The sequence below is a fragment of the Hydractinia symbiolongicarpus genome, chromosome 8 (assembly GCF_029227915.1).
Source record: "Hydractinia symbiolongicarpus strain clone_291-10 chromosome 8, HSymV2.1, whole genome shotgun sequence".
Taxonomy (NCBI): Eukaryota; Metazoa; Cnidaria; class Hydrozoa; order Anthoathecata; family Hydractiniidae; genus Hydractinia; species Hydractinia symbiolongicarpus.
Genome location: NC_079882.1, coordinates 11,555,550 through 11,841,080, shown reverse-complemented (window position 1 = coordinate 11,841,080; position 285,531 = coordinate 11,555,550). Strand labels below are relative to the sequence as shown.

The 285,531-nt window shown below is 33.7% G+C and overlaps 25 protein-coding genes, 1 long non-coding RNA gene and 5 other non-coding genes across 40 annotated transcripts; 16 read left to right on the top strand and 15 right to left on the bottom strand.

The window, feature by feature from the left end:
• Positions 1–12,891: 12,891 nt before the first annotated feature.
• Positions 12,892–13,845, top strand: LOC130654747 (uncharacterized). The gene is made up of 2 exons (XM_057457363.1): positions 12,892–13,193; positions 13,296–13,845. Exons 1-2 carry the CDS (start codon positions 13,049–13,051, stop codon positions 13,550–13,552), a joined length of 402 nt encoding a protein of 133 aa, XP_057313346.1. The 5' UTR covers positions 12,892–13,048; the 3' UTR covers positions 13,553–13,845.
• A 7,447-nt stretch (positions 13,846–21,292) lies between these two features.
• On the bottom strand, positions 21,293–23,974 carry LOC130654814 (neurocalcin homolog). Its single transcript, XM_057457450.1, has 3 exons — positions 23,553–23,974; positions 22,070–22,313; positions 21,293–21,551 (listed from the first exon to the last, which is right to left on the bottom strand). The coding sequence occupies exons 1-3, from the start codon at positions 23,647–23,649 to the stop codon at positions 21,326–21,328; spliced, it is 567 nt and encodes a 188-aa protein (XP_057313433.1). The 5' UTR covers positions 23,650–23,974; the 3' UTR covers positions 21,293–21,325.
• Positions 23,975–26,036: 2,062 nt separating this feature from the next.
• On the bottom strand, positions 26,037–27,008 carry LOC130655195 (uncharacterized). Its single transcript, XM_057457926.1, has 2 exons — positions 26,506–27,008; positions 26,037–26,396 (listed from the first exon to the last, which is right to left on the bottom strand). Exons 1-2 carry the CDS (start codon positions 26,648–26,650, stop codon positions 26,155–26,157), a joined length of 387 nt encoding a protein of 128 aa, XP_057313909.1. The 5' UTR covers positions 26,651–27,008; the 3' UTR covers positions 26,037–26,154.
• Positions 27,009–31,533: 4,525 nt separating this feature from the next.
• On the bottom strand, positions 31,534–51,755 carry LOC130654256 (neurocalcin homolog). 3 transcript variants are annotated; one of them, XM_057456805.1, is made up of 4 exons: positions 51,605–51,755; positions 33,304–33,432; positions 32,863–33,106; positions 31,534–31,989 (listed from the first exon to the last, which is right to left on the bottom strand). In XM_057456805.1, the coding sequence occupies exons 2-4, from the start codon at positions 33,398–33,400 to the stop codon at positions 31,752–31,754; spliced, it is 579 nt and encodes a 192-aa protein (XP_057312788.1). In that variant the 5' UTR covers positions 33,401–33,432; positions 51,605–51,755; the 3' UTR covers positions 31,534–31,751. The 3 variants fall into 3 exon arrangements, with proteins under 3 accessions (XP_057312788.1, XP_057312789.1, XP_057312787.1); XM_057456806.1 differs by lacking the exon at positions 51,605–51,755 and adding an exon at positions 51,359–51,551; XM_057456804.1 differs by lacking the exons at positions 33,304–33,432; positions 51,605–51,755 and adding an exon at positions 38,078–38,224.
• Positions 51,756–51,983: 228 nt separating this feature from the next.
• LOC130654254 (uncharacterized) lies at positions 51,984–62,100 on the top strand. 2 transcript variants are annotated; one of them, XM_057456801.1, is made up of 18 exons: positions 51,984–52,148; positions 54,501–54,588; positions 55,072–55,166; positions 55,348–55,427; positions 55,508–55,561; positions 55,678–55,776; positions 57,500–57,530; positions 57,985–58,109; positions 58,202–58,231; positions 58,517–58,645; positions 58,827–58,940; positions 59,205–59,230; positions 59,474–59,576; positions 59,653–59,916; positions 59,996–60,701; positions 61,469–61,567; positions 61,755–61,825; positions 61,907–62,100. In XM_057456801.1, the coding sequence occupies exons 1-18, from the start codon at positions 52,079–52,081 to the stop codon at positions 62,057–62,059; spliced, it is 2,337 nt and encodes a 778-aa protein (XP_057312784.1). In that variant the 5' UTR covers positions 51,984–52,078; the 3' UTR covers positions 62,060–62,100. The 2 variants fall into 2 exon arrangements, with proteins under 2 accessions (XP_057312784.1, XP_057312785.1); XM_057456802.1 differs by lacking the exon at positions 51,984–52,148 and having other exon boundaries at positions 54,554–54,588; positions 55,072–55,161.
• A 1,254-nt stretch (positions 62,101–63,354) lies between these two features.
• LOC130654255 (synaptotagmin-A-like) lies at positions 63,355–67,638 on the bottom strand. Its single transcript, XM_057456803.1, has 5 exons — positions 67,502–67,638; positions 66,911–67,003; positions 65,133–66,058; positions 64,764–64,878; positions 63,355–63,870 (listed from the first exon to the last, which is right to left on the bottom strand). Exons 2-5 carry the CDS (start codon positions 66,933–66,935, stop codon positions 63,416–63,418), a joined length of 1,521 nt encoding a protein of 506 aa, XP_057312786.1. The 5' UTR covers positions 66,936–67,003; positions 67,502–67,638; the 3' UTR covers positions 63,355–63,415.
• Positions 67,639–67,650: 12 nt separating this feature from the next.
• LOC130654253 (ATPase family AAA domain-containing protein 2-like) lies at positions 67,651–83,555 on the bottom strand. Of its 2 annotated transcripts, XM_057456799.1 has the most exons (21): positions 83,222–83,555; positions 80,622–80,752; positions 78,962–79,012; positions 78,055–78,238; positions 77,143–77,347; positions 76,916–77,065; positions 76,411–76,592; positions 76,084–76,225; positions 75,810–75,958; positions 75,212–75,460; positions 74,634–75,021; positions 74,330–74,486; positions 74,085–74,241; positions 73,417–73,635; positions 72,997–73,099; positions 71,205–71,404; positions 70,709–70,954; positions 70,566–70,602; positions 69,977–70,429; positions 69,288–69,442; positions 67,651–68,634 (listed from the first exon to the last, which is right to left on the bottom strand). In XM_057456799.1, exons 1-21 carry the CDS (start codon positions 83,390–83,392, stop codon positions 68,587–68,589), a joined length of 3,777 nt encoding a protein of 1,258 aa, XP_057312782.1. In that variant the 5' UTR covers positions 83,393–83,555; the 3' UTR covers positions 67,651–68,586. The 2 variants fall into 2 exon arrangements, with proteins under 2 accessions (XP_057312782.1, XP_057312783.1); XM_057456800.1 differs by lacking the exon at positions 78,962–79,012 and having other exon boundaries at positions 83,222–83,553.
• Positions 83,556–90,736: 7,181 nt separating this feature from the next.
• Positions 90,737–95,016, top strand: LOC130654250 (aspartyl aminopeptidase-like). Its single transcript, XM_057456797.1, has 2 exons — positions 90,737–90,834; positions 93,535–95,016. The coding sequence occupies exon 2, from the start codon at positions 93,550–93,552 to the stop codon at positions 94,948–94,950; it is 1,401 nt and encodes a 466-aa protein (XP_057312780.1). The 5' UTR covers positions 90,737–90,834; positions 93,535–93,549; the 3' UTR covers positions 94,951–95,016.
• A 676-nt stretch (positions 95,017–95,692) lies between these two features.
• Positions 95,693–99,583, bottom strand: LOC130654251 (monoacylglycerol lipase ABHD6-like). The gene is made up of 5 exons (XM_057456798.1): positions 99,421–99,583; positions 98,690–98,966; positions 98,237–98,564; positions 96,181–96,281; positions 95,693–96,116 (listed from the first exon to the last, which is right to left on the bottom strand). The coding sequence occupies exons 1-5, from the start codon at positions 99,543–99,545 to the stop codon at positions 95,961–95,963; spliced, it is 987 nt and encodes a 328-aa protein (XP_057312781.1). The 5' UTR covers positions 99,546–99,583; the 3' UTR covers positions 95,693–95,960.
• A 2,349-nt stretch (positions 99,584–101,932) lies between these two features.
• On the bottom strand, positions 101,933–105,849 carry LOC130654248 (monoacylglycerol lipase ABHD6-like). Its single transcript, XM_057456796.1, has 5 exons — positions 105,713–105,849; positions 104,945–105,221; positions 103,556–103,883; positions 103,365–103,465; positions 101,933–103,279 (listed from the first exon to the last, which is right to left on the bottom strand). The coding sequence occupies exons 1-5, from the start codon at positions 105,835–105,837 to the stop codon at positions 103,124–103,126; spliced, it is 987 nt and encodes a 328-aa protein (XP_057312779.1). The 5' UTR covers positions 105,838–105,849; the 3' UTR covers positions 101,933–103,123.
• An 873-nt stretch (positions 105,850–106,722) lies between these two features.
• Positions 106,723–110,950, bottom strand: LOC130654247 (COP9 signalosome complex subunit 5-like). The gene is made up of 10 exons (XM_057456795.1): positions 110,750–110,950; positions 110,627–110,678; positions 109,788–109,970; positions 109,274–109,402; positions 109,139–109,204; positions 108,868–108,953; positions 108,508–108,619; positions 107,317–107,382; positions 107,109–107,194; positions 106,723–106,917 (listed from the first exon to the last, which is right to left on the bottom strand). The coding sequence occupies exons 1-10, from the start codon at positions 110,881–110,883 to the stop codon at positions 106,830–106,832; spliced, it is 1,002 nt and encodes a 333-aa protein (XP_057312778.1). The 5' UTR covers positions 110,884–110,950; the 3' UTR covers positions 106,723–106,829.
• Positions 110,951–123,136: 12,186 nt separating this feature from the next.
• On the top strand, positions 123,137–131,039 carry LOC130654246 (nucleolar protein 8-like). Its single transcript, XM_057456794.1, has 11 exons — positions 123,137–123,223; positions 124,611–124,675; positions 125,088–125,150; positions 125,294–125,372; positions 125,453–126,959; positions 127,178–127,261; positions 127,465–127,694; positions 129,033–129,273; positions 130,028–130,277; positions 130,389–130,465; positions 130,894–131,039. The coding sequence occupies exons 1-11, from the start codon at positions 123,150–123,152 to the stop codon at positions 130,966–130,968; spliced, it is 2,745 nt and encodes a 914-aa protein (XP_057312777.1). The 5' UTR covers positions 123,137–123,149; the 3' UTR covers positions 130,969–131,039.
• A 2,207-nt stretch (positions 131,040–133,246) lies between these two features.
• On the bottom strand, positions 133,247–136,082 carry LOC130654249 (uncharacterized). Its single transcript, XR_008984379.1, has 2 exons — positions 134,506–136,082; positions 133,247–133,954 (listed from the first exon to the last, which is right to left on the bottom strand). It is a non-coding gene; the product is annotated as an uncharacterized LOC130654249 (long non-coding RNA).
• Positions 136,083–140,804: 4,722 nt separating this feature from the next.
• Positions 140,805–146,214, top strand: LOC130656038 (uncharacterized). Its single transcript, XM_057458875.1, has 2 exons — positions 140,805–144,437; positions 144,519–146,214. The coding sequence occupies exon 2, from the start codon at positions 144,985–144,987 to the stop codon at positions 146,074–146,076; it is 1,092 nt and encodes a 363-aa protein (XP_057314858.1). The 5' UTR covers positions 140,805–144,437; positions 144,519–144,984; the 3' UTR covers positions 146,077–146,214.
• LOC130653724 (uncharacterized) lies at positions 141,270–143,410 on the top strand. The gene is made up of 4 exons (XM_057456237.1): positions 141,270–141,274; positions 141,720–141,736; positions 142,724–143,016; positions 143,165–143,410. The coding sequence occupies exons 1-4, from the start codon at positions 141,270–141,272 to the stop codon at positions 143,408–143,410; spliced, it is 561 nt and encodes a 186-aa protein (XP_057312220.1).
• An 8,406-nt stretch (positions 146,215–154,620) lies between the features above and the next one.
• LOC130656036 (caseinolytic peptidase B protein homolog) lies at positions 154,621–161,030 on the top strand. Of its 2 annotated transcripts, XM_057458873.1 has the most exons (18): positions 154,621–154,762; positions 154,904–155,144; positions 155,244–155,301; positions 155,397–155,483; positions 155,813–155,916; positions 157,290–157,418; positions 157,496–157,593; positions 157,681–157,795; positions 157,910–157,987; positions 158,072–158,127; positions 158,931–158,975; positions 159,093–159,200; positions 159,514–159,567; positions 159,656–159,812; positions 160,196–160,263; positions 160,346–160,465; positions 160,548–160,652; positions 160,736–161,030. In XM_057458873.1, exons 2-18 carry the CDS (start codon positions 154,922–154,924, stop codon positions 160,949–160,951), a joined length of 1,821 nt encoding a protein of 606 aa, XP_057314856.1. In that variant the 5' UTR covers positions 154,621–154,762; positions 154,904–154,921; the 3' UTR covers positions 160,952–161,030. The 2 variants fall into 2 exon arrangements, with proteins under 2 accessions (XP_057314856.1, XP_057314855.1); XM_057458872.1 differs by having other exon boundaries at positions 154,639–155,144.
• A 766-nt stretch (positions 161,031–161,796) lies between these two features.
• LOC130656037 (DNA-directed RNA polymerase I subunit RPA49-like) lies at positions 161,797–172,015 on the top strand. Its single transcript, XM_057458874.1, has 10 exons — positions 161,797–161,918; positions 162,058–162,155; positions 162,247–162,311; positions 162,681–162,766; positions 163,059–163,111; positions 163,232–163,569; positions 163,707–163,846; positions 164,333–164,534; positions 164,667–164,909; positions 171,693–172,015. Exons 1-9 carry the CDS (start codon positions 161,882–161,884, stop codon positions 164,902–164,904), a joined length of 1,257 nt encoding a protein of 418 aa, XP_057314857.1. The 5' UTR covers positions 161,797–161,881; the 3' UTR covers positions 164,905–164,909; positions 171,693–172,015.
• On the bottom strand, positions 165,367–172,835 carry LOC130656035 (endothelin-converting enzyme homolog). The gene is made up of 17 exons (XM_057458871.1): positions 171,938–172,835; positions 171,602–171,655; positions 171,138–171,254; positions 170,694–170,774; positions 170,148–170,278; positions 169,356–169,578; positions 168,998–169,096; positions 168,843–168,920; positions 168,179–168,282; positions 167,806–167,864; positions 167,665–167,719; positions 167,495–167,562; positions 167,240–167,370; positions 167,081–167,146; positions 166,779–166,874; positions 166,567–166,643; positions 165,367–166,056 (listed from the first exon to the last, which is right to left on the bottom strand). The coding sequence occupies exons 1-17, from the start codon at positions 172,676–172,678 to the stop codon at positions 165,957–165,959; spliced, it is 2,280 nt and encodes a 759-aa protein (XP_057314854.1). The 5' UTR covers positions 172,679–172,835; the 3' UTR covers positions 165,367–165,956.
• Positions 172,836–173,020: 185 nt separating this feature from the next.
• Positions 173,021–174,738, bottom strand: LOC130656039 (uncharacterized). The gene is made up of 2 exons (XM_057458876.1): positions 174,161–174,738; positions 173,021–174,074 (listed from the first exon to the last, which is right to left on the bottom strand). Exons 1-2 carry the CDS (start codon positions 174,231–174,233, stop codon positions 173,419–173,421), a joined length of 729 nt encoding a protein of 242 aa, XP_057314859.1. The 5' UTR covers positions 174,234–174,738; the 3' UTR covers positions 173,021–173,418.
• A 1,646-nt stretch (positions 174,739–176,384) lies between these two features.
• LOC130655160 (serine/threonine-protein kinase Nek1-like) lies at positions 176,385–190,775 on the top strand. Of its 2 annotated transcripts, none has more exons than XM_057457872.1 (37): positions 176,385–176,538; positions 176,651–176,686; positions 179,200–179,260; positions 179,377–179,418; positions 181,935–181,990; positions 182,071–182,154; positions 182,229–182,296; positions 182,412–182,498; positions 182,845–182,899; positions 182,990–183,033; positions 183,151–183,231; positions 183,557–183,632; positions 183,725–183,839; positions 184,147–184,213; positions 184,299–184,353; positions 184,432–184,566; positions 184,641–184,703; positions 184,793–184,828; positions 184,945–185,120; positions 185,338–185,455; positions 185,537–185,582; positions 185,654–185,697; positions 186,035–186,196; positions 186,290–186,388; positions 186,505–186,545; positions 186,621–186,658; positions 186,789–186,871; positions 187,005–187,128; positions 187,249–187,846; positions 188,157–188,220; positions 188,325–188,407; positions 188,570–188,907; positions 189,024–189,074; positions 189,150–189,218; positions 189,367–189,524; positions 189,883–190,012; positions 190,094–190,775. In XM_057457872.1, the coding sequence occupies exons 1-37, from the start codon at positions 176,422–176,424 to the stop codon at positions 190,111–190,113; spliced, it is 3,720 nt and encodes a 1,239-aa protein (XP_057313855.1). In that variant the 5' UTR covers positions 176,385–176,421; the 3' UTR covers positions 190,114–190,775. The 2 variants fall into 2 exon arrangements, with proteins under 2 accessions (XP_057313855.1, XP_057313854.1); XM_057457871.1 differs by having other exon boundaries at positions 185,338–185,458.
• Positions 190,776–191,007: 232 nt separating this feature from the next.
• On the top strand, positions 191,008–191,089 carry Trnal-uag (transfer RNA leucine (anticodon UAG)). The gene has a single exon. It is a non-coding gene; the product is annotated as a tRNA-Leu (tRNA).
• Positions 191,090–191,361: 272 nt separating this feature from the next.
• Trnav-uac (transfer RNA valine (anticodon UAC)) lies at positions 191,362–191,434 on the top strand. The gene has a single exon. It is a non-coding gene; the product is annotated as a tRNA-Val (tRNA).
• A 667-nt stretch (positions 191,435–192,101) lies between these two features.
• On the top strand, positions 192,102–193,717 carry LOC130653723 (uncharacterized). Its single transcript, XM_057456236.1, has 3 exons — positions 192,102–192,145; positions 192,216–192,289; positions 192,408–193,717. Exons 1-3 carry the CDS (start codon positions 192,102–192,104, stop codon positions 193,715–193,717), a joined length of 1,428 nt encoding a protein of 475 aa, XP_057312219.1.
• Positions 193,714–196,641, top strand: LOC130653721 (uncharacterized protein K02A2.6-like). Its single transcript, XM_057456235.1, has one exon. It carries the CDS (start codon positions 193,714–193,716, stop codon positions 196,639–196,641), a length of 2,928 nt encoding a protein of 975 aa, XP_057312218.1.
• A 10,047-nt stretch (positions 196,642–206,688) lies between these two features.
• On the top strand, positions 206,689–246,078 carry LOC130655158 (E3 ubiquitin-protein ligase HERC2-like). Of its 3 annotated transcripts, XM_057457868.1 has the most exons (60): positions 206,689–206,827; positions 207,748–208,277; positions 208,411–208,668; positions 208,780–209,008; positions 209,119–209,283; positions 210,057–210,233; positions 210,508–210,626; positions 210,791–210,936; positions 212,098–212,211; positions 212,349–212,475; positions 212,555–212,810; positions 212,919–213,098; positions 213,490–213,721; positions 214,038–214,370; positions 214,455–214,790; positions 215,202–215,387; positions 215,958–216,049; positions 217,004–217,200; positions 219,246–219,451; positions 220,411–220,550; positions 220,726–221,037; positions 221,110–221,246; positions 221,614–221,849; positions 222,177–222,400; positions 223,115–223,304; positions 223,403–223,600; positions 223,676–223,848; positions 223,929–224,076; positions 224,270–224,457; positions 224,618–224,809; positions 224,904–225,024; positions 225,097–225,293; positions 225,370–225,627; positions 225,945–226,187; positions 226,264–226,375; positions 226,980–227,184; positions 227,557–227,707; positions 232,113–232,181; positions 233,056–233,250; positions 233,358–233,642; positions 234,361–234,677; positions 234,951–235,128; positions 235,503–235,756; positions 235,930–236,074; positions 236,509–237,105; positions 237,323–237,797; positions 238,434–238,681; positions 238,774–238,899; positions 239,091–239,362; positions 240,040–240,238; positions 240,311–240,525; positions 240,610–240,749; positions 240,902–241,069; positions 241,181–241,304; positions 241,517–241,751; positions 241,905–242,192; positions 242,317–242,394; positions 242,478–242,814; positions 243,044–243,711; positions 243,960–246,078. In XM_057457868.1, the coding sequence occupies exons 1-60, from the start codon at positions 206,747–206,749 to the stop codon at positions 244,140–244,142; spliced, it is 13,185 nt and encodes a 4,394-aa protein (XP_057313851.1). In that variant the 5' UTR covers positions 206,689–206,746; the 3' UTR covers positions 244,143–246,078. The 3 variants fall into 3 exon arrangements, with proteins under 3 accessions (XP_057313851.1, XP_057313852.1, XP_057313853.1); XM_057457869.1 differs by lacking the exon at positions 232,113–232,181; XM_057457870.1 differs by lacking the exons at positions 206,689–206,827; positions 207,748–208,277; positions 208,411–208,668; positions 208,780–209,008 and having other exon boundaries at positions 209,152–209,283; positions 210,088–210,233.
• On the top strand, positions 245,385–245,456 carry Trnap-agg (transfer RNA proline (anticodon AGG)). Its single transcript has one exon. It is a non-coding gene; the product is annotated as a tRNA-Pro (tRNA).
• Positions 245,584–245,665, bottom strand: Trnal-aag (transfer RNA leucine (anticodon AAG)). The gene has a single exon. It is a non-coding gene; the product is annotated as a tRNA-Leu (tRNA).
• Trnal-uag (transfer RNA leucine (anticodon UAG)) lies at positions 245,936–246,017 on the bottom strand. Its single transcript has one exon. It is a non-coding gene; the product is annotated as a tRNA-Leu (tRNA).
• Positions 246,079–249,525: 3,447 nt separating the features above from the next.
• LOC130653961 (uncharacterized) lies at positions 249,526–253,296 on the bottom strand. Its single transcript, XM_057456458.1, has 5 exons — positions 253,174–253,296; positions 252,918–253,029; positions 250,239–250,306; positions 249,964–250,080; positions 249,526–249,569 (listed from the first exon to the last, which is right to left on the bottom strand). Exons 1-5 carry the CDS (start codon positions 253,279–253,281, stop codon positions 249,549–249,551), a joined length of 426 nt encoding a protein of 141 aa, XP_057312441.1. The 5' UTR covers positions 253,282–253,296; the 3' UTR covers positions 249,526–249,548.
• LOC130653960 (lysosomal alpha-mannosidase-like) lies at positions 253,290–267,706 on the top strand. Of its 2 annotated transcripts, none has more exons than XM_057456457.1 (7): positions 253,290–253,683; positions 258,564–258,760; positions 262,798–263,139; positions 263,724–263,918; positions 264,285–264,452; positions 264,766–265,994; positions 266,804–267,706. In XM_057456457.1, the coding sequence occupies exons 1-7, from the start codon at positions 253,290–253,292 to the stop codon at positions 267,198–267,200; spliced, it is 2,922 nt and encodes a 973-aa protein (XP_057312440.1). In that variant the 3' UTR covers positions 267,201–267,706. The 2 variants fall into 2 exon arrangements, with proteins under 2 accessions (XP_057312440.1, XP_057312439.1); XM_057456456.1 differs by lacking the exons at positions 262,798–263,139; positions 263,724–263,918; positions 264,285–264,452; positions 264,766–265,994; positions 266,804–267,706 and adding exons at positions 258,962–259,303; positions 259,381–259,575; positions 259,735–259,908; positions 260,003–261,240; positions 261,343–261,973.
• A 4,420-nt stretch (positions 267,707–272,126) lies between these two features.
• On the bottom strand, positions 272,127–282,012 carry LOC130653959 (copper-transporting ATPase 1-like). The gene is made up of 18 exons (XM_057456455.1): positions 281,204–282,012; positions 280,575–280,784; positions 279,230–279,393; positions 278,913–279,148; positions 278,281–278,443; positions 277,909–278,019; positions 277,588–277,805; positions 277,378–277,426; positions 276,923–277,156; positions 276,489–276,623; positions 275,994–276,182; positions 275,727–275,900; positions 275,469–275,652; positions 274,936–275,091; positions 274,615–274,757; positions 274,108–274,311; positions 273,575–273,795; positions 272,127–273,061 (listed from the first exon to the last, which is right to left on the bottom strand). The coding sequence occupies exons 1-18, from the start codon at positions 281,868–281,870 to the stop codon at positions 272,893–272,895; spliced, it is 3,627 nt and encodes a 1,208-aa protein (XP_057312438.1). The 5' UTR covers positions 281,871–282,012; the 3' UTR covers positions 272,127–272,892.
• Between the last annotated feature and the right edge of the window lie 3,519 nt (positions 282,013–285,531).

Here is a 285,531-nt window from a genome sequence, read left to right as displayed (position 1 = left end):
TTCTGAACGAAATATACGATTATTATTATTAGGAAAGGAGAAAGATATGTAAGTTGTAGAGAGATAAAACGCATAATAACTTCTTGTTACATTTTAGTATTAACTTTCTCGCATTCGTGCAAAAAGTTACTGAGTGTAAAAAACATATGCGCGACACTTTATACGCGCGAAAATATACTTTTTTCTTTTCCTGTTTTTTAGCGTAATTTTCACAAAAACAGGATAATTCTACAGTTTAAAAATAAGAAATGCATTTATATATTGTTGTCTAAAGTCCTAAATTTCGCTACTCTTCACTTGTCACCTAGTGGGGAAATTTAAACCTGTGTGAAAATTAATAATACGCGTGAAGCATTTTTGCGCTAATTACTAATATTTATACTTTCCACGCAGCTGAACACTAAATTGTAGTCATCAATTTTTGGTATTGTATTGTTTTTTTATTTTATCTTTTTATGCCTGCTCACTAGAGGGAAAATGCAAAAAAGCCCTAATGTTTTTTCGCAGTGTTTACCCCATTTCCACTTCAGAGACAAATGAAATGTGACATATTTAGAGACATCCATGCTTTTCCCCAGGGTCTTTTGACCCCTGAGCTGTTATTACGGAAGGCAGAGTGCCCTTGGAACAAGGTTGAGAGACATGGTAGAGGACAAGCTAAACCACTAATGTAATTAGACCAACCCCGCGATTGACGTGTTTAAAATTGTGTTTATATAGTGCATGCGTAATGACTTTGTTGTCTACATGCAAATATAATTTACCAACTTCCTGAATGGCGACACTCCACAAGGAAGAAACAATGTTTGCAATTAATTAATGTAGTCTGGTACTGCAGGTTCTTTTTTATTGTTTACTAGTTACATTTCATATCCTTGTATAATTTAGTAGTGGGTGGTTTAACAAATTTGTGTTCCAAGAACTTTCATTTTCTAGCAGGACACCAATACTATAAATACCGACATTCAAAAGCAGATGGTGTCATTAGAAGAGATGAGAAAACCTAAATATGATATAAAAGAAACATTTGAATAATATTAGACATTGGTAATTTGAAATGCTTAAGGAGCTTGGGAACAAGGTAGGTAAAGTGTTGTATTCACATAATTATCGAAAAATAATAATTGGATAAGTTTAATTCCTAATTAAAACATTAAAACTAAATAGCAGTAAAAGTTAATGAGAAGGCTTTTAATTTGCGATGAGAACTCATCAGAAATTTTGTCGCTTGGCGGGAGTCATTTTAAATCGTCTTATTAGAAAAAAATATTTTATTTAATTGCCGTGTGATTGATTTACTGTCGTTGAAAGCCATTTATAACTATTTATAGTGTATAATACTGTACACTAACCTAACGCCCCGCCCTCTTTCTAACGCCTCGCTCCTCTCTAGTAAATGTAAACGCCCTGGGTTATCAGTATAGACGTTCAAGGGGTTTTATTTGATACAGACGAATAAACGAATGCTTCATCCATTTCTTAGTTATTTTTTATTATTTTTTTTTGTATTTTTTTAATTCGATATATGAACATTGAAAAACTTAAGAATTTCCTAACTAATAGGCTTCAACAGAAAAGAGTTAAGACGCAAAAACAATAGCTTCATTATTGAAAAGAAAAAATTTAGGGAGATGTCGTTCTTTTCTTTGTTATGCTGTATAGTTAGTTATCTTTGCCATCGGCTATTTTTTTTTATTTGTTGCAGGTATTAAAAATTGCGTCGGTGTGTCTATCTTTAACAATAAATAAATAAAATATCTTTCAGTCGCAAATATTTTATCTGTTCCCCGAATGACGTCATTGGGAAATTCAATAACACAAAATTTGGCACGAATAAGTTTCTCAGACAAAAAAACTACGCACTTTGTCATGTATCTTCAAAATTCGTGACAAATCTTGAAAAAAATCAATAAGATGTGTCAAAGGTAATTTTCTGGAAAAAATCTTATGCACGATTAACGACATTCTGCTGCATCTTGTTTCCAATGCGTTACTTTGCTGCGCAGCTACTTTATTTTTCCAGATCTAATACAGCATTTTGGTCAATGGAGAGATTAAAATCTCCGAGTTTTTCCCGTCTTATACGTAGGTACCATATTCTCCCTCATATAATATTTTAAAATAAAGAATTTTGATCAATGGAGGGATTAAAACCTTCGAATTTTTTCCTGTTTTATACGTAGGCACTGTATTCTCCCTGATCCAACATTTTTCATCTCCGAATTTTCCTTTTATATTGGCCTCACTCATACAATGGTAAATTATTTTCTCTTTCCCTCCTATTCAAAAAATGTTACTTGCTTGCTACGGCCCTAAAAGTTTAGGACTATATAGTATAAGAAAAATAAATAGTGCAAAAAAATCTGCTTTTAGATTTCGAAGTTTTACTTGCAAGCTAAAAATATATAGCTACCAAATCGGTTTTTAGACACAAAATATATTTTATTATGTGCAACGATTTCGTGTAGATTGTATCATAACAGAAAGTCTCGTTTTAATGAACGAAAGTTATTGTATGCATTTTAAAAGGAATGTGAAATTTTGCACGATTTTGATGAGAAATATAAAGGCAATATGTTAGGGAAAACGAATTGGGTTTTATAGCTCACCTCTCACTTTAATCATATTCGGGGGCGGATTCTGCTCCCCCAGACGGGTTTCTTTTAATAACTCCTTATTGCTATGTTATATGGCTATGAAACTTACTGAGTTTCAATATTTATCTATTAGACACCTGCATGCCAAATTATTAGGTCCCATACCTTTCAGAGGCTTTGCTATTGGCCATTACTTGAAACTACCCCCTAAAAATCTCTATGAAATCCTTATAATGGTGAAAATTTAATAACTCCTGTTAGGATTATATTTAGAACTAGAAACTTGCAACACACCTTTGTTTTATTAAGAAGAATCATTTTGCATAATTTAGACACGTGATTAATCCGATTTCCAGATTTTGTCAGAATTTACCCGAAAATCGGAAAAACTCGGATTTTCGGGCAATTTTTTATGCGATCCACGTAAAAACCGGAGAACATGTTAAATAACTTTTATTTAGCTTTCAGAAACTTCAAACAGAATGCAAAAATTTGCTCCAGAACAGAAGTAATTCAAATTTAAGCAAATAGTGGCAATTATAACAAATTTCAAGCTTCCGATGACGTCACAGAAAATGTGCTGACGCAAGCAAAAATTTATTGCTGCCAATTTGTTCGTACTATAAGTATACCAAGTTTGATTCAATTTAAACATCCCTATGAAAAGTTATTGAGGGGGGGGGGGGGGGGGGTGGATTCCGCCCCCTCCCCCCGGTCATAGTATGTTCGAAAAACCCCGGACCGAACTTAATTTCACATCATAACTAGAAAATTCTCTTTTTGGTTGATAATAAATAAACATGGTTAAACCGGTTACTTGCACACAATTCCAATCGCCATCTTGAAAACGAGCTCCCACGTGATGCGGCAAACATCAAAGTATTTTTGACTTTATTGTGTTATTTGCTGGTAAATTGTTAGAAGTTTTAGTAGGGGACTCATAACAAAAATAAAAGAGACTGCTATCTTGCAAAATTTTTAAGCAACATGATCTTTAAATATAAAACAAGATCTGTAGAAGCTACTGGCGAAAAGTCATTCCTTTAAAACGATATGGCTCCCTTTTTAACAAGCAAGCAACATGTGTATGTGGCCTTCATTTTATCCTCTACAATGCAATCTCATGTGCAAAAGATACCATGGTTATCACTAGACGTAAATAAATTTCACTGCAGGAAAATACCCGAAGACACATGTACACACGTTGTTATTGAACCAACGCTGACCTAATGACAGGTAAAGCATTTTTAAACACCTTAGCTAACAAACACATCGAACGAAGCAAGAGGTGATGTTTCAGTAAGAAGGTTCTGAATCAGAGGGCAAACGGCTTTTTGTTATTTGAACCAAAATAGTCCGGTTGCACACAAAAAAAGTCAATGTAACCAACGTATTCTGCAGATTTAACTTGTTTTCACGTGGTTCGGTGGAATGAGTCCAAGAATGCAGTTGTTTCTTTTTCCTTTAAAAAGAAAAGTTACAAAAGCATCTCGAGCTTATGGATTAAGATGAGAATTAACTGTTACTAGGAGCTGGCTACTTTGTCTTCCCTGCACCAGAACAGCAAGCGATGTTGCAATGAGTGATGTTGACCTCAAAAGTGTCCGAATGCAACATTGATTCTATGTAAATTATGTCATCAGCCCACACATGTCGCACGTTGTTATCAGGGGCGGCGCCACTGGTAGGGCAGGGGGTGCTTCAGCTTCCCCCCTTTTTTGCTTAGTAATAATTTTTAATTTCTGACAATAAGTGTCTCTATCACTGCGTGAAAATTGATGTTATCCAACCAGAGAATCTGCAGGCTATCTCGCTAAATATAGCCGTTATACGTGTTTTAGGACTCTAAATAAGCGTTGGTTTACAACGCCCCCTGTAACCCAGCTGTTTCAGCAACTCGCTTCGCTCTTTGATTGTTACTAAAATCTCAAAATACTATGCTATGCTACTATGCCTAAGCCCCCCATTTCGGAAATTGTGGCGCCGCCCCTGGTTATTGAACTACATCTCACCCAATGACAGGTAAAGCATTTCTTATCAAACGAAGTGATGACACTTTTGTTCACTACTAATATGTTATGAACTTACATGGCTGTGGAAGGTACTGCAGCAGTCCACCCCTTTTACTAACACCTTTTTATCGCCGTTTTATCCCGTCGTTTTATCGAAATATATAAACGTTAACATATAAATTTAAGCCTCTGATGACCAAAACTACTGACAGAATTTATTTCTATCATTTCATTTATTTTTATACCTGCCCAGCCGTACTAAGTTTTATTCAAACGCATGCCTCTCTTTTTTCCTAAAAAGTTACAGATCCCCATCAGCATACCGAAATAAAGTTTTTTTTTTTGTTTTGGAGCTTCTTCGCTTAAAAAAAAATCATCATCGCCAACCTCGTCCCCAGGGCATCTTGTATCTTTTCTGACTCCGGGTTTGTATCGCCGTCCCGGGATCAGAAAAGATACAAGATGCCCTGGGGACGAGGTTGCATCATCGCCATTTTGTCATGAACGTTGTGTAGGAACTTAAACATGTTCAAAGGCTTACTTTCAGTTCGGTGTTTCTAAAAAACGTTACAAAAAGCAAAAACGGCTCAAAAATCACATCTTTGCGAGGCTAGAAAACAATTGGTCCTGGCCACAGGAAATTTTTCGAAATTTTAAAAATCTCTCTAAATTTGTTTCAGATGTTGTTTGCCACGTGGAGAAGTGACTAAGAAATCGTAATCAAGAACTTTACAAATGCGTGAAAGTGACTAAAAGTTTTTTTTAGAGGTGATGAATATAAATCTACAAATATCTAAAAACATTAATTCCACGGTTTAGAAAAAAAAAATAAACAAAACTTGAGGGGAAATTTATGCTATTTTATTTTAAATAATCAGCAATTTCGGATTCTCTTAGTAGATACAGATTTCATAAAATAAAAAGAAAACATTTTTTTGAGCACTTTAAAAAAAATATAATACGTTGTTGAAAAAGAAGATTTTTAAAACTATCAAAAGTTATTTCATGCCGTTATGTAATTTAGGTCTGAAGTGATATTTATGATACGATTCCGTGAACTTCTCTAACCTATGTTTGTCGACAGGAAGTAAATTTTAAAAATAACATCGTCAAATCTTATTAATTTAATCAACCCATACACAATCTTCAAGTGTCTCGTAAGGGAGACATGCATTGAGGATTCTACAACACAACCATGCTTTGAAGTCATCTCCGTGTAGCTGATGAAAGGAGTTCTGATGAAAAAACACCAAACTTTCTAATTTTACAGCTAACATTTCCATTCAGCTTAACATTCAGAAGCAATAGCCTTCGTTATAACCAATCTGTTTTAAGATTTCTCACTATTAAGGTTGTCATTTTGACAGCCTTAAAATGATGTTGCATGAAATACTATTTCCGTTGGGTTAGTGACAATGCAGCTGGCATCATTTAATCTTCTGTTATGCAGAACAAGGAATCAAATACAACAGATTACGTTAATTGAGTTCTAATTTGCACTCCACTGTAACAACATGCAGGTTAGTTAAGCGCGTCATTTTAAAATTACCATATCCTTTTCACTTCTTCCGTAAACAAAATATCAGAAATGATTTCATATACATCAAAACGGATACAAGATTAATCTTCGACATTAAATAAAGCTTCAGGCCAGCTTAAATCACATGGACAAAGAAGGCGTTGTATACAAACAAAAGGGGCGCGCAATGATATGTTTAGTTGTAAACAAAACAACTTTTTTAATACATAGGGATGATTGCAGTATGTTAACAGAAAAATTCAAGTATGCTGTTTATCCACTCAAGTTGTTATCAGACTAACACGTTTAAACAAAAGTTAAAAAAAACTTTGGCCTTTCTTCACAAAGTTCCCCTCTACATGCAAGAATGTCAAATGTTTTAAATATTTTGATAAGTAAAAAATATTGTTTACTCTATCGTATTTAACGCGATCCTCTTTCATCTTTTTTAGAACTTGTTATCAGTGTTGCTGATTTAGAAAGGCTTTGAAATTCCACTTGTCACGCTGTGCTGTCCTTTCGCCACGTAACTAGCATACAGATGTTTTCTGTTTTCTTAAACCCATGTCACGATCGTGTTGTTGACTCTTTTTGAATTGAAGTTATTGCAAAAGCTGTGTTGCTACAGAGTTACCTGAAGTGGTACATCAATAATGTTACTGACCACATTCTTTCCTGACAGCAGCCTTTCGAATTCTTTTTTATGAATGTTGCTGAATTGATTCGTATTGTACATGTGATGCAGATTTTATTAAAGCTGTGATCCAAAAAACTTGTATGAAGCTGTTTTTCTTTTCACAGCCCTTTTGTACGATATTTTACTTTAACTACGTGCATGTCAACCTCCTCGTCCGTCTACGCCTAATTATCTAATTAATTATCTCAAGCAGCTGGTTTGGCAAGCGATCTTTACTGCAAACGTGGTCTTAGCAACAGATGAAACAGCAGATTTCAACATTCTCTTTGTTAATAAACATATATTGGAACTGTATGGAAAAGTTAAAACATGATGAATTTTATCTTTGTATGTTCAACTGAACTACACTTGACGTTTTTCGTTGAATGTAAATGAAATACAAATTAATGACCACACTTAAAGAGAATACTTCAAAACAAAGAAATTTAAGGTTTCCCACAGGTCTGAAACACACACTGCTCATAAAGATAATAATTATATTTATTGAACTGCAAGATAGCAAAATGCTGACAAACATGGCAATTACAGACAAATTAGCTTGGCATAATCCAGTTATTGTGTTTGACGCGTATCTTGAGATAAGATGGAAGGAAAAACTCAATTTAAAAGCATTTATTTGACAACACTGGATGTAAACACCTTATTAGATGCTTTATTAACAAATTTGTTTTATTTTAGAAATGCAAAATTTCTCTGTTGGAGAGCGGCCCTTGTTCCAAATTTTATCTAACTAAAAAAATTCCGAATTAAGTACGATATTAAAAAAATGAAAGACTCCTGATTTTTCTATTTATTTTGCAGATTTTCTTTTTTCTTTCATCAATCGTGAACAAAAAGAGAAATTGAATTAACTACCAACACTCCGACAATTAGATCTGTTGTAACTACTTGCTTTATCTACGTCCTATTTCATTGCTTCAGAATTGTTTTAATTTAAATCTACACGGGGATTTTTCTAATCTGAAAGGCTATTTTTCCCGATGCGCCTTTTTTCGTTGCTAATATGTTAATTTTTACTAGAAAAGGCGCACAATATTACACTTAGTATACAAACAAAATGAAACTACAACCCTGGACATTGAAGATGATTTTTTTTACTATTCATCCATATGGTCAAACAGCAACATTTTGCTTATTCTCTTGCAGCTAGGCCAACCAAAATAACCTTGTTAATGACGTTATAATTCGTGAAAACTTAACCTCTCTATTTTACAGTAACGACCAAACAGTTTATGTTGTGGTACCTGTCAAAAATACGAGCTAAGAGCGAATCTCCACACGATTTTTACGACGATCGTCATATATACTCGAATTTGATTGGTCGCGATTTTCGTCATGACGAAAAGTTGAATTGGTTTCTACTTTTCGTCACAAGCGACCTACCCATATAGCTTATATTCAAAGACGCAAACATTATAATTGACTTAAAATTATTAAAGCATGGTATGTGTTATTTTTTTATCCATGCCAAATTTAAACGCTAATTGCTTCATATGAACAATCGCTCTTGTCCAATGATTTTTTTTGTTGACAATGAAACAAGAAACTTTATCAGTATATTTATATTCAAAAGTTATTCTTGAAGACGCCGTTGCCACAAAACAAAAAGAAAGAAATATATCTATCGTCAATAAAAACAAAAAATGTATTTGATTGCGCACAGCATGGTTCATTCCTAAAGTTCAATACAATCCTTATGTGAAATCAAACCAAAAAAAGTCTTTGCGGTGAAGAAGGAGCGCCAATAACCGCCTACTTCGTCTGTACTTTATATTGTTTATATGCAACTGAAACGTTAAGTTGAAGTAGATTCAGGATGCAATTTAGTAGCAGTACATGTCTCCACGAACATGCATAACCAATACAATTGTATGAAATGGTGTTTATCTGAACCTCGTCCCAGACTCTTTTCGGTTAACCAAAAGCTAAAAACAACGATGATAGAAAAAAAGAATTGAAAATTTATAAAGTAGTTATTTTGTTCCAATTAAAAAGCTCTTTTTCTTTTTATTTTCACGTGTTTGTAATAACAATTGCTTTTAAGAACATGAGTACTTAAAATGTCAATTTTAAGACTTTAAAGTGAACATAATTTGCGGTGTAGTATTCTTATTATTAACTTGTTTTCAACCATGGGAAAAAGACCCTGGGAACTACGTTTTGTACTCTTTCACAAATGTAACCATTTGTACGATTTCTACGAGACAGTTCGTATGTTATATTATTTTTGTATTTTATTATAAAGACATTACCATCCTTAATATGTTTAATAATATTTCAGACAGGTTATAAAGTTTTCTTACGTCAATGAGTGGATTTTTTCGTAATTTAACACAAGCTTCAGAATGAATTATAAAAAAACTGAGGACATATTTTAGGCAATTAATCAATAGATTAGCGATATTGATAAGATATCGAGTTGTTGAGATCAATTCCTTTCTTTTCATGTTTTTTGTGTAGTAGATACAGTAAGTCTAGTAAACTAAACTGACCTTAGCAAGATTTTAAAACTAAACTCTTGGGCAAGAAAAGAAACCCCTTTTAGTAGTACATAAGCTATTATTAGGTGGCTTTACCATATGTACAGTGGCAAAAATTCATACCAAATGACGCAATCAAAACCTTAGTTAACCTCTGAAGAAGAAAAAAGTCGATTAATTTTTCTCTTTTTCTTATTTGTTCTTTTCCGTGCCAAATACGTTTTGCAATTGTTGACGCTCAGACTCATAAATACGCAATTGGCGTCACTAGAAGGCCGAGATACCGACATGCAATCCAATAGCCATAACTCGTGATCATCGAACATCGAGATGTCAAAATAGCTAACTTCATCATCTTTGAAAACTAATTTCGTCATCTTTGGAATAGCCAGAAATATGCTTCAACCACGAAATATTGTTTGCCAAAAGTGAATACTTCGACTGTTTTTGAGAGAAAGGAGTTGTGTAAGGAGATTCTCCTTCGATAAATACGTGCAACATCTTTAAACAGTTTTTTTTCAGGAAATATTCACTACTAATCGTTAGATGGTGTCAAAATAGTTAACTTCAACATCTTTGATAACTACTTCGTCATCTTTGGAAAAATCCACGCAAATTTGCATCATTATTTTTTGCCTCACAGACAGAAAGTTGAGTATTATTATCAATCATCGGGTTCTCCTGTCCATTATATACCGTATTTTGTTTGTCCCGCTACTGAGGTACCATTTTGCGCAAATACAGACAGAAAACGTCTAATTATTATAGAGACTAGTCGATGGCCTGTCGATAAATCCACGGGTTCTCCCGTCCTTGATATACTGCATTTGATGTGTCTCGCTACTGTGATACCATTTGAGGCAGACAAATGACTTTTAGAGATTAATTTCAAAATAACTTGTGTGCCGTGGGTGGGACATTTTACATGGGGTGTTAATGTGATAGGGCAACGGTTCAAATCAATTAGAAGATATTTTATAATTTATTAGAATACATTTTTTCGCGGGGAAAAACATTCGTGGCATTTCGCAGATGTTCAGTGACTTTTTTGGTCACAATCGCGAAAGTGAAATGACGCATTTCCTCCGAGGTACATCCTACTTTGCTTAATGTGGTGTTCTTAGGTTTTAAATGTAATAAACATTATAGAAAAGGAAATTTTAAGGAGTAAAACATTACAAATCAACGAGTTCAGAGTCCCTTAAATCAAGCACTGAAAAGAAATCTATTTTTTTGACTTGTTTGTGCGGAGTGGCGTTCTTCTTGTAGGATGTAGCATGAGTTTTTTTGGATTTGACTTTCTGACTGGAGCTCATAAAATTTGGCATAGTAATAAAAAAAAACATGCTGAAACTGATTATAACTTTAAAACCTTATTTTTAAATGAAAACTTTATTTTTTGTCACCTTGTTACTGTTTCAGACTAAAATTGGTCCAAATAATAAAATTGCTTTGTCAAAGAAAGCATGCTGAAAGAGAAGGTAGTTCTCAAAAAGCATGATTTTTCAAGCGGCATCGGCTTCTTGTTAAATTTGATGCCAGATAAAAAACAATTGAAAAATAGGCTAATCCGCGAATTCAAATCCCTCCTATAATTGTTTCCCCTAAAAAGTATGTCCACGTCCGAAAACAAAAGGAAGTAGGTTAACGGTCATTTATTTGTTGAATATAAAATCAGGTGCGGTTATGTGTAGAGCGGTTGTACGAACAAAAAGATGTGGGATGTATCCTGTCTATTTATTGGACCTCTAATAAAAGCACACGTCAGACCTATTGTCAATTTTGTTGCAATTAAAGATGTACGTTTAAACTGTCCAACATATTTTTTCCGTTTATAAATCCGTTTTTGCCATGGTTACCTAACGTTTTCTCTACCCGGATCTATTGACAATGCCAGAAAAATCTTAACAAATTCTTTGATATGGCCTTTTTAGATGACAAGATATCAGGAACCAATTAAACATGTCTACCACTTCTCCTTCTCTTTAGCTATATGACATTGTAAGGCGCACAAAAAGAAGAAAAAAGAAAAACATTTTTTGTTTAGGCATGTTTCGTGATAATCTTAATTTTTGGCTTTAAGCAGTTCAACACAATCATTTCTTTTGTTCCGCAGGATGCGTTGGCAGAGCTTCCTGTTAATGTGAAGAGAATTATCATGAATTTTATTTGTTCAGCACAAAGATAACTGTCGGCTTTTTGCAGACCACCGCTGACATACAAGCCATCATCGATATATGTACCGTCATTCTTACATGAGGACCGAATTGAGGGTTATATATTACATAGGGGATAAATATGATCACATGAAAAAAAGAACAAACAATCAAACATTTGCATCGCTGTGAAAACATGAATTCTACATATTATCAAAACTCATCGTATTGCCTTTTCTTGTGAAGTTATTTTAGCATACTGATGGAAATTATATTTAAAAACATCCGCATAGTTACATAAACGAATGTTTCATGCTATCCGTTTATATAATTACGCTGCATTATAAAAAGTTACGCGATCATCCGGGTAGTTTTATTATACTTTTGATTTTAAAATAACTAAATTGACAGGTGAGATGTAGGCGTTTCCCGCCCTAAATGCGTTTTGCAGAACTTTACTGCTTGCGTTCCCAGGATTCATTCTGTTGACAGCTGTATGATTTCTATTGTCGCTTTTATGATTTTCACACTACCGTGCACTAACTTTTGTACAGTTTTATTCGCTTGAACAAATCATTCAAAAATCTATAGAATGCCACGTTTCTCGCTAAGTTTCAACTATAACCACTTGAGAACTTAATTCTCTGAAGTCCGGGTCAAAGACGAAAACCTTCCGATTTTTCCCAGATCTAATAATAGGATTTAACTTCTACGGTATTTTTTTTTCGGAGAAGGTCAAAAATGTCGTAGAATAGATGGAGTGATAAAACCTAACTCGTTTGTCATGTTATTTTATCGTGTTCTGCGAAGCTGTACTTCTTCTGTTAAGCTCTTCCATCAAGCCCGTTCCTACAAGGCATTTACTAATTCCTTGAAAAAAAATTTATCACACAGGCGCTTATAAGAGAAAAACAATGAGCCGAATCATCATTTATTAAGATTTCCGAAAAAAATTATGCCGACTTCTGCATGTTGGAAAAAAAGCTTTTTCTTTTCTTTCAAACGATTATCCCGTGCGTAGACACCTTAATCTAGCAAAGCTTTCAGGTCACGTAAGCAGGTGAAAAGCCCTGCAACTTGTAATTTTTATAAACAAGCGTGGGAAAATGCGCAAAGCGGTATGGTGCTCGTTTCTTACAAAGTGTTTTTTTATTTTCCTCCGATGTGACTCTTAAACTATGCAATAACTGTTATGTTTGAGATAAAAGAACTTTTCTACTTTAATGTTCGTTGTTCCATTCACATTATTAAATGTTAAAAGATATAAATAAAAACGTCAATCCTCTCATAACGAGGCGAACGCGTCACAGCTATTATTTTCCCTAAGGATTTAATTAGTTACCATTTTCCCATTAATTATCCGGAAAGCTTAAAAGGAAGGTTTAAAAAATGGTACGCATATTTTCATAGTGGATATTCTATTGAGTGCATTGACAGCATATCCGTAATTAATTCTTCGGCGGTTATAAAAGACAGCTCGCTTGAAGAGCTGACACACAGTACAGCAGTGTCGTGTGAGGAAGGAGCGATCGAAAAGCTTTTGCAGTTTATTCATCTTACAAGAGAAAAAAAAAACGAATACAAGAAATGGATAAATATTTTGGATTTGTTTTTTTCATGTTAACAATTGCTGTGATTGAGATGAGAAGTATTGAAGATAGTTTACTTTACAAGAATGTGAAAATACCAAAAAATTGGAAAACAGATGATAGATATTCGTTTCAATGGAAAGGTAAATACATCTAATGATCATTTAAAACATGCTCCTTTGTATACTGTAGTACAATTATGTTAATTTATTTTTTTGTGCTAATTAATGCTTATTTTATTTTAGGAGATTTTACTTATGGTGTACCTGAGGATTCAAAATGCGAAAAGGTTATGATGCCGAAATATGGTCGATTTATTTGCAGCTCAGGAAAAGGTTTAGGCCGAATTATGTGTTTAACTGAGTGTATGGATGGATACGAACATGCTAAGAAAGCGATGGTATTTATTTGTAAAGATGAAGGAAAATGGTTAGACATAAGACATAAAGAAATCTCGACTCCTTATCCGGAATGCATAAGAAGCAAATGGCCGTCACAATAACGAGAGAAAGAGAAAGTATAAGGAACAACATGGATAAAAACAAAATAAATCTTTGCTATTAGCAACTTAATTATAAAGTTATGTGAAATTAATAACCTAAACAGTATGGTCCTTATAAACGTTGTTGGAGGGAAAGAATAACTCGTGAGAACTTTAGAATTATAACATAGATTTATTTGTATTGATTTACAAAAAGCTTTTTTTTCTCTTTAAATCTGTTCATATGTTAATAGTATACATAAGAAATATATATTTATTTATTTATTCCCGAAAATGAATTTGTTTCGACATTACTTCTTCCGTTTTGTTATCACTGACCACTCCTTTTAATTCCGCAAAAATATGTTCCTGTTTTCCTCACCAAACCGACCGAAAAAAACACCGCACATTCGCGCCACTAAAACTTTGACGTCTGTATTTCGTCATGTATATGTTACGAAGATTGTGATCATGAATTATGCACATTGACCAGTTATTATGCATAATAACAATAACCCTAACCGTTATAGATAATATCCGGGGGAATAATCGTAATTTCCAACCCCGTAACATATTTCTCGTCTAAATTCTTAGCAGTTTCAGGAATAGTTAACTAATCGATTCAAACCATGACTGAAAGTCTGCTCCCTCCTTTTCTAGCACAAAGTTGATGATTCATCTCCATTACTTTCTTCATAACGATTTTTTCGGAAGCTTTTAACCTCATCAGACCAGCCTTACTGCATTCTTTCTCATCTGTTACGTAAATATGAACAGGTAATTACTTTTAAGTATACTCCTTCATACACACGACAACGACTTTGAAATCATTCACTCGGAGAAGCACAATATCTAATACTAAGAATAAGTTTTATTGTCACTTAGTTTCTACTGAACGCATGTCATGGATGACAACATTCCTGAGGAAGTGATAGCAGCATGCAAATGGCACATTTTCAAACGTTCTAAAACACCATCAGGAAAGAAACATAGCAAAAATGGACACAATAAGATGCAAAGTGAATCATAGCTAAAGCATGGCTCATTTAGAATGTCATTATTCTTGATCGAGTGGGAGAAGTGTGTCGATTGCTTCTTAATTTGCGTTGATGCTACTTTATAGCTTCATTTAAAACTAATCAGTAAACTATTACGGAAAATGTTGTTACCATATAGCAATTCGTTACAATAGCTGACTATAACTTTACGCAACTTCCGAATTTTCTAAAGACTGTCTTTCGCGAAAGTCTGTATGAGTACGATTAAAAACTTTTAAGAAAGAGAGAATATTTCTCCAATTAAATAAGAGGAATAGCAGCAGTAGTAGACCAACAGTTACCTTAGTACTGACAGAACCAGTAAACAGACTGGAAATAATTCTGTTTTGAAATCATAATCTGTTATCCCAACTTTCTACATCTAGTTGTGAAAACACGGTAGTTCAAACAACCTGTGCCAATCTTTGATGCTAAATGACTTTGCATCAAAGATAGTCATTCAGTATTGCTTTTTAAAGTCTAAAAAAAGTCTGGTGACGGAAAGGCACTGTTTTTGCAGTGTCTTTTGATGTTAAAAACTTATTGTTTATTGAAACTCTATTGAGAAACTCTATGGAGAATATTAAGATTTTCATTTTTCTTGTAGTTGCAATTTATATTATCTATAAAATTTATAACTTAAACATTGAAATACGGAAATTAAAAATAATAAAATTAAAATTTCTCAAGTTTAACATCTCGAAAATATCATCATAATGAAAGTCAAAAACTTAAAGAAACTTGTTTGTTAGATAATTTTTACCGTGTTTTTAACGCTTTCGGACGGATACCGTAACTTTAGAGACAATTTTTTAACTAAAAAATAAACGTAGCTTTAGGTTAGGAAGTAGAAGGTACTCTTAATGTGTATTAAAGTGTACTTTCTTCATTGAAATATACATTTACAGTCCGACTAGAAAACTTCAACTTGTTCTCTATTTTTTGAAGGCAAGAAATTTCGTTAAGATTCTTAAGAAGCAACAAAACAAATTTCTTCGGAGCGTTAATTTAAATAACCTCGTAATTTAATGCTTAAAATGTAAATTTTCATATAATGTAAGCCTTGCTTGCTCTTTAGTTGCTTTTAATTTTTCTTTTATCAAAATCTTACGCTTATATTCTTACACAGCTTCTCCTTACAGAAAGGGCGCGAAAACAGATCACATGGAGGCTTGAACAAAACACGACAGTGAATAAATCCATGAGATACAATGAAACCATTCTTCACTGTAGTTCTGATGAATTGTTTATTTTTCATAATTTGTCGCATCATTATTTCGCAGTAGAGTTAATTGAAGAAATGACAGGACCGCCACAATCAATTAGTTTTAATTTTTTGTTATTAATATCTTTCTACAAATGTAAACACATTCACCGCAAAGGCGGAGGAGTGATTTGATTTTCCGAATCAACTTCATAGCAATAAAAAAAAATTGACGATTGTTGATCTACAAAAACTTTGAAAACAAATTATTTTTTTTAAAAAATGAACTCGTCAAAAGCGTTACACAGCTCTAAAATTTTATCACGTACTTTATAGTACAAAGACCTCTTGGTCGCTCCTTCTGCAGACGATCAAACTTTTTAACACTTTTTAATGGCATGCGTAGCTAGGACTAGACATAATGGTTACAGCTGCGTTAGCTAAAAACTACAGTTAATCGATTGTATAAAAACCTAACTCTGATATTTACATCTTGTGCTGAGCGTTCCGACAAATGTGGACAAACCACAATAGCTACTCACAAAATGCTAACTGCATTTATGTAACTAGGGTTAAGGAATTAGAGCGATGAACTGCGCAATCTTTTAAAAATCTCCAGGTCTGCAAGTCATTAAATAGAGATAAAAAACTAAAGAGTTTTCAAAAAGTGATTTATATTTTAAATCTCATGAAAATTTGTTAATAGAAATATTTTTTTGGTCGGAAATTATTTTACTATATTAATTTCTTTAACATTTATGTAGTTATTTATATTAAATATATATTATATATATATATATATTATTTAATGTGACAGTGCGTTTTCATTTTTTTTTTTTTTACTTTTTCTTAAGTTGATTTTTCTTTACTGGTGGTAGCTACTACGAAAATATCTTTTAGAAAATTAAGTACGAATTAGCTTTTAACCAAAAGAATTCAAGTTATGTGGTATGATGTTCGAATGACGTGATAGTCTGACCTTGATATATTGCAACGAGTTCTTTCTGCGTCAATCATTTTTCAGAATCTACAAAGCCTCTTTTTTTCATTACATTGGTGCTATTTTGCTGCGTGTAATAATTTGGGGAAGAGATTATGTATTATTTTAATGTTTTTTCCCCATTAGAATGTCAATATAAATTTAAATTAAAACAACAGCAATACCGCACAACGTATGATTCTGATACGTGCAGCACGTTTTGCTATAAACACAACAATTAACGGTAAATTGTCAGGAGACATCACAAGAACAACAGTGACTAAGTCCATTATCAGGCGCATGAATTATACGGCAACAACATATCAAACACACCTAAATCTAAATACATACAAATAATAATATAATATAAAAAAACGTATTTTAACTGTATATTTATTAGGTGTTAAATTTTCTTAATTTTGCGTAAAGCCTTCATTTCCGGAGTAATGTCCAATGCCAAATGTTGTTTTGCCAGCGTGCTTTTTTCACACCAACTGAAAGTTTCGCGTAGGCGAAAATTTAACTTAGCCACAATATTTTTGCGTAATTAGGGATGCATATTTTTGTGGCAACACTTTTGTTCAACGTAAGTTTTTAGTGACGATTCTAGCAAAGGTGTATTAATACACCTTTGCTAGTCAGTCAAAAAACCAGTGCGCATAATACATTATGCGCACTGGTTTTTTGACTGACTATGAGAGGCGCTTAATAAAAGGGCTGTAGGAGAAGGGATACGCATCACAAATTTAAGGAAGTGTCGCGCCCATTGGAAAGAGGCGTTAAATAGAAGGGTACGTTTAATGGTGCCGTAACAGTAAAAAAGTAACTTGAGTTCAAGGGGCTATTATGCGAAGAAAGTGAACAGGTGGGAATTTTAAACTTTCTACTCAAAGTTGAAATTATTGACTCTAATTAAATAACATAGACGGTCAACAACGCAACCTTTAAACATCGTGGTTTAGAGGTGGATCTAATGAAGAAAGAAAATCAGGAAAAATAATTAAATTTAGAAGTGGGATTAATGTCGCAAGTTACAGTTGTCAATTTTTTGTATAACACACCCGAGAAAGGCGCAATAAGTATTAAGGATTAATCCCTACATTTTCCCCAAACGTTGGATTAACGACAATTGCAGAAGTGTTATCACGCAAATATTTTTACATGACACGAAAAAAACAGATCATGTTTCTGCCATCATACATGGGAAAAATGCATTAGCCAAATTTGAATTGAAATTTCAAACTTGCATTAAAAAATGTTTTAATTGCTTCAATTTATGATAGAAACCACAGATGTTTTTTTGATAAAACAAGTTAACTTCATTCTATGGTAAATTTTATGAATGAATAAAAAAAATTAGACATAAATTCCATAGAAATTAACTGTCTCAAGTAAATTCTAAAATTAGTTAAAAGTTTTGCGTTCACAACCTTTTGTTGTGAATATTTTGCAAAATACCAAAGAAATGAATAGTTGCCATGGTAAAGACACACCTAGCAACACCGGGAAGCTAATCTGTTTCTTGATATTTAAAGGAACTCATGTTCGCACGTACTAGATATTTAGGTACAAGTATCAGATATTTCATCAGGGTTAGTCTGAAGCAGCTATATTATCGTTTTCAAACATTTAGATTGGCTACAAGCTATGGCGTTTTTACTTTCACTAAACAACTCTTTTCCGTTCTATTAGGTTTTTAGGGTCGTGGAGTGTTTAACATCTTCATTTCGGTTTTCAATTTTTTTTACAGATTCTGATCCGTCATGGAATACCTGCTAAATATTGCAATGAAATCCATGACGAATCAGATCTATAGTAATTTTTGTTTCAATTTAGCTTTATTATCGGTTAGAAAACTGGCTATATGATGTGTTGAAATAACGTTTTTAGGTTCTCACGCTAATTTCTAACCAGAGTTTGGTCCAGTGTCACCGAAAATTTTAATTTAACTTAAAAATAACTTCCGAGTCATTATATTCCAGTGAATATTGACTTCCCCGGTAATTTAATCTAGTAAAAAGACTCCCTAGGGTTTATATTTCCTAGAATAAAGACTGCTGAAGTCAAAGTTTCTATTTCTATATTATGTGTAGTTCCAGGTAAATCAGGAAAAAAAACAATTAATATGAATCATTTTTAAAAATGAAAAATTTCGCGGGAATTAATTTTTGCGAATTTTGCAAATAGCGAGTTTTCCAATAATTTAAGACAATTGAATACTTTTTGGATTCCAAAGTTAGCACAGGACTTAGTTAGCACAGGACTACGTTCGTTCTTTAATGTACATAAACCTTTCTTTGTCATAAGTTCTATAGTATACGGGGCTGTGCAGTTAGAAGAAAACTTTCCACTTTTCCTGTCCTGTATTCTTTGATTTTTCAGCCAAACTTTATTTTTGATCTCAAGTGACGTTGGCACTGTATGTCGGCGGTTAAAATATTTTTACCGCTTTCTTAAACTTTAGCAAGGTTTTTGCTTGATGATCTTTCTCTCTCAACGACAATGTTGATAGAAGTATTGCATTAAATACCTCCATGTTAAATGGTTGATCATTCTCACTAGTTTTTAAATCTGTACCTAATGTCAACAGAAAGAACTTGGCGCTTGTTGTACATTAAAAAAAAAACTAGTCGTTAACCCGTGGTAAAATCCACGTGTTCGCCCGTCCTTTTTATACCGCATTGCGTGCGTCTCGCTACCTGCGCAGCTAAGCTACCATTTTGCGTGACAGACGGACGGATGGTCGGACGGAAAGTTAGTTTGAGTTGTGTGGGTCATCTCCAGTCATTCATGAAGATTTGTTACGACTTCAACAAATTCAACAGTTATTTCTAAATATTTGCTAAGAAGTGACTAAATTCTGTTCAAGTGACAAATATTTTTGCTGACTAAAAGTTTTTAGCTGACTTTTTAACGATAAGTAGTAAATAAAAGTTGTCGAGTATAAAAAATTAAGTTAACTCCTACTCTTGATCTTTCTCGCTCACTACGTTAATATTAAATTTTGTATTGTGATTCTCTACGTTGATAAGGGGGCCATTTAATAATTAACATGACACCCAAATTCGCCATTTTTTTACCACCCCTCACCCCTTGCAACACATCGTAACAAATCTAGTACCACCCATCCACCTATCCACCCATCCACTTACCCGCCCACCCCCTCTTGTTACGCAATATTTCAAATCTTAAAACCTCATTTATTCATTTCCTATGCTACCAAAAACCTTCATGAAACAGATAACCAGGCAAATTAGTGCTCTAATATAAGAAAAAGATGTAACGGGTCATTTTTTTAGCATACAAGATGACATTTTAGGTATTTTTACGTAAGTCCAGAGGCAAGAAACAAATTAAAGGTACAAACTATACACTAAAATAACTAAAAATATCCGTAAATACATAAAAATTCTCTGTTACATACCAAAAGAGCTTTGCAACTCCCAGCCACCCCTAAATAACAGCTCGTACCAAAAATGATCATACCCCCGCACCCTTCATCGAATTTTTTTTATTGGAGTAACAACGATCTAATTAATATTTATGGATCATTTTTATTACCCACGAAGTGTTACCATTCCAGATCATCAAATTTCTTTTGTTGAACTAACGACAATCTTTTTGTCATTACAGTTGCAACATCTTTTAAAAATAGATACTCTCTGGGACTCAGAATAATCTCTTCCCCAGAGATTCGTTTTCGCTTTCTGATATGCACTAGCCACAAACGCGAGAAAGAAGCTCCAGAAACGACATTGAGTTTCAGAAATCAAATATTGACAGTCATAAAAATATCCTTGAAGACAAAACACCGAAATTCAATTCCAATTGCAAAGTTTTGTTAGATCCAGTACTTATAAGTAAGTGTCTTGCTTGTTTATGGTTTGCTCCATCGTTGCCTGTTTTTTAAATAACTTTGCAAATAATTTTTTTTCTTGGGTCTGCGTTTCGCAAACAGTGACGTCAATAAGAGACCTGACACTAAATAAAGGAAAAATGGATTCTTTAAAGCTGGGCGTGAGAGGGGCAATGTTATTCTTTTCAAAAAAAATCCTTTAGCAGAACAAGTCAACAGTTTCTACCTGATCGGCCATCATGGAAGTGCTTATGTGTGCTCTTTCTTATGCTCATTTCTCCTGCACTAATTCCCTTATTACCAAGAACGCAAATTAAAGTACATAAATCAATTTAGTAAATCTTGTTGGAAAGAGACACACCATTTAAATATATTCTATTGATCAACAACTGCCTCTGATATTATACATTCTGACTGTTAAATAAAACAAGGACCAGAAAAACACAAGTCTAAGACAACAATATAAAATGTTTATGACAAGCTAAACGTTCAATTTGAGTTAAAGTTACATAGCCTAAATATCAATCCACTTTTTCTGTAATTTATATAGATATTAAAAACATCTGGGCATCAAGAATTGTATAAAAAAGAATTAGCAGCATTTTAAAAAGAAATCTGTTTAGATGTCCAAGACAACACGCAGTATTTTTCTTAAATGTTGCTACTTTCTTTGCTGACATTTCACCTATGCACAAATGAAATTTATAATCCAATTATGTTAAATGTTATCACCCTGTAATAATTTGGCAATCGACGAATCGTTTTTCGCGCCCTCTATAAATTCCTCCAATGATAACGTGCCATCTAAATCAGAATCAAGATTGGCAAATATTTTTTCTACTCTTTTTTCTGGCGTTGACTCGTCCTCTGGTACATCGATGCTGTTTCCAACCATCTTGTAGATTGCTCCGACTATCTCATGCATTTCCTCTTTTGATATGGATCTAAAATAACATTCTGGCTTGTACATTTTGTCTAACACATAACCTCGTTTCCAGGACAAAAAGAAATAATAACTACTGAAAGGTTGGTCTATCTATTAGTGGGGAATAATTTTTCCGGTCTCACTTTTGTTATAAAATATATTATTTTTATTTTATTGTTATTTGTCATTGTATTACAATCCCACATATAATATTTCTTCCAAAATGAATGTTTTTGGCATTCAAAGTGACAATACATTATGGAACAATCCATGCGACAGCCCGCTTGAAAACCTGAAAAAGTCGAAATGGGAAATGCTGACGTACAATAATAAGTATATTTCGCTACGTTCACACGGCGCGAATCTTTTAGAAAAACAGTATGTTATATTCGTACCTGTGTTTTGTCTGTTTAAAATGACTGCCCTTCAAAACAATGGTAGGGAGAGATGCAAAAGTATTTCCGTGGATTTTTCCACTGGCCTATGCCCGGCATTGTACCTATAAATTGCTTTCCTTCTAATATATATTCTTCTTACCCGTTTTTATCCAAATCGTACATTGAAAAAGCCCATCTTAATTTGGCTTCGATCGATCCTTTTCTTGTGACACTTAGTCCGCAAATAAACTCACGGAAATCAATATAACCATCTCCATTTTCGTCAAATGTTTTAAACACTTGTTCTGCAAATTGCTCGGCATCTCCGTTTGGAAAGTATTGATGGAAAATAACTTTAAACTGTGGGAAAGTCAGCGTGCCATCTGGATAATCTTTTAGAAAAGCTAAAAAAAAGGATGAAGAGTGGTAAATTATTTTTTCTTACATTGACAAAAAAGACTAAAGCAAGTGAAAATGCTTGATGTATTTTGAGTCTGTATACTATTCTTCACCAATTATTAAATTGTAGTAGCATCGAGCCTCGACATTGTCACTAATTATAAATTCTTATAACAGAAATTTATCATCTTATTTGTATACGTACATCCTACAGGAATTTTTTTTCATCTTTTTTCACACACATTTATTGTAATTGTTAGATAAATATATGTGCGTACATTTGCTTGCGCTGCAGACTCAGCTTTACAAATAGAAAAATTAGGATTTGTAATTATTAAAATGAACCTCCATTTTTAACTTTATAGACATTAAGTTTATTTTGCACTGCACAACCTAGTACCCAGGGTGTGTCGACTTTATTCATGTTAATCAGAAAACTGACCCTTGGAACGAACTGGTGCGCTGTTATGTGCCTAAGAATTTCCAATTAAATTAGCACTTAAGGTCACTTGGTGCGACATTTTTGAAATACCCTCCCTTTGACGTCATCACAGCATATAAAGAGACGTGAACTAAAGTAAATTTTAACCCTTTTTCTAGGACTTCGATACAGCCTTACTTCAAATGAAAGAATAAAGTCAAGTAGCTTAACATATATAAAGCAAGTATTTTGGATAATCTGTATTTCTACTTATTTGTACCTAAAAAATTCCTATTTTTTTCTCTTTAAATAAATTAAATTAAATTTGCAGTCCAGGAATCTTCTCTACGAAAATTTATTTTGCTAAAGTCTTTTCAGACTGAAGCTCCAAATTCTTGGATAAGTCAGAACAAAAGATGTTCAAGATGTATAATTTCAAACACTTCTAAAAACATTTCAATACATCACAGAATTTTTAAAAAAAAATCCTCCCAATTCACGAGCGGATTTACCCCATTGGAAACGAATTTGTACGAAGAATATAAAGAAAACAATAAGAGATCTCTGCTCTTCCACTTCGATAAATTTCCCACAGAAAAAATTTACACTTAAAAAAACCTGTTTCGAAGAAACTTTTTCGTATCATTCCTTATGTTAAAATTTTCGCAGACAGCACTGGTCTTAACAATACCTCTAAAAATTGTGTGCAGTTCAGTCAGCTAATGTAATAACTTTTGACTTTTATATTTTTAATCAAGTCTCGATTTTTAACGCAAAAATTTCCACATGGTACTGCGCATGCAAGAAGCATAAAACCTGATACCTTTGTAGAATTCCTGTAGCTCCAGCTCACTAAGTTCGGTTTTATCTCTCAAATCAGCAATAGCTCTTGGCTTCAACTTGCTGTTTTGCTTTCCCATCTTGTTTTTATCACTGTCAAAGAATAAACGAAAATAGTAAGACGCCGTTTCAAGTTTTCAAACGCCTCTTCGCTTCTACTTAAAGATACATGTACACTTTTAGTGTCAGATTTACTCTTTCTTTCTCTGTTGGTATGTATTTATCCAAGAGCTTGTGTAAAAATAGCCTAATTTTTCATTATCTTTTGCCTTGTTTAAACAAACATTGTGTAAACTTGAAGAGTGTTTCGTTAAGATGCGGTCATTTAAATGCGAAGAAAAACATAAGATAAGATCGTAATCTCTCCTGGTGAGAACGTAAAAACCTTCACACGTTACTCCAAAGCTTTCATTTTGACAGCGTCTTAACATTCTACATAGTTTGACAGGCTAAGAAAGTATGGATAAATAAATGTTGTAGGTTTTTTCGCTATAACAAGATGACTAACACGAAGTTAAACAAATTATTTCCGAAATTGTGAATAATGCAAATTGCATCATCACTAGACTGCTCATTTTAAGACGTACCAAATTTCTGACTGATGTTCAAATAATGAGAAAATTTCGCAAAATGGCAAAAGCATTGAAAAATGTGAGCCTACAAATACTTCGAATGAAGATGTTTAAAACCTTACGAATACGTTAACATGCCTTTTTAAGTACTCTTTAAAACGATCAGTGCATAAAATTCAGAAAGCGAAATCTGGAACTAACTCAAGCGCATTGGAATTGAAATATTTTTTTCTAATGTTATGCATTAGACAACTAAAACTCTAGTAAATGTGTCACTATAACTTGAAGAACTTATCCGTGAATAATAAGCAAGCAGAAAAAAGTACTAATTGAAAACGATTATAACAAAAGAAGAAGTTTTGCGTGACATTTGCTGACGATACGTCCAAATATTTCGTAACAGGTTTTCCGTAATAGTTTACTGATTAGTTTTAAATGAAGCTATAAAGTAGCATCAACGCAAATTAAGAAGCAATCGACACACTTCTCCCACTCGATCAAGAATAATGACATTCTAAATGGGCCATGCTTTAGCTATGATTCACACTTCTCTTTCTATTATATCTATTTTTGTACGTTTTCCTTACGATACTCTCCAAAACAAACAACCGAGAACTCAACATACTTTCTTAACAGAAACATTTTTAGGCATTTTACTAGTGGCGATTATTCAACGTCAAAGACTGTTAACAGATTCCAGAATTTTCAAATTGCATTCATCAATTGGTGCATTTTGTACAAAAAATTTAGATTGTACGAGTCTACTTTGTAAAATAAAATTGAGTGAGTTAATCAGTTTATAATCACTGTTGTGTTATGAGCAATAATTTTGGATTTTCTTGTCAATAAATAGCACCTGAGATAAGAAATAGTGGGTTACAGTAGTACGAGAAGAATGGAAGGGAAGAACTTACTAAGTGAAAAAAGGTACTGGATTGAGTGACACCTGTGACATTTCCTTTTGCAGACCATAGCATGCAAAAAAATAGGGTAAAGGGGGGAGGGGGTGAACTATAAACAAGGGGATGTTGTTCAGGAAGCTATATGGAAGTTGATTACAGATTACTAGACCTGGGATCGTATTCGAAGGGTAAACAACTAGTTGTATAAGTTCCACACAGTTAAAGTTCTTATGAGGTTGAAATCTCATCAAAATGTCAAAATACCCCCCCCCCCCCCCCCCCAAAAAAAAGACTCAAGTATGGACGACCTTTCAAGTCGAATCAAGTGAGCTTTTTTCTTAGATTATTGTTTTTTTATATTTTTTACTGCGCTTCTTCCCTTTCTCTGTCGGTATTTCGGAATAAATTTTTTTGATAATATAACACAGTTGAAGTTATCACAGCGGAGCGTGATGATGATCCTTGTAAAAAGAAAATGTTCTAGGGAGAATTATATGTTGTTTCATGGTTAAAAGTCATTTCTATTTCTCCTTATAAAACCTTAAAATATAACTGCTGTCAGCGAAGCTTGTATGAACTTGTATGAATAACGAGAAAGTGGCGATAGAACTAGCGTGCAGCAAATATGGTTCAAAAACTTTTATTAACATGGAGATAAAAAATTGTGGACACACATTATTTTTTATGGAGTTTATTTGAGATTTACTCTTATCCTTGCCTGTATTTAGCACTTATTTTTTAGTATATTTTTTTCCAAATTATAAAATATTGTTATCAGTCAATTTTAAAATTTCGAAAGTTTGAATTTACATTTGTTATTTCAGTACGGCCGGTCTCGATTGCTCAGTTTTTTTCGGTCTCGAGTTTTTGTGCGTGCACACCTTATGTAAGGTCACAAGACAAAATGTCAATTTTGCCCCACCATTAATGTTGACACGTGACGTAATGTAGAATTTATCCCAAGTTTTTATGAATGTACATAAAACACAACACTCCGTTTAATTGCTGAAATATATTTACTTAACATAACTTAAGTTGACTAATGTCTAAGGATTAAGTCTATTTTTATCGCTGTTGTTTTGAGCATCTATTCCCAGCCTTTTTGAGACGCTCATTCGATTTTTTGGCATTCTGGATGAGGAGTTGGAATTTCATTGTGTCTTATGTCGAGCCATTTTCCTTCATCTTTACAAAGATATATCATCGGTTTCCCAGCGATTTCGTATCCCTCCATACACTGACATAAACACATAATCCGACCCGAATTTTTTGGGCCGCAGACAAATCGACCGTATTTCGGCACGATAACTTTTTCGCATTTTGAATCATCGGGTATACCGTAAGTATAATCTCCTAAAAATAAAATAAAAATTAATCAGCACAAAAGAAATTTATCGATAAAAATTATAGCTACTACAATATACAAGGGAGCATGTTTTAAATGATCATAAGATGTATTTACCTTTCCATTGAAACGAATATCTATCATCTGTTTTCCAATTTTTTGGTATCTTCACATTCTTGTAAAGCAAACCATCTTCAATACTTCTCATCTCAATCACAGCGATTGTTAACATAAAAAAAACAAATCCAAAATATTTATCCATTTCTTGTATTGTTTTCTTTTTTTTATCCTGCAAAAAAAAACAAATTTAAAATCCCTAATTCTAAAAAAACTAAATGAAAATTTTTTTATATAGCAACACAGCTTTAAAATGACCTTTAAAGACTCTGTACTAGCTACTTTCATGTCGGAAAATTGCGTTGTTCAAGTTTCCAACAGGATCTGCTTTTTAACAAACAAGTTTCGACTAAAATTTACCGAAAATGTTTCCAAATCTGTTTCCAAATTCTCACATTGTCGATACAATAAAAAAATGTCGGTATTAGAAAGAACCCCTGGCAAGCAAAAATGAATACCTCGTCCCCAGGACAAGTTTAATGCACTCCCCCTCCTATCTTTTCTTTTCGTAACTTAGCCACTTAAGTATAATGTGAATGCTAAACAATTCAAAATGGCCACTACTTTTAGCCGTTATTGATGTAAGCATTGATAACTCAGTTTCGATGGAAATGAAATATACGTGCTTTTCCCAGTAATCAAAACCACTGAAGGAAGCTGAATCATGGATTAAGAATAACAAAAAAGCGTTCGAATTTACTAATCTTCCTACTTCCATATCTTCCTTCGATTTTTTTTTGTGTCCCTGTAAACCTTTTGTTATAGAAACTTTTTAACAAAAACGACGCGTTTAATAACGCATTCTTTACATTTTTACAAGACTTTCGTCTTTGTACAGCTAACACTTCCAGTGCACAGTTATTGACGTAAAAACGTATTTTAGTTAAAAAAATCCTAAAGTTAACATGTTTAAATTTTACATTAAAACTTTTAACAAATAGGGATGCAAAATTGGAGAGTAAAGTATTGAAATTCAGCAAAAAATATAATACCAATGACGATGTATTTCTTACGACGGTACAGAAGAGTCAATATACTTTAAATTGTGCATTTCTTACACGATATTGCGCACTTCTTAAACAACACTGCGCACTTCTTATATAGCGTTGCATACGTTCTTATGCAACACTGCGCACTCCTTTTACAACACTGCGCACTTCTTATAACAACACTGCACAATTCTTATACAACACTGCGCACTTCTTATACAATATTGCACACTTCTTATACAGCGTTGCACACTTCATATACAACACTGCGCACTTCTTAAACAATGCCGCTCACTTCTTATACAACACTGCTAACTTCTTATACAGCGTTGCACACATCTTATACAGCGTTGAACACTTCATATACAACACTGCGCACTTTTTAAACAACGCTGCGCACTTCTTATAAAGTACGCAGTAAATAAATATACAGACCGGAAACGTTCAACAACAAATTCAACGCACAATATGGAGGCTTCATCTTTATTTAAAATACGAATCTTAATTTTCTTTAATCACAAATTTGTTCAGTATTTTCAGCAGCTTAATTATTTTAAGCTGCTGAAAAGAATATGTTCGGCACACGTTGTTCAACATTTTTGCTATTTTGACCTTCAACTTTTTTTTTGTTAAGTATTTTGCGTATTGACCCGTGACCAGGAGAATATATATCCCATTGTTTTTCTTTAGCCAGCCGTTTGGCAAATGTGCAAAAATACAGAATTATAAATAATTCAGCACTCACAAAGATGTAAACAAAACTGGTATTTTTAACAGACTGTACACTTCTTACACAAATCTGCACACTTCTTATACAACACTGCACACTTGTTATACAACACTGCTCACTTCTCATACAACACTGCGTACTTCTTATACATCACTGCGTACATCTTATACGACCCTGCGCACTTCTTATACATCACTACTCACTTCTTATAAATATTGCAAATTTAATAAACACGTCCTTTCGGCATGGGTTGAAAAAGTAACCTCACCTCTTCACTAATCCTGCAGGCGGAATTGCCGTAATTTTCATCGAGACTGTACCGTATCTACATTTCTACGTTGATGCAGGCGCTAGGTGAAGTGAGGTCTTTTTCAGTCTGTTTCTTCGCACAAAGGTATCATTACGACTTTATATCAATATATGTCAATCAGAAGTTATCCATCTACACTCGATGATAGTTTAAAGTTTCAACAATGTTTTCGTAGTAAGAAATAGGCTGAAAATGACCTCTCTTTAACAAGCTCCCGCATCATTCTGCCTGCCACGCAGTTGTTACAGGCAAGGGTTTACTGCGGAAAATGCAAACGTTCAAAAAGGTGTATACTTGGGTGAGATTAAATGCAGAAGTTCACGTTAAAGGAGAGGTGAACAAAAAATTATTTTGTGGCAGCCAGGAAATAAATTTTAAGCGAAAGAGAAAATATTATAGATTTTTAATAACTACAACAATAACCAAAAAGTAACTATATTTCACTACAAGTATCTATATAATTTAGTAAATATACAGACCGGAAACATTCATCGACAAATCGAACGCGAAATATGGAGGCTTCATCTTCATTTACGAATCTTAATTTTCTTTATTTTCTTTACTCGCAAATTTGTTCAGTAAGTAGCATAGAATAATAAAAATATGTTCGTCACATGATTTTTGCTATTTTGATCTTCAACTTTTTCTTATTTAATTATTTTGTGTATTGACCCGTGACCGGCACAATAAGAAAAAAATATATCCCATTGTTTTTTAATTTAGCCACCCGCTTGGCAACTGTGTAAATATACTGAATTATCGACCGCCTGGTCACCCCAGACTGCTCCGAAATCTCGCTTTGCAGTTAGGGTCCCATGTTGCCCACAACATTAGTGTATTGTTATGGATATAAAAAGAAGTTTCACGAAAGGCAAATCTCCATTATATTCGCCGTTATTTGTAGCCAATTGTACAGCACGATAAGTAACGATAATTTTCACTTCACCCAGATAAAAAATTACCTGCTGTCATTAGTCGTCGCTGGATATCGCTCAGTGTGAACTACGCTTAAAATTACAATATCTTTTCACACATTTAGCTCGCATATACACTTTTTTTTAAAATAGAAATTTCCTTTCATTGGCAAGGCATTACTAAAGTGTTTTATTCACCGTATGAAACTTTGTACTAACCTTCTAATAAGTGGCGTTCGAGAAGCGGTCGCACCAGTGTTTTTTAACACTGCCCTAGTAAATAATTCAGCACTCACAGAGATGTAAACAAAACTGGTATTTTTCACAGACTGTTTTATATTTTCGGTCTAGTGTGTTGTTTTTGTGCAAAGGTTTTGGTGAAAATACCGTTTTTTGTGAACTCTACAAATATTTTTAATATCAAAACATTCTTAGTATTTTTGACTTTTTTTGTTATGATGGCTGTAAACATGTAAATTGATTTATTATGGAGCAGACTAAGCCAGTAGGTCTGGTCTTCAAAATCAACACTGTCATCATCAACTTTTATTCAGGAGCCATGTCGTGCGCAGTTCGCCTATGCTTTAAGTGAGCGCGAAATATGTATTTCACGCGAAAAATAGTTGTGCGTGAAGTATTTTTTTAGACAGCGTGAAAGGCTAATAAGAACATTTCTTACGCTTTTTTTAAATAAAAAGTCAGCACAAAGGGTTGTCTTTCTCAAACCTTTCGCGTGAGTGAAATGAACAAGATACGAAAATATCTAGATTTCATCTTCAAAAAATAGTTCCTCTATCTAGTCTTGTATACTTTGGAAAGATTATCCCTATTATACATATTGGTCTCATATCCCATGTATATCCTGATATGTTCAGCTCTGATCACGAGATACCACAAATCTACTGAACCTGTCGAAACTTTTGTCACGTTCAACTACCCAGCCACTGCGGCAGTAATTAAAAATGTTTATTTGTAAATCATATCAACTAATTTACAACGTTTTGGCAATAAAAATCGCGTGTTGTTGGTTTGTTATTGCTTTTTCTATAGATTGGGCCGTAAGGAGGAACAAAGTTGCGTTAGTCAAAGAAATCTCGTGACCCAGCCCTGTAATCAAACCCAACTGAACTATATTTAACTTTTTTCGATACGCAAAAAATGGTTCGTCTAATGGTGAATAGTAAAAAGGTCTGGTACCAGCTGCAAGTATAAAGGTCCGTATAAAAATTTGGGAAAAAATGTAACGTCATCGGTTTCGATCTCGCGGCCATCAACCTACCAACCAAGCGGGAACGTTACCACTTCGCACATGTTGATGAAACTATTAGACAGATTTCATACCTGCGGGACTTGCAGTCCTAAAAGTATCAGCGTGACATTTATGAGAGTTTCAAAGTTACGGAAGCGCAGTGTAACACGAGTTATAAACATTGAACGCCACCTTTGCTTACTCTTGCTGTCGTGCTTCACATGTTGTTTTGTCGTTGCTGCTGTGTTTATTTTGTGACCTTCTGAAATTTTTTTTATTCTGTTCTCAAAATTCTGTTATTATTATTCTATAATTTTTATTTATATTTATTATTATGCCCTTTCTGGATAATACTAATTATTCACTACCTGGTTTCGAAATTTTGACACCTTGAGTACTCTGATTTCATTGAAATTTGGTGCTAGTAGGGAAACAAAAATTGATTATGACTGTAAAGTAAACGTCTGTGTTTTGCGAGCTAGTTTACGAATATCATACGCCTTGTCTTGTCCTTGTTTTGTAACGGATAAGAATTTACCCGTAGTATAACGTAAAAATATGACATTAAATCGATTAATTACGCGTGACACAGTCAACGCTTTGTCGTTCACCAGCTTGCGAGAGTTAAATGGAAGCTTTATATTTTCTGTATTTTTATTGACCAAATATAACTACGACATAAGAAATTAACAAATGGACCAGAAGTTGTTTTCAACAGTGCAAAAATAAATTTATCTTAACATTGAGAAAACAAAAAACAAAAAAACTTAAGAAACTTTAAGGATCAAAATGAAGATATGTTTACGGTAACAGAAATTATATAAGAAAAAAACATAAACAGGCGAAAACAGAACATTGTAACAACTTTTGAACCATACATTAAAAATTCGGAGTTACGAGAACATTGACTTTAAATAAATACACCGCCCTGGGACGAATTCATTACTATAAAATAACATATCGCACGTAGCTTTTCATTCATACAAGTGTCTATTCGAAAAATCCATACTCAATAAACCCTGTTTGGAAAAAAAACTGAAAAAAAGACGGATGATTAACGGCTAGACCCTGCAGGGTCGCATTGTAACAGTCTAACAATAGATGGATCACTTTTTGCACCTTCTATAAATTCAGCCAAAGACAATTTGCCATCGGTATTTTTATCCATTTGACGAAATATTTTATCTACTCGCTTTTCTGGCGTTGATTCGTCTTCCGGCATTTTAACAACATTGCCCACCATTTTATAAATTGCACGCACTATTTCCAACATTTCATCCCTTGAGATAAATCTAAAAAAAAGATTTAAATTCAAGGTTTACTTTAAAAACGATATGACAGTGATGCATGTGAAGGGTTATTCTTCAGAAAAACATTATAACAACAGTTTCGATCAGTGTTTCAAGCGCTATTTTATAGGAGTTTTTCATAGACTTCACTAACTTGATGCACTTATTGTCTGCAGAAGTAGTTGTATAAAGATAGAAATAATCATATCACTTTTCATCCTAAAGGTTCTATTTGTTAGACCAAAAGTAGAAAAAGCAGATTTATTTCATCTTTGTGTGTCTAATGCTGATAAAAAGCTAAAAAAATTTTAATTCTCATACTACCACGCACAGTTTCATAAGAAGGTTCAGCAAGTCAGCACACAATCTTATGATACAAACCGCTTTTTTTCTCGACAATGTGACGGATTGTGAAAAATGTTTTAATCACGTGTGTATGTTACATATTATAATGCTCGCTGTCTGTCTGCACATCAAAGAGGGTAGCTTTAGCAGAAATTTATGGCGAAAACAAACTTACGCAAAAATTTAAAATATATTTTTTTTGTTAGGCGTTTATTTTCGGTAAATAATGCCATTAAATTGGAACATGCAAACAATGTTCACGTCAATGAACAATATCGATGTCTACAATCAATCGTATTGATGTGAACATTTTTTAGTAACTTGTAGTTTGTACTTAAATTACGATAATCATCTTTCATGTTTTAGTTAAAACACTAAATCAATAAGAAAAGAAAAACAACAAAAATTAAGATTAAAGAAAGAGGATTTCAAAGTTTGTGGAGTTATTCACCATTTTGAAGGTTCGTTGACTGCAACCTTGCTAAAAAACCCTAATACAGAAACAAAAAGCTTAAACAACAAACGCCTTACCCATTTGCATCTAAATCGTACATGGAGAAAGCCCATTTGAGTTTCTGTTCCAACGTACCACGGCTTGTGACACTTAAAGCACAAATGAATTCGCGAAAATCGATTCTACCGTCACCATTGGCGTCAAAGGTACGAAACACGTGTTCCGCAAATTTCGCTGCATCACCATATGGAAAAAAGTTACCATAGATCTTTTTGAATTCTTCCACAGTCAGAGTTCCATCAGGACAATCCTTCAGAAAACCTATGGGGGAAAGTCTTATTTGTAACGTAAAAAAGATTTGGATTTTCAGTTTAGCTGTCCCCAAAGATTCCATCCTCCATTGCACGCCAATTTTATATTGTGCAGTATCACAACAACAAACAAGGGAGAAAAAAAATTAAAGAAGAAGTTCTTGAGAATACACAGGTCATAAAAGTTGGCATGGATAAAGGTCATACCTCGGTACCACTCTTGTAATTCATGTTCAGTGAATTCTGTTTGCTCTCTTAAGTCGTTTATGACTTCAGGCTTCAACTTACTGTTTTGCTTTCCCATGTTTCAACAAGAAGAGAGAATATGTATGAATTCTACAGTAAAGAAGTAGACGTTAAGTAAAGAGATAAACAAACAAACAAATCGATTTTTTTATTGTTAATTTTATTTAAGCCACAAAATATCTTTTTATTTTCTTTCACACAAACACATAAATTTTAGAATCCTCTGATAATAAGGCTCATTTTGGATAAAATATATACGATACAGAAATATATAAAAATATATAAACACAGCCAACCAGCCATAGCTGATTATTTAAAATGCATGCTTCTGAAACTAACATAAAAACACCTTTCGATATCGCAAAACAGATGTACCTTGCGTAATGGCATGCACTTATAAAAAATTACTTTCAAATAAAATGGAATAAAAGTCTCATCGCCTCGCTGTAAATCAGAACAAAAAATAAATATATTTTATGTTTAAAACTAAAATTTGAAATTAAAAAGCTTTGAATTTTTACGATAAATTATTTATTTTAAGCTGGGAAAATAAAAAAGATTCTATTTACATTACACGTGTATTTTTTGGTGAAGATTATAAAGGGTGTATTTAAGACATAGATAACTACAGGAGAGAAAGGGTCTTAACCTTCTTAATTCTTTTGTCAGAAAAAATATCCTAAATGATGGTCAAGTTTTTTTGTGCACCTGATACGCGATTTCGGAATTAAGCTACCATCTTTAAATTTTCATCAAAGGGCGGGAAAGTTGAACTTTGAATCTTGCTTTTCGGCAGCGAATGTGGGTAGCTGTAAAAATTCAATATGGTATTCTAATTGAGAAATCGTACACTGGTATTTGTGTCGCAATCAAAGACTATAATTCTTTAATAGAATGAAAGAATTGACCCTAACACTACGTGCATATTCAAAGGTGCTGTACCTTCAGTAAAAATTTGATTATTAATAATTGATAATAATCCTTAAATTAGTAGGTAAATAATTATTTCCTGAAAATCCAACTTTCACTTAAACATAGTTCTCGGTTTAAATACTGCTTAATACTAATACTATACGTAGAATTTACGCCACTGTGAGGAATCTAGAAAAGCATATATTACGCGCCATAATCGCATACACAATTCACCTAAATTTTGTTTCAAAAACGAATCACCATAAAAACCTGGAGTAATAATTAGAATAAGTATGAAATAGTAAACATGGTTTATTTCTGATATTTCCTTTAAATGAAGTAAAGTATAGTGTCAGTTACTTGACCGCGTTTATCTGTATACCAGTGTGTGAACAAAGTGAAAGAATGTAATCAGTTAAAGATCTAGTCAAGTGAATCGAAAACCTACGAGGTCTGGAAAAAACTCATGTCCATTTGAAGTAAATTTACAAAAAATGGAGAAGAAAAAGCAGGGAATGGCTGTCAAAAAGAAGTTATAGAACTTTCTGAACCTGACATAGATTGTGAAGAGGTACTTAGTATAGACAAGTTATATTCAAAGGACGAAACTTTGACTAAGTACCAGACTCTAGAAGAGTTCAAAAGTTATGAAATGCCTAGAACCTACCCATTTAGCATTCTATTGTTTGATTTCAGAAAATATATCATAAGATCAAATTACATGGAATAACCATATTGGAGGATCTCTTAGTATTCCGTTTACTAAAGTCAGCCAATCTTAGCCACACAGGTGAAAGATTAGGTAAAGGAACTATCACAGAGCTTAAGTTTAAACTATGTAAACTCAATAAGAAAATATTTTCTGATAGCAATAGTTTTAATGCAGAATCCTGTAGTAAAATTGAGGACATTAACCAGCTCTCATTAGAAGATGATGAAGTCATTTATACAGCACAAAAGAAATTGTATTGATCGCATCCAATTAGCAATTCACACGGTCGGGTAACAGTCCCTAATCAAGGTAGCAGTCAACCACGTTGGAGAAGCAGCCATACATCAACATGCAGCAGTAAGCAAGGCAGAAACCTATTGGACAGCTTTGGAAAGATGTGCAATTTGCCAATCCACTAACAACTGGGCTGCAAAATCCCCTGACAGAGCTCTTTCAAATTCACCACATAACACTTATCTTCAATCTAATGCTGAATATTGTGAAACACTTTCACAGGAATATGTCCCACAAGACTATGAAGTAGTAATGTATCAGTCTGACTTATCAACTCCTCAACTCATCCTTATCAACTAAAGGGTCTTATAGTATAATCTATAACACTGCAGTTTCTGTTGGTGGAGCTTCCAAAACTGTATGTGGAAAAAATGGTGTGATATTTTCACAGAAAGTTTACCATTTGGTGAATAGTGCAAGGTACATGTTACTTTATCATCTAACATCTATAAATTTGGTGATGAAAAGTTCAATCTACAAATGGTGCCATTATACCTGCTACTATTGGAAACATAAAAGTTAGAATCCGCATAGAGTTTCCTACCCACATCAAACAAAATACTTCAGGAGCTGGAGAGTCACAATCCACCAACAATAGCCTTGGCCATAACAGAAGATCTTATTTGGGAAAAAATGGCTGGAAAAGATCAATCGCCAGTTCGCACATGCCCATTTTAAAAAATTTTAAAAAATTGCACAGCTTAATAAAATATGTTGGGTAACCTTGGGAAAACAATGATGAGCTATAAACAGCAAAAAATATCACACAACTGTCAAACTTGTGCACTTTACTGCCCTTGCACATAAACCAGATCCTGCTTGTTTCCCTCAAAACTTAAACAGTAAGTGTAGACAGTGTAGAAGTGTAAACAGTAAGTGTAGACAACTGAAGACAATTCAATCATTTCAGAATTCTGAACGTTAACATGTTCGTTTGAAAACATTTGAATTTGTCAATGGAATGTTTACAATTCGAATGATTTAATAAAAAAACATTATTATTTGCAATTATGGGCATTCTAAACATTTCCCTGAATCTGAGCCTGTCATTGCTTCTCAATTCCTTTATGATATTAATAAAATATCTATTTTGCCCTCTCCAACTCTCAACTCTCTTGCTTTACCACGTGTTGACTTTTCATCACCTGCATCAAGAAGTTTGTGCAGTAACACAAGTACTACAGACCTCTTGTCATCTGCCATTTTGTTTTTTAAAACAGCAACTGTTGCAGATCTCCAATATGCTAACAAAATAATTCGTCAAAATCATTAAAAACCCACCTTTATTAATTTAAGTGGAATGAATGGACATTAATAATTTGCATCAAAACTATTTGCTCTTAAAAAAGTTTTTATTTAAATAAAATTGAATAAAAAATGTTCTTATACAGACATGAAAAGCTATGTTAGGAGAAATTCATCATGCAACCATTGTATAACAGGCCTAAGCACCCTGTAGAAACAAGTCGTGCAATGAAGGAGTCACATATTTAAAGTACTGTTTAAAGTTTTGCCATGCTCTATTTACATTTTAAGAAGTCTTATTTCTCTTATAACCAACCAAATTCAAAAGTGACGTTTTTATAAGAGATTAAAAAATGATGCTTTCCAGAAAATTCAATCAGGATTTAAATTCTTGTTTATGTTTGGTATTAGCAACTGGGCTTCAGAAACAATGGAGTGTAAAGTTTTTTTTTATACTATTCAGAAAAAAAATTGTTTTACTTTAACTACTGTAATTATCAAAATGTTGTACATTTAAACTCGTTGAAATTACAGAAGAACTGATGTGTCATAACCCAAATAAAATAAATACCTGACTGACTAAGCCATTGATAAAACCCTTGCTTACAACCCTGGACATAATTTCGAAAATCCTAACCACAAGCAATTAAAAATTCTGTTATCTCACTTTGAATTTGTAATTTGTAACTTTTTAATTTCACATCAACTTTAGAACTTTAGATAGAACTAAAAAAAACAACTAATTTTTGCTGGCTTTTAGTACGCTTGAAGATTTGAGGACCTTTTTCGACCATGGATCGGATTGTTCTTTAATGCATGCATTTTAGAATGTGTAGCTAGCACATTGTACAAATGTTGTTTACCTGGTCTACACCAGAGTACTGGCCAAAAGATGGTGTTGAGTCATTGTGAAAAATAACCTAAAAAAAGGCTGTTTCCATCAATAACATGTATGGTTGCAGGTGAGAAGTATGAATGTTTTAAAGTCAAGCTTGGTAGGTCTCTTATGAAAAAACAACTCAACTTTTTCACTGTAACAGTCTCTTAATGCAATGTGGTGTGTTTTAACGCTATTAAAATATTGTGTGTCGAGTTAAGATGTTGGTGGTAAAAACGTCTTAATCATCTTAAATATTACATCAGGTAGTCATCTAAATAATAATTGGCTACTTGATCATTTTAAAAAACATATCCAAATCCTAATTGGCTTCTTCATCATCTTAAATATCACATGAGATAGTCTTCCAAATAATATATTAATTTTTAATGGAGAAAAAATTACCAAAATAGATAAACTTAGCAGACTGTACATTTTTTAGTGTCAAAACTAAGCTGAATGCCTGAGGTGGTTAAAAGTCCCTTGCCTGAAAAGGCTATAACCGCAACTCACTGCTGCACTACTTATCAATTTCTTTTGATTTATACCGCAAAAACAATCAAGGATAGATATATGCACATAACATTTGAGCCCATTGTTGAGTTTGGGAAAGCAAAACAAATGAATAACGACTTGAGAGAGGGGAAAAGAGAGTTAAGAGTGGAGAACAAATAAAGTAAACAAGAAAAGCCTACCCTTATGCCACTCTTGTATCTCATATTCAGTATAACCAGTTAGCTGAAGAATATCTTCGAGTTGCTCAGTTTTAAGTTTGCTGTTATTTTTACCCATTACAAAAATGTCTTGCTTAAAATTAAGTTTTAATAACATTAAACAAATGTTTGTTATACACTAAAAATTTTTAAGCTTGTACACTAAAAATTTATTAAATTTTAAAGATTTCTATTTAAGCAGAATTGAATATCATATTAAATTATTAAAAGACACAAAGCCAACATAACAAGAAACAGAAAAACATCACAATATGGCTTTTAAAGAAAATCTATAATCTTCAAATTAAAAATTTAAAAAAGATTGATATGAAATCCCATATGCAAGTTAACAAAGACTATTTTTATATTTACCATATTTCATTATTAAAGATGTATTTTTCAATTCTCACATGTATCTTCAAAAGGAATATATAATGCCACATTATTTCTCACTTGATTAATAACATGCCTTAACTTTTTCCAGAATGATTTTTACAGCAGCTGTACAAAAATACTGATAAATTTAAGTCATCCTTATCAGTATAATCATTACCGAATCAGTGAAATTAAAAATATTTAATCAGTAAACTTTAATAGTTTTAATTTTAGTTTAATAGTAATTCTACTCATTTAAATACATCCTTAGCAGGTATGTTACAAGTTAAAAAACGAGTTTATACAAGACATATAATGTATATAATAATATATTCATATATAACAGACATTAGGAACTGTGTGATTGACTTTAAAACAACAAGTAAAAGAGAAGAACATGCAGTCACTGTTTTTTCTACATCTGGTAACCCCTAAAATTAAATGACAGGAATCCTAAATGAAATCAAACTTGGCTTAAATAAAAATCAGCCTAAGCAAGGATCTACAATTTTGTTTTATCAAGATATACCTTCCACTAAAGCTAACTTATAAATTAAAAGCAGAATTATTTAACCACTGTTTAATGTGTTTTTGTAACAAAACTTCCTCATGCAATACAAACAGTCACAAACTGCTGGAGACTTACTGTACTAAGCAGTCATTTCCCCTACAAGTCCTGAAACCACTACAATTTGTTCACAACTTGAACTTGGATAATTCTTATAGTTTCGAAATTAAATTAAAAATAAATTTCATTCTTATCATGTTTTTAAACGTTGTTTGTATGAATGCAGTTATTTGTGATTTATTTTTTATTAATTATTTGAATGCTTATTTAGATGTTAAACATAAGACTAAAGTAACACAAGAACATTAAAACATTCCTACCTTGTTATTATTACGAGATTATAAAAATTTTCTGCTTATTATTATAAGAATAAGAATAAGCAGAAAAATATTATAATCTCATAGGTGGGTACCAGGCTTAAGTTGTTTACAAATGTGTCCAATGCAGTCTCAAAAGATTAAACAGCAGGAAAATAACTTTAATTTTAATGAAAGATTTTACCAGCAAATTAAAATGTGCAAACAGATTTTGCGTCAAAAAAACAAAAAAAATCTTACATTTTTTTTTGTTATAAGACACTTATTTATAAGCAACTGAGCTGGATTTATTGAGCAACTTCAGTCCTCTACAAATAAAGCACAAGCAACAAAAAAAGATTATTTGCTGTGAAAATAGAGAGAGGCACGCTTTAAAAAAAATTCCAAGAAAAGTAAACTATAATAACTTCTTTGTTGCATACTTTAGTTTATTTTCAAGAACTTTTTCCCCCTTTTTACATAAATTGAAATTAGTTGAACAAAATTAAACAACCACTAAGCAACTTCAGATCTAGATATTGACTAAAAAATCAGAAACATGAGATCTGACCTAAATCTTAAGTTGCTTATAAAAAAATCGCCTGATCTATTCACATGTAAGTGAAAAGCCATTTTATCTTAAATATTCAAGATTACTATGACGATAAAAAAAATATGAAGAGTAAGATAAGTCTGTTAGACAAGGAAGGTTAAAAAACAGCTAAAAAACAAATACGAAATAAAATAATAAACACAGACAAAAGTAAAAAAATCGAATTGAAATTCAAACAATGACTGACCATTCTCATATATAATTTTAGTGCAGATGTTACCAGAGCCAATTAGCTCTGTAATAGATTTTCTGATGCAGCAATGTTTTTCTTTCTTCCAGTTTAATAAGAAAGGAAATTCAGATTACAGGTATTTTCATACGGCTAACTGATTGTTGTGATAAAATATGAAATATTAAACTTCAGTAAGCACATAAAAATGTCCACAATTTCTGATAAAAATCATCTGATCAAACAAAGCTATTTGTATTTGGCAGTCTGTAAAACATTAAAATTGCACACAAAAACATGATGATAAATTCAAAATTTTACAAATTCCTTTAACCTTAACATCAACCAGGCCTTTTTCCAAACATCAGTTTTAGCAAGCCTCTGAACAACTTCAAAGGCATGTTTGTGGTAATTAGATTAATAAAACTAATTGTCAAAAACAATAGCCCACAGCTGTGTAAACAGTTGGGTGTTTAGCGAAATAATAAATTGGTATATGGTGATAAAAGAATAAATTTTTAACAATTTATAGATTAGTTATCCTAAAAAAAGTTATCCTAAAAAACAATAACTCCTTTTCCTGGAGCTTACCTAGCAGTATTGTTGCATATACAAAAGGGTTTGAAATCCCGTTATATTTGGCTCAGGTTTATTATAACATTCCAGCTAACAGGAGGACAGTAAAAGCTATGACACAAATCAGCTTAACTCCCATGTGCCAATGGGTACTGGAGGGTCTGCAAGTTAGAAGTACAACCCAGATATAGGTAAGGTCGGGCGCTTCAAAATTAAATTCAGATGGACATTTTCATAAACTTTAATAAAAAATGAATTACATAGCAGTTATAAAATTCATGTAAAGACTATGTCTTGTTTATATACAGGCTGAATTTCTCAGTTGTGCAATGCAATTGTAATGCCTAATGGTGAAACAGCAATGCAATGTAATCCATCACAAGCAATTCATCTTCTCTAATGCAATACTGCGATAATAATTATCATTATTATAAACAATTTTTATACAGGATATAGATTTTCAATATATACATACAATATTGCTATTAACAAACGTCCTGTCTTTAAAAATAAAAATAAAACTAGTTAAAAAGTCTTAAAATTAGCTAAAACTGCCAGATTGGGTGTGAGATCATAGAATAAACAGCAAATGTCTGTTTATGAAACTAACAGGCTACAAATAAAATTTCACAACAGAGTAAAGTCTCCGCAGGAAAAATAAGCACGTTAAATTAAACAGAACACTCTGTACTATCAAATGGAGTATGGGACTATCGGATATAAATCAAATCAAATCAAAGGTTAAAAATCTTCAAAACATTTTTCCTAAACAAATTAAAATTTTCAATTTTACGAATATTTAATGGTAGCTCGTTGTATAGTGTAACACCCATAGAAAAGAAACCAGGTTTTGCATATTTGAGTTTTGGAAATGGAATTTGTAATTTATAACCATCATTTCTTGTCCCCCTACCATGGGACTGTACTTTGAAGTAATCAATAAAGTTTGCACATGTTTTCCTTTCTAAACATTTTCGCACAAGTAGAATTGATTGTTTCTTTAATATGTTTTTAACAGGTGGTTGGCTTGTTCCAGTGACCGTTTCAGCTAGATTATCAATGGATTTAAGCTTATTTCTTTGCGTTTGGCTTAAATTTAAGTTTACTGTACAGTTGTAAGACAACTTTGGAGAGAAGACAACATACGTAATTTGGATACTGAACGCTTGAGATTTTATCAAAATTAGTAGACAGTGAAAGTGAACTATCCAACGTAGTTTCAGTAGCCTGTATCTCAGTGTCATCAAATAACAAGAACATATTTTTACCACAGGATGATAGTTTTTTCGAGGTACCAAAAAGCATAGTTTCGGTTTTGCCTTTATTCAAGTTGATAACTAGTTGGTTGATTTGGAAATATGTTGAAATCAATTTCAAGTCCTCATTTATCTGGTACTTGATTGATTCCTTGTTCTTCCCCTCAACATAAACCACAGTGTCATCAGCAAAGTTAAAAGAATACGTGTATTTTAAGCATTTCTCAAAGTCATTGAAATAAATCAAGAAAAGAAGTGGTCCCAAGATCAAGCCTTGGGGCACTCCACAGGTGATCTTCATACGTTCTGATTTACACTTCTCAACAATACAGTATTACTCCCTATTGAAAAGGTATTCAGCGAACCAATTTTGAGCAGAACCTCTGATTCCAACATTTTTCAACTTTTCCAGGAGAATTGAATGGTTTAAAGTGTCAAAAGCCTTTGATAAGTCAATATAAAGTGCACCTACCAAGTTGCCTTTGTCTACAGCTTTGCGAATATTGTCTGTCAGCAGGATGGTAGCTAGCTCAGTTGAACGTCTTTTCCGATAAACGAACTGATTTCCTGATAAGATGTTGTTATTCTCGAGGTAATCAGATAGTTGTTTATGGACAGCCTTCTCGAGGATTTTTGATAAGGAAGAAAGTATGGAAATTAGAAGTTAGACTTTCAGTTAGAAGTTAGACTTTAAATAAAAGGTCTATCACAATATTTTTGGTACACCTCCTTGGTGTGAACTTTTTTCCCACTTGCAAGGCTTTGCTGAACTATGGCATTACTCAAAATCTCCATAATCATGAAATGTTACCACAAGTCACTCAAAATCACCTACAAAATCAGTCCTTGATAACAAAAGCCACCAAGCAAAAAGGAATGCTGTCTTACATATGATATCAATCATGCTATAAGCATGCTGTATCATATGTGTACAACTAGTCAACTTTTTGCATCTCGCTCACTTGTAATAGTTAATTAATTTTTTACAGTTAATTTATTTGAATTTCATTTGCCTTGTGATTGAAATAGTACTTGCCCACTTGCCCCAGATGAATGCTTTAATAAACCTAAAAACACTAACTGAACTTGATAAATGGAAATAATAATAATAATGTTTGTGAAGAAATTAAAAGAATTGGACAAGATAGAATTTCTGGTCTATGGGCTTGTACACAAAGTAGTGGATAGTTTACTTTGCTCAAAAGCAAGATTTGTAATAAGAGGGTTTTAAGAAGCTTTGATTTTGTCAGATTATCCAACAGGAAGTTAATCTATGAGGATTCTTCTTATATCATTACATCAAGCCAAAAATCAAGAGCAAAATAAGTAATCAAATGAGCAAAATCTTAATAGTGTTTATTTCAGGTCCCAGATGAACCACAACTTGTTGACTATACACAACTCAAAAGAGCTGATTCAAAGTCCTCCGTAAATATGCACTCTTTGGTTAAATGAATGTCATCCTTTGGAGGACTGGTAGATAACAGCAAACCCTGAATATTTATCTTTTAGCATACAAATAGTACAATAAGTTAAGGTAAGTGAGATTACTCCACCAACTTAATTAAATCAATTAAAATAATCTTCTGTAGAAACTATATGTGTCCATGGGTTGAATGCTGCCAGAGTGTGGTATTATGTTGTATCAAAAGAACTTGTGATGCTTAATTGCAAGATATCTTCAACTTATTTTAATGTATAATATCTTTTTGCTTAAAGTAGATGGAAATTCTGGCTTTATACTTGCTTATGTGGATGACTGATTACGGGAAGAATTAAATCTTTCAAAACAAAGATTATAACAGAACTTTGTAAAGCTTTTCAAGTTGCATTAATTCTTGCTTCCAAGATTTTCAAATAATGAAGGTCTAATTGTTACACAGAATGAAGATAATATTCAAGCTAAACAAGGTGACTATATCTTTCTTAATGCAAAGGAAGAGTAGTTGTGATGAAGGAGAAAATTCTCTACAGTAAATTAGCAGGAAAGCTAACTGGATAGCTTTTCAAACACACCTACATATGTTTTTTATTGTTTGTACATTGAGTACAAACATAAAATCAGTCTAGCAAAGTTCTTCAACATGTGAAGAACAAAGTGTACTCGTTTTCCTGCTTTAAAAAATCTAAGGCAGTGTAAACTGTACTGTGTCAATGATGCATCTCTTGGCAAAAAAAATATTTATTGTGCATCAATTAACTCAATAAAAACAGTTTGTAACCACTTGTGGTTAAATTAAATTATCACAGAACGCTAAAAGTTATTTAATTAAATACCGTTTTTCTGTGTAAACTTTAATATTTATTTATGTATTTGAATATAATATTTTTTATTGTGGATTATTTTTGTATTTTTCTTCTTTATTAAAATACTTCTCTTCAGTAAAAAAAGTGTTTTCAATTTAGGGGGTAGCTAAAGCATAAAAACTCGCATTTTAAGAACAAAAGGAAACATTACACCAAATTAAAAGGCTACATTGAGAACAAGGTGTTATGTACCGTGAAAATGAAAGAAATTGGTCCAATAAAATGGATAGAAGCATAAATTACTGAAGAAAGTAGTTAGTTACGTGTTCTGTTAATTCAAAAAACTATGTTGACAAGATTTTGCAGGCTTGAGTTACAAAACTGCCACAGTGTTAAAATTATTGTGAAAATTATGATCACTTAAAATGAGTGCTGAATTACAAGGCCTGTGGTCCCTTTTGCCTGCCCCCAAGCTAAAGTTTAGTAACCACAGTGATTTAAGTGTCACGGATTTTTTGGAATTGTCCCAAATTTAAGAGCCATGTTAGGATGTACCAAATTACTGAAATTTTTCCCAATTTTAAAAACATTTAGGCCTGAGTATTAAATGTATTCTGTAAAAAATTATATTTCTATCCAATTAATTGCTGACAACGCGCAGGGAAAAACAACAATAAAAACTGCAAGTTTGGCGGATATGAGGGGTCTCGGAGGATATGTGTGTACTGTATCTAATTGTAACAGAGGTCAACAAAGACCACAACAAACTGTCTAAGACAGTTTCTCGTAAATGTAGTGTGGTCAACAAGGATCACATAAACAAACTGTCAATCAATATAAGTAAAACAAACTGTCAACAAAGACAGGTTCTAAACAAACTGTCAACAAAGACAGGTTCTAACAAACTGCCAACAAGGACAGCTTAAGATTGATAGTTCATGAATAGCAAAATATTACTTAAGAATACTAGCATGAGTTTAAAATACACAACACACCCCCTCCACCCTGTCTTTCAGACCACATGAACGCAAAGTAAATATATATACAACGTATACAAAATATATACATCTCCCGTGTATAAATGTCCTAAAAATATTCACATTGAATAAAACCTAATGAACTAAACAGTAAAAATGCCCTGACGGGATGGGTGGGCGGTAAAACCACAACTACTGTTGGCTAGCACGAGCGAAAGAGGAATCGTGGAGCGAGACCGTGACTAAAAGAGCCGAACGAACAAAGTGAAGATTGGAGCCCAGGCCTGTGAAACTAAGATGGCAACCACAGCTACGCGCTACCGTACTAACGCCAGTCCATGTCGTTTAGCAATTAACTAAAGTTAAGTAAACTTAACTACCTTTAATTGCTGACAACGCGCAGGGAAAAACAACAATAAAAACTGCAAGTTTGGCGGATATGAGGGGTCTCGGAGGATATGTGTGTACTGTATCTAATTGTAACAGAGGTCAACAAAGACCACAACAAACTGTCTAAGACAGTTTCTCGTAAATGTAGTGTGGTCAACAAGGATCACATAAACAAACTGTCAATCAATATAAGTAAAACAAACTGTCAACAAAGACAGGTTCTAAACAAACTGTCAACAAAGACAGGTTCTAACAAACTGCCAACAAGGACAGCTTAAGATTGATAGTTCATGAATAGCAAAATATTACTTAAGAATACTAGCATGAGTTTAAAATACACAACACACCCCCAAATTCCCCCACACCACCACACTTGACAAACTATACAAAATGAAGAGGTGTGGTGATGCCTACGAGCGCCACCAACTAAACTATAACAAAAATGAAGAAGGTGTGTGACGGCTCCACCCACGAGTAGGTGGCCCAGCGGTGCATAGACTGCGAGAAAGGCCAATGACCTGTGCATCATCGAGATGTAGATAGCGTCTATAGGCATCACTGGTCCACCTGCCTAAAATCTGGATAGTGCTGTCAGGCACCCCTGCAGATGCTGCTGCGGAGGCACCACCAATGCGAAAGGAATGTGTATTAATGTGTGGAATATTAGGCAAACACGAAGCCAGGAGGTTTACTATGTCCTGACGAGTCAAAAATTTGAAGTCCTGGTAAGTGAAGAGTGGCCACCCTGGGCCGGGATGAACCGCTAAGAAACGGCGCATACACTGAAGCGGGCAAACTGCGTTATTGTTAGCGCCAACCCTAATCTGACAACCAACACGAAAGGGATCTGTTTTAGACGACCGGATATGAACCAGCATGACGGAATTGTCTGCGGAAAATTGGATATCTCCAACCAATAAATCAGTGGATGGATCGAAGTGACGACTGGATTGATAAGTGTATTCAGAGCAGCGCAACAAGCCAAAGAAGGCCAAAGAGGTAGCAGCTTTGAAAAGTAGTCGTTCATATACTGTAGCTTGTAAAAATTGAATACGGTAATGAATTAAACACAAATTCTGATATGTAATTGGGTGCCTGCGCGGCCGGGTGAGACGAGCTCCTTGGACTCTTTTAATTCCTCGCAGGGTGTAACACAAGCGACTCATGTCTGCTATTCGAACATAGTTGCCGGCCATGATGGAGTGATATTGCAAGCCTGAGATGTAAACGCGAATGGTAGTGTGAGATACGCGTTGTGCCAAACTAGAAATGTAGCGAATTAGAATATCCTCGTTCAACGGCCAGAGAGGATGAGACCACCTATAACAAAATCGCTGATATGAGGCAACACCAGTGGAATACGTGGCCCTAGTAGTGGGTGCCAAAGCTTGAGATTGAAAGTACTGTGAGGCTATACTAAGATGGTCCAGATGGTTGGCTCGATTGGTGTGGGTGACTCGTCTGCGGACTGAAGACGTTGTTTGAATCGACGAACCTGTAACCGAGATAGAAGATCAGCTGCAATATTAGTATGTCCAGGAATATGTTGAAGCAAAATATTAATGTTCAACCGCGCCGTGAATAGAAATAAGTGGCGAATTAACGACATGATGTGTTTATCCCGCGATGTGCCTGAGCGCCACACATGAACTATGGACGCGTTGTCTGTGTAAATGATGATCTGCAGATTACGCCATTCGCGACCCCACGTCCTAACCGCTGCTACAATTGCGAAAAGCTCCAATATATTAATGTGAAAAGAATGAAATGTTGGGGGCCATGGAGCACAGAACCAACTATTGCGAAAAACAGCACCAAATCCTACCCCTGATGCATCCGTAAAGAGGCTAAGTGAAGCGGCTGTGATTGGGTCGCCTTGAATAAAACAGAGACCATTCCAGCTAGGTAGAAAATCCACCCACCATTGAATGTCTAAGCGTGCCTCCCCATTTAATGTGATATGATGATTGAGTGATGCAACGGTGGTAGACAAATCAATTAACCTACGGAGGAACATTCTGCCTGGCTTTACCACTTTGGCAGCGAAAGATAAAGAGCCAATCAAGGAAAGCAATTCTCGTTTGGTGCACTTCTTCCTACCAGACCAAACCAATAAAGCTTCGTGCAACTCCCTGTACTTATCCGCTGGCAAGCGAATGATTTGTTGCTGAGAGTCGATCTCAATGCCCAGGTAGGTTATAGTTTGTGAGGGTCCTGTGGTTTTTTCCTCCGCAATAGGGACACCCAGTTTAGTGCACATAGACTGAATAGATTCCAAGTAACTATTTACTTCTGCTGCCGACCTCCCACAAAGGAAGAAATCGTCTAAGTAATGGATCACAAATGGAATAGCAAGCACAGTGAGGAAGATCCAACATAACAAATCTGCAAAACAGTTAAACAAGAAGGGTGAGGAGCGGCTGCCAAATGGCAAGCGAGTGTCCACAAAGTAATAACCCTCCCAACAGTAGCCTAATAAACCCCATTGAGCTGGTTTAACGGGGCAAAGGCGAAAAGCATGCTTGATATCAATTTTGGCTAAAAATGCTGTGGGACCCAACCCAGACACCAATTTTAGGGCATCGTCGAGGGTGGAATATCGCACTGAAAACTCTTCTTTGCATATGCCTTCATTAATAGCATTGCCTGTAGGTGAGGAGAGATCTAAAATTATTCTGTAAGAACCGTCTTTCTTTGGTACTGCACCTAAAGGTGAACAATGCAGAGGCGTAATTGGAGGGCTTAGAAAAGGTCCTGAGGTGTGGCCTCGCGCTAATTCTTTAGCAATTGCCTCCCACACTGATTGAGAATTAGAGCGTGCAGATAGTAGGTTGCGTGGCCGGGTAGCTGTGCATGGGCCATGAAAACCAATGTCAAATCCAGAAGACAAACCAGAGATAATAAATGACACTAAAGACTGACAAGGGTGTTCCCTTAGCAATCTTTCAAAAAGAGCAACATTGACAGGACATTGACAAGACACAGGCAGTGGTTTTGGATTAATATTTGCGGACAACGGAGCATTGTGAGGCAGGATGGGAGTCGCCGCAGTGTTTGCATTGGTGTGCGAAGCGACATTGTTGGTTCGTACAGTGACCCTGTGCGTTGAAGTATCGACAAGTGGCGATGTTATCGACCTGTCCGACTGCACCTGTGTCAGCCCTACTGAGGGTCTGCGTGGCTCGAAAAGGCTGTGTGGCACGAAAGCGCTGTGAGGCGCGAAAAGGCTGGGGGGCACGAAAGGGCTGCCCACTATATGCTAAATTTGAAGGTGCTGATTCGTTCCCAGCTGCTGACTCAGTGCGAAGAGGGCAACTTGATGCAAGATGTCCATAATTCCGGCACCGAAAACACATGACCTGCAGTGGGGCACTTCGGAGATGACGGTTATAAAGATCGTCATCTACACGGTTCCATGACAAACCAGAATCAAAAGCCATTTGGTACCTAAACATGCGATCGTATGTCGACCATGCTGTAAATGTAAACTGTGAGGCGAAGTCACACATGATAGACTGATAGTGTAAAAGCTCGGATGCACGATGTGGAAAGAAAAAGGTGAAGCACCGGATAAAATTATTCCATGCTAACATCCAAGATGAAAAGTCACTAACCTTAGGGCGGTTTGATTGCTTGGGAACTAACGCAACTGACGGGCTAGACCCACCGAGAACCTTAAACGTAAACTCATCTGAAGATGAGGCAAAAGCAGGCAGTAAGCTATCAAAATTTACATACTCACCTTTTTTAACCTTGTCCAAAACGGCCTGAGGAAGTGCCGGCAAGGGAGCAGGGCGCGCTGTGGTTGCGACGGAAAACCCAACCTGGGCTGGACGAGGAAGACCCCCCTGTGGAAACTCACCCCCTTCAGAAAACGGCTCAGACACAAAATGGTGTACAATAGGAGTCTCAACAACAGAGTTAGTATTATAAGTGTCACCTGTCGCTTGATTTTGCTCTATTATGTCAGGAGCTCTTCCCGCGAGTCGTTCCCCCTCGTGACCCTCGAAAAATCGTCGCAATTCTCCTCTAATTAACTCTGTAACCACAGCTGTTGTAAGGATGGGCGACTCGACAACGTCGGTGGTCGAAGATGATGATGCCTGATGACCAGTGAAGACATTTGACGACACAACTGTAGTTGACTCAACGCCGGTTGCTGTGTTGGTCGGCTGGCCGCGTGGGCGGAGTCTGGTCGACCTCGTGGCCACGTTGGTTGATGGAATAATTGGGGCCATACCTGATGTAGTGGTCACCGACGTAGCTACCACCGAATGTGGCGGATTGTAGAACGAAAACAGGCGACGAGCAAGTATTTGAGGCGATCCTGAGTCAATTAAATTTAATGCATTGCACACTAACCGTAGAGTTTGAACTGGCAATGTGGCCCATTCTGCCAGACTCTTCGTATCTGCGTCAGCCACTGGCAAAGTTCCTCCAGAACGCCGTCGAACGGCGACGCAAAGAACTAGCGTTATCGACACGCACAGAAATCTCACAAGTAACATCTTTCGTCACGTAAGTTATTATTTGCTGAACCAATTAAAGGATAACAATAGATAAATAACGATTAAAACCACAACTACTGTTGGCTAGCACGAGCGAAAGAGGAATCGTGGAGCGAGACCGTGACTAAAAGAGCCGAACGAACAAAGTGAAGATTGGAGCCCAGGCCTGTGAAACTAAGATGGCAACCACAGCTACGCGCTACCGTACTAACGCCAGTCCATGTCGTTTAGCAATTAACTAAAGTTAAGTAAACTTAACTACCTTTAAAATTATTGTGAAAATTATGATCACTTAAAATGAGTGCTGAATTACAAGGCCTGTGGCCCCTTTTGCCTGCCCCCAAGCTAAAGTTTAGTAACCACAGTGATTTAAGTGTCACGGATTTTTTGGAATTGTCCCAAATTTAAGAGCCATGTTAGGATGTACCAAATTACTGAAATTTTTCCCAATTTTAAAAACATTTAGGCCTGAGTATTAAATACTATGATATTATGAGAATAAAGATGCCATGCTACCAATGAAACTTATATAACCGTTCAAATATAAAAATGTAAATCAGCCTACAACCATTTATAATGAAATACTGCAGACTTTTTTTCTACACTCACACATATTTATATTTTATCTATTGGTCATTGACACTAGCCTTTAGTGCATTTTAAACCAGCATTATTAATGACAGATAGTGAGAGTAAAAAGATCTAACAGGGGTATTAAGTTAGCTATGTGTATATATCCAAAAGAACAGGTTGGTGCTTAGGTGGATCTTAAGGTTCTTTTCCATTCCAAATCGCGCTACTATTTTTGCACTAATTTATGACCTTAAAGTTAAGCATATTGAGTATTTAGCGCAAAGGACATTTCATTACAACTTAAATTAACTCTGATTTAATTCATTTTGTTGGTAAAATACATCGAACAACATCGAGGGAGGCATTATATTATGGATATTTAAAAAAAGAAGGAAAAAGATTTCAAGATTTTAGGACCGTGAATTACTTGTATATTTAGGGTAATATTAAGAATATAACCATCTTCTAGAAGAACTAAAAAGGTTTTAAATATAAACGTTTCTTAACCGACGTTGTGAATAAAATGTTTGTAAGAAACGCTTTTGCACACTTAATATGCTCAATTTATTTTATTCAAAAGTGTTTGCGCTAATTCACGTTAAAATATCAATATATTCTGATATTTAGCCTAGAAGCTAATCAGAGTTAAAGCAGGTGCACTAATAATTCAACGACGTTTCTATTAGGCATTAAAAATTAACTCCAATTAACCCACCTGCTTAACACAAATTAACGCCAGATGGAACTCAAGCTTTAGTAATGGTGTTAGTAGTTTCTTTATGAGAATGCAGAATAAGACACAACAGCATTTATCAGCACAACCTGTACTGGGCTTTTCAGTAGCCTCTAGCTATTGCTAGCTACAATACATACGAAGCTTAGGCGAATAGTTCATCAACTGCTATTTTCTGGTGCTTTTATAAACATGGTGAAAAGCAAGTAAATCAACAATATTTTTTACCTGAACACGGCGCCCCTCCTACGCTTGCGGAGCTCTTGGAAATATGGGATATTTGAGCTACAAAACCGGCGGATTAAACTGATGTTTCGATAAATTATCGTGTTAGTACGTTTTACTATAAGAGCCCTAATTATACGGCAAAGTTTTTATTAAAGAATAATGAAATATTTTTTTTTTGAAAATACTGTTAAGCTGGATTGGTGATTAGGATATTTCAATCAACCAAGGAAATTGCAACTGGTAGTGATTTTTTCATTTTATCGATTTATTTACAGTTTTTGGGAAGCGTGTTACACCCGTGATCAGTGCAACAAAAATGTATTTATAAATAGTTTTTCGTCTTTTCACTATCGTGCGTTCAACCACAACCGTCCTGAGACAAAGCAGATCGACTCCCTTTATTTCTTTACCGCATGGTCTTTGGCTAGATAGGACACGTGAAGCAAAATCAAGTTTCAAAGGGACGATAGCAAAATGGCGAAACCAACAAAAATTAAGCAGGATAGCAATACTTTTAATCGAAAAAAAGGAAGCTCAAATCCAGGTAAAATAAACGTGTAAATTGTTTATTGTGTTGTTATTATTATAACACGTTTTCTAATGCTTTTTCTGACCGAAATATCTTTGGTTAAATACCTTGGGTTCCCTTCAACGATGTGAGAAGAAATCCATAGGATAAAAAACAATTCAGCAAGCGTTATTTTTTTCTTGCCATGCAAATGCCAAAGCTAAATAATGTTACTGCTTAAAAGTCATGCAGGGATTCACAGACAAGTTTTTTTGTGATTTACCATTAAAAACTTTAAAAAACATTACTGTGGTCAAATCAACATAAATGTGGATTTCCACTTACATATTTTTTGCCCCAGATCGGAACAGAACGAAAATCAATTAATCTTAATTTCCACTAAAATTTTGGCGACAGAAAAATGTTTGTTTATACAGTTAGGGACAACTGCAAATTAGACTATTTCTCCTAAATAAGCTAAGTAGCTAAATTAGGAGATTTTTAATAGCTTAACTTAGAGAGAATAGTCTATTTAGGAGATGGAAATTTTTAATCAACGATATCTTCGCAATCTTTGTTGGTCGCGCGATTATTTTTACTGTACTACTTGCTGACTTAGTCATCTTTGCTTAGGTGAAATTTCATAGAATTTGCATGGCGGATATAAAAGTTATACATGAAAGCGTGCCCACCAACTAAACTCGTTTCCAATCGACTAGAAATTATATCTCTGTGACTAGAACAAGGTCCGGGGCGAGATTGTCCAAATAGCTTATTTAGTCTATGATAGCGTAATTAGGACATCATAGCCTAACTAGTATATTATTTTCCCGCAAAATTACATTGGATTAAATTTATTTTTATTTCGAAAAGTAATCCAAACGTCGTGATCAGTACATTTGCAAAGTGCGTTTATCCCATCCGCCATCTTTTTTTAAATCAAAATAGTCTATTTGGGCGGTTTTTTAAAACACGCCGGAAAAAAACATTGTGTGCATGCGGATCAGTGGCATAACAAACTAAAAGCAATATCTTTAAAACACACCATAACATTTACGAAAATAATACTTCTACGTCCGTGGGAGGTTTGTTAGATCATTTTTAACCTTAAAGATCGGTGCGACCACGAACCAGAAGGCTGTAATAAGCAAATTTAGTGCTGATAGCCTAGTTAGGAGATAAATTTCGCCTAATTTGTCTATCATAGCCTATTTAGGCGGAATAGTCTAATTTGCAGTTGTCCCTAACTGTTATACAGCTTTTTTTTCTAGCCTAGTTAACTGAGCTTTCTTCTTCGAGTTGATAAAATGAGTTTCTCTCAAACTAAAGCTTAGACGCGAACGAATGACTCAGCGGAAACCCCGAGTTTAAATTGGACAATGTGACTAATCGCTTCGGAGGCCATTTTAATTTATCTGTGAGTTATTTACCAAGCTTGGTCACATCTTACTGTGGTAAAAACTTTATAGTTTACTAATGTTTGTTAGGGTGAGTGAAACCACTTGCTGGAATATTCAGATGAAAAGGGCTTTCCCTGACATGGACCACATAAGCAAAAAACAATAGAATTAGCCAATCAAAAAGCGCGGCCAGATTTTGGCAGCAGAAAAATCGTTTAAGACTACTCAACTACCTTAACTACTCCGATTTCCCGGTGGTAAAAAAAATTACGCTGGGTCTCCTGGCTACTTTTTTTCCGGTGTTTCTTTAAAACTTTGGGCTTTAACGTCCCATGTGTATTTTTTTACTTCCTTGATTAGAAGGCATTTAAATTCATCACCAACAACTGTTTTGTCAGTTGCTTCAGAATCATTTCTACATCTTGTGATGGAGATGGTGATGAATCATAGTCTTGCTTATGCAGCCAGGACGTGTAGTTCTGTTGTGGCTGTTGTTGCAAATATGTCCCTGCTGCTGCACACTGGCATGTAACATATATTTCCAAAGTGATTCACCATTTTGTTTATTTTTGTACTTCATTGTTTTTGATCGACATAAAGTTGTCACGAAATTTTAGTGAATTTGAAAAAAAAAAATCATTTTTCCGTCAGAAACCATTGGTAAGAAAGAGTTAGAGAAAAAGTTGAATTCAATTCAACTTTCACTTGGAAATGGAACAGAAAAGACAAGAAAATTTCTGAGTCATGTGTTTGGAAAACACATTTTCGCATGTGCAGGAAGATTTCTTTTTTTCCGATGCAAAAAATATGTAAAATCCAACTTTATTGGTACATTTTGTGGAGTTTGCCAAGCATGCTCAAAAATACCTAAGAAAGTTCATGAAGGAGCATGTGCTTCTGTGTCAGCAGATCACAACAATAGTTTACATAAGTGCCTAAAAAACTGCCATTGAGACGATTTTTTAACTTTAAATCTTCGTGTTTATAGACCGTCCAAAACCTGCTATTGGATCAAAAATGAGAGATAGAGCAACAATCAAACGCATTAAAATGTATAAAGGTGGTAAACCTGTAAGGTATGTTTTGTTGGACCGAAATTGTTGCGATTTGTCAGGGAGAACTGCTAAGAGTGTATTGCTAATTTGACATACCACTTCTAATTTAGAGAATGCTTAGTTTGGCTTAAGGACGTCTGTGAAATCGATGATCAGTAATTTGTTAAGAAAATAAAAAAAATTTGCTGTAATTTAATCCAAATTTGGCTTATACAATCTAATTTGATGCATACACTCTTAGAGTTTTCCCTGACAGTTGAAAGATTCTCAAATAGCAATTAATTTTTGTTGCCATAAAAAAGATTGTTACAACACAGTTCTTATTGTAACGAGTAGCCAATTATAAAGTCTAAATTCTTTGTTATGCAATTAGCTGACTGCCTAAATCCCTTAAATTCAAGAACTTCTCATAAAATGAAATAGAACAGAATAGGTTTTAAACACAAATTCTTGCCTGGATTATAACAATTTATTTTTAAATTCTCTTAAATCATGATTTTATAGAGATCGAAGTGGAAAGATAATTGTTGCCGCAGAATATCAGAATCGTGTAAAGTCCGGAGAAGTTGCAAGAGTGGAGCCAAATAGGAAATGGTTCGGTAATTTCAGTTTATCATATTTGTACCTTCTTTACCCATGTATATTTCCTAGTAAATAAACTACTGGTAATGAATGGTGAGAACTTGATGATTTAAAACATTTAACAAAAACATTTCAGATTTAACAAAAGAGGTGTGCGTATAAGTCCTTAGGTATAAATCCTATTTTAATTTTTTTTAGGAAATACCAAAGTTATCTCACAAAATGCTCTTCAAACATTCCAAGATGAAATGGGGAAAGCAATATCTAATCCTTACAAAGTAGGTTTTCTGAAATCTTGCTTAATCCAAATTATGCAGTAACCTTGTTATATATAACTGTCTGTTTTTATATAATTCAGGTTGTTATGAAAGCAAGTAAACTACCCCTTTCCTTGCTGAATGACAGAAAAAAGGTATAAAGAAATTATTACGAATTCATTTTTAATAAAAAAATGCAATTTTTCATTGCCATATTTTAAAAATGTAACTTTTTCTTTTCTCTAAACTTTGCAACTTTTTTTTTCTCCAGACAGCACGTGTACATCTGTTGGATACTGAGACATTTGAAAATACATTTGGACCTAAGTCTCATAGGAAGAGACCTGTTTTGTCTGTTAACGATGTTGCAGTAAGTTGATGTTACCTGTTCAAACGCATTGTTATAAAATTTGATTGTAAAGGTGTATGGTGTGTAATCCATCAATCTTAGTAGGCGCAAAAAGTTTATCCTAGATTTCCCAATTCCTTCAAGAAAAACCACCAAATAAAACAAATGATTATATACTTTTGCTAACGTCCTCAAAAAATTTGTTTGTGTCAGTTTTCAGACTGACCTTCACAATTTCTGGCAACACAAAAAGGTTGGGTCTGGCTTTTTCAATATTTTATATTTCCTCTTATTTCACCGATTTCCAACTGGCTGTCCAACGGACCCTGCAACAAAACTTAAGTCGACAAAACAACAATTAAGGAGATTTTAGCAGCGACTGATTAAAGTTTCTGGATTACACCCCTGGAGTGTTACCATGGTTAATTCTCTGTTTTTATTCTATGCAAATGTACACACTGCTAGAACCCAACATTAATTTCTTGTGTACGTTGGGCGTATACTATGTGTAAAATAAAAATTTCCATGTTTTCGCTAACACTATAATGCTAAGTTTATAGGGTTTGATAGTAGGACATGGGACATTGCCAAAAGTGATAGTATGCTGTGTTTTTTAATTATTAATTCAAAATGTGTAAGATTCAGATACATCAGTTTTTCTAATTAAAATTAAGCAAATACTGATGTGAATTTAAACATGTTTACAAAAAGTCTTCACTATGTGCCGTGTGTTTGAAAATGCAGAACTATTTTGAAATTATTTATTGTCAGAAAAATCATTTCATATATTATTTTTCAGAGCAAACTAAAAATTTTAACCCTATTCTGTCCAGTGGGCAGGGGACTTTTTTCCTTTTTTTTCATGGCTGTGATACTTGCTAAGTCTTTATATTTATCTATTAGACACCCACATGCCAATTTTAGGAGCATGGTTATAGCTTAAAACTCAATCAAACCATCGGGAGAATCATCTTTGATTAACCAATTTTTTTGGTTTTTACCTAGAAATGGATTTTTAATCTTGTGTGAATTATTTAAGAACTGCGAGTGGTGTTTAATAACTTTTGTGGCTATGGGAAACTTCAAACAGAATTCTAGCAGATAGTGGTATTTTGTACAAATTTCAAGTTTCTGGTGACATCAGAGAAAAATTGCTGATGTGAGCAAAGATATAAAGCAGCCATTTTACATGAAAAGTTTGTTTTATTTGAAAAACCCTATTGAAGGTTATGAGGAGAATTAAGTACTCTGGGCCAAATAGGGTTAAAGGGATTAAAGGTTAAGTTGGATAGGATGTAATTATAGAGCTTAAAGTTGTTTAACAATCGTCTTAAATTTATGGAAAGTTTTTCCGTTAAAAATCCCATTTTAAAAAATCATAAAATTGTGCATGTTAAAAAAATGTGATTAAACTTTGACTTTCTCTCTTTAGTAATTTTCTTAGAATTTTTCTGTACGCACTGCTAGAACCCAACAATAATTTTTGTGTGTTGGGCGTATATTGTGTGTTAAATTATTTCCATGTTTTCGCTAACACTATACACAAAATGTATGGGGTTTAATAGTAGGACGTGGGACATAACATGAAATAATAATTTACTGCACGCTCTTTTAATCCATTTGTTATCAAGCATATTGGATATACCACGTGTGCTAAAATAAATTTATGGCTAGATTATTTGACATTTCCAATAACGAATTGTTAAGATCTACCTTAAACACGCACATTGTTTTACTTATTTAGGGGTTAGCAATGCAAGCAGAGGGCAATGCAGGTTGGTAGCAATTATTGTCTTTTTCTTCGATGTCTTTCAGATAAAGTTAAACCTCTTCTATTTGCACCTTTTGACATTGGTATCATCTCTATAGTCTTATTTTAATGTTTGCTTGTCTTAACATAGCCAGATAAATCTGAAATTAACATAATTAAAAAACTAATATATACATCCTTAGCAATTGCAGCACAGGCTTTTCAAGGTTATTTCTTGTATCAGCCAGTCCTTCCAACTCACTTTCCAGTTTTGAAATTATTTATTTCATTATTGGTATTCAGTTTGGATATATTAATTAGTTTCTTCTTTTGAGATTTGACCTTCTTCAGGTTTTAAGATGAAACTGACAGACATTTTACTTTTTTGTTGCAACCAAAATTATTTGTTGCTTTTACTTAAGCAATACATTAATATTAAGCAATATATTAATTTAAAGCAATATATTAATATTTTTTAGATAAATATAATAAAGACAATGATTTGGCATTAGTTGAAAACAACAACATTGAAGAGAAAACAGAAGTACGAGATCCAAAATTTTCTAAAGGGCAGTCAAAAAGAATTTGGAATGAGCTTTACAAGGTGGACTCAAGATATTCAGTGTATCTGCATTTTAAATAACCCCTAAAGCAGCATGTAAATCACTGATCTTTTGAATATTATTTTCTATTTAGGTTATTGATTCTTCAGATGTTGTTATCCAGGTAATTTCACCTGATTATCTACTACTCAGTTTTAATTAGGGAGTAATATTAATAGTATGTTCTTCAATTAAACTGAAATAACGACAGTAATTATCAACACCACTTGTTGTCAGTTTCAATTCTAGTGAGAATCATTCCCTTATAAATAAAAACTGAAGGGATTATTTTATTAATTCTCATCACCCTGATTTCACAATTATTTTTTTGACCTAATTTGTTAATTTTTCTTCAATAGAAAATTTTGTGTTCACTAAAATTCAATTTTATAGCTTGCTTTTCCAAAAGGTACTTGATGCTCGTGATCCTCCTGGCACTCGATCAAAACATATAGAAGAGTTCATGCAGCGAGAGAAGAAACACAAACATTTAATATTTATATTAAACAAGTGTGACCTTGTTCCAACGTGGGTCACGGTAAGTCATGTTAAATGAAGTACTTATTCTTTGCCATGTGATGTTTATCCTATGTCTTTTATGAATTAAGTGATTCAAAAACGATTTCTGATGGCAAATGTATTTAATTTTTTTGATTCAATCTTGATCATCATGCAAGTCTTACATCACTTTGCAAATGTGTTTATTTTTTTGTCTCTAGAGGCGTTGGGTTGCTGCTTTGTCTGTAGAATATCCAACTCTCGCGTTCCATGCCAGTGTTACAAACCCATTTGGGAAAGGTGCACTTATACAGTTGCTACGGCAGTTTGGAAAGGTTAGGATTTTCTTGTAGGTAGCCCAGGATTAATTTAATTGCACATAAAAGATATCATGCCACAAAAATACAAAAGTTTTGTATTTTCCAGCTTGTTATTTGCTGACTTTATGATGACAAACTACAGCCAATCCTTTGAGTTTGGTAGTTTAAACATTGAAATTACTAATTTCTGTCTGATGGTTGGCTAATCTGGTCACCATGCAATACGTTTAAACATGATTACAACAGGTTATCATATAGCATTTAAATCTTTTTCTTTAGCTTCACCAGGATAAAAAGAACATCAGGTAAACACAAAACTTATGTATTTTTTACCCAGGACTGTCAATTGCTATCTAGTTTGTCTATACATGATAGTGCCAGTGTCCTGGTAAAGTATTCTGGATTTGTTTTAAGTATTGATCCTGCACTTGGATCTCTTTTTAAGGCAGATTCTCACACTGTTATCTGAAAATTATGATTTTATTATCGTTTATTTTACACTGATCTGTTTATTGCGACTACTTATCAAACTTATTTTTTATATTTAGTGTTGGATTCATTGGATACCCTAATGTTGGGAAATCATCAATCATAAACACATTAAAGAAAAAGAAAGTTTGTAAAACTGCACCCATTCCTGGTGAAACAAAGGTAAAGAAAACATCTAAAAAAAGGAAGATCATTCTGAATTTTCTGGAGATTTCTAATTTATACTAGATGCTTTTAGGTATGGCAATATGTGACATTGATGCGGAAGATATACTTGATTGACTGCCCTGGTGTTGTTTACCCATCAGGTGACACAGAAACAGAAATAGTACTAAAAGGAGTGGTTCGCGTTGAAAATATAAAAGAACCTTGGGAACACATTGAGGAAGTTCTTACACGAGTTAAAAAAGAATACTTACAAAAAACATACAAAATTTTGAATTGGGAAAATTCAGAGGATTTCCTGGAAAAGTTTTGCAGACAGGCTGGGCGTTTGCTGAAGGTAATCCTTTATTCAGCTCTGACTTCTTCCTGGATTCCTCTTGCTATGTCAGTAATTGTTCTTAATGCTTTTTTTATAGGGTGGAGAACCAGATATTAACACAGTTGCAAAAATGATTTTGAATGACTTTCAACGTGGTAGACTGCCATATTTTGTTCCTCCGCCAAAAATAGCCGGTGAAGACGAGAAAAATGTAGCAAGCTGTAGTGACTTAAACAAAATTTCCACAATAGATTTCATACCTGAGACAAATAAGGAAATGACTGCTCCATCTGTTACACAGAACTTTGATAACTTGACAGTTTTAACAGAATTTGATAAGGATGATGGTGACGTAATGCTTCACACAAGTAAACTTGACTTGGATAATATTAAAAAGGACATTGAGGAAAAAGAATACAGTGATCTTGAAAATGATAGTGGAAGTGACAATGAGGAAAATGTTGATGAAGGTGGCGAAAATGCCATCAATAATAAAAGTCAGATTGTAGACAGTGAAATTTCTTTTAATTATTTTGATAAAGCAAAAAAAAAGTTCAAGTTAAAAACAGAAAAATACAAACACAAAATTGAGGCAGACCAAGAGTCTGATGATAGTGAACCATATGATTCTGATGTTAGTGAACAATTTGATATAAATAGTGAAGAGGAACTTGATAAAGAAAAAAAACCCAATGAAAAGAAAAATTCTGACACTGAAGAAACTGTTGAAGCTGATCTTATTAACTCACTTACGTCTGAGGAAAGAAGTTTCTTAGGTCTTGGAAATGATACCAATCAGCAAGGTTAGTGTAAAAACTTTTCATGTAAGTGAATCTAAGCTTTGATGATTTTTGGTCTGATGACCTGATGCAATGCATTTGATGTCATTTCCATTTCTGAGCTTCCATGTAATGTGTTGCTTTGCATTTATATATATATGTATGTATTTATGTATTTCTTATATTATGTATTTCTTATGCTTCAGTCGTCATAGACATGGTAATGAAGAGAGCATGGGTCACTTTTCTAGATTTGTTTGTATTTTTTAAAGCTATACTCGTTTGCAAAATATAACAAGTCAACCCAATCAGAACCATCATGAATTTTAGTCCCAAAAAAGCCCATAGCTCTAGCAAAAATACATGGAAAATTTGTACCTAAAAAGGCGAGGACTACCTCCTCAATGACCTGTTGTTTTAATTTTTCTTGCAGTGTGTATGTTGCTTTGTAAGAATTTGTTTCGTTAAAAATCGAAGCAGCCAGCCAGTAAACAATTTAAAACAACAAAATTGTCTAATTTTTCATTCACCCAACATCAGTCAGGTTGCATAGCATGTGTTTTTTGGTCTGGTAACATTGTCAATATCTTATATTGTAGAGAGAAAACTGTGAAAAATCTACTTCCTAAATTTTTGATAAAGCGAATTGATGATGATATTTCTGCATGAAGCTACTAACCTAGCTTGTGAAAGATTTGCAATAGATAGTATCTGATATGTCGCTATTTTTTCAGGTTTTTTCAGTATTTTTTTTTTCCACCCAGCCGTTGCCTATTTTTATTTCCATTTAGAACAGACGGATGATGCTGGAAAATATAAAATTGTTTCAAGTCCTGGTGTTCTTTGTGTTGAAGCAATGTCAGACAGCAATGACGACCAAACAAATAAAGGTTCGTAGAATTTATTCAATCGATGTAACAAATAAAAAATGCTACCGATGATGAAAATTTATATTATGATTGTATGATGATTTTTAATGTTAACTCTAATTTTTTCCTGATGGTAGATTGCAAACCAACCTACATTTTGTGTGTACATGTTTAAGATTTTCTATTTTCTTTGTCTTGTTTTTTTTAGGAGTGAAAAGGACATCTAAAAAACGGAAATTGAAACGTGTTCACGAAGAGGAGGAAGATAAGAAAAACATTGTAAGTTAAAATATTTTTAAGTAGCTAAATTTTCTCCCCTTGTTCTGGAAAATTAATTTTCGGATTTGTTTTATCGCCTAGAAACCGAAACGGATGACGACAAACAAGATGAAAACTGGATCTCGGTACTATGAGGAGGCCAATGTTAAAAATAAAAATAAACAAAAGAAAAACAAAACTATGACTGAAACTCTATCAAAAAAATCTAGGACAAAGAAGAGATTCAAAAAATAATTTTGTATGAGATGAATTTTTTTTAAATAACTTTAATGATACCCTAATGTGTTTTTTACTGGATTCTGAGATTGGTACGTCACGCACAATTACTTTCGCGTGCCATAAAGTACAAGGCTGCCAAAAATTTTATTTTAAAGACAATTCTGATATATACAACCAAATCTCGGTATAGGTTACGGCAAATAGCAAAGCATGGTTTTTTCTTTGTTACGTGGTGTCATTCGTAAAGAGTGAGCCAATGACATACTTCCGGCTATACTTTCCCAAATATTTCATAAAATAAACCTGAATATCTACCAAATTATTTATGAAATATAGGTTTCTGTTTGTCGTGACATACAAGTTTCAGCGCTAGCCGATATGATGGACAACGTCGAGGAACCCTGGGTAATTTTGAAAAAGTGTGGTTCTGCCTTAGATTTTCAGATTTTGCTGCTGATATAAGCATATTTTAGCCCTTGAGTGCCACACCTCCGTATATATAGGAGTTATTTATCTTTAACGCGTAAATTTTTTAATAACTAATTATGTTACGATCGATGTAATAGTAACGCAGTGATTAAGGAAAAAATCAGATTTGTCACACGTTAGAACGACGGGGAATAAGTCTGATAGAGGTAAAGTGAAGTCCCTCACCCAAACGTTAGTCTAAACTCGCGGAATGCCTTCTCAATTCGAACTCTAGTACCAGGTCAAAAGTTGATTTTTTTATAAAAATGTGTTCTCAGGGAATTACATTATTACGCGTCAAATTTACGATATATAGCCCCGCAGTTTGTCACAATGCGCCGTCGGTTATTGACATTAACCTTCATGCACTTACGAACTTGAAAAAATAAACGCGTCTACAAATTTCTTGCTCAAAGTTAAAGCAGTTTTTCAAGAAATTTATTGCTGCGTTTGTTCAGAAATATTGAAAAGTAAGGCAACGACGTCTCAATACATAAATTTATGTACAATAAAATCAAAACGAGAAATTTTGTAGAGGCACAACAATTATGGGCAAGCTTAGTTTCCAAGTATGTACAAAATTTGTTTCATTTTTTCGCGCGCTTTCTTGTTCGATTTCGCAGGGTTACTTGTACCCACACTGAGTAAAGTTTTTAATTGAATAATTTATTGCTTTAGCACCTATTTTAAAAAGAAATATTTCACGCACTTTCATTTTTCGTAGCGCAGTAATTTTGTAAAACACAAATGTGCGGAAATCAAGTAATTTAAAATTTTGTACAAAAAATCAATTTTCGTTGTTTTGAAATATAGAAAATAGTAACTACGGAGGGAAAACACTATTTTGTAAAGATGGGATCAATAAATAATTTCACAATCTATTCCATATTTTATTTTAATAAATCAGTAACTGGATAGTTTTAAAGTATGCCATTGAGTGATAACATTATCAAAATGTTTTACCATTTCCGACCAATGAAAAAACTGGTCCGATAATCCGTCTGTTGAACTATCTGACTTGCCAATATATATTCGCCCGATAACTCGTTTTCTTTTAGTTAAAGTTTTGGCGCGAACACTAATGAGGATTCCCATATTGTTTTTAAGAGTATCAAATCCTAATCCACTGGGATTTATAACAGACTGAATGCTGCTCACTGAATTATCCGGAACAGGAATCATTAACTCGCGATGTAGTTTTGGGCTATTATTATTAGTTATCTGATTAAAGTCTGAGGAAAGTGCACTGAACTCGAATGATTGGTTTATTTGTGTAGTTTGAACTGGTGGGTATTCAGTTGTTCTTTTGCATTGAATGATGTCATTGTCCAGCAGCAACGAAATTTTCACATAAACTTCTAAACATAGATAAACACATAAAGTAAAGGCTGTAAAACCTATTTACTTAACAATTCAGTTTCCTTCCTTTGATATTTACTGGTGTAGAATTTATTTGCTAGAAATGTAAAGCCATGGGGATACGAGACAGTTTTTCAAGCGATAGTAATGTGAATTTATATCGCCTAAAAAAGGTTAAATTTTGTCGCCAGTATATCTATCTGAAAAGACGCGTTTCTAGTAACAAAGAAACGTTGCTACTAACAAATCTCTTTGTGTCGCCACTTTTCCCAACAATTCTAAGCCTAAAAAAATTTGTCCCCTTCCCCGGCTTAACTCCTCGATCAACTTTTTAACACGGGATATTTTTTCCTTTGAAATTTTTTAAATGTGAAAAAAGATTCTTGCCTTATACATCACTTGAAAAATCAAATATTTGAGTCTGTGTTTCATTTCGTTACCACACCATTGCCTGTGACCACCTTCGTTACTAGTCTTTAGAATTGTGCTGCTCCATAGTTTCAGTGATTGTTGTTAGCTTAAGGACAGAAATCTGTTTGGTGAAGTAATTTTCATGGAATTATTTTTGCGATGAAAAGGTCTTAATTGTGAACAATTTTCAGGCGATGGAATTCGCAAAATAAAATTTTCACGATAAGCAATTTTATAAACTTGTTAAAGGGAGAGGGAAAAGTAAAAATGCAAAATCAGAGAGAGAGAGGCACTTTTTCTTAATAACATGGCTTTACTGTAAAAAAACCAAATTTGGCAAATCGTGGCAAATGGTGTTTGACCTCGATTTACCGCATTGTGAAGAATCTAATTTCCCGTTTGATGGCTGAACCGCAAAAAATAATAAAAACCTTGAACATCTACCCACCACAAGCTGTACACATAAAGTAGTATTTATTACCTTGATCATTTTTTTGCACGTCTAATTTTCTTAATCTTCTTAAATTAACAACAATTTTGTCAGTGACGCAATCATAGTACAATGACACCAATGCTTCACCTAACCCTTCAGTTATCTACACAGAAAACAAAGAAAAATCATATGGGTAAGTTTAAAATGCCAGATAGGGCACAAAATGAACTGGTTTCTCGTCACCCTCGTCCCCAGGGTTTTTTAGAAGGCAAACAAACCTGGGGGCGAGAGAGTGGTTTCACTTCTTAATTTTGGAAGGTGTTGGTAGAGTGGGTGTATCCTGTGTGGAAGGTTGTAGCCAAAAAAACTCAACCAGACAAATGGCAAAGACCACGACAAAACAACCATACGACTTACCTCGCTACTCAACGTAGGTTTGATATCTTTACAAATCAAACTACTCTCCGCTGCACTGCCAAGAAGTGTATGGTGAAAGTCCTTTAAATTAACTTGAGAAAAACCTACTACACTCGTTTCATGATTGGATATAATATCCCACACAATGAATCGCAAGCAAGTTCCATAAAGTTCGTGCTGTTGCAATGAAAATGTAAATTCTTGGTCATACTCAGGATTTGGGGCTTCATCAGGGTTCGAAGTGACTTCTGTTTCAGGCATATTCTCGATTTGTATACTAACTGCCGGCAGTCGAATATTATTTAAAGGGTCATGTGAATAAATTTGTCGTCCAGCGATTAAATGAACGGTGAGGAAGTCGTCGATTTTAGAGTAGCCTAAAGTGAACGTCAATTTCCCTATACCTTCGTCATATATACTGTCTGGTCTGCGTGATCGATATTTACTCCTCAAAAACGTGTTCCGATCCAACACATCAACCATATCAGGTTTGGAATGACGTTTAATATTGTTCTTGTTATGCCCATTTGACATATCGAGCAAACCAAAAAACTTTTCTCGATAATTAGAAAATGTGATCACATTTTCAGAATTAGTTTTTTTATGTTCCTCATTTTTCTTTTCCAATATTTTTTCTTTTTTTTCTTCTTCTTCTTCTCCTGAATATTTTATACTTGTTATTCTTTTCGATTCCAATAGTTTTGGAGGGATGAGCCTCACTTTAACGTTCGCATGAGATGGAGGTTGGATGGGATTCTGTTTGACATTAACAGCAACATCTTCTTGACTTTTTAAAACGGCATATTTATGATAAACAGAGTGACGACTTTTTGGTTTATTTCTGAGTGCGTATTTAAGAACGACCAAAACCGCAATACAAAGGAGAACCAATACAATGACAACAAGCAGAATGATACCTGACGTACCTGCATAAAACAAAATGTCACTATTAACATGTAACAACTTGGGTAACTCTCAAAGGTGACAAGCAAAGGGTTGTATGACGTCGTGACGTTGTCGTGTAAAAAACTACGTCATACATCACACATTGATCCACAAATACAGAGTAAATTCGTTTGCAGGGGGGGGGGGGGGTACAAAAAACAACTATTGGAGGTTAATTACAGTCTCGTCGTATGTTTCTAGCATACGTTGCCATACTAGTCAATAAATATTGAAAAAGATATACCATGTAAAAAATTATGAAAGAAAAAGAGGATATATGATTTCATTTAATTTCACTCTTATGTGTGTATGTTATTCATGGGAGAAAGTTTCGTAATTGATTGCTCCAACAGGTGCGTTGGTAACTTGGCGAGCTTATAGCTATTCACAATTCCGGTATTAATAGATAAGCTATTTAGAAAAACCTTTCAACTGTGGTGTCATTGCAAAATAACTGAAATTTTTTGAAGTCGTAATATGATCCTAATCTGCGATATAATATATTTATCTAACGAAACATATATTACTTCTTATTGCATCACATCATATGATAAGCACTTTCCAGAACCTTGTTATATAAACGTTACTCTAAAATATTACTTTTAGCATTAGAAATTCTTCATTTGATAAAAAGAGGAGAAGAAAGACTGTATGACATTTAAATCCAGACTTCAATTCTAGAGAATACTGGACAACTTAAGTGCGGACTTTTAATAACATAGTAATTTTATTACTTATAACTTACTAAGAAAATTAAATTTAAAAAAAACTTAGTTCCTTAGATTAAAAAGATAAAAAAAATTCTAAAATATTTAAAGTAAAAAAAGAATTACCACTTAGAACTTGACCAACCATCATTCCATGACAAACTTTACAGAAAATCTATCATCGTTAAAATATATTCACACCCGCACCAATAAAGTTTGCTGAAACAAAAAAATACACAATGAAACACATTCCAACACTCACGCAAAGTTGACAGAGAGATTAGATATGATGGGACAGACAGAATTGAAAAAAATATGGAAGCAAACAATGTAGTGGTAAACATAACGGTTTTTTCTAGATGAGTTTTGAAACAAAATTTTTGCTGTTTTTATCTACCTACAGTACAAATTACATTACTGTTCAATGATTGGAATCTTCAGTGTACTTTTATAGCCACTTTCTTACATATCCTGATATTAAGCACAAGTTTCCACGAAGCAACGAGTTTATATATACGAAAACTAAATTAAGTATACGTACTGACATAGAAATACTAAAAAATTTCTTACCAAAACATATTCCGTTTTTTCAGTTTCAAGCATTTTCTAAGCTAGTTTTTATAATTTTTTTTAAAAAATAACGTATCACTATATTAGACGTACAAAACACACACAAAACTTTACGATCCGACATCAAAAAGTTAAAAACGTTCTTACCATATTTTAATGCTTCGAATAAGCTCGACTTTTGTTGATGGGAGCAAGAATTCTTTGATGTTCACGAACACTTATAAACGTACGTAACAAAAAAATATCGCTTCAAAACAAATGTAAGCCGATGTATCTAAGAAGTGATGTTATTATAATAAAGCCGTTTTATATGATTCAACTATAATTACTCTATTGATGAGGAGCTAATTAAGGATGGAATGACTGATTCTTTTTTACATAATTAGCGCACATTGCTCTGATTTTAAAATGTATTTATAACAACATTACATAATCTCTAACTTACGATCACTTACCCTACGAAAATAATTCTTCAAATGTAAATTTGAAAAATTTCTTTCGTTAAATTTTTTCTTCTACAACTCATTGTAGCTTTTGACAATTATGTGCTCTCCCACGTAGAGGTTCCAATTAAACAAATTTAAATATTGACCTTGTATCGATGTTTGTAAAGAGTAGGCACAATTTGTTGAAGGGAGAAAAATGTATCTTTTTTACAAAACAGCTTGTTCCAGAAGTATCTCAGTGTGTTTGTCCATAGGTAAAGTTATAGAAAAATTTTCTTTAGTGAACATGGGAACGGACGTATGAAGAAAAAAATCAAAAATATTTTGAAGGTTTTTATGTAAACATATACATTCAAAAATTTCGATTTTCATATTCGTTTGAATTATTACAAGCTAAAATAAATAATATATTAAATGGTAGCAACTAATTTTGGAATAAAATAAAACATTCCAATTAATTGTACGCATGCGTATAAATATCTTAACATGGTGAGCTCAAACATTTCCGGTTTTTTTTAGGTCTTGTTCGTGGGATGAGCTTCGCGAGTTACACCTATAAAAGTGTGGTCAATCAAATCAAATTACGGTAAAACAAATTACGGTATTTAGAAGATTGAAACAAATTACGGTATTTCGAAAAAAAACTTATAAAGTTCAATACATAAAGATGTATTTGCATAAATACATAATAAATGTCTCGGTAGAATATCACTGAACGCAACTTTTGATGAAATCCTGGCATCAGATTGGACACTCTCTCGCAGAGAATACTTTTCTTATCACATTTCATGACGTTTGATGCTGTTGAATTCTTTCGATTACCGTTTGCAAATCCTAAAAAAACATATAGGTTAATATGTGTTTTTAATCCACTTCACACAGACGTTTTTATCTACCAAAAATAATTAAATTATGCGGATTTATATTTTGTTATTAAACTTTAATGATATTTAATCTTATAGTCCATACTTTGTGACAGTTCGACAAACTACTATCGATGTTCAGTATGTGTAGAACGCAATTAAAACTCTCACAGGACGCCCTAATTTATTAATTCAGATTTACTACTATACACCCCCAGCAAATTTTAAATTCCGATACAATCCGGAAAATATCATACATACGGTAAAAAGTCAAACGAAGTTGTAGTTCCTCCTTTTTATTTACAAATTTAGTCACTTCAGTGTTTGCTGGGTGATTTTATTTGAATCTTAATATTGAAACTGAAGCATGTTAAAGCCATTGTGACAGGAACTCTGTCCTCACGTTTGGTTTTCTTTTCCAAACAATCCACACGACTTAATTTTTGACTCACTGAGCTCAATCGCTCCTATCAAAACATTTTTGTACTTATTTCACTGAAATCGGCGGGATCTTATTATAAGTGTTTAACGATCTCTGAAGATTTTTGAAGTGATCGACTTATAAAACAGTAAACTAGAGATCGAGACAAATCAAGACATACGCAAAAAACATGAGTAACATACCAATAATACAATGTATCTATTATCTTCATCTTTGTGACTGTGTATACAGCGACACAAATCTGTGTAAAGACGTTCTAATGTTTGCACAGTACACCCGTCTGTATTCTCGACTAACTTTGATAATAAATCCACCGCTTCTTCTACGAGGTTGGGAACTAAAAATACATTCTTTAGCTATTTAAGATAAACGAAAGTATAGTTGCTAGGTTATACGATCAGTATGACCAGATCATGCTAAAACAGATACGAGAAGGGGTAGTATTCAATGTAGATGCTTGGATGGGTGAGGGCGTTGTTAGTTGAAGTTCACACTCATGTAATTTTCAGAGATTGAGGAAGTGTATATCTTTAGTTGGACACCATACTTAGGTAATTTCAAAATTTGATGGAATGTGTAACCTAGTTGGACATCATACTCACGTAATATTCAAAATTTGACAAAAATGTACTGTTAGTTTAACACTCATGTATCAGTTGAACACTTATGTAATTTTCAGAATTTGATAGAATGTGTACCCTTAGTTTGACATCACACTCGTATAATTTTCGGAATTTAAGAAAATATGTACTCCTTCTTATACATCAAACTCATTTAATTTTAAAAATTTGTGAAAATATATAACTCTCTTTCTCTCTAATACTGAAAAAGCTTCCTGTATGCTGCCAATGATATAAATTTCATTATTCACCTTCGGATTGTTTCACTTCTTGAAATTCTAAATTTCTTTTTACATTATCTACAATTTTCTCTTCTGTGTTAGTTATTTCCACATCATTTTTATGTTGGTATGACGCTTGCTCATCCTCTACAGTATTTTTAACAGAATTCTCTTCAATCTGTGGTTCGTCCGGCACAGAACACGTTGAATTATCATTTGTATCTAACACTTCTGAAGTTGGTTTTAATATTTTCTTTGCTGCTCGCTTATTTTTCTCAATAAGATCTAACGTGGAAGTATCAAATTCATACGGTTCACTTAATCCACGCACTCGGCGGCTAAACCTTGGTCCTGTTGGGTCACCTACAACAGGCTTTGTTGACGACGTGTTACCCTCATCTACCTCCATCGTTGATGTATTAGTGTTTTTCGATTTAGATATAACTTTCAAAAATGATGGAGCATTCGCATTGACATCATAACCTGTTACAAAAATTACTAAGTAAATAAACAAATAAAAAATTAACTTGTGCAAAAGAACAATACCTATTAAACTTTTAATACCAAGAAAACTTTCTTAAAAAAAATCGCCCTAGGTATAATTTACTAGCTAGCGTACCTCTATTAATTCGACTTTGATGTATTTCAATACAAAGCTGAAAAATAAACACAAAATCAGAAAAAAAAGAAATAAATACACACATATAAAAACTAACGACCATGGTAAATTTGAAAGCTATGTGGAATACATAAAAAACAAACTTTTTCAAATTCAGGATCAAGGTCATTGTGGACAAAAGCATGAGCGACATCTCTCAGTTCGCAAGCACGGTTTCTCAGCAGTTTATCGTATTGGTCTTTATCAGGATTGTATTCCAAACAATTGTTTGTGATCAAGTTAACATCTTCTAAGAAGTGAGCGCAGGTGTGATAATGATGTGCGTTTATGCGTGTCATTACTGTCGATAAATCCATTGGCTGTTGGATCACTTCTAAGTAATCATCGACCTATGTAATAGAAAAAAATTATGAAGAAAATGTACTTGAAATATCTGTTTTTGTTTTATTTAAAGCCAATCACAACAGAAAAATAGCGGTTTGTCGCGTGATCGAAATAAATGAAAATTAAGAACTTTTCTTCCAGGATTATTATTAAAAAGGTTTCCTTTCCAAAAATGTCAGGCTTTTCCAGATGTTGACTTATTATCTTTAGAAAGGAAATTGAGTTTAAACTATCATACGAACTAGATGTATATACCTCTCCTAAATCAACAGGTTTGGAAAACTCTTTGAACTTTCTGTCAGCTAACAACTTCCAAACCACTTGACGTAAAAACAATCGTAACTCTCTTAGCGTAGCTTCTTCACTTTCAACTAATTTTTTTGATTCTTCTGCTGATAGCTCGCGTGGTTTCGCGGGACTAGCAACTGCAAGAACTTCAGTACGTTGATGTCGTTCTAGAGATATTAAAGTTGGTAATGTAGTTTAGAATAAGCGAGGTTCTTGTAATTTTTATTTATACTTAGAACAAATTGCAACACAATGTGATTGGTTAAAAAATAACAACAAATTAAGGATTTCTTTTTTTTCTAGTCATGGAAATTTTTGACTGCAGGAATCCTGAAAATTGTTTGCGCGATTTGGTTTTAATGAAAACTTGCCTTTGCTGATATAATCAATTTTCGTGTGTATAAAATGTCTTAGTCATTTTATAAACATCCGAAAACAACAAATAATTTTAGCAAATCAACATTCCACAGGTGCAAATTATTATTATTATTATTATTATTTATTATCTTATTAATTTTCCATGAAAGCTGAAAGTACCTATAATTGCCCCTCATTGAATTTCCGCGCCCGAAGGCGTAGGAAATTCTTTGAAACCGTCGTTTTTTCTTTTGGAGCATTTTTTGAGAAAAAATCTACCCTGGGATTTCACGTTCCTCTGATTTTTTGTTACCTAAATGTCATTTTACGCCAAAATTGGTTCAAAAATTAAAACTACTTTATTTTCCACAATATTTGGCACAGTTAACAAAAAAAGTATACTGAACATGATGGTGACATTAAAATTTCGATTTTTTGGCCCCCTTAAATGTCATTTTAGGCCAAAATTTGTCCAAAAATTAAAACTACTTTATTTTCCACAATATTTGGCACAGTTAACAAAAAAAGTATGCTGAACATGATGGTGACATCAAAATTTCTATTTTTGGCCACCTTAAATGTCATTTTAGGCCAAAATTGGTCCAAAAATTAAAACTACTTTATTTTCCACAAAATTTGGCACAGTTAACAAAAAAAGTATGCTGAACATGATGGTGACATCAAAATTTCGATTTTTGGCCACCTAAATCTCATTTTAGCAAAAATTGGTCCAAAAATTAAAACTACTTTATTTTCGACAAAATTTTGCACAGATCACAAAAAAATATGCTGAACATGATGGTGACATCAAAATTTTGATTTTTTGCCACCTGAAATGTCATTTTAGGCCAAAATTGGTCCAAAAATTTAAACTACTTTATTTTCGACAAAATTTGGCACATTAATAGAAAAAATATGCTGAACATGATGGTGGCATCAAAATTTTGATTTTTTGCCACCTGAAATGTCATTTTAGGCCAAAATTGGTCCAAAAATTTAAACTACTTTATTTTCGACAAAATTTGGCACAGTTAATAAAAAAAGTATGCTGAACATGATGGTGGCATCAAAGTCTTGTTTTTTTGTCAACTAAATGCCGTTTAAGACCATAAACGTTTCAACCATGAATGATAGGCTATAATTTTTGTTCGCAATTTCTTTTAAAGTGTGAGTTTATTTTGACACGTTTCGTTTTGTTTGCGTTTGTTGTAAGATGTAATGTCACTTGTGTGTTTTATCTTCAGAGCTTCAAGCACCAAACCTCTTCGAATGTTTGGCACGATAACAACGAATTAGCAGGTTGTCATCAAATATTTTGGTAGCGAGCGGAAATTCTTAGAGCCCCCAGGGCTTCTTGTATTTCTTAAAAAGGTAACAGTGATACTATGCAACTGATACATACTTTCTGTACTTTCGGCGATCGGTTTCTTCAAAGCATGAACCAACAACAGCTCTTTAAAAAATGTGTAACGATCAGAGGAGGTCGGAGACGAGATTTCAATCAACTAAAAATAAATCCATAAAAAACAATTAAATAAACGCAAATTATTATTGCCTATTTATCACAACGACAAGGAGGAGGAGGGGATGTGATGCCTCCCAATATAATTATAATCAGTAAAGTTTGTAACATAGAGGTATCCAATAGAAATTACTATTTTAACCCTATATCTTGTATTTAACTTGTCATGGTACTTAATTTTACATTGTCATCAAACTTTTGTCCCCAGCCCTACCAATTTGTTTACTCTTTCATGGATACTGGGCACTCGTAGATGATGATTTAGTGTAGGATAAACAATAGAGTAAAACTATTAACTACCTCGTTGTTTATAGAGGAAAATAAGTCTTGAATCGATTCTTGTAAATCTGAAAATGCCACTTCCGCTGTTGCCAGAAATAACAAAGGAGAATTAGAAGGAATGTCGTGTAACAGAGTCATAAAAGTAGCTTTGGTAGTTTCTTGGACTGAGCTCCACCAAATATCAATATGCGGCAGGTATATTATACTGGGAGTTGTTCTTCTGGCTTCACGAAATACCTACAACGAAAAAGTTATACATTTATAGTTCCTAAGTACATGCCCTAACTGACATTAATTTCCCATTTAGCTTCGCAGTTGCTTAATTTTTAGCAACGGCAGGCCAATTTGTTGCTTGGCGCATTGCTTAACATAATAACCCAAATCCATAAAAAACTAATGATTTAAAATTTGTCAAGTGGGTTGACGCAACAAGTGGGGAAACGTTTATTAACTTCAATCAAACTCGGCATTGTTCCTTATTTGGCGCTAAATTTTTTTAAGCTTAATCTCACTCTACTTAACAAATGCAGCTTATTAAAGTGTGTACCAGTACAAATCAAAATAAAAAACATTATCAGGTTTGTGACAGCTGATGACTCTAAAAGACTGAAAACACTATATTTAAAGTCGTCTTTTTTCTGACTACAACCTCAGTAAAATAATCTAATACTACTAGGTCTGTTTACCTGAGCAACGGCTTCTTCAGGAGCACGTGAGGAAGTGCCAAATAAAGCTGGAAGATCAAGCATATGCGTGGTTAAATGCTCCATGGCGTATAAAAACGCTGGAGCTATATAGGATGTCTGACCATTGCCACTTTTGCCAAAAACAAGTAAACGAGGCCTAAAATATATAACATTGTGCAATTTTTTTTAACGTTATTTTTTTAGATAAAATTTCCATTCAGGAAAAAAGAAAATGTATTTGATACCTGTGTATTACTTGTGCATCCATGGTCTGCATGCTTGTTTTTAAAAATTCTCCAGATGATTCCACTACTGCATGACTACGCTGTCTGGATTTAGGTTTTTCAAATATACTAGGTGCTTCATCCTCATCAAAATCGATAGCATCCTCCAACGCGTGATCTAAAAATCGAGAATGTGCATAAAATCATCTTTTAGCAGAGGAACAAACTTCTTGCAAATTGATAAGGGTATCTTGATATTAGCAATGCTAAAATATATATGGCGAATTAGAATGAGATGGTCTTTTAATTAATGGAGTCGACCTACCCTGTATCTTCTGCCCAGGGGGAAATATTTTATTCAATACTGCAAGTCCTTTATCAATGCAGGATTGAAGTAATGGTTTCAGACTTTCATTAAGAGATCTACCAGGTGATAGCGAAGAACGATGAGAAGCTGGTGTTATTGTCTTCATGGCGTTTTTAAAATCCACTGCAGCAACTTTAATTTCGTTCATGTCCAGAACAAGTTTTTTATTTGTTTCGTATATTTGTGGATATCTTCTACGTAATGCAAACAGCGCAGTTTCAGTACAAAGAGCTTTTATGTCAGCACCACAATACCCCACACATTTATCTGCCAGTTCGCAAAGAAATACTTTATTCAACCTGGGCTGCCATGCAGATGTGTGAATTTCAAATATTTTTTGTCTTGCCTGGAAAGTAATCACAAAGCTATACTAAGCATATGAAATACTAGTGTTGCCACTTTTTTAGAGCTGTTTTAAACAGACTTTATTATTCATTATTAATACATTTACTTCTCTTTGATTGATTCATGTAAGTAAACTCGAAATGTAAAATAATAAATTCATTTGTTTTTCGAAAATTGAGTTTAACACTTACCGTTTTATTTGGTAACGAAAACAAAAATTCTCGATCAAATCGACCAGGCCTACGTAGCGCTGGATCAATTGCATCCAACCGATTTGTAGCTCCAATTACCACAATTTCACCTCGTGCATCCAGACCATCCATCAACGCAAGTAATGTTGAGACAATAGAACTATGAATTTGATCTTGACGAGTAGAGCGTACAGGAGCAATGCCATCGATTTCATCAAAAAATATTATTGATGGTCGCATCTGATAAGCCTGGTATAAATAATTTTCGTCTTTAATTTAACTAGTCCATGAGAATTCACCCATCAATACTCACAGCTTCCATCATCAAGCTCGGACAGTAAGCATTGTGATATAGACTAGTTATTACCCCGTGGAAAAACCCACAGAAATCTCCCATTCGCTAATTATGATTACCATTTTGGCTCACTAACAAACAGACATGAAAAGCCTGCGGAAAAAACCACAGGTTTGCCCATCGTACATATTCTGGTCATCAAATTTTCTCCTTGGCACACATATCTTGAGTACGCTATTCTATTTTGTGCATCCTTACTACAAAGTGGTAATTCGACTAGAATGTTTAAAGAAAAAAACATACCTGATCAAACAGCAGACGCAACTGTCTTTCTGATTCACCAACCCATTTACTCAAACAATCAGCTCCTTTGCGCATGAAGAAAGCAACTTTCTTGCCTTCAGAGCTACATTCATTTGCCAATGCTCTTGCAACTAAAGTTTTTCCAGTTCCTAAGAAAGCAAATAAAATCTTACTAAAAATGTATGCAAAACAAAATTGTCTTGATTGCAACTCAAAAAACTACGGCCTATTTTGTGACTCTTTCGAATTAATTTTTAAAATAATATTTTCATACCAGGTGGTCCATAAAACAAAACTCCTCTGGGTGGTGAAATGCTAAATTTTTGAAACACTTCAGGATATAGCAGTGGGAAAACAACCATTTCCTTAAGAGCTCGAATATGATGATCCAAACCACCAACATCAGAAAAGTTTGTCTACAAAAAAATATAAAAACAACTGTACAAACATCATTCCATAAGATATCCAAAACTTTCTTGTCTATTACAAAAATCTAGCCGCTAATCATTGGAAAATGCCACCGCATAAAACCACTTTTACTATTGATAAAAGCGTTTTGAAATACAAAAAAATTTGTGTTAGCAAAAAAAATTTTTGATACCTTGCTGTCAATTGTCATTGGGTCGACATCAGCAAGACTGGAGCCCATTGGGTTTGCATTCGCTCTTTCTCTATTGCGTAAAGCTCCAGTCATGTCATCTAATTGAAAATTCATGGGAAGACATCTCATTCTAGCTTGATTCATGCTTTTTGCTTTGCGTCTTTCAAATGCAGCTTCATCATCTATATATATCCATAGATAATGTGGATTCTTTGTTTGCAGTAATAATTATAGTAAATGTATATGGCAACTGTATTTTATGTCAAAATTTATAAAACCTTAACTTGCCTCTACACAAGCTTGAAAGTTGACTCAGTATATGGCAAGCTATTTTCTAATCTCATCTACCCACGAATTCAGATTACTTTCATTATTAAAAAGCATGACTTTTTTTGGTGCTTACATTACATCCTATGAATTAAATTACATCCTATTTACATCAGAAATGAAATTTTTTTAAACAGGTAAATATTGCACAAAGTAACACCTTGATTAAAACACAAACCTGATGAGGATGTAGAGGAAGTTCTTCTTCTACGTTTATAACGTCTATGATGGGGTGATGAAGCATGCTGAGGTATTCTTTTCATATGTTTGACTTTATGCAATGGAGATCGAACCTCGTACATAACACCTCTTCGCTGCCGGTTTGAGTCTAAAAGACAATACTTATTTCAAATTATCCAAATAGTTTAGGGATCCAAAATAAACACAACATGATATACAACTTACGAAGAGGAGGAGCTTGATAATAATTAGTCTTTGGTTTGGTTTTTCTCAAACTATATGCATGGACTTCGTCTTCTTCCGCACTCCCCTCCTCTTCATCGCTTTCCTCATCACTATCTTCTTCTTCTTCTTCATCATCGTCATCATCTTGAGTGTCTTCTTCGTCACCTCTTCGTCTTTTTATAGAGTCATACATACTCGCTTGCTCCTGTAAAAATTATGACAGTCCATACATTATTTAGAATAACTTCAAAATCATTTGGTATAAATACAATATACACAATCAGTTTAACTAACAGTACTTTTCAATGGATGAAATGCACCTGTTTACATGATCCTTTAAAAATCAGACAAATTTTATTTTGTATTATTTTTCAACATGGACAGCACAGTGCAAAGTTCAGTGGCTAAGTAAATAACAGAAAAAAGACGACAAAAAAACAAAATTTCAGTAAAAAATTTGGTTATGGCATAGAGATTTATTGGGTAACTAATTAATTAGATACTACTATGCTTTGTGGGGGACTCCATAATAAAAAGGACATATGTGAGATTTGCATCCCTATATGGAGGGGATCTCACATCCACCAATATGTATAAATTTTTGTAACTTTGCAATAAATTCTTCAGTCAATTCAATTTATTTTAACTCTGTTTCCCATTTCAGAAGTAAAATTAACACATCTGAAGTTGTCTGCAAACTCATATACAGGTTGACAACCATTTAAAACGAAAAGAAACAAAATGTTTCAATAGATAAACTCATAAGATAAAATAAAAGAACACGTCCATCTTTTAACAAATGCATAGAAATTCATCGGTTTTTGCTATTTACACGATCAGTTTTTTTTTATCTTCTGTTTAAACTGTCTATTTAAACATATTGTGTATTTCAGCCTTAACTTGACAACTTACCATTTCCAACATTTCTTGGTGTTTTCTTTCAATAGACCTTTGAATTTCGGATTCATTAAATGTTTCAAAAACTTTTTTTGGTTGACGATCACTTCTTCGAATAATACCTGATCCAAAATTTTGAAATCGTAAACTTGAAGAACGTTTCATTCTACGATTCGATTTGTGATCATACGGGTGTGTTCTAAACCAAGTAAATCCATATTAAATTTACCATGGAAAAAGTGTAGATAACACAAAAATGTGAGTATAAGATATTTTCTGTCTATATTCCGCTTTCACACTGAAAGTAACTTTGTCAACCGAATAGTTGACGAAAAGTTACAAAGATGCCAATGTGGACGTGGCTTTTTTCCAAATATGTAATTTTTTATATCTTTTAGAGAAAACCCATGGAATACTTTCACTTTGCAAATTTAAGAAAACTTGTGGAGTAGTTTTTAAGATATGACATTCTGAATATGATTATTTTTATTTTTGATCAAGCATAAAAAACTGAAAAATTAAACATTATAGATAGAGAAGTATGATAGTCAACTCCAAATGAATACAAATAAAATTTACTACACTCATGCAGCTTTTACAGGGAGTCTACACTTGCCAGACTGGTATATGGTAAATAGCACGACACCTGGACATGCCCTGAATGATATAGGATTTTACCAAGGAGTTTCAGGAGAGATAGAGGATCATTCTGAAAATCTGGTAATTTGGCATAGTATGGTTGAGGAGCAAACTACAATCGTGTTCAAAAATTATTGGAATAAATGCCTAATTTTAAAGATCATACTAACAAGACTCGCCAAAGTTCAATTGAAAATGTTCAAAACAGACTTAGGTTATTCTTAGGTTATTTGCTTAGATCCTAATCCTTAAACTGTGATGATTCCTGTAGACGTCACCATACCTTATTTTCTCCATATCCTGTATCTTCGCAGGTCGTCGCTTTAATTGTTCCCTAAGGTGACTCCAATTTAATTAGTTGTTCTATGGCCCGACCGACCCTAATTATCACGAAAACAAAAAAATAATATCAAGCAAAAAAGTTTTAAAGAAAAAAAAGGAAAAAAAAACAAATTCTCATCACATCTTGTGAAATTATAATGAGCATAGAAGATAATCAATGATATTATTTTTTGTTGATTGAATGTCAAAAAGGTGAATCAATAACGTTACTTAAGTTAGGACCACTGGAAGTTGATTCTTTGTTCATGGTAATTTGTTGCGATAAAACTTAAAAGGGTGATGCGCTAATTTTGTAATCACAAAAATAGTTACGTGGTTAAACAAAAGTTTTTGAATTTTTATATGATTTATACTAAAAATTAGCTACTTTCGCTAAAATAGTTATAATCATAACATCCTCCTTTGTTATGATTAATATATATGTTTAAAATTACGCTAGCTAAACTGTAATACAGTCGATACCATTTAGAAAAAATACTTAAAACAAGGTAGAATATGCTTGTATAACCTGCTGTAAAACTTTCAAAACAATACAAGTATATTCTGTACAACTTTTAAAACAACACAAGAAAATTTCTTGCTGCATAACTTATAAAAACAAGTTTTTGAGAATGCAAGTATTTTTACCTGAAACAAATTATTATTATTTTTTCTTCGCAACTAAAAAATATAAACTGTGTGCGTTATGCAAAAACACATTTGTAACACCCTCCTCCGTTGTTATTTTTTTGTTGTTCCCACCATACATTCTCGATAAAATTATTTTTATTTCACCGACTGACCATAAGCTACTATCGACTTCGCCCGTAGAACAACTAATTAAATTTGAGTCGCATAACGCAGAAATCACAAAAAATGCAATTAGCGCATTTTTTACCTTCCTCGCCCGCACTACCTATCTGCCAAAGCGAAACTCTTGCAGCCTGCCTCTAAATGCTACAGTTGACAGTGACATATCCAAGGATGTTTTGGTTATACTTTTTGCTTAAATAGAGTCTCTGTGAGAAGCTATCAGGTTGGTGCTGAGGGTTTTTTCCAAAGGTTATAAGTAAGGAGTATACACTAAAATTTAACTGTTTTAGACATGTCAGAATTGTGAATCAACAATTACACTTTCTTTGCAAATGAAATAGTTACAGAACAACTTTAATTTTTAAATTTGTTTTTTTAAGATTAAGAATTTGGAATCCCATACTAGTCAAATGGTAGCAAATACATTCTGGATACATCACTGGTTAAAGGTTTGCTTTTAGGAAAATTTTAATTCTTAGAACAGCAAAAAGCACACATGAAGGATTTTATGCATGCACTCAGGTCCATTTATTTGGGAAGGGGAGCGAGGGGTTCCAGGTGTCCTTTCACACATCTCTAACCTGGTTATTCTCATACCTTTTGGCATTGGGTGCTTAAAAACTTTGTGTATTAGCATAACAGGTAACTTACTACACTGTAAAAGACCTTATTCCGCTAATTGTAATTTTCCATAAATATTTTAACAAATTCACAAAATTATTACTAGCAAGAGCTTCAGAGATGTTTTTAAGCCTTGTCATTGTTGCTACAATTTACTAAGAAGACAAAACCAACAGAAATATCATCACCTTCGTCTTTCCAAATTTCTCAAGCTTCGTCTGTGATAACTGTCATGGAAATCAATATTATCATACAATCCAACCATTCCTCGTCCACTTCTTTTCCGTGGTTTTAAATCAGAGTTTTTATTCCCAACTTCCTATTAAATAAAAAAATCTTAAAACTAAATACTTGCCATGAGGATCAGTTGGGATTTTCTTGAGAAAGGACATTGTGTTGGCTGAAATTAGGCAAGAAAAAATTGTTGTCGCAAGACTGAGGAAAGGCATAATTGATATAAAGGTGAGGTTCTGTGGGTCCAGGGAAAAGGAACATTGTGGCTTAAAATATCACTTGTCCTCTAATATCCAGTGCTTTTTGTAAAAGAAAACAGAAGAAAAAAGATGTCTGAGGAGAGAAGAATGCAAAATAATATATGGTAACAAGGTTTTTGAAACAACATGGAGTATACACAAGTCTTTTTTATAAAAACACAAGCCTTTCCAATAGAACAAAAAAAGAAAACCATCAGGCTTAAGTCATTGTTTATAAAACTAAATCAATAATAACTGTGGAATAATATTCATATTGATGCCATTACGCCGCTGTTCGTAAACACATTTGTGAGTAGTTCCACAAATAAGAACAAAATAAGGCTGAATTTGGAAATTATAAAACCTCATTGTCAGCGCATATTCTCTATTTTTTGGCCAGACTAATATCTTTTCATCGAGATGTGGAAACAGACAACAGGTGCTGGGAATGAGGCCAGAGGACAAGTTAAAAAAAAAATTCCTGTAAAACATAAAGACATTTTTAGTTCGCTCATCTATGCAACCGGCGCCGTAGATTAGTGGTTATAGCTCTCGTACTCTGTGCGGGAGACCGGGGTTCGATTCCTCTTGACGGCGATTCAACATGGGCGAGTGAATGTTACCATAGCCCCGGGTTAACCCAAGCCATGTGAGGGAAATTGGGAAGATGGCACACTGTGTGGGCCGTTGGATGTTGCCGAGAGTTGTCTAGTAGAGCGCTGGCTCCAATTGGATCTGCGTAGCTCAAAATGAGCATTAAATACTCTAGGACTCTCCATCTACGCCATGGCCCCTCCTGGAAATAATAGACAGGGTATATCCCTCGATATTTGTGAGGCTAGCCATGTAAAATATGCACATCTATCTATCTATCTAACCAATGATAAAACTATTTTATTGTAACAATTTTGACATATCGTTATTAAATGTAAAATATACATATATGTCGATAGAGAACATTTTCTCTCCTTTGCTTATTTTGCAAATAATAAAAGTAAATAAAAAATATGAAAGTTGAAGACGTGTACGAACTTTATTAAAACAGTTGTTTAAAGTCATTTATTGTAAAAAAATTATGTGATCATTTGTGTGCATGACTACCAGAATGCATGCATGTCCACAATAATTTTTATGTATGTTAATTTATGTAGTGAGCCTGAAATCTCATGCACATAGCATCCTAAATCGCACCAAGCTGCAAAACACATTTTACTGGTTCTTATAAAAAAGCATGAAGATTGTGGCTAAATCTTCTAAAAAAAAATTTTTGGTAACAAATCTTAGACCTCTTTCCTAGGTCTCATATTGTCATATTGTCCCAATATGAAAAATGAAAAATCAGCTCCAGGGACAAGGTTCACTTCAATAGCAAAGTACAATCCGAAAGTAAGCTTCCACGTATGGTCTTTACAAACTATTTCCTGCAGGTTGAAAGCCCTTTTATCTTTTGTTTCTCAACTACTTTAATGATCTATGCGACCGCTATGTTGCGAGTAATCCAATAAAAGCTTTGTTGAATTACAGCCATTTTCTTACAAAATGTTTTACAAAATCATAAGGTTATGAGCAAGCACAGTTGCCAGATCGTTGTTAGCTCTGTTTGTTTAGATAACCATAATATTGTTGGTATATTGGATAGATATACATGCCAAAGTCATTGTAATAAAATTGTTTTATCATCAGATAAATAGTTTTATCATAGGTGGCATAGATGGGCAGCAAACCTCATTTTTAAATGAATTTAAAAATTGTTATACTTGTCTAAAATTCAATATTGGAAGATGTGCACATTATTTATGGTACTTAGTGTCATTATGTGCACAAAGAGGGTGCCCATAAGCTGCAAAAGCCTGCATATATAAGGTCGAGTTTGGCCGATTTTACAAATTAAAACATTTTCAAAATGCAATTCCTTGTGACATACCATGCGAACGGAAGAAGGCGCTTGAAGAGAAATGAGTTAATAAAGTTTATATATAAGTTTTTATCGAGTAAATCTTATCAAAAACCATCAAAAACAGTTCTTTTAAGAACTCCACTACCACATAGTAAGTTTATTTAATTTTTATAGTTTTTTGAATCATTAGTGTCTGTTTTTCTTTTTTTTTTTTCGAGCATTGTTCAGGTCTATGCAGGTTTATTCGGGCGAATACTGGAAGATACGCAGAACTCACCCGAAAACGTCTGCACTTTTTACGGCGAATGCAGCTTATCGGCACCCTCTTTGTGCACATGCAATTCATGAAAGCTTTTACTCGTATTAACCGAATCTCACTCTTTTTTTTAAACTTGTTTTAAACACACACAAAAAATACCTTCTCTTCAATGTCTTTTCTATCATTATTCTCGTTCTCATTTAAAATCTCCGTGTTCTCTTGTTCCTGCTCAATGCTATTTTCTTCATATCCATTAACATCATTATTGTGTCCATTAATGGCCGTAAAGTCCTCGACATCTTTACTATAGGAGTGTCTAGTGTGCACCATAATTTAACGTCTTTTTATCTTGTTTTTCTATTTTACCTGGCACATTTAAACCCAAATTTAGCCACTAATTACAAGAAAATTATGTTTACCTAACTTGACCTAAAGCAACTTTGTTTTGTCTGGTGTAATGCTAGCACAGAGTGGACCAGAATGCTACAATTATCTTACCAGTCATAACGCTATCAAGAGAATGTTCTCGTATTCTGGCCAGGGAAAAAATACAATAATATCGCGCGAAACTTCGTCTCTTTTTTTGAAATGTATACAGAATCTCTTTAATAATATCCAGCTGACTCATCGAGATTTTAGTTCCAAAATGCGCTTTCGAAAACGAAACTGCAGGCATTCATTAGCCTGGGTATTTGCTGCCCTACAACACTACACAACCGTAATCCAATCTCGTCCCCAGAGCTTCTTGTTCGCTTTTTGGTGCGTGTTGATGCGGACTTTTGGGTGACGAAAATTTTCACCAACGAAAAGAAAATTTTATGTTAACTTCAACAAATTTTGATTTTTTAGCATGAAATACGTCGAAGTCCTCAAAAAAAAATCTTGTTTAACCGCCAAGTAAGGGCTTCAACAGAGTCAACAAACCTTGGGGACGATACGAGGATGCATTTTGATGCATTTTTTTTTCACGAAGCAAGTAAGTAAGTAAGTAAGTTATATTTGCCATCATTATAAAATCGTTAAAAATATTTACAGAGAAAAAGAAATTGAAAACAAATAAATAAAACAATAAACTATATATAATATTAAAATGTATCATAAAAAATATAAAATAAAATTAAATGCAATTTTCCTGAGTGTTGATATGTTTGATGGCTGGATAACACAAAACAAGCCAAGGCGAGATTTCCATTGTGGTCCATTTCTACCCTTATAGAAAAAAAGATAAGCAAAACGAAAACGAAAGGATTATCAAAAGATCATATGAATTTAATTCACAAAATCATCTGAGTCCCTTCTCGTTATAACATCAAAATAGTGCTTTTTTAGGTTGTGTTTAAAACTGTTTGTAGTACTAGATCTTTTAAGACCCTCAGGAAGAGTATTCCATAAGGAGGGTCCAAGGTAGGAAAGACACTGTTGACCTTGGGATGTTTTTACACAAGATTGTTCAAGCCTCTGGAATGATGAACGAGTCGAAGCTCTTCTATGACTTGATGGAATAAATACATCAGACATGTACAGAGGACATTTTTTCTGAAAAAATTTATATGCATGATTGTTTACGCATACTTTAAACCTTTCGCCAACTGGTAGCCAATTTATTTCCTTAAAATCCGTAGCACCTACATGTGATCTGCTACTTTTTTGTAAACAGAAGCGAACACATTTGTTTTGAGCAACCTGGAGCTGGTTGAATTAAAGAGTTACAAAGAAGTCGTCGCAGATCCTTGTTCAAAAATGAGCTTTGACGATAAAGAAATTTAATGGTAGAGAAGCGAATTGGACGGCGAATTTGCCGGGAAAATGTATCTGAGTATGAACAGTTTTGTTTGTTTTGATTTTGCTTCGAAGAATTCGCTTTGCCGTAAAGTAGAAGAGATAGAGAAATGTTACTTCTGGTGCAGTCGCGCGCGCGTCCAACAATGACGTCACAAGAAATCCGGTACCATAGCCATGCCTAGCCATGCCTAGCAGGGTAAAGTCCCTTATAAGTAATGACGTCATCAAAGTATACAGAATTAGAGGTCCAAAAATTTTTCTACACGCTAGGTCGAGCAGAATGAAATCGTCGGACAAAAAAAAAATAATAAAAGAGAAAATGAATACACGCACTGTCAAACAATTACGCGATATTGCAAAAACACGTGGACTTAAGGGTTATTATAGGCTACGTAAGGCTGAATTGATTACCCTATTGGAAAATGTACCACAATACGCCCCGAGACCACCTAAAAGGCTTCCAGTTAAACCAACGGAGGAAGTACCGCAGTATGCTTGGAGGCCTCCCAAACAACCAGCTAAGCCTATAACATCAGAGGATATGGACGTCTTCGAGAGACCGGAGATGGCCAAGACCCGTCCAACCATCGGGGGTAAAATCAGGGAATGGTACAACTGGGTATTGCCACCATCTGTCTAAAAATCGTTCCGTTGTAATGGATGGAATTAAGGGATTTTATAACCGGCTTGTGAACACTGTCCCCAAACCTATAAAAGAGGGGGTCAAGAGTGCATATGCGACCCTTAAACGTACGTTGATGAATCTCTAACAGGGCAACCAACACAAGACCTACGCTCCATGATGAGGTTAAAAAAGAGGCTGAGGAAGACTATCTATATGAACAGCCGGGGCAAGATTATACACCTAGGGAACATAAGCATGCACTCCACAGGACCTTCCGAAGTTTCCGAATTCCTGGTATAGGGGGTTGGGGCGACGTTGATGGGTATATAGGAATGGTGCGATCAAACGTGAAAACCCTGGTTTGGGACCAGGTAGAAGATATGTGGTCGGCAAAGGTACAGTTATCCCTGTTGATTATGTGGAAGAAGCCTTCAAAAATAGAGGGGGCTAACGATGAGTACATTGAGGTGAAGAAGGTCTTTCATAGTAATATGGCCTCGGTATTCCAGGGCAGCGATGTAGATGATGTGCTGGATAGGATGTTTGTCCAAATCAAAACAGGCGTGGAAAATCCGGCACTACCTCGGAGTGGCTTTACGATCTCTCAAATCCTATAACTCGATGCAGATTTTCACAAATTGAGATTAACAAGAAGCTCGTCGTATATAGAGCTACCAAAATGGATAGCCTCTAAAAAGGCAATTGTTAACCCAAAAAATGAGGATGAGGAGTGTTCAAGTGGGCCATTATAGCATCCCTAAATCATGAGGAGATTGAATAAGATCCACAAAGGATCGGCAAGCTGAGGTCCTATGTAGACCTTTATAACTGGGATGGTATAGAGTTCCCAACAAGTATCAAAAATATATACAAATTTGAGGCAAATAACACCGACATTGCTGTGAACGACCTTTATATAGATGGAAAGAAGATAAATATCCTACGTCGACTGGTACACAACGAGCGTACCAAGATGGTGACTCTATTGCTTATCACCGATGATAAAAAGACCCACTATACGGCGGTCAAAAGTCTATCGAGGCTCCTGGGCAAGGAGACTTTGAAGAATAGGAACCCAATATACTTCTGCCTAAACTGTCTACAGGGATTTCCCACAATTGAATCGAGGGACAAGCATTATAGGTACTGCATCGATCATGAGGCAGTCAAGATTACGATGCCAAATGAGACTGAAAAATGGCTATACTATAGGGATGGACAGCAGCAATATAAGGTACCCTTTGCCATCTATGCAGACTTCGAGAGTCTGCTAGTTCCGGTAGAAGATGTAAGGTATACCAAGACGAAAAGTCTGAGTAAACACGTACCGTCCGGCTGGTGTACCTATAGTACCTTTGCTTACGGGGACGTACCGGGTCCCTTAAAAGTCTATAGGGGTGAGGACTGCGTCACCCGTATGGTGAACCACCTAGAGGATGAGGTGAAACGTCTCTATAATACCTACCCGCAGCAACCCATGACTCAACTAACAGAGGTCCTAAAAAAGGAACATGACGAGGCCACGCACTGCCATATCTGCCTAAAACCCTTTGATAATTATGAGAATAACCGTAAGGTCAGGGACCACTGCCACTATACAGGTCTGTATACAGGTGCGGCGCACGCAATATGCAACCTCAAATACAGGATACCCAGCCACATCCCTGTAATCTTCCATAACCTTTCAGGGTATGATGCCCACCTGTTTATCCGGGAACTGGGTGAAAAAAATGATACTCAGGACATAGGCTGCATTGCTGAGAACACGGAGAAGTGCATCAGTTTCAACGTGAAATTCAAGGTACCCCTTGGAGGTATGGGATATGGTGATGGCGAGAAGTACAAGACAATAGAGATACGGTTTATCGATTTCTGTCGATTTATGATATCATCACCGGACAAATTGGCAAGCAATCTCATTGGCACAATCGCCAAACTACGAGATCTTGTGTGTGGTACCCTACTATATATCGTTTGTCCTTACCTCCGTTAGCAGGCCCGGCTTCCGAAACTGTCAGGTATTCTACATTGATATCATCGATATTTGTAAACGTGGTAGCAAAATTGTAGAATAGTTTTGGATTGACAAGCTCGTTCTCAAATTTCAGCATCTTCTTTATTGTATAGGTCATGGTACATACGCAGCCACCTTCGTTATATGTGATATATTCGTGATAGCAGTACCAGCATAACATTTTACCGCCTAACACAAACCTCCGACCACAGATGCATCTGTCGTATGCATCAAATATACGCTCACAGTCATTACATTGTTCATTCATTTATTATGACATCAAGACGGTCCTCAATCCTCCGCTCATTGGACCCCTTTTCTCCTCTTGTACGCATGCCAGGGTTACATGTGGTAGGGATAGACCAATGGCGGTAAGAAAGGTCATGAAAATCATGTTTTCAAGCTATGTTGACAATTAATGCACATTTTATTATATGTTACACATATTCAAGTACCTTGGGATCTTTTTCAACGGCTTTATTGCACATGTCCTGTGTTTTAAACTAGTCCGACACATATTGGAGTATGCATGGATTCTTTTCAACAGCCCCATTACACATGTCCTGCATCTTAAACCTATCGGGTACATACCTCAGCAGCCATGGCTCCTTTTCAACAACTTTGTTACACATGTCTCGCGTTATGACTTGGTCCGATACATACCTCAGCAGCCATGGCTCCTTTTCAACAGCTTTGTTACACATGTCTTGTGTCTTGAAACTCATCTTTATTATTAGTATTATCTCGCAACAATTTTGCTGTAAGATAACGTTTTCAGGATTGCCCCCCACCATTTTTCAAGATCTGCCTTTTCATCCTCTGAAAAACACCAATCGATGATCCTATCTGGATGCCATGTTATCGGAGCTAGCTCCTCCTTAATTCTTTCTCTGTTGATAGGCTTTTCGCCATTTAGGCTTGGCGTTCCTATTTGACATCATATTGTGGTTAACAAACCCAATCCAGTACGCATCAAAACAGCCATGGATCTTTTTCAACAGCCCTATTGCACATGTCCTGTGTCTTGAGCTGGTCGGGCACATCCAAAATCAGCCAGGGCCTCTCCTCAAAGACCTTGTTCCACATGTCCTGCGTCTTGAGCCGGTCCGGTACATACTCGAACATATTGAAATCCTCCTCGACGGCCTTGTTACATATGTCCTGCGTCTTGAGCCGGTCCGGTACATACTCGAGCATGCGGAGATGATCCCCGACGGCCTTGTTACACATGCCATGTGTCTTGAACCTATCGGGGACATACTCGAGCATGCGGAAATGATCCTCGACGGCCTTGTTACACATGTCCTGCATCTTGAACCTATCCGGAACATACCTTAGTTGGCAGGGCTCCTCCCCAACAACTTTGTTATACATGCCCTGCGTCTTGAACTGGTCCGGTATATACTTGAATAACCCGGGCATCTCCCCAACAGCCTTACTGCACATGCCTTGGGTCTTGAACCTATCCGGAACATACGGTAGCATCAGGGGCTCCTCCTTAACATCTTTAATCCAATGTTCCTGGCTTGCTATATCGTTTTTGATATGTTGAAAAGATTCTCCTTACATAGTCTATAATAAACCTTAAGTCCACGGGTTTTTGCAATATCGCGTAATTGTTTGACAGTGCGTGTATTCATTCTCTCTTTTATTATATACGATTTTTTGTTTTGTCCGACGATTTCATTCTGCTCGACCTAGCGTGTCTTTACTGCGCATGCGTTGATTTTCAAGGACAATAATTACGGCTCAGGATTTACAAGACCCTGGGGATCAGGTTATTCCACATAACAACCCCTCAGCTTTGTAAACGCATCTGGTCTGCAAATTATTATGTAAATTTTAAATATGGTGGAGCTGTTCTGCCCAATCTTGGAACGCGCCCTGTCTTAAGACTGGCCTGGCCAATCTTCGGACAGTGACAAATTGGCGGCCGGTCTTAAGACGGGCCCATCCAATCTTCTGACGCACATGCCCAATCTTAGAACGCGTGGAGAAGGCCATTGAACAAGTAAAATTTTAGACTATATAAGTTCTACAATACCATAAACTGTTGAATTTTCTTCCTAATTTAAAAAGCTGACATATTATATCAGGTACGTTTGGTATGAAACTTTATCTCAGTACAAAAGAAATTAAAGATATGCAGCTTGGCTAGCTGGGGGATTGGGGTAGTCAAATGGATAAAGAACCTTGATAATAAACCTTTTCTTCAGAAAGAACAACTTTATAATCTTTTTTTAAAATTAGCTACTACAAGTTATAAGGGCTAGATAATGACATCACATTTGGGGGCAAACAAACACTCATTGAATTTATTATAGGACTTTTGCCAGAAAGTAACAAAGATGTAATAGCTAAAAGAACAAAAAGAGAAGAAAACAAAGGATGCAAGACTTGTCAAAATAATCTGTCTAGTTTAGATATCTAGCTCATTGTTCATAGCAATGAAAAAAGTTTAACAACTATGTATAATAGTGTATCACAATATTTTTTCCCAAATGGTAATGTGTCTGGAAAGTTTGTTTTTATGAATTTGTGGCAGAATTCAGACCATTCTGAGCTGTATGAACTTTTGAGGAAATTATCCAATTCCTTAGCCAATTCTGGGTCGTCTGTTTTCAGCTTCTCCATGTTAGCAGCCACCTGATACGCTCCGCCAGATTTCTGTGCAAGCAGTGGATTTAATCGGCGATTTAGCGATTTTCTTAAAATTGTTTTTAAAATGCCATTCTTGTTCAGATTCCCAAGCACCCTGTTCCATTCTTCTGTCTTAGGATTCTCGTCATCTGAATTGTCTGAAGGAGCTATAATTACATAACATGAGATAATCGATCTGGGTCGAGGTCTTTATGTGCTGTTTTTTCACTGTGTCCAAAGATCGGCCTGCCCAATCTTTAGACAGTACTGGCAAATTAGCTTTTCGCTTCTAAACCCGAAATTTGATGTGTTAAAATAAATAGTGTTTATTTATTTTATTTATTTATCATTTATTCAACTTCCATTAGATAATGGTTCTTCTGCCTAAATTAAATTCTGCCTAAACTATTTTTTAATGAATAAATAAAAAAAGTAATCACAGGTAAAACCGCTGCAGTAAGGGATAGTGTTTAAGTTTCGTTACGGGCTCCCGCGTTCCAAGAATAGCGCATACGCACCCCATCCTGTTCAGAAACACAAATCTGAGAAGCCGTCCGAAGATTGGCCTAACCTGGCTTCCCGCCCAATCTTATGACGCCCTGCCCAGTCTTAAGACCGGCCGGCCAGTCTTAAGACTGGGCAATTCTGTGTCTTAAGATCGGTCGGTGTCCTAAGATTGGGCAGAACAGAGCTACGCGTTGTAAACTAAAGGTAAGGTAAAAGTAAAACTTCTTTTTAGCAAATTGGCGCTAAATTCTGTATATTTACGCAAGCTAAGAGCCGTCGTATTAGAGTAAAATTGATTATATAATGTATATTTACAGAATATATGCTTTGAATATCAAAATTAGCTTGCCTTTCATGTTTGTTCTTAGGAAAAAATGTCAACTTGACGTGGTTGTTGAGTGGGCAGTGGGTTTTCAAGTTTTTGTTTTTTTGTGGCAATTTGAGTTCAGTCAGGGAAAACTTTTAAATATGCTATCACAGTATAAATAAACTACACTTTCTAATTAGGCATCAATTACATCCTGCTTTTCTTTCGAATATTTTTTCAGTGCTGAGACTGATTGGAGAAGTGGGTAGCCAAATACAATACATGGATGGAATCACAGTCCGGATATTTACTTGCGCGCGTATCTAAGTGATTATGTAATGCCCGATGCGCGCACAGAAATAAAGGTAAAAATGTAAACAAACCAAGCTGACACATTACCTCCATTTCTGCTCACGCAGGAAAAACATGGCACTATGGCTGAGTGTATTACTTTGAACTAATAAAAAAATGATGAAGATGAAACACATGTTTCTACCTGCACTGAAACTTCCTTGCATAAATATACTGCTAGAAACATCCTTTCATACATAAGCATGGTTTTATCAACAAAGCTAAATTAAAGTTACTTCTTTTATTAAAATACAAAACACGATGTGACCTGAGATAAAAACCATATATAAGCATTTGATGTATAACACAGCATAGTTCTGCTGTGGTTAGCTTATTTAAGCTTTATAAGAAGTTTAGTTTGAAGATAGCACACTAATTATAACAATAACAGCATGTTTAAAAAGTTTCCCCTGACTATTCAAGAACGTTCAAGAAAAAAATTATGCTTAACTCATGCTTCCTTCTTTTGCATACAAATTTCATCTTCATTCTAAATTTTTGTTGGGAAAAACTGACAAACTTGAAAAAAGAATTGAATTAACACGATTCAGTTCAACTGCTTTACAAGAAGCATTATAGTATTGCAAATCAGGAAATGTATTCAATTTTATTTTGAGAATATGTTCATTAACAACCAGTTTCTCCTGTTCTCTTTAAAATATTTACAATATCAGGTTTTTAAAATGATTAGTAACTTTTTTAATGTCCTGGATATTTACGTTACATGTTAAAAAGAGACATTTACCACAAATTTTTAAAATTTGTGTTAATTTGTGCCTCGTTAATTTCCTGGAATAAGGATTGTGAAATCCTTGAAAAAAGCTCAACTTTGTAGTTTCAGCCAGCCAATACACAAAAACATGTTTTTCAAGGGGGTTTAATTAGGGCTTATAAGTTGCCTCAAAAATGTTAGGTTTTCTTCTCAAACCCATTCACACTAGAAATGTCAATGTGTGGTAACTGCAACACATAACACACCATTCAGCATAGCTCCTCTAGCTACCTTATCGCCAGTCTCTTATTTGCATTTATTGCATAACCGTGTGTCATTAAAATATACAAAGTCAAGGGTAAAATAAAAATAATGAATTTTAATTGTAACAGTTTTTTGTTAAAAATAGCCCTGTGCAGCAGTATCTGCATGTTTAAATTATTTACCTGTTTCTGGACATGTGCACTGCTAAAGTGGTCTTTAAACCACACTAATTTTGTTCATTTTATTTTGTGCCTTAAATAAGGTATAGCCTTATTAACCTGATGCAGAAGAGCTGCAATTGCCCAAGTAAATTTTATGTACAAAATTTGTGATTTTTTACAAACTTTCCTGTATTTTCCATAACTTGCCAAAATTATTTCCAAATTCAAAAGAGAAATCAGTCTCATTTTTTTCACTTCATTTCTGTGATCAATTTGATCATCTATATAGCTAAGGCAAAATTTCTTGTAATAAATTTAGAAATGTCATTTATATTTTTTGACTGTATATACATGTGTATGCACATTAGCTTTGCTCTTGATGCAAATTAAAACATTACATCACTTGGCAACTCAAAAGCTACTGCAAGATTTCCTGTAATAATTTTTAGGAAAAATTTTCAAAATATCTCTGAAGAAAAAACCTGACTGACTGAAGTTTATGCTGCAGTCAACTCACATGAATTGAATGTGCGAGACGGTTTTTTTTATCTCACACGCTGAAAGAGTATCATTATAGTCACAAGCATTTTAATAAAAAAGTAAAAACCTCTTTTTCCACAACAGTTTCTTCATCTTGGAACTCTATGATAAAGAAAATCGATTTTTTCTCTTCCATATCGATTTCACTCTTTGTCTCAGATCTGCTAAGGCTCAACAAAGCAAAACTATAAATTCGTGAAAAAAATCGTATACCTTATTTGTCAATGTATTAATGAGCGGATTAACAACTTCTTTTCTTGCTTTTTTATCAAAAAAAATTGTGACGGCATTAAAAACTATGATATATTCTATAAAATAATTCCCGAAAACAGCGTGACAACAGCTTCTTTTGTGCAACACAATTGTTTTGAATGTGCATGAAAAAACACACCCAGCCTTTTACATTACTTTCATTGATTACCAGTGTGAACATTGTTTTGAATATTAACCCCCCTCCAAAAAAAAAATAAATTAAACCATAGCTTTAGATAAGAGAAAACATGATGACCTTAGTTTCTAAAAATCGTATTTCTTATGAAGAAATTGTATTCTAAATTTTTTTTTTAAAGGTATATAAAGGAAAAATGTCCGCAATCTCAAGGGAAAAGATTTTATCCTCTGCACAGTCTCTTGTTGAATTTGTCAACCGTTGTCCTTCCCCGTATCATGTAGTTCACACCTGCAGAAAAATGCTGAAAGATGCAGGCTTTGTTGAGCTGTCAGAGAAATCAAGCTGGGATTTAAATCGAGGAAAGAAATATTTTTGCACAAAAAATCAATCAATGTTAGTAGCTTTTGCAGTAGGCGAGAAGTATGAAGCTGGAAATGGATTTTCAATTATTGGTGCACACACAGACAGCCCTTGTTTGAAGGTGAAGCCAGTATCAAAGAAGGAGAGTTGTAAATTTCTGCAAGTTGGTGTGCAGTGTTATGGTGGTGGTATTTGGAATACCTGGTTTGATCGCGATTTAACTGTTGCTGGACGTGCTATAGTGAAGTGTGGTGACAAATATGAGCACCGTCTAGTTAATGTATCAAAACCAATACTACGCATACCACATCTGTGTATTCATCTTCAGCGTGAAATGAATGACAAGTTTGTATTCAATAAAGAAACTCATTTGCTACCTATACTTGCAACTGAAGAATTTAATCAGCCAGCCAACGAATCAGATAGCAAGAAGAAAGAATCCCCTGAAGAGGAAGACAAACATCATTCTGCATTGATTGATTTGCTCTGCAACGAATTATGTTGCAAGCCTGGAGATCTGTTGGATTTTGAACTCGCACTAGCTGATACACAACCTGCTACCGTTGGAGGTGCTCATGATGAATTCATTTTCGCACCACGCCTTGATAACTTATTCAATACGTACTGTGCGTTGCAAGCTTTGATTAACTGCACCCATGCTGATGGACTTAGCAACGAGAAGAACGTTAGATTTGTATCCTTATTCGACAATGAAGAAGTTGGATCAGAAAGCGCTCAAGGAGCATGTTCTTTACTTACTGAATCAATAATCAGACGAATTTGTCAAAATTTTGAAAGTAATTTTGAGCAGGTTATTGCTAACTCATATTTACTAAGTGCTGATCAAGCTCATGCCGTGCATCCAAATTATGCAGAAAAACATGAAAATAGTCATAAACCAAGATTCCATGGTGGTCCTGTACTAAAGTTCAATGCAAACCAACGTTACGCAACTACTGCAGTCACTGCAAGCATTATGCGTATCATTGCTGCGGATTGTGGCGTACCCCTGCAAGACGTTGTTGTGCGAAACGATTCTGCGTGTGGATCAACCATAGGACCAATCCTATCTGCCAGGTTAGGAATACGCACAGCTGACATTGGTGGACCACAGTTGAGCATGCATTCAATTCGTGAAACTTGTTGTACATCCAGTGTGGAACAATCCATCGTGTTGTTTGGAGCATTTTTTCAAAAATTTCCGCTCGTCGACGCTTCCATAATGAACGCTTAGACCACTGTAGTTTTTATACGAAACTTTCCAGAGATTATTATAAAGAAATATAAATGTTAAGAATAACTTCAGCAATAATGTTTTACCGCCATGTGGTTTTAGAAAATAAGTCTTCAGCGAAATCTATTTACCCAAATTTTAATTCTTATAATGTTTGTTTTGTTTGTTTGTATGTTTGTTTTTTGTTGCTTTTTTTACAAAGTAGAGATGAAAGTGATAAGGCAATGTCAAAGTTTTTAATTTGTTTCTCTAATAAACATAACGTGAGCATACTGTAAGCATAATTACTTATTTCCACTTGCTTATGAAAAACATGTATATGAACTTTCGCAGACTATGTTTGTATTTTTCGTTTGCAGTTTCTGAGTTATCAGAGGGAATTTTAGCCCTGGTGACAGCTAAGGAGTGAAAGTGATATCGACTAAGGAGTATTCAATTACAGTTTTGAGATTTCGAGCTTTATACTGGACATTTGTTATTTTTTAAAAGCAAAAATTTAAGCATAGGCCTCGCTTATTTTAAGGGGGATAAAAATATATATTTTTTTTAATTTTAAAGAAAATCTTTTAAAGAGTCACAAATTGACAGAAAGAATACAAAAATGGACGTTGAAAAAATAATCTAAGCATATAAAGTACATGAAGTGTTAGCTGTTATAAATGATATTCGTAAAGACAAAATTTACTACCCGCAAAACTAGTTTGTTTTTGTTGTCAGAAAATTTAGAAATGAATTTTTTTGTGTGCTTTACGTTTTTTCGTAAAATCACGAATCAAATTCTGCGAATTAAATTTCAAAAAAGAATGATTGCTTTAAATTAATTTTTTTTTATTGCGAAATTTTCTAACAGTGACTATAAACAAAGTACACCATGCGACAGAACACAAACATATCACATAATTAGTAAGAATTATCCCTTTCTTTTTCTCTCTCTCTCCCAGTAAAAAGTTTTTTAAAAAATTATTTGCAAATTAAAATATAATAAAATTGTCTAAAACTAAGTATATCAGTTAGTAAAAACTATCTAAAAATTTCACCAGAATTTCTGCAGCTTTTTTCGGTCTTTCTAATTGTATCGAATGTCCAACTTCGTCAAGTATAATAACAGTTTTGGGTGAAACAGGTAGTTTCTTTTTTATCGTATCCACACACTCCACATGAAGACACTAAACAGAAAGATACGAATAAAGTAAAGAGTTTATCGCCGAATACATAATATTTACATTTTACCTTGTCTTCCTTGCCCCAAACTAAAAGCAAGGGTGTCTGTATTTTCTCTAAATTCTCTTCTAACAAATGGAAGTTTCCTGGTTTTATCATTGTTTCTAAAACTATAAAAGTATGAATTTTAATCTTAATTTAGGAAATTGCTAAAATTTAAAAAGTCGTGTTAATTAAATGCCTCTTATGAAAGTGTAACGAAAATATCGACGTTAAAAAAGTTATACCGTTTAAATAGATCTTTAATTAAGGTTTAAAGATATTTTGTCAACAATCAAAATACAAAGGCTCTTACAGACTCATACTTCTCCTTGTTTAATTGACGAAAAAAAATTAGTATCGTGCACTGATACGTTCCTCACTTAAGGTTACTGTAAAGGAAAAAACTCACTTGATGAGTAGTCTCAGAAAAACCTTTTATAATTTATCAATACTGTTATATTTTTTTTATGTTTTTTTGTTTCTGAATGCTTAATGAAAGACTTTTTTGATGGTGTTATTTTCGTGAGATGGTAATTTTCCAAAAAAAAAATATAATGAAATAAACACACACCAATTTTTTTCACCCTACGTTTTAAAATAGCTTCTTTTTCCGAACTCGTGGTCGCAGACTTCTCGTTTTCGCACCATTATATTCAGCACGAATTAAATTCAAAAAGGTTCCCGGTTTTTTTTTCTAATAACGTTATGAAATTATTTGTAATTATATATAATCATTCAAAAAAATGCATATTTTTCTCTCTGTCGTCATAATTCCCTAATCAGTAATTTATACAAAAAAATCCGGGAACCTTTTGTGCATAATTTATTCAGCTTTTCATTACCGAAAATTTCAATGAGCCAATAGGAAGCTTTCGGAAAAAGAGACCACAAACGTAAAGGCATGTATGCGAAAATTTACTAACGAGATATTTGTTTTTAAAGATTTTCGTAGGTGTTATAAAAATGTGTGAACTGAGCATGCAGAAAGAACTTTTTCTTTATGCTGAATATGCGTGCACGCGTTCAGAATTATTAATGGCGGAAGTCAGGTTTTCAGGAGACATATGCATATTCCTTAACTTTGATTTTTTTAATTCGATAGTGAAAGTAAACTATCTAAAAAATATTATTATGCATATTTTTATACGGGAGTTCCATATTATGCATAATGTTTACAAAAAATATGCTCAACTCATTTTGCACTATTTTTTCAAAGGTGTGAAGGATATAACACCTCTAAAAAGGCTTTTTCCAGAAAAAAGGGATGTTTGCAAAAAAACTAAAGAAAAAAATTGTTTCCTTTACAGTAACCTTAATGTGATTAAAAGGCCAAAGGGCAACTGATATTGTAAGGCTTTTTAAAAAACAGATAAACTGGTGTGGAGGAACCTCAGCCGTGTCCCCAGGGTCTTGTAGTCCCTGAGCCGTTATTACGGAGTGGCCAACAATTTCTTTTTTGATGAATTTGGTAGCGGCGAAATTGCTGACGACTTCGACAGGGGACGAGGTTGGTAAGTTGTTACATGTATTCGCGTTAATTTTATGCCACGGGAATTTCATGCAATAAGGTATTCGGTTCTATTTTATGCTCTACTATTTTTTCAGTAAATTACTGAACCAAGAATTAATTTTGAAAGAGCGTATAGCGAAAACTCTCTATCGGGACTATATATAGTTTTTTTCTAAATTGGCGTATATTGCCTCAAAAAATCTGTCTTAGGATGTTAGGGTATGGTGAAATCGGCCGTAGAGTGTGTTAAGAGGCTGATTTTCATTCAAAAAAATATAATAGATTCAAGATGCACAAAAAATTTATGATTTTGCTTTGACATGCGCTATACAGAGGTGTCCGATATAAACTTTTCCCACGTAAAGGTTTTGTTACGAGAGTATGACCGTCATTTCATCCGTTCCTGAGAAGGTGTTCGTTGTAGGGAGGTTTCCGTTAAAAAGGATGTTCACTATAAAGAGTCTCACTTATTTATGTTTTCACTTAAAGTTGATTTTTCAACGACCTTATCAACTCTACAATGTAGAGGAACTTGAGCATCTTTCTTGTAACTGATTAATTGATTTCACTTACGTCTTCTGAGAAAGTGGTTTTGTTCGAGCCTCATCTGTAGAAGACCTGACATATATATGTTCGGTATATTAACTTTCTGATACGTGATAAAATCAAACATTTGATGAATTTCTTCCATATTTTGCGGTAACAGAATGAAACTACCAGTGCGTTCAGCCTCGTCCTTCATTTGCGTCTCTTTTTCAAATGAAACACCAGAAGGACAGTAAAACGACAGTGAAATTAAATCTTCCGGATACTGTGAAGCATACACTCCAGAAAAATGACCACCAAGGGATGTACCGACTATATGAAATTTGCTTTTCGATATACCCAATGCATCTACGAACTAAAAGACGTGAAAGAGCATTATAAGCAGAGACAGGAAATTATTCAGACCAAGCTTTAACAAAAAAAACACTGCGACGAAATAAATCAACACTATCTCACTAAACCTGAGATTATAGTAATCACCTTTTTCATGTATCTCACAAAATACCAAACATCGCAATCATCATTTTCCTTTAACGTCGTTTCACCATGGCCAGGTAAATCAAATGCAATAATATGGTACGTCCTTGGTAAATATTTTATTGTCTGCAAGAAACACTCTTTGGAAGAACTAAAGCCATGCACGAAAAGGATTGTGGGTGTTTTTGGATGAGGTGCACCTCGTTCAATGTAGGAGAAGGTAAATGAAGAATCCAAAGATAAAGTCTTTCTTGAAAAGCCAAGCATCAAACATAGAAGTCTGAAAGATATTATTAAATCTATGCCGTGAATGATATCTCAGACTCAAAATATTGTTAACGAAATTGAATCCACTGGAAAAGAAATTTAATCACCTATGTGTGTGAACATTGCATATATATAATTTTTTTTAGATGTTGTAGTTTGAAACTCACTTTCAGATTTTATTCACTAATAATTCACTAATTTACTCATCTTGCTGTAAATTTTGCATTTCTTGTGTACTTTCGCCCTGCTGACTGACCCTAAATACCTGAGTTAAGGTCGCTTTTATATCTAGTATAGGTCCTTCAAGTTAAAGACTCGAGTACAAAGTATCCGTTTGTTTATTTAGTACTAAGTACTTCGCATCGTTGTTTCATAAATTTTTAAAAAAATTACAATATTTAAACCATAGTCTTCTGGTAGAAAAACAGCTGAAGTGAAATTAAAAACCATAAGTAGTTGAGACTCACCTGTTCAGACCAATCATTGCATGTTTCGGGTATTTCATTAGCACTGAAACTAGTATTATCGAGGCAAATGTATTGAAACCAACCATCCATAACATTGGTACCCAAATCTCACTCACGCTTATCATTTTAGTGGTTTACTACAAAAAGAGCTGACAATAGACAGATGTTATTTCGTACATTGGTCTAAAGACGCATAAATTGGCTATTTTATATTTCACATTATTAGGAAGATGTGAAAGTAATAAACATGTGAAGTGTTTTTGCTTGAGGAGCTGATGTGTCGTTCAGCGAGGTGAAATAACATGTTCATATGGGAAGATACGCAACCTACTTCTAGGATGGGCGAGTTTAACCATTCCAATTAAAGACAATTAAGGCGTTTTTTGCCGCAGCTGCAAGTAATTAGCTATTGAAGCTGATGAATGATTAGTTTTCAGAACCTTAATTTGTTGTTAAAATTTTTGAAAGCCAACTCGTCTCAAATATAAAAGATTTGAAAATACTGGCACCGCGGCCTTGTATCCAAAACTTCGATGAGAGGGAAGCAGTAGACTGAGAAGAAGCAACAATTGGAGTAAATACCAAAGTGAATCCGTAATGTCTATTAGCGAGGTATATAAGTGCTGTGCTCACATCTATCATCTGTCCTTTTCTTACCCTGGAAGCATGTAATAGGTATGTAAAAGAGAACTCTATTTGTTAAACTTGACTTGTTAAAGTAACCAATAATTCGAGTAACATTATGAACATCCCATCTCAGCTTCATCTAACTCTCCATTCTTTCGGGTGCCATTCCTCGTCACGCCAAAGTTGAATGTAGTATACAACTTCATCGAAAACAAGCACAAATTACTACTAATCGAACTTAATAATTATATGATAATATGTTTATTATATTTTATCAAGAGGTTTACGATCGTTCCTTGGAGACTACAGAAATCGTTAAAATATGATTAAAATTTATTAAATTTTAATGAAGTATCCATCAAAGAAATTGTCATAAAGGGAAGCAAGTGTTATTAGGTATTCTATGCATGTCAAATATCTATGTGTGTAATCTTTGAAAAAAAGCGCCAAAATCAAATCAAATGAAATAGGGAACTAACGCAAATTAACATTTGACGAACGAATAAGCTTCATGAACGCGGAAAACCAATTTTTTGCCCCAACGGTTTAATGGTTAATGATTACAAAAATTAGACTTGTACAGAACCCACATTTCATTCAGACGGCGGGAATAATAAATAAATAATGAAATAGACATCATGAAACGAACAACAAAGTCTTTTTGTGCTTTGTTTGCAATAATTTTAATCGCAGTGACTATTGATATGTTATAACATATTTTTTCTATTTGTACGTGAGCATTTCTACTGTTGTTAAAAAAAAGAGTTATTTTTCGATTCTTTACCTATCAACAAGTCTTTAGGTTAAGTTTGGATAGAACAAAACGAGCTTTGTAAAAGTAAATTACTTTTGAAGAGTTTGTTTTGTAATTTTTACGTGTGGTCCGTAGTGACAATTTGTAGAAAAAGAAAAAGGAATCACTAGACAAAATTAAATTACATGTAAAATCCAGATTGGTTGGCACAAATCAATATTGGGTCCTACGCTAATGATGCAAGGAGGTGTCGTGCGAAAAAGGTCACGTGTCACATGACTCGCTAGAACTTATATTAAAACGCGCGAGTGAACAAAGATACACAGCCAAAATCTTTCAGCTCGTCGAGTGAAGGTTAAAGGCGCACGCATCGAAGTGCCCAATGTTGCCCAAAATTTAAAAGTGCTTTTTCCCGCGCTATTTGATTCAAAAATCAACATTTTGAAATTTTTGATAAGCGCTGAAAGCGCTGCAGTGAATAAAAACGCAATATAACGAATTCCATCAATGAATTTACTTAATTTCCTGCCATTTTGAGTTTGTGCCCGCATTTCTGCTTCCGGTGGACATTGTGTTGTTAGATACACCACCGCGCAGCATAAATACGACGTGCTTTGCGATAGAAGTGGACTTTCGCATTAAAGTACTGTAAAGACTGTTGAAACTAATGAATTGATAAACAAGATATGTATGTCCATGTGTTACGTATCTTAGATTATACACGAGAAAATTAATACGTACTTTAACTGAATTACTTTCGCAAAAGAAAATTTCATGATTTTGCTATTTGTTCAACCTGGTATCCAGCGTCTGTTGCCTCTCTAAAATATTGGTGGCGAGAAGAGACCACAGGTGCTAGGGGGACACTATTTCAAAGATCAGCTTAAACAAAAAAAATTAACCCCTACGTGGAAGTTAATTTTCGCGAAAAAATTTAAATTAATTTTCTCGCGAAGGTTTTTTCCCCTTGATCCCCGCGATACGAATGAAAAGAATTTATTTTATTTTTACACGTAAGTTTATGCACGGCGCATGGCACTCGCATTACAACTGTGCTTCAATAATTCAACATGCTTGTTTATTGCTTAAGTATAGCTGCTCTAATATTATAGTTGATTAAAAACAAACAAGTACACTCTACGTTGTGAATATTGTTAAATTAACTGCAATTGTAATTTACATTAGATATTAAAAAAAAAATTAAATTGAAACAAAAAGAATATATTGTGTTACATCCAAAAAAAATTATTAATAACTGCCACCAAAAGAAATAAACGATTGAAAATATCTGTTGATTCATGCATTCATTTCTTCGGAAAGGTAGTCCTGAATCTCTCTATCTCGAACTCGCAAGGGCCAAAAAAATTTGTTCGAGATAGAGAAAGTTTGAGATAAAGAAAGGAAACCTTAGGCGGACCACAAAGGGACCCAGACTTTAGTTCGAGATAGAGAGAAGTTCCAGATAGAGAGTAGTCGACATAGAGAGATTCCACTGTAATTTTCTGGATTAGTAAGAATTAAAAATACAGTTTCAAATAAGTTCATAAACGTGAAGTATGGAACTGACATACATAACTACTTGTAGGAACAAACTTCGTAATCTGCTGCTTTATATCACTATGTTTTGGTTGATGGTTGGAGGAGATATTTTCTTTTAATCGTTTGACATATTTGAAAGCCTAATTTTATACTTTTGCTTTTAAATATTGTGTCTCAATAGCGCATACAAACAATTATAAAATATAATTAATCTAGCTTATAGAGGTAGATAGGGAGGATATTCCATTTTTATTTTCTCCGATTTTACCATGACTAAAATGATAATTATCCTGACTTCCTAACGTAAAATTGCAATCTGACAATGGCGTCTGTGGCAGGGTCAAAAAGAAGTAGAGCCGATAACAAGTCCTGTAAAATAAAATACAGTGCCCTCAAAGAGCTTGAAAAAGGAACTGCTCCAAAGGATGTTGCAAAAGCTTTCAATATTCCTTCAAGCACATTGTCGACGTGGAAAAAAAATAAGGAAAAAATCTTTAAACAGTTTAACAAAGGGTTAATCTCTAAGAGATCAAAACCTGTAGTTTGCAGCTGCGATTTATACAACAAAATTCTGACTAAAAAATTCACTAAATTCTCTAACTTTTTGACCTAGCTTTAAAATCCACTAGATTCTCCTGGAATTAGTCGCTGGTCACCCTAGTAGCATATAGCAAGAAATACAGCCGTACTTTACTGTATATTGTACGACAAAAAACTTATTTCTAAAATTCCTCATCTGTTACGAAATATGAAAGCTATATAAAAGCAGGTGAAAAACTAATGTTAATTAAAACTATTCAAAAATTCAAGTAAAATGTATGCAGCTTTTTTCGGTCTTTCTAGATGAATGCAGTGTCCAACTTCGTCAAGTATAATAACAGTTTTGGGTGAAACAGGTAGTTTCTTTTTTATCGTATCCACACACTCTACATGAAGACACTAAACATAACAGAACGATTAAAGTAAAGTGAGTTTATCGCCGAATACATAATATATAAAAATTAATCGCTCTTTTTCATGTTACCTTGTCTTCCTTGCCCCAAACTAAAAGCAAGGGTGTCTGTATCTTCTCTAAATTCTCTTCTAACGAATGGAAGTTTTCTGGTTTTGCCATGGTTTCTAAAACTATAGGAATGTTTATAATGCATTTAACTTGACAGTAATACACCTTAGAGCTTTGAATTAAAAATAAAACAAGATAATCAATCGACTTACACTTCCTGTAGAAATCATTCCGCTGAAGTCTAATCTGCAAAGTAGCTGAGATAAATACATCCGGTATTTTTAGCTTTTTGTGTGTAATAAAATCAAACATTTGGCGGATTTCTTCTTCATTTTGCGGTAACAGAATAAAAGTACCAGTGAGTTCAGCCTCTTCTTTCATTTGCATCCCTTTTTCAAATGAAACACCTGAAGGACAGTACAATGACAGTGATATTAAATCCTCTGGATACTGTGAAGCATACACTCCAGAAAGATGACCACCAAGGGATACACCGACCATATGAAATTTGCTTTTCGATATACCCACAGCATCAGCGAACTAAAACAAGGCTGCAGGTTTAAGTAACCTTTTCCCCTGTGCGGGTTTAGTGCTAAAATAGCATTATATTTCAGCACTTATTTCGCAAAAAAATGTTTTTTAAATGTAGAAAACAATATAGGTAAAGACAAAAGAATAATATGAACGATTGTGACAAAAACATATGGAAAATCGCATTTGGTGCAATATTGTTTCAGGTTTTGAGTGGAAAGAACCCATGATATTCTCCTCCTTCGACTCTTTGTAGAGTTTTAAGTTTAATGCTATTAAAAATATTAAAAAATTTCGGTAAGAGTCTAGAGGGTCACACTCTACTAGCTAAAAAATAAACCACGAAAAAATATTGATAAAAGTAAGATTCGCGAAAATATATCCTTGCGAAAAACCCACCGATGGCCATTTAACGAATCCACACTAAACAATAATTAAATTAAAAAAATGAGTCGCGAAAATAAACCACGCGTAAACATTTTTCCTTAAGGAATGTCCAAAAAACCTTTGTTTCTATTACAGGCGGGTAAGTTTACGTCAGGTGAATGCCACGTTCATTTTTAAAGAAACTATTTGTATTTTTTTACTTTATTAGCATTATATACGTTAAATATGTATTTTTATAATTAAACTAGTGTACGCCCTTTGTTACAACCATTCACGCCCGCGTTACTATTTTTCTAACAATAGATCTTGTTTAATAAAAATATTTAATTTTTATATTTCCTTTTCACTGTTATTCCTAAATAGAAAATTGTATCATGTTGATACTAAACAGTGCACATCAAAAGCACTATATATAAAAGATTATTTAAAATATTAAAATTATAATTACCTTACATTTTCTGATTTTTTTTTTAAATATGGTGACATCAGCAAAAACTATTGCTGATAGGCATCATTACTAGAGTGACTTTTAACTGTCCTGTAAAGACCATTATTTATAAGCAGTTTTATCACCCTACACAAACGAGGTTAGTAGCCAGTCCCTCCCCTGCCTCTCTACTCTTTCCTTGTCTCCTATATTTTGGACTCAATGGGGGCAAACCCAAATCATAATAAATATCTACCTTTTTTATGTATCTCACAAAATGCATAATATCGCAACTATCGTCTTCCTTTAACGTTGTTTCACCATGGCCAGGTAAATCAAATGCGATAATATGGTACGTCCTTGGTAAATGATTTATTGTCTGCAAAAAACTTTCTTTGGAAGAACTAAAGCCATGTACGAAAAGGATCGTGGGTGTTTTTGGATGCGGTGTGCCTCGTTCGATGTAAGAGAATGTGAATGTAGAATCCAAAGATAAAGTCTTTCTTGACAATCCAAACTTTAAACAAAGAAACCTAAAACATACCATGAGCATTTTACTATAAATTTGAGTGCTTTTTGATCGCCATAGATGATAATAATACGTTTTTTAATTTTTATACCTGATGGTGTAAGCACACTTACGAAAAGCCTCTTTTTGAAAATTTAATAAATTTGTTTTTTAACATGTCCAATTAAGATCTACTATAAATTTATTTTTCAATTATCACAAAACTCGATCTGACACTTTTTCGCGATCGTATTTTTTCGATAGCACCTTTTTATTCTTTTGATGGTCGAATAAGATTTAAATAACACAGCGATAAGTAGAAGCTTTTTCTTAGTAGTCGAAATGAAATTATATTTTTCATCGCAATAATAAATAATAAAGGCGATATAATTTCAGTAGAGTTATAGAGCGGTTATGAAAAATAGTGAAGATAACACAATAACGTGATCAAACTTTTTGCGGAGCTTTTAAGTTAAACCCCGAGAAACGGGAAATTACAACAAAGACACCACTTGCCTGTTAAAACCAATAAGTAAATACTTTGGGTATTTCATTAGCACTGAAATCAGTATTATCGAGACAAATGTATTGAAACCAACCATCCATAACATTGGTACCCAAATCTCACTTATACTAATCATGTTAATAGTTAACTATAAAAAAATAACAATAAAAAGATTTAAATAGCTTGCAGAGTGTAGTAAACGTTCCATATACAGTCACTTAATTATTTGTACAATCTCCTTTAGATTATGTTTTAGGAATAAGACCCAATCATGACCTAATCATGTGTTCAAGTTAAATACAGAAAAAAGACAGAACAATGGTTTCTATATGTTGTCAGCAGTTGGTTTTTCTGCAATTTTTTCTCATGGATACATATGTGAAAATTACATACTTTTAGAGCACAAAATTACGCAAGGAAAAACTTTCACTAGTTTCAGGTGTTTTCGCAAACTATGACACGTTTCAAAGTTTATGCCTTAAAATTTTATTTTTTCAATCAAAAAAATATAACAGCAAAGTTTAGACCTATGCATTTTTCCTACGGGGGTATTTATAAGGTATGTCCGTCCAAATACTCACCATTTTTGACATCCCAATCCCCCCTTGTTCGCCTAAGTTTGCTTTTGGCATACTCACCCCCGTACCTAGGTATTTAAGACCCCTGCGAATGTATACAAAACAATTAGACCCCGTTGTGTACTAGTTATTACAGGAACCTCCTACCTTCTCTTCGGTACAAGCGTACCTTTTAAATTAACTTTAACCCTGATATGGGCGTATTAAAGTTATCCAAATTTATTTGATGTAAAAACAAATATTCTTTAAAATATTAATATACGTTATATCTTTTTATTCTCAAAAGTTTATGCCCATTTTTTTACATATATATTTCTTTATTCAGAAAAGTTTATACCTAGCTTTCTTTTGCTTCATTTGCAAAATTGGAAACCGAAAATTTTTGCTTCTTAAAGTCTGCGAAGGTTTTTGCTCCTAAGTATCGGATAAAAGAATAAAATTAATAACATAAATTGAAGATATATTTAAAGTATTATGTACAAAAGAAAAAACAGGAATAATCATTCGTTCCTGCTTTTTCCATCTTTATCCAAATTTTACATCGTAAATGTTACTCTCTGCAACCAACTTTATTGAAGAGTGTATCTTTCAACACTTGAGACATTAGCCCATGCACTGCTTCGATATTCAACTTGCAACTAAAATATAAAAAATGGTTATAATCTTAATAGGTGTATTAAATAATAAAGCTGGTAGCTGCTAGAAAGATTTGGTTCATTAACTGTCTTTTTACGACTAAATTTTTGGTTTATCAGTTAGTTAGTTAGTTGGTTAGTTAGTTATCCTTCCTAAGTTAGTTTATGAGTAAATTAGTTTCTTAATTTCTAACCTGTCTTTGTTTGCTTTCTGTAATTTTGTCACTTCGTCTTTCTTTTCATAGTCAAGCGACATTAAAAAACCACTGGACCGTGAAATCTGTAAAACAAAGGAGTACTGACATTGTGTGCTTTAAATAAAAATAAAAAAAAAATAAAGAACAACTTAAATAGACAGATTTAAGTGCCAAAAGAATAGAGAAAACATTGTTATTTTCTCACCTGCCCCATTGACTGCTCTAATTTTTCGGATAAATCTAATATCTGATTAGTAACATAGTCAGCATTCTAAACAAAAAAACATAAAACACCGCACTAAAATCCTATTACATTAATTCAAAGGTAAACTTAAAACCAATTTACTGCATAAATGTAAAAATCGAAATATATAAATACAGTGGAATCCCGTTAAAGCGGACACCCTCTAAAGCGGATAGCCCGTTAAAGCAGACACTAGCACTTGGAACGGACTGATTTTAAGTCAAACTCTTATAAAAAACTCTCTATAAAGCAAACAGTCATAAAGCGGACACTCGTTAAAGCGGACGATTTATTTTGCACCAAATGAATATTTTCCCTATAAAGACTCCCTGTAAAGCGGACAGTACAAAACAAAAGATGGAAACAAAGATTTTGCAACAAAATTTATTTTCTTATTTTAGACATTTTCTAACTTTTTTATCAGAGTCTAAAATCTTTTTAATACACCTTTCTGTAAAAGACACAGCTTTGTCAGGGCCAATGAATGCGTAATGCACTGGAATTTCGAGACCATAACCTGCCCCACAGTTCACGCGTTTTCCAGTGACTTTGCATCTGATTGTACAGCTTGGGATTTTAAGAAATTTATTGAACAATTAGCTTAAATTCATTGGAACATGTCCAACGACTTTTCCTTCCAGCAAAACAGCAACTGCAAAGCTATTATGTTCATTGGGCCAGAACAAGAAGCAAAGAAATCATCACAACGTTGGACAAAATGCGCCGTTGTACCGTCTTCAACCGTCTTCTACCGTCAAAAAATGCTGACGGCAGTTACAAAAAAGATTGAGGATCTACAAGTTAAATGCAAGAAGCAAGCCTCTATCAAAGACTTTTTCTTGTAAAGTTTGATTAATGTTTCTGAATATAGCTTATATACCCTCAAATCCTAGCCTCTTAACTTCTTACTTTAAGCCCAGTAAAGCATAAATCACCTTTTTCGGTCAAAATCCCATCTAAAATAAAATTTGACACAAACTCTCTATAAAGCGGACATCCCGTTAAAGCGGACAGTTTTTTTTGGTCCCAATGGTGTCCGCTTTAACGGGATTCCACTGTATATAAATCTGTTGATTTCAGGGGAATAGAAAATTATTAAGTATTACAGCATACTATAAGTATACATATAATGTTAAAAATTAGGTAGCATACTGTAAGAAGAGTTGAAGAAGATAGCGTATTTATCCAATATTTATTCCATAACGAGTCCAGTAATCTCTGGTCAAGCACTGACTTAAAATATGATACTTCTAACGAATAATATCTAAGAAGAGAAACGTTGCCCTACATACTTTTAGGTATTTAAATTATGATGAAGTTTTATCTGAGCCACAGTGGACATTAAGCATATTCCATACAAGTAAGCAAAACAATGCTAGCACATTATTTCATGTATTAAAATATTTGTAAGTATAACGTTGTCAGAGACCTAGTTTTTGACTGTATTAAATTACAACCAAAAATAGAATAGCATATCAGTCAATATAGAAAAAAACAAAAAAAACACCCTACTGTTTACAATGAACGCCGAAATCTTCGATCTTATTTAGTGGTATAGTTTGATATTCAGAAGGTCCATCATCGGGTGGTTTGTAACCCTGTGATTAATAAAAACATGAAAATATGCTTGACAAGTTGAATTTAAAAATAAAAAAGCCAGTATATATATTTGCAATTAAATTCATCATTATTTTTCATTTCTGGTAAGAAGCTCATAGTTATACAATACTGAATATGAACGGTACTGAAGAGAAAAGTTCAAAAAGAATGATTGAAAACATACTTTTGGATAAGTTCGAAAAGCTCCAAGATTCACTTTTCCAGCTGATATAGTCCTTGTTGGATCGATCTAAAGTCCAGAAAAATTTATGAACAGCCGTCTTTTACTGAAAAATTCAATTGATTTTAATTAACTTACAACTATTGCTACAAAGGGCTCTTGAAACTGTTGATTGACCATCTGAGTTGAAACATCAATCCCTGACAACCAGCAGCCATAACCAGGATGTGAATGATACCATCCAATTGCATTTTCAAGACGACCAACCTAAACATTATACCGATTTCTAACAATTTCTTTTAAATTTATGAAGAAACAGTACTACAAGCCAACAAAGTAATAAAGTAATTCTTATTTTTTAACTTTTAAGAACATTCAATTTAATTTCTATGATTTTAAATATCACGTAAAAAAATTTGTTAGGGGTAGCTATCTTGCTATTATCAATACTACTTAAATCTTGTCAATAAGGAGATGTTTATTGGAGGAGTTGTTATATCCAAGGGTTGTGTGTAATTGAAGGGTTGCCTAATAGCCTTCTATTAGAGTTTCTTAGAAGGGCTGTTTATTCGAAGAATTATTGTACAATAATTAAAATAGCTTTTATAGTGTTTATCCTTTATAATTTATTTTATTTAAAATAAATTCCTACTGATTTTGACGATTCAATATATTGTGTCATATATTCATATGCAGCAGCTTGAGCATTAACACGAGTTTCTGTTCCTTCAACAGGAAGAGCAAATGCATCCATTACAATCATTGTGTTGCCATCCACTTTTCCAAGCATCAAACCCATCACTTCAAGTGTTCCACCAGAACGAGCATGCATTACCTAGGCGTAAAATGAAAAACAATATTAAACAATATTAAATGTACACAGTCCATTCATGCAAACATTAATGCTATTTCTTGGCATTCCTATGTTTAAGATTGATATGGATTCTTAGAAAATGTGAGCAAAAAGCATCTAGTAACAATAAAATTCTTACAAAAGTTCTTTTATAACAACTAATAACCCTGGACACAATAAATAATTGACCCAGTAAAGTTCACAACAGTATCACGACCTTACAATTTATTTAATTTTGCTGACATCAAAATGTCAAATATTTAGACCTTTATAGGCTATGACATGGCTTGTCCCATAATGCAGACGATGCAGAAGCTAAAACTAACTCATTTTCAATGTTGCTTTACTACACATCAGTAAAAGTTTTGGACTACCGACTTCAGAGTATCGAGCAGGTTATACTAATTGGTAATATAAAGAAATAGACAAGTCGTTTCAACAACTTTTATGTTTAGGGTTGTAGGTGATATGCATAAAATTTCTTGTTGCTTCGATAGACAAATTATTTAACAATCCCTATACATGCTATATTATTAGACCACTCAAATTTTTTTCATTCTACCTGCAAGGTTTTGCAGACAGATTAGTGAAAACATGCTTTGTACAGCTAAATTTTATATATTACAACATATCCTTACCATTTTCAAAAGAGCAAGAGCAGATACCTTTATGTGTTTGAAGTAATGAGGCCTAAAATAGATTGAAAAAAGGTAAACATTAAACAGTTAGTATAAGAATAAAAATATTTTTATAAATCATACTCCTTCATCCAAGGCTTTCTTGCTAATATTTCTTGCTGCTGTTGACGACTGTATTTGAATATTTCATCAATACTATTCACTGCCTCAATATTATTTTGAAGTTCAAATGTTTTCTGTGCCATCTGACTATCCATCTTGTTTGTTTGTTTGCAATTAAAAATCTATTAATATATATTTTCTAAAAGACACAAAATTATGTATACTGAGTATATTTAGTCTTTTTTGCAGATCAAAACCTAATATTTTAAAAATATTTTGAGAAAAATAATTTATTAATTACTCTCAATAAATGCTCAATAACATTGACCATTAATACTGATTGCAAAAATACTGAGCCTTTAGAGATATAGACAACACTATCATTTATATATATTTTTTTGTATACACTATTATTTTTAATGATCATTTGACGCACTCAAAAACAAAATTGCAAAAATGATAGTGTATTTGAGGTTTTATACAAGTTTTATAAGATGTAAACAAAAATTCAATATTATTAAAATGACGCAAACAATTAAAGAAGTTTCAATCATTTGCTGTTATCACACGGGCCTTCTCTTCTTAAAGTATATTTCTATAATAATACACCAACTTTGTCTGTCTGTCTGTCTGTGACAGGTAAAATGCAGGGGTGTTTTTATTGCTCGTGTCTATTTACAATATTTTTTTAAGACAAGAAGAGCTTTTTTAATATTTTATATCAATTTGTAAAACATGCTCTTCCCACATAGGAGCGTTCACATTTTACGTAATCAATTTTTTGCCTTTTTCTATTCCCCCTCCCCCATGTAATCAGTCGTAATCATTTGGTTGACCCCCTTCTACGAATTACGTCATAATCTACTAAACCCGCCTCCCCCCAAAAAAACCAAAAAATCTGTAAAAAATTACGAATATTTACAGTTTTATATTTTACTTTTGTATTTTACATGCAAGATATAGAATATGGCAAATACAAATGCTTTAGATAGTTGATATTTTTTACACTCATGATAAAATAGGCTGTTAATATTTTTGATTTGCTTATGTCATTAAACTACTTGACCTCTCCCCCTCCCCATAATCAAGCGTAAGCAACTTCAATGACCCCCTTCCGCCCTACTAGATTACGTAATATGTGAACGTTCCCCATGAGGGTTTTTTATGTTTTTATTTTCACAGAAGTCTCTGCTTGACAAAAAGGAAACAATTGAGTCTGCCATATTTGCTTGCTTGTTTTGTTTTGGGGGGGAGATAAACATATTTTTATGTATACGTAAAGAAAGCTTGTATAGCAGAAGGAACAAATGAGGAAAGTAAACATAAAAGAAGTCAAAATTTAATATAAGTTGTCCAAGTGAAGCTACCTGACACTTAAAGAAATAAAAACTGCTGCTGTAAAAAACGTACCATCCTTGCAGATCTCTTGTGTTTCAAAAAACGACTTCTGGGAAACACCACCATTTTGGTTTACTAAATACAGCTTGTTGGATTACAATGAATCCAATTGTGTTACATAGTTTATATGTAAAAAAAAAAACACTTGAACAACATTGAAAAAGACCAAAGAACAACAACAGAATGCATATATTCAAAAAATTTTCAAACAACCATTGGTAATTCCTGATCACTTCTACTTATATGCATATATAGACTTAGTTTATGTTTTGAAAACTATGTGAAATTATGACATCTTTAACTACAGGCCTTGCCATGAGCAAATAACCTCCCGAGCAATTAATTGCTCGCGTCAGAGTGTCCACGCGAGCAATTTTGCTCGCCATATTTTTCGCTAAAAAAACTTTACATTTAGTCTCTCAGGGCATCTTTTTCAGGAGAGGCGTGCGCCTTGGCACACACCTAAATCGTTTCAGGTGTGTGATTAAAATGCCTGCCACATTTCCAGTTTGGTCGGACATGTCCGTGGCTCGTTTAGAACTTTCGTCGGTTAAAACGTCCGATAGATTTCCGTCTTGGTTGGACACTTTTAAATCCAGCCATGCGGTTCTTAACTAATGCGGAGGTGAACGCCGACGGAGCACGGATGACGCAAGTCTGCAAAACTGCACTTACAGGCGGAACAGACAATTATCATGGATTTAATTGTAGATAATTTCTTCATTTGACGAAACAATTGGAAACCATAGCAGGCTTAAATTTAATGGATTATTTTATTTATGCCGCAACTGTTTTCAAACAATTTTAAAAACTAAACCTACGTGTGGTATAATTTTTTTTTCTGTATCAATTTTATGTACCCGACGTGTACCTAAACTTTCCGAATGAATTTGGAAGTTTTATTTAAACCATGCAGATAAAGATTTTTTTTAATTTGTAAACGAAGCATATTTTTTCCTATTTGCTGAAAAATAAACAATAAATTTATGAAAACGACAGTATAGTCATGCATACTATTTCAGACATGTAGAAAAGGAAGTTAAGATTGAGAGAGTCGCTATACCAGTAGACGCTCGCTTGTGTTTGGGGTTCACGATTTAAAACGTCCCCTACTTTTCTACTGCAAAATGAATGCGCAACAAAGATTAACCTTAATGCCCGTATCGCAAGCGTTTTACAAAATGGTGAATGAACTTTTGCATGATGGGTGGAAAATAATCACACCAAATATCTTTTCAGTTTCAGGTTGAGCGTTCGTGCAGGAATTTCACTTAAAAGACCAATCACTTCTTAAGAAAAACGTTTACAATTATCTCAAAATGTTAATATTTACGCGAGCAATAGAATGCTCGGGTAACGAGTATTTACGCGAGCACTACGCGGGCGCGAGCAACTGCTTGCGACTCATAGCAAGGCCTGAACTAGCTTTAAAACATGTACATAATTGCTTTTATCAAACATAATTTGATGCAGGCAAGTCACAAATTTTGAAAATTTGTTCTAATACATATTTTGCTAAGGGATCGTCTCACAATGTTTGTACGTAGTTTGAATAATTCGATCAAAAACTTTGTATCGATTTATTAAATCTTTCTTATCATTTTATTTTAATACAAACTTTTTTCTATCATCAAAATTACAAGTGCGTATTAAAGTTTGTATCATTCAAAATAAAGTTTGTATGTAGTTCGTATCATTTCATCGTTTCAATTTTTCATTTCAATTTTTTTAACGATTATAAAGTTCGATTCATTATACGAACTTCGTTTATTTTAATTAAACTTATTATCTAAGTTCTTTGGTGATCGTCTCCACGGCATCGTAGAAAGCGAAAAGATCGCCCTAGATCGTTTAAAAATCGAGAACACAGGATTGTAGCAAGCGAAAAAATCGTTGTAGATCGTTTAAAAATCATGAAAACGGCATCATAGAAGCTAGGAGATCGCCATAGATCGTTTAAAAATCAAGAAAACGGGATTATATAAAGCAAACGGATCGCCGTAGATCGTTTAAAAATTATAAAAACAGGATCATAAAAGCTAAGAGATTGCCGTAGATTGTTTAGATTGAACCTATGAAAACGCAATTTTGCTAGTCGAAGTCCACCTCGAATATTTTACTTCTTTTATTTCTGGTTTCGTATTGAAATAATTATGCACAATTATGCCAGTACTTTTAAAGTTCGTTTCGGGATCATATAGCAATTTACTTCGTTCAACATTCACATCATTTCATGTTGTTTAAGTTTGTATCATCGTATCATGTATTAAATTATTGTATCGTATCACAGGGTGACCACTAATAAAATAGGAACAAAAGTAAAGATATTAAGGAGAATTAAGGAGACAAATTGACATTTTTTAAGGATATTTTGTTGCAATGAGAATAATAAGAATTATAAACAAGACGTATAATATAGGTAAACTAGCTCGCCAACAAAGTCTATAAAAAGCTGTCTATGAAATTGTGATTTCTGTTACGAAGCTGGAGTATGCTGACTGACAGGAAGAAGAAAGACCACAAGCTCCACCTAAAATTTTTGAAATTCAGTAAACTCTCCCCCCCCAAAAAAAAAAACAAAAAAAAACGGGTTATAAGAAAGTCACTTAGTGAGAAAAAGCAAAATAAAGAAAAATAATATATGATCTTAATTGTTCGAAAAAGGAAATAGCTTTAGTTAAAAAAAAAAAAAATTACTAGAAAAAAGAAAAATTACAGCCTATCATTCATAGTTGAAAGTTAACATTTTGATGTCACTATCATGTTCAGCATACTTTTTTGGTTAACTTTGCCAAATTTTGTTGAAAATAAAGTAATTTTAATTTTCGGACCAATTTTGGCCTAAAATGACATTTAGGTGACAAAAAGCAAAATTTTGATGTCACTATTATGTTCAGCATTATTTCTTTTTGTTAACTGTGCCAAATTTTGTCGAAAACAAATACCAATTTTGGCCGATGACTTCTAAGGGGTCATCTACAAAATTCGTAGCAATTCGTATCAAAAAAATTCGTATATGCTATACGAATTTTCTTTTGCCATACAGTAATTAAATTCGTATGAAATTTTTCTAAAATCGTATAAAATTCGTATGAGTTTTTAATTAAATTCGTATGAGTTTTAAATTAAATTCGTATGAGTTTTAAATTAAATTCGTATGAGTTTTAAATTAAATTCGTATGAGTTTTAAATTAAATGTTTTTTTAGATCGCATTTTAAAAGTTTAAAAACGAAAAACGGCGATAGAAATGTTTCTTTAGATCGCATTTTAAAAGTTTTAAAACGAAAAACGGTGATAGAAATGTTTCTTTAGATCGCATTTTAAAAGTTTAAAAACGAAAAACGGCGATAGAAATGTATCTTTAGATCGCATTTTAAAAGTTTAAAAACGAAAAACGGCGATAGAAATGTTTTTTTAGATCGCATTTTAAAAGTTTTAAAACGAAAAACGGCGATAGAAATGTTTTTTTAGATCGCATTTTAAAAGTTTAAAAACTAAAAACGGCGATAGAAATGTTTTTTTAGATCGCATTTTAAAAGTTTAAAAACGAAAAACGGCGATAGAAATGTTTTCTTTAGATTGCATTTTAAAAGTTTAAAAACGAAAAACGGCGATAGAAATGTTTTTTAAATCGCAATTTAAAAGTTTAAAAACGAAAAACGGCGATAGAAATGTTTTTTCAGATCGCATTTTAAAAGTTTAATAACGAAAAACGACGATAGAAATGCTTTTTTACATTGCATTTTAAAAGTTTAAAAACGAAGTATAATTCGTATGGAAATTCGTATGAAAGAGAATATAATTCGTATGACAATTCGTATGAAAATCGTATAAAATTCGTATTAGATTTTTTAAAAATCGTATAACTATTTAACACTATACGAATTGTATACGATTTTTATACGAATTAAAAGCAATTAAATTCGTATATATTCGTATAAAATATCATACGAAATTTGTAGACGACCCCTAACTACTTAGAGAGTTTAGGTATGAAGTTTAAATTTGTGACGTTTCAATTGACCATTTGGTTAGTTAGTTACGAGTTGGAAACATCCTCGCAGGCGAGATAGTAAAAAGAAAAAAAAAAGTAAAAATAGTTACCAAGATGAGATTCGAACACACGACTAATCCCGTGTCGGTGCTCAGGGAGGCAAAAATTTCCATTTTGGGACGGACAGCTGTATTTAAATACCCTAGCATCTGCGAGCTAGTGTAATAATGAGAATAATTATAAAAAAATAAGGACAATTAAGGAGAAAACCAATTTTAGTTCTCTATCTTTAATACATACTACGTTTAATGATAAGAAAATTATACATATTATACAAATATACATATAAATTATGCCCTGAAAGATAGAAAAAGATATAGGAGTTTAGGTAACAGCAAAATATGTCTTATTTCACTGGTAATCAACAATCCATGAACATTTCCAAAAAAGTTACAATCAGAAAAATTAGGAAATAAGGAGAAATTAAGCAGAATAGCTAAAATTTCAATTTTTTAAGTACATTTAAGTACTTTTAAGGAGATTTTCTTTTTCTAAGGATATTTAAGGAATTTAAGGAGGAGTGGTCACCCTGTATCATGTATTAAAAAAGTTTGTATAAACTTTGTTTATATTTTTTATTTTAAACAAACCACTTCGTATAACATTCGTTTAACGAAACAAAGTTCTTCATAATTATACCAAAAAAACATACAAACATCTTGAGACGATCCCTAAAAAAGCCTAAAATAATAGAAAATATAACAATTTTCGGTAATTTGAATGGATTGATATTTAAATCCTGCTTCATTTCCTAGAGAGGTTTGTTATATTCATCTTCATTTGAATGCACTATCGAAAACTGCTTTGTCCAGTGGCTTATTTAATTAAGAGAGCTCAAATTAAGGAAAATTTTCTTGCTTGCTGAACCAAAAATGGCAGGCCATCTTTATTTAGATATCAAAATATTTAACACCTCCAACACTTTCCAGATTACTCTTTCTATACTGGTGCCTCCATGGCTAGACACATTCACCTGCCATACTTTATAAGAACATCAGACTGGGATTTCAGGTTTAAAAAAACAGGTCTATTGTTCAAAACAACAGAGAAATAAGAATACCACCTGGTTAGAAATTTGATATTCTTATATAAACAAAGAAGCATGTACTGTACTGCCTGTATAATCTAGATGGCAAGAGTTGTATGGTATTGCTGTCAACTGGAGTGGGGGCAGTGTGTAGTGATAGTACCTGGCTATTTATTCAGATTATGTATCTGTTTTTGGGACAATAGTATAGCTAGAACAGTAAAAACAAACGTGGAGATGTTCTGCCCAATCTTGGAACGCGGCCAGAATAGCCAGGCCAATCTTCTGACAGTGAAAAATGGGTGGCCAGTCTTAAGACTGGACTGCCAAATCTATGGACGTACATGCCCGATCTTTGAATAATTGTGAAAACAAACAGAACAATAAGATTTTTAGAATTTACCTCTTAATAGAAACTTTAAATTGAAACTTTTCTTGCAAAATCAAAAGGCCAAAAATTTATATATATACCATGTTATGTTTAAAACTACTCAACAATATTAGCTAGCTGGATACAGCTCGCTAGCTTGCTAAACATCTCATCCAATGAAATTAACAGCTAGCTAACTAATAATATGGTTGAAAACGATTTTTCTGATTCTTCATGAACATAAACATTTTATTTTTAAAATTTAGCCACTACTACAAGCTGCATATAAGGGGCCTTCGAAATTTTTTTGGGCCCCGTTAACGGGATATCGCCGCTAGGATTGGGACCCCCTCCCCCCTCTTTTAGCGGAATACACACATTCGGATAAAATCTTGAAAGGCTCAGGGAGCGTGTTTTGTAGATAAAAGTTATCGGAATTGATGACAAGAGGAATTATGATCACGAAAGACGAAGAATTTTCAGGCCACAAACAAATTTTGGAAATTTCTCAATCCTTAGCGGATTTCTTTTTCAAGCTTCAGACCCCCTCCCCCCTTAGTGGCGATATCCCGCTAACGGGGCTCGAAAAAAAATTTCGAAGGCCCCTAAATGCTAAATGTATAACACATGCTCTTTACCCAGCTAACTAGCTAGCTACGATTTTTACTCTACTGTGCCAAAAAACTGGCCGGGTCAATTCAACAGTACAGATGTTTTAATGTGCCTGAGAATGTTTTTTGGGTCTTGCAAAAAACAGAGCTCATGTGGTACATCCCTTCTTTAAAATCTAAAAGGCGCCAAAGATGGGCCTAACATGGTCTTTTGCCCAATCTTGTGACACCCTGCCCAGTTTTAAGACTGGCCAGCCAGCTGTAGGGAACTTTGCCATTCGCCATCTTGTTTTGAGTGGTTACAGCCAATGTCCTGACCTCGAGTTATTCAACACAAAGTGCCTACTCTTAACTTTCAAAGGTAACGTATTTTTACTTATGGAAACATTTTTAGCACAGTCATGTTTTATACTAATTCTAGATGTATAGTAAGTTGCTTATGATGTGCATGTACAAATAATATTTTCATATATTTGTTTATTTATATCCAACTATACTTTACTTTGCCAGGCATAACTTTATGTCATTACTTTAAAGTACATACGAAATCAATGTCTGACAAGGTACACACACGTGCCGAAAATGGGCAAAAGAGTAAAGGTTATTTTAATTCTTCATAACTATCTTTATTTAGCTAGCTTTACTAATTTCCACAGTATATTTGTAATGTTCTGTTCTTAGGGCACCTAAATGGGAAACTGTTTTCCAGATGGGTAGTGGTTTTCCTTTTTGTGTCAACTCCCAAACTGAATACGTTCAAGTACACTATGAGTTATTTGATAAATTATTCCTCATCTGTTGAGTTTGTTACATCAAATCATCATTCATGTACATGTTGCAAAATTTTGAAGATACATGTAGCTATATTCTCGGATCCGGGTTACCAATATCAAATTTTCAAAAAAGAAAACAAGAAACTTAGAAACAGGAGATTTAGAATACCAAAAGATTATTAGAACAGGATTTATTGTAATTTAAATTTTTTACATTTTATAAGAGTTTGACCATAATATCTAACTGCAGTGAAAAATTTTCACTGCATTTAATTTGTGTGGTCATTTCTTAATACAACATCAAAAGTTTGGCTACCAAATAGAGGCAGTTGTACTTTGTGTATAAACTGGAAAATTTGCATGTTTTCATAATTTTTGGTGCTGAAGTTGAAATTTATTAGAAAATTTCAAGCATGTTAACCCGGATCTGAGAATAGAGGTGAAATGTTTCCGTATTTTAGTTGAAGAGAGTGCAGAGCTAGACACTTTTGGAGTTTTAAGAGCAATGTTGGGAAGTTTAAGCACAGATAATTTTTTGGAGCAAAATCTAGATAAACTAGGTTTGTTATCCCCCTGCGAAATTTTAAAAATGCCAGATGTAGCACAAATGTGATTTGTCAATTAAGCAAAATGTCAATCATCACTACGGCAACAAAGCTGAACCAAATCGCCGAATTCTTGGATCTTTGTTGAACTATTGCTAAATAAAACCAAAATGTTTTGATTTTATGCATCCCACACAATACAGGATGAGACAGAAATTACTGTCTAATTTAAGTTTGTTTTTTAATGGTACTTTTCCAATATGCAGCACAAACATCAACATTGTGTGTTTAGATTAAAGTTTGAATACAAAAATGTTTGGTAATCAGTTTCAAATTTAGAGTATGCTAACCTGTTTCCAGGCCTTTTTGTTCTCAACTGCTATGCACTTCCAAGGTAAGAGATTTTAAAAGCATGCATACCATATTTTCCGGTATATAACCCGCAGGTTATAAGTTGATTTTTACGACTTCCACTGTTGGTGTATAATGTGGTGCAGGTTATGCAATAAGTTTTATATTTTCTGTCATTTATTGTGAAATTTAAAGTTTATACATTCAATGAAGAAAATAGTACCAACGGGATAAAATGGTACATTAGTATAACTGCATGCGTGATCCTATATCTACGTAATTTTACTTCAACTACGTAATTTAATTACGAGCTCTCTCTGAAACACAATTCTGGAGATCATTTTTCTTTTGTGTTGAATATAATTCTAATCTATTTATATCTTTGCAATCACATTGAGCACATTGAAATGATTTGCTTCTGGTAATAGAGCAATATAGCAGGTATCCCTTTTAGGTTTAATTGACACATATTTCACAACCTAGTGCCCAGAACTTAATTATTAATTCCTGTTAAAAATATTGAAAATGTTAAAATTAAAGTATAGATAATAATTTTCTTTTTTTATCTTCACTACCTTCAAGCAACAGGTGGCCACTGAAAATATCAAAAATAAATATAAAATACAATTGATAAGACACACGCAACTATCTCCTCCTCATTGCCACCATTCTTTTTATCATGCACAGTGTGATTGCTGAGATATAAATAGATAACAAAATTCTATAAACATTAGAAAAGAACGTTCCATACATCGATGTTACAGACAATCCGTGATAATTATTATGTTGTTTATTTTTATGCCAATATACATAAAAAACAGAGATTTTACTTTAGGTTTATAACCTAATAGCGTGTTTTTTTTTTATTTGTGCAGTAATATTAGTGGAAGGTTAAGAGCTGACATTCAGTTTGTACGCAAGCGTTGCAAAGGTGAGATTATAGAGAATGAAGTATTTCCAGCTTTAATGATGTACAACAGTGGCTCGTTAGAGATAGTTGAGAACTTCTGTTAAGTGTTACTTGCAGGATAGGTTCTGATTGGAAAAAGTTCAGAGAGTTATTTCCTTTGTTGACTAGCAGAGTCCTGTCAATTGAGGCAAAAAGTAAGTTGTATGAGGCCTGTGTAAGAAGTGTTATGTTGTACGGTAGTGAGACATGGGTAGTGAAGCAGGAAGATCTTGACCGTTTAGAAAGGAATGATATGAGAATGGTTAGGTGGATGTGTAACGCCAGTCTGAGAGACAGAAAGAATTCAGATGAGCTAAGAAGCAGGCTAAGTCTCCGTAGAATTAAAGATGTTATCCAGATAAGAAGATTGAATTGGCTGGGGCACTTGGAAAGAATGGAGGAGGATAATTGGGTAATAAAGTGTAGAGACTTGATAGTTCCTGGGGCAAAGCCCAGAGGCAGACCCAGAAAGACTTGGCAGGAGGTTATAAGGACAGACTTGATACAGAGGAAGTTGAGTTTAGATCTAACACAGTCTAGATCAGATTGGAAGAGGGTCATTAATATACCCCGTCCAACCCATGCTAGCATGGAAAACGGACGTTAAGCCAAGAATGATGATGATGATGTTTAATTGCATAAAGCAGAGATATTATTGGCTGAAACTAATGTTTACAAATAAAAGGAAAACAGCATTGTCAAATTAATTTCAATTCATTATTATTTCGGTAATCGGAGACAAGGAAGTTAAGACTGAGAGAGTCGCTAGTTCAGACACTTCGGTTCTCGTGTTTGGGGTTCACGAGTGTCAACATCCCCCACTTGTCTCCATCTTGAAAAAAACAGAACATGCGCACATGTTTATAAAATGATTAGGGTAAGTAAAAATACGCTGAAGTAAAACACATCGATTGAAATTTTATGCAAGTTATACGAAGGTGCGGGCTATGTGATAGCATCTAGTTTATAACTCCCTAAAAAAGCTAAGATGCGGGTTATACGATGTGCGGGTTATATACCGGAAAATACGGTAGTACATTAATGTTAATGAAATCCTCGTAATTCAGCATTTTAAATTATAAAAATTCATGCTAAATGTTTTCGGCTTGATCAGGAAAATTTACCCCTGCGAGTGCTGAATCACACATAGATTACTATGTGTAAAGTCGAAAGTTTATGCATCTTTTTCTGCTGCAATATCAATAACCCTATTTTATCTTTCTTTTTTTTAAAGGAAAAACGTAATTATGGAAAAAAATTAAATAATATATAAATTTTAGGTAGCAGTAACCATTTTTTAGCTGTCCAAACAGCTGAATTTTTTACTCAGTGTTTTATGTATACAAATTTTTTTTGCTATTTCCTAAAAATCTGGTCCTTAAGACATAATAAAATAAAAAGCCCTTGCAGGTTAAAAGATTTTAATTTTGTTCCCTATAACTTTCAAGTTCGCTAGTAGCCTGTTTTGTACAGAACTTCTACACTGTTGTTCCATCATTTCAAATAAATAGGTATATATTATTACATGGTATTATCTTAAACTTGCATAATGTTTCATTTTTCTTTTTTTATATTCTTTTTAGAAATTAATACTAGCTGGGGCTTGCCATCACCAGATGTATTTCTACAGAATAACTGCATTAGCACCTTTTTTTGTTAGTTGCCCCCTTCTTCACAAAACATGTTTTCTCAACGCAACCCATCGTGAATCTTTAAAGTTTTAAAATTATATTAGAATTAAGGTCTCTCAACAATTTTATTTTGCAGAGTAAGTTTTTGTGACAGTGATAAAAGGTAACGCTACCCACTAACTACATTTAGCATAAGAAATATTGATTAAAAATTTTGTTGTAGCTAGCCAAACTGCATTTGGCTACTTTTACTCTTTAGCCAGATGTAGCTAACAAGCAAGCTAGGGAGCCACAACCCCAACATAAAAATAAATAATATACCAAACTTTAAAAGAATAAGAATAAATAAGGCTAGCCACAACTACCTGGCTTGAGCTGAATGCTGCCCTGAAATCTACGTTTGTAGCTAAAATCTTGAAATCGGTTTGTTTCAGATATACACATAGCTAGAAAACATGATGATCTTTTCATCTTAACATGTGAAAACATAGACACAACAAAGAGAATATTTTAAACGTTGATAGAACTTAAATTTAGGCAGTTAAATAATTATACTAACCCAGTGGGAAGCTTACTAATTTATTTTTAGCATCACATAGCATGTTTGTGATTGCCCAGTGGAGCTCTTACTGCTTCTTGTTTGCTAAGAAAATACATAATTCAAGTTTATTACTTTATTATTTCTATAAACAATAAAGAGTAAAGACGTTAATGGAACAACAACTTTCATCCTATAGAGTATTTGTTGGCGGATTGTTTCCTTCAGTTACAAAAGAAGATCTAAGGTAAAAATAGTTTTCATAATAAATAACTACTCTGTGAAAGTAATTACTACAGTCCTGGTCTTATTAGGTGCGCGATCGCGCCTCCGATTCTGCACGCTCCTGCAACAATGGAGCAGCGTTTTCAATCACGCACTAAAAGCACTTTAGTCATTTTAATAATGTGCACCTGAAATGTCTTTTATATAAAGTAATTATTTACTATTCTAATAATCAAAGAAAAAAATGACTTAAGGTTCCGAATTTGAATGAAAAACATGCGCGTTTAAAAATGTTATTAATTAAAAATGTTAAAATTATTCTTAGAAATTAAATACGTTGCTTGCATAATAACACCTGTTGTTCTTTTGGAATGTTACTGGCTTTTTATGTTTAGAGATGAATTAATTAGGTTAGGGCATCATTAGGTTGTATATTCCGGAAGTTGCCGATGGCGTGCTCCAAAAATGCTTGTCACTGGCACAGCTTAACATGAAACAAAACTGTACATGAGACTCAATTGTTGGAGTCTTCGCAGAACATCTCTTCTCACAAAACCGAGGGCAGGGCTGACTTATTGCCTACTGTGTCGTGTGGGAGACAGAACTTCTGGACTTCTTTTTAATACGATATACAATTTTTTCGATTATTATTACTAAATATATTTGATTTCTCTTTCCCCTTTTAAAAAGATTTTTTAAACTTTATTCAACATGTTTTTTCTTTCGTATTACATCACGAGAACATTCGTCCTAAAGCTGTATTAAGGTACAGGACACCTAACCTCTCCCATGTTCTGGTTATATTTAACTTGCATGGGTGCGCACTCTTCTCGCAGTATTCTCTGTGACGATGAAGGTCAGACTGACTTGTCGGTAATTTTTTTCTAATTTTAAGGCCTGATGAATCATTGATACAAAGTTTCGATACGAATTATACGAATTACGTATGGAAATTTTGAGACGGTCTTTTATTAAAGATGCAAATACATTCCATTACTCAGTAGGCCTCCCAGACGACCACACTTTTCATATGTGTTATCACGCGCCTCAAATTATGAAAACTGAATAATCACTCTCCTCAATTAAGTCAAGACGCATGAAATTTATCACGCACTGGCGACAATCAAGGCGAGTGAAGTATCACTCAGCTGCTAAAATTCATATGACCAGTACTATAGTTTAGTTTAAAAAGGCAACCGAGTCCTTGTTAGCATTGAAAATTAATGTGAACCCTTATACAACATAAGACAATGGCCAATGTTTCTATATACTAACCACAAGGTTGTAGGGGGCTCCATCCCCCACTACACATTTAGGCAAGAAGAACATAATGTGTGCACTCAAGTGAAAAAAGGCTCTTCTTTCCAAGTCATTGTCAGCAATTAAAACTTAAATTGTTTAATTTTTAGTGGAAAGTTTAAAAGTTTTGGAAATGTGACTGATGTAGTTGTTATACAGCGAAAAGATGATGAGGGTATGTATGCATTCCTCCTTGAATGGGACAAAACATCAACTTTAATAACCATCTGTTTATGTAATATGTGAATTGTAGTTGCAAACATGGATATTAGATCCAGGTTTGCAAAAACCATGCTTTTATTCTAAAATGAAATGAAATACAATGTGGTGGCCTAAAAATATAAATGCAATACTGACTGATACAGGCTGATACAGATGAGGATTGAGTGCATAAGCAAATGCAATGTTGTGAAATAATTGCATTTTAATAGTTTTATTTGTCAACAAGCTTAAAAATAAGCTGTATCCTAATTGTTCATCAGCGAATGTGCTAGAACATAAATTCAGATTTATTTCATTAATCTATCAATCCCCTTGCCTTAGCAGCCCAGGGACAGATTAATTCATTATATTATTTTGCATTCCAGGTCATGTTTCAAAGACGTTTGGTTATGTCAGTTTAGAAAGCACCTTGTCAAAGCTAAACAAATGTATGTATCTGTGAAATATGGAGTTATCAATAGACTTCCACTGACTGACTTACATTTCAAATGCAGTATTGAAAAAATACAAATAATTAAAGGTCTTGGCTTTTTATAAAAAAAATAAAAAGTAGTTCTCACTCTCCTTACAGGTTTTGCATTATTTGGTGGAACCAAATGGAAGGGACATAGCTTAAAGGTGCAATTGGCTAAAGAAGATTTTATGGCAAGGTAAACATTAAAAAATGATAATATTACAATTAGTTAACATTTTGATTTACCTATTTATTTTTTGACGACTTTTTATTTAGACTTGAGAAGGAGAGAAGTTATCCTGAGCAATTTATTAAAAAATCAAAAAGAAACCGTGTTGAACCAATGAAGAAATACGAGGAATTTGTGAGTAAATCATCTGCAATGAAAAGAGCAGTGCCAGGTACTCCTGTGCAGGGTGAAAAGGATTGGGTTGTTGGTAAATACGGCAGACCTCTTCCTGTTGTAGCAATACGGAAATGGGCTGGTCAAAAGCTTGTAAAAGTCGATCCTTCAAAACATTGCCATTGTCTTAAAAAGATTACTTTAAATGAAACTGAGTTCGAAGCTGATATTTCTGACCTAACGTGGACCCTGAATGATGACCAGGGTGATGACAGTATCATGAAAAATCAGAAAAGAAAAAAGAAGAAGGAGAAACACCACGATGTTGAAGAACATAAACGCTCCAAAAAGAAAAAAAGAGATTCTGATGTTGAGAACGAGTTTAAACATTGTCATAACGAATGCTCTTCAGTGAAACACAATACAAATGGCGAATTTCAAGAAAGCGTTTCTTCTGCAAAGAAAAATAAAAAAACGGATAAAGAAGACGTTACGCCAAAAACAAAAAATAAAATTGGGCTTAAAAATGCTGACCAAGAAACACCCAGTCAAAAAAAAGAAAACCTTAAAAGTTTTGGTGTTAAAAAAGATCCAATTAAAACCACAATGCTTCCATTAGATTCGATTTCCTTCAATGAAGAAAGTAACACAAAAGAAGATTCTCGAAATGTAGAGAAGGAATGTATTTTTACTGAGTCCATTGAAGTAGGGAAAAATGAAAGCAGTGACAGTGAAGATGTTCCCAATGATAATATTTTAAGCATGAGTATTGTGGAACAATTGCTTAACAGAAGCAAATCTAATTCAGTTAGAATCGAGGAAGTAGTACAGAAGTCGCCCACTCCACATATTTTACATCCCGGAAGTGACGACAATAACTCGGAATCAGAATATGAAAATGTTAATTTATTTGACTTTACTTTCGACAATTTAAAAAATAGTACTACACTTTACAGTTATGACGTCACGTCGAGTGTTGTGAAAAAAGATGATGATAGCTCTCAAAGTGAAAGTGAATCTTCTGATCAAAGTATTATTGTACAACAGAACAAAGTAGAAACTATAGGTAAAAGTGAAAAAACGAAATCCCAGAGCACAGAAGATAATGCGTCAGCTGACAGTGTTGATTCTAGTAGGACTACTCAAAAACAGAAGCCTGCTTCTCAAAGAAAGGAAATTAATCAACAACAAAAAATCTTGTCAGAAGAAGCTAGAATCAATTCACTGAAGCTGCGAGAACAAAAAAGTCTCCAAAACAAAGAAGCTGTACAAGCAGCGTTAAGAAGTATTGACACATCCTCCAATTCAGGCCTTAATCGAATTGTTTTTAGTGAAAGTGAAAGCGAAAGTGAAAGCGAGAATGTGGATCCATGCGGTATTTCTACACAGTCAACATTAATGAGCGATGGTAATTCTGATGAAGAGTCCTTTAAAAAGAATGTATGTTTGTTTACTTGTTTGCTTGCTTGCTTGTTTTGTTATGTTTTCTTTTCTTGTTTTACATGTTTGTTTATTTTTGTTTGTTGTTTGTTTGTTTTATTTTTGTTTGTTGTTTGTTTGTTTATTTTCGTTTGTTTGTTTATTTTTGTTTGTTGTTTGTTTGTTTGTTTTGTATGTTTGAAGGTTGTTTTACTTCTATTTTTGTGTTTATATTTCAGCTATTTGATGATAGTGAAAGTGAAGATGAGGAGTTTGGAGGAATTCAGTTAAAACCACAATTTCAAGGAGAGAAAGGTCAAAAGGTTAGTATAGAATGTTTTATTGGGATATTTTGGTAGACTATTTTTATTTTTAGTCATTCGTTTTAACATTGTATTACGTAGATGGAAATATTTCGTGCAAAATGAAAATATGGTAGTAGGTAGAAAGTGTATGAATAAGTATTGCAATAAAATATTTACGTTACTGCAAATAGAGCATTTTCAACTTTCTTAACTTCTCTTAGCTCTTCAAATTGCAACAACGCTTTGGTGGAGATGAACGTTTTCGACTTGATGAAAGGTTTGCTGAAAATGGTGAAGATAAACAGGCAGACAAAAACAATAATAGTGAAAACATGGATAGTTTGGATACGGACGATTTGCATCAAGAGAAACAAATGAATTTGAATGTTCTCGAGCAGGTCCTGGGTAAATCCTTGGATGAAAGTGGCGCAAAGCAGAAGAAAAACACAAGGTTAGTCTAATTACTATTCCGCCTGCGAGAATAGCATTGGCTTCCAACCTGTAGCTAACTAACCAACTATTTATGAATTTACAATTCTCCGAAGAAATATTCACTATTCATAAACATATTAAAAATAATGCCAAAATCAGGTCAATTTCTTTTTATTGGTTCTTATGTAAAAGTGTGTACTTCATCAATATATTGTGGCTGAACATTCTAAATCAGAAAATTTGTAAAATATAATCATTTATATCTACACACTTGATATAGTCTTGATGTAGCTTCTTTAAAACAAAGCAGACTGTATCAGTTCCAAAATATAGATATACTTATTTATGTGTTATTATTCGCTGCTCGAATTTTTCAATTTGACTTTTCTGGTTGATATTGCGAAGTTGGCTGTTGTGCTGCCTTTTGACAACTTAGTATGTCCAACAAAAGCAGGTCACCATAAATAACAAATCAACATATATTTTTTAATAGTGAACTCTCCACAATAAACGATGGGCTGTATTTCCCGTTATTTAAAATTGTTTCCTCAGATATTTATTTTAAAAATCGGTTTCAGGGTCCCAATTGAGTGCTTTACATTATGAAAGCAGGTTAACATCAACAACGTTTTGATAAGAAACTTCAAACATATTCGAAATGTTTCAAGAAAACATACAATCTATGTTGCACCAGCTTATAATGTAACTGACGATGACGTTGTCACTAAAGGTGTAGGCTGTTTTAAAAGCCTGACTTTAATAGATGCCCTTAAAAATTGATGAGTTTATTATGTTATTACTATCTCGCCTGCGAGCTTAGTATTGGTTTCCAACTTATACCTATGTCCCAAATGGTCAATTGCGACGTCATCAACGAGCTTTTTTTACGAGTTCACGTTACGACGCGTTAGCCAACTGAGCCATTATGCCTTGAATAAAAATATTTAGTTTGACGATTTAACAGCTAGTGAATTAACACAAAATGATTTATTGATGCGAAATACAAAAGTTTTTTAGAAATTTTTTTGCGAAATGATTCCTTTCAACGAAATAAAGTTGTGTTGTGTTTAAATTCTAAGAATAATCCTAATGAATTCCTCCATAATAAGGATTTCATAGGATTCTTTAAACGCTAATGTCGAGAAATGGCCTAAGTAAGTATCATAGCCATGCATCGTATCCCTCACGCCAGGAACAACTATAAATCAATTTTTAGGTTTTGTGAAATGACCCAGTTAATAAATGATGTGTAATGAACATTGACATGCGAGATAGTGCAGTGATGTGTAATTGACATTGACATGCAGCCCCTGCATCTTGTATTTTGTTTACTCCGCACTTCATATTTTTATTACAGAGACAAAACATTCGAACGATATGATCCCACCAGTGAGAATCACGAGAAGTTTGAAATTGCGAAAAAGAAAGAAACTGAACGACAGATAAATGATAGTGGCGATGAAGAAGAAGAAGATGAGGAGGAGGAGGAGAAGAAGAAGAAGGAAGGGGAGAAGAAAAATATGGAGCCAACGGTTTCCACTGAACAATTTTTTTCAGTTAATAAATCTTTGAAAGACCTTTTCAGTGGTTCGAAACAGGTAGAAAAAAAATTTAATGCTTGTTTCGATAAAGTTAAACTTTAGAGTGTTTACAATGGTTATTAAGTCCATTCTAATAACATTCTGTTTGAAATTTTTGGTAGGTTTTCTTCAAAAATTCCATTTCTCTCCTTACTGGGAAATCATCCTAAAAGGGAGTGAGGGCAATTTTGGTTACATTTGAGGGAGGTGTGCCCACATCTTCTATAATCACTTAAATAACCTAACATTTAGAACCAAGATTATTAATCTTCTTTGCTTATGTGATACATACAAATTTATTTATTTTGTTCTTTCAAAGCAAAATATCAAGTACATTTCATAACTCTTCATTTCATCATAAAATTTTCCTAATATTATATCCCTAAACATCCCAGATTCTTCGAAAGTCTTTTAAAAAAAGTAAAATTTTAAAGCTACCATCATGTGTTTATTCAGGAATCGTACAAAGCTGTTATTGGAATATTTTTGGTAAAATTTAAGAAGTGTATTTTGCGTAATTAGGGAACGTAAATATTATATTCCGCTAATGAGTATGAAATGCAAATCCCACATGCATGTGAATTCTAATTTTATTTTACTAAATTTTATTGAGAAGGTTTTAACAAACAAACACGCATTTCAGTTGTATGGTTTTTGCATTATATTGAAAAACTCAACCAAATGGGAACAAGCTTTTATCTTTTTTGTAAGTCGTGCAAGAAATCTTATTTTTAAGGAAAATTTCCATTCCTTTCTAATGTTTTTGTCCTAGGAAACATTTTCGTTTCTGAGTTCTGCTTCAAACATGGAAGAAAACGAGGTACAAGAAGAAGAAGAAATAGAAGAGGAGAAGAAAGTATCAACTAAAGAAGTGAGTTGGATGAAAGCACTTGATGAGGCTGCAAAAAATCCCGTTGATGAAGAAATGCAAGAAACTTTAGAAGAAACAGTAGAAGTAGATGAAACAGATGAAAAATGTGTTACTTTCTTCTTTACCAAAGATGATGAACGTTTCAAAATTGGTAATCTTGAATGTTGTTGATTTTTTTGCATGTTGTTGCTGATATATTTTATTGAATTGGTGAGAGATGATGGTGAGAGATGAGTAATGCTGTTTGTTTATTTTTACGTAGGAAAGGATTTTGTTCGAACAAACACAATAGAAGAAATTACCAGTCAATGGGAAGCCCTTCGAAAAAATTTATACGAAGTATGATTTAAATTTAAAGTGTGTATATGTTGATCAAGATCCGATAATATTTGTTATAATAATAATTACTACCACCGGGGCCCCACATGGACATTTTGAATTAAACGGTGTAAAAAAGTTTTCCAACGATTGCTTTTACTTTTGTGTTAATGGCGGTTTGCTGGGGGGGGGAGTTTAAATTTTTCTCGAGTCCAAAACAGAAGGTCAAAAATAAAATTAAACAGAATAAACTATTTTCGAAAATACTCTAAAGTCAGATTATGAGTTTAAAGTCATTTGCTACTTAAACCTATCCACGTGATGAATTTAACTTTTTGAGAAATAGTCAGGTGCAAGTTCCCTTTTGTCGCCAGTTATCAAAATAGATACATTAGGGTGCATTTTTAACGTATATTTTAAATGTAATTATAAGATGTGTCTATTTTCAGGACTCACGAAAAAAACATAAAGATGCTGTTCGGAGAATTCGAAAATTAAAAGATCGAAAGTTCACATCGACGTAAATTTTTAATTGAATTTTTTAATTTGTTATTTTTTTATATATTATATGAGGAAATAGAATGTGTCGATTAAACTTCTTTCATTCGTTGTCTGAATAAAAATTATACCATTTTTAAAAACTACATGTTTTAAGCTTTTTAGCGCTGAAAACCGCATGTCAAAAATCGCACGGGAAGTGAGTTTACTCGCAACATACATTACCGCGTGTTTTCAAAAAACCTCAGGCGTGCTGCTGTACAGTGCGCGAAAAGGATACCCGCAAGTTAACAAACCTCGTAAATTTCTCTTTACAAAATGATAAAAAAGAAACTCTAGGGATGTAAAAGTGGAACCGATTTTCATTACACGTTTGGCTCAGTCAGGTCCATGTAACTAAAGAGCTGTGTTTTTTTTTTTGAAACAGTACGTAAGCAAATTGTTGAAAAAATGTTACCACTGGCAATCCCATAGTACACTATCTGGCAATGCATTGCCGGATGCAGGTGTTTAACCTGTCTAAAACAATTGATGGACTTATGCACCATCAACATGACTTTTCGCTAGAACCACTTCCTTAGCTCGAGAACCAGTTTGCAACGACATCAAGAAGAAATTATCACATGTTCAAATCTTAAAAAATGACACTGCATTTTTAAAAGACTCAGCTGTCCGCCTAAAGATCTGCATTTGACAGCTGACATAATTTATACCTTATACGTGAAAAAGTTTTTTAAAAAAATTACTTAACACATTTTTAACGTCAAATATTAACAACATTAAAAAGAGATAATCGTTTTTTAACTCAACTTGTATATCCTGAACACACGCACTGTTTCCAATGCTTGAAAAGCGTTATTGAGTTAATGTTTAAGATGAAAATTTCCTGACCGCCGATGGGAGGTGCGCGTACCACAATTTCCGAATGCGTATAAATATAGATCCTTTAAAATGCTTCTTAATCGTCTTGCAAGATAATATGGAGTCGAAATTTTCTTCTCGATGTTACAAGAATCCAACACAAACAATTCAATGCCTGGCAGTAAATCTATTTATTATTAAACAGCAACCTTGTCCTTAGAGCCTTAAATATTCTTCTCATTGTTGATGGTGTTATAGCGAAAAAATTGCAAATAACCTATGTAAAATAGTGTTTACACATATACCAAACAAAGGATAGCTTCAGGTGTGTTTATTACAGGGGGTAGGGCGGAGTAGCATTGGTTATTCGAGCGTTTGAAATACATATTGTATTTGACTGCAACCTTGCGTGTGAGTGTACTGCTATTTTTTGTTTACGTAGAAAAAGTTTCCTGTTGATGTCTGAGAGAATAGAAGGAGTGCTTTTTGGTAAAACTTCCTGTTCGTGGTTGAGCATTGCGCAACAAAATTACCAGGACTGTTATCGTACAAACTTTACCAACAGTATTGTATAGTGAATAAAGCAACCTAGTTTTCAGGGTTTTTGTCTTGTTGATCTTCATAATAACGACTTAGTGTGCCACAAGACTCTGGGACGAAGTTGTGAAAAAAGTGCTTACCCGAATTTCATCTTATTGTTGATTCAACCAAACATAATACATTAAAGTGATCGTATTTTTACAAGCAAAAGGGGAACGAGAAATTTAAAGCAACATTTTCTTTCCTTTCTAGAGCAAACACAATATTTTTTGTGGTACTGTCAGTTGTGTGTTTATGTTCTCCATCAGCTAATCAAGATGGAGGTATGATGCGGGTTAGTGTTTGTGTATTTGTGCGTCACAATACTCTTCCGTGAATGTTTTTATTTCGTCTGTTGCACAGACTAAATTTTGCTTATAAGCCGTAACAGTTTATATCGATTCTTAAATAGCAGCCTCGTTCTAGAGTTTCGAAAAAAAAGAAAGTACTGGGCACTAGACTGGCCGGTATTTTAAGGTATTTATTTTTAACAAACTAGTTCCCACTTCGCAGCATTTGTTATTTATTATTATATTATTACTTAAATTAAAAATTTCGTGCGTGGTTTAGCCCGTGAAAAATCCACGGAGATTTGTCTGTTGATTTCGTGTGGGGTTTAGCACCACTCTGTTTTGGGTGACAGACAGAAAATAGCTATTATTATAAAGACTAGTCGGTGGCCTGCGCATAAATCCATTTCGTGCTTTCGTAACACGACTTTTAAATCGCGAACAATGAGACAGACGGAATTTGGCTATTGTTAAAGAGATAAACTTTCAAATGCGAATTGATGCTTATGCCTTACATTAATTTCGTCTTATCGTCAATTTTATTTTTATTTATCCATCTAATCCCGCGGTATCAAAATTTTTTTTTCTCTTTAAAGAAATTTTAATTCTTTCCAGCCATAAAAATACACTTGTCCCATTTTAATCTAACTAGCTTATAAACTTCATGACAAAATCGTCAACCTCGTCCACAGGACTTGTTAGGCGCCCAAATATAAAAAGCCTAATAAGTCCTTGGGACGAGGTTGCAAAGTTGTAACAGGTATAATAAATATTTTTTTGAAAAATTCATTTATATTCTTGTGTTCAATGTATTTACAATATATATATTTAAAAGTTTTTCTACATTAAATACACCAAATATAAATAATAATTAACAAATATAACTTATTTAAAGAAAAATAATATTTTGTACAAAACATATTCGGACCTGTTAGGACCAAATTTGCTTCAGTTTTTTTCTTTGCGCTTTTATAATGGAATCCGACATGACATCATTTGAATGTAGCGCTGCGGCGATTGGTTTTTTTGTTTTACACTTGTATATGCACTGATGGAGATTATGATAACAAATAAACTTCTCCCAAAAAGAACGAATAGCATCTAAGCAAATATCGTATTCTCCGTTACATAAACTGCGACACGTGAAATCTTTCGATTGGATCGATCCGACATCGTTTAATTCTTTACTTTGCGTGGGAGCTGATGCAACAAGATGTGTGCTAATCGATAGAGCGAATAACAGTGTAAAAGTGTATAGCTTAAACATCTTGTAGAATAAATCCTAAAAAAGAAAGAAATATTTTTATATTACAGAAATAAAACGAATACAAGCTTAATCCCATTATTTCTACGAACCCTCAAAAATCATTCAACTTGAAGTTTTTGAAAATAAAAATATCAGAATACTAAGAACCTGTTTCCGATTCAAGCTTCTCTTTAAGATAACAAGTATAGCATTAAGAGGTTTTCTTTATATATACCATTTAATTGGTGCTTATAAAATGTGAACAATTTTAATGTGACTTCGTAATAATTAGATTCCTAGTAGTTCTCGTTGTGACGTGCTTCTAAGGCACCTCTTAAATCCGACTTATATAACGGTTTGGATGTATCAAGCTCCTTTTGTATCCCTCCGCCAAAAACTGTTATTATATATATATTAGTGTTATTAGTGTGACGAGACGTGGATAAATGATATGGCTAGGAAAAACATTTTTTATAACGCGCTGAGAAATTGCTTAGTATGAATGGAATGCGCAGAGAAATTTTCATTAATGTGAATAAAAAGTGTTTCATGATGACACAACTAATTATATGAAGCAAATCTAATACCTGAGTTGTTGAGATGCTTCTTCGTTGAGCTCTAGTAGATTTTTAAAAGCTACATCGAGCATGTGTCGTATTTATATGCTCTGAGAGCGCAAATAATGAAAGTTCCTTATTAGGATAAACTCATGTAAACGTCATATGTTGTTTTTCATTTTAATTAATAATAATATTTTGCTGACTCTTTTAAAATAAAAGCTCTCCTTCACGGTTGTCACTCCAATGAGGCCGTAATGTGAAGGATAATGACAAGTTTCAAATTTCTATTCTATTTTTACTACAAATAACATTCTAAGTTTACTTTTGTATTTAACAGAGATTTTTATCCGCCAAATACTGTCATGATGTTCAAAATTCGTGTTTTTTTTTTCTGTCCAAGATGATTCATTCAATACATAAAACTGAATATAGTGTGGGTTTTCCACGTGCAAGCAACGATCAATGAAAGCACTTCACATTCTTACTTTTGCTTACATAGAAACACAAATATTTATAACTGAAAAAGCGTGGTTATTTCTACCGGTGGACATTTTTTAACCGTTCTGTATTTTATCAAATTTGGAACGTTACATGAAACGAAGAGCTGACTAAGTTTCAATGTATTGACCTAAATGTTTAGGTTCATAACACGAGTTTTCAAGGATCTACTATGATGGAACCGAAGCGAATATTTTTCAAGTATGGTGTGGCGTTGTTAAAATTTTTGTACAGTAAAACATCAACATAAAGCTATACGGAAGCGCTAACTTCAAAACATTCTTAATCGTATGATACTTAAAACATTCGTCGTCATGCATTCCGCGTTCTGTGAATTTTTTACTCATTTGTTTACGAAAATTTGTCATAAAGGAAAAATTTTGTTCACCTTGACATGAATTTTAAACAAACAAAGTAGAGTGAGCTTAAATGCCTATGTTAAGAAAAAAAAACATGCTTAAAGTGATCATGATCGACTGATTGCTCACTTAATGACAGTAATTTAACAACCTCGGACACCCGTCATTTCCTGCGTGAAAACAGATCTTAGAATTGCACTTTGAGAAAGCAAAAGCCGAAAAATTACTTCTTGTTTCGGAACAGACTTTCGCAACTTCTTCTCCTGTTCTGCAAAAGTGGTTATTAACTGTTAAAACATATTTTTGACAACTTCCATGCATGGAACTAAGTGGAAAACTTATTCTGACAGCTACACTTCATTACAATAACATTTTTAAAAATAAATTAAAAACAATGGAAGGAAGGCCGAAATTTGTTGTAATTTTGTAAAATTTGTGTATGCTTGATTCTAGGTCGTAAGAAGAAAATAATAAGAACAACTTCAGGCTGGACACGCGACTATGCAATAGATTTTAGAAGTGTTTGCTTTTCTTTGGTTTCAGGATTTTAAAAAATAAACACTAAGAGGGAGAGTGTATCATATTAATGCACGCAAAAAAAAGTATTTCAAAACAAGGAACCGATATTTATGTTAAAGAAAATAATAAAAAGCTAGCTAAACATGCACGAATCATGTGAATTTGTGTTGAGGTTGGGTTGAAAATATCTAAAGACAAACCAAAAAGTAAAATTTTCCATCCTGGTGTTAAAAATGTCAACAGGTTTGCGGACAAAATTGGGGTGATTAATGAGGAAAATAAAGGGCGAAGGGTATATAGAAATATGAATTGGAGATATACGTATTCTTCAATTGATTTCTACACACGTTACAACAAGTGACTCCGCTCGAAAGGGCAAAAGTTAAATTTGAGAAAAAAAAATAGAAAGTTTAAAAAAAAGTTAATTTTTTAAGATTGTGACTTAACAAGAAACTGACCTTTTTCACTGAAAACAATTTTTATTGCTTCAAATAAATTTAACGTCGACTCTTAAGTATTTTTAGTACCTTGAATCATTCTATCCCTGGCACGTACACACATAAAATAATTTTTTTGCTATAATCTCTAGGGCTCAAAAACACACATTTTGGAATCATTTAGCATCAAATAAAAAAAACCTGCTTCTTTCCTGCAAATTGACATTTTATGTTGTATCCAAAGATAGCTCTATGAAGATGTTGTTTGCTGTGAAAAACATTTATCTTGAAAGTGGCAGAATGAGGTCAATGTGGGAGTTTAAGGTATTCGAGATGCAGAAATGTTGATCAGCTGCAAACAAAACAACAAAGCAAACAAACGTCGCATTTATTAATCTGTGACTCATCCCCACGGCCTTATTTTGGGTGGTATGTGTCTGGAGACACGATGGAAATAAATTGGGTGATTGTTAGAAAAAGGGGAAAGCTTTTATCCGATTGAATTTCCCTTACAACAATGGATTACTGTGTCAGCATCGATTCAACGAGAAGTTTCGTTATCATTTAAAATTTCATCCGAAATAAGTCGTTTTAGTTTCCAGATATCAAAGAAAAACAATACGTGGGGAAGGAGAAAGCTAAAGATGGTAGACTTCCCTCTTGCATCCCTTCTAAGCTGCAATTTATATTTTTTCATAGTAACAGTTGGATACTATAGGATGGGTATTACCATCCTGTAAAATTTGTTCTTAAAGTAAATAGCAAAGATAAAAAAGGTCTACACACGTCACAGAATAAAACTTTTACAATAAAACCATTTGTTACTTAATTAGCCAGGCACGGCTTCACTGAAGAAATCTGGACACACGATTTTTAGTCTACCCGTACTGTCATTGATAAAACACCAAAACTTGACTTTAATAAAACACCTAAAAAAGAATCGATAGGGAACATATACAACGGCTAAATACAGATGGCTTCAAATTTAAATAGTGTCTTTTTGAATTTGTTTACAGAGAGACCCAGGAACACTAAAATTTCGTTCATTATCTCGTTGTTAGTTTGCGCTCCTTCTGCATACAAAAAATTTCAAATTTTCATGATCGGTAGATTTTCATTTAAACAGAGCCTTAAATAATTCTTAGATACCTCTTGGATATCTACAATTGTCGCAAACGATCCACGCGCATCCACTCTCCGCCCCAGGTATTTTTAATTAAGAATGTTTAGCTCACAAGTGATACGAACAACGCGAATTATTTTGATTTGCCTTATATGCGTACATATGTGCATACACTTTTGATCGCTATTTTGTTTGCTAGTTTGTTGTTTGTTTTCTGCATCCTTCAGTACTTTTATTTAGCTAAGTTTTAGCGGAACTGAAAAATAAATAAACAAATTAATGATATGACGTCTTACATAAATGCTTAACACTTCAATCCAACTCGCAGTCTTTTTTACTAAGTACGTTTGGCGCCCTTTTATTTTCTTTCTTTGGCATAGTTGTCAACTATTTTGACGGATTGAAAGTCTTTTGTATTTTTTATGTAAGGCAATTATTGTGTGTTTTATATAGAATTTCTTCTCCATTAGCGAAGTAAATTTTGAATAAAGTTTCTAAAAGTAAAAGTTCTTTTTAATTATGATAGTTGGTAATTAGAGAGTTAGAGATAAAAATCAGTATCTAGCCTTTCATTGCAATAGTCTGTTTAATTAAAATAAAAATAGGATATTACATTGTCGTGAACTTGATCATATCTCGTTTAATTATAACATTTTTGGCTTCGGAAGTTGTTTTGCTTGCTCGTGCGCTGATGACGTTTTAAATTTAGCATGTCTCTAAGCCTAGCCTAGTTTAACCTTGTAATTGACGTTATTACTTTGTTTATACCGTTTTTATCTGTCGATTTCCTTTCCTATTATAATAAGAAAAATCAAGGTAGTTGGAATCAGGCTGTTGTACAGTTTTTTTTCTGAGCTGTAAATAACCATGGCAACATGGAAAATAAAAATATTACATAATGTTGATCCTGTGTGTTTGTTTACAAGTACTCTTGGATATTGTTGTCACTTAAGATGACAGTTTATTGACAAGGCTGTCAATAATGACTGTACTTTAGTTGACTATTTATAAAATCATGATCACAATTTCAACGCCTGCAAAATACTGTGGACAGATTTTTTGACTTATAAGTAATATTTTCTACAGTTTCGTACAGTAATTTTTGAACAATTCGACAATTTGTGGTTATTCTTCATCACTTTCTATTTTAAAAAAAAGCTTGCCGGATTTTTTTTGTATCTTAACTAACACATTTTTGGGCCTAAAAATGGCGTCCATTATCAGTGAGGTATTTTTGATATGGGGGAAGGTTTAGTGGCTAAGGAGGACTTACTCATTTTTAACCTTTATATAGTAAAATAATTTGCCTAAAAAAATCCCACAAAGAAGGAGTATTTTAAAAGAAATTATTTTCTCCTTTTCCCTAAAAAATTATCCTTGAAGATAATATTAGAGGCACTAAAGCACCTTCACCACTCCTTGGTCATTAACGCAATACTTATGTTACCAACTATTGTCTTGACGTGTTATAACCATTTACGATATTTATATGGAGTGGGAACAGTGTAGCCATATTATACATTCTTCACGCATTGCTAACAACTTGTGCACCGCCTTTTGCATGTTGCTATGGCAGCAATTAGTCATTTTAAGGGTTGGGAAATGCAAATGAAAATATATATGGATGTTTTTGCCATAAAAAGAATTTTTAAATTTGGGATGCCTGTAAAATAGTGCATATGTTCTCTTTTCTTGGTAGAGTTCGTTATTCAATAGTCGTTTAAAATTTATAGAAAAAATATGTTATAGCCAAATACTTCTTCGTAAGCTTGGCCACATAAGGAAATATATGCCCAAAACATTCATTGCCAAAATAGAAGGGAGAAGTTTTGTGTTACTCCTATATCAAAAGGATATTACAAAGATTACATTTTTCTTCTTGTATATTTGTGTATACTTTTGCAACGTTGCTATTTATTTGCGTCAAACATTCAAATAGTTCCGCACGGAACACACAAATAAAATCATCAAGTACTCCATTTGAAGAGGAAAACAAGTTACACAACAAGCATTCCATGAAGGTATGATGTGTAGCGTTGTTTTTCCTGTAATGGCGTGAGTGTCTAAGCCGTTTCGGTTTCTTTATAAAAAATTAAGATAATAATGTATTAAGGTTAAACTACGTATTTACAGGTTTAGCGGAGTTAAAACAAAATAACAACGAGATCAACAAGAAATTATGATGTACGTAAAAAACGTCATTCCTGTTGATGAGTTCATAAGATCTCACTACTACGTATCTACAATGACACCATCTTAAATGATCTGATAATGTATTTATTAATAATACAGCTATGGATTCTGTTATTTATCACTAGATAACTCATCGCAACTACAAACAAGAGATTCGTGACATGGTCATATTGTTTTATGGTTCGTGTAATGACAGATAACGAAAATCCGGTTGCATTCAGCCTAGGATTTGAAAATAAACAAAAACTTTTGCTTTGTAGTTTTCGAGTTTGTTTTGCTGATAACTTTGAGGTTCGGTGTGGGCAGCTTTCGCGGTTTTTTTCGAGGAGTTTATTTGTGTGAAATAGAAAAACATAATTCAGTGATTCTGTAGACTCTCTGAAACATTTGTAGATCTAGTAATAAAACAAACCCTTTTTGGGATGGGGGAAGCGGGAGGGATAAATGATACACAGTGATACCTCTTTATAGAGAACACTATCGGGACCTCCAAAAGTGTACTATGTAGAGAGTTGTCCGCTTCGTGGATTCCTCTTGTTAAGAAAGAGCATATAGTAAAATGTGTTCTTTTATTCGAAAAAATAAAAAAGCCTCTACGAGTGTCCAATTTTTAAAAGTTCTGAAAAGACCATTAAATATAGCTAAAAATAAATAAAATGATAATTATTTCTTTATTATATAAAGAAAAATATATCTTCTATAAAGTGTCCAATACATAGAAGTGTTGTTATGACTATGACGTCTTGTGTCAGCTGTAAAGAAGTTTTTACTGTGGTGTCTACCCGATGGGCTGCCATGGTTGTCCTGTGACTGCCCGACGTATACGGGTGTTATAATATAGATAGCTGCAGGGTGGAGTTCGATAAGGTTTCACTTTTCTGTATAACTTGGATCATTTCAAGTAAAAAGACAATTTACAATACTAATAATAAAGTTAAGATGTGAACAACAAAAATTAGTTTTAAACTTCAATATGTCTGGATGATATAAAAAAGTACCACAGTCGACGTCAGTATAGTTAAATAGTCACATTGCTGTCAGGTTTTTTTTGAAATTGTCTGTCATCCCGTTTTGGCTCAATGTTTAGTATTTTATTTGATTTCTTGGCGTCATATCAATAGAAGTTTGTCCAGACTCATACTCAGACAACTTTTCCTTTTTTTTTATGTTAAAATTATATTCCAATATCGTATAAAACTGTCTAGAGATGTAGACAATAGAAGCTACGTTTTTAATGGCTAACAAGACTTTCTGTTTTAGCATGTTAATGCATTGTGCAAGAGGGCTAGTGCCAAGTTATCGGCTTTAAGACGAATATCTATATTTATGTCATTTGATAAACGTATTATAACGAATTCGTTTGTAGCGTCAGAAACCAGATAATGTTCTTCTATTTGGTCTTTTACTAATAGGTCATCTCTCGCAAAACGAGTGCATAGCAGCGCCTTTGAATTGTGTTATGATCCCACACAAGAGAGATTGGTTAACTCGCAAGGAACCAAACAATTTGTCGAGATAGAGAAAGTTCGAGATAAAGAAAGGAAAATACCTTAGGCGGACCACAAAGTGACCGAGACTTTAGTTATTTATTATGTCCAACCTCGTCTCCAGGGCTCGTATAGGCCTAGGATAGTCTGACGTAACGGCAGAAAAGCCCTGGAGATGAGGTATTGTATCCCAATTTTATTTAAACAATATTACTGCCTGTATTGCGCTCAAAGTGTTTTTTTATAAATAGTTTATTCATAAATCTTACGGACTCTTGCAAAATCCACCAGATTTGTTTATTTTAAGATCTAAATTTTAATTTGTATCTTTTATCTCTTTCATTTGTTTTCTTCATTTTACCTGTTGACATACCGCGCTTTCCTGGTGAGATAGATATCCCTAGTTGAAAAGAAGAAATATAGCCGCGGAGAGGTGTTGTGGGTTCTGCAGTCCTGAATATTAAGCTACGGGTTCTGAACTGAATGAGCAAGACAATCAACAAAATGGCCATGTGCTAAGGTTTTCATCATCTCTTTTTGATGTTTTTATCTGATCTGATGTGATTTTTTTGTATTTGTTTAAAGTCGTAGCTAGAACTATCTATAATACCCTGTTATTTTATAGTCTTGTAGTTCCTCTTGGTATGTAAAAGAATAAGACTTAAGTGGATGGGCTTTCAAATTTGATGTTTCTTCCCTGAAAATTCTTGGATTCGAGTTAACATGTTTGAAATTTTCTGATCATTCTAACATATTTAAATTCGGCGCCTAATTTATGGAAACATGCAAATTTTCACGTTTATACACTAAGTATATATAGCTATACAACTGTCTTTATTTTAATAGCCGAACATTTGATGTTTTATAAAAAGAAATTTTAAAAAAAGAAAGTGAAAATGCTTCATCATCCCCCTTTCCCCAACCTCAGTTGTCTTAACATAAAACAAGAGAAATTTACTTCTATGCACACCATGTTATTTTGTTGTTGCTTCAGAACCATAAGTAGCAATTATTAACTTTTAAACTTTATTACAGCCTTGCACCTTTTCAAAAAAAGCACTTCTTAGGGGCCGTCAACAAACAGTTTTCATCTCCGTAACAGCAAATTGGCTGTTAGGGGGGGGAGGGGGTAATGCATTGTCCGTTAAAAATATAAAATGGAGACTAATTTCACTTTCTCACCTTTTTTGTTTCTTTTAGGGAAAATGAAAAAAAATTCAACAAATTAAAAAATGTTTCCACAGTAAAAATCCGCCATAATCTAAAATTGGTTGTTAAAAAATGTATCTCGTGTTCGTATAAGTCTCCACAAAGATTGTTCCGTAAAGTGCGGAGGGGAGCAAAATTCTATTTAACGGCAAATTTGCCGTTAACGGAGACGAAAACTTACGAAGAGGGTGCCAATAAGCCGCAAACGCCCACCTATATACGGGCGAGTTTGGGCGACTTTTCGAATAAAATTGGCGGTTGTCCCCTGAAACCTCCTGCACTTTCTTGAACTCGCCTGGGACATTCCTGAAATGCAATTCCTTGTAACAAACCATGTGGACGATAGTTGGGAAGAAGGCGCTTGAAGAGAAAGAAAAATCCTCACTGTGCTTGCTATTCCATTTGTGATCTGTTACGTAGACGATTTCTTCCTTTGTGGGAGGTCTGCAGCAGAAGTAAATAGTTACTTAGAATCCATTCAGTCGATGTGCGCTAAACTAGGTGTCCCTATTGTAGAGAACAAAACCGCAGGACCTTCACAAACTTTAACCTACCTGGGCATTGAGATTGACTCTCAGCAACGGATCATTCGCTTGCCAGCAAATAAGTACAGGGAGTTACACAAAGCTTTATTGGCTTGGTCTGGTAGGAAGAAGTGCACTAAACGAGAATTGCTTACCTTGATTGGCTCTTTATCTTTCGCTGCGAAAGTGGTAGAACCAGGCAGAATGTTTCTCCGCAGGTTAATTGATTTGTCTACCACAGTTACATCACTCAATCATCATATTACATTAAATGGGGAGGCACGCTTAGACATTCAATGATGGGTGGATTTTTGACCTAGGTGGACCTTTGACCTAGGTCTGTTTCATTCAAGGCGACCCAATCACAGCCGATTCACTTAGCCTCTTTAAGGATGCATCAACGGTAGGATTTGGTACTGTTTTTCGCAATAGTTGGTTTTGTGCTCCATGGCCCCCAACATTTCATTCTTTTCGTATTAATATATTGGAGCTTTTCGCAATTGTAGCAGCGGTTAGGACGTGGGTTGTGAATGGCGCAATCTGCAGATCATCATGTGTGGCACTCAGGCACATCGCAGGATAAACAAATTATGTAGTCAGTGCATCTAATCGTTGCGCACCGCGAATCGTTGCGCAGGGAAGAATATTCACCAATTGCATGGATCCCCTGCACCTATAAAAGCTGTTTATGATATAAAACAAAGTGAAAATGATCTGGCTTTGAAAATAATACAATTTCAACACTTAACAAACCGGCATACTTTCAGAAAAACAATATTTAGTACTTGAAATGAAGAAGTGATTAAATAAATACTTCCACGTGGTCCCACGAAACTTTGTCAACTAGCTTCGTCGGCCGCCATCTTTAAAATGTTTTTTTGTTGAAATGACGCAACATAGTCTCGATTACCCATGTAAATAGTTATTTTCATGTAAACCTGTGGCCGAATTGAGAAAACTGCTGCGCAATAATTCGCGTCACAATCCGCTTGGGGGTCATATTTTATTGCGCACACTTACGCAACATCCTACCAATAGGGTTTGCTATATAAATAGTTTCGAATGGCGCCTTTTTTTTGAATTCGAAATTGAGCATGAATGCATCAGATTCATTCCTAAACAAAAACAGTTCAGGTACAGACGTGTTTTTAAAGTTGTTAGTCATTTTAAACGTATACAAGGAATTTAATTGGTATTTTAATTACAAACATGCCAAATAACAAAGTTAAGAGAAAGATTGAGACTCCGTGGACAGAGGATGATATGCAGAAAGCATTGGCGTTATATAAGTCTTCAACTTCTTCACTCCGTTCTATTGCGAAAGAGGTATATAAACATAACCTTCGTCAAAAGTACGGGGGTGCAAGTTTGATAATAGGGCAATAAGTTTCATTATTTCTCCTTGTTTTTTTTATTTTATATAAATTTCTTTTTAGTGTAAAGTTGCTGAATCTTCGCTTCGCTTTCGCTTAAAGAAGGTAGATGAAGGAAGGTCACTTTCCAAAGCTGGTCGAAAATGTGTGTTTAGTGAGCAGGAGGAGATCGAATTGAGAAAGTGTATCGCTATAGTTTGTGAAAACGGATTCAGTCCAACATTAGTGGAGATACGAGTAAATATTTCATAGTACACTTTAATATAATTCATCTTGTTTCCTTGCTTGATTTTATTTATCAAGTTTTCTTTTTTTCAGGAGTTAGTGAAGCAGTACGTGACTGTCAATGACATCAACACACCATTCGTGTCAAATCGCCCTGGAAGGACTTGGATGAAGTTATTTATGAAGAGGAATCGACTTTCTCTGAAAAAAGCATCAATGATTTGCATTTCGAGAAAGTCAAATACTGCCAACCCTTTCGTAATTTACGATTTTTACGACAAGCTAGAGGGGATTTTGAAAGCAAATCCTGGAATAAAGCCAGAAAATATTTGGAACTGTGATGAGTCTGGATTTCCTACCGACCCCGCAAAATCGAAGGTAAGGTTTGACTTAGTAATTATTCTTTGTCTTAATGCAACGACTTTTCATAACTTCCCTTCTGAGTATTAACAGGGTATATATATATTATTTCAATATGCTTCCTCTTTAGGTGATAGGTCCAACAAACCAACCAGCGTTTAAGCTATCATTTGGGGCCAGGAGGGAAAATATAACAACGATGGCTGTATGCAACGCTGCTGGTAAAGTTCTTGACCCTTTTATCATATTTCAAGGTAAAAACTTTCAGTCAACTTGGAGAGGCGAAAATGGTCTACCAAATACATTTTACGCTGTCACACCAAATGGATGGATGAATACAATCACGTTCGCAGATTGGTTTGATAAGTTTTCTGACCAAAATGCTGCTAGACCAATGTTGTTGTTTTATGACGGACACATGAGTCACATTTCCATACCAGTGATCCAGAAAGCTTTGGATCAAAATATCCTTCTGTTAAAGTTCCCACCACACGTTACGGATATACTTCAGCCCCTCGACAAGTGCTGTTTTGGGCCACTAAAACGATCCTGGGAGAACTTGCTGAACGAAAGAATTAATCGTTTTGGATTGGTGAAAAAGGTCGATAAACCTGAATTTGTCAATCTTTTAGCCACTGTATGGCATGAAGGAATGAACGAGGGAAATGTAAAGGCAGGTTTCGAATCCACTGGAATCTGGCCTCTCAACCGCGAGAAATACGATACTTCTCGCTTTGACGTGCGACTTGTCCATCGCTATGATGAGTGGGTTGCTTCGGGAAAACCCTCCCTTGACTGGACAACCTGTAACAGTGGAAAAGACGCACCAAAAGCAGTCAAAAAACCTTTGACAGATAGTAATGTAGAGTTCACTGTAGATAACACATCAACAGAAACCAAAATATCGACACCTAAAGCAAGTGGGTCGAAAATGTGTAGCAACAATACTCCTACAAAAATTCATTCATCAGCTAAACATTTTTCTAAACAAGTGATGGATACTATTGGCCCGTTCCCCTTTGATGCTCCATTAGGTTTTCAGTGGGTACCCAACGGCTGGAAGCTTGAACCAGTGTCATCAACACCAACACCAACTACTGCGCCAATAGTAAATAAGTCGTTCGAGGAGCTTTTCTTAAACAAGATCAAGCCTATGGAAAAACCTGGTGTGAAAAAAAGACGCAAAATTAACTTGGCTGCTACTGTAGTTAGCGATGCAGAACTTCTGCAAGAAATTATTAACAAGGAAAGCGAAAAGAAAAACAGTAAAAAAAAAAGTAAAGTTGCTTAAAAATAAGGAAGGAGAAGAGAAGAAAATAAGTGGGGCGAAAGTTAGAGGACAAAAGAAAGATATAGAAGACCAAGATGATGACCAGGAAGATGAAGATCAGAATGAATTTGATGGAAAATTTGACCCAGGGGAGGAAAGTGTGGTTGAAGAAGAGGAAGAGGAGAGTGAGTTGGAAGAAGATGATGACGATGACGAAGACAGCATGTCAAAAGATGAAGGAAACAAAATTGAGCCTCCTAAAGATGTAGAAGATGCTCTGAATAATATCATATTCAAATCCTGGGCTTCACTACAGACCTCGGCAAGTGCAGAGTATTTCGAAAACAAAGAGATTTACTATGCGGTAGTTTATATTGATCCACGACGAAGAAAATCAATGTTCGTAGGAAGAGCATTACGGCAGTGGCGTCAAGATGTAAAGGGGACAGTTCAAGCGATAAGTTTTGATTTCTTAAAGCAGAAAACAGTTGACCTCGATGACAACATTTTTGAAAAGAATCCCATTGATGAAATAGATCAGGATATCGTGCCAATTCACCAAATAATCGCTGGACCGTTGCAAGTGGTATCTCTGTCCACGGCATCATATCGCTCTAAGAGAAAGGTTGAAGTGCATGACCATCAAGCACTTCGAAAATTATATAGTTTGGTCCACAAGCTGGACCTCCAAGAACATTATAATTTATTTTTGTGTTCTGAAAATAAAAATAATTAGTTAGCTTCTTTTCTGGAAGTTATTCCATTTAAACTGTCTCGTTTTCTGAACTAACAAAATGCTTTGCGCGATTAACGGGAACGAGGTTGATAAAACCTGAGGACTGCTGAGAGAGTTAAATAGTTTCTGCAATCATGATAATTGCGTGTTCAAGGCATGTTGAGAACCTGAAATAAGAAATAAGAAATACATAATATTGGTCGCAAATGATCACAATTACTTGCGCTGCCGGCCGCAAATAGTCACGAATAGTTGCGCAAACTCAGATTTTATAAACTAATGAATTACAGAATTAAACACGCAGTACACTAATAATCCATATATCCAATTGGTTAATAAAGTATAATAAGTGAAACAGCAGAACACTGCGCTGATAATATCAGAGTAGTAAACAAGATGAAGTTAATTCACTTGGTGCTGCTTTATCGTTTTGGGAGAGAGCAGACGTGTTCTGGTTTTATAAAGTTGTTATAAATTTGTTTTGTTTATTCGATTTACTTCAACTTGAATATTTATGACGAAATCGATCGAAATAACGCTACTGGTTATACTAGTCATGCTTAATGGTTTTGACTTGTTTTTTGTGGTGAATATTGAATTTTTTTTCAAGTTATGTACTTTTTGCTTACATGTTGGAGAAATCTTTTTTACACTCAAAACACATTTTTTCTCTCATAACATCGAACGGAGAAACCAGGCATTTATAACTTTATAAACATGAGAAATATCGTCGTTTTAATTGCTTTAATTGGCATCTTTCACACTTTGTCATTTAATGATGTTGCATCTCAAGATAATACAAACGTTTATAAAGCAAATGTTATTCGTACAAAGATAAAGAGAGGTAAATCACCTATCGTTTATTATGCGAACTCTGTATCAACATTTAACATAATTTTGTCAGGAGATATTCAAGAGAATCCAGGACCTGGTTCATCCAAGTGCACTGAGTGTAATAAAGGAGTTGGAACAAATAGAAAACGTTTACAATGTATTAAGTGTTTATGTTTTACACATGCATCATGTTCTAACCTTCCCATCTTTGAACAGAATCGTATGACATCCAGAATTGTTGTTAAATGGACATGTAGTGGATGTATATTATCAGAGCTTCCCTACTTTGGCGTACGTAATATCGCATTTAACACAGACACTACTGATGACCCAATAACTACCGAGAACAGTCATCTAAAGCTTTTAAACAAGCATCGCAATCAAACGTCTATCGCTCATATAAACACCCAATCTCTCTTATCGACATTCACAGAATTCTCTTTAATGTTAAACATTTATGACTTTGACATCATAACCCTAAGCGAGACTTGGCTTCAAGACAACAAGGAACAGTTAGATTACGTCAACATACCAGGATATAAGACACTTTTCAAAAACAGAAAATCTCGAGGGGGTGGAGTTGGGATTTATGCCAAAGATTCTCTACACTTTAAATCGAGAGATGATTTGACAAAACATTCTTCAATGGAAGTTTTATGCGTCGAATTTCGTGGTCGGAACAAAAATACACCCTACCTTCTAATTACAGCATATCAACCAAGCTCAAAGAAAGAGCAAAAGATCGAATGGCTCAATAATTTTGAAACATTGATAGCCGAAATATCTATTAAATGGAGCGGTGTCATTATTGTAACCGGTGATATGAACATTGACCTTCAAGGCCAAGAAAAAGAATCCACCAAACGTTATAAAGACATACTAAATTCGTATCAACATGTCAATAAACCAACCAGAAAGCCCGTCATGCCCCACTGAAGCGAGTAAAGCTAACACGCCCGAACGCTCTGTGGATGAAAGACCCTGCCATCCAAGACAGTCGAAACCAACTGGAATTTTATTGTAAAAAAGCCCAAGAAGATCCAAATTACAAAAATGACTATAAAGAAAAACGCACTAATTATCGAAAGACATTGAAGGAAATAAAAAACTCGTTCTTCAAGAAATTGTTATCGTCAAAGGATCAAAAATCTGTCTGGAATACTATTCATCGTATTCTGAGCAATCAAAAAACACGAATCAAACACGATCCTTCAGAAATGAATGAATATTTTAGCAATCTAGCAGCAAACCTAACTGGGAAATCAAACGTCGAGTCTACATTACCAGATGATATCAAAACTACTGAAAACGAACAATCGTTCAAAATTCAACATACTACTTACAATGAAATAAATAAAATACTAAAAAACCTCAAGAATGACTGCTCCAGTGGTCATGACAATATTCCAATACGATTTATCAAGCCAGTATCAGAATTCATAACATCCCCTCTGGTCCATATTATTAACAATTGCATCAACAAAGAAATATTTCCCCAGCAATGGAAGATTGCTCGTGTTTGCCCAATACCAAAGATCGACACACCAATTAGCACAAAGGACTATCGTCCAATCTCAGTACTGCCAGTATTGTCAAAAATCTACGAGAGAGTAATCTTATCTCAGTTATGTGAATTCATCGAAAGTAATCAACTTTACAATGAAACACAATCCGGTTTTCGCAAAGGTCATACGACTACCACATTGATGCTTAAGCTTCGTGACGACATAAAAAAAGTAATGGCGAAAAGTGAAGTGACACTCTCTATCCTCATCGATTACTCCAAAGCTTTCGACACGATTGATCACAAAAATCTGCTGCTGAAACTACGTGATATGAATTTTTCATTTCGTGCTTTAAAGATATTATCAAGTTATCTGAAAGATAGGAAACAATACGTTCAAATTGAAGACAAAATTTCATCTTTAAAATCAATGTTTTACGGTGTACCACAGGGTAGCATACTTGGCCCTGTCCTGTTTAACCTCTACGTCATCGAGTTATCAAATCAAATCAACTCCGCCAGTATCTAATATGCTGATGATACAACATTATATAAACACTGCAAAGTCAGAGATCTATTTCAATCAATCAAAGATATGGAAAAGGATGTAGATAACCTTCTAGCTTGGTCAAAAGAAAACAATCTTTTGTTCAACAGTGACAAGCTTAAGTTAATCATATTCCATTCTAAGCGACTGAGAGCATTTGATTCTGACCGAAGCTATCTTTGTCGTTGTGCTGGTATGTCAATCGAGCAGGAAGAAAATGTTAAGTTACTTGGCATTCAATTCGACCAAAATCTATCATGGACCTGCCATATAAACAATGTTATAAAATCCTCGCACTCAACACTACGTGCTCTACGAAAGTTTAGTCGTTTCACACCTTTCCATGTACGCAAAACCTTGGCGGAAACGTTGATCTTATCAAGGATAAGTTACGGTAATGTTGTCTTCTCGCAAATACCTGATTATCTGATATGTCGGCTACAAAAGATCCAAAACATGGCTGCTGGTTACGTTCTCCGCCGTTATGCTAATCTGCAAGAAGTCACGAATCTAAAATGGCTTCCCGTAAAAGAACATATTGAATTCAGTATAAGTAAACTTGTACACAAATCGAGAATTGATAACAACCATCCAAGCTATCTAAACGTAGAGTTTGTTGTACCAACACGAAATTTGAGATCTTCTACGAAGGAGCCTCTTGTTAAAAATGTTGGAAATGGCACTTTTCAAAACCAAGCACGATGTTACGATGAAATCCCGGATAGTATAAAAATTATTGAAACTCTAGAAAAATTTACTAAAGAAGCAAAACAATTTTATCTAAATAAGGCAGTCGCTAGAGTCTTGTCTGTTTGAATTCTGTTCGCCGAAGTTTGGGTACCAATATTCTATCGACCTGTTCACAATCTACCCTTACTCATTTTCAGCTTGTGTTTACTTTTGCCTTTTCTCCTTTTGCGACTAGCCAAGTATATATATGAAATATTTTTTTATTTTTTTTTTTTTTTCATAATTCAATTAGTTTATTTTATATTTTCTTACTTCCAAGGCCATTTATCGTTTTCTCTGGGTTTTTTTTCTAGTTACTCCTATCTAGGTTGATTCCAATATCGTCTCTATTTATCTTGTCGATTCGAGTGTTTCAATTTCTTTCGAGCCTTTCAAGTTTATTTAATTTTGCTTTTCATCGCGGTTTTTATAATGTATATATATAAAAAGATAATATTTTTTTGAACAATTATTTATTCTTTATTTATAGTTTATTTATATTTTCCTTACTTTCAAGGCCATTTATCGTTTTCTCTGCTTTTTGTCTAGTTACAATCTAGGTTGATTCCATATATCGTTTCTTAATTTCTCGTCGATTCGAGCGTTTCAATTTCTTTCAAGCCTTTTCAGTTTTTCTCATCGCGGTTTTCTTTTTTATTTAATGTATATAAAAAAATTTATTTTTTGAACACTTATTTATTCTTAATCTATAATTTTTTTCATTTTTATATTTCATTTTAGGGAGAAGAACAATTTTGTACAAAATTGAACCCAAATAAATGTTAATAATAATAATAATAATAATAAGTGCGCAAAAATATACGGCAAGTGCGCAACAATTTGTGATTCTGGACGGAAATCATTGTGCACGCTGTTTTGCGATAAAAAACCGGTTTCCCTAAGTTTTTGTGGGATATCGAGCGATTCTGTTACTTGTTACATTTGGCACTTCTATTTTTTATCATATTTTTTGTCGCATCTTCGGTTACGCTACTGTTTTTCGAAGTTTTACGAAAATTTTCTATCAAGTGCGCAACGATTAGATGCACTGACTATATGTCGTTAATCCGCCATTTATTTTTATTCACAGCACGGCCGAGCATTAATATTTTGCTTCAACATATTCCTGGACACACTAATATTGCTACTGATCTTCTATCTTGGTTACAGGTTCGTCGATTCAAACAACGCCTTCAGTCCACAGACGAGTCACCCACACCAACCGAGCCAACCATTTGGACCATCTCAGTATAGCCTCACAGTACTTTCCATCTCAAGCTTTGGCACCCACTACTAGGGCCACGTATTCCACTGGTGTTGCCTCCTATCAGCGGTTTTGTTATAGGTGGTCTTATCCTCTGGCCGTTGAAACAAGGATGTTCTAATTCGCTACATTGCTAGTTTGGAACAACGCGTATCTCACACTACCATTCGCGTTTACATCTAAGGCTTGCAATATCACTCCATCATGAACGGTAACTATGTTCGAATAGCAGACATGAGTCGCTTGTGTTACACCCTGCTGGGAATTAAAAAAGTCCAAGGCGCTCGTCTCACCCGGCTGCACAGGCACCCAATTACGTATCAGAATTTGTGTTTAATTCATTGCCGTATTCAATTTTTACAAGCTACAGTATATGAATGACTACATTTCAAAGCTGCTACCTCTTTGGCAATCTTTGGCTTGTTGCGCTGCTCTGAATACACTTATCAATCCAGTCCTTACTTCGATCCATCCATTGATTTATTGGTTGAAGATATGCAATTTTACACAGACAATTCATTCATGCTGGTTCATATCCGGTCGTCTAAAACAGATCCCTTTCATTTTGGTTGTCTGATTAGGGTTGGAGCTACCAATAATGCAGTTTGCCCGGTTCAGCGTATGAACTGTTTCTTAGCAGTTCATCCCAACCCAGGGTGGCCACTATTCACTTACCAGGACTTCACATTTTTGACTTGTCAGGACATAGTAAACCTCCTGGCTTCGTGTTTGCCTAATATTCCACACATTAATACACATTCTTTTCGAATTGGTGGGACCTCTGCAGCAGCGTCAGCAGGTGTGCCTGACAGCACTATCCAGATTTTAGGCAGGTGGACCAGTGATGCATGTAGACGCTATTTACATCTCGATGATGCACAGGTTATTGGCTTTTTTCGTAGTCTATGCACCACTGTGCCACCTACTCATGAGTGGGACCATCACTCACCTTCATTTTTGTTATAGTTTGTTTAGTTTGGTGGCGCTTGCAGGCGTTATCACACATCTTCATTTTGTAAGCTTGTCAAGTTTGGTGGTGTGGGGGAATTTGGGGGTGTGTTGTGTATTTTAAACTCATGCTGGTATTCTTAAGTAATATTTTGCTATTCAAGAACTATCAATCTTAATCTGTCCTTGTTGGCAGTTTGCTAGAACCTGTCTTTGTTGAAAGTTTGTTTAGAACCTGTCTTTGTTGACAGTTTGTTTTACTTGCACTGATTCACAGTTTGTTTACGTGGTCCTTGTTGACCATACTACATTTACGAAAAACTGTCTTAGACAGTTTGTTGTGGTCTTTGTTGACCTCTGTTACAATTAGATACAATACACACATATCCTCCGAGACCCCTTATATCCACCAAACTTGCATTTTTCATTGTTGTTTTTTCCCTGCGCATTGTCAGCAATTAATTGGATAGAAATATAATTTTTTACAGAATACATATGTGCAATTCCATCTGTATTACATGAATGCCGATGTTATTTCAATTTTCTCAACATCACTCTCTGTTCACTGGCAACACTGTGTGCTATGAAATGATACCCTTAGCAATAAGTTTAGGAATTATCGTAATATCAATCTGGTACTAAGCCTTGTTTGTGTTACACAGGGCTTCCACCGAGTCAGGGAAAGTCAGGGAATTTTATTTGTAGTCAGGGAAAGTCAGAAAAAAATGACCCATTTTTTGGGAAAGTCAGGGAAAATCAGGGAATTTTTTGTCTTTTGATAGAACTATACTGACAGGTTCTGTTAGTCACTCAGTGAAACTAACATACTCTTGACCATTTTATGTAGTATATGAATTAAAGCTCTTGTAAGTTATGTTGCGGCAAATACGGTTTAAACGGATTTAGTTAATTTGTTTTTCTGTTTGGCTGTAGAATTTCTTAAAAAATCAGGGAAAGTCAGGAAATTTGATACCATATTTTTAGTGGAAACACTGCTACAGAATAGGCAATCTAAACAACATTTTAATCTGTCCTTATTTTTATAATCATTTATTAAACACCAATCAAACCATCTTGAACAACTGTCTTGATTTATTTCAATGATTCACAGACATAATTTTACACAATACCTGATTTTCAGAAATTTCAGACATAAGCTTACTGTAATCTTGCTTGTTATAAATATAGTTAAAAAAAGTTAAACCTTTTACCGTATATAATACAACCAAAAACTAAGCTTTTTAGCCTAATTTCTTGACAATTAGGCCAATTTGTCCTGGGTGATTTAGCGATTCCAAGCAATTCTAATAAATTTAAAATTTTGGGGAACAAAAACTGCTTGATTTAACAAACCTTCCAATTCAATTTACTTCATAGCAACAAAGTTGTTTCACATCAGCAATTTATATTTTGTTTTGTGATGGTATGCTCACATACCAAGCAACAGTTAAAAACTTGTGTAAGCTCTCACTTGTCATAATATTTGTCAGAAGTTTTTTTATATATATAATTTTCTAGAAATTTTATAATTTTAAGCATAATTTTCAATGTATGTATAGGTGTGTTAAAATTTTTCGTACTTATTGCATCATCCTAACAAATCTCTAATTGATATCACAATTAATTATAGCTTTGATAAAGATGCCTGTTATATATTATAAATTTAATATAGTTTCTAGAAGTATATTTCTAGAAGTATTTATTAGATTTTGTTACTGCAAAAATACAAAACAGTTATTTAATTTAATTTCTCATCTTGTAAATATTAGTTAAAAATTAATATGTGGTCCAGATGTTTAGGCAGTTTCTAATGATAAACATGCTCAGAGATGCATTCATTATTTTTATTCAGTGTAAACTGAACTAATAACATAATAATAATATATATATATATATATATTTTAATATATCCATACTTTTGTTAAAATTTCATCATAAAATTTTGTAATTTTGAGGCAAATTTTAGCGTGATCTCATTAATGATAAGTCCAGATATGAAGGGGATCCCTGAACCTTAAAATGCAAGTTGCTGCACTATAACAACAAGCTAATGTACATAAATGTTTATTCAAAGTTGTACTAATTCTTCACCTTGTAGTAGTACAGAGAAGATTATATTTCTGTCAAAACTGGAAAGACTACCATGTAAGTGATATTTTCATGGTAAAAGATTTAGTGGTGAAAAATGAAAAATATTTCTTTAAATACAATTTTGATTTATATAAAATTGCAGAAATAAGGAATTAAAAATATGCTTTAATTACAGCATTATCTAATTTATTATAGAAAAAATTAAAATGAAATATGTTTGGTAGACATTTGTTTGTATTTCGACGACAAATTCGATCATACTGCAGATACATAGGTCAGATACGAATACGACTAAAATTTCCAGCTTTAGCAATTGTGTCTTACAGTGGTGCACCCTATACATCAAATGTTTTCACGTACTACAGACATTACATAGTTGCAGCTGGTTTTTCACTGCCTTTAGCTTGTGGAGCCTTATGTTATTCTGCTCAGACTTGTAAGATTATCATATTTATATTTATTGTATTTTGGCAATTCTTAGAATCACAAACATGTTTTTTATTAATAAGAATTTATATTTTCATGCTCCTTTAAGACGATGCAGAGCGTTTATGTAGAGCTGCTGGTGAAGGAAACTTAGAAAAAGTTAAAAGGTAGAGATAATAAGGAAATTTAACATTTTAACACAAGGTGAGAAAGTTTTTTAAAGAAGTTGTAAGGAGATCCATTTTTTATTTTTTTTGTTTAGTTTGCTTGACAAAGGAATTGATGTCAATGAAAAACATCCCTTGGGATGGACTGCACTTCATTCAGCAGCCATGTCAGGAAGAGCAAGGTTTACTTATATTTTATCATTTTTGTTTCGTTTTCTTATTATGGTATGCAAGAAAGACAAAAGATTACTGTGATTTAGGAAATTAAAGCTAAAGATTGGGACCATCATTCTCACTTGAGGAGTAGCCTTTTTTACACTGAGAATTCTTTAACAGCTGGTTAAGATTGTAAATCAGGCCACTGATCAATGACATCCAATATTTTAAAAAAAAGTAGCATGTTGTTTAAAACAGTGCCAAAGATAGAGAAAAAGAAGAAGAAAACAACAACAATGCTGCGTATGCTCAAAAAATAACCTCGTTTTAATTAATTGTTTCTTACTTGATTTAGAACTGTAAAATTTCTACTGCAGGCAGGTGCAGATCCAAATGCTTTGGATGAATTTAGCACAATATATAAAGTTGCTTCTCGGAAGAGAATGAGAGTTATTGAAGGTTTGTTCATTTTTCATTTTTTTTAAGTATATTTTTAATGAAACATGATTGTAAACCTTTATCACAGATAGAATTGCTGTGATAAAGGTTTACAGCAATTAATTAACTCTGAAGAATATCACCAGATTAAATTTAATTTTTTTTTAATATTTTACCCCCTTTTCAAAAAGAATGTAGCAATTTATGAATATTTAATTTCAAAGCATGCAACTCACTTTCAGAGATAGAACTTTATGTCCCTATCCACACAAACAGAATGTCTGTCTCTACTCAAATTAAAGTAGATTTTTTAAAGCTGCTTTATTTTTTGTGCCGATACTGAGACTGGACACAGGTAAGATTATTTACGTAAAAGTATATCTATGCAGACATCTGTTGGGGTGGCCGTTACTCAAACGCAGACAGCATCGTGCGATAATGAAGTAAAAAAATCTGACGCGACATTGCAAGTTAAATTCCTTGACGAGTCTGAATCATTTTTTGTAATGTACCAAACTATCAACTGTTGTTGTCATTTCGTACATATATCGTACTCCAGAAAACCGACCAGCGAAAGAAGAAAGTATAGAAAATACAAACGCATTAAATAAATTGTGTTTTTTGTACCTTTATACTTCCTCTACAATTATAAATCTTATTCCCAGTACCCCTATTCTATTACCAAAGCCACCTCAATTAGCGAATAAAAAGAAATACTTGGTTCAAAGTTATTCATATTTACACTTTTTATACTGTAATGCTTTGAATAAACGCCCATTAAACGCCCCCAGAAAAAAGGATTAAAATTGTTTAAATAACACTTGAGGCATGAAACCCCAGTAAATTCGGACTTGCTATGGTTTCTAATTGTTTTGTCAAATGAATAAATTATATACAATTAAATCCATGATAAAATGTCTGTTCCGCCTGTAAGTGGAGTTTTTCAGACTCGATTTATCCGTTCTTCGTCGGCATTCACCTTTTTTTTTCGAGCGTGTGATTAATTCCACGCCTTAAACAATTTACGCGTGTGCCAATGTGCGTGCAATCGCACGCCTCTCCTGAAAAAGACTGTTGTTTTTAATTTACAATCAAATATTCTCGTCGTCAACTTCATTTGTCCGAGAAAAATCAATTTCAGGTATTTCTCCACCTTCTTTGAAGCCAGTATACACCCCATTCGTACTTGGATATTCTCTACGTATCCTAGACAGGACACAAGATGGTATAACCTGACGAATGCCTTTTCCCCAGTGGTTATGAACAAACCAACAGAATTGGCGATATGCCGCCATTACTTTACCTTAGGCATGTTGTTACATACTCTTTCTTCTTTATTTTGCTTTCTGTTCCTAATGAGAATCTTCAAAATTCTATTTTTAATTTTATTTTAGTTCTACAGATACGTGAACAGTGCTTTGGTGAACGAATTAGTAAAAATTCAGATTTCACTGGATTTACTCCCCTGCATTATGCTGCATTAACAGATGACTTTGAAATAATTAAAGTTTTGCTTGATGGAGGTAAAGTAGATTTATTGTAACCAGGTTATTATGTGTTTGTTACAACCTTTTTATCTCTTTTTTTCGCACATGCTTAGGTGCTGATCCAACAATAGTTGACAAGGCTGGCCACTTTGCATATGAATATGTAGGAAGAGATTCTAATAGAAGATATATTCAATCTTACAGCGAAATTGTAAGTGTCAGTATGTGTTTGATGAGTGTTTAACAGTAAGAAAAAACAAGAATTTATGCAACACTGTCAAACATAATGGCAATGTAGTTTTTAGAGAAAAAGAAAGCTCGTGAATTAGAAGAACGTAAGAAATATCCTCTAGAGCAACGTTTTCGTGAAGTTATGGTTGGACAAGAAGGTGCTATAAATGCTGTTGCATCCGGTAAGTTTCTCAAACAAACATTTTTGTTTTATGTTCAGACTTGATATTGTAAATGATGTTGCCAGTCAGTAATTCCTGTATGATTTCTGGTAACACACATGCAACTTTTTTTAGCAATTAGACGGCGTGAAAATGGATGGGTTGATGAAGAGCATCCACTTGTTTTTTTATTTTTGGGCTCTTCTGGTATTGGTAAGAAATTTTCATAAGCATTTTTTTACACAATTTTTAAATCAGTTTTAAATAATGCTGACTTTATCTTTTTTTAAAACATAGGTAAAACAGAATTAGCAAAACAACTTGCAAAATATTTACATAAAGACATTAAAAAGGTATAATGTGCATTAGTTATACCAATGCTTGTTATTAAACCAAGTTCTATTTTTTTAAATTTTCTTATTGCTTAGTGTATTAATTAGAATTAAAGATGTTAAAAGTGAAAATGAAAATATAGATTAAAGCCTAAATTATTTAATTCTTTGAACCTGTCACCTTGTTAAGTGTGTGCTGAACGACTTCCAAAGTCCTAATTTTCCTAAATTTTTTAATTTAACAGAAAATTCAAAATTTATCCTAAAAATTAAACATTATCTTGAATTTTCGCAAATGTTTTTACCACAAAAATTGAATTAGCCTAGAAAGCAGAGTTAATATCACTGTTAGTGTTGTGTAATTCAATTTTTATTTATTATTTACAGTATTAGTTGGAGAGTTTAGGGGCTCAGGAAATTAGCATTGGTTAATATTTGTGGAAACTAACATAACAAAAACGTTAAAAAAATATTTCTAATATTCCCAAGCTTAACAAAAAATATTTTCAAAAAAAAAATTTATAAAAGCCCTAAAAAAATCAAATGTGCAAGTTGTTATAAGTATTGAAGATTTAAAGTAAATATTGAAGTAGTACTAAAATTTGGAATCGTTTTTTGATCACAGTATCAGAGAAATACCTAGTTGAATAGATAACAGTTTTCACCTGAAAAAAGGAAATGCAGTTAAAAGTCATCTCATTCTAAAATCTCACATGATTAGGAAAATAGGCTCATCTTGCATTAAGAACTTGCATTTGTGAAGATTTTAGAATTTACTTTTAAGAATTATGTACAAAAAAAATGTAGAAAGATTTTTGTCATAGGGGTTTATCAGATTGGATATGTCTGAGTACCAACAACAACATGAGGTAAGTGTTTTTTTCTTAAATACAATTTTTTTTTTCAAAGAATTTTTTAGATCGAAAAATAAACAGCAGTCAGCTGGTAATGTTTTACTATAATTTTTAACATCATTTTCCACCCAGGTTGCAAAATTAATTGGTGCTCCACCAGGTTATGTTGGCTTTGATCAAGGTGGCCAACTTACAAAAAAATTAAAAGAATTTCCAAAAGCTGTTGTTCTTTTTGATGAGGTAGATTTTTAAAAATTTGCTTTGGAAATAACATGGTAAGGATTAAATACAGATATTGCATTTAGATTTCTTTAAACAATATCTATATTTTATCCTACATTATAAAATCCTTGTGTTAGAATTTTATTATTATTTTGAAAAAATAACATTATTCATGTCAAAATGGAAATGTCAAATATTTTACTTATAAAATAGTAATTAGGAAAAACTTCTTTGTGTTCGCACAAACACGTTTGATAGTCACACAAGAAATTGTCAAATTTTATATACACCTATTATCCCATGTGTGTAGAAATTTATTTATTTATTGCAGGTTGATAAAGCACATCCTGATGTGTTGACCGTTATGTTGCAGTTATTTGATGAGGTATCTTTTTCTTAGTTTTGTAAAGGATTAATTTGGTACCTTTAGTATGATACATTTGAAAATAACTTTTCCACTACATTTACAACAGGGTAGGTTAACTGATGGCCATGGCAAAACCATTGAATGCAAAGATGCCATCTTTGTTATGACGTCCAATCTGGCTAGTGAAGATATTGCACAGCATGCTTTGGGATTAAGACGTTTGACAAAACAAGTCTATGAAAAAAAACATAACAAGATTGCCGGTAATTTTGTTTTTGCATATTTTTTATAATCCATAAATTTTTGTCACTATCCTGTGATTATAAAAAAAATTGCTTTTCACAAATTTAATTTTGCTGTTACAAAAATTATAGCTGAAAGTTTCTGTTGCAAACCGATCTGTTTTTATAGTTCCTAAGGCTTTTTAGTCTACTACTGAGTTTGGAAAAAATTTTTGTAAGTTATTGTTATCAACATACATAGGTCTTCAAATGATGTGCAATAAAACCTTTATTTTAACATTTTTTTCATAAATTTCTGAGAACAGGTATAACTTCTGTCAGGTGTTAAAACAGAATCTTATGTTAAAAATTTTTATGTAGAGTATTGCAATCTTAGAAAACTCCCTAAATTTCTATATTTTCAGAAGACAGTGAGGAAAAGATCATTCTAAGCCGCAACTTTAAGGAAAACATAGTATATCCTATTTTAAAGGTATGTTTCATTTTTTGTTTCTCTACGTTACGTACTGCATTATGCATTGTTTTAGAAATTTTTCAAAATTTTCTGTTTATAGAGACATTTTCGAAGAGATGAATTCCTTGGAAGAATAAGTGAATTTGTTTATTTTCTTCCCTTCTCCAAATCTGAATTAATGCAATTGGTTGATAATGAGCTTAAATTTTGGGCCAAAAGGGTAATGTTGTCTTTTAAAACTCCCTATTCTCTGCCGAGAGTTGAATCTTTCTTTGATAAATAAAGTTAAATTAATTTTGTAGGCTGAGAAAAATCACCAAATTGATTTAACATGGGATAAAGATGTGCTTGAAGTCCTTTCTGATGGCTATGATGTTCACTATGGTGCTAGGTCGATTAAACACGAGGTGATCAACGTTTCATAAAAACTATCAATTGTACCATGTGACAACATCTCTGAACAATGTTAACTTTGTGGTCATATTTTTAGGTTGAACGGCGTGTAGTCAATCAAATTGCTACTGCACATGAACGTGATTTCATAAAGCACAATAGCAAAATTCATCTTGTAGCTAGTTATCCTGATGCCAGCAATGATACTATTATGTCAACTCCTACAATACAACTACAGGTGCACGATGGGAAGAATGTTCAAAAGCTGCTAATGGATAATATTTATGAACCAGATTCACCTATTTATTTTTAGTGTAAATTGTATTAATGAAAATAGTAATGTAAACTTTTCCCTTCTTTGATCAGGATTGAAACTTTCTTTTTTTTCTAAATCTTAGTTATTTTATTACCATACCATGTAGTGGCAATAAAAATTCATGCACATATATTTAATCTTTATATAGGTTAAAAATTGTGACATTTTGGTTTTAGGTTTGTTGACCATTTCTTGCAATTTCTTGGAGTTATAAATTGTAACTCTTTTTGTTAAAAGCTTTGCTCAAATATTAATCTGGTTTTTTTTATGGAGTAAAGATAGAAATTAAAGTAAATATACACATACATATTAAATTTAATTTACTTCAAAATTAATTTTCTTTATATTACACAATTACATTTTTTGTCTAAAAATGTAGGTCATGGTTATATAATATGGCTTAACTAAGGTCAATTATCTAACGTCAACCATCTACATTTATCTTGGTTTACATAGTTGACAAAAGTGTTTTAAAGGCTCAGTTTGATAACGTTTTAGTCACTTAAATCCTTCATGCAAACAGGTTAGTTTTAGCTTTAACAGAAACCTTGTTCTGCATTAAGTTGTTAAAACATTTTTTAAGGATCAAATCAGTTTAATTCTTAAAACATGTTTTTGACCGAAGTTTTTATTAGCCCTTTTAAAATTAGCGCTGGCATTTTAGTAACTTATTTCTACTATCTATTAAGACTAGCCTGTGGAAAAATCTGCTGAAATTTAAGGTTTGCTGTTTGAAAATTTAAAAATGCTGTCTTCAGAGTTTTAATTTAAGTGACATAACATTTTATGGCAATAACATTTCATGGCAAAATATGATGATGCTAAAACTATGGTTTCGTCATTGAACTGTAAATATAGTATCATTAATTAAAAAGAAAAAAAATCCCTATCATTTACATTTCATAGATTTAAAATATATAAATAAATATGGCAAACAAGGTAGATGATAGTCGCCCTATTTTAGGTAAGTGCTTTAGAGATGTTGCCATGGTATAAATATGTTTGTGCAGTTTGTGTTTTTTTCACTTGATTATCAGTAACAAAACGAAAAACAAAACGTACTTAAGACCAACCTTGTAATGAGTAAAATTGCTTTTTTTTAGTGCAATTCGAAAATGGTATGTTGAAAGATGAATGTAAAATGACAACTCAGTTCAAGTATTTACGTTCAAAAGTTCCAAAATCCAGCAAGCGAATGCTTGTAAGTTTTAAGTATAAAGAGTGTTTGTTATTACTGTTATTCTGCCTTGATACTGTGATAATTTGTGTTGCAAAATGTTTTAATGCTTTAGATTGCAAACACGGGATCACTGACTTATACTGGAAATATTACGAACAAGCAAAACAGTCTTGTAAAGTATGTTGCATTAATACTGTAAATTATTGAATATAAATATTGCCACCAAACATGGTTTCCAACCAAAACTTTTATAATATATTTATATTATGTAATCTGATTCGCCCTTATGTGAGTGGACTTATGGCTGAAGTGAATTAAAAGTCTGCTTTTATTGAGGTTCTGTTCCAGACCATTTTGAGCCATTTAGGACCACATCTCAGTTATAAGCCTGTTGGTGTATATTCAGTTCAGAACCAAGTATTTTAAATAGGAACCAGGGTTGGTCTCTAACCGGATGGGTTGTAATTGAGTAGGCCTATATTCTGAATTTTCTGGTAACTATGTTTGAAACAAAAGTATCAGAATTATAGAATTAATTAAATTTAGGTATTATATTGGAGTCATGGATAAAAAAACTAACAAAATTGAGGATATTGAGGCTTGTCAAATTTGCACTTTGAAGCCAAAATTAGGTATGAGTATTTTTTCACTGAAATGTAGAAATAGTAGCGATTTATAAAAATTAGATTTTAACAGTGTAGCATGGTTGAACCATGCTTAAGCAGTTACAAAAACTCATTCCTACTGTAGGAATAAATTTCTTGAAGTATTTTGTTTAACCCTCAGACCATGAGGCTCAAATAACTTTAGAATGGTTTTTTGAAATTAATTCAAAACAGATTTGGAAAAGTTGAACTTTTTCGAAGTGCGGTAAATTTTATCACTCTATTTACATGAACTGCTTAAATTAAATTTAAATTATAGCTGAGGAATCCGCAATGGAAGAAAAGAAAGATATCAAAAGTTTCAGACAAAAGGTGCGCATCTTGTTACTTCATGTCACTTGAATATAACTCTGAAGTATGAACTTTTTTTAAACTTGTGTGTAACAATCATGGTGAATCTATGTTTTGCATGTTTATGTCATGTTTTTTTAGAGTGATACTTTAGTAGAAGCATTTGGGTCTGCTAAGCAAAAGAGATTATTGTCTGCAAGAAAAAAGAACGAGAGTGTCAATGAGACGATTAGCGATAAAGTTGCTGATGTTGCAAAAAAAATCTTGGTGGAAACACCACATACCCCAAAAACAGCCGTGTCACCAACGGATGATATGTTGATTATTCCTCCAATGAACAAAGAAGCTCGTAATATTCAAGAAATTTATCACATTGATGATATTATTTCCTTCCAAGATTATCAGCTTCTTAAAGGACAAGCTCAGGAAATGATAAAATGTGACAATGAAACATTGAAAACGTGGAAAAACGAAGAAAGGTGAGAGATTTGAAAAAGCCAAAAGAAAAGCATTCACCATGCATGCCAATAGTCTGTTTTAAACCTCAATATATGTTAGGTAGTGATAAAAATCTGCTGAACTGGTTAATTAAATTCATATTTTTAAAATAATTTAGGTATCCCCAGTTTATCTTGCATCATATTTCTCAGCTACCAATCAGATCGTCAGAGCGTGAAGAAAGGGCTTGTTATTTATGCTATTTGAATTATTTGATAACTGTGTTCAAACTCACCTACAAAGATGTTCATAAAAAAGGTATGTGTTTCTTTAATGGTGCATGATCACAAAAATGCACTGCTGAAATTAAGGTTTGAATTATAAAATGATTTCCAGACCTAATGGACGGGATTTTAGAAACTTATTATTTCACTTTGACATTAAAATTGGAGCCACTTATGTTAAACTAAACCTAACACATGGTAATGTGTTTTACATTCCCATGTTTAGAACAGAAACTGAAATTTAGGAGGAGGGAAGGGATTTTAGTACTTTATATGAAGTATGAATTATTGGAAGGAAAATAGGATTGAACTGTGAACATTATAATTACAATATGTTAAGGCAAATTTTTGCTATGTATGCTATATTACGCTAATATTGGAATTAAAGTTCTTGCTAAACAGTTTTTGAAACACATTTGTGAAAATGATTTTATACTTTAATCATTTTTTAATTCCTCTTTTTGGGGCTTTTTTTTATTATCACTTTTGGTAATGTGTAACTAATCTTCGTTTCTGATAGATCCATGCCCTGGTATCCCTAATCCGTTAAAGTCAAGAATTTTGGATAACTTCACACATTCTGAAAACGGAAGGAATAGATGCGTGCCCAAAAAGTATAAAGATAAATTACTCTGTTACATTTTGGTGTTATCTCTTGTTGTTGAAGAATATGAGATGAACTGTAATTTACTGATGAAAGATCTGAAACTTGGGGTAGCGAGGTAATAACTTGTTTAACCTTGTTTTTATTTAGCTCTATTCTGATATGTTCAACCAACTTTGCTCAACTTATATGTGTTATGTTGCGTACTTTAATATATTCAATTTTCAATGATTTTGATATTCTTCTTTAGGATTAGCAAGCTGTTACGAGCAATTGGATGTTCAGTCCGAACAGTAAACGCAAAGAAACGTAAAGCTGATGACGTCACTTCCGTTCCTACAGACCCTTCTGTTACTGCAGCTCTAACCATGATGAATGTTACTATTAAAGCCGAATCAAAAGGAGACACGCCTGTGAAAAAAGAAACTAAGAATATAAAGGAAGAAGCTTTTGTGACGCCACACGTGAAGCGCGAGCCAGAACTTTAGACACAGTAAGTGATTTGTTTTATTTCTAAACCCGGAGGTGCCATATGTTTTAATTTAATGTTGCGTTTTAAATTATTTATTTTCTTCTTTTTCCTTTCTTTCCTTTTTCTGATAACGTCACACAAAAGGTGCTGCTGACCCCGCTGGTTTATTTTTTTGTGTTATATTACAAAAGTACCCAGTTTTAAATTCTACCCTGTAAATCTTTTTGATTTATCGATTACTATTTTTCTCTCTCTCTCAGAGAAACTAAAAGACCCCCCTATTCACTTGATAATGTTGTTTTGAGACCTCCAAAGATACAATGGACCTGATAATTTGTTTTGTTCAAGCCAAATTTAAAGACCTTGCATTGTGTTTTCACTTTCATCGCATATAGAGAGAATACAATCTCTAAAAATGAAGCATCAGTGAAACATAATCACAGACAAACAAGTTGAAGAAACAAAAAAAAAAAGAAAGGAATAATTAAAATTTTATTTGGAGCAAGAAAATAATTTACAACAGTGCTATAAAAACTTTTTTAACTGTCATGAAAAAGAGAATGTAAAAAAATTATATACATACTAATTTTTTATCAATGGCTAAATTCTTATGTGTTCTCTCTAAATAATGATATGCATAATACTAAAATCAAAATATTACAAAAGATTTTTTAAAAAAAGCAATTTTAAAATTTGCCCTGTCTGTTATGTACTTTCAATATGAACATAAGAAACTGGACAATTCCTCATCTTCAAACAAATCAGCAAAATAATTTGTTCATAAAATGTTACACAAACTTTTAGTTGAAACTCTACAAAATTAATTTAAGAAGGGCTTAGAAAAGAAGGTTTACCAGTTCTCATGGAAGTTTTATATTTTTTATATAAACGTATAGTCATTCTAATTTAGTAGAATTGTGCAAACTAACGGTGGCTGAGAAGGCTTAAATAATGTAGATAACATGTTTTACACGAAATAGTACTTTTCCTGAATATATGTTATTATCCTACCAAGTAGTCTTGTACACTATAAAATTTAGTAAAAATTAGAAATCTAATGTTTGTTGGCTACCATACTTCACATTTTGTTTTTGCATTCATTCTACTGTTTTTGCTGCATTTAAAAGCCTTTGAAAAACTTTCGAAATTTGATAATGTGCCAATAACTCTAAAAGAACATGATAATATAAATGTTAGTTGCAGGTATAAAAAGAAGAAAATAACAAAATCTTTTTTTCTTGCTAGTATGTTGGGTCGAGGATTTCCTCTTTTGAAATATCATAAAAAATCTTTTCTCCAGAGGATTAGAAATCTCTATAGTAATAGCCGTCGTCTGTTTGTCTGTTACAGAAACACGAAATGCCATATATGAAGGACGGGTGACCCCGTTGGACGACTGGTCTATTTTGAATGGCTATACATAACAAAATTCTTGATCTTCCAAAGTTTGAAGTGCACGAATTATACTGCATAGTGCAGTGCTCGTTTTTAACTTTAAAGGAAACAGGAAAGCAAGAATATTTTTTGGACAACCGAAATTTTTAATTTAAACATAAAGGATAATACTGATAACAAAATAGACCAGAAAAATTTAATTGACACATTATTTGAACCAAATAGCACCCAACACATATACGTACTGGAGTTGTAATATACATATTTTAAAGAAAAACCTAACCTGAATTTGGATGGTGAATGGATTTCACTTAAAGTAGCAATATATTCAGTCTTCTTTCGTACATTAGCGCAGTACTCCTAAAAGTTACAACAGACACCACATTGGAAAAAAGTTTTTTAAAGTTCAAGAGGTTTTTATAAAAAAAATTAGGACGTAAAAAGAATCTCGATATTGGATTGATAAAAATACTATAAGAAGAAAATTGCATTTACCTGTGCATAACCGATAAAGAATAGCTGATTATTATCATACGAAAGACCAGGTAACTTTGGTTCTGGACCATTTATTTTCAACCAATCTAAGTAAGCCTAAAAGGAACCATGAAAGAAGAGGAATTTACGTGACGTGTTAAATTTCCCATAAGAGAAACGATACACAAGATTTTTTGTTTGATTTTTTTTTTTCAGCAGAACAAATTAGAAAGTGAAATGAATATTTTTGTATGGAATACGCATCTAAATAATTCTTTGTCTTGTAAAAAAAAAATTTTGACTTGTAAAAAGAATCTACTTACATCATATGAAAGTTTTGTGCCACCATTGTCAGCTATATTTTCGCCTAATGTTAATTTTCCACTGATCTAAAAGATAAAGCATTACAATGCATAGTTTCTAGTCTCACATCGTCTCGTAAAAAGCCTGTAATATTCATCAAAATTAACAACATAACTTACTGGATATTTATCTTGAACTTTGTATTTACTGTATTGTTTCTCAATGCATCTTGCTTTGTCGTTAAACTTCTTTAGACTTTGTGAGGACCACCATTCAGTGACAATGTCACCATTTTTATCGAATTTACGCCCTAAATGGATGTGTGAATGAAAAAAGATCATTTTGATAGGGCGTACTGTTGTTAAGCATTTTTTTTAACATACTAGGACAAGTTATTGCATTGATTTAGGTTTTTTTTAATAAATTATTTTTACCAGTATTGTCAAAGCCATGTGTCAGTTCGTGACCAATAATAGAACCAATGGCTCCATAACTGAGGGATCTAAAAATAACGTCATAAATTTGTATTATAGTTGCACATACCAGGCTTTCTTTGATAGAGATGAAAAGGTTTTTAAGATGCATCGTGGTGGGCTAACCTTACCTTGGAACATCTCCAGTATAAAAGAACGGAGGTTGTAGAATACCAGCAGGAATAACTAAAAGAGAAATGTTTATTTGTTTATTTGTTTGTTTATTATTTTATACTGCTGAGAGGAAGAATATTTTTTACAAAGCTTCTTACCTATTTCATTCTCGTAAAATTGATACATAGCGTTAATTGTTTGTGGAAACATAGGCCATCTAAAAAAAATAGCAACAGACGTTAGAACTGACAAATTGCTTACGTCAGCAACATTTTAATTTTATCAGATACAACTGTTGATACAGTGTTTTTGCTTGTCTTTTCCATTTCGAAAATTAACTTTTATGGTTTGAACTGATATTTTTTTTCTCGAATAGGAAAAATTATAGTTGTGTGCTAGGTTATGCAGGCTGCTGATAGCAGTCAAGAAAGTAACAAAAAAAGAAAATATCATTTAGAGGAATATTTATAATTTGTTGGCATACTGCGAAATCATTTTTAACCATAATACGTAAATTTTTTTTTCACTTACTTTGATTTATCGACAGGTTTTCTCAATTTATTAAAAAGTCTGTATCTGATCCATTTATCAACATTTAGATTGTTTTCGAAAAATTTGTCTTCATCAATCGATAACTAAAATAGAAATATTTTAAATAATACACGCCTGAGCAGTCACGCTCTTGCATCCACAGTATGTCATTTTATGAGCTATGGTAGGATGAAGTTTTTTTATTCATTTGTGTATGATAAAATATAAAAATTAATTGATATCCTTGAATATATCTAGACTGAGATATTATCACCAACTTCAGTTTTCAAACCTTAAAAGTATGCTTGCATTAAAAATGACGTTTTGTATGTCATGGAGGATAAAAAGTTGCTTATCAAGTCAAGTATGTTTTAAAAATGCTGACATTGCATTTCTATCTATAATTAAAAAACAGATTTTTAAACTACCAAGCTTTGCATATGTCGGGATATCTAAAGTAATGTGGAGTATAAATTTATTTTGGTCACCATATTACATCATTATCAATAATAATTGTCATAAGCTTAGATAAAAATCTTTAAGTTAAATATTTTAAGAAAAGTGGATTTTTAAAAAACTTTCAAATGACTTGAAAAACAATTTTTTATCCTATATATCATACAAAAATATCATCTTCAATATAGGAATTCTTTTAGCAACATACCTTTACAAATCTTTTATTTAGCTCCTCAGGTTTTTTGATATACGATGCATATCCAACTTTAGCAACCAAAGCGTCCGCCTGCAACAAAAGAAACGCTTTAAATTTGTTGTTAGTTGTTGTGAGGGAAAGTGTAAAGAGTTGTTTTAACTTTTTACCTTCTCGTCTACACCCTTTCTTGTTTTGTTATCCATCCATGAATGTTCACGTATTCTTGATTTGAAAGATTTGATGATTTCTTCAATCATATCATGCGTCTAAACAATAATAAGAACTTATCAAACAGCTTTTATATTTAGCTTATTAAAACATGGGGCTGATATGCAGAACCATTTAAGAACTTACTTTCTAAATGTAAGAGTTTATTTATCTCCTTTATTTTTCTTTATTTTTTGTATTTTTGCGTTGGATTAAGTTTCTCTTATGAAACTGAAGCATTTAGCTTGTCGGAATAGAGTTTTGTATATGTCAGCGTAGTGCCTCAATTTACTCGAAATATGAAATATGTATAGATACCTTTTGTTTTGTCGTATCAGAGAAATATTTTTCTACGTAAAGTGTTCCGATTGGCACTCCCATGTTGTCATTAGTGATACTTGTGCACGTTCTCCATCGTGGATCTGTATCCTCCACACCGGTCATTTTTTTATTGAATTCTGCGCGTGCTTTTCGAAAATCTTTCGTCAAGAAACTGATTTTGTCACGAATCATTTGCCACACGATATATTTGGATAACATACTATGAATATATTGATAATTTAAACTCTACGGTGGTAAATATGCTCTTATTGAGTGCGTTCACTCGGGTGCTCTGTACCTTTTGTATATTGGTCGTTTTTTATTACCTTCGACAAGTTCTATTGTTTAAGATCTTCTTGTATTCTGGATAGTTAGGTAACTTGTAATTGAGCAGGAAGGCTTAGGCCAAGGAGTATTGTTATTATAAATGCCAACATTCTTTTAATTTTATATTTAATATATTTTTTTGTTTTATGAATCTATGAAATTTAAAACACTGAAAAAAAGGTTGTAAATATAATCCAGCAAATATTTTCAAAGACAAAATAAAAAAAAATTGCCGATCAATCTATTAATTTAGCTGCAATGCCATGCTGTTAGATGATATAGGTGAGATATCAAGATATTCTTGAGATAGAGTTTGTAGTTCTCCGTGACTTACGTTGCAATGAAAGGTTAAGGTAACAACGTGAGGTATAAAGAAGTTATTCCAGATTATAAACACACGATCGTAATGATTACGTGTATTCATGTGGTGTGATATTTGTATTCATGTGGTGTGATACGTACCTTTTTGGTGTTTTCGTGATAAGATTTGCCACCTTGTATAAATACATAGGCGATGTAGCCAGAATAACTTCAGTCTTTGAGATTTCAGTTGATTCAGGGAAGATGCCAGAGATATGTGAGTACCACGGAAACTAAAATAAAGAAAATTCATAAAGTCAGCTAGAAGAAATATTCAATGTTGTCACTTTACATAAAGCAAAATATCTAACTTTGGCGACTTCTTTATAAGAACTGCAGCTAATGGTTTTTACTAAGTAACCTTGTTGCTTTTTTGGAAATGAAACTTCAGACCGCTTCTCATTAAGAAGATAGCTTTCAGCGTTTAGTTAGATTAGATTTGTTTTTAGTTTGTCAGCTGTGAAAGTTATGACGAGTCAACTAAGTCTTTAAACGCTTACTTTTCTAACAACCAATTAGAACTCACAAACCGCCACCATTTTATTAAATTAAATTGAACATAGCGAGCGCTACGTTTAAACCCTTGGGAGCATGTTCATTTAATGTCAACATTTGCGTATTTTAAAGTTGTTGTTAATTAATTACTACCTGTGGCACAACACTTTTTAAGATTTTAATGTTAATTCTCCTGAAGGTTCCAGCTTGTTTTGCCTCAGCAGGTGTGGTCATCTAAAAAACGAAAACATTAATTACAATGTTGTGCAGTTATTTAAAATCTTAAAAAGCGGTCATAATTTTGTTTCTTAAAATTTCCGAGTAATAAAAAAATGAATACAATCGACCAGCACATTTTTTGTGAGTATGATGTTTTATATGCATTTCATGTTTAGAACATCATCAAAAAATATTTTTATGATAACAGAGCAACACAGCATGCAAACAACAAACGAATATGGACATATGAGAATGGACAACTTGATTTTCGCTGCCTAAAAAAGTAGGGGCCCAACCAATGTCGTGAAACAGCATTTTCTTATTTAGTCACGTGTTAAATTTCAAATATAAAAGAAAAAACAAACTGAAAATCTCTACCTTTGCCAGCCTTTTTTCGAATTCTAATATTTCATCCATCTCTTTCTCAACTTCTGGACAATCATATCCTAACAGTTTTGCAACCTTGATCATATATTCACCATAATCTTCCACGATCTAATATAAAGCAAACATTACAGTAATTACGTGATCTTGGGTTAGTAGTAAACCTATGCAAGTACTCTCTCTTTTTTACAACTGATAATTTTGGCGAGTCTCACGTATACTTATATGTTTTTTCATTTATTTAGCTTTAAATAAAAATAAACGTTCTTATTCGCGAATTTGTATACAAGATAACAAATGACATGTTTGATAATATTTATAATTGTAATAAAATTGCTTTCGCTATTTTGTTTTTTAGAACATTTTGCTCCGTTTTTTTTTGTCTTTTTCTTTCCTCCAAGGTTTGCCATAAAAGTATACGGCAATGGTACAATAGATATGATATATGAGTAACCTACCTCAGGATGTTTTGTGTATATCTCTCTCTGTAAACTTAATCCAGACTGATCAATCTAAAAATAGTTTTTGTTACGCTTTTTTTATTTTTAGGAATTTTTCTGATTTAACAATCGATTCAACAAAACTCCGCTTCGAATTAAACGTGTAGTTTCAAGAAACCGTAACATTACAGACTCAATCCAACTTAAAAGCGATTTATCAAAGACTAGTTTAAAAAATATTATCCGCTTGTTCAAAATGAAGACCGGGATAAAAATAAACCGATAGTGCAGAAGAATAGAAGAGAAAGTTCCTTCTGAGGTGTCATTTGATGGTACTGAATATTGAATGATTACCTTGATCAAATGTCTTGTCGAATTTAAATGATCATTTGTAACTTCTACTGTAAAAAATGGCGGAGCTGGATAAAAATTTCTTTGTAGTTTTTTTAATACTTTATAAGGATCCCAGTCTTTCTCACCCTGCTCCCATTCCTTTCTTTTACATAGCGACCAACCCCCTATATACTTAATAAAATCTAAAGCAGGCTCGGCACCTAACTTCTCAATAGTATCAGTATCCATACAAGAAGCGAAAAATTTTCTTGCTTTTACCAAAGCGTCACTCTCGCCTTCTTTAGGCTCTTCCTTGAGTAAGTCATGTATGGCGTTTTCAATTTCTTTTGTTAAAACTGTGAACGATGTGATTTCGTTCTCACTGGCCGGTATATCATGTTTTTCTTTCCAGCCGCCACAGGAAAAAGCGTAAAAATCCTCACACGGATCTGCGCTAGTGTTCAGTGCTTCTTTTATTTTCTCTGCTACTTCTACGCATTTTTCACTAGTACATACTTCATCACTGGTTGTTTTAGAAGAGCGAGTGTTAGGTTTAGAATCTACAACATTTTTATGCTTCGTATTCGATACACGAGTCCTGGTATCTGCAACTGAGTTACTAGCTGTGTCTATCTTGGTGGTAAACGCTGTACCTTGCTTAGTTTCTTCCACATGATTATCTGCAGCGATACTTTTACCATTGCATCTACTAACAAAAAGCACTGCGGCAAGTAGAATTAATTTTCTGGATAGTTTTGTCATGGTTAATTAAACAGTAATATAAGCGTGGGAGCTTAATTAAATTAAATCTAATTTCTTTCTTGTCTTCATGTAGAACATACAGCTAAACGACACTTCACGCTTTGCGGCTTGTCTCGGCTCTGTTCGTATCACTTAACCTGAGCTATCAACAGAAGTTTAAACAGTTCGCCATTCACGCCTCAGTGCACATGAAATGCTACAATTTCAATATGATTATTCGGTATGGTGTGAATATCATGTACAGGTGTTTGTAACGCAACAAGTTTAGGTCTATCTAAACAATGTTTTTTTATTTAAAACGACAGCAGGACTGCAGCAGCGCTCCTTACCGCTGTGGCGTTCTCACTTTATTCTCGTTGTCATTTACTGTGAATGAAAAAAACATCTCGCGATGTATGCGTTTTATGCTTTGAGATACAAAGCACGGGAAAATTCGTTAATTTCGCAAGCCGTGTCGAGATAATTATAAACTTGTTAACCATAATGGAAAAATCTTACTTTATAATATATTTCAAGTGAACAAAGTTATTTTTTTAACGATTTTGTAAACGTGTTTCTTAAAAAAGCACAGAAATCGAAAGGTTACTGTGTAAAACAGTGGGCAGTGGGTTAAAAAGGGTTAAGATAAGGTATTAAAGGTATTAAGTTAACCACTGTGAGAAACCGGTTTTCAGAAAATTAAAAATGTTAAGAAGGAATATTACAAAGTTTTAGCTCTTGCATCTCAGATGATTTAACAGTCAGCACTTAGGTTCCTTAACTGAAAGTTTCAACATTTTCACATGTTCTTCTGCTTCTTTTGTCAACTTGTGTTTACTCCCCAGCATTGATTTGTACATCTGCATTGTTTTTGTCACAATCATCAACGCTTCTTCGTTAATTATAATCTCTAGAGGGCGGGGAACTTCTATTTTTAACCTGTCTACGGCATCATCTAAATATTTTTGATGAATTGGATTTACAGCGATGGTTTCCCGCGGTGCTTCAACACTTTTCATTAATTTCCATTTTTTGATGGACATTTGTAACGTATTTGCTTTTCTTGCTACTTTAGAAAGGTTCTTTCCTTGAGGCATTACAGTTTGTTCTTTTACTTCTTTTTCAAATATTTCAGCTTTTCTTCGACCACTTGGTAATGCATTTAACACCATTTCGTTGCCATTTTCATCTATCTTTCCATCTTCATTTTCATCATCTTCAGGTGCAACCGAATCTGTTTTTTTCTTAAAGGTTAAAAAGTTCTTTAGTTCACCAAAAAAGGATTTTCTGTTGCTGTGCTGAGCCACACTTAGAGATCCGGATCTTGCAGAGGATGGCAGTGTTACAGGGAATGATTTCTTATTGGAATTTAGATTATCGATGTTGATATGTGAGTGGTTCGTATTGCCATTAATATCTGTCCACGTTAAAAAAAAGAGAATTTTTAAATACAGAACCTTTTTTTTTAGAAACTGAAAATTTCTTTTTTTTTATTTATCCTACCTAAATTCTTGCTTCCACATGGTTGTGCATCGTCGTTCTGGATTTCACTTTTGTTTGTATCGCTATTATCCATGATGTGTTTTACAAACCACTGTGAGCGTTTGTTTTGATTTTTCACTAAAAGTTCGAAAATGTTATTCGAATGTTTACTTCCAAACTCTCCCGCTCCGGAAAACAGAGACAGTCAGGAAATTGCGTGCAGTAGTAACGTTCAAGAACCCACTCTATTTCTAAGTGTAAAATAAATAAGAGATTCAGAGTAGTAATGACAATGATGTCATATTACTTATTATTCCGCCCGGCTTCAATTCTCACACTATATATGCTTAAACGAGGAGACATATGCAATTTTGTTGTTTGCAATGTAATCGGAGTTTCTTTCTTTTTCGCTTTTTTAAGGATACAATATCCTTCTAATATGCGCAGTGCTAGCCACTTTATTGAAAAGGGAAATTTAATAGGCCAAAAGTGATTCAAGATATAAAATATTGTATTTACTTATAAAAATATATATTCGTTAAGATTGAGGGGGAAATGTCAACAACTGTAAAACTGGTCTCTTTAAGTGCGTGACACCCCGCCTCCCCAGCAGCCCTGAGCTTCCCCGCTACAAGAAAAGCAAAACAAATGGATGAAGCGCAGACCTTAACTGCCCAGAAAAAAAAATTAGATGTCTATTTTTGAATGGGGAGATAAACAAGTCAAGTTTCTGATTTGCCATCTCTGATAAATTTCGAAATCGAAGCTTTTGCAAAGCCTGAAAATAGATAACTACATTGTTTAGCTGGCTAGTTATTAAATGTGTGACTTACCTCTAATATCGTCTAATTTGATATAGGTCTGATAGTCAGTATATAAAAAGAACTAAAGATGGGAGAAAACCATACAAGCAGGATGATGCTTAAGCTCTTGGATCCTACTAATAATAACGTACTAGCTAGCTGCACTAAAATAAATGGCAGGACTTTGTAGAACATTCCATACAGTTCTTATATGAACCATTCTTTTGATCTCAAAAACCCTCTTTCTAGCTAACAGAGAGGGTAGTTCCAGGTCAAGTTCCTTTTTTGTTTGTTTTTTTTGCTTCAAAAAAGCTGTGCACATATGAAGAAGCTCTTCCCAAGATATAATCTACATTTATACACACTAAGTCTTTTTGTGTGCAAGCTAAGTCTAGTGCACAAGTTAGGAGATAAACCTCTAATTGTCAACAGCCCATAATAATAAGCATATTATATTTATAAAGAGATCTAGCTAGACTCTAGCAAGAATTAACCACCAGACTCATATTTAATAATTTATGATGTACCCCCATGTTACATAATTTGTAATCCCCCTATTTTATCATACAATGTAAAGATTGTTGTAAATAAGCTTTATGTATTAAACCATTCACCAAGTTTATTGCCATCACAGAAGCAAAATCTTCTAGCGAATGATGTTTATTACAGCATTAATACATGCATGTATAAAGGTATCTACATAAGTGATATTGTGACGAACAGTCGTAATGGTAATTACCAATGAACCAGGCCATCTCATGAGATAAGGGCACTGAAACACACACTCAAATTTTTTGTCATGTTGACAGTGTTTAAACTGGTTTGGTGAAATTGTGAAGGGGAATATCCTTCTCTATGTTTGCCTCATGCACAGATTTTACCTTTTGTATAGTATCCAATGTTGGTATAGTATGGCTGCAAGTATTTTTGTGCTAAAGAGAACTACATTCAAAAATCTGCAAAAATAAAATTTGATCTCTGCAATGTTATAAAGAACAACTAATGTGCTGAAAGGTAAAAAGATAAACAGATGCTTTATTTAGCACATATTAAATTTGTTGAGGTGATAATTCGATCTACATGATTTCCTAATAAAGTATATAATTAGCAGTAACCATGGATGTCTCCATAGGAACAGAGAGAGCTTGCTCTATGGGTGCCACCTTTAACCACAATTATCTTCTTATATTAAAAATTGCCAGAATAATTGTGTGTAAAATTTGTTTTTTATTGAAAAGTGATAGTAAAGTAGTGAGACGAAAACGATTTATTCAGTCAATCCTCTCCTTTAATAATCAAATGCTTATAAATCACTCATAAAGACAGACGTAAGAGGAGCACATATATAAAATATTTTGCATAGCGATATTGAATTTGTGATGATTCTTGTGGACAAGTGTGACATTCGTAAGATTTTGCTTGCCTTCATTGAACCAAAATTCCTGATGAACATTTATTCTTTTTAGTCAAATTATCAAAATGGAAAATTATGTAAAAGTGAAGAAAATCGGTGAAGGCTCCTTTGGAAAAGCACTTTTAGTTAAACGAAAACACGATGGAAAACAATGTGTTGTGAAAGAAATTGGAATTTCTAAGGTAATGTATACAAACTCTTTGAAAACAAAATTTGTGTTACTTTCTCACTATTGATTTGACTTCTTGATGCAGTAGTATTTCTCCAGTCTATGTTTAGCCAATCATTTTTTAGATGTCTTCAAAAGAAAGGGAAGAGTCTAAGAAGGAGGCAAGTGGTTATTTGTTTCACTTTATTTACTTATTGAATATGTACAAATGCATTTAAAATAAAGAGGTTAGAGTTTTTTTTCTCAAGAAAAGTTTCATTGCTGCGGATTCTTTTTCTTTGAAAGAATCTTCACAATTCATTTTAAAAGATATATTAATTGAGTGATGAAATTATTATTTTTTCTTTTATTGGAAAATATAAAAACAAGTAAGTAATATTTAACAATTAATTTGTGTCATTAATATGTGTTCTGTTTTTGCTATTTTTTGTCTTTTGACTTTATTGCCGTCAAACTGTTCTTCCCGCACAACATAACATGTACTACTCCTATTACTCACATTGGCACAAAGGCAAGGTTAATTTTTATTTATCTGTTGAGCCTGTGTACATAGTGTTTTGAATGAATTAATTGGTTTCCTCTCCTTTTTTACAATTTGTTTATTTCCAGTCTCCCCATTGTCCCATATTCTTATAATAAAAAAACATGTATTTTGCTGAACTGTAAGAACAACTTAAAAATAAACTTAGCCTCAACTAAAAAACATCCAAGCTTAGTGAAATTTTATGTACATAAAAAACAATGGGTAAAATATGTTTAAGATTTATGGTATTAAAAAATACTGTTGTGTTTAATATTCATTCAGCTTCAACAAACTCCTTGTAACCAGTATCTTTTTCATAGTGGGCAGCTGGAATTTCTTCTCTTATCCTGGCAACGTGCCAAGATGAAATAACCACCCTGTATCCTCTGCTATGTGATAGGCTGTAAAGCAAAAAATATTCTTTTCATTTCTTTAGTGCAATAAAAAAGTATGAGCTTAGAATGTCAAAAGTAAAGCCCCTTTATGAACAGAGAAAAGTGAATATTTTGTGTTAATTAATTTTAAAAATACGAAGAAGAGCTTGTTTCACAAAAGATAGCACATATTTCACATTATGAGAAACACATACTTTGTAAAAAAAAGGAAAAATTTAAAAATATAAAAGAAAGCATATATACAATGAAAAACGTCTAAACAAGTATAGAATATCAAAAGTGAAAGAAAAAGATTTAAACTACTTGTTATTCATCTTTTTAACAAATTGAAAATTTTTCTTATACCTTCAGAATGATATAAACGCAGATTTTTATTCTATTGCTAACGGCATAATAGAACAATTTTTGACACTACACCAGTCCAAATTTTCTAAATGACTTGTGTTGCATTTATTTTCCACTGTTATTTCCATTTTTGTTAGATCTTTTTTTAAATACTCAGGCTCACAAGTTATAACCTTTCTGATCTCTGTTCCCTCTGTTTTGATACTGAATTAAATTAACAGGGTTATAGAAAAATTAAATTTTTTACAGGACTCCTTTCACTCCTTTAACGATCAAGTACTTCGCTTAAAAAAACTTATAAAAAAAATTACTTTTAAGGCTAAAATACACGGTAAGTTTAAACGGGCTGTTTAAATGTAAGATAAAAAAACTTACCATGTAAACAGCAAAGATGTACAACTTTTTTTGGTTTTATAAGTTTTTTTAAAAGTTGGACATGTTCAAATTTTGCTAAGTTTTTTCTATTGAAATTAACAAAATGGTTAATGAGCTATTGTTTAAACTAAAGATTTGAGCATATTTTTTTTTAATTTCTAATCAAAATCGCTTTTTTTCTTTCAACATTTACTCTGCTGCTGCTATAACCATACTCGCAACGGAATATTTACGTGTTTTTCTTTGGTATTCATTGTGAAAGGAGAGTTTTTTTAAAAACTTATACATTTTATCTTAACGTGTAGACAGGTATATTACCTGCAACAAAACTAATAAGTTTTTTCTTACAACTAAACAGTCTGTTTAAATTTACTGTGTTTTTTACCCTTTAATGTATATATATAAGATCACATAATGTATATAAGATCACATAATACGAGCATAACACACACACTATAGTAATTATAACAATTTCTTTGAGAAATTATGTCTGGAACTGGATTTAGCTGGTTTTTGCTAAGCTATCAAGTTTGTTGCGACAGAAATATTTAAATCATTATGGATGAAAACAGTGTTGTGTATCTATCCCTTTTTTGTTTTTATCATCTAAAAAAATGTTGATATCAGTTTGCTCAATGGTAATTGATCCGTTAACCTTTGAAAAGCATGAAAAAAAAACTTCAGATGTAATTTTCGCTAAGGACTGTAACTTTTCATCTAGTTTTTAATCCATTCTAAACAGAACATACATCATACTGCCTCCGGGATTGTCCCAAATGCTGAAAAGTTAAGGACCCAAAGTGCAGATCTCAGGGAAAAATAAAGATCTTTTAGAACCATCACTGCAGACATGAGGGACTAAAAGGGCTAAAATATGAATACCCCAGACTTTACTAAAGAAAACTAATAGTCAACATAATATAAATGTTCTGTGTAACCCAGCATTAGATAAATTAGTTTAGATATAATATGTTTAGCACAAATAAAAATAAGCTTACTCTCCAAACAACTTTTTGCTGTATTTTTCTTACATTAGGTTAAAGTACTGTCACAGCTCAAACACCCAAATATTGTCAGCTATTTAGAATCTTTTCAAGGTAAACTTTTTTCTTCTTGAAATGCAAATAAAACCTATGAGAAAGTATTTAGAAAATATTCAACAATCTTTCCCCACATTTGTCATTTCTATAGGTGTTTATTGTTAATATTTTAGGTGATGGAAATCTTTACATTGTCATGGATTATTGTGAAGCAGGTAAATGCTAATATGTGTGACAATTGTAGTTTTAGTCTCCAGTTGACAAATAATTATTTTCCTTTAGTACATGCATTTTTTTTATTCATTGTATGTTTGTTAATTGGAACATACACAAAGACAAAACTCTGTGTATGTCTTACAATACGGTTTCTCAAAAATATTTAGCCTTTTTTGTGTGAGATACAATGTTTTTGGTAAAGGATTGTGTTCAGTTAAAATTAACGGATAATGTTCAAAATATTTTAAAATGAGTCTTCTCAGCAATCAAGTGAAACTTAACAGAGAAGAAAGTACAACAAGCTAACTGAAAAAATGTTATTTAGAAATATTTTATGGTTATTGTGGAGAAGTGTTTTTAAAATGTAAAATTGCAGTAAAAAAAGTATGCTCACAGAGCGAAAAACGGATAAAAGAAAAGTCAAAATACAAAATGCGTGATATCTATATCCATGACATATCCATGAAAAACATCCTGCCTTCAAAAATGGCTTCTTATACAAAACTGTTTCCAAAAATATATGTAAAAACTTAAACTTTCGTTTTTGGATGTAATATCTAGACAATAGTTCATTTTTTTGACAAAAAAAATCTTTTGGATAAGCATGCAACCTTTGGAACAGTAGTTTTAACGACCCCATAACTTGGGATTTGCATGTCGGTTTGCAATCAAATTTTTTGAGTAAACATATAGGGCCTATACAAGTTTACTCAGAAAATGCCAAGTTGCAGATCTTAAATTATTGAATCATTGAATCACTAAAAAAATTTAGAGGCCTGGGTCTAGCAAACGAATGTCATTTTGCAAAAAAAAATCATGTTAATCAATTTACCTTTATAATATCCTTGCATTGCTAAAGTTTTAATGCACACCCCTTAACAGGTCTAAAATTACTGACGACTGCAAATGTCAAAATTTGCTAGTACTTAAATATGACATCATAATTTATGCAGCATAATTAAATCCGAAATTCTTAAAATGTGAGCATCTTGAGAACGAAAAGAGCTTTTCAAAAATTTAAAAAGACTTGTTTACCAACTTTTTAAGGCCTATAATATAAGTCCAACATCATTTTATACCTCCAGTTCCCATTAACTTTGTAAACGTAAATCAATAGTTTTATCATTACTGTTGCATGAGGAAAGATCTATGCCCAATGAGCCAAAACTGTCTTGCTTCTAATGTCGTGTATAAGGCAACGATAACATCCAACCTCCCCAACTATGGCGAAAAAAAGTATATTGGTCTCTGTCAAACAGCATTCAAAAAACGCTACAAAACTCACAAGACTTCATTTGCATATCAAAAATACGAACGCACCACAACCTTGTCTATGGAGTTTTGGAGAATCAAGAAGCACAATGGAAACCCCAATATTAGTTGGAAAATCTTAAAGACATACAGATCATCCATGGAAAGTGTTTCATGTCACATCTGCTAGGAGGAAAAATACCAAATCTACCCTGATAACAATCTGCTCAATAAAAGAACAGAAATTGTGGCGAAATGCAGACACATGAACAAATTTTATCTGGCTACTTACGACTCATGCGACTGACGTCATTTTTACATCTTTTTTACGTCCATTTTTGATACCATTGTATTGCAACTTTTGTGGTTAGGTTTTATTACTACTGAATATTGTCGTCCGTGTGACGGCATGAAACTATTAGTTTAGAAAATACAAACTATTGTTTTCTTTACTTGTGTATTCGCTCTGTTGAAACAACATTGAGCACTTTATAAAGAAAGAACCTTCAACGCATAGTTTTATCATTAGAAAACTCATTGTTTTTTTAGTATAAATGTCTAATAAAAAATATGGATTTTTTGATACAAAAAGGTATACTGTAAACCTTAACTCTATTCATATCAGGTTTTTTTGAACATATTATGACTGGGAGTGGATTTTGCCCCCTCCCTTTTTCTATATAAACTTTAGGCCATTTATATTTGAAAGGTCGTTCATTGTAACACCCGCCTTTAGCAATTTGCAAGCGTCGTCACCGCGTTTTGTGTGGATAAAATACTCATTAAAAACATATTAATTTCACCTGTTTTGTAGACTGAGACTGAGTTTATTCTTCAACGAGCAGGAGATTTAAACCAGAAACCACTTTTTAAGACCAATACAACTTCCATGAACAGAAGACAGAGGGGAATAAGATATAAGAAACTTATTTTATTTGCAAAATATCCATGTATCTACTGCACCACACATTTCTGTTTGAAGCTATAAAATGATAACACACGAACTCTCAAATATAGATGACCTTATATAAATTTATTGAACACAATATTTTCTTTGACAAAATGCCAAAAGTTGTTTAAAAATTCAATATTTGGGTTGAATCTGAAAAAATTGTGAAATCAGGGTAATCACATGTCAAAACTGTCAAAATGACTCCTTTCAAAAAATATTTTACTTCCTAAGCATAATCCTACAAAAAACACTATCAACTTTTTTAAAATTTAAATTTGAACTATTATTTGCACAACATGTTTCATTTTTTAGGAGATTTATATCAACATATTGTTAAACAAAGAGGAATACATATGGACGAAACAAAGGTTCGAAATAGTTTTACTAAATTTTTTTAATGATATCTGTTTAATGCAGATTGTGGGGAATTCATTTCAATATTTTATAGGTGTTGGACATATTTGTACAATGTTGTCTTGCCATTAAACATATTCACGATAGAAAAATTTTACACAGAGATATAAAAACACAGGTAAGTTCTCCTCTGTTCCAATTTTTATCTGTTTACAAAATATTCTAAATCGCCTTGTTTCTTTCTCTTTTTAGAATATATTTTTGACTAAACATTTTATAGTTAAATTAGGAGATTTTGGAATTGCTCGTGTTCTAAAAAGGTGACCAATTGTTTTGTAAATTTGTTCAATACTATATATACTTGTTCAATACTATATATACTTGAAGGGTAAATATTTTACATTCCAATATGCTCAATTTCTAACTTACATTTAGTACAATGGAATTAGCACAAACTTGCATAGGAACACCTTATTATTTATCTCCCGAAATTGTGGAGAACAGACCCTATAATAATAAAAGGTAAGACCAATGTAACTTGGAAAACTTAAAAACTTAAAATTTTACGACAAATATATACTCATAACCACCTCGTAAGAAGAAACCCTGATCTAAATTTTAAAAATACCTTCTTACAAAATGTCAATTTTTGACCTATGTTTTGCAAGAAATTTCTAATGAAGATTAACATAAGTTTCCGAGACTCTCTTATTGAGTCTAATAAAACTGATTTTTGAAATTTTTAGATATTTATTTATAATTATTTTATCCATACAGGTATTTAAATTTTAGAGGAATTTCTTCTAAACATAAAACCATATTTTCTTTAATTTCCTTTTTTTAATTTTTGTTCTTTTTTATGCTTTAGTGATATTTGGAGTCTAGGGTGTGTTTTATATGAATTGGCGACGTTAAAGCATGCAGTAAGTTTACTTGTGATTTGCATTACAACGTTTAGGTGTTGTTCCAAGACGTACATTTTTTAATAACAATTTTTTTTTGTTATCTTATAGTTTGAAGCAGGAAACATGAAGAATCTAGTTATGAAAATTGTAAGGTGTGTATTATTACATCCAACTCATGGACAGATTATAAATGTTACACTGAACATAAAAAACATCAAGCTATTTTAAAATATCCTATTCAATTCTTATGCTCTCACATTTCTATTTAGAGGTTCATATCCGCCTGTACCCAACAGATATTCTTTTGAGTTGCGATCCTTGGTCGCTCAATGTTTTAAGAGAAGTCCTATGTAAGTTTATATCTGACATCTCTGTTCCAAACATTTTACTTTTTTAGACTACTCAGGCTAACAGAAAATTTAGGAAGTGTCAGGAAATGTTAGCAATATCATAGGATTTATCATAAGATATTATCAACATGCTTTTGTTAAATTTACATTTTAGAGTAATTCAAGCTTTGTTAGGAAATCTGTATCAGTCTAAAATGTCAGAAAATTTAAGTCAAAATGTAAGGAATGTAAGGAAAACAAAGAATTGATTTTGAGTTGACATCTTGCTATTTCTTCATGCGTTTTCCTTAGATATTTATTCTAATGTCTTTTTTTTCTTTTTCAGAGAACGACCTTCTATCAATTCCATATTAAAAAAACCAATCATTCAACAAAGAATTGCGAAATACCTCTCACCAGAGGTACTAAACATGAAAAAAAATTACTATGGAATTCTTGTCGATATATATACAATAAAATGCTGTGCTAATAAGTGCTTTTATTTTCTGTTTAGGAGTTGGAATCTGAATTTAGTCACACTGTGTTACATCGAGAAAAGTTTAACATGGCAAAGCCATATCCTTCATCACGACCTCTATCTGTAGCTGTATTAAAAAAACCACATGCAGGTGTAGATTTCGTCTGTTTATGTAACAACTTTACATGTAACTACTCTACGTATAAGTGTGAAGTTTGGATTATATAGAAAAAAAATGAAAACTCTTTAAACTGCCTATATCCTTTTGTATCTGAAAAATACTTCTAGAAATTTTTGGAATATTTATCTATAAAAACCTACAATGTGTTTCCGTGTTAGCAAAAAAGTTATTCAGTTTTCTTTTGAAATAATAATAACTTCAAATCCAATTAAATTCATAATGAAATTACAGCAAGCTTAAAGTGACCCACTCATCATTTATATCTATGAATTTCCAGGAAAAAGGTTAGCTGGTCCTGCAGCCGTTTATGGAGTTTCTGTTGCGAAAAAGCCTGTACCGGTTCGGTAAACATATTAATTGTTGTATATGGTAGTGCTTGCTGAAATGAATATTGATTTATTTAAAACCAGAATTTTTTTTTCATTTCAGAAAACCTCTCAGTGTACTACAAGCAGCTGCAAGACAGAAAAAAAGTTCAGAGCAGGTACGTTTGCTTTCATTTTTTTGTACTAGGCTATATATAGTTCAAGTCGTCGACAAGAAGTACTTAACACTATTGTAGGTTGTAAAAAATTCATCGGACAAGCGAAGGGAGATTGATGCACGCGAGAGACGCAGGAAACAATTACTTTCCCAAGAACAACAATATCAGGATTATATGGCGAAAATTCAAAAACAGCGATGGGACAAACAACAGGTAGTTAAAAGTTTATTTTCTATTGGTTTGCATTGCTTAAGTCAAACCTTGTTTTAAATGTGTTTATGTTTAAGGTAGCTCATATGAATAGAGCAAGAGAAGTTGGCTGGAAGAATGTCCTGAGCTCAGATGAAAAGGTGATAATATCTTAAATGAACTAACTTTTGTTCTTAGTTTCTACAAATATTTTTTTTCAAGCAACCGTCTTATCGTATAAATTATTTAGAAATTGAAAGTTGAAATACCCCAAGCTATCAATGCAGTAAGTAAAATCAATGCAGTATTTTTTTTCTAGTTCTATTTTACCTGATTAATATTTTTACAATTAGGCATTTCCAATGTCATACCTTTAATCTTTTCTCCTCTTGCATTTGTCAGGCGAAAAATAAAGATGTGATGAAGAAATATCAACCTCAAGCTAATATCGAAAAACATCTAAATAAACAACACCCTCAATATGAACAAAAACAACAGCAACAACAACATGCAGAGGAAAAACCAGTCGCAAAACCGATTAATGCATGGCAAGTGTCTGAAGAAGCTAAACATAACGCGTGTGTAATTTATTACGTCATTTTGGACTTTATCGTTTCATATCAAATGTTTTCTTCATTAAGTAGCTTTCGTTGATTAGTTTTTCAAAGACGATAACGCATAAACTTTTTTTCACAAATCAGATTGTAGGTTGCCAAAACTGAGAAAGTTTATAATGTATTAAAATTTTAAATGAACCTTCTTTAAGCAAAGCTAACATTAAATATTGTTGTTTAGTTTCAAAGCAGAAGATGCAGCTGAACGAGCAAGGGTGTTGGAAGAATTTTGGCAACGCAAGAAAGAAGCAGCAGCATATAAAGCTCGTGGTAACCAAGACATGTATGGGCGTGTGAACGTGGTAGTAAAACAAATTACCTTTATATAATTAATTCTTTTCCAATTATTTCATCAACTTTCTTGTTTTTCTTTGCACTAGGTGGCGAAAGAAGAAAATCCATTATTGCAATTCCACATTGAGCAAAGTAAGCAAACACTATAATTGCCCCCCTCTCTCTTCCTTCAGCTTTCTGAAGTAATGCTTATTTTAATTTAGTGGCTGCTCAAAAAAAAGGACACGGAAGAAACAAACTAGAAGTGGTATGTATGTGTTAAGTTACTCCATAAAATTGGGAATTGTTTTTTTTTTATTTATAACCGCGTTGTTTTGAAATAAAGGGAAGATGTTTGTTCCACTTTTTTGAATTTGACATTTTTAGTTTTGTCATTTTTGTCATTATTATCAATTTTTGCATACTCAAGTTATACTTTCTTTTAATTCGCGTTACACTTTAGAAACAACTTGCACCAGGTTTCCTAGTTTTGCTGCATTAATATAACATCCGCGCAATATTGTAATAAACACGATTTTGAAACCCCTTCCTTCTTTTGCTATGGAGAAAATAACCTAAAACGATTTTCTTGTATTGTTTTCTAGGACTATTTAAAACAGTTGGAAGCAATCCGTAAACAGAATTACATTGAAAGAAAGAATTTACAATGTGGTGGTGATGGTAAACTTTATGTACACAAAAATGAGAATATTCCCGATCCAAGGTATGATCCAGATGCAAGAAGGAGAAAGATAGAAGCATTAAAGGTACGCAACTTTTTCTTTCAATTTATTTTATCAGAATTGTTGTTGATGTTGTCGTCAGAATGCTTTGTTTGATTAATGTGTTTTATCCTGTAGGAACAAGCTGAACAGAGATCTGCAATGTTACGTCAGCAACTTGAATTGAGAAAGAAACAAGTTGAAGAGAGAATAGAGAAAGAACGACAGCAAAGATTGGTAACTTTATTTCGTGATATTTTTTGTACATTATTCTTTTTCCAGATTTTTATCCTGTTCAAAATGTAGCTAAAACTATATTCAACGTACATGAGCATAATTTTTTTATAATTTAGAAGGAGAGGAAAAATCAACCAATCGCAAAACAAGTTGCTAGGTTTGGTGTGAAGTTTTTTTCACATTGTCAAACCAATGAATAATTTCATTAATATTTTTGGTGTTTTACGTTTAGGCCACTGCCAAAATTGAATGAGAAAGAAATGAAGAAAGGTAGGAACCGTTCTTCATGTTGGCGTAGATTCTCAATTTTCTTGCTATGAAATCATTTTCAAGGTTTCTCTGAAAAAGAAATAGCAGGGTGGTCATGTGTCTGCACGAGTTCCGTTATTTTATTTTCTAGAAAAAATCGTTACTCCTGCTGTTGGTTTGGAAACAGCGATGAATCAAGTTGTAAAGCCTAAACTTTTTCGATCGTGCTCAGAGGTGACTGTTTATGGTAACTAGTGTGTCTGAGTGATGTATTGTGGTATTGGTGTGCAGGTCTTTTTATGAAACCCGAGTATAAGCAAAATTGCGTCACTTCGGACAAGTATTAATAAGAAAATAAAACGTTTAGGGTGACCTTGCTGATCTGGTGAAGCCAGTGGAGAAGGTGCAGCGTAAGAATTGGGGTGGGGTTGCTCCTGTTCAGTCGGCACTGGCTAATATGCCCTTGGAAATCACATCTTCTGCAATGGAAGGTAGGAAAAAAAGTATTCCTTTTTTAAGAAGTAGTCAAAAATCCAAAAATAAAATAATTATCTGAACGTGTTTTTGAACTAATTTTATTAGTTTATTAAATTTCCTGATTCTTGTAATAGCAACTACTGCTGGTAATGTTGAGCCTAATGCAAATCCTTCCAAAGATATGCCATCTCGAAGACAATGGCTACCAGATGGTAAAACACAATTTGTTTCCATGTTACATAATATTGAGCTGAGTGGAACTCAAATGCCTACCATGACCATAAAAGCTGATCAAGAACATCAATCATCAAATCTAAGAAATGGGCTTGGAAAGATTGGAGAAACTATAATATTATCGTCAAAACCTAACCATGTTGACACAAGCAAAACTATAACGATCTCCAATAAAAAGGAAGAACTAGTGGAGAAAATTGCAACCAGTGTGGCTGAGAATAAAACTATAGTTATTTCTAAAGACATGGAAATTGAAAATAACAGTGGCCTTTTGAAAAACGAATCGGATGATAAGACGACAGCACTGCAACAGAGTTTAGAACATGTCAATATTTCGCTGGAAGAAAAACCAGAAAGTGTAAAGGAAGATGAAGAATTAATTGATATATCGAAAAATGAAACGAAGAAGTTTGTTGGAAATCCTCCGAAAACTGCATGGGCTGGCGATGAAGATGAAAAGAAAGAGATAGATGCGAATGTTTCAAGAGAAAGCGATGAGTAAGTCATTTCAGAAAAGTGTATTTCAAAAGTTTATGGTAAATTACGACAATAAAGTCTGTGTTGTAGTTTTCGGTGAATGACTTTAATATCGTTTAATCTTTGCGTGCGTCGTAATTTTCGTATAAAATAAAAATCGTATAAAATAATCGTATAAAATAATCGTATAAAATAAAATATACTCGCAATTTTCAAGCATTTTGCCGTCATTTTCAAGAAGTGAGTTGGAATTTTTGAGTTAGTGAGTTGCATTTTTTATTATTAAACCTCCTTGTTAAACGTAGTAAAAAATTTCATCTTCATAATCTAGTTCCTTTCACACTCCAAACCGTATGGTTGGTTTGCAGACAGGTTGCTATGATATCGAAAAAAAGGTGAGGTGATACTGGAAACAGCATTCTTCTTTTAATTATTTTTACCTTATACTTTTTGTATATTGTATATTATTTTTTATATATTATAAAATAATTTGATTTAGCTTTTAAGAACATGCTCTTTACCAGACTTAAGGAACAATGCTGAATCTCCTGTTTCGTTGAGCATATCATTGGAAAGAGAAAAGTATGAGTAATTTGTAACTGTAATTGGGGAGGTAAACGTTTCCTTATATTGCAAAAACGTTTCTTTTAGGTAGGTAAAAAGTATATAGAAGAATATTTCCTTAACATCTTTATGAATTTTTAGCTCTTTCAAAATCCGTTTAATTTGGAAACCTGTTTGTAGATCTGTTGAAGCAAACGGGGAAAAACTTGCTTCGCTAGATGACAACAATGAAAATGACAGTAACGAATGTGTCATGACTGATATTAACAATGATGATGAAGAAGAGGAAGAAGAAGAAGAGGAGAAGGTAGGAGAAACAGATGACGGAGATGAAGAAGAAGAAAAGGAGAAGGTAGAAGAAACAGATGACGGAGATGAAGAAGAAGAAGAAGAAGAAGAAGAAGAAGAAGAAGATGAGGAGCTACAAAATGAAGAATGTTTTGAGAATGATGACGAAGAAGAAATTGAAGATTTTGAAAGCATGCTGGAATCCATGAGGGATGTTTTGAAAAGCACAGGTGCAGATACTTTTTCACTTTAAAATTGTATAATGAATACACTGAGAATTTTACATCTCTTATCCTTTTTCAAAAGTAATTACTTGGATAACGATATTTCCTTTCTAAATTTTTAGCACACTCACCTGTTTCGACAACAGTGGTTGATAAAGACGATGTGAAACAAGGTACAAATCAGTAACTGTCTATGTGTAAGTAACATGTACAATCATCGTGTGATATTAAAATATGTTTATCTTCAGATGACAAAAATTCTGAAGCAAACATCAATGCTGATGATGCCGAAGATGATAATGATGTTTGGGAATCAGGTACTGTTGCGATCTATTGCAATCTAAAAAGATTCGACTACTGACACAAGCAGAATGTATATTTAGGTCTGTGTCATTAAAAAGAATTGGTGAGGTGTAGTAAAAGTTGTAGTATATGAAAATAAAAATGGTTGATGAAAAATTTTAGAAAATGAGGATGATGAAAACAGTAAGATGACATTAAAACCAAAAGAAAAAGATGCAAAACTGAAAGAAACGTTGTTTTCAAGAATTGAAGAATCAAGAAAAGCACTTGAAGATGAACTAGGATTGGATTTGTTTGTTAAAATATATAAACATGTTCAGGTGAGTTGATGGAAATTCGTTCCTTTTTCCTTCTTCCTCTGGCAATTCTGTTATTATTTGCAATTTGACTGAATTTCTCTTTCCACAAACCATACTTAGCAAACTGAACATTCTTATATCACTAACATGTCGAACATGATAGTGATACAAGAATTTAGAATTTTGACACCTACTATAAAATACATCAATGTACATTTGAAATAATAAAAAAATGAATTAAAATATATTAAGCAGTATTTGCTTTCAATTCGACTTTTTTAAGCATGATAAACCTCCACGTGGTCACACACACGCAAAAAAACTAGCGTCAAATCTTTCCTTAAATTATTTCTTCTTCTTATACTAGTGTTTTCTTTAGACGATACAAGACAACGAGGATGACGAACTTCAGCTAGATACAGTAGAAGTATCCGAACTTCTTGGAGATAAAGAATTTCTATACCAAAAAATTGTCTACTTAGTCATGGCTGACAATGCTTATTGCGAAGGTTGGTGTTGGTGTTTTTTTTGTTTTCATGATTAAAGTTGCGAATTGGACAGTGGTTACAATGAACTTCTGCGATATTTAGGTAATGATGGCGTGTGTTAACCAAGGAAAGATATTCTTACTGGAAATTCGCAGTAACATACGACGAGAAGATGGAGATTCCAGCGAAAATGAGAAGACGTTACTTGTCCATGGAATTAATACTTTCTTTTTGTGAATTATACCTTTTTTGTAAATTTCGGTTAGGTGACAAACTACTCTTTTTGTTGCATCGCTTAACACAGTACGCTGTTTAACTCTCGGTAACTCGACTTAACGAATGTTCGAGTTAAACGTAGCCCCCGTTAAGTTAAATCTACTCGAAAATGAGAGAATAGTGTTCGAGTTAGCGATTTTTTCAAAAACAACATTTGCTAGTAAAAAGTTCAATCTTCCCTTTTAAATTAATTTTAATGCATATCATAAAAACTAAAGAAATTTAAAATCCGAGATTTATTCTTTTGATTTCTTTCTCTGAAGTAAACAGTTATCCAAAAAATTAGCTTCGGGGACTAAAAAATACTCCCGCGTTCGAGAATGGAGTTTTTTATAAAGAAAAATAAAGGAAAGTTCAAAGGACCCAAGAAGTATATAATATTGTTGTAGTAAAATCGCTTTTACGGCAAAAATATGATAATTTGTAACACATTAGAAAAAGCCAAATAAAAACGAATGCTTGTATATATGTAAATTGATTTAAGATAACAATGCCTGAACCTAGATGATCTCTTTTTTTTTTTCTCTGACTGATCTCCGTGTAAGTCACCAGCAGTCTATTTTGTAGACATGTTTTACTTTGTCCTTTCTTGAGGTAATACATTTTGTAAGAAATTAGGTTTCTAAACAGCGTTCAGAAAAAAAGGTGTTTTGGAGAAGCATTATTGTTTAGAACAAATTAATTCAAGCTACAGAAATTTAATTTTAAAAATTGAAACTGTGTAATTTATAACAACGCACGGCGGGATGGCCGAGTGGTCTAAGGCGCTGGTTTTAGGCACCAGTCACTTCGGTGGCGCGGGTTCGAATCCCGCTTCCGTCAATTTTGCCTTTTGTCTTTTGTCACGAAAGATGAAACAAAGCAAACCTCTTGATTCTTATCTTCAAAAGCAAATTTTGCACGTTTTTTTGCAATCTAAACCTTTAAAACTTAAACAATTCAGCTGTGACGATGTCTTGTATCTATGACCTCTTGCCAAGCATTAAATTTTTAACGTTTTATAATTTGCCGTGGCGAAATGTTTTCTTCGGTGTCTGCTAGTGGTACTAACTACTATTTACAATAAAAATATTTAAAAGTCATACGTTGTTATCGGTTCCGTAGTGTAGTGGTTATCACGTTCGCTTTACACGCGAAAGGTCCCCGGTTCGAGCCCGGGCGGAACCATGTTTTTTTATGCTTTAAACATTTTTCACAAACCCACATTGAAATTTTATCTTGATAAGTCCCTAAATACAATAAATCGATAAGGGTGACGGGACGGTAGCATTTTAATGCGTCTTTGCGTTCACAAGCAGCTGGTTTTGGAATTAAGTTTGTATTTTTTTACAAATCGTTGTTTTTCTGTTTTTGGTAATAATGTAGCTGAGTTATATAGCTATGTATAATGGATTCTCTCTATCTGGACTACTCTTTCTCTCTAACTTCTTTCTACCTCAGATAAATTTTTTGGCCACTTGAGTTCAAGGTAGAGGGTAGTAGCTAGCTTACAGCTACTTATTAGTTAATTTACAAAAAAATTTCTTTGTGGTTTCGTTGCAAATAATTTGCTGTGAATGAAGAATTTCATAGCACGAACTCAGGCTACAAATAGGCAGAGTAATTTTATGCATGGTGCAGCGCTTATAGCTAAATTATCATGGACCATCCCATCTTGAACATTAAACATAAATGGTGAAAAATTATATAGAAACGTCATGTGGTTTCACTGGTAGGATATTTTGGTCTAAGCACGTGGAAGCAGTGTTATTTGTTTCTCATTTATTTCATTTCATTTTAAAAGCTTCGTTTGCACCAACCTCTATTGCAGTTGCAAATTATCTATACCTTAGTTATGGTACCACAAAAAATTCAAGGATATGCATGTGGCAAAATGAGGTTATGTTTGAGCCATTGAAGAAAATGTTGTAGCAAACTATGATATCTGCGTTGCCTCTTGCGCACGCAGAGCTTACATGCCTTCCGACATCGCCTTTGCTTTTATATTTTGTTACGGATCTGTAGGTCATTGTTTGGGAGATGGTAAGATGGACCTGAAAAGTAAACATATGTTATGAATCATCACACTGGCGCTGCGAGTTTATCTTTGTTAATCCTGACGAATCTCCCTACATACAGGACAATTTTTTGTGATATCTAGAACGATATTATTCAATTATTTCTGCTTACCCACTTCGAGAGCTAGCCACAGAGACGTGTTGTGTTTACATTATGGCTAGGGCAGTGGACATCAGTTGTCCTCCACACTTTGATACAAATGGCGACGTTACTAGTCTAGGCACCCGCTGGAAGAGGTGGAGAAATGGGTTTGACCTGTATTTAGTAGCTGCAGGTATTACCGATAACACCCAGAAGAAAGCTCTTCTGTTACACTGTGCGGGTGAAGATTTACGTGAACTTTTTGACACGTTACCTGAGCCAGAGGCCGCAGATGGCCAAAATGATTATGTTAAAGCATGTACTGCATTAGATACATATTTTCTTCCGAAGAAAAACAAAAGCTACGAACGTCATGTATTTCGTACATGTGCCCAAAAGGAGTCAGAATCTATCTCACAATATGTCACACGTTTGCGAACACTGGCGAAAACATGTGAGTTCAGAGACATAGATGACGAGATAGTTGATCAAGTTATTGAAAAATGTACATCACGTAAACTCCGAAAACGCCTTTTAAAGGAGAGTGAGTTAACTTTGGTAAAACTATGCGACATTGCAACAATAATGGAAGCTGCTGATCACCAAGTGGCACAGTATACCAAATCGACCCTTAGTCGCAACCAAGAAGATGAAGATTCTGAGCAAGATGATGTAAATTTTATCTCAAGAAAGATAAAACGCACCGGTCTAAGAAAAAGTGGAATTGCTAAAACACCACCTACAATTCACACAGGACCGTTGCAGAATAATCAACCGTACTGTTACCGGTATGGTAAAAAAGATCATCGTGCAGACAAATGCATTGTTACAAAGGGAAAGTCTTGTCACAAATGCGGAATACAGGGACATTTTAGCAATGTATGTCGATCAACTAAGGCAACTGTTCGCTATGTCACTGCTGATGCCTCCTCCTCGGATGATGATTTTGTGTTAGCCATCGACAATGACCCTAACTGTCCCAACCATAAAAATTCCATGTACCCAGTAGATGTAGATGGACAACGTGTCAATGTGCTCATAGACAGTGGAAGTACCATCAATGTAATCAGCAAAAGCACCCTTAGTGCACTAAAATTAAAGTCACCTATCCTTCCATACCACAAGAAAGTTTTTGCTTTTGGTGCGTCGTCACCGCTCAAAGTTAATGGCTGCATATGGGTTGTCGTTGGTGCTGGAGAGAAAGTCTGTCTACCAGATTTGTTGTTGTACCACAATCTTCTGTCACCATATTGGGTGTGGAAACTGCTTGCAAATTGGACCTACTCCGAGTTGGCCCAGGTGGAACCATGAACGACAAGGTGAACCACATCTCTACCTCCGAGGACGGTGTATTAAAACAACTGCTTTGCAATTATGGTGACAAGTTTGAGGGCCTTGGAAAACTGAAAGATGTCAACCTCAAAATCCAAATAGATCCCACGGTAACTCCAGTCGCACAGAAAGCCAGACGTCTACCGATCCTAATGCAGCAACAACTGGACATGGAATTAAAAAAACTCTTAGAACTTGGTGTCATCGAGCCCATAGAATCACCACCATCATGGGTTAATCCCCTTGTGATCGTACCTAAGAAAACACCTTCTGATGGCATACGTATGTGTGTTGACATGCGTGTTGCAAACACCGCAGTCATAAGAGAACCGTATCAGATACCAACTCTGGAAGAAGTGCTGCATGAGTTCAACGGGTGCACAGTGTTCACAAAGCTGGACCTGAACAAGGGATACCACCAAATTGCTCTAGACGAGGCTAGCAGAGACCTTACGGCCTTTGCAACACACCGTGGTATATTCAGATTCACAAGGCTGATATATGGAATCGCCTCTGCCGCTGAACAGTATCAACGAGAATTGGAACTTGCACTATCAGGACTATCTAAAGTACGTAACATCTCAGATGATATCATTATTGGTGGCACTAGTAATCAAGATCTACTGGATCGCATGCAATGCGTATTTGAGCGTCTCCGAGAGAAAAATCTCACAGTAAACCTAAAGAAATGCGAGTTTCTGAAGACTAAGCTTATCTACATGGGTCACAAGTTGTCAAAAGATGGAATTGCACCGGATGAGAGGAAAGTACGAGCTATAGCTGACCTCAAACCACCAACTAATGTGAAAGAATTGCAATCCTTTCTCGGCATGGTGACATACTGCTCCAAATTCTTACCACACTTCTCAACGGTGACTGCACCATTGCGCCAACTACTCAGCAAAGACACCAAATGGAGCTGGGGTGATGCGCAACGACAAGCGTTCAATGATCTTAAGATCATGCTGTTATCCAGTGCGACACTTGCTTACTATCAACCTGACGCATACACCGAAATCTTTACTGATGCATCCCCTGTTGGGCTTGAAGCAGTTATAATGCAACGTCAGCCAGATGGTATCTTAAAACCAATTGGATATGCCAGTCGCTCACTACTAAATGCAGAAACAAGATATAGCCAGATTGAAAAGGAGTGCTTGGCTATCCTATTTGCAATAGAGCGGTTTCAAATCTATCTTTATGGTATAGAATTTGTTGTTAAAACCGACCACAAGCCGCTAGTGACAATGTTCTCCCCTCGTAGGAAACAGCTTCCACCACGCATTGAACGCTGGGTTATGAGACTCATGTCATACGCATTCAAGGTTGAGTATCACCCAGGCAGAACCAATGGAGCAGATTACCTGTCACGGTCAAACCCGATGCAAGACAATACACCATCGCACCGAATGACTGAGGAATTTGTCAACTTTATTCAAAGTAAACAACTACCAGTTGCCATACCAAAGAAAGACATTCGTGATGCACAGAATGATGATCCTGCCATTGCCCTCATTAAGAAACACCTTGCATCTGGAACCATTCCAAAATTGGATGTTATTAAAGAGTATTATCCCTCACGTTTGCAACTATCCATTGTCAATGACATTCTCATGTTTGCCAACAAAATTGTCATCCCGCCAACCCTGCGAGAAAGCATCATCTCCATTGCACATGAAGGACATCAGGGACAAGTACGCACAAAACAACGTCTGCGGAAAAAAGTATGGTGGCCACGCATGGGCTCCTCGGTTGAAGCCCACATTAAGTCATGTCATGGATGTCAAGTCACCGCTGGTACACAAATCAAAACTCCAGTAGTAATGACAGAAATACCTGATTCAGCTTGGTTGATGTTGGGTTGTGACCTTTGCGGTCCGTTCCCTACTGGTGAACACCTGCTAGTATGCATTGATTATTACAGCAGATATCCCGAGGTAGAGATTATCCGCCGAATAACTGCTGCTAATATCGTTGACAAACTTCGTAAAATGTTTTGTCGTTATGGTGCGCCAGAGATAATAGTGACCGACAATGGACCACAATTCCGGAGCAATACAGATTTCGCTACTTTGATGAAAGAATTTGGGGTGGAGCACCGCAAAGTTACCCCATACCATCCCGAGGCAAATGGTGAGGTTGAAAGGTTCAACAGAAATCTGAAGAAAACCATCCAAGCTGCAATTGCTGAAAATCAGAACTGGCGAACTGCCCTCCAGAATTACCTATTAGCATACCGTACCACACCGCACACAACCACTGGTGCCACTCCTGCAGAGGTTCTGTTTAACAGACCGGTTAAAGACAAGCTACCAGCCTCAACCACAAGTTCCAAAAACACCATGTCTGTCGTTAAAAACCGAGACCGCATCCAAAAAGAGAGAATCGCGAAATATGCAGACAAACGCAACAATGCTCGCAGTCATGTCATCCAACCTGGGCAAAAGGTTCTCGTGGCCAATCAGTCAACACATCGCAACAAATTTACCCCTAGATGGCGCGATGAACCTTGTACTGTTACTGCTGTAAAAGGAAATGCAATTTTCATTGAAGACGGTACAAAAACTATGATGCGCACTTCCTCTCACGTCAAACCCTACTTCATGCGAAATAACCAGCGGTCAAATAAACGACATCTTCAACAACCGACAGTGACAACCGATTCTGCAACAGAAAGCTCTGATGACGATTTTGACCTGCCACCAACTGTAAACGACCCTGGAAACGAAACCGACTTGACGTCATCTGATGATACCGTTGTCACAGAAAGCCCATCCAGTGACGAGACCATTGCGTATGGCGAGGAAGAGGTGAATGATGAAGAACTCTTCGTTCCAAATAGAAACACACGTACTCGAAACGTTAAACCACCACCTCGTTTCAAAGATTTCGTTACTGCGTAACTACGAACACATGAACTTTATTTTGGAACTGCAAGACTTTATGTTTGTAGCTTGGTGGTAGTTGGGCAGCGTCGCTATGCCTCAACTAGCCAGTTGTTGTGCTTTGCTGGTGCACATAGTCTTATGTTGATATTTAATTCTACTAGGAACCATTTTGTTAAGTTGGGAGAGATGTGATATCTGCGTTGCCTCTCGCGCACGCGGAGCTTACATGCCTTCCGACATCGCCTTTGCTTTTATATTTTGTTACGGATCTGTAGGTCATTGTTTGGGAGATCGTAAGATGGACCTGAAAAGTAAACATATGTTATGAATCATCACACAAACAGCCATAAGGATTGGAAGTTATGGGTTTTGAACAATCAATTCAATTCTAAATTATCTCTGCTATTAAAACTTTTAGAGGGTGCCGATAAGCCGCAAACGCCCGCATATATACGGGTGAGTTCGGGCGACTTTTCGAATATAATTGGTGGTTTTCCCCCGAAACCGCACGCACTTTCCCGAACTCGCCCGGAACATTCCTGAAATGCAATTCCTTGTAACAAACTATGCGGTCGATAGTTGGGAAGAAGCCGCTTGAAGAGAAAGGAGTTAATAAAGTTTATATTTAAGTTATTTATAAAGTAAACTTTATCAAAAACCATCAAAAACAGTTCTTTTAAGAACTTCGCTACCACATAGTATATAAATTTATTTTAATTTTAATAGTTATTTTGAATCACATTAGTGTCTGTTTTTTTTTCTTTTTCGGGCATTGTTTGGGCCTATGCGGGTTTTTCGGAAGAATACTTGAATTTTTTCAAAACGTTGAACTGGCCCGAAAACGCCCGCACTTTTTACGGCGTATGCGGCTTATCGGCACCCTCGTAAAATTTTACTTGGTAATTTATGCACCATCATTATCACCATGATCATCATAATCATCATCGTCATTGTCATCATCATCATTATTGGCTTAATGTTTGTTTTGCATGCTAGCATGGGTTGGACAGGGTATACTACTAATGACCTCTAGACTGTCTTAGTTCTAGATAAATGTGCATATTTTACGTGGGTAGCCTCAAAAGAATCGAGGGATATACCCTGTCTATTATTTTGTTTGTTGTTTGTTTCCACTGTCTATTATTTTCAGGAGGGACCATGGCTTTGACGGGGAGTCCTGGAGTATTTAATGCTCTCTTTGAGCTACACAAACTCAATTAGGGTCAGTGCTCTACCAGACAATTCCCTGCAACATCCAACGGCCCACATAGTGCGCCATCTCCCCAATTTGCCTCTTCATAATGCCTATATTAAATCACCGCTAAGGGGAATCGAATCCCTTTTCTCCCACACAAAGCATGACAGTGATAACCAATAAACTACAGCACCACTTAACTAACTCTGAACTCAAATTCCTCTGCATCCTGATTCACCCTGATTACCTCCTGCCAAATCTATCTTGGTCTACCTCTAGGCCAGGAAATATCAAGTATCTACATTTTCTTACCCAATTATCCCTCTCTATTCTTTCAAAATGTCCCAACCAACTCAATCTTCTTACAAAAACCTATAGTTAGTGGATTGTTTCCACTGGGGGCCACTAGAACAAAAAAGAAACAAAACATGATAAACCTTAGACTGCCTCAGCTCAATCAAACATAATAGCATTTATGCTCTGCGAAAATTGTAAAGAAAAAGAATAGAAAACAAAATCTAAAAAGTTAAAAAGTGAAAAATACATTAGAGATGGAAGTCTTAAACGAAAACAGACTTCCATCACAGGTCACTTGGTCTGGAAGATTATTCCACACTTTTGGGTGAAGGGTCTCCTTAAGAGACAAGAGAGGAGTTGAACGTCCTCCACCATACCTTAGTTTAAAGGGGCGATCGTGAAAGTCCCATGAAATGCCACATAGTGATGGTGTCACTTTAAAAAACACCCAGTCCGGTCTGTGAACGGTTGGCGCTAGGAAGGGCATCCAGCTGTAAAACAATGCCAAAACTTTTTATTAATGGCCGTAAGAATAGTTGATCAGACAAACTGCGTAAACGGGGCTGGAACTCTAAGGAGTGAAGGTGTCGCACACGGTAGGACAGATGTCAGGTGTGAGCATCGTCAGACCGTTACCCAGCTATCACATCACAAGGTAGATAACACTAGGTTGAGGATGGCTAGTGTAAATGTTGGTACTCTGAGAGGTAGAGCAGGTGAAGTAGTTGAAATGTTAGAACGTAGATCTGTTGATATGTGTTCTGTTCAGGAAGTCAGGTGGAGAGGAGCTTCAGTAAGATTTGTGGAAGGTAGGAGGGCAAGGTATAAGCTTTTTTGGATTGGTATTAGTGATGGATATGGAGGAGTTGGCATATTCGTTGCAGAGAAGTGGGTAGAAAAAGTAATAGATGTTATGCGTGTTAATAGTCGTATTATAGTGATAAAGTTTTTGATAGGTAATAGGATTGTCACTTTTTTGTCAGTTTATGCTCCACAGTGTGGACTCAGTGAGGAAGATAAAGATAAGTTTTATGATGAGTTAATAGCAGTCACATCAAAGTTTGGAGACACTAAACTTGTCATGGTGGGCGGCGACTTTAATGGTCATGTTGGGAAGTCATCTGAAGGCTATAGAGGTGTGCATAGAGGCTATGAATTTGGGAGCAGAAATAAGGAAGGGGAGAGATTGCTTGAGTTTGGAATGGCAACGGACATTGTGGTTTGCAACACATCATTCAGTAAGAGACAGAGTAGGCTGATAACATATGAGTCAGGTGGTTGTAAGACACAGATAGATTACTTCCTGGTTAGAAAGTCAGACAAGAAAGTGGTGAAGGACGTGAAAGTTTTATCGGGGGAAGAGTGTGTTTCCCAGCATAGGTTGCTGGTTTGTGATATTATCTTGAAGAGTGTTAAAGAAGCCAAGGAAAAGTACAGGCCCCGTCGAAAAGTCTGGAAGCTGAAGGAAGAGATTGTAGCAAGACAATTTAGTGCAAAAGTTCAGCAGTTAGCCTACAAAAGTACTTGGACTACTTTGAAGAATTGTCTTCTAGAAGCTTCTGATGATACCTGTGGGTGGACGAAAGGACCAGCTAGACATAGACAGACCTGGTGGTGGAATAATGAGGTTGACCAGTGTATAAAGGAAAAGAGGAAACTTTGGAAAGAGTGGAAGTCAGGTGGTAGTAAAAATATTTACTTAGAAGCTAAGCGTCGCGCTCGTACAGCAGTGTATAAGAGGGTGCCGATAAGCCGCAAACGCCCGCATATATACGGGTGAGTTCGGGCGACTTTTCGAATATAATTGGTGGTTTTCCCCCGAAACCGCACGCACTTTCCCGAACTCGCCCGGAACATTCCTGAAATGCAATTCCTTGTAACAAACTATGCGGTCGATAGTTGGGAAGAAGCCGCTTGAAGAGAAAGGAGTTAATAAAGTTTATATTTAAGTTATTTATAAAGTAAACTTTATCAAAAACCATCAAAAACAGTTCTTTTAAGAACTTCGCTACCACATAGTATATAAATTTATTTTAATTTTAATAGTTATTTTGAATCACATTAGTGTCTGTTTTTTTTTCTTTTTCGGGCATTGTTTGGGCCTATGCGGGTTTTTCGGAAGAATACTTGAATTTTTCAAAACGTTGAACTGGCCCGAAAACGCCCGCACTTTTTACGGCGTATGCGGCTTATCGGCACCCTCGTAAAATTTTACTTGGTAATTTATGCACCATCATTATCACCATGATCATCATAATCATCATCGTCATTGTCATCATCATCATTATTGGCTTAATGTTTGTTTTGCATGCTAGCATGGGTTGGACAGGGTATACTACTAATGACCTCTAGACTGTCTTAGTTCTAGATAAATGTGCATATTTTACGTGGGTAGCCTCAAAAGAATCGAGGGATATACCCTGTCTATTATTTTGTTTGTTGTTTGTTTCCACTGTCTATTATTTTCAGGAGGGACCATGGCTTTGACGGGGAGTCCTGGAGTATTTAATGCTCTCTTTGAGCTACACAAACTCAATTAGGGTCAGTGCTCTACCAGACAATTCCCTGCAACATCCAACGGCCCACATAGTGCGCCATCTCCCCAATTTGCCTCTTCATAATGCCTATATTAAATCACCGCTAAGGGGAATCGAATCCCTTTTCTCCTACACAAAGCATGACAGTGATAACCAATAAACTACAGCACCACTTAACTAACTCTGAACTCAAATTCCTCTGCATCCTGATTCACCCTGATTACCTCCTGCCAAATCTATCTTGGTCTACCTCTAGGCCAGGAAATATCAAGTATCTACATTTTCTTACCCAATTATCCCTCTCTATTCTTTCAAAATGTCCCAACCAACTCAATCTTCTTACAAAAACCTATAGTTGTGGATTGTTTCCACTGGGGGCCACTAGAACAAAAAAGAAACAAAACATGATAAACCTTAGACTGCCTCAGCTCAATCAAACATAATAACATTTATGCTCTGCGAAAATTGTAAAGAAAAAGAATAGAAAACAAAATCTAAAAAGTTAAAAAGTGAAAAATACATTAGAGATGGAAGTCTTAAACGAAAACAGACTTCCATCACAGGTCACTTGGTCTGGAAGATTATTCCACACTTTTGGGTGAAGGGTCTCCTTAAGAGACAAGAGAGGAGTTGAACGTCCTCCACCATACCTTAGTTTAAAGGGGCGATCGTGAAAGTCCCATGAAATGCCACATAGTGATGGTGTCACTTTAAAAAACACCCAGTCCGGTCTGTGAACGGTTGGCGCTAGGAAGGGCATCCAGCTGTAAAACAATGCCAAAACTTTTTATTAATGGCCGTAAGAATAGTTGATCAGACAAACTGCGTAAACGGGGCTGGAACTCTAAGGAGTGAAGGTGTCGCACACGGTAGGACAGATGTCAGGTGTGAGCATCGTCAGACCGTTACCCAGCTATCACATCACAAGGTAGATAACACTAGGTTGAGGATGGCTAGTGTAAATGTTGGTACTCTGAGAGGTAGAGCAGGTGAAGTAGTTGAAATGTTAGAACGTAGATCTGTTGATATGTGTTCTGTTCAGGAAGTCAGGTGGAGAGGAGCTTCAGTAAGATTTGTGGAAGGTAGGAGGGCAAGGTATAAGCTTTTTTGGATTGGTATTAGTGATGGATATGGAGGAGTTGGCATATTCGTTGCAGAGAAGTGGGTAGAAAAAGTAATAGATGTTATGCGTGTTAATAGTCGTATTATAGTGATAAAGTTTTTGATAGGTAATAGGATTGTCACTTTTCTGTCAGTTTATGCTCCACAGTGTGGACTCAGTGAGGAAGATAAAGATAAGTTTTATGATGAGTTAATAGCAGTCACATCAAAGTTTGGAGACACTAAACTTGTCATGGTGGGCGGCGACTTTAATGGTCATGTTGGGAAGTCATCTGAAGGCTATAGAGGTGTGCATAGAGGCTATGAATTTGGGAGCAGAAATAAGGAAGGGGAGAGATTGCTTGAGTTTGGAATGGCAACGGACATTGTGGTTTGCAACACATCATTCAGTAAGAGACAGAGTAGGCTGATAACATATGAGTCAGGTGGTTGTAAGACACAGATAGATTACTTCCTGGTTAGAAAGTCAGACAAGAAAGTGGTGAAGGACGTGAAAGTTTTATCGGGGGAAGAGTGTGTTTCCCAGCATAGGTTGCTGGTTTGTGATATTATCTTGAAGAGTGTTAAAGAAGCCAAGGAAAAGTACAGGCCCCGTCGAAAAGTCTGGAAGTTGAAGGAAGAGATTGTAGCAAGACAATTTAGTGCAAAAGTTCAGCAGTTAGCCTACAAAAGTACTTGGACTACTTTGAAGAATTGTCTTCTAGAAGCTTCTGATGATACCTGTGGGTGGACGAAAGGACCAGCTAGACATAGACAGACCTGGTGGTGGAATAATGAGGTTGACCAGTGTATAAAGGAAAAGAGGAAACTTTGGAAAGAGTGGAAGTCAGGTGGTAGTAAAAATATTTACTTAGAAGCTAAGCGTCGCGCTCGTACAGCAGTGTATAAGGCAAAATCAGAAGCAGAGAGAAACAGATTTGCAGATGTGTTAAGAAGGGAAGACCAATGCAATGAGGTATTCAAGATAGCAAAGCAAATGAAGAAGACTAATCAAGATGTTGTAGGTGAGAAGTGTATACTACGTAATGATAAAGGTGTTTTGGCTAGCACAGAGGAGGAGAAAAGGGTAGCTTGGAGGAATCATTATCAGAGGTTGCTTAACACTGAGTTTGATTGGGACGAGGATAGATTGTCTGATGATGATGTTGTAGAAGGGCCAGCTATGCAGATCAAGACAGAATGGGTAGTGGAGGCTATTAGGAAATTGAAGATTGGCAAGGCTGCAGGAGTATCAGGTATTGTTGCAGAGATGGTAAAAGCATCTGGATATATTGGAGTTGAGCTTATTACAAGTCTTGCTAACCAGATTATAAAGGATGGTGCTATTCCGAGTGAGTGGCAGTCGAGTGTAATAGTGAATTGTTTCAAGGGCAAGGGTGATGCATTAGAAAGGGGTAACTATAGAGGTTTGAAGTTGGTTGATCAAGTAATGAAAGTTATTGAAAGAGTGATTGATAAGTTACTTAGAAAACGAATTAATATAGATAAGATGCACTACAGATGCAATATTTTCTCAGACAGCTTCAGGAAAAGTATTTAGGAAAGAGAAAGAATCTCTATTTTGCCTTTGTAGATTTGAAGAAAGCTTTTGATAGAGTGCCACGTAAAGTTATTTGGTGGGCTATGAGAAAATTAGGTGTGGATGAGTGGCTAGTTACGATGGTACAGTCTATGTACAGCAATGCTAGAAGTCGTGTCAGGATTAACGATTCACTTAGTGATGAATTCAGTGTAAATGTTGGTGTACATCAGGGTTCTGTACTTAGTCCTTTGTTGTTTATTCTAGTCTTAGAAGCGCTGTCGATGGAGTTCAGAACAGGTTGTCCATGGGAGTTATTGTATGCAGATGATTTGGTTCTCATAGCAGAGTCGATGGAAGAATTAGTTAAAAAGTTTGAGAAGTGGAAGAAAGGACTAGAAGAGAAAGGGCTAAAGGTAAACACAGCAAAGTCTAAAGTCATGATTAGTAGCATTGCAGCCAAGTGTGACCTTGTAGTTGGAAAGTGGCCTTGTGGAGTTTGCAGGAAAGGGGTTGGTAGTAACTCAATTTTTTGTCAGACTTGCAAGCATTGCGTACATAAGAAGTGCAGTAGTATTAGTGGAAGGTTAAGAGCTGACATACAGTTTGTATGCAAGCGTTGCAAAGGTGAGATTATAGAGAATGAAGTATTTCCAGCTTTAATGATGTACAACAGTGGCTCGTTAGAGATAGTTGAGAACTTCTGTTACTTAGGTGATATGTTGGGCAGTGAAGGGGGTATTGGTAGAAGTGTTACTTGCAGGATAGGTTCTGCTTGGAAAAAGTTCAGAGAGTTACTTCCTTTGTTGACTAGCAGAGTCCTGTCAATTGAGGTAAAAGGTAGGTTGTATGAGGCCTGTGTAAAGGAAGATCTTGACCGTTTAGAAAGGAATGATATGAGAATGGTTAGGTGGATGTGTAATGCCAGTCTGAGAGACAGAAAGAGTTCGGATGAGCTAAGAAGCAGGCTAAGTCTCCGTAGAATTAAAGATGTTATCCAGATAAGAAGATTTAACTGGCTGGGGCACTTGGAAAGAATGGAGGAGGATAATTGGGTAAGAAAGTGTAGAGACTTGATAGTTCCTGGGGCAAAGCCCAGAGGCAGACCGAGAAAGACTTGGCAGGAGGTTATAAGGACAGACTTGATAGAGAGGAAGTTGAGTTTAGATCTAACACAGTCTAGATCAGATTTGAAGAGGGCCATTAATATACCCTGTCCAACCCATGCTAGCATGGAAAACGGACGTTAAGCCGAGAATGATGATGATGATTTGCAGCTCTAAATGGGAAGGCTTTTTTGCCAAATTCCTTGTTGACCAAGGAAAGTGTGAACCTGTTTTTGATTATGTTTGTTGTATGATTACTTGTTTAATGATTATGACAGTTTTTTGTCAAAATGAATTTTGAGCCCATGTAATCAGGAGCAATGTGATTCATGGCTTTGAAAACTAATATGGCATCGTATTTGATGAGTAAATTATTCATTGAATATTCCCTCTCTTTCCCAAGAAAGGTACAGACACATTTTAATCGTTTTTCTAGTTTTCCCAATCTACCTTGGGTGGCACAAGCCCATGCCGAGAAGCAGTAGTTGAAATATGGCATGACAAGTGCATTAATTAAAAGGTTTCTTGTGTGAGGTGTTAAACAGGATGCAATGGTTCTAATTTTAGAATATTTAATTAGTATTTTTCTATTTATGACATTAATGTGCTTTTCCCATTGCATTTTTTGATCAAATGTTACCCCAAGATATTTAACTTTAAATTACGAGCAAATTACAAGAAAGACAGGGACTGCAATAAGCCATAATAAATATGCCCATAAGCCACACTTGTCACAAGAAAGTGCTTTGTGTGTTTTTGCCACAGGTTTTAAGCATGAAGAACAGGGATACTTAACAGGACCTGGGTTGAGGCACATGTCCCCTGATAAGAGGATTAAAAAATAGAAATACTTGTGCCTGCTTGGCTTAAGTTTTGATAAAGCCATTAATTTTAATTGGAGAGTGAGCTGGCTTTCAGAAACTCTATTGCAGGCATGAAGTGAAGAGATAGAAAAGAAACTCCTATCTAGTCGACTCATTTTGTTGTTGTTGGGTGAGCTACTTTTGAATGAAGGTTTTGTATTGTTTGAAAATACAATGAACACAAAAATCAGTTTTAGCGTAAATGTGGGGTTTCCTACCTGAGTAAAGTTATTTTTAAGTTGTAGGGAGATCATTCTACGGTTATGTGCTCTTCCAAAACTATGTTTGAAGGATCTGAGACAAGTCCATTTCCTTACGATGTTACACGGAAGGAGCAGCAGGAACCCACAACACAGCAAAGCTACGATATTAGATGATAGATGGATAAAAAAACTGACTGGGGTAAAAACAATTTATTAACAAAAACAATAATTTAAAAACTAACAAAACAACAAATTAAAGAAATGAAAAGATATAAATGAAGGAAAGAAGGCAGTACAATATGTAAAAATCAAAAAGGACTTAGCTATCAAAGCAGGAGCTCTTCAAGCTTTAGTCTTCTTTTTTCTTTCTTCGACTTAGCGCGCCGGCCTCAATGAGCTCTTTTTGTGTCTCAAAGTGGTGTTCACATCCACCTGACCATTCTTAGATCTCATTTCTTTCTAAACAGTCAAGATCTTCCTGCTTCACTGCCCATTTCTCACTACCATGTAACATTAGCGCATCTTACACAGGCCTCATACAACCTGTTTTATTACCTCAACAAAGAAAGTACTTCTCTTAACCTTTTTTCAAAGAAAAAACTATCCTGTCATCCTGTAACACTTCTTACAGCACCCTCTTCACCTAACATATAACATTGGGTACATTGTTAGCAGGAAAGATACTTTGTTTTCTTTTATAATCTCAACTTCGCAACACTTTTTGCAAAACCACTGCACTTGAGCTCAATGCTTACAAGTCTGACAAAAAAATTGTTACAACTAACCCTTTTTCTTGCCTCACAAGGCTACATTCCAACTACAAGATCACCCTTCATTGCATTTCTGAATATTTAAAAAGTTGTAACACACAAAACGTAACATTATAGTACTGTATTTTTAAATCTCATTATCCTTGATAAACTTGTAATTGTATGAAATTTCTTTTTTTTTTGGGATATGTTTTTGCCTTTATTGAATTAATGACATTTGCAGTGATTTGAATTTATAATTTATAATTAGATAAAAAAACAGTATCAATTTTTGCTTTTGAAGGCTGGAAAGTAATATTCTTACATCAAAGCTGGGAAAAAGAGAATTCAGAAATTGCACCAGTCCTATGGTGATTTCTGTAACAACAATGTGTATGCAATATTTTTCAATTTTGCAACCAAAGACAGTTCTGTTTAGGTTTTAATTTTTTCTGCTATTTCACTTTTAATTATTTTGTTCTAATCTAATTTAAGATGAAATAATACACATAATTCAACTTACATATGGATGGCATCATCACTTGGTATTGCTCCTTTGTTGAGACCTGTGGAATCCTTAAACAAAAAATGGCTTGAAAGAGATCCATTGGTATTTATTATGTTCACAGATTTTTTACCTTTCATATTAGGCTAGGATATTGTTATCCTGATGTGCTAAAATTGAACTTATGTAATAAGGATATGGTATACGTTTTGAGCACAATTTTTAAATCAAGTTTTTCGGTGATAAAATGAGTTTAGGAAATAAAAGCTTATTGCTTATACATCAATCCTTAAAGAAATTTTTTAATATATTACTTATCAAATTATGAGAATCTGTATATATAGTATATACTATATATAATTATTTTGAAAGGCAGAAACTTTTTTGAAACACTCTCAGCCTTCTTAAAAAAATGAATTGCGGTTAACTGTTTTATGTCACCCAGATAAATTTGTCATTAGCCAATACACTGAATACATAGATAGCATAGAGAACAAAAACATCTTGAGTGAACTTGATTAACATATTCTTCTGTAAATTGCAACCTGATTCTTTTAAATGGAGTATATCAATGGCAACCAGACATTTTTGTGGAATATAATTTCATGAATCAAGATATATGTGTGAATTAAGGGTAGAAAAATAATTTGACGTAAAATGATTTCATGATTTTCCAATAGTAAGCAAAATTCTTCCCCAGCTTTCTGTTTAGGAACTTCCATGAAAAAAGAAAATTGCAGAATTTATTTTAGTGAATTGCTAATTCAACTTAAATTTTGTGGAAGATATTCTCACGAATTGCCAGCTTTGATTTTGAAATCGAAGTGAATTTGCGAAAATTAATTTGCGTAAATATCTTCGTCAAAAAATTTCTGTTGGCGAAAATTTCTCCCATTTAAGTTTAAACTGTTTTGTAACCATTTTTTAAAATATCATACCTAGTTTACTAGTTAAAATTTTTCTCTCTTTTTTTTGAAGTTTCAAGGCAATAGTATAAGTTTAGTTGGCTGTTTCCTATTTTTTAGAATACAGTAAGCGATGAATGTGTTTCTGAATGGTACAACGAATTGCTCTCTGAAAAAGAAATATACATTCGTCCAGAAAGTTTTTTAAATCGTAATGGAATAGCATCACACCAAAGTGCTAATGGACATTTCTATTGTGGTCAGGCTGCAATTAGTTGTCAATGCTGCAATGGTGTTTGTGGCCCATCACATGGATGTAACTGTGTATCTTGCCAAGAAATAGAGGAAGAATTAAAAGAAAACAAGGATGCAAAAAGTGTCCTCTCTGTAATAGATCATACTGAAGCTTGGGCTTGGGGAAGAATATCAACTATTGCTGAACTAAAAAATTTTACAAAGCTTGTTGCTCATAAGCAGTTGATGGTTTTTAAGTCATCTACTGATTCGTTATTATTCCTTCAAAGATTAAAAGCGCGCATTTATGTGTATGCAAGGTTCCTGTCAGCTTACTCAAAGACTTGTTTTGTCTCCAACAAAGATGTTCCACCCACAGCATGCTCAACAATACAAGATTCTAATGTTGTCAAAAGGTAAAGAACTTGTATTTCGTGATAAGGTGATCACCACATGTTTGCCACTCTAAATAAGATGTATATAACCATTGATAATGTGCTTAACAACTTTCAAGACATAATAATATTTGATCATCTTTTTGTTACTTAGTACACCTCATGTAATTGAAACAGAAACAGATTTTTTCCAGTCTGGTTTAAATATGTTGTTGAAGTATACATTTAAATTCATTGAAAAGACATGGGAAAGTGGTCAAAATATGGATTTGTGCTCCGAGATGTTACATGAAGCATTTGCCATGTTTCAAAATATGCCTAAAGCCTTATTATTTGATGATACTGAAGACTCTAAAGATTTAGTTGCAATGGTGCAGAAAACAATAATATTTCTGAAAAGAATTGTTATTTTGTAAGTTTAATGAATGTTTTAGTGTATAAGGTGAAATCACTAACTCATTGTATATCCTTTTTTAAATTGTTTCGAGAAATCATTAAAACTTTTTTTATTGTTTTTGTTTAGAAACTATAAAGATTCACATTTACCAATTGCTGAGCGCAAAATAGCGTTATCCTTGCTGTTTGAGTTAGTGTTTCAACGCGCTACTCTAAATGACATTCTTAACATCATCTTAGTCTGTTTAGACTTGTCTGAAACTGGAATTTTAGAATATGTTAATATGAATTCTTTCTTGAGGAAACTTTTAACTCAATCAACACAAATGGATTATGACTCAGAAATATTACAAAATGTAAGTATAATATTATGTATATTAAAAGATTAAGTATAACGCTGATATTGAATTATGTGTTTCATTTTTTTATCAAAAGCGTAAAATTGATGTTTTTTTTATTTATCCAGTATTATGAGGGGTTTTCTGTTACGAAAACTCTTGGTTTCCAAGAATTCCCTCTTCTGCCAGAAATAACTCTTCATGATCAGGAAGAGCGGATAACCGAGGTTGTTATGAAACTGATGAAAATATTTGCTCACATGATTCATCCATATTCATCAACCGATGAACAGGTAGAATTTTTGTAAAAATCTGTGATGAGTTAATTTAGAAAGTACAGCATTCTATTTAGGAATTACAAATTATTTCATGAAAAAAAATGAAAAATTACCAGGGAAAGCCAATAAACAACTGGATTGTTAAAGATGTTTAGATTTTAAATAAATATAAAACGTACCAATAAAATTCTTATTGAGCCTGACTTGTCCCTTGAGATAAAAAGGCTTTCTTAAGCCTGTAATAATTATTAATAGCCAACCTGAGATAGAGAAATCATTAATAACAGCTTATGGTCACACTGTAAAAGATGATCCAACATAGCTGTTCTTTGACAAGATGGAACAGATCGAACAAGATCAAGCTTTACCTGTTCAGGAAGAAATTCCCGAATGTTTGCAAATCCTAACTTAATAATGCCATTTAAAATTACCATAATATGTTGAATTGCATTGACGACATCTAAATTTGTAAACAATGAATGAACGCAACTTTTTGGGATTTTTGTCCTTGAAATGAAAAATGCTACTAAGTTTATTATTAGACCTAGGCTTTATGCTTGCATATACTTAAATTAGTCTTATTGATAAGTCTACAGCGAAGTTCTAATGACTTGTGCCACAAAGCAGACAAATATAAAGTTTTTTCTTAGGAACCCTTTAGTTTGATAATGATCTTACTTTTCTTACTTAAGTATATGCTAATTAAACATTTGATCAAAAGGTGAAAATATAAATTCTAAACTAAACACTAAGGTATTGACAGTATAATATTATTTCGACATGTTTAGAAAATCAAACCATGCTGTGATGACATTTTAGTTTGGGGCAACTTAAAGTTGTTGAGCTCCCTGAAAGAAGAAAAGGTGGAATTTAAAATAGCTACAATCTGTTGCACTGATATGTTTGTGATTGTGTTGACATTAGAAGGAAAGGTGCTTCGATGTGAACATAACAATGAAATTATGGTATGGCACACAAGTTATTATTCACCCTCTCTGTAAATTTTTCATTGTTTGTTACAGATCTTTAAATTATGTCAAGGTTTAAAAAAATGTGTTGATGTAGAATTATATCTGTTTATTGCTATTATTCTAATGCTAATGCTGTGTTTCATGTTTTGGTTGTTTATGGTACAAATGTATCAGGCTCCTAAATGGCGTTTAAAACGTGTTTGCAGGGTTTACAACTTTTTAATCATTACTGTTGTTCTTTCATATTGCCATGTTCTTTTATTTTTAGAAACTGCAGCCGTATGAACAAGTAGAAAGTCTTGATCTTATACAAATCTCTTGTTCATATGATGGTCATTTCATAGCTTTATCAAAACAGAAAGAAATTTTTACTTGGCAAGATAATGGGTAATTTTATTGGAACAATTTCTTCATCACTTTATGCCACAGTGTTTTTGCAATAGATCAAAGTGTAATGCTAGAATAATATTTGTTTGTGTCTTCAATACTTACTTGCGGCGCAATAATTAACCTGTGGAAAGTGCTGACATTGATTTCTTTTTTCCTTTTAGTGCATTCGATTTTTTTTCATCAGTGCCTCTTCAAATACAGTCCATTCCTGCGAAAATATATGCTGGCTTTGGCTACTATTCTGTTTTATCAAAGACATCAGAATTGTTCCTTTGGGAGAGTACATTGTTAGGGAGAGCCACTCATGGTAAGATAATAGTTTTGATAGATTTGGCTCTAATTAGAAGATAAGAGAATGCACCAAGCATAGAAAGAACAAGGATCATTTTTTTCTTAATTTAGTTAATTCCAATAATTTTTGTGAATTATGATGCAAATCCTTAAGACTTGTGTGAATGATATGATTATTATGGTGCAAAACTGTTAGGACTTGGTACGAGAGACAATCATTCTTAGGAATCTTCTCCAAGATCATTTCATTTTTTATATAAATTAAAACGATTTTTATCATATGGAAATTGTTTCTTTAATATTTTACATTCCTTCATAATCGTATCATGAACCGAGTTTAATGTTTTATATTATTTTAAGAAACGATTTTAAAGTAAGTTAAGAAAAATGAAGTGATTGACTATTTTTTAACAATTTTAAAATGAATTAGAGAAAGTTCTTAAATGTTATGATTGTTAAAATATCATTTGTGATGGTGTAAAGGTGTTATGACATTATTGATAGAAATTTGGAAACGTAAATTATTATTTCAGACAAAGCAGCCGAATTTCAATCTGAAATAATGAGAAAGCATCCTTTGCCGTATTTCGTTCTAAAATAACAAGAAAAAGTCCATATAAAGCTTAAATACCACCTTAATTTGTTCGTATAAAAAATAGGGCAACTGAAACTACTATTTTAATCACAACAATTGCTTCGTTAATCTCTGTGTCTAAAATTTTGTTTGATTAGGCAAGCGGTGGTGTAGATGCGTTATTATCCATCTTGTATGACCAGACCTAATAAGCAATATGTTGAGCAACAAAAAAGCATGTCGTATTAGCCTACATTATTATCAGATTTTAAGTCTTTAAGACCAGTGAAAATCGTAAAATCTGCTTACTTTTAAATTTGCTAAATCTGGAAGACAAAAAAGGAAGATTGATTCATTAGTCTGAATTTTTCACTGTTGTTGAGCAGTATTTGCATAATTTGTACGCGTGTAGCAAAAAGTACATGACAAGTATTTTTAGGTGCATTTTGAGGTACATTGATCAACTTTCTTTAAAATTCTGCTTGTGCTATCAAATGACTAAATCATTTCCTATTTCATTTAAAAAATAGTATTGCCTTAAGAATGAATCCCTTTTTTTTATACCTCTGCTAATCTAAACTCACTATTTCATTTATTGTTTAGACTCTCGAAACAAGCAGTTTAATGCAAGAGAATTTACTGAAATCAGTAGTGCAGATATCATTGACATTGCATTTTCTCAATATCATGCCGAAGTTATCATTATCACTGTAGGAGGTACTTGTTGTTGCAATATTTTTTCTCCCACATGTTTGGAAGAAACACTGTAAATTAAATTAGAGTGGTCTTATATTACTTTTGTTATAACATTATCAACTTTGCTATTATAAATGTTGTATTTTGCAAATATTTAGGTAAACTGTGGTCATGGAAGAACGATAAATTGACGTTGTTGTCTGATGAGTCATCAGATATAGTGAAAGTTTATATTGCCAAATATTTTTATGTTGCTTTGACAACTAAGGGACAAGTATACCGATGGTAAGAATTTTCAAAATGAATTTTTAACAAAGAGTAATTCTGTTATTTATGTTAAAATTTACTCTCTTTTAACTCTCAGGGGAAGAGATCGATTCAGCAAAGTTCAATCTGGAAACTTTATATGTTTACAGTCTGTTGAAAAACTGAACAAACAAAATGTTCTAGCAATAAGTGTAGGTGCATATCATTGTGTTGCTTTAACTGACTCTTATAATGTGTTTTGTTGGGGTGGTCTTGGAGGTAAAGAGGAAGAAGAAAGTTTGATTCGGGAACCAGTACTACTTAAAGCAGTTAGTGAAATTGGTGTATCTCATGTGACGGCTGGACCACATCAGGTATGTGTTTGGACTGGTTAAGTATGCATACTTGATAACTTAATGCAATGTTGTAATTGTGGACAAACTGATTAAATTCAAGTATTCTTATATAATTTTTTGCTTTAGATTTTTTGTTGGTCTGCATCGTTTTTGAAAAAAATTGACAAGAAGGTCCCATTTTGCATTGATGTTAAGAAAGAAACATTCGAGACTTTGGAATTGCTATTACAAAAAGCGCAAGCATCTGCTGATGAAAAGTTAAAACATTGTCTACTCAGATCATGCTTCCTTCTTCTAAAACTGCAGGTAACTTTTTATCTTAGGGACCAATGACAAAATAGGTTCATCATGCTTTGCGGATATTGTCCGCTAAGGGGATGGGGGGTTAAGTTTGCTGAACCTTAATATTTTTTTTAAAAAAAAAAATGAGTGAATACAGGCTTCAGAAAAACAATAATTAATTTATTGAAAAATGATAGTGTATTTCATCCTGGGTGAAATTGTTTGGCGTTTTGGCTTTGACGTATGCACACAAAAGTAATCAGCGAGAAAAAAATCCGCTAATAATGGTAGGTGGGAAAGGCAACTGTTAAATGACAAAATCTGCTAATTGTGACAAACCTCTGTTGTCACCAGCCCTTTAGTCTTTTTCATAATGGAAATTTTGTGTATTATTACCTTTTTACATTTAATTTAGTTTCAAGCTGCAAAGAAAATGGATGTTTCTCCACAGGATATTGGTTTTAATGGTGAAGAAGCATTCTCTACTCGCCTGAAAGATTTAGTGATACATCTTGTTTTACAAGAACCACAGCAATCTGAGTTACGGAAGATTTGTGAAGATGTGTTAGAATGTGGCTGGTTGTATTTGCTACCAGCTGCTTCGGATCGAGCAAAAACGCTGACAGAATTTCTGAAAGTTGCTACTAGTAATTTTGTTTATTTTTATAATTTATACTTTCTGAAATTATTACATGTTTTAAATTAGCCAATCACAATATTGTTAAAGGTAAAAATCTGTTATTGAACCTAAATTTTGCTCTATAAGGTTAAATTGCACCCATGTATTCTTTGTGACAAAATTTTCCTTTATCTCAACTATTTATGTCACATTTTCTGCAGTTTTTCTGGTAATTTTTTAAAAAATTAAAGCTCACTCTTAGCCTCATGTAAAAGCCATGGCATATTTTCGATGTAGTTGAAATTTCAAAATTTTAGTGCATAATCTCTACATGTGTCTTTTAGCTGCTTGCAATGAAAACCATGTGTTTATGCTGAATCTTCTCATCAACTGCTTGGTGCAAAAAAATGGTCTGGAATTACTTTTAGAGGATACTTTGGATGCAATGATATCAGTGAAAAAGGAGGACAGTGTACCAAGCAACACTTTATATGTGCTGCTTAAGGAATTATTTTTAGCTAATGTTATAACTGTGTTAAGTACATTAGATGTTAACCCGCCAAAATTAAATGCTGGCATTGGAAGAGAGATACTGACTGTTTTGTTAAAATTTCAACGCTTACTATTTGCACGCATATTTATTGTTAGCGAGAAGGATGTGTGTTGGCCAGCAAGATGTAAGTAAATATGTTTAGAAATTTGAATTTTTAATTCTAATTCTTCTCATCAAAGTCAACATTAGATAAGTGGTTTATGTTTAGGTTATGTGTATGAACCCACATCTATCATAAAATGTTTAACAGCCATCATTAACTTTTATATGGCCTTACTCCAGAGCAGTTGTAAACAACTATTGACATGCGAAGCTGACGACAAAATAAAATGTGAAGCACTCATGTTCAGTCCAATTGGTGTACTTTTTCGAGAATTCATTCATTTTATGATCATGCTGCAGAACTATGCACCTGTAATTACAAGTAATTGCGATGGGTTGTCACAGCTTGCTGAAATATTAGATTTATATAGTGGTTTGAACAAAGAAATGGAATCTTCTAGATATATGGGTAAAAATGACATGAACTGGCCATTGCAACCAGGCAAGTCTCCATTTTACAAATATTGTGCTCTAAATATTAAGTGTTTGACTTCTTGCCCCTGAAATGTTTTTGTTTGTTTTTAACTTACTTCTTTTTAAATGGTGGGAGGGGGACCCAATTGAAAAACAGAAATTTGTGTATAGTGCAAATATTGTACTTATTTTTGAATGGTTATCCTCTTAAATTATCCGTGAATAATAATAATAATGAAATAATAATAATTGCTTTGTTTAATAACTTAGTTGTTTTTAGTTTGTAGCTCAAAGCGACAAATACGTTGTACATACATTGAAAAATAAGGTTTTGAAGAGTTTTTTATATGACTTGAGAATAATTTATAACATTTTTTCAATCTTTCCATTGTGTTGTTTCCCTCTTAATTTACTGATAGTTTTTTTTTGCTTTTGACAGGTGAATGCCCTTTGGCTGACTCGGATAGTGACGGTGAAGAAAATGTTGAAGGTTTTAACAATGAAGACTTTAACAATGCTTTAAAAAGTGATCAACAGCTTGTAAGGGTTGATGGCCAGCTATTTGATCTAAGTATCTTGAAAGCAGACATACCTTCTATTGAAAACTCTCTAGATGATTTTGTTGGTAAGTTTGACATTTTGAATCTTAGTTTAACTTTAACTGTAACTATCACCTGGTATCTGAGGTCAAGGTGACCACTCCTCCTTAAATTCCTTAAATAACCTTAGAAAATCTCCTTAAAAGTACTTAAATATACTTAAAAAAATTGAAATTTTAGCTATTCTCCTTAATTACTCCTTATTTCTTAATTTTTCTGATCGTAATTTTTTTGGAAATGTGTTCATGGATTGTTCATCACCAGTAATATAAGACATTTTCTCTGTTACCTAAAATCCTATATTTTCTATCTTTCAGGGCACAATTTATATGTATATTTGTATAATATGTATTATTTTCTTATTATAGAACATAGTTGTAACATTAAAGATAGAGAACTAAAATTGGTTTTCTCCTTAATTATCCTTATTTTTTTAGTTTTTTATTCTCGTTTGCAGCAAAATATCCTTAATTTTGTTCTCACTTTATTAGTGGTCACCCTGGAGGTCCTTCAAAACATTCAAACTATGCCCTGTGATGGTTTCTACCACTTGATGCTTTAGTTTGTTTGTTTTATTTTAAAAATCTTTAAAATAGGAAAAGAAGTAGCCAGTGCTTTTGCTGATGTATTTATGACAGAAAAAGGAAAAGGTGCGATGAAGCGAGCGTTAGTTGGTGATTTAAAAAAGGTTTGTAGCCCACCATTTGTTAGCTGCATTACATTTAAAATTTATGTTACATTTTACTCAAGTGACTTATGGCATGGACCTATGAAGTTCACATAGAACATAATGTCATCGTCATTGCAGCCTTAGGCGTTGTTTTGTTTGTGTTCGTAGTAGTATTAAAAAAGTTGTAAGATACAGAAAAATACTATTTACCACATTTTTAATTCTAAAAAATTGCCAAAACAAGCATTTCCTGCACTTTTATAAATCATGTATTTCTCACTATGCACACTGACGCTAGTGTTATAATCTGTGGGTAGTATAATAAAAACGGTGTTTTGTGTCTCAGAAATATTTATCTCTATAATATTAAGAGCCATATTTTTGTTCACAATGGCAAGGATACATAAAATAGTGATATCAGGGATAGTACGACTTGCAATGATCTGAGGAGAGTTGCCCCTGTGGATTTTTTCACAGGCTAACAGTTAGTAGCTCTAATTGGAAAAGACCTCATAGGAGATGCAACCATTTTCAAATCACTATAAAACAGTTTTTCTTGATGAGAGTAAGACCTAAGACATTGTAAGGGTTTCTGTGGTCACACCATAAGTTTCTGTGGTCACACCATAATTCACCTGACCAAATAGACCCAGGTGAGATTGGCATGAACGAAGAAAATTTGTGTAGAAAATGAAAACATTGTTATCACAGTCTTGATTCCTGATGTCAGTTCCCACATTTCAAGTTGTATGAAATTGGCAAAACGTGCTTTACCTGCACTTTTAATAATTAAGGATTTTTCATTAATATTTTTTTCACAAATAACTGACCCTAGGAAGTGTTATAAGAGCACCGTAAGTCCCATAAGGAGTTAGACTAATTCTGTTCCATTTGTGCATTGGTGAGAAAGTCTTCTTTTTTTCTTTTTGCATACTATCAACACCTTTTAAATAGTTTCCTTAATACCTCTAGGAAGCCTCTTATTCTGTACATGATTTTCAACAAGTGGTATACGACATTGAAGTAGGTATATCTTTTTTGCTTGGACTTCATTGTTGCTACCTGGCTCATGGCATGTATCCCTCGCAAGATGAAACAAACAATAAAAGATGGTTACAATCTAAGTTATTCTCAGCTGGAATCGATAAAGACACTGTTTTGAGAGATATGTAAGTATATTACATTTATTTCTATATCTTTATAAGGACTTCAGGATTTTTGCCGTTATTTGCAATCACATGAAATCAATTGCAATCACATATGTGATGCTCTCTGGGAAAGTTGACCACTTCTCTTTCCGTATTTAAAAATACGAAATAAGGGAATTTCGTATGAAAAAATACGGATTTTGTATTTTAAAATATGCATATTTTTAAAAAAACGAAATACAAAATTTCGTATTTTTAAAAATACGAAATTCTATTTTTAAAAAATACGAAATACAAATTAAATTTTACGTGTATCAACTGAGTTATTAAATAAATTGAATAGAACAATTACTCAATTTTACAAGTTTGTTTTTAATAGGTTTTTAATTGGCTCAATGATTTCATAGGGACATTTTCTCGTTATTTTAGAATGAAATACGGCAACTTTAAAGCTTCACAGCGACGTTTTCTCGTCATTTTAGAATGGAATACGGCAACTTTCGATTTGTATAAAAAAATGAGACGAACCCTAACCAAACATTTTTATGTCTTTGTATTTTAAGTCTACAGCGTATTTTTAGAAATGCCTATTTTTAGAAATGTACATATTTTTTAATACAAATTTCGTATTTTTAAAAATACGAAATACGGTTTTTTAAAAAAATACGCATATTTTTAAATACGCAATTCGTATTTTTGAAAATACGAAATACGGAATTCTATTGTTTTAAAAATACGAATTAAAAATAGTAGCGTTTGATTTTCTCAGAGAGCATCACATATGTATATACATCCTAAAATGTACTTTCCTGGGGCAAAGGTTAAAAAATAATCCTTTTAAACTAGACATTCATACACTAAACTAATAAGACAAGAAAAATATGGGAAGATTGAAGCAAAAAAAGCGAAGGTATAAAATCCTTGAAAAAATAATTCACAAAAATCCCATTTAAAAATTGAATTTAAACTTCTGGAAAACCTTAATTATGCCAAACACAATATGTCTAAAACATTTTCAAATTATTTTAAAAGATATGCATAAATTATTAGACTAAAGTTAAAAATAAAACTTAGAATTTGCTCAAATTGATGAAAAATAAAATTGAAGTGCACAACAAGATAATGTTGATTGAAGGTTTATTATCATTTATCCTATTAGTCATTCTTGAACAAAAATGGTTCCCCTGAACTAGAACTCCAATCACAACAGTATAGTGCAATTGGTATGATAAAATTGAAACAGTGCTCAGCGATCGAATTAACATAAAATAAATGGTTCGCAACTTTTTTTGACATTGCGACCTGTTTTTGCATCTTTGGGACCCATTTTTCATCAATTTGTGAATCAATTAATATATTATAAATTGGAGCAAAAAGTGAATCAAAATATCCTTTCCTTGAAACAACCCTTGTGTGATTATGACTTCAATGTACCATATTTAAAAGTAAAAATTTTTTGTGCTGAATGCTTTGCAGAACGACTGAACAAAAATTTGCATTTACATATTTGCTTGAATTTACGTTGCAGATGTATTTTAGAGAAAAGGGTAAACTTTGTTTCCAATGCTTCTCCACGTTTCACTTTCAAGTTGAAAAAGAAGCAGTGAAAACCAGGTTAAAAAAGACAATGCCCTGGTCCTAATTAATTTAGGACCGCATCAATGCTACGTTTATTTCTCAAAAGAAAAAAATGGGCCGTCCAAATAGTAAGCAAAAACAAACATGGTGCATTAAAGTTGTGGCATGCACACTGTGTCTTGACTGCTCACTAGTCGTTAACTGTTGTGTTGTTTTTTTTCTTTTGAGAAAATATTGAAATTTTGATTCGCATTTTTGATAATAATTTGTGTAAATTGGGTCACAGTATTCAAAAAACGATTCGCATTAAGTGAACTGTGAACCCTTTTTTGATCGTTGGTGCTATTAACCAAAATGAAAGCATTTGCACAATTTAATGAAAATAAATTATATGAATACTGATGTTCTCTTTCAAAAGTTTAAAGAATATTTTCTTTTTAAAGCCCTTAAATTAATATTCACCTATTTTATTACGTGAAATATTTTAGAAAACGCCAAAGTTCACCGTGTTTGTCAGCTGAAGATTTAATTAAAGACATACTCGAGAAAAACACATCCATTTTTGTGGATTATGTTTACATGCAAGCAAAGTGTAAAGGGATTCCAATTATCCCAAATACTGACAATGAAACACCAGCATTGGATCATGTAACACGGGCAATTCTTGCTGTTATGATATGGCATGCTGGATTAGGTTTGTTTATTTTTTTATGATACAGAAAAAAAAACATTGGTTTCTGTATTTTCGTACTATGGATTTAATTTCAATCATCATCTCATCATCATCATCCTCGGCTTGACGTCCCGTTTCCATGCTAGCATGGGTTGGATGGGATATAGTAATGACCTTTTTCCAATCTGATCTAGACTGTGTTAGATCTAAACTCAAATTCCTTTGCATCAAGTCTGTCTTTATTTACTCCTGCCAAGTCTTTTGGTCTACGTCTGGACTTTGCCCCAGGAACTATCAAGTCTCCACAATTTCACCAATTATCCTCCTCCATTCTTTCCAAGTGTCCCAACCCAGTCAATGTTCTTATCTGGATAACATCTTTAATGCAATGGATACCTAGCCTGCTTCTTAGCTTATCTGAACTTTTTCTATCCCTCAGACTTATGTTACACATCTACCTAACCATTCTCATATCATTATTTTCTAACAGTCAAAATCTTCAAGCTTCACTACCCATGTCTCATTACCGTACAATATAACACTTCTTGCACAGGCCTTATACAACCTACCTTTCACCTCAATTGACAAGACTCTTCTAGTCAACAAAGGAAGTAACTCTTAAAACCTTTTCTAAACAGAGCTTATCCTGCAAGTTACACTTCTTTCAAACACCCCTTCACTACTCAGCATATCACACAAGTAGCAGAAACTCTCAACTATCTCTAATGAGCCACTGTTGTACATCATAAAACTAGAAATACTTCATTGTCTATAATGTCACCTTTGCAATGCTTGCATACAAACTGAATGTCAGCTCCTAACCTTCCTTCAATACCACTGCACTTTTTATTAGGAAAAATTATTATTGTTTTTTAGTTAATTTTAAATATATGGTATATTTAAGATAACTAAAACACAATATTAATTTTCCTATTTTTTATGTTGTTTCTTTAAAAAATATGCACAATTGACTTTTTTAGAAAAAGAACTTAGCATCATCCAAAAATGTCTTCTTGCATCTGAAACCAATAAACAAGCTATGGAATCATCTGACATAATGTCTGATGCATTGTTTACAGCAGTCAAAATGGCTCTTAAAGAAAGGACATCTATATTTCAGGTATTTGTATTTTTATTATATACTTTATAATCAAGATTCTGTCTTATGTATCAGATATTATATTCGTTATTTTTGTTATGCCATATTTCTCTTAATTATTTTTTCAATAAAAAATTACACAGGTCTTACCTGGGTCGATTCCTGATGTAAAATTCATTTCTCAACATTTTTTTAGAGACATCAAGAAAGTCAGTTAGGCTATGATTTGTTGTGTGCACCAATACTTCAGAAGTGCAAGTTTTTGCTTTCATGTTTAAATCCTTCTTGTGATCCCTCTCTGTATAAAAAGACAAATAAATGGTATGAAGTTTTGTCATCAATACAGATAAAGTATAAATTTGGATGGAATTTATCAAAGTGGGGTATAAAACTGTACAAGCAACATCATAAACATGAACATCTTGTTGATGTTATGCAACAAGCTAGAGAATTTGTTGTTGATACAAGTATAAACACAGATATATTACGGAAATGTTTTCTTACTCAGGTGACTGTTTTTTAAATTAACATTGCTGGTTAATTAAATTCTGCTTTCTTCAACTTTAAAATTAAATTTTAGATTAAGCGAGCAAAACAACGGTTGATATCTGGTTATTTAATGCAATCTTTATGCCTTCGTAAACATTTCAGACCTAGTGTGAAGGCTTCGCTCTTGTTGGGCTGGCTTGGTTTACTTGTACCAGGAGGCTCAGTCAGGTGTGTTTTTTCTGTTTTTATAAAACAGAATACCGTTTTTTCCCCAGGGTGTTTATAAAATTTGTAAGATTTCAATAAGAAATAGGTGTTCATTACAAAAAATCTTTTTTATATGTGAGATATTTTTTATATATCCTCAATATTTAAAAGGCCTATTTTTTTCATTAAAGTCAATTAAATTCTTTTTATTATTGGCATCTGAATTAGAATTAATAACAACAAGACTTTTTTTCGAATTTTCTAATAAACATCCCCCTTTTAAACACCCCTCTCTTTTAATGGAGAGGGGTGTTTAAAAGAGAGGGACTTATTTTTTTGTTTACATTCCATGTCTTTGGGTTTCTATGATGTTTCTATTTTGTATTAGTTACTCAAAACCTGGTATCTTGTATAATGTTGAATTGGTGTCACAGGATGATATTGTCAAATTGAAAGAGGTTTTTAAAGGATTTGAAAATTTTTCTTTGAAAATGGTTTTTGATGAACTGGAACAGATTTTCCATGCAACATGTTATAAAACCAATGGTGCAAAAAAGCAAATTTACAAATCTTCAAGAGCTTTGTTATTGTCAATGACAGTCCTAACATCCTCGCTTATGTCAGGTAGGTTTTTGTGTGATTACAACAAAACGAAAATTGTGTAAACATGACCTGAAGCAACTCAAAAAATGATTGACCTTAAACCTCTTGTTTTAAAAATAGTACATCAGCTGTAGACTAATCTACATTTTGTATGCAATCATGTTGATTTTACCTGCCTAATGTAAATTGACTAAAAACAATGATAAATTAAACATTTGATGGTGGTGTTTTAATAGTTTTTAGATAAAATATGACTTTTGATTAATACTTACATTTTGATATTGAAAAGATTATGGCATTCTATATGAAATGAAACAACCTTTTCTATGCTTTTTCTATTTTACTTAGGAGATGTTGATTTCTTACTTCAATGTGATGTTCTTGATAAAATTCAAACAATATTGAAATATTGTGGAGAAATAACTGATGCCAAAGACACTTCAGTTCCATTTATCGATGAACGTAAACACAAGCAAGCGCATTTGCTGCAACTGAAGGGTGTTGAAATGATTAAGTTGATGAAGATTGGAACTCGAGTTGGGAGAGGAATTGACTGGAAATGGGATGATCAGGTTAGTTCACAAGGTCTAAATCAAACTTCTTGAATAAGCTACAAAACACTTCAGGGTTTGGGAAATTAATCACCTTTTTATTATTTTTTATCATTAACCACTTTCTATAAACATTTCAGAATTACCACTTTTCCAGTCATTCTAATTCAAGATTATTCAAATTAGAATTTATAATTCAAAAAATGTATACTAAACATCAACCTGATAAACCCTCCTTACGTCAGAACCAAAAAACATACTAAGTCTTAAACCTTGAATTTTCATGTACTTGCCCATCATATTTCCATAAAATGGCTTATAATCTCGTTTTTAGAAGATGGCTCATAAAAAAACAGTTCAAAATACTTTCTATTCTCTAAAAGATTGATGCTTACAGTATAAAATATTTAAACATGAAAATAAAATCCCCCTCCTAACATCAGATTGAGGTTTATCGATAAATTTCGAGTCACCTCTAAATAAGTGGCTCAGTTTAGAAATAATTGACTAGTACATAGATACATGCGCATGACAAAAGTATTCTAACAGCATAAAAAAGCCGAAAGAAAAACGCCTTAAATATACTGTAAAGAAATTTTCACAAATACGACATGCAAAATTATGCTTTGTGATCATATCCCTAAATTTTGTCTGTTTTGTTCTTCTGTTTTGCAAAAATATTTTTGTTGAAATTTTTATCAACATAAACTTTTACTTGGTTAAATTTTGTTTTAGGATGGTCCACCTCCCAGTCAAGGTCGACTGGTCAGTGAAATAGGTGAGGATGGCTGGGTAAGGGTAGAATGGGACACAGGCTCCAGAAATTCCTATAGGATGGGCAAAAATGGAAAATATGATTTAAGGATAGCAGATAGTGCAGAAAAGAGTGATGATATTGATAAGGATGATAACGGAGGGGAAAAAGGTGAAAACATTTTTAAAGAAAAGTTTCAACAGGTAGCAATTTTTTTTTATATACAGGATGTTTTAGCATTGTAATTTAATTAAATCGTTTTTATTTAGACTCAAAGGTTGTATCACAAAATGACATAAAAAATCCGTTTACATTTCTTAGTCATACCATAAGCTCATTAATTTTTCATTCATTATCTGTTATGGCTTGTGGCAAGGACAATCCATCACAACTAGCTAAAAATGTTGTTATGAAGTTTTTGGTTAAAACACTAAGAGAATTTGCTGATGATGCCAAATCATTATGGGGTGAGCTATTTTGGTATTGATGATTATTTACATAATTAAAAATGGTAAATGCTTATTAGGGGTTTTTACATTTAGGTCCAAGCATTAGTGTTTCTGCCACTTTTGGTTTCATCAGAGCACTTTGTTCATCAGAAGATTTTAAAAACATGCTATCATCTGAAGATTTTATAACACTTTTGATAAAATTGCTCAATCTAGCTTTGCTAAAGCATGATGAACCTTCAGATGGAAATTCATTATTTGTGAAGGTAAATTTTTATTGGTAAATGTGGAGTAAAACTTAAAAACTCTTATTTAAAGATGTCTACCACAGTGTAATTCCCTTTAGGTCCAATTTGTCAAGCTAATTAAGTATTCAATGATGATGAAAGAAAAAGAAAAAGTAGTTTATGCACCAGTTTGGAAAAGATGGCTGATCAGAAATCTGTTTAAATTGCTGACACGGATTTTATCTGGCAATAAATTGTACACAACAGGTTGGTGTGGAAAGTAGTTTTTCAATAGTGACGTAATTATTGTCGATATCGACATAACCATCGTCTATTTTGACGTAACCATTGTCCATAGTGAAATATCTTAGAATCAAATTAAACCTGGAAGTGCAGTCTTATATTTCATTTTCTTACGAGATGAATTGCGTATAATTTTTTTATTTGTACCTGAATATAGAGCAACTTTGTGATGATGCTGTGAAGACCGCAATGACAGCTTCTGTGTACACAACAGTCGCTGATGAACTTATTCTTCTTATTCGATATTTGCATACAACTGACAACTGGAAAGACATGATTAATCTACATCTTTGGAAGTCATTAAAACTGCTGAAAGTAGAAAATGGATTAAGCCTGAAATATTCCGTGAGTTTGTGCAACTTTTGTGACATAGCACAAACAAACAATAGTTATGTGCGTAGCCAATTACCACACTTTTGATAAAAACCCAAAGTTGTAGAAAATCTGCATTTTTTTCATTCTGCTGTCTTTTAATGTAAGAAAGGATCTACGTTATTTTCTTTAGGATCAAATAAAATTGTTCTCATCTCTGTGTGTGATTGGTGGAGTTGAATCAAGAGTTCGTATTGGTGGAACTGCACGTTCTACGGAACACGGTCTGGGAACTATTGCAAACATTTTACCTGATGGGAAGATTCTGTTGTATTTTGGAAATTCTGTCAAATTTAAATCATGTCACCTTTTAAAGTTGGATATTGTATGTTTTGTTTTTTAATTCCTGTCTTAACATTAATTTATCAATCGCATTTAAGAAAAGATATAAAAAAAACATTTTTAATATTTTCTTTCAGATTCCAGAACTTTCTTTTGATATGTTCTCATTGACGAGTAACATGGTAGAATCATTGTTTGCACTTTTAAAAGCTGTGCTGAATGGACCAAATGTCCACTGGGATTCCAATTTAAACGAGGGTATGGATTAAAAATTAGAAAACAATGGAAATTGAAGTCATTTGTTCTATGTTATATTTTTCAATGTTTTAGACGCGGGTCAATCAATGAAGATTTGTTTATATATTACCAGTTTGCATTGTTTAAGAGAAATTTGTGAGAACAATCATTTACTATATAAATTCTTTAAATCCCAGAACAGCGATAACCACATATTATTTTTGAATATTTTAAAAAAATCAATGATATCATCACCAGTAAAACCAGTATATGAAGCAAATGAATTAGAGGTACAAATTCGTTATAAAATAGAAATTTTTAAAATTTTATTTAAAGAGATGTTTTTGGTTAAATTCTTTTTTTTAGCTGGCTGCTGCATCACTGTCGCAAGAATTAAACTCTAAAAACAACTCACAAAAGGATGCAGCACAATTATTTTCCACTGTAAACACATCAAAAAATACAATAGAACAAAAACCAGAGGGACAATCGAAACATTTGCTACAGCTGTTATGCACAATGGGTTTTCCGTTGGATTATGTTAAATGTGCTATTCGAGAACTGGGCAATACTGCCAGACCTGAGCAAGTTGTTTCTTGGTTGCTGGAGCATCCTGATGTAACGGTAGGATTTTTAGTGTATATATATATTTATCAGTAACAGAAAACTTGATAATTATGCAGCAGAACCAGAGTTGAAAAACTTTTTTTTATAATAAAGGTGATTTGTATTTCAACTTAACCATACAGAACATGTTGGAGGGATGTTAGGATGTTGAAACTTGATATGAGCTACAAAACAGCTGTTTATAATCTTTCTAATTTAAATTTGTTTGCGTGATATTTTATTTGCCTGCTTGGTTAACATGTTGGTGGGAATTAGAAAGGCTTATTAATTATTATTGATATTTCTTTGTATTTAAAACATCATTTTAATTTAAGGTCACTGACAATGAAAGAGAACATTCTGAAAATAATGACAGTAATCCCGCATCAGTCGATATCACAGCGCCTCAATCTGAGTCAATGTTAATTCATTCTGATGACTCAATATTTATTGATTCAGATTCTGAGGAATCAATATGTGAGAATGATAAGCAAGAGTTGCTGAAGATTGGAAGTCTTGTTCAATGTGTTCAAACTACAGTTAACATATCTGTTGGTGACATTGGAACCATAGAAAAAGTAAGAAATCCTTAAGAACCTGTGTTGCAATGTTAAAAGTAGTATGACTCTTAATTTAACTATATCATTTTTTAAGTTTCTAAGTGATAGTGGTAACGTTTTGGTGCATTGGGAAAAGTTGGATAAAGCATTATGGATTACAACAGATCAGATTGCTCCTGTTAAACCTTCAGTGGATAATAGTGCAAGTGAGTAACAACAAACTTATAATCAGGCTTGCCACGCCTTTTCTAAACTTCTCAATTCTCCGCAATTTTGAGAGTCTTCTCAAAACAACTCTCTTCTACAACATCTTGCATGTTGTTATTTTCAAAGTCCTAAATTGGTATAGAAATAATATGTTCTTTACTCATGGCATCAGCTTTAAAATGTCTTCAGATATTTTTAATTTCTTTTGAAAAATATGAAAATGTCCTCAAACCTCCTCAATTTTTTTTAATGGAAAAGGTTCAAAATTCTCGTCAAAAGGCCTCAAATATATAAAAACAGTGGCAATTCTGATAATATTTATAGAAATTTATGTGTCAAATTTATGTTATTTTACCCTGTTGAGTTATCATAATAAATTTATCATGATTTAAATGATGATCGTAAGAATCATTTCTGTCAATAATGTTTACAATAACATGCTACACAAAAAACCCTAGGGCTATCTAGTCTGTGCACATACATGGGTTGTTTTTGTTACATTGAAAAGTGGAAGGTATTTTTAGAACTGTACTAATAACATATTTATATAGAGCTATGATCAATACAAGGTTTGTTTAGTATTTTCCTTCTTCCATTCTAAAGGTTTAAAAGTTGGTTCACAAGTGCAACTGAAAGAAAACACAAATATTCATAACTATAACATGAATCCAAGCTCAAAAAATGAAGTTGGCACTCTTATTAATGTCGCTGGAAAAAAGGCTATTGTTTTGTTCCCAAATCAGCGTAACCCATGGGAAGGAGATATCACTGATTTGGAATTGGTGCCATCCACCCAAGAAAAAATACTGTATGTATTTGCTAATTTTCTATTTCTTTATGGTATGTAAGAAACTGGCAAGGGTGATAACATCCGTAGAAATGTGCTTGGCATGTTGAAAGCTACTAGTATCAAATGGATATTACATATTTTGTTTAAACTTTATGTTTAACATAAGGAAATACAATTTTTTGTGACCCTTACCCCCACAACTCTAGACCTTATCACCATATATTGATTTCTGGTTTTCTAAATGTGCAGTTTTTAAAAAGAGATATTCAAAAATTTCAACCAGTAAAACATTGACAGCGATTGTCAGTCATGCACAAAATGTGGTAAGGCTTTAGACTGTGTCAAAAATTTTTTAAGCTGATGGTAAACATTAATTTCTGATCATTTTAGACACTCCTTCACTAGAGAGAATGTGAGTTGCAAAACTTCAAAACATCCTTGTATAAAAGAACTTACGGTCTCTTCAAATATGCATATAGCTGCTCGGATCATCAACAAAGAAATGCACATGGCATGGATTAGTGAAAACACATCACAGTCGGTAAGATTGTTTTATGAGATTTTGTCCATATTTAGGTTTTCTAGGCTTCCAGAAAATTTGAGATCATAAGATGCACAAGAGTCAACCATCTCAATAGACTTGTGTACAGATTGGATTTTAGAATAATTTAAGTCAGTGATATCACTGACTTGAATTATTCTAAAACTGGAGTTTCTATGCATCAAACTATACATCACTATCACATAATTATATAGTGGTGTAGAGATATATATTTCAATATTTCATTATATTATTCATTCATTATATTTCAACACTTATAAATTACTTACATTGCAGATATAATATTTACATATCATCACCTAAATTTTTGACTTATTATTTTGTTTTAATTTATATTCGATATTAGAACATGGTGAAAAGTATTATGACATTTTCAAAAATGGTGTGACATTAGATACTATACTGTATGCAAAATGAAGTTAATGCTAAAAGTTTGTAAAAAGCACACCATGCACACCAGAATATGTGTAATTTACAGACCAGGTTGATAATTATTAAAACCACTAACCTTTTGTCTTCTATAAGACTTTCTAATATTCTTCTTCCTCAGTAATCTTTTGTTCTGATATTCTATAATCTTTTTGATGGAATCCAACAGCCTCTCTTGCTTTCTAATATTCTTCCTTGCTCAATAATACTTTCATCCAATACTCGTATGCAATCTTTCTTGTGTAACCCAACACCTTCTTAGCTACATTTACGGGGTCAGTGATATTGTCTTACTCTTTGTTCTATATGACAATAAATACATGTTAACACAGATTTTTTGCAATTCTGTGGTATACTGATCAATCTCTGCTAACATTAAGATATTTGTTTTTTTTTTCTACATGTCAGAGAGACATGTATAGCATTAGGATATATTACCAATATAATTCTTTTGTGTTTCTAACTGCTATTAGAATAAGCTGAATATTCTCACATACTCTTGCTGATCAAATCCATTTTCTTTGAACCATAAAATCAAAAAATATGTGCTGCTATTGGCTATTGTTATTATTTACACCATTTTGAAAACATTACAACAAATAATTTTTACCAAAACAATTCTTATTTGAACACAAATAAAAATTTCAAGTAAATGATCCATAGTTATCAAATGTTGTCTTAGATCAGTCACTTGACTAAAATACCAATAATTTTTATGTTTAAATTTTGCGTAGTATGAGATTTTAAGGGAGAGGTAGACATAATGCCCTCCCCTTCCCATTTAAAAGATCAGAAAAGCTTATGGTTTTAGTGAATACTTTTTTACACAAGCATCAAAAACTTTTAAAAAAGATCGAATGTACTGAACATGTGTGTGAACCATTACAGTAACCTAAAGGCTGTTTTCCATTTAACAGAAAAAGTTCATGTAACAAAACATTTTCAATGAAATTTGTTACATGTCGTTTGAACAACCCTTTTCACTTGTCACTTATTTTGCTGTGTAGTTTAAAATAAATCAAAACAAATATGTCTGCCAAACTTAGTAGGCGAACAAATATAATTTTACTGATATGAAGACATCTTATTGCCAAAAACAAATACAAAAGAGGTTTTGGCTTCGAAGATTATTAAAGAACGAAAGCAGAAAGGCCAATACCATCTTTCAGTAAAAGAACTCAGATTGCACAGCTAGGAGTAATTATTTAAATATTTCAGAATGACTCCATCAAAATTTGAATTGTTGCTAAGATAGTTTTTATAAAACAAAATTATTGCTCATACGCAAGGCTATTTGCCCAAGTGACACCATGCTATTTATTGACTGGCGATAGCTAAACATTGCATTGCACTACCGAATTGGTATCACAACTGTTGGTAAACACAGGATGTTGCCATGAACTTTAAAAAACAATGGCATTTAAATAATGGCGCTTAAATGGCAAGCACGTTGTATTTCAATCTCCAACGCGTTTTTTACAATTATTAAAACACACATTCTATAGTTCTTTTGAATGGCACCGACTTTTATTTCCATATTTCAGCTAAAAAATCACATCATGAAACCTGGTTTAAAAGAGAGGATCTTTAATTATCCACTGTGCAGAACTAGAAGATTTATCGAAAACACATTTGGCACAGCTTCTGCACCTTTTAGAATATTCCAGTGCCCTATTATAGCCAATATTAACTTTTTTCTCAACTTTTTTTTTATATATCATTCATCGATGATCTTGCCAAGAGGGCAAACCTATATGTAGACTATGAATCAGTTTCACCAGAAATTATATTATGTGAGGCAGGTGAATGAAGGAATTTTATATTATGAATTAATAATATGAAGGAATCTACTTTACCTGTAGATGATATTGATCAGTGTGGTTGATACTGATACTGGAGATGTAAGAGATGCTAAGCTAATGACTATTGATAGATTTACGTTACTAGTAGTTTCTCTCAGTGACAATATCTTGTTAAAGATAATACTCTTGCAGCTAAATCTGATTCAGTTTCTCTTTCTCTTTGTTTTATGCAACGGTGGTAGTTGCTTTTCATTCTATTTCAATTTTTCTCACACTTCTTACAACACAGCAAAATTCTTCAAAGTTTTATCTGTACCTAGCTATTTGTATATTTTCATTGTTGGTATCCTACTCTCACTTTTCAGAATTTCCATAAAAAAATTACATTTAAATTTACATGTTAAAGCAAGCTACCCAGATTTTAATCATAATTATGTGCTCATAAAACTTTGTAATACTTACTCTATATTTCAAGAACTAGGCAAATCTGCTTCATCCTTCTTATAATTTTCCTAAAATCCTCTTCATGTTTTGTCCCACAAACAAAGATAATCTCTGACAAGGTCAATCAAAGTTGTTAACATAGTTTCTTAGCTTTGTGATTCCGCAGGCCTACCAATATCTCTTGCATTACCAACTTCCAACTGTTGTAAACAATTTCGAAGTTCAGCTACTTAATCAAAGTTTCTTGTTATCATTTCAACCTCTCCTTTTGGTTAAATATTTCTGTTCTTCCACGGATACGAAATCTGACTCGTCCTCAATTTTTAACAGTTGTGTACGAGGTGAGGGGAAGCATAGAGCCTCTAAGTGTTTTAATAGTCTGACAAGAAATTTGGGGGAAAAAATCCGATTGGCTACTACTACTACTAAAACACAAATCTATATTGTTTTGGAATTTTAATTTATTGAAATAAGGTACCCTTTAATTGAACTTGTATACATATATGGCTGATCATTACTTTTATCAACTACAAAAAAAGAAAATTTACCTAGAAAAACTGAAGAAATACAAACAAAGAAAACATTGCAAATATGGATAAAATGTGCAAAATTTCCGCAAATTATTCAACTAAGCATTAATAAAACTACTTATTTTCATATACATGCACATAAGAAGACACTATTATAATGTAAATTCTGATGTAAAAAATATTGTTCATTGCAAAGAATGTTTGTGATAATTATTGAGAATGTTCGTCTTCTGTTTCCCCATCTACATCCTGTGTTTCCATATATGCACCTATTGTTTCATTCAAAGCATCTCTTGCTTGTTTCCCATCATCTTTTCTTCGTCGTTTGCTACATAGTTTCTTGGCTTTCCCTTTAGTCTTTCCTGCAATTTCTTTTTGACGAGGACTCATTTTGGCTGATCTGTTGGATCATTTTTTTGTTCTATATTTTTTTGGTGGTATTTAGGTGGTGCCATTTTAACACCCTTTTTTTGTTAGTGTTATGTTACCGTTATGTTTTTACTTGATATGTGAACATCAAAATTGAAAGTTGTCTTCTTTATAACTCATCATAATGAATAGACATGTTTAATCTATTTTAACACAAGCGCCTATTCATTCCCGGTTCAGTTGTCACAAAACAGTTTTAATTTTTTATTTGTGGAAAGTTTAGGAAGTTTGTGGGTTACCACAAACACAGACACAAAAAAAATCAAATAAAAACTTATGTGTGTCCTTGTAATAATTATTTTAGGCATATTTAACTGAACTTCATCCATCAAATTTTTAATATTTGCACAATAGCTACCACATTTTTATAGTTGGTTTTATCTGTGAGCAGAACTTGTAATGTTCACGATCCCTTCATGTAATTTCGTATTTCTTTTGTGCAACATACTACTCCTTACTTTGAGGTTTATTTCATTATTACTCTTTCTTTATTAATGTTAGCTGATAACATTGCATCAACCTTATCTTCTCCTTTCTTTATTTGCAATTCTTCACAACAAAATTTGAAACGTTATCATTAAGATTAATTAAGCACTAGTTTTAACTGTTGTATTTTAACTGTATCGATTTCTAAATCTTTCCCATCATACCTATTCGACCACGCTGCTTAGGAAGCTTTAGTGGTGATTGCATTTTTTCAACAATTTATGAATAGGTCAATAGCCTTAAGTTGAGGAAATTTAATTCTAGATTGTCCATGTGGGAGAAGATAATTTCTCCTATCCATTATCAAGCTGTTTGGCATCAAAGACATGTAAAGTAATTTTATCTTCGTTTTTGACCTAATATTGTGTCGGCATTTACAATGAGCAACAATCAGTCATAAAAACATTCCTTTGCTTCTTTTTCATACAGAAATAAATAGTTATTACTATTATTAAATTTTTATCATTGTTAAACATTATTATTAAACATTTATTTTTATTAGACTTTTAATATTATCAAACATTTATTATTTTTCTGTTCGTTCAGTTATGGTTTTTTTTGCACACTAGGTGACAAACCTTAATGTTGAAAATTTAATTTCTATTTCAGTTTATTGAGATTTATTTTTTTTAACAGATGTTTGCATAATACGAAGAGTATTTTTTTCATTGCTACTAATAAAACAATTTTTAATTTCAACACAAAGTAGTACTTTGTGTCAAAAAAAAAAATTATTTTCATATTCAAAATATATTTGTCATTATTCTGCATAAAAACTTTTGTAATGCGAAAAAGGAAAGAGGGTTATTTACAATACAGACCCTAGCATTTTTTATGAGGTTTCTATGTAGCATTTTGTCCATTTAATTTATAAAGTCATCCCAATTGTTATTGACGTTAACATAAGAGGACTTTAATAATTCTTTAAATAATTTTCTTCAAAAGTAATTTGTACATTCACAGACTGATTTTTTAGGGTATTCTCTCACTAAAGAAGCCAATTCTTAACTATGTTCCAAGATTGCATAATGTTTAGGTAGCCCAAATACCTTGTAGTAGTAACTTTTATGGTAGAAAGAAAATTTAAGGGTTAATCACAGATTATCTTTCCTTGAATCTTTAAAAAACTTTTTGAATACACAAATTCAAACAAAAAACAACTATTTAAAGATTTTAAAATATTTTTAGTACGTAATTTATTTTTTAGCATTGGATTGAGTTAAGATTGCGACGTAATGTTGTCTTATCGAATTTATCAGTCACTCTTGATCAATCTGATGTGAACACATGTCCGACATACTTCATTGTGTATGGGGTAAAAGCGTCAGAAAAAGTAGTCTTAAATAGTATTGCTGTCAGCAAGGGTCAGAATGTTGTACAATTGTTGGGACAGCAAGACAAGGTAAAATTACTAATCACATGCTTACTTTTACTAGGCTGTGGGCAATCCTTTTGTTAACAAATGCTAATGTTTGTGATTAAATAATGAATTCGAAAGTTTGTTTTTAGGTGTATACATACATTAATATCAGTATAAAAGTTGGAGATGAAAATGGACCTTGCAAGATTTGCCATTTAGAAGTGTTTGGCGAAAAGCAGAATGAAGATTATGATCAACAAATAATGAAACTGTTTTGTTGTCAGGAGAGACCTGATGATATGAGACAAAAAACAAACCAAGTGAAAATTAAAGAACAAGGGTTTTTGAAACAAAAATCAGCAAATAAACAAGTAAAAGTGTTTTGCTGGGGTTTAAATGACAAAGACCAGCTTGGAGGAATGAAAGGCTCGAAGGTAAGTTTACTATTGCTGTATTCTTTATCAGTCAGATGGTGAGGATTGATTTGACTTGTATGCATATGGTGGAAGATTTTAGTCTTCCATTTCCTAGTGCATTTTAAATGCACTGTTAATGTCTAATTTGGACAGGGTTCTCACATCCCAGAACTTCACAAATCGGAAATCCTTCCTAAATCTCCTCCCGAAACACAAAAAAATCGATATTTCTCATTTCTTGAAAAATATCAACATTTCTTTAAATAATATTACAATTTAGTTTTTTTTGTGTATTGTAGTATTGCATAGATGGTGTTCTTGTAGATTGTAGGATGACATAGATTTTGTTGTTGTTTATTGTAGTATTCCATAGGTTCTGTTGTTGTGTATTGTAGTATTGTATAGGATATTTGTTGTGTATGGAGTATTGTAGTATTGCATAGGTTGTGTTTTAGAGTTTTAAAAAGGTAACTTTTATTTGAGTAAGATGCAAAAGAAAAAATGCTTAAAATTTCAAGATCTCGAATTTTTACCATAAAAATTGCCTACTAAGAAAACCTGAAATCTTTTGCAGTTGGAACTCTATTGGAGCAATGCATTGACCTGCGACTGACTTGTGTTGTAGGCAAGCAAGTTAAAGCCAGGTTATACTTATATCTAACAGGTGAAATAAATTTATGTCCTTCAGTCAGAAGATATCAGTTTTGATTGTATTGTATTGTATTGTTTAACTTAGATCAAATGTCCATCTGTTTCGGAGAAACTGTCTTCGATTCAGCCATGCAACTTTGCTGGTGGATCTAAAACTTTATTTTGTGTCACATATGATGGAAAAGTTTATGCGTGTGGTGAGTCCACCTGTGGCAGGTTGGGTGTTGGTTCAGTGACTGGCAATATTCCAGTTCCACGAATTATAGATGGCTTAAGTCATGTGTTCGTCAAGAAAGTCTCCGTCCATTCTGGTGGTCGGCATGCTATTGCATTGACACTGACTGGTGAAGCATATTCTTGGGGAGATGGTGATGATGGAAAACTTGGTCACGGAAATACTCTGTTAGTCTCTTTAAATATGTTCTACCTGTAGGCAATTAATTTTCGAGAATTTCCAAGTTTTTGTTTCGTAAAAATTAATTTCAGCGGGAATTATTCGGAAATTCGCCATATTTTTAATGATTTTTAATGCTATTTGGACAGTTTAAAAAGGGAATTGTCTTTAAAGTTTAAACATATTTTTAACAAGTTTAAATATACGAATAACTAAACAAGAAGATTAAGTTAATTTCTACTTAATTTGTTTTTTTAATTTTAATTAATTTCTAATTTTAGGACATTTGAAACTCCACAAAAAATTGAAGCCTTAGTTGGGAGTTTTATAACGGATGTTGCTTGTGGAAGTTCACACAGCGCTGCGATTGTGAATAATCAAGAGCTATATACATGGGGACTTGGTGACTATGGAAGGCTTGGTCATGGAGATGAAGTCACTCAACTGAAACCAAAACTGGTGAGAAAACAAAATGTCGAAATCTTGATGTAAACCCCCAAACGCCACCTAGTTTCATAACACTCAGCTGATTATTAGTTCATTATCATTAACGTCTGTCTTACCTTCCATTTCCATTGTTAGCATGTGGGTTAAACAGGGTATATTCATGATCTCCCAATCTGATCTAGACTGTGTTAATTCTAGACGCAAATTCCTGTGCGCTACCTTTTGTCAAGTCTTTTTCGGTCTAACACTGGGCTTTGTCCCAGTCTCTGCACTTTCTTACCCATCCCACTCTATTCTTTTCAAATGTAACAACCTGCAGTATGACGTAGACTTTCAAAAATATTTGTGTTTAAAATAATGTGAAGATTTTAAGATTGTGTTTTTAGGTTCGAAGTCTACTTGGTTATAATGTAATTGATGTCTCATGTGGAAGTCGAGATGCACAAACTGTATGCTTGACAGATGATAGCAAAGTGTGGTCATGGGGTGATGGTGACTTCGGTAAATTAGGAAGAGGTGGTAGTGATGGCTGCTTTTCTCCTCTTGTGATTGATTCAGTCAGTAATATTAGTGTCTGTAAAGTTCTTTGTGGGGCACAGTTCAACCTTGCTATGACAAACTGTGGAAATGTTTGGACTTGGTATGTGAACTTCACTCCTAATTCTTAAATGTTAAATTTGTAATTTTTGGTGATGATATTTCTATGTTTTTTTGCACACTATATTTGTTATTTATTATTTGTGGCTTAGCTAAAAAAGCATCCATTTTTGTAAGGTAGGGATTTATTTTTAATTTAACAATTCTATCTTTTAGGGGTAAAGGTGATTTCTTTCGTCTTGGTCACAACAGTAATGCACATGTACGAGAACCAAAAATGGTGGATTTTTTAAAAGATAAACACATTGTTGATGTCGCTGTTGGTGCGCTTCACTGTCTTGCTGTCACAGAAGATGGTGAAGTAAGACAAAGTTTACAGTGCGTTATGTAGTCTGTCTGTTTCCGAGTCGAAACGGTGGTCTGAGTTACTGTGTAACTTGTCAAAGAATAAAGACTAGGCTTGAAGAAGTAAAAATAAAAAATAGATATTTAGTCACTTGCTAATAATTTAGTTTTCTCCAATAAATTTAAGCCTGTAATAAAATTTAACTAATTAATTAACAGTATAATTTTTTAAACCTAACCAATAACTGTTGCACCCTGATTTTTAAACACCATATTTTTGAATGCCCTGATTTTGGAAGTGTGTATTTGATTTTGTGAACAAAGTCTTAATCTAGGATGTTTCAAACTTCTAATTCCCTGATTTCTCAAAAATTTTATTTCGCTTCTGTTGTTTTGTATTTTGAACCTCCCAATAAAGTAAAAGGATACAATCTTTCCCAATTTTTATAGGTATATGCTTGGGGTGACAATGATCATGGACAACAAGGAACTGGAACGACCACTGTCAATAAAATACCAACACTTGTATTAGGAACTGAAGATCATCGGATAAAACATGTTGCTTGTGGTTCTTCACATAGTATTGCCTGGGCTGAAACTAATCATGTGTCCTGTTTTTTAAATGAAGTTGTCTCATTTCCAATGAATCGTGATCCACTTGGTGCTAATCTGATTCTACCAAAAGTGTTTAACGAAACATCCGTAGCAAACATCGCTAAGTTTGTAAAGGATCAAGGACCATCTTTAATTCGTTTAGTTTTACAAATTAGTTCAAGATCTGTACGACAGGATGCGTTAACAAAGATCATGCAAGCTAACGAAATAAAATTCGCTCAACGTCTTCTCATATGCTTCATGAAATTCTACATTGATTTCGCAAAAAGCAATAAGAGTTTGATACAACTGGACTTCATTAGAAATTTTCATCAGGAATATATAATCGATGTTGTGAACTTATTGAAGTTGGGTTTGTGTGGCCATCTTTGTACACAAGACACAGATGTAGTGTATAACTTTTTGAGAGAGATTTCAACCCAGAATGTGCAGGTAAATCTTGTTACATTGTAAATAAGTGTGCTTTTTAAATAGGAATCTCCAGATGAACGCAAATTCACGAGTAGTTTTCTATGGTCCAAGAAATCGTGCCAGAGCAAATCACAGAAATTTTACATATTTTACTTAATATTATTTTTCTATTCATGCTTCTATTAAAGAACATTTTGTGTGAACATAATTTGTTTCTGCTGACATGGTGTTATTTTAGACATGTGACACTCTCGTCAACATCTGTCTAAACGAACTTGAAGAGAAGATAGCACGTGATTTTGTAATGCAAGATATATACAAACCATGTATTCAAGAAAGCCCACACCCTTATCATGGTGCACGTGGCGTAAAACTAAGTGGTTCTGTAAAATATCCTGGTGCGACATTACTGGTGGTTGAATTCGACGAACTGTCTCAAACAGAACCTTTACAAGACGTGTTGACATTTTTTGATGGGAAAGATCGTACATTGGCAATAAGAACAGGCTCCCAACCGAGTGATTGGAATACAAAGTTGAAAATATCTGGGGAAGAATTAAGTTGGTGTTTCACAACTAACAGTCAGGGTGGGTTGTGGGGGTTTCGTTTCACTGTAACGCCCATCCCACCCACTGATGATTTGGATATGGACATAATGTCAAGTGATTCTGTTCTTAAAATACCATGTTTGGAGTTAGTAAGAAGACTACTAGGTAAATCGAATTGTTTGAATGTGGCGGATGGTTTACAAAAGGATTAAGCCTTAAAATGTTCCAAAAATATCAGAAACATATAACTGCTTGGCAAAAATTATAAAAGTGTAAAAATTTCTAGACCAAAAATAAAGGATATTTCGCGTGTTTCCCCAAATGTTCGATATAATTTTTTTGTAAATGCAAAGATATTTTTGAGTTTTAATGTATTTTACGCCTATTAACGTCATTGCAAACAATTTACTGAACTCTACTGAACATTAATGCCGACTCACAACGGAGAGTTCTAAAACAAACTGAGCATAATTCGCGTAATTGTTCTCGTCGTTAATGATAAAATTACATAGCGACTACCTTAATGGTAAGAAAAGTTTGCGCAAAACAAAGATTGCGAATTCATGGTCGAAAAAATCTGTGGCATTAAAGAGTGCGAATCTGATGTTATTTCAAGAAATTGCGGAATTTAAAATTGCAAATTAAAGCAATGATCCATGAATTTTTCTACAAAATTGATTTAACACATTGGATAGAACAAGGGTTTGAAGATATTCAGTAAAAGAAAAATTAGCCTTACCTCTTGCCTGCTACATGCCAAAAAGCACCATTTAAATTATTAATATTTTTATTATTTGTTAGCTTGTGGAGTTGCGAAACGATTGAGAGATGAAGCTGTGATATTAAAGTTGTCTTCGCTGCTTTCAATGTGCATTAGAATTCAAAGTTTAACAACAGAAGAGAAGAAATGGATGCTGGATAATTTGCATGCCCTGTTGCTGTCCCACAATGCACCTCCAATTGACGTTCCTTTTATTTTAAATTGCAGTCGGTATCGAGATCCATCTGCATGTAAACTTCGTCTTGGAGGAAATCAACGAGTAAGAGAAGTAAGAAATCTTTAATCAATTCACTAAAGATTGGTTTTATTCAGCATTTGTTTTCTCTTCAATTTCACTCACTTATTACTGAATATTTATAGATGGTTCTTTCGTCTACATTGTCAAGTTTTATCAATGGAATACCTCTAGCACTCTTGAAGCAATATGAATTTGAAGAACAGTACATTAGACGTGGTGATCAAATGACGTTCAGTCCATTTCTAAGGGTACAATGTTTTCAATTTTTTACAATACATTACAATAGTTTTCTTAAAAGATTTATTTTCTATAGTTTCCTTAAAAAATTAGTTTTTATAAATTTCTTTAAAAATTATTTTTATTTTTTCCTTTAAAACTTATTTTATATTATTTCCTTAAAAATCTTTTTTTCCTCAAAAAATTATTCATTTGTTTACAGAGTTTAGCTTTGCTTGGTTGCTCTCTTGGTTTGGACACATTGCCCTGCTGCTCGAATAAACATCAGTGGGCATGGTTCGGGAAATATTGCAATGCTATCAGAGTAGCCCAAAGCTTTATACAGAGTTCTGTATTGCCTAAAGTATTTCAGATGGATGTGCGTGAAAAGTTACAAGAGATTTTACCTGAGAATGAAATCCTGACTTTCGAGTATGAGAACAACAATTTGTTCTCTAAGGCAGAAGATGAACAACTACTGATGTGGTTAAACAGGTAGATGATGTATTAATCAACCGATTTAAATTTTTCGTGAAAATTAGCCTTTTCATGCAAAAAATGAAAAAATGAACTATGTATTGTTTCACACTTTTTAAAGAAAATATGGTCAAATCGCAAGTGAAGTTCCAAGTTTCAAATGCATCGATTGAATGAATCTATCTAGAAACTAAATCGTCCAAAACTATTTGCTAAGCTGCATGTCCTTCACCCTGCAAATAAGACAAACTGTTTATCCTTGTGTGATTTATAACAACATGGTAATATGTTTCGCACGAGGTCTCACCAGGTTTCTTTTTTCTTTTTCTCTTTTTTTCTGCTTTTTTTTTGTTTTGTTTTTGCAAGAATAAAGAAAAAGCTTTCGCAAATTGTGATAACAAATATTTCACGATTGAGAGAAATCAAATTTTTAGTGGAACTACACTTTTGCAATTTTTAAAAATTTCTACCTTGAAAGCAATTTCCTTTTTATATCTCTTAAATTAAAACCTGTGTTTTTTCTGTCTGTGTAAGAGAGAAAATTAGTGCAAATGTGAATTTTTTTTTAATTTGTTGCAACAGGAAAATTTTCCGTTAATTTTCAACGGGACAACCTCTAAATATTATAAATCTTTAAAGCTTTCTGACATAGAAAACCTTTTGGTTTTGAGGGATAAAAAGTGTATTGTTTTTAGACGTGCCCAGGATTGGTCTGTTATATGGGGTGGAAACGGTACTGTATATGGTTGGGGTCATAATCACCGTGGACAGTTGGGTGGTATAGAGGGAGCAAAAATCAAAACACCTGTGAGTTGTGACTCACTAGCTGCATTGAAGCCTGTACAAATGATTGGTGGCGAACAGACATTGTTTTGTGTATCTGTGGATGGAAAGGTAAAACTTTAATATGTAAGTGTACAGTATATAATGTAGAGATAACGATAACATATGTTCTTTTTTATTCAGGTGTACGCCAGTGGTTATGGTAATAGTTCACGTCTTGGTTTGGGAAATGTTGAATCGATCAGTACACCAAGAATGATTGAATCGTTGCAGCATATCACTATCAAGAAAGTAGCTGTTCATTCTGGGGGAAGACACTGTATTGCTCTCTCTTCCGACGGAGAAGTATTTTCATGGGGGGAAGGCGATGATGGGAAGTTGGGACACGGAAATAGAAAGTAAGATGTTGATAAAAATTTTAAAAATATATATCAAATGAGAAATTCTTTATGAAATAATATTTTGGTTGGTTAACTTTTTAGTTCATGTAGTCATCCGAAGCTAATTGAAAGTTTTCGTGGTAAACTCATAACAGACATTTCAGCTGGTGGTTCACACAGTGGAGCTATTGGTGAGCATGGCGAATTGTACACCTGGGGTAAAGGACGATATGGACGATTGGGTAAGATTTACTGTTCAAATTAGGCATTAATTTTTAACGCTACACTACGTTTTGCTATTTAGCTTTGAAGTTACAGTCAGAAAAGAAAGTAAGCAAACAAATTCGATGATTTGTAGATTTTAAATAAATTAGTTACATCACAAAATTTGTAGGTCATGGAGACGGCGAAGATCAGTTACGACCCAAAGTTGTTGAAGCGCTTCAAGCATTTTGTGTTGTAGACCTGGCTTGCGGTAGTGGAGATGCACAAACGTTGTGCATAACAAGTGACGACGCCGTTTGGTCGTGGGGTGATGGAGATTATGGAAAGTTAGGGAGAGGTAACTTTTTGTGGTAGTTATAACTTGATTAAATCGCAGAAAACAACATTGTGTGAATTCCAGGTCACGTCAGATCTTTCAAAAGTATAATTTGCTCCATATATATTGCAGGTGGTAGTGATGGATGTAAAATCCCGATGGTCATTGATGATTTGATAGGAAAATCTGTCGTTAAAGTAGAATGTGGATCTCAATTCTCAATGGCTTTGACAAGACATGGAGCTCTGTATACTTGGTAAGAAAAGAACAACCATTTCGTATATATTCTCAAAGGAGACATCCTTATTCCTTCATGTACGTACATGTTACATCGTTAATTTGAAACTAGTAATCCTTCTGCCCTCTCCTTATAATGCTAAAAGATTTTTATTCGTTTAAGTAGGATGTTGATATTTTGGTTGCGAGAGTTTATATAGGGAGCTCTAGTATATCATAATTCTCTTGCAGGGGCAAAGGTGATTATTTTCGACTAGGTCATGGTTTGGAAGAACACGTTCGACGACCAAAGCGTGTAATTGCCTTAGAATCCAAAGTCATTACAGCTATATGTTGTGGTTCGTTACATTGCGTGGTATGTACTGAAGAGGGAGATGTCTATTGCTGGGGTGACAATGATGAGGGACAATTAGGTGATGGAACAACTAATGCTGGACAATTACCAAAGTTGTCTTCTGTTCTACAGGTATATCAGAACATAGTTATGCGTGTCGTACAAATAACGATTTTAATTAGTTTCTTACCTTGCTTCGTCAGCGAAAAAGTAAGAAAAATCTGGGTAACCTAATTATATACATTGGAATTGCAGTCTCATTAGGCCGATTATTTTTTATTGTAGAATAAAAAGATTGATTGCATTGCGAGTGGTTCTGCACACACAATCGCATGGTCAACATGTGAAAGTATTGGTCACACTCTCCCCGCTAAAATACCGCTAGAATACAACCACCTGCAAGATATACCTATGACCACTTTACGAAACCGAGCGTTTTTATTGCATTATTTTTCAAAGTTGTTTTGTTCTTGTATCTCACTAATGGAATTAGTACCAGCCAAAGAAGCTGGTGGTCTGTCAGGAGATTTAATGATCAATACTTTGAAAGGTTTGCTGCTGTGTTCTTTTAAGGTAAATCCTCTCTCACTATCTTCAACTAAATAAATATTGTTACCTAAAATTCTTTTTAAAGCAGTTGCGTGGATGCCACTGGTAATTTCTAAATTCTTATTCTGTTTTGTGTTTTCGTTAATAGGAAAATTCGTTTCGCAAAATTATCGACATAACGATGATAAGAGATCGCCAACATGGTCCAGTCATCGAGCTGAACAGAGTATGTCACAGATTACTCTTAAATCATGTTGAAAAAGTTTCTCCAAACGATTCTAATTTATTAGTCGCTTTTTGTTTTTCTAGGTTAAAAATCATCGTATCGATCAAGGATTGGCTGGTCCTGACGGCAGCATGTCCGTATTTGGTCAAATTACATCAAAGATTACAGAGTTCTATGTCGAAAGCTTTTGTCTACCGCATCGAACATGGAAAGTGAAGTTTATTGGAGAATCTGTTGACGACTGCGGTGGAGGTTTTTCGGAATCCATCGCAGAGATTTGTGAAGAGTTACAGAATGGGTCACTACCTTTGCTTATTTTAACACCAAACAGCAGAGAGGAAAGTTCTGATTCAAATGATTGCATGATCATAAATCCTGACTCTAGATCTGAGAAACATGCGGAAATGTTTCGTTTCCTTGGTAACGAAATTTTTATATTTTAGCCTTATTCATGTTGACATTAAGATCAGAAAGAAATCAGGTACAGGATAGGAGATCGCCTTTTTGATAATAACAAAGTTTGTTAGGAAAAGTCGTGTTACTCACATCTTTTCCTTTTTTAAATAATACAATATTTTTTCTTTTTTAAATAATACAATATTTGGGTCGTAGAAAAAAATAGTCTACTAATGATAACAATTTTTTTCAGGCATTATTTTAGGCATTGCCATCCGATCAGGTTCTCCACTAAGCTTAAGTCTAGCTGAGCCCGTTTGGAAATTATTGGTTGGTTTGCGTTTAAACTTGGAGGATATAGAAGACATTGATAGAGGGTTTGTTGCCAAATACTCATATTTATCTTCGTTGTCTAATGAAAATAGTGAAAAAAAATGTGATGGTGTAGAAAAACATTCAAATGAAGTAGACGATGTGGCCATATTGGAATTGCCATACTCTGTTCGAAGCTCGTCATCCAGTGAAGTGTGTTTATCTCAAACTGAAACCTTGGTGACAAATCAAAACAAGCAGGAGTACCTAAAGTCTGCGTTACATTACAAACTTCATGAATGGGATAAACAAATTGAATGGATTCGAAATGGAATGTCACAAGTTGTTCCTGTCCCCTTAATATCGTTATTTACAGGACCAGAATTGGAGAATATGGTCTGCGGAAATCCTGAAATACATGTCGACGCATTGAGAACAATTACTACATACAGAGGGATTGAACCTTCTTCATCTCTGGCTGAGTGGTTTTGGCAAGTGCTTGAAGAGTTTAGCAACCATGAAAGGTCGCTTTTTCTGCGTTTCGTATGGGGAAGGACAAGACTGCCACGCACAGCAATGGATTTCAAAGGGAAAGATTTTATCTTCCAGGTAAATACCTTTTCTATTTCAAGATTACTCTTCTTTAAATATTAATTTTTGTTGCACTTACATGCTAAGTATTTTTGTAATGTCTTGAAAACATGTACGGAATAATGTTATAAGAAAAAGCAAAATTGTAAGAAAATATTAAGTAAAAAAGGTTGTTCAATTTTCTACATAACTTAAGGAACTTTTTTGCTACTCTGACAAATGACCACTGTTGAGAACATTGTCAAAAAATATTAAACTATTTTTAGGTGTTAGAGAAATACCACCCAGCGGACGAATACTTACCGGAGTCGTATACGTGTTTCTTTCTGCTGAAGATGCCAAAATACACTAATATTCATGTGTTGAGAGAAAAACTAAAATATGCTATTTATTTTTGTAAGTCTATCGATTCAGATGACTATGCCAGAATCGATTTAACAAATTCTTAAAATTTATCAGCGCATTCTCTTCAATGTATGCATCTTTTGTGAATCCCTTTTTCAGCTGAAGTGTTTTAAAACCATTGTTTCAATGAGAACAACTAGGCTTCGAACCGCACAAAAAACACAAACACTACTCATGCTAAGTTTGAACGGAGGTAGGACTTTTTTTCCTCTATCACTTGTCACTTACTTAAAAAAGACAAATGATCTTGTGTTTATAGATTTTTTTTAGAAATTTAGTTTATATAAAAAAAACGTGTTAATAATTTCTTGTTTTCAATAGTCCCTTTATAATTGCTGACGGCCTCGAGTTTTTTGTAGTAGGTACTTATCCTATTGCAAATCAACGCCCGTCATTTCCAAGCCAACGCCCGTCAATTCTAAACCAACGCCCGTCAATTCTAAACCAACGCCCGTCAATTCTAACGCAACGGCAGTTTTTATCTGCCAAACGCTACTATTTGTTGCACCTTTTTTTCCTCACAATAATCACTTTCGTAATTTACTTTTTAAACTTTTTAAACTCAAACGAGTGTAGTTGTATTAAGTGGTGTCAATTTGCACATGTGCGATAAATTTTTTACCTTTCCTTGTTTTATCGACATTGATTGAGTTCAAACACTTCGAATCAAAACATCGCGAAAGCTTTTTTTTTTTGCTAAATTACAGTTAATTCTCGACTCAAGAAACTTTTTATTCCTCCCTTTTTTTCCCTGTCACATAAACACCTATAATCCTTCGCAACTTAAAAATGGTAAAAAAGGTTGTGAAGTTTTTGTATCGTGAGCTAGTGAGATTTAAGTTGTAATTGTGATGTTTCAAATTTGAATCATAGTCATAAGATATGTTTAAATGCAATGTTTTTTTTCAATTAGCATTTTTTGAGCTTGATCATATGTTTTTCATAAGCATATTTCAATAAACTTTTTGCCATTAAGCATAACCTAAGCATATTTTTAGCCTGAAAAAGTACTTTTCATCAGCATCCACAAATCTCATTTTGGAAATTGCTTATTAAAAAAAACATGTACTGTGCGTACCAATTTAATGACACGACCATGGAATATTTTTGGAAAACAGAAAACCGCTAAAAATAAAAAATTCTATCGGGAATCATTTTGTATTACTGTTCCAAGTTTAATGAGTTCGGCATTTTAAAATTGTGTCAAAATCCAATTATCACTACAGTTAAAGTAAATGTGCAAATCTAGTAAATTATTTTTTCTATTAATAATGTTGCTTCACCACGGCCTGTTGGTCTAGTGGCATGATTCTCGCTTAGGGTGCGAGAGGTCCCGGGTTCAACTCCCGGACAGGCCCATTTTTTTATTTAACTTTATTTTATTAAATTTTTTTGGTAGGCATGTTTTGTGCGAATAATTATGCCGCTGAGAAAGTTATTTGCAGGTTTAGCCACGTTAAAAAAAGCAGTAAAAGATTTAAAATTTGATGGGGGCGGGATTCGAACCCGCGCCATCGAAATGACTGGTGCCTTAAACCAGCGCCTTAGACCGCTCGGCCACCCCACCTGAAGCTTCAGTATCTACTACATGTCTGTATCACTTTCTCCCGCTATACTGTTACGAGCTTTGTTTTAAAATGTTATACTTTTCAGCGAACTAACTAGAAATTCCTCAAGTATATGTTACTAGAAGCAAACTGTAGTAAGCAAATAATAGCTTACACTTTTCAACTAAAAAAACAGTAAAAGTATATGGTTGTTTGCTAATGTACAAACGGATAAATATATTAGCGAATGTACCGTTTTAATTTGGTGGATAATGCAACAGAAAATTAAATGACAGGAGCGGGATTCGAACCCGCGCCACCGTAGTGACTGGTGCCTAAAACCAGCGCCTTAGACCACTCGGCCATCCTGCCTTGCAAAGGTTTAACTTTATTTTGAATTTAAATTTAATTATTTTGGCATGAAACGAATTGTGTAAATAAGGTCGCTCATAATAAGAAGGCTTATAAGTACTCAGTAAAAGAACCAATCGAAACGCTTTTTTATATTAGATGAAAATTTTTCTGGGCGGTATTTTTTTAACTCTCGGGTTCCCCAAATTTAATCTTGTGACACGATCCCTGTGAAAAGTGAAAAATAAAACAAACTAAGAAAAGCTTCAAGCTCTAATCATTGTTTCTCAAAACTAAAAACAAATGGATTTTGTATTTTATTTTTCCATAAATAATTGCTCAATTCAGTCAATGACTGAAAAAGGTTTAAAAAATAAGAATAGCCATTGTCGAGTCAAATTTTACTGGTTCTTAAGCCAGGTAACACACGACGTAATATTTTCAGGCGATAATATTATTTTTTTACTGCACTGTTGTGGAAAGTGGCGACACGAAGAGATTCCAGTAATCTGTCAACAAAATTAATGTGGCGAGTAACAGAAATAATTTTGAGAGCAACAAAAAGCTACCCTGGCAACGAGTTTACTTTTGACAGTAATTAACATAAACTTGTGTTTATCGCTTAAAAAATTTGTGTGCGCTGAAGAAGGCCCAAATTTTCAATATACAGTATTCTCTCCAATTACCGGAGACTCTAAAAGGCGGACACCTCTGATTAGCGGACACTTTCCATGCACAGGCTGTTTTCTGGTCAAAGTCACATAAAAAACTTTTTAATTAGCGGATACTCAATTAGTGGACACTCTGATTAGCGGACAAATTTTTTTGCACGAAATGGCAACTATAGGCTTTTTTCTCTCCAATTAGCGGACAGTCCAAAAAATTAAGGAGCAGCATACAAAAATAATGAAAAATTGAATAATTTTAAAACATATATTTTAAACGCTTTGAAAATTTAGAAGCAATGTCGGCTTTTACAGCCTCAATTTTCTTCGCAAACCAGTCAATCAACTCTTGTTGTCCATAAAACTTATATAAAACTGGTAACTCCAGACCATATCCACCTCCACGATTAACCCTCTTTATACAAACCTCGGCTGTAATCGAATTGTTCGGGACTTTCAAGAGCATGAAACATATTTTTGATATGTTTTGTGGCATGTGCCCAACAATGCTTTCGTTTTGTAAAGAATCAGTTCTTATTATTGGTATTGCATTTCCGTCCACCTCGTGAGATGGCTAATGCCTGCATTGTAACAATTCCCCCCACCAAGGGGCTCCAGATGTTAATGTAGACATGATATCCTCCAGCAAAATATTTGTACTGGTACTCATTCCAATCTTTTTCGAAGAGTATGGGTATGTCGACCTCGTACATTTCCTCAGTAATCATAATTGTGTTTTGTTACCATGGTGTTACCGTATAATTATTTTTATGGACAATGAACTAAGATTTTTGAATGAATAAATGATCGATCGATAGTTTTTCAAAAAAATCCTTCGAATGCTAATTCTCGAATATCGAATGAAAAGCGCATTAACTTTTTTCTATCCTTAGATTTAAAACATATCCCAGCATCGAGAGGTTGCAAGCAAGATGTGGTATTTTTTGGCAAAAATACGATCTTTATGTTGCTAAACTTGTCTACCAATAAAGAACATCTTTATCCTCGCTTAAAGACAGACTTGAAATTATTCGAGTCAGGAATTTAAAACAACAATCTATTAAAAAAACTCCTCGTTCATATACTGTATGACAATACCGTGTTTTCTTTTTTCCGTGTCTAAGTGCAGCACGGTACTCGCTAATTTTTTAAGTTACACATTTCGTATACAAAATCGCATTTCCTTTAAATTTTGAGTTTACATTGCAAAACTTTCCAAAAGGCGGACACCTTTAATTAACGGACACTTTGCTCATGCACCAACGGTGTGCGCTAATTAGAGAGAATACTGTATGACAATACCGTGAACAGAAGCTCGCGCAACAAAAATCTTTAATTTTTTGGACTTTTAACAATACAACTGTTGAAAGACCAAAAATGGGTCCAATGGCTTTTATGAACTATTGGACTTAAAACCGGGACGAGTTTCGCATCGTTACCAGAGTGGGAAAAAAATATTCAAACAAACGTCCCGATATCTGCAAAGTGTCAATTTCTTTAAATGTTGTTACACTCTATACCCACTGCTGGAATAGTGTTTCGAGCTTCGACATAAAAACGTTATTTCCTCGAGTTTTCGTCCCAAGAGGACTTAGAGAATAATTGAATTTAATTTCGTATGTATGGCCAAGGCCGGTCACGTGGTTTTTTAAGTGTTTAAAGCGCGTACAAGGCATGGAAGCGCTCACATGTCAATTAGTTCTTGAACCGTACACGTTAAAACTGTTTGATTACCTATAAGATAAGCAGTTTTATTTTGAATAGTTTATAATGTTGTTGTTAATAACAGTGTAATTTTTTAATGATACCCTTAACCTTGGAGGGTTAGTGGCTGTAGCACTGGGGTCTAAGGATATGTTTCCCCATAGAATGGGGTTTTTCGCATTTAAATCAGTTAGGTCAATAGCTATGACGTCATCAAGACATCAAATTTTATCGTACGGGATTTTAAAAAAATTTGCGCATGCGCACCCTTTATTTCTAGGTTTCCTCCGATTTAAATGGCCGTGCCGGCTTAGCCACGATTTCGGAAACATTTCGATTGTAAATTAGTGGTTGTAATTTAGTTCGTAGGAGATATAGATGTATTATATTGTGTTATGACTACCGATAGCACACGGTTCCTAAATAACTACTACTACTAGTCGAAGTTCTTTGAGTCTTCCCTGTCGCAAAAATAAGAAAATAAATAAGGTTATTTTCGGTTGAGCGCAGCAAATTAGAAAATAACCTTAGTTTTTCAAGGGGGGGGGGGGGGGGGGGTTAAAAAAAGCCTACACTTTCTTTCGGGAAAATGCATTATCGTAGAACTAATTTTTGCGGTTCACAAGTTCCGTGCGTTTCGCGAATAATGAACACTTGATTTTAAAATCTAAAGCGAACGATCATAAAACGGACAGTTCTTGCTTCACCATCTTTAATGCAGATAATGCAAAATAATGACAAAAAATATATAATTAGATCATTTTTCTCTCACACATTTTCTCCTATTTCCTAAGATTGAAGACCTTTAACTGAAAAAACGAAAACTAAGTTGTCTATACAGCGGCATTCGTTGAAGCAGACAATTTTTTGCACCGATGGCTTTTGCTTTAGGGAGTTAAAATTAGGCTTATAATTTCGCAGTCCAAACTTTCAAAAATTCGCGGAATTTACTTTCGCCGTTTGCAAAAAAAAAACAAGATATTTTGCGAATTTTTAAGAAACTGAAAACAGTTAAATCTTCGTTCGGGATTATTTTTTGCAATTCATGCTCATCTGTTAAAAAACGCAAACACTAAATTCACGCAAAATGCTGGAAGTTTTTCATAGTGTAGTGTTTACTCTGAAAAAAACGTTTTGGCAAACAAAGAAAAAACAAAATATGTGATGCCGAAATTATTCTCATTTAAAACTGGATCATTTGTCCCTAAAAAGAAGAAAAACGCACATTAGTTAAAATTTCGTTATACGAATTCAGTTCAAAAACTTACTTATCAAGACAAAAGTTTTACAAATACATGAAAATTATATAATGAAAATTTCTCTAAATGAGAAATTTCAAGGCATTGTTGTTTTGAATTAGGTTAATGAAAGTTTTGGTGGTCCTCTAATAAAAAAATTCTTCCCTTATGAGGTATTTTCTGTGAAATAGTCGAGATTTTAGAAACTTATTTTGCACATACTGTAATTAAAAAGATTTTTAGTTTTCATACTTAATTTAGTATCACTAACTTTTGATCAACTTCCTCTTTCGAAACAAAATCAGTGTTGCGAAATTTTGTAATATTGACCTCTTTATAGAATGAAATATATGCACATACCTTTCTCTTCTTATCTCCTCCCAATTCAAAATGTTTACACCGTTTTAAAGGAACTTGTTTTCTATATTTACATTCTGTGCACTCCATACGAAGCACAATCTTTTTTGTTGTTTTAGCCTACAAAAAAGTATGTCCTTAAATGTCACTTCAGGAAGCAGCAATCACAAAGAATACTTTTTCTTAAAATCTTGCAATAAAAATGTATATTTTTCAACTCTTATATTTCTTGCCAATGGTGTATATCAAGTGTTATAGGCTTAATACAGATGGCATACCTTTTTGTGAAACACAGGCTTGGTTTGACCACCATATCCTGCCTGCTTGCGATCATAACGTCTTTTACCTATTGGTAAAATAAAACAGTGAGATTAGACTAAATGCAACAATTAAGAAATAATGTGAAATAATTAGGAAAATACAAATATTTGATGTCAGTTTATTGGTGACTAAAAACCAAGACTAAATTAGGTCCATTTCCTTGAGCTGGGACAAACTACCTATTTCAAGACTGATGAGTTAATGATATCATCAAAAAACCTTAAGAGAACACAAGGTATAAAATAATTTTGGACTTTATTAACTTTTACAACAACTTTTTAAGCTCTGTAATAAAAATCCAACACCATTTTGTACCTTGGGTTCCCTTTAATATTTCTGTAACCAATCATCAAAGGCACCTGATATAATTTGATTAGTGTTTAATAAGCTCTAAAGTAGTAATTATTTCTGATGTAGAAATTAAAAGATTTCCCGATTAGGAATTTTTTTAGAGGTTAGAAATTGCTGAACCCATGCAAACACCGCTGGGAAAATTCAAAATCTAAAAAACCAAAACTGTGTTTTTACGTTAACATTACTTTAACCATCAACAATATTTGCACGGGGTAAACATTTTCTAGTGACAGGAGCGTTCATTAATAGTTAATAAGGGATTTTAAGGTACTTTTACAATTTGGACTTACCTAAAAGTTTTGCATGAGAAATTCCAATGGTATATCTCATAACATACGTTTTTATGTGGTAAAACATTCTTAATATCACAAAAACAACAGCACAAATTTTAATATTTTTGAATTTTTTAATGTAAAAGCTATAAATACATCACCAGTCCCCGCCATTATTGAACAAAAGCCAACTTAGTTAATATATGCTTTGTTGATTTGTGACGTAACACAGCATATATAGCTCAAGTTTGGTAAGATGATAAATAGATGACTTGGTATCTTGGTAAATTTTTTGTTTTTATTTTTTTTGGCAGGCAAAATAAAGCAATTTAGATGGCTAATACTTTTTTTCAAAAAATCAGATTGGTTGAAAAACTATTTGCCTGCCAAAAAAAATGTAAACAAAGTTTATTCGGTGATTCAGTTCGACGTCATAACAATTTTATTGGAGGTGAAAAGTTTCTGTATTTTAGGTGAAGAGAGTGCAGAGCTAAACACATTTTTGACTTTTAAGAACAATGTTAGGAAGTTTGACCAATTTTTTTGAGCAAAATCTGGATAGCTAAGCATCATTTCCAGTCAGATTTTTATTGTGGTTACCTTTCTTAAGTAACTTTTCTTTCATTTCCACACTTTCTAGCATTCTTCCCCCAACAAACTAGGTTTATTTTCACCCAGCAAAATTTTAAAAATGGCGGATGTAGCACAAATGCGATTCACCAATTAAGTAAAACTAGTCGTTAGCCCCGTGAAAAAATCCACGGGTTCGCCGTACTTTTTATACCGCATTGCGTCTCGCTACCTGCGCAGCTAAGCTACCATTTTGCGCGACAGATGGTAGGACAGACGTATACTGCTATTATAATATATATGTCAAACATCACTACGGCAACAAAGCTGAAGCGAATCGCGGAATAGCAAGTCATCTATAAAGTTTCACTCATGCAGAGTGAAGAGACTGTTTCTTATGCTCACAAACCAGACCTTGTCCTGACCTTTCGCAAGTATAAATCATGGAAGCAATTTAAAAAGTTGGAAGGTACAATGCCAACACGAAAATGTTTACAAAACATGCTTAAACAAGCTGATGTACAATACGGCACTTTTCCCTGAGCGGGTGAGTCTCCCCCGATCGGGGGTAATCACCCGATCAGGGGAGTCCGCAACTTTCAAATTAGTTGAGACTTACCCGGATCGGGTGAGTACTTTTTGTGAAAAAAAATTGTTTTGTAAAAGGGCAAGCCGCTGGACAGAAGTGCGGGCCAATTTTGTTTATATTAAGTCACATACGCATTTCGCGCTGATTCACCAATTAAAAAAAAAATTCACAATGCCGTTCTGGCGCTATTAATGTTTATTTACGTTGGATCAACAACATGGTAAAATACTATTTGTTTCTGGCTAACATGCTAAAGTGATTTTATTGTTTTGATGTCCTGAAGCAAGCAAGGGAATAATAAGTATATTTGAGTCTTTTATTACGTGTACAGATGACAGCTACTGCATACTTACAGGATACACAAACACGGCTAGGTGACAAACAGCTTAGGTGACAAACGGCTTAGGTGACAAATAAGATTAATTAGGCTAGCCAAAGCAAAAAACTAACGTAAAAATATATTCATGAAAGAAATAATGATTGATACCCTATAGCGCTAGCTAGCTAAAGACATAAGAAACATGGTATTGGTGTAATGGCTTTACAAAAATATAATAAACTCTGAGCAGGCGAACTTATTTATAATGTAGAAAGATAGGCAAAAACTTTTGTGAAATATGTCGTAACATTGATTGGGGAAGAGACACTTGATTGACTGATTACAAGCTCCAAAGCGCCACTCACTTGATCGGGGTATTAAAAAGTTAGGCTCCCCCGACTCGCCCAATCGGGTGATTACCCCCAGATCGGGGGAGACTCACACAATCAGGGAAAAGTGCTGTACTGATTAATTTCCAAAAATCTAATAACATAGCAGAATTTTTAGGCCACTTTAAGCTTTTGACACGTACCTTGAGCATAAAGAGATGCTTTTCCAGCCTTGTATTGTGTTACTTTATGAAGTGTATGTTTTCTGCATTTTTTACCTTTACAAAAGGTTTTTCTCGTCTTAGGGACGTTCACCTAAAAAATAACATAAATTTGACGCTCAGTTATTCATCAATGACCTATAACGGAGTATAAAGATTAAGCAAACTAAAAGATGCCAAGGATGTTATATGATACAAATCAACAGTGTATTCTATTTCGTCTCTTGTATTCACCCACCATTTTGATTTCGGCTGTAAGAGGGTCACTTTGTTTTCGGTGGCCGTATTTACTTGTCCTTTCTTTAAAATGCCGAGACCGACATTTTGTAAACAAAAGTAAGATCATGAGCCAAGATGGCTGCGAGAAAAACTAACAGAATGTTTCTACTTTCACTTTTACTCTTACAATTATCTTTTATTTTTGCGTTTGATTGCAATTCAAAAGATCTGAAATTACAAATTCACATTGTTCCGCATACACATGATGATGTTGGTTGGCTAAAAACCGTTGATGAATATTATTATGGAGCAAATCGTACGATACAGGCTGGTGCTGTCCAATACATTTTGGATACAGCAATTGTTTCATTGCAGCAAAATCCAAATAGGACTTTTATCTATGTGGAGATGGCATTTTTTAAAAGGTGGTGGGATGAGCAGGAGGATAGTGTCAAATCAGCTGTAAAGAAGTTGTTAGCAAACAAGCAACTGGAATTTATTAATGGTGGATGGTGCATGAATGATGAAGGTAAACCGTACATGAAAATCTGGATTAGGGTATAATTTATACCTCATTGGGGTACCCATAACCCAATGGAGTATGCAGATTTTATCTTCGGTCTGGAAAGCTGCTTCGTTTCTTTTTTGCAAATTCTAGCTAATGGAGATTGCTCCTTAATTTTTGTTTTAGATACTTCTCTTTTTTAGTTTTCACAGGTAATTTAATAGGTTTGACTGATCTAAGACAGTCTATAAAGGTTATCATTGTTTGTTACAAGCTCGTGAGCTTGTATTAAAACGCAAATGTGTCCTACAAGAATGGAAATTTTTGCCTCTCTGAGCACCGACACGGGAGTCGTCGTGTGTTCGAATCTCATCTTGGTATCTATTTTTACTTTTTTTTTCTTTTTACTTTTTTAAAAAGATAAGACAAGTGTTCAAAACACTTGTTTAACTAACTAGTAAATAAAGGTGTTTCCACCAAACTTTTTAAAAGTGAATGTAGGCAGAATTAACTGAATTAATGAATTTCGCAAATTTTGGGGTTTGTGGGTTTGTGGTCTTTCTTCTTCCTGTCAGTCGGTTCACCCAAGACGGACCCATCGAAAATTAAAAGTTCGAGGAATTTTCCGTTCAGGAAGGTCTCACAAATCAATTTTGAAAAATAAGTGTGTAACAAATATTATTGCGTATCTGAATAGTAAAATATGTCGTGTCTAACTTCGTAACAAAAATCCCAATTTGATAGACAGCGTTTTGTAAACTTTATTCGCGAGGTTGTTTGCGTATATCATACGTCTTGTTCTTTTTGTTTTTAGTGACCTCTAGTAAAAATAATCTATATATATATGTTTAAATATTCACTATCAGGGAGGTAGCCAGAAAGTATTAACCTTCAATCTTTATCAGCAAGGCTATAAACCAGCAATAAGACAGCACAAAACCATCATAATTTTTTTTACAGATTAAAAGTTATTGAATTAATAACTAAAATATTCATTTTTCTTTCTTCATATTTGTACTGTCTACATGGCAGTCACAAGTGGAAACTAGGTGAGAAGAATAACATGTGCGTTACAGTCATGGGCATCTAGCGAAGAGAGATAGACTCGTTTATTCAGTCTATGTATATACAAAAAAGTACTATATTCAGCACCAAAATAACTAATTTTTTTAAAAATTGGAGGTTATGGAAATAAACAAATCAAAATCTTCTTTTTTTCATAAATATATAAACAAAAATTTCTTAAATAAATCTTATGTTGTGTTTGTGGTGATAAGTAAGTTGCTGTTAATAGGCTTTTAAATGATTAACCATAGCTACTCTCAAGTGCCAAATAAACGGGGCTCTTAATAGTTAGGAGGGTTGGAAAAATACCAGAATTTTGATAAGCCAGTGGAGGGAGGAAAAATTAACAAAGATTAATAATTTGAATGTTTTGATTCAAATAAAATAATTCAAAAATTCAATCCAAATCACGACACAGAATGATGGATTTTGGTATAGAGATGAGTGACAATGTTTATCAAAAATTAGTATATTAATATATTAATAAGGGGGGAGGGGGAGTTCCTGATAAGCATTGGAGGGGTTGGAAAATTAACAATTAGGAGGTGATGTTTATTTGGCACTTGAGAGTATATCACCCCCTCTTACTCTATAATTTAAAAGATTGAGAAAATTGCAGACAGAATAAGGAGCATAGCCACTAACTTTAGGAAGATCCTTTGAGTTGTCTCTGTAACCTCTCCAGGCAAAGCATAAACAGCCACAAAGAATAATTGTATTAATCATGCCTGCTGGAAAAGCTCTATTGGCTAATCACTGAGATGTGGAGCTAACTTCTAGTAAGTGCCTGCATCATATTTTATTTCAATATAGGAAAGATTAAGGTGAGATTATAGAGAATGAAGTATTTCCAGCTTCAATGATGTACAACAGTGGCTTGTTAGAGATAGTTAAGAACTTCTGTTACTTAGGTGATATGTTGGGCAGTGAAGGGGGTGTTGGAAGAAGTGTTACTTGCAGGATAGGTTCTGCTTGGAAAATGTTCAGAGAGTTACTTCCTTTGTTGACTAGCAGAGTCTTGTCAATTGAGGTAAAAGGTAGGTTGTGTGAGGCCCGTGTAAGAAGTGTTATGTTGTACGGTAGTGAGACATGGGCAGTGAGGCAGGAAGATCTTGACTGTTTAGAAAGGAATGATATGAGAATGGTTAGGTGGATGTGTAAAGCCAGTCTGAGAGACAGAAAGAGTTCAGATGAGTTAAGAAGCAGGCAAAGCATCCATAGAATTAAAGATGTTATCCAGATAGAAGATTGAATTGGCTGGGGCACTTGGAAAGAATGGAGGGGGATAATTGGGTAAGGAAGTGTAGAGACTTAATAGTTCCTGGGGCAAAGCCCAGAGGCAGACTGAGAAAGGAGGTTATAAGGACAGACTTGATACAGAGGAAGTTGAGTTTAGATCTAACACAGTCTAGATCAGATTGGAAGTAGGTCATTAATATACCGTATCCAATCCATGCTAGCATGGAAAACGGACGTTAAGCCAAGTATGATGATGATGAAAGAAAGAATCTAATGAAGGTTCTGCAAATAAAACTTTTTCAGGTTTAATAGGTTTGGATTTAGAATTTCCTTTGACGAAAATGTTTCTAAAGTTTAAGGTTTGCTTTTTACAAGTAATCATTAGTGCTAAAGGTACCACATTCATTAACTAACATTTGGGCTAATAAAGAGGTGCAATTATTGCAAAACGAAATAGATACAGGCTGTAGATTTTTATTTGAAGGTACAAGGAAAAATATTCTAATTGAAAAGCGTATTGAATTGTAGCTGACCACAATTTCTTTTTAATACACTGGTAAGGGCAAGTATACAGATAAAGGATGACTATATATTTTTACTGCACATAAGAATAGTTTATTCTGTACAAGATCTGCTGCCGAAAGACCTTTGTCTACAGAGGAATGGCTAACTAAAAACTTTATGTGCTTTCTAAACAGGAAAACAAATCTGAAGATTGGTATACAGATACAAAAATTGGATGGCTCAAGTAGAACAGGGAATTTATGCACTATGTACTTTTACTTTATCCAAGTTAAAGCTCTAAGCTCATCTGTTAATTTCATTCAAACCTGGGACAGCCAAAAAAGCACTGCTGTATAAACAACCACTGTCTGTCACTACCCTGAAGTAAGAATAACGCTCTCACAACCATAACATACAAAATAAGTTTACTTCACATTTACACCATTATTGTTAAGTGATTCTGTGTGTCGAATGATACAAATTTAATCATTTTATTGTTTAAAAAATATATTGACAAAGGGTTATAGATCTTATAAACTACCCTAAGGACACAAATATAATTGTCTTTTTGCTAATGGCGAGCAGATCATCTTTAAGGATAAAACTTTTAGCTTCTTTGTGTCGTTTAACAGCACCTTCATCAATTAAAACTGCAAAATCGGTATCTCGCATTTTATCTGCATAATAGGCTATTCACGAAACAAGTTGAGATTTAACACATGCAGCCTGCAAAACAAAGTGAATACTGTTAAATTCTGCGAAAGCGATGTGCAAAGCGTGTGTGCACGTATGCGCCACCCTGCAGAATATTTGCTTGCAAATACACAATTTGTGTGCCCATTCGTGTATTGGTGGGGGTGGTGGAAAAAGCAAGAGGTTGGAATGGGAAAAGTAAGTAAGACGATCGCAGAGCCAACTAACGCTGGCCCACCCCTGACTATTGTCATTATCATCATTATTATTATTATACCCGATTGGGGTGATCCTGATAAATATTCTTAACATTATCAATATTAGCTAAATATAAGGTCTAGTTGTGTATTCCTCGCAGTCTAATTTGACTGGCATCTCCTGTAAGTATATCAACTTTTTCGATAAGCCCTTTTTGGCTTGAATTTTTGGTTTTGTTTTGACAATTGCATGGCAAGAAAAAGATATGATAATTAAGTGAGGTGAGGCCTTTCTCAGTCTATTTCTTTGTACAAAGGTATAAATTATGTGAATCAAAAATATCCATATATTCTTGATAGTAGTTGAAGCTTTATTAACAATTTATTAATGAGAATATATCAACTAAAAAGAACTCTTTTTAGCAAGCTTTGTCATCTTTTCTATGACATTCAGTTGTCAGTGCCAAAGGGTTTACTACAAAAAATGTAAACATTCAAATTGGTCAGCAAGTAATTCAGATAGCACTCTATATTTCTTAACTTGTTGTCACTTTGCTTTATTAAAATTATTATGACATACTTTTAATTTGTATCCTTCTCTTTCTTTCCAGGGCCCGTCTTTGTCATTTATTATAAGTAGTAGTGAAACTCTAATTTTCTCTCTCTCTTGATCCTATGTGTGTGGGATAGAGATATGAATATATTGTTTCTACCCCTAATGGGTTTTACACCATTTTTAATAGTGCATACCTGGTCGTGGTTATATATTATTTACTGTAGTGAATTGAGACCTAGTTGCAAGGGTGGTATAAGTCCATGCTTGAGTATCTTTTTATTTTTAAATATCTTAGGATATATTTAAAGGGTTCGAATTAGAAATATAAAGTCAGTTTGCAAAAACTTGCTGACTGTAGAAAAGACAACTTTTATGTACTTTGTGGTCTCGGAGTACTGCAGGTCACTTGCCATTAAAAGTTTTTTTGTTGCGATTGATGCAAAAATTGGGTTGGCAATTTTAACGTTTTCTTTGTGAAATGATTCACAAAGACAGCACTTTGATTCGCTAATTGCGACCTGCTAATTCGAACCCTGATTAAAAAGCAGACAATATATGTGTTTTCCATTCATCTTTTTAAAATATGAACTTATCCACATTGTTTTTGCATGGAAAAATCCTTTAATTCTACCACCCGCATACTTTTTTAGCTGCAGCCCATTACAATGCAATAATTGATCAAATGACACTGGGCTTACGTTTTATCGAAGACACATTTGGAGCAGATGCAAGACCCACAGTTGCTTGGCACATCGACCCTTTCGGTCATTCAGCAGAACAGGCGTCTTTATTTTCTTTGATGTCTTTTGATGGTTTTTTCTTTGGAAGAATTGATGAGGCTGATAAGGTAAATTATAATTATCAGGTACAAAACGAATGCATCATTTTTTTTAGTTAATTGTATGTACTATATAAATAAAATAATAAATTTTTTAAAAAAACTAAACGTTAAATTTAAATTTAAATTATATATTGTATTGTTTTATGAAATCACATAATTTCAAACTAAACTAAGTGCTCTATTGGTCGGTATGTTTTCTAATTATAGCAAAAACGGCTTAAAGAGCAACGAATGGAGATGGTTTGGAGGGGAAGTAGTAACTATAAAAACGCATCCCAAATATTTACTGGGGTTTTATATAATGGTTATAATCCTCCGCCAGGTTTTTGTTATGATGAATTTTGTGCTGATCCTCCGATTCAAGACAACCCAACTTTGTTTGATATGAATGTCCAGGAGCGTGTAGATGCTTTTGTCGAAGAAACGTGTGACCAGGCTAAAAGCTACAAAACTAACCACATAATACTTACCATGGGATCTGATTTTCAGTATGAAAATGCGCATCGCTGGTTTAAAAATTTAGACAAATTAATCCATTATGTTAACGAGGTAATTCTCTATTTATTTTTGCGTTTGTTGATAATGACTCCACGAAAAACCTTTCTGGACATGTTTTTTGTACCTAGGATGGACGTGTCAATGTGTTTTATTCCACGCCCTCTCGCTACTTGAAAGCTCTCCATGACGCAGGAAAAGATTGGGAAGTAAAAACAGACGACTTCTTTCCATATGCACATTGTCCACATTGTTATTGGACTGGTTATTTTACAAGCAGACCAACTCAAAAAGGTTACATTAGAGAGTCGAACAATTTATTACAGGTAAAACAATAAAAATAAATGATAATTGATATGTTTTTCTCTCTGTATTTATTTTTAAAAAACGACCTGCAGACGTAAATTTTACACATATTCAAACTTATTTTTGATAATAGTAGACACTTTATTTCATATTTATTTATAGGACTTTTTTTTATTTAGGCATGCAAGCAACTAGAGTCTATCCATGGTCCTTTTGCGAACTTTCCATCTTCTCAGAATCTCCGTAACGCAATGGCAGTTAATCAACATCATGATGCAATAACAGGAACCGAGAAACAGCATGTCACTTATGATTATGAGAAACGTCTTTACATAGGCAGAGAGGAATGTCAGGTCAGCATTTTTATGCTTTTTGGATAATGTTTTCGAAAAATCTCTACTTTCTTTAATGCCGAGAAATTTAGATCAATCATAATTTTATTTTCAGGATTTAATGGGAAAGGTACTGAAAGGAATGTACGAGAGACAAAATGCAACTTCTTCACTTCTTCAATTCCAGTATTGTGATTACCTAAATATAAGTGTATGTCGTATCACCGAAACAGAGAATTCTATTGTCATTAACGTGTACAACCCGATTGGTCGTCCGGTTGAAACTTACGTCCGTATACCTGTTGATTCAAAGAATCTCGTTGTAATTAGTTCAAAAGGACAGCCGATCAAATCACAAGTTGTTCCATTGTCTAGGGAAACAGCACAGCTACGTAGGAGCCATAGAGGCTTTGCAGCTTACGAGATTGTGTTTTTAGCTGCAGCTCCAGCCTTGGGGTTTGACACATATTTTGTCAACAAAACTGGAGAAAAGAAATTTGACGAATTTCAACCAAAACATTCACACCTTGCCAAATTAAAATTTCAAAATGACTTTATAGAAAATGATAAACTTAGACTCGAGTTTTCGATCGAATCAGGACGATTGGTTAGAATCGTTAGAAAAGATCGTGAATTAAGTCTAAGTGTCGATCAGCAATTCTTTTGGTATAACGGAAGTACAGGAGATGAGGAGAGTCGTCAAACTTCTGGCGCTTACATATTCAGACCAAATAAAACTGAACCGTACGATCTTAATAAAGCTAAAGTACAAATCATAAAAGGCCCACTTGTTGAAGAAGTGAGACAAACATTTGGTCCTTTTGTCAGCCAGGTCATTCGTTTGTATCGCAACGTCCCCTATGCAGAGTTTGAACATACGGTTGGACCAATCCCCGTCAAAGATGGTCTCGGTAAGGAGATCATCACACGATTTGACACCAACATTGAGTCAGGAGGTTTATTTTACACAGATGCAAATGGACGCGAGATGAAGGAGAGAAAACGTGATTACAGAGCAACATGGAAGTTGAACATTACTGAGCCTGTGTCTGAGAATTATTATCCCATAAACAGCCGCATTTACATTAAAGATTCTTCTGCCCAGTTGACTGTTATGTCAGACAGATCACAAGGTGGAAGTAGCATTCGCGACGGACAAATTGAAATAATGTTGCATCGTAGATTACTTGTGGATGATTTCCTTGGTGTAGGTGAACCTCTAAACGAGCCAGGAATTGATGGAAGAGGACTTATAACAAGGGGTAAACATCGTGTATTGTTAACCACACCAGACGAGGCTGGTCATCTTCATAGACAACAGGGAGAACTGATGCTACTGCAACCCATCTTAAGGTAAGCTGTACGTGCAGAATTATTATGCGTGGATATGAATAACTCGATTGGCTAAAAATTGATGATATTATATTTAATTTATTTATTTTTTGGCATTTATAGTTTCGCTGTTAATCCTTTCTCAATGCAAGAATGGTTATCTAAGTTGATTCCAACTTATTCTGGTTTATCGAGATCTTTACCTGAAAACGTTCATTTGCTGACAATGGAGACAATCAAAAGCGATGAAATGATTTTAAGATTTGAACATTTTTACGAAAAAGATGAAGACCACAAACTATCGAATCCTGTCAACTTTAAATTGGACGGCTTGTTTACAGATTTTAACATTGTCAACATCACAGAAACCAATTTGTCTGCCAATCAGCTATTAAAAAATAAGAAAATGATGAAATGGAATACAGACGAAAAAGTCGCTGAAAACTCGTTTGATGGTTTTAACATTGAGTTGAATCCAATGCAAATTCGAACATTTATTGCCAAAATTAAACATGTTTGATGAAAATATCATCCTGAAAACCCTTTTTTAATAACTTTGTTACAAATTGTGTTTTTTAATGTTCTTTATTGCGATTAGTAACATCAAAATAAATATTTTTTTATATAATTTGAGGTCGTATACAAGATTTATATGTACTTTTTATATCTTCTTTTTTTATAAAAACTCTAATTTTGTGAATGTAACTTTTTTTTTTTTATATTTTGTTGTATTAATAAAAATCTTCAGAAGAAACATTGTGTTTTTGTGACAAGTAATCACTTAAATGGATGCAAGGAAAGTAGGCAAGTATGATCCATGGCAGAGGCTGGGATGGCAGAGGATGTAAAAAACAAGGTATGATTGCGCAAGTGAGCTTTCTTTGGTGAGATGAAGGTAAAGAAGCTGTTCAGCAGGACGCTGTCAAGCTATATATATATATATTTAATTTGCTCAATACTTCAAAAGTTAACAGCTAAAAGTACCTTTAGCATCATGCGACTTCCTAAAAAACAAACTTCTCCGCTTAGTTTTTATTAAGTTCAAAACGACGATCAAAGCCAATTTTGCATTAGCGATAGCAGCGATAATGGTAAACTGCATACAGATCATAACAGGTAATCGTTCACATATTGTAATCGTTAACTATCGTTGAGAAGCTATAAAAAGGGTGAACGATAAAACCTGGATACGTCGTGCATCTGAGCCTTCTAAAATACAACTCGTGAACACTAATTGTAATTGTTGTTTTAAATGTAAAGAAAGAAAAACTGAAGCAGACAAAAATTTAAACATTAAATTAATATTTGTTTTAAAAAAAGTATTTTAAAAGTGTATACTCTCAATGGAAGAAATTGACAGCAAAGTTAAAAATGCGACTGTTTTGAGGGAAAATAATTTCGCATACATTGAAGTTCTTAATTTTTCTACTGGCTCTTGTTTCTTTCTTTAAATTAAAATTCCTAAAGAAATTTAATCTTAAATTTATTAAAAAAATATTTGCTCCTTACTTAATATATTTTTTAAAAGCGGATATTTCAATTTGCCAAAAAAAATTAAATAACATTGTGATATTCTAGATAAAACGACTTAAGGAGCAAAGAATGGAAATGATTTGGAGAGGAAGCCGAAATTATGAAACCAAGTCACAAATTTTTACTGGTGTAACGTACAACGTTTACGCTCCACCACGGGGCTTTTGTTTTGACGACAATTGCCACGATCCTCCAATTCAAGACAACGATCGGTTGTTTGACAACAACGTTGAAGAACGCGTTCAAGCTTTTGTTGATATCACATGTCAGCAAGCAAGCAGTTACAAAACAAACCATATTATGTTGACCATGGGTGAAGATTTTCAATATGAAAATGCGCATCGCTGGTTTAAAAATTTAGACAAGCTTATACACTATGTTAATAAGGTGAGCTGTTTGTTTTGTTTTAATCTAAAAAATATGTCAATTCTCTCTTGAAAATATCAGTATATTGTAAGATCTTAGGCCATGTTCACACGCTACGAATGGAGTTCGTGTCGAAACGATTTTCGTACTGAGTGGTTATTATTATATTAAAGATTTCGCTCTGATGCTGCAATGACGTATAAATAAAAGAAGCAAAAAAATGTCGACCATAAAAGTTACACAAGAATTATGAATTAGCTGGCTACCTATCGCAGCCGGTCTCTTTACTTTGCCTGTACGCATTAAATACCACAATATAAAATGATTTTTATCTTTTTATCTATGTGAACATAATCTAAAAGAAAGATATGTCGGTTAATCCATTTCCCCGAAAATAAAGACTCTGGTCTTTGATAGCTCCTTACATGAGTGGAAATTCCCCTTTATTTATGTTAGTCGAATATTTTTTTCTTTGAAGAAGTTAAAATAATTGACGAGATGGAACGTACTTTTGATTCCTTTATTAAAATAATGACAATTTCTCTAGATACGCAAAAATTCAGTATTACATTTAGTTCACTATTACATTTAGTTCACTCTTTTAGGATGGACGTGTCAATGTGTTTTATTCCACGCCCTCTCGCTACTTGAAAGCTCTTCATGACGCAGGAAAAGATTGGGAAGTAAAAACAGACGACTTCTTTCCATATGCACATTGTCCACATTGTTATTGGACTGGTTATTTTACAAGCAGACCAACTCAAAAAGGTTACATTAGAGAGTCCAACAATTTATTACAGGTAAAACCCTTTCCCGAAGGTATTTTTAAAGTCGGAGAGTTTGAAGGTTAAATTTTATTTTTCCTTACATACACTTCTTTATGATACCCATAAAATCTAAGGTTAAACTTTGCAAAATTACGACATTTTTGTTTTACTTTTCAGCAGAACATAAAATAAATTGTTTTCTTATTTTTATTTTTATTTTTCAGCTATACTGCCAGCCTCATTGCTGTTATAAAATTTGTTACAACGTTGTTTAGTGATCACCTTCGTTCCCAGGGTTTTATTGCCTTTTTTGATCTTCTCTCATATGAAAGGCAAACATTCTTAGGGAAGAGGGTGGTTTAATAATATACATACGACAAAGATATATTTTTATTATAGGCATGCAAGCAGTTGGAAGTCCTTTACACAGGAAAAGTCAGCTCATCTTCGACTCTTCGAAGAGCAATGGCTGTTAACCAACACCATGATGCTGTGACAGGCACAGAGAAACAGCACGTTGCGTATGATTACGCGAAACGTCTTTACATAGGAAGGGAGGAATGCAAAGTAATTATATTTTATTAAAATGAGTTGCAACTTAGTTAAAATAATTCGGGTATAATTTTTCATGTTTTGCTAAAGCTAGCATTTTTTTGACACGTTAATGGCGCGTGGCCAGGTGGTTATGAAGTTCGCTTCGTAAGTACAAGGTCCGTGGTTAGCAAGTTTCTTTACCGCAGCTGCGGATCAACCTAAACCATGTGAGAAAAATTCGGTAGGCAATGCCGGTATTGATTTGTTGAGTTCATGTTTTTGAAAGTAGTAACCGGGAAATTTTCTTCGCTAAATTTAAATGTAATAGAAAAATCAATTTTTTTAGAAATTAATGTCTGACGTCATTAAAGTTAAGACTGGATCCACAATGCAATTCAAATATTGTGATTTTCTGAACATCAGTGTTTGTTCGGTGAGTGAGGCCACGGAACCGTTTGCTGTGAACGTTTACAATCCCATTGCACGACCTATTGAAACATATATTCGAATACCCGTAACTACAAAAAATCTGCTTGTACTAGGACTTAAAGGTCAACCAATAAAATCTCAAATTGTTTCACTTTCAAGAAAAGGTCATAAGTTGAGACGACATTTTAAAGGACAAGCTATGTTTGAGCTTGTGTTTCACGTATGCGCACCAGCTCTTGGATTTAATACTTATTTTGTAAAGCACACCATAGCGAAAAAGTATGCTGAATTTCTACCACGGCTTTCACACATCGCTATACTAAAAACAGAGTATGACTTCATAGAGAACAATCTACTAAGACTGGAATTTTCTCTTGAAACAGGAAGATTGGTGCGTATGATCAGAAAAGATCGTAAATTAAGTCTAAGTGTCGATCAGCAATTCTTTTGGTATAACGGAAATACAGGAGATGAGGAGAGTCGTCAGACTTCTGGCGCTTACATATTCAGACCAAATAATACTGAACCCTACGAAGTTTGCGATCTTAATAAAGCTAAAGTACAAATCATAAAAGGCCCTCTTGTTGAAGAAGTGAGACAAACATTTGGTCCTTTTATCAGTCAAGTCATTCGTTTGTACCGCAACGTCCCCTATGCAGAGTTTGAACATACGGTTGGACCAATCCCCATCAAAGATGGTCTCGGTAAGGAGATCATCACACGATTTGACACCAACATTGAGTCAGGAGGTTTATTTTACACAGATGCAAATGGACGCGAGATGAAGGAGAGAAAACGTGATTACAGAGCAACATGGAAGTTGAACATTACTGAGCCTGTGTCTGAAAATTATTACCCCATAAACAGCCGCATTTACATTAAAGATTCTTCTGCCCAGTTGACTGTTATGTCAGACAGATCACAAGGTGGAAGTAGCATTCGCGACGGACAAATTGAAATAATGTTGCATCGTAGATTACTTGTGGATGATTTCCTTGGTGTAGGTGAACCTCTAAACGAGCCAGGAATTGATGGAAGAGGACTTATAACAAGGGGTAAACATCGTGTATTGTTAACCACACCAGACGAGGCTGGTCATCTTCATAGACAACAGGGAGAACTGATGCTACTGCAACCCATATTAAGGTATATTCTTTTCAAACTTTTTTGTCTGCGATTCTTTTACTAATGCAAATAGTAATTAGTAGGGGGGATCTGTATTTTCAGATAAACGGGTACTAGCTCCTAGTCAGGGCGCTGGGGGCAAAAAAATATTGCAAAATGGTGGAAATTTGTGAAAACCACATAAATCCTTCGTCATGATATTCCAGCAGCGACAGTTTTTTCCTCGAGGAAAACAACAACAAAATTAGAAACATTCGAAGGTTGTTAATTTCTTTATAGAGCAAATGTTTTTTAATATTCGAAATATTTTAATACAGCGGGAAATTTAAAAATAATTGCATTGACAACGCCAAATATATTTCATTAAAAAGTGTGTTTTATAACTACAGTTCTTTCGCGCACTTTTTTTATCAGCAACACAAACCTGATATGGTTTAAAAAGTACAATCTGAATTTTAATTGAAGCAGTATTTTCCAATATATCTAACTCTAAGAATTATCCAAACCCTAACCATAAACGTTTAAACTGACATGTGATTTCAATAGGCGCCCCAGTCTACCGAGCAAGAAAGTGAATTTGATCTTCTTAAATCAACAAGTAAGCAAACATTGAGATTGGTAAAAGACAGGAACTTTAGCATCATTGAGTTCCAGTGAGATTTTTGTTTTGTGTAAAAAAGCGTGTATGTGACTTTCCGGAACAGACGTAAACATCGTTCCACACAGCGAGTAAAATTTTTTGGAGAGTAGTCTAGTAATTTTTGTTGTGTGCATTGTATATTTAGAAAGAGCGACAAGTTAGTATTTATTTTGTTCTTTGTATACTTTAGCTTTGCTTCAAATGTTTCATTTGATATTAAATCTCTTTCAAAACTTATCCCAACCTATTCTGGTTTATCGAGATCTTTACCTGAAAACGTTCATTTGCTGACAATGGAGACAATCAAAAGCGATGAAATGATTTTAAGATTTGAGCATTTTTACGAAAAAGATGAAGACCACAAACTATCGAATCCTGTTAACTTTCAATTGGACGGCTTGTTTACAGATTTTAACATTGTCAACATCACGGAAACCAATTTGTCTGCCAATCAGCTATTAAAAGATAAGAAGATGATGAAATGGAATACAGACGAAGAAGTCGCTGAAAACTCGTTTGATGGTTTTAACATTGAGTTGAATCCAATGCAAATTCGAACATTTATTGCCAAATTTAAACATGTCTAAAGTATCATCATTTAGACGGGAATAATTTGAAAGGAATGAATGAAATAAGAACTTTAACGTGAAATTAAAATATAATTAAAATAATTCTTGAGGTGTTCTTAAATTAGGATAAGATAATGACGTGTAAGAGCAAACTTTAATTTTCAAAATTGTATTTTGATGTTAAATTTTTTTGGTTGTTTTTTGCAGCGATATCATTTAGCTTAATTTTAACGGACTATGCGATCAAAAGTATGCTAATTATTTTTGTATTCTATTTTTCAGCCCTACGTAATAAATTTGTATTGTGAGTTGAAGGGGAATGTTCTTCTATGGGTGCGAACTATACACAGTAGCAGTCATGCACAGATTTTGCTGTATTGGGACATATCTAACTACAAAACATAGAGTTTTAGTTCAGTTTAAGATTAAAATTAAGATTCGCACATAATTTTTAACTTTGATTTACTTAATGTATTCTTATAACCATCTATTTTTCTTTTCCTGAAATATATTATGTTGCTAAGTTTTTTACAGGCTCGACTGTCGCTTACTGCTTGCTCGTTGACTGGCTTGTTGGCGATGTGGGCGGAAAAGCAAAATTTGGTTCGTCAGTTTGTGTATTAATTTAAAATCAACCTTTTAAGCACATTTGTAACGATCAGTTATAATAAGACAACCAAATGGGACTACAAATGTCTACAAGTACTACGAGTGACTACGAATGTGACAACGAGTGACTACGGATGACTACGAGTGATTACGAGTCCATGCTACGAGTACTACGAGTGACTACGAGTGACTACGGATGACTACGAGTGATTACGAGTCATGCTACGAGTACTACGAGTGACTACCAGTGATTACGAGTCATGCTACGAGTACTACGAGTGACTACGAGTGAATGACTACAAGTGACTACGAGTTGTATTACGAGTACTATGATTGGAAATCAATTTACCAACAGCAACTATGTTTTCTTGTAACATGTATCATGTACATGCATACAAAAACAAATCAAAGAGGGTAAATGAAAAAAATAAAATAATAAAAAAAAATATGGAAAATACTCTCAGTGTTCTCAACATCCCAAAAAATCTAACGAAAAGGGAGAAATAAAAAATACAGAAAATGTTCTCATTTTTGTCAATATCTATTCCAATAGCTAAATTATGTGTTCCAACGCAGCATCCGTAAGCCATCGCATTTTTTACCCGATTGGGTTCAAAAACAAAACCATGTGTGAATTTTTTTGGATCATGAGGAAAGAGCTTGATTTAACACAACTGTAAAAAAATATCTAAAAAAATATGACCTGTAAAATAAATATTTCAAAACTACGAAAATGTTATTGTATTAAGGTGATTAATCCACTTGTTGCTGATTGCAATATTCTCTCCAAATTTCTGGGCAAGATCATTTAAGATATATACATTCCCATCAAAATACGGATTTTTTCTAGTAATATGTTTATGGATGGATGATAGTACGTTGGCGTGAAGTCAGCGTTATAAAGTAAATATCCATCAAGTTTTCTTGCCTCTTATCCTTCTATCGATTTGCCCGGCTATAAAATTATTTGAATACTGGTTATACTTATCAGCAAATCTCAACAACCATAACATTTCGATACATTGCTCGACTCTTCAATAAAATAATATTTGTAAGGGCTCATATCAGAATGCCATTGCTGATCCATAGGCAATAAAACTGAAGTTTGGCGGAGTATACAGAGTGGCTGTTATTGGTTGCATTGGAGTAATTAAGTTGTGTGTTAATAAGAGCGGGTTGCGATACCAGTATAGTCGATTGACAAGAAAAATGATCTGCAATGGATCTTCAAAATCAGGACGGTAGGGGGTTACTACGTTTTGAAGTCCTAAAACATTCTCCACAACTGATGTCGTACACTTTTCTTTTTTTCGCTTTTTGCTGCTTTCGAAACTTTCTCGTGGTATTGATTGCTTCTGTCATGGATGCTTTACCTTGCATTATTTTTCTATGTGCTTCTACTAATTATTCGAAACAATTACCAATGTTGATACTGACAGCCAGAGCATGTTGAGAGATCTTGTACCAATTAAAGATACGGTAATTTTTATTTTTTCCTTTTGGTTAAATGATGTGGTGTATATCATACAAGCTCTTAATGGTCAAAAATTATAATTTCATAATCAATATTCATAAAACAAAAACAAAAACAAATAAGATAATTCTTTTTAAGTAAAACCCTCTTTTTTCTGCAATAATCTGTGTTAATCACGCGTAAGAACATCTCCGTATATTGACCCCTTTACATTTTTACGAAGGCTGGGTCGAGTTTGAATTATGACATTTAACAGTTTAAAAAGCTGTTTGGTGTTAGGGATTAGATGTAATCACATGAAGAAGTATTTACTTTTAATACTTTAATATGCCAAACTGTGCTGCCATCGGCTTTACAATTCGAAGGAGCGATAATAAAAAAGACAGAAAAAGATAAAAGGAGAAAAAAATAAGGAGGTAGATAAAGAAAAGCTAACGACGAAAGACGAAGATAATAATAAAAGAAAAATTCGGGTAGTATTTTATCAGATTCCCAGTGTGAAAAAAAATAAAGAGCTTCGAAAAAAATGTCGGCTTCAGTCTTACATTGTTTTCCTAAAAAGAAAAACCTTGAAAACCCCCGTCTTGATTTCCTAGCACACGTTCTCATTTGATTTATCTAAATAAAATAAAACAACCACCGTTGTGTTTTTTGTGATATTGTTTTGGCAGTAGCAAATGGTGTCATGATTTTCATCATCGTTAGAACTTGAATCGCTTCAAATTGGTTCCATACACAACTAACACTGTATTTTCAAAGAAGTAATTTGTTACAGATATGAAATGAAATATAGCTAGAAAAAAAGTAGATTCATCTAGCAAACCGGTGTAGCCTGTGTTGTGAATCTTTCACGGGATGCATGTTTTTAACTGTGAAACGTCATACTTGAGTTAGAACCCAACTTTCTTTTTCCGACGCGCTTTTTCAAAAACGGAGCATTTTCAAAAAGTTTGTGTCAACATTACAGGCATGTCCAAAACTCTAAGTTTAACGAATTAGTTTTTCTGTTTTTATAAATACAAACACGTGAAATTATAAAATAAAATGAAAAATCCCTTTAACTGTCCGCATTTTAGGCTCAGTAGATGCAGCTTTTGTTATTGCAAATCATAGTCATAAGAAAGAGAGATAGTCTGGGTACCGCCGTGATTGAGCTCCGCTCCGGTACCTGACTCGCGTTCAAAAATTTGCTAGTGCCCAGTCTACTTTTAGGGGGACCGAAAAATCAAAAACAGACGGGAAGCTTTGTATGCGCTAGGTACTTTGCTGAACTTCCCATGTCCCATTGAATGTCCCATTAGATAGCTTGTTCTAGCCACATTCCTCCAATCTTAGACCAAGGCAGCAAAAGTACATTAGCTACTAAATATATCTACAGACAGTACTTCCCTTCCCACTTACGACCAATGTTTTATAGTAAGTAAATAAATAAGTAAAGTAAGTAAATATGTTTTTTGTCAATTGTATGTTAAAAAAGTTACAAAGATTAATTAAAATGTGGGAATGTGGGAATATGACATTGTGGGAACATCACAAAAGAAGCGGTGTAGTAGACATTGCCACCTTGTAGTTCAGGAAATCAACTTTTTTAACCCTGTTGGTGAGCATACCCCAGCGTGTATTAATTGAAATTATTTCTATATTGACATCTATATTTTTTATCAAAGCGTTTTAAATTCTGACAAGCAGTTCTTGTGCAATCGTCAACACGTATATACTGAAAATTTTATATATAATTTCCCTTTCCCTTGCTTGACCCGATGCCGGATACCATTCTTGCTTCTTCTTTTGCTCAACGGTTTCTAATAAATGCATCAGGTTCTAAAAAAATATATGTTACTGGTCCATGGGATATTGCTACACCTTTTATTACTGTTATGAAAACTTATTCTATAAAATAAAATTGCTGAGTGATTGTTTTAGCTGGACAGTGTAACAACGGGCTCTTTCCAGTATTTTTATTTAAACGGAAGTTAGGATAGTTTTTTTAAAACAGGGCATAATGACTAAGGCTATTAAACTTATATGGTTGTACGGCATTGTTTATCTGTACTAAGCGCTCATCCTGGATTAAAAGTCATTCTCCTGTGACTGTGCGCAAATAGAGCATTTAAACTGTAAACATTATATTGTCCAATATGCAAAATGCTTCACGGTTTATTGGAAGGCTTTTCTTCACTTGAACATTAATGGCTGTGATGGGAAATCATCAAAAAACTGTTTTGTAACCTAATTCTTTCCTACTCATTCTCTGTCATCCACACACCGTAAGGCACAAGAAGGTGGGAATATTCTTGCGAAAGTCTATAATTTCCTTCGCCATATATTGCTTTCGCAGCATTCGTATACATGCCAAGATGCCGCTGTTTCAGTATTTTTAAGGCTTCAACGAGGGAGACATTTTTATGCGCAACTTTCTCACCCGCGTCAATTTCAGCTGCGTCCAATCGATGCAGTTTTGAAAGTAATCCCCCTGAAATGATATTTTTCACGGTTGAATTTTGTCATTTTGCTTTTCATTTTCTCGGCTTTAACCTTTTTGGCTGCTGTGAAAACACGTACCTACGTGGCTTTTCTCCTCTCCCTGGGTGCGTGGGCCTTTAGAACTTTAAACGGACTGAAAAAAATCACTCTAAATTAACGTATCCCCTTGCTCCTAGTTCCTTGTGTGTGGGATTTAAAAAAAAAGAGGTAAAATTGTCCCATTTCTTGAGAGTCTTTGAAGTTAATTTGTTTTTAGGACCAACCTGAAGTTTCCTGCTAACGTCCTGCGATCAACGCAAAAATAATTTTTTACGCAATATAGGTAAAAAAATAACTTTGTAATAGAAAAGGACGAGTCAAAAAATAAAAATAGAAAATTACAAAAAAAAACATTCTTCATTTTTTTCCAAATTAAGTGATTACCTTTGAATATAATATACAAAATTTACATATATTAAACATTTTCAAATTATAAATTTTCTAAAAAAACCCAACCCTGAAAGACCTTGCAAAAGTAGTCTACAGGGCTCGCGACCGAATAATTCACATTACACATTTAAATATGTTTGCGTTTTGATAGCAGATTAGAAATGTCAAAACAATCACAGTCCAACAATAAAGTCCAGGGCCGTTAAGCAGACAGAATTACTGACCGATATCTCGCTTTCATACGTCCAATATGACTTAGTCTGTTATATGGACAAGCGGCCTGTCTCAATGACAAGATGATGAAAAGAAAGTTTCTCATACAAATACAGCCTCTTGTTGGCAATAATTTTAATGTAAAATGTAATAAACTCTATTGGTTAATATTTTTTGCTCACGATAAAAAAAAAAAAATTGCGGATAAAATACCAGAATAAAAAGACCGAAGACTAGGGATCGGTTGAATCAAAATCTGCAGAATAATTTTTGTGAACTTCGGTGCATCCAATATGTTATGAGTTGCAAAAAAAACTATTCACATAAAGCGTATTTGCGACCGATAGTACTCGATCCCTTTTTTTTTCATGAAAAAAAAAATGCGATTTTAATTTAGTTGGTTAGCAATCTTTGAGACCAGAAGCTCACCATTGTATAAATATATATAAATAGCGAGGCACACATGCATTAATTTAAAAATATGATATTTTCTAAAGTTCTCTAAAATTCATCCATGTCATTTAAAAGACCCTCTTCACTGTCAGACCACGTCCGTCTAGGTTTCTTTCTCAGTTTGCCTTGCAGTTTGTCAAGAATTGAATTATATTTTTTTGTTTTACGCTGTTCAGGTTTAAGCTCACCATCTTCAGTATATGAAGGCTTCTTGTACCTAAATACAATTAAATTTAGTAGAAAAAAATTACAATTCGTTTAAATAAACAAATACAGACAGATATACATTCACTACTTGTATTGATATTATAAAGAGACACACTTTATTTTAATAATCCAGTCATTTTAGCTTAAGTATCCCTCTACCCCGAAACAAATATAAACTTCAATTTAGCATATGCTCTATAATGTAAAAACATCGAAGAAAAACTCTGGTAACAAGTTTACATCTTGCTTTACTGGTCACATGCGATTATCAAATATGAGTGTAAACAATGAAACCATAAAATTTTTTAGACAATCATGAAAACCTTATATTTTCTTAGAATATTACATAAAAAAAATCCCTATTAATAAGTCTTAGGAAAAATGACTTGACTAGTTTAGCCTTATAAAGAAAATTTTAACTAAAAAAGGTCACGAACATTTTTCAATACAAAGTATTTAGAAACGAAAAACTTGCACACAGAAACAAAAACAGGGAAATACACTTAGTGAGAAACAAACTTACGTTTTTAGAAATAGCGAGGAGCAAACAACAGAAACAGACGACATTGCCATCGCCAAAGCAGCCATCCATGGTTGTAATACGAAATGAATTGGTAGGAATATCCCAGCCGCAACTGGGATTCCGATTAAGTTATAAACAAGAGCAAATATAAAGTTGATTTTTATTCTATTGACAGTTTTTCGTGAAAGATCAATAGCTGCTACAACGTCCATCAGATCATTCTAAAAAAAATAATTTTTTTTACGATGAATGTATACAAAATAATTGTATTTTAGCGGAAATTTATTTTTACGAATTGACTAGATTTCAATTTTTCGTGGCAATCCATTTGCAAAGATTACTTTTGCGATCTGATAGCATAAGTTGAATTTTTAGTTTTGGCGGATTAAAATCTCTATAATTTTTTATCGGACATTATATTTTACGAAATGGACGAAAAAAGTCAAATTTTCCGAAAAAAATCATCTCGCGAAAATTCATTCCTTTAGGTAGCAAAGATTTACAGGAACAATTAAAAAATACGTATTTCTCACTTTAATAAGAACAACACTAGCTGCTTCAACTGCAACATCTGTTCCTGTTCCTATCGCTATTCCGACATCTGCTTGCGCCAGCGCAGGCGAGTCGTTGATCCCATCACCCACCATCGCGACAGTACAACCACGCTTCTGTAGCATTCTAATCTTATCAACTTTGTGAGATGGTAGAACCCCAGCATAAATTTTGTCAATATTTACCTAAAGAATAATACTGTTATTTATAACAGATGGTTGTACTACTTCACAAGTTGCATAACCTAAAAGCATGCTATTAACCTCAACCTTTCGTCGATATTATCGGGTTGAAACGTAACACTCTCGAACAATCAGCTAGCCTGCTAGATGATGTTTAAAAAATATTTTGGTGCTAATGACGATTGGTGTTCCTCGCTCGGATACTGGGTTGTAGAGGGAGAGAAAAAGACTAGTAAAAATGAACACCAACAAGTATAAAAAAGCAGGAGGGTCATCAGTTTTCTTACGAAACTGAGTATAACTTACCTGTCTTGCGATGACTTCAGCAGTCTTTTGGTTATCGCCTGTCAGAAGAATAACAGTAGTTCCCATCTTTCGTAAAATACCGACAGCCTTGCATGCATCATCTTTGACAGAGTCAGCAAACGCAACAAGGCCAGCCAACTTCCCTAAGCGTAGAAACATTGTTACAGAAATTTTTTTTCTGAGTTAGCATAGATGTTATAAATTCTGTACTCAAAGTTAGCTTTCGTTGGTAAAATAATAGTGAACCATGAATCTAATTTTTAATCGAATTAAGTTAGAACAACTATTTGTAAAAACATAGCAAGTAGTGAGTGATATTACCATTAACAGCTATAAGTACCGCAGTTCGTCCTTTTACTTCGTACGAATTCATAACAATTTCAACGTCCGATTCAACGTGTATACCATTCTTGTTCATAAAAGTCGGTGTACCAATCAGAACTTCATATGTAGTTGAAGCGTCTGACACGCGTCTACCTAAAGCGCAAGAGAGAAAGTGATGCAACATTGTGTTAACTAGCAGGGGTCACACTGGTGCAATATGCGCATTGTATCATTGCAAGGCAAGCAGATTTAATATTATTCACATGATTTCATGAATCAATTTATGAATTTCATAATTTTTTTTTTTACGTAGAACTTTTTGTTTGTTGTTTGAACGTTTTCTTTCAAATTGTTTTTATTTTTTTTATGTCAAGCTTTTATATAAATGCATGCAGGTCATTTTTCTAGTAAAAATTGAAAATATGCGAAAAAACTTCGCGAATAACGTATTTGCCTTGATGCGAACCTTTACAAAGCCCCTATGAAATATGTCTCACAACATAAAAACACAACATCATTTCATAATATACCTTCAATTGCAGCAAATTCGACTTCATCTAATCTGTATCCATCCGCTTGCACAGACACTGGTAATTCATCATGACCACTCTCGTTGAAATTATGCTCATCAATATTTCTCACGTTGCATTTGACCCCATGACCTGCATAGGCTTTGAAATTAAATGCCTCTCCCAAAGCATCTTTTCCAAGAATCTAAAAATACACAGCAAAAATGACGTAAAGCACTAAAATTAAAACGACACCAAGAAAATAGGTAGTCAACTTACATCTAACACGTACTGTTTTAGTGCAGCACCCAGTGGGTGCTCGCTGTTGGATTCGGCCGTCCCAATAATAGCTAGAAAAAACTTCCATTGCATTTGAATGAATAACTTCGATGCGATCACTTGTGGTTTGCCGTGAGTCAATGTACCAGTTTTATCAAACACAACTGTATTCACCTATATAATAGTAGCGAAAAAAAATAAAATCATACAGAATGGAAGAAGCAATGTCAACTAAATAAAGGTTTTTATATAGAAATTTGTAATTACCCTATGGGCTCGCTCCAACGGTTCTCCTCCTTTGATTAAAATACCATTCAATGCTCCAATACCTGTACCCACCATAACAGCAGTTGGTGTAGCAAGCCCAAGGGCACATGGACAAGCAATACACAAAACAGATATCGCGCAACGGAAAGCAAACTGGACGACGATTTCGGTATGGCCAGTAAGCGAAGACTGAAGTATAAGAAAAAATATAAATCTAATCATCATATTATTATAATCATCATAACTAATTTTCGTGGAAAGATTTGTCCATTTCGCGAAAATATTTCAAGATATATACTGGCAAAAATTACCTTCCGCGAAAAATCGAAATCTGCAAAAATTAATTTTAACTTTTTTTTGACTCTTAAAAAAATCCTTTCCGCGAGACGAGTTTTCTAAAGGTACATCGCTAAAAAATTGTGTCATAAGTTTTACAAACACACAAGTTTCAGCAAAACTGAGTAAATTAAAATAAAAAAAATAACATTTCCGGACCTGGTTGTGTTTTAGAACAACATCGTAATGTTTCTCGCCAACCACAACCCAAATCACCAACGTCAATGTTGCCAAAAGGACTATTCCAGGTACAAATACTCCAGCGATACGATCAGCAAATCGTTGAATAGGAGCCTACAGTGCAACAAAAATTTAACATAAAATATCTGTCGGAAAAGGTCTTGTGGGAAAATAGCTATCATAATATAAGGAAACAACTACATTTGTCTAGCACACAATTTCTGCATAACAGTCACTGAAAGGTGCCCAACAAAATTTCGTTAGGCCACTGAATTAGGTGTAATTTAATATCTTCCCATCTGTAAATATATACTCTTCAGGAAAATTATCCATCGGGCAAACCTTCCGTCACTTTTCCACGATGGTTTCCACGATTAGATTTATCTAGTAAACATCACGAAAAACATTCCTACCTTTGACGTCTGTGCGTCCTCCACTAATTTCACTATTTGTGACAAAGCACTGTCCTGTCCGACATTTGTCGCCTTAATTAACATCGCACCAGATTGATTGACAGAGCCTCCAATGACAGTGTCATCAATCTTTTTCGTGACAGGCATTGATTCACCCGTTATTAACGACTCATTTACTGTTGAAGAACCATACACCACACGGCCATCACAAGGGATTTTACCTCCTGGTTTTACCTAAATAACAAACGTCTTTTCTTAACACTTGCGGTGGGGCTGTCGCTTTCAACGTAGAAAGTCGCGTGCTTAAAAACTGGCAAATTAGCGCGAGGCTTGATATTTCAGAAGTTTGTCCAGTTGAACGGTTGCTGTGCTTGCAGGGCTTATGTAGTTAATAACGGCAGTACCAATAGAAACTTTACGGTTATCCTAGGTAGGGTACTACTGAAGAAACCTACCAATAAAATATCATCAGTCTGCACCAGTTCCACTTCAATAACTTCCTCTCTAAAAAAACCAGAAGAAGCTCCGTTAAACTCAATAAAAACTAAAGGACCCTGCTGTATAAAATTAGAGCTCGTAAGAGAAGACAAAAATTTCAACTTATATTTTTGTCCAGTACTTGCGCATTTCACAAAGACTACTTTTGGCATATTTTCCAGACTTACTTTTCAACATGGAAAGTTCTTTCTGTTACTGTTACCAGCACAGCTTCAGCAGGTTGAAGAGATAGTAATCTACTAAGAGCTTCGGATGTTTTTCTTTTAGCAATATGCTCGAGCCAACGTCCCAATGATACAAACGTGAACAGCATGGGTGGTGTCTCAAAAAATGTCTTCGGACTCGTCTTCGGTTTTTCAAATAAAGCAACAACCAAGACTGTTACCTAAATTGAAATGTAATTCAAAATAAAAGAAGCATATTAACAATACTGCTATGCTTTGAAAGTAACTTTTTCTTTCAAATAATATGCTATATGCAATACTCACTGAGTAGATATAAGAAACGCCAGTAGCTAATACAATCAGAACATCCATATTCGCACTTCCATGTTTCACCGATTTCCAAGCTGATACGTAAAAGTACGTTCCACCAAAAAGCTAAAAATATAATAATCTTATTCGTTATTATAACACGAGAGATTTTTTATCAGGTATAAAAGAACATTTATTTCTTGTCAAAAAATTGAACACATATTTGGGCTGTACTTTATAGCAAACACCACTGCACATTAGCTTCCCACATGTAACAAAGATAATAGTTTGAGTGGGCCTTAAACCTCTTACTTGCAGTATCAACTGTGACAACAACTTGATACTGTTATCCCAGCACATAACTCATTTGTTTTACCAAGATGTTACCTGCACGATTGAACATAGAACACACAGAATTGTATTCTCTAATGATAATCCTGCTACCAGAGTGACATCTTTCACATCATGTTTTATCAACACCATGTATGTCATTGTTATTATGAAGACTGGAACTCCAAAACAAAGAGAAAAGAGAAAGGATCGTTTCCAGCTAAGAGGAAATGGAGAAATAATTTTATTGCATGCCACAAGCCAACAACTTTAAATGTTGGAAACATTAGTGGCATTGATAAACATTGAACAATAACAATAAAAATAGCACTATATAAGTACTGTAACCAATGTGCATATTTTATATCGCTAGCCTTACAAATATTGAAGGATATACCCTGTCTATTATTTCCAGAAGGGGCAATGGCTTCAATTGGGAGTCCTAGGGTATTTAATGCTCATTTTGAGCTACACAGCAACTTCCAACGGCCCACACAGTGTGCCATCTCCCTAATTTCCCTCACATGGCTTAGGTTAACCTGTGGCTATGGTAACATTTACTCGCCCATATTGAATCGCCGCCAAGGGGAATCAAACCCCAATCTCCCGCACAAAATGCAAGAGTTATAATCACTCCATATTAAAACATATGTTCACTTAGTCAATTACATAAGTCATAAATTTCTTACTGTTTTATCTCATAAGCGTGACTCAACATTTCTTCTTTTTTTTTAACATTGTGCAATCTAGCTGTAAAACCAAGATCTTCGATGGCCCTTTTGATGTCTCTGGAGCCACATATAGTTACATCATGTATACACTTGACATAACCAAGACTCACATCCACATTTAGCACACCATTTTTCTTTTGCAGACTGCTTTCAATTAAGTAACAGGAACTTGGTCCAGAAGTCATTCCAAATACCTATGACAGATTTTTGGAAACAAAACAATACAACTTGATTTATCCATAAAAACAGAAAAGATTTTTAGAACGAAGTCTCACCTTAAATTCAACAAGCTTTTCTTTTATATTTTCAGTCTCAAGAAATTCTGCACCAAACCCAATATCTTTGATGTATTTTTCTATCTCATTGTGATTAATTAAGTCGGCATAATACAATATGTCTGCTTTCTGTGCCATCAATGAGATCATGATGCTATCGATACCTACAAAACATGTTTTTTATACTCAACAATCTATTTGTGTTCCTTCTGAATCAGCATGCAAAAATTAATAAGACATAAATAAAGGAGCAGAAGTAAGGCTTTTACACAAATTTAATATCGGGAAGAAAAGCTCTTTCTTTTGAATAAGAAATAATACTTTGAAATTGAAACCATGCTAGTCTTGAGGGTCACATGGTACAAACGTTTCTTAAAATAGAGCTGCTTGAGATAACAGAACTAAATATATATACAGTTGTGCAAATAGTGGTTTTGTTTGGGATATTACGGGCATTTAATTTATCTGTTTGGTGTAGTGATAACCACATAGTTACATGCAGGTCAATATTTATGTAAATAAATCAGTAACCAATCAAGCTTGAAAATAAGGGTGTGTGTCAGTGAGCTCAGGACCTAATTTTTACGCCCAAGATCTGATTTAAGACAGGATAACATCCGCACACACCAACAGTGTACGAAACTTGTTTTTAGATTTTTCACTGCTTGTACTTAATCTTAGATTAACAATGCTGATCTGTCCAAAATAACAAATCACTTATGTTTCACTAATTACTTAAGTTAACTTTGTCATCCTGCTGGTCAAAATTATTTTGTTTGTGTAGCAAACAGGTGTATAATTTAATTACAGTGGCACAATACAGGACCAAAATTCAGTTGGGTGAAGTAAAAGTTACCTATCATTTAAGGATAATGCTAAATGTTTCTTTATTTATTTTTAGCAAAAAAATCTCAAATTTCTTTAGAAAAGGTTGTAAAATGAAAATAAAAAAAATCTAGGACAAAGGGTAGAATCATCCTTATGGCAATATAACACTAGTGATAAGGCTGGGAAAAATTCCTTGAAAGTTGGACTGTCATTACAAACAGCTACCATCTTTGGCTGACAGCAGGTATGATAATATAGATACGCTAGTCGGTGGCCTGTGGATAAATACAGAGAGTCGTCCATCCCTTAACACAATGTTTTGTGTGTCTTGCTACTTGCAGTACCATTTTGCACAAAGACAGACAGCTAGTATTGTAGAGATATTCAATTTGCTAACAAGGTAAAGAATAAACTATATTGGAGCAACAAGTTTAGGAATTCAATGGTTTAGGCTATTTAAAAAAAAAGCGTAGAAAAAAAAGGCAATCAGAATAGTAAAAACAAATAAATTATTTACCTATTTTCTTTTTCATTTCCCTTTCAATTTTACCAACACATGAAGCACATGTCATTCCAGTTACATGGAAATACGACCGTGTTAGTTTTCCACTTTGAACTTTGCCATTCAGCAGATCATCTGTGGTTTTGTTTAGTGGCAACTTCACTTCCATATACTCACCCTGCTTTGTGAAAACTACAGGAGCATCTTTTGAGATATTTTGACTTCCTTTATTAAAAAACATACATTTAAGTAAGACTGCCTTTTTTCTACTTATTACCCGTGCAGTGAACAGAAAAAATATTTTGTGCATAAAAAATTTTTGTGGAATAACAATGTTAACATATGTCAAGTGCATTAATTTTAGCATAAGTTCAAAATTCCCTCACAAATTACAAAGAAAAGAAACAGTGTCTTCATTTTGCATGTAACTTTAGTACTAACATTCATGCACAAACAAAAATTAGTGAACAGAAAGGAAACAATTTTTTACAAGCAGAAACTTGTGCGAGTTTCTGTTTATGATTTTATTTATTTTATAAATTATAATGATTCTGACGGTACTCGCAAATAAATTATTTCCTCCCTTTAATTATTTCCTGATTTTTTTTGGAAAATTAAACATTTGCTCCTTAATCTTAACTCACCTTGTTCATTTTTACTAAATGATGCTTCAAAGCCCATATCTTCAATTTGCTCACACAATATTTTAACATTAGTATTTTTCCTAATAAATTTAATTTCAGCATTTTTACTTTCTAATGACACGTTTATACTTTTAACGCCATCTTGTTTCAACATCATTTCTGTGATGGTATTTACACAAGATTGGCAAGTCATGCCTTCTATATTAACAGTCGCTGATTCCACAGCTGAATCAAATGCATCAAATCCCATGTCACAGATGGCTTCAACCAATGAATCTTCCGTTTCTTGTGTATTATTATATTCAATTGCAGCAGTTTTATCATTCAATGATACAGATATATTTTTTACACCTGCTCTTTCACCAATCATGCTTTCAATGCTATCGACACATGATGTGCAAGTCATACCTTCTATGTGTATTGTAACAGACGTGAAATTATTATCCAACTTTTTTTCTGTGACATCAAATCCCATATCCTCTATGGCTGAACATAACTCCTTCACAGAAGTGTTTTCATTGTTGTATTCAATAACTGCTTGTTCGTCCTCAAGACTAACTTTAATGTTAACAACACCATCATGTTTTGACATTACACTTTCAATGCTGTTCACACAAGACATGCAAACCATGCCAGTGATTGATAATGTGACTGTCTTTTGCATCATTGTAAGCACAATACATCCATAAACTTTTTTTATAGTATTTTCCTTTCTAAATAAGAGTAATTAAATGCATATACTTGAAGAAACCACAACTGCAGAAAAAACTGGGCAAAGATCTTCATTAAAACCAGCACAAAAATAAAAAAAAGAGAACAAAAACAGTATTGTTTAATTAGTTGTTTTATTTGTATTATTGTTTTAATAATGATTATCCATATTTATTTATTTATTTTTTTTACGTAAGGAGCATTCGCAATCTTCACAATGTGTGGTATGTTTTAGTTACACAACTAACGGAGATGCACCATGGAAGGACTTGCATAAAACCTTGCTAATCCTACAAGATGTACATTATTATTAAAACTAATCTGGTTTATTCAAGTTCTTAAAGCTGATATAAAAAAGTAATATATACATGTATTTATTTAATATATTTGTTTAAATGGTAATCCATTTCTATATCAACACTTTTATGTAATCAGCTGATTACATAAGGTTAGAAAAACTTTTACAAACCACATAAATAAACTAAAAGAAATGAAAACAACAATCAACAAAAATAAAATCATATTTGATCAACACGTTTACATAGTTATGTAATATACACTGATATTGGGAAAAGGCAGCTAAGTTTATCACCACAAGTAATTACATAGACTCTTCCTATATAAATTTAAACATTTTAAATTTGGCAAAGTACACTTGTCCACGTTTAGAGTGGACTTAGAACTTGTAGGCAATGTGGAAATTGTTGAAATAATCACGATCATTACCCCTGGCTCCTTTTAGTGCAAAAGTAGTGATCTTTATAATCATTATCAGAATGACAAAAATAGATATATATATATATATATAGATTTATATATAGACCAGGTAACTACGGTCGTAAAATAGCGGGCAGCTACATTCACTTAAACACATTACAACCTGCAATACGTAACGTGTTGCAGGCGCAGACATTCGTATCTACAATCCTCAATGTAAAATCGTAGCCAATTCTTTAGAAATAGCTGCAATTCATACGCTTCAGTGTTACTATTCACTGTCTATCCTCATTACATAATGTACAACAAAAATAAACCAAAAAAAACTAATCCCAATAACAGACTTATACCCTGTAAATAAAGGGGTTCCTATTGGCAGAAATTGTTTCTGCAGAAAAATTTTTTTTCAAAAAAATCTCTTTTTAGCACCATTTATATATCAGGGATTTCTGAATAAAACAACACAGTGTGCCATCATCTCAATTTCCCTCACATGGCTTGGGTTAACCCAAGGCTGTAGTGACATTCATTCGCCCATATTGAATTGCCAGCAAAGGGAAACTAAGAACCCTGAAATTATTTTTAATTTATTATTTTTAAATCATAACTAATATTTTCCTCAAAAATTATTTTTATGCAAACTTTAACTACCTGGCCTTAAAGGAGAACTAAAGAAAAAAACTTAGCTTATTGGTAAAAAAAGACAACATAAAAAAGTCAGTAAAATTTTTTCTAATTTTTACAGACTAAATTTTATATACATAGTCCCTTTTCACTAACTAATTTTTTAAAATACTTGTTGGGTTTATAAAATATAAAGTATACAAAATGAAGTTGTTACAACTTCACCTTTTAACACCATAATTTTAACTAAAAATATGTTTGTATCCTAATTTTTAAATCATTTGTGTTTTAACATACCAAAAAATGAAAAGCAATAATTGGGGAAAACTTAACTGGCAAAAAATAAAGTCAGTAAAAATGAGCAAAAAGTTGATAAAAAACATTTAGTTGACACAAAATATCGGCCTCTTTTTTTAATGATAAGGTATATATGTCAATCTAAGCATAACAGGTATCCATCAGGTAAGTAAGTTTTTTTAATTTTCATTACTTTTTTATGTATATATATACCATTACTTTGAATAAAAATTAACTAAAAAATTTTTGTCAAATACTTTCTCTGGATTATCCATTGTAACTAAAGAATTATTGAGATTGTTTCTCACGAATTTTTAAAGAACCTCTGAAGTTTTTAGTGGTCTTGTTAGGGTACAAATCAAATACAATAGGGTATAAAAGTCTATAATGTGTATTCTACCTGCGTGGTGGGCCACCATATGATGGATGTCAAAAAAATATATTGCATGTTGAGTGAGTTGGTGGGTCCAAAAAAATTTCTTTATCTAACCTTTTAGCCTTTTCCTGTGTGCCAATAAACATTGTTGTTTTATTAATTGTTGGCAACGAGCACATAATATCTTTGTCATTCTAGCTGTATATAAAAAACTTGAATAACAAAATAGGGTTTAGGTGACTCTAAAAATAATTTTAACATCCAGCTAACTTAATTATGTGTTTAGCCTGCCTGACTTAAAGATAACAGTTCATGTTCTCAAGCCAAGATGTTAGCTAGCTACAAATCATCCTAGTCTATTCTTGGATATCCAGATGATAAACATAATCAAATTTCAAAACAGGAAACAAGAAACTTTTCAGGGAATTAAGTAGCATATTTGGATTTAACAGCAAAAATTATATCAGATAAAAAATTGAAAGATCCTGCAATTACTACAATATGATTTATTATAATTTAAAGTTTCACCACAATAATCAACTGCAGTGAAACATTTTGGAAATGATTCACTAGTTATTTCTTCATGGAACATCAAAAATTTGGCTACTAATAGAGGCAGGTGTACTTAGTGTACAAACTTGAAAATTTGCATGTTACAAAAAATTTTGATGATGAACTTAAATATTTTGGTTATTTTTTAAAAAAACAATCAATAAATTTTAAGCATGTTAACTAGGATCAGAGAATAGCTTAACTAGGCAATATGACAGCTACCCTGGCTTAACTTGATGTCTACTCTAAGTTAAACTCATTGAATCTAGATAACAAATTTTATATAAAATGTTTATTTTTATATAAAATTTGTTATCTATTATTTTTAGTTCAGCACCATCTAATTGGTATGATTCAGAAGTAAAAATGACACAAAATAGCTGTCTGTTACAATGTCAGTAATGTGTCAATTGTCTAATTGAATTTCCGCGCCTGAAGGCGTAGGAAATTCTTTAAAACCGTTGTTTTTTCTCTCTCGGAGCATTTTTTGAGAAAAAATCGACCCTGGGATTTCACGTTCCTCTGAGAGGAGGATAGTATTGGTATAACTGACTAACTAACTAACCCTGGTCAATTGCAACTTCACAGATTTAAACCTCGTACCCAAACTCTCTAAGTACTGGGAGGTCATTTAAATGACGTTTCAGGCCAAAATTGGTATTTGTTTTCGACAAAATTTAGCACAGTTAACAAATAAAGTATGCTGAACATAATTGTGACATCATAATTTTGATTTTTGTCACCTAAATGTCATTATAGGCGAAAATTGGTCCAAGAATTAAAACTACTTCATTTTCAACAAAAATTTGCAAAGTTAAAAAAAAAAGTATGCTGAACATAATGGTGACATTAAAATTTTGATTTTTGTCACCTAAATGCCATTTTAGGCCAAAATTGGTCCAAAAATTAAAACCACTTCATTTTCGGCCAAATTTGGCACAGTTAACAGATAAAGTATGCTGAAAATGATGGTGATACAAAAGTTTGATTTTTTGTCACCTAAATGTCATTTCAGGCCAAAATTTGTCCAAAAATTAAAATACTTTATTTT

Coding starts and splice junctions, on each gene's coding strand:
- LOC130656035 (XM_057458871.1), bottom strand. CDS start 172,678: ATGACAAAACTATCCAGAAAATTAATTCTACTTGCCGCAGTGCTTTTT. Junction 169,579..170,147: donor ATCACGAAAACACCAAAAAG/GTACGTATCACA, acceptor ATATATTCATAG/TATGTTATCCAAATATATCG. Junction 166,057..166,566: donor CATTCACCATCCAAATTCAG/GTTAGGTTTTTC, acceptor ATGTTCTTTTAG/AGTTATTGGCACATTATCAA.
- LOC130653721 (XM_057456235.1), top strand. CDS start 193,714: ATGAACGACAAGGTGAACCACATCTCTACCTCCGAGGACGGTGTATTA.
- LOC130656036 (XM_057458873.1), top strand. CDS start 154,922: ATGTTTGGTAGACATTTGTTTGTATTTCGACGACAAATTCGATCATAC. Junction 155,484..155,812: donor GCCATGTCAGGAAGAGCAAG/GTTTACTTATAT, acceptor TACTTGATTTAG/AACTGTAAAATTTCTACTGC. Junction 160,653..160,735: donor CTAGGTCGATTAAACACGAG/GTGATCAACGTT, acceptor TCATATTTTTAG/GTTGAACGGCGTGTAGTCAA.
- LOC130654253 (XM_057456799.1), bottom strand. CDS start 83,392: ATGGTGCACACTAGACACTCCTATAGTAAAGATGTCGAGGACTTTACG. Junction 76,226..76,410: donor CAATGACAATTGACAGCAAG/GTATCAAAAATT, acceptor ATTTTTTTGTAG/ACAAACTTTTCTGATGTTGG. Junction 70,430..70,565: donor TCAAAGTCGAATTAATAGAG/GTACGCTAGCTA, acceptor TTTTTGTAACAG/GTTATGATGTCAATGCGAAT.
- LOC130654250 (XM_057456797.1), top strand. CDS start 93,550: ATGTCCGCAATCTCAAGGGAAAAGATTTTATCCTCTGCACAGTCTCTT.
- LOC130656037 (XM_057458874.1), top strand. CDS start 161,882: ATGGCAAACAAGGTAGATGATAGTCGCCCTATTTTAG. Junction 162,312..162,680: donor AAGCAAAACAGTCTTGTAAA/GTATGTTGCATT, acceptor AATTAAATTTAG/GTATTATATTGGAGTCATGG. Junction 163,570..163,706: donor ACGTGGAAAAACGAAGAAAG/GTGAGAGATTTG, acceptor AAAATAATTTAG/GTATCCCCAGTTTATCTTGC.
- LOC130655158 (XM_057457868.1), top strand. CDS start 206,747: ATGGCATCATCACTTGGTATTGCTCCTTTGTTGAGACCTGTGGAATCC. Junction 206,828..207,747: donor GGCTTGAAAGAGATCCATTG/GTATTTATTATG, acceptor CCTATTTTTTAG/AATACAGTAAGCGATGAATG. Junction 235,129..235,502: donor CTCAACTGAAACCAAAACTG/GTGAGAAAACAA, acceptor TTGTGTTTTTAG/GTTCGAAGTCTACTTGGTTA.
- LOC130654251 (XM_057456798.1), bottom strand. CDS start 99,545: ATGATAAGCGTGAGTGAGATTTGGGTACCAATGTTATGGATGGTTGGT. Junction 98,967..99,420: donor GCAATGATTGGTCTGAACAG/GTGAGTCTCAAC, acceptor AATATCTTTCAG/ACTTCTATGTTTGATGCTTG. Junction 96,117..96,180: donor TTTGGGGCAAGGAAGACAAG/GTAAAATGTAAA, acceptor CTTTCTGTTTAG/TGTCTTCATGTGGAGTGTGT.
- LOC130656039 (XM_057458876.1), bottom strand. CDS start 174,233: ATGGATAATAGCGATACAAACAAAAGTGAAATCCAGAACGACGATGCA. Junction 174,075..174,160: donor ATGTGGAAGCAAGAATTTAG/GTAGGATAAATA, acceptor TAACGTGGACAG/ATATTAATGGCAATACGAAC.
- LOC130656038 (XM_057458875.1), top strand. CDS start 144,985: ATGGCTGTATGCAACGCTGCTGGTAAAGTTCTTGACCCTTTTATCATA.
- LOC130655195 (XM_057457926.1), bottom strand. CDS start 26,650: ATGGATAAATATTTTGGATTTGTTTTTTTTATGTTAACAATCGCTGTG. Junction 26,397..26,505: donor ATATTCGTTTCAATGGAAAG/GTAAATACATCT, acceptor TTTTATTTTTAG/GAGATTATACTTACGGTATA.
- LOC130653959 (XM_057456455.1), bottom strand. CDS start 281,870: ATGATGCAAAAGACAGTCACATTATCAATCACTGGCATGGTTTGCATG. Junction 279,394..280,574: donor GGAAATGAAAAAGAAAATAG/GTAAATAATTTA, acceptor CATGTTTTGTAG/GTATCGATAGCATCATGATC. Junction 278,444..278,912: donor CACGCTTATGAGATAAAACA/GTAAGAAATTTA, acceptor ATTTCCTCTTAG/CTGGAAACGATCCTTTCTCT.
- LOC130654255 (XM_057456803.1), bottom strand. CDS start 66,935: ATGATGGTTGGTCAAGTTCTAAGTG. Junction 66,059..66,910: donor GGTTGGTCAAGTTCTAAGTG/GTAATTCTTTTT, acceptor TGTTTTATGCAG/GTACGTCAGGTATCATTCTG. Junction 63,871..64,763: donor CGTGCAAAAAAATGATCAAG/GTAATAAATACT, acceptor ATCTATGTTTAG/AAGTTTATGTGAAAATTTCG.
- LOC130653723 (XM_057456236.1), top strand. CDS start 192,102: ATGGTACCACAAAAAATTCAAGGATATGCATGTGGCAAAATGAG. Junction 192,146..192,215: donor TATGCATGTGGCAAAATGAG/GTTATGTTTGAG, acceptor TTGCGCACGCAG/AGCTTACATGCCTTCCGACA. Junction 192,290..192,407: donor AGGTCATTGTTTGGGAGATG/GTAAGATGGACC, acceptor TGTGATATCTAG/AACGATATTATTCAATTATT.
- LOC130655160 (XM_057457871.1), top strand. CDS start 176,422: ATGGAAAATTATGTAAAAGTGAAGAAAATCGGTGAAGGCTCCTTTGGA. Junction 184,704..184,792: donor TCCTGAGCTCAGATGAAAAG/GTGATAATATCT, acceptor TAAATTATTTAG/AAATTGAAAGTTGAAATACC. Junction 189,075..189,149: donor TAAAGACGATGTGAAACAAG/GTACAAATCAGT, acceptor GTTTATCTTCAG/ATGACAAAAATTCTGAAGCA.
- LOC130654256 (XM_057456804.1), bottom strand. CDS start 38,213: ATGTTATTAAAACTTAATTTTAAGCAAGACATTTTTGTAATGGGTAAA. Junction 33,107..38,077: donor GATACAAGAGTGGCATAAGG/GTAGGCTTTTCT, acceptor TTTCCCCCATAG/GTTTTCTGAAGGATTGTCCT. Junction 31,990..32,862: donor TACGATTTAGATGCAAATGG/GTAAGGCGTTTG, acceptor TCTTTTTTTTAG/ATTTATCTCAAGGGATGAAA.
- LOC130653961 (XM_057456458.1), bottom strand. CDS start 253,281: ATGATCTTACTTTTGTTTACAAAATGTCGGTCTCGGCATTTTAAAGAA. Junction 253,030..253,173: donor TTACAGCCGAAATCAAAATG/GTGGGTGAATAC, acceptor GTTATTTTTTAG/GTGAACGTCCCTAAGACGAG. Junction 249,570..249,963: donor GAGGAGATAAGAAGAGAAAG/GTATGTGCATAT, acceptor TCTTCTTTTTAG/GGACAAATGATCCAGTTTTA.
- LOC130653724 (XM_057456237.1), top strand. Junction 143,017..143,164: donor TATCTTTCGCTGCGAAAGTG/GTAGAACCAGGC, acceptor CCTTTGACCTAG/GTCTGTTTCATTCAAGGCGA.
- LOC130654747 (XM_057457363.1), top strand. CDS start 13,049: ATGGATAAATATTTTGGATTTGTTTTTTTCATGTTAACAATTGCTGTG. Junction 13,194..13,295: donor ATATTCGTTTCAATGGAAAG/GTAAATACATCT, acceptor ATTTTATTTTAG/GAGATTTTACTTATGGTGTA.
- LOC130654814 (XM_057457450.1), bottom strand. CDS start 23,649: ATGGGAAAGCAAAACAGCAAGTTGAAGCCAAGAGCTATTGCTGATTTG. Junction 22,314..23,552: donor GCTACAGGAATTCTACAAAG/GTATCAGGTTTT, acceptor CCTTTTTTTTAG/CTTTTCTAAAAGATTATCCA. Junction 21,552..22,069: donor TACGATTTGGATAAAAACGG/GTAAGAAGAATA, acceptor ATGTTATTTTAG/ATCCATATCAAAAGAGGAAA.
- LOC130654248 (XM_057456796.1), bottom strand. CDS start 105,837: ATGATTAGTATAAGTGAGATTTGGGTACCAATGTTATGGATGGTTGGT. Junction 103,884..104,944: donor TTGTGAGATACATAAAAAAG/GTAGATATTTAT, acceptor GCCTTGTTTTAG/TTCGCTGATGCTGTGGGTAT. Junction 103,466..103,555: donor GAATGATTTCTACAGGAAGT/GTAAGTCGATTG, acceptor ACATTCCTATAG/TTTTAGAAACCATGGCAAAA.
- LOC130654247 (XM_057456795.1), bottom strand. CDS start 110,883: ATGGATAGTCAGATGGCACAGAAAACATTTGAACTTCAAAATAATATT. Junction 108,620..108,867: donor TTCGGCGTTCATTGTAAACA/GTAGGGTGTTTT, acceptor TTCTCTTCTTAG/ATATTATTCGTTAGAAGTAT. Junction 107,195..107,316: donor TAGAGCAGTCAATGGGGCAG/GTGAGAAAATAA, acceptor TTTGTTTTACAG/ATTTCACGGTCCAGTGGTTT.
- LOC130654246 (XM_057456794.1), top strand. CDS start 123,150: ATGGAACAACAACTTTCATCCTATAGAGTATTTGTTGGCGGATTGTTT. Junction 129,274..130,027: donor TTTTCAGTGGTTCGAAACAG/GTAGAAAAAAAA, acceptor TTTTTGTCCTAG/GAAACATTTTCGTTTCTGAG. Junction 130,278..130,388: donor TGATGAACGTTTCAAAATTG/GTAATCTTGAAT, acceptor ATTTTTACGTAG/GAAAGGATTTTGTTCGAACA.
- LOC130653960 (XM_057456456.1), top strand. CDS start 253,290: ATGGCTGCGAGAAAAACTAACAGAATGTTTCTACTTTCACTTTTACTC. Junction 253,684..258,563: donor ATGGTGCATGAATGATGAAG/GTAAACCGTACA, acceptor ATACTTTTTTAG/CTGCAGCCCATTACAATGCA. Junction 259,909..260,002: donor TAGGCAGAGAGGAATGTCAG/GTCAGCATTTTT, acceptor TTTTATTTTCAG/GATTTAATGGGAAAGGTACT.
- LOC130654254 (XM_057456801.1), top strand. CDS start 52,079: ATGGCGAAACCAACAAAAATTAAGCAGGATAGCAATACTTTTAATCGA. Junction 55,428..55,507: donor CAATATCTAATCCTTACAAA/GTAGGTTTTCTG, acceptor TATATAATTCAG/GTTGTTATGAAAGCAAGTAA. Junction 58,941..59,204: donor TGCTACGGCAGTTTGGAAAG/GTTAGGATTTTC, acceptor CTTTTTCTTTAG/CTTCACCAGGATAAAAAGAA.